The following is a 288358-nucleotide window of genomic DNA, read 5'->3' on the forward strand; positions in this document are numbered from 1 at the left end:
ATTAAAACCAATTGGTTTGTTTGGTGTGTGCTTACGTCAGTCAGCCATAACATTAGATCCACCTGCCAAACATTGTGTTGGCCCCCCTTGTGCTGCCAAAACTGAGCCATCAGCCCCACACAGGAGGGGTTGTCCTTCTCGAGCCATTTCAGAGCAGTTTTGGGGTCGTGGCGGGGCATTTCAGTCTACTTGGGAGGCTGCTGCTGTTGGGAAATACTATTGCTGTGGTGGAGGGTGCTTAGAAAGTCCATATGAAGTCTAGAGGTTTGCAGCAGTGTTTGTGCAATATATGACGAGATGCATATATAATGTTGTCGTTGTGTTTTGTGAATTGTGTTGTCTAAAAGGTCATTTTGTGTTTCATGTTTTCTGTTGATTTGTTGCATATCTTCTATAAGTCTGTGGTAGAGATTGCGATCTGCTTTGCAGCCATCTGTTGGGACAGCATCATCAGAGCCAGTGACTCAAAGAGACTGAACTAACTAATAAAGGAGCTGATTATGCAAAGGAAAACTAGCACAATCTGATGAATATGATGGACAGTACTGCCCATCCTCTACATAACATAGTGTTGAAACGAAAGTGTTCAGTAATTATTGCTACAGCTTTGTTGCAACACAGAACGGTGCAGAAGGTCATTCGTGCCAGCACCACTATTAATGCAAAATTACATCTTATTATGATTGTTGAGAAAAATTAAATGAATCAGTTACTGCAGCGTCGTAATTTTCCTTTTGGATATATAAAGATTCTTTAAATTTGTTCAAACTTATGCTGTTTTCTGAGGTGTGACATGTTGTCCTCTTCTCTGTTTTGTTGTGTTTTCTGTTTTCTGCATTTAATGATTTTTTTTGTGTGTTTTGCAAATGTGTTGAGAGAAATGTTAATCTTTCCGATGTGTTCTTTGTTACTTTTTGTTTTGTCATGTTTTATGTTTAGTTGTTGTGTAATGGGAGATGTTACTGCACCATCTGTTTTGCCATGTTTTGTCAAATGTTATTTTGTTCTCTTATTTGTTGAGATGAAGTGTGAGATGAAGTGCGGTTTTTAGTTTTGTTTCTATGTTAAGTTAAACATTGAGGTTTCTGTTTTGTTGTTGTTCTATATATATTTGGCACCTCTGACTCCATTCACTAAAGTAACTAAACAAAATGGCTACTGAGACTCCTCAGAAAAAAAACAAAAACTAAAAGAGTAAAAAAAAAAAACTTTATCTATAAAAGTGTAATACAATACCATGCTAAATTTACAACCCGCGACAAGAAATCTGATCGATTTTCTTAATTTGTCTTTGGCTTTTTTTCAATCAACTCCTACCTTGTGACGTCACCCACTTTCTCTGCTGCTCTCGCTCACCCACTACGCCTCTTTCTCTCCTTCTCTGACTCGCGCTCCCTCCGCGTGAAACAAAGTAGTGTCCGCGAGTGCCCGTAGGAAGCGAAAAGCGAGAAACCGAAGATACCAGAGAATGGAGCACCTGAATACACAACACCAGGAAGAATGATAACCCAATAACGAGAAAGACTGAGAAGACTGAAGACGGAGGAAAACTCGGACGAAGAAAACTTTTCCGGGGGGGAAACAGACTCGCTCGGCCATGGATACACTTTTCTCTGTATTCCTGGGACTCCTGTTTTTCTTTTCGGCTGTTGGTAACGTCTCCGGCCAATTACCGACAGGTGAGAGCGAATAGACAGGAAGGCGACAGTGTGAAGTCCTTTTATGCATGATGAGAGAAAAGTTTAGAGGCTATTTTCTTCTTTTCCTCCTCAGCCTAAGTGCACAAATCTCTGGCAGGTGTGTGGAGGAGAAAAGTTCACCTCCGTTTTGCAGACATGCTGTGTCTCTTTTATTGCTTCAGCTGTGTTCCTAAACGTCAACAAATGTGAGACTGGTACTTTTCGTGTGGTTGAAGGTGCTGCTTTATCCCTGTTAAAATGGGAAATGTTCGCTTCGTTGCACAGTTATTTGTAAGATCGTCCGCACTTGTTTGAATTCAGTCTGTTTGCCAAGTGGGTTGAGCTTACGTCTGTCAGTGAGTAACACTGAGTCAGAGGTTGGATTGTGAGCCCTTTTGTGTTTTTAAAGCTCTGGAACTAAGTTGCAACATTTTTAATGGAGGGGCTTCTTTACATCATATCGAAAGACTGACGACCCGAGAGTTTCTTTGCAAATGTGAACACGGTTTGGTCCGAGGACAAAAACACAAATAATCTGCAGCCCATTTGCAGTTATGGACAAGCAGCCTGAAATAGACAGCATGTTACAGCTGTTGCATGTGGTTACCGGTTATTAATATGTGTTTTAAGCAGGGCATAGAGCTGGTATGACACTCTGGAGAAACGGCGTTAGTCGTTCAGCCGTGCAGGACCGCAAGCAGCGCATGAATGGGGGAAAAGTTACTAAGAATACATCGCTGTGTGGTAATCACATGTAATATGATAACAGTGCCGTAGGGGTGGATTTATCACATCCATTTAACACTTTATAATCTTCCCATTCCCTGATATAACGTAATGTTTTATTTGGAAACGAATTGCTGCCTAATTAAATGCTTACAGGAAAGTTAACATATTTGTATTTTTTTATTTTCTCAGTCTATTTGTAAAGGAAAGGAAATATGCTTTACTGTACCTACGAGCCAGTGGTCGGTTAGGCTGTTCAAATGCGCTGTGATTTTAGTTGGTTTTGCAAGCCAAATGCCCCCCCAACCTCTGGCCCAAGTTGATTCGCACTTCATCGAATAAAACCCGATGGTTGTGGACACCGTATGTGGCCAGATTGCTTGTTTTGGTATGGGCGATTAGACTTTTTCAGAAAAAAAAGCTTTCGCTACTTTTTTTCTCGAAAGAATCTGGTTGCGCTCTTTGGAAGAAAAAAAAAAAAAGATTTCATGGACAATCTGCAAGGCTGAGAGCCACACAATCAAACTGGAGTCAGTTACAGTGTGCGCAGCTGTGTGCTTGACCACTGTCGGTGCGATGAAAGACCGTGACATTAAACTATTCTCTCCTATTTCTTGGGATGCGCGGCACCCTGCTCTCCAACCAGTCAGCTCGCTCCCGTTTAAAACAGAAAGCCGAATCGCAAAGTGAGCAATTTGCCCCTGTTTTGTTTGTCCTTTCTGTTGAAACATGTTTGCAGTCGGCAGGACAAAACTGCTACAGCGCTTTGTCCTGCCACCCCCCCACCCCACCTCCCCCCGGTACCATGCCTGTGCAGAAGTCCCCCCCCCCCACACGCAGTCAGATTTTCCCGTAGTTGCGTGGATAAATCAGTTCTGCTCGGAACTCAGAACTCTGCACGCTTTGTGCAGCTCCGCTGAGCCGCAGCTCCGGACGCCGCGCGTTTATTTCCGCATTCAGCAATAGTTCGGTCCGGCTCGGATATATAACGACACACTCACACAACAGTTTTTTAGAGCTGACCTCCAAAACCACATTAGGTCGTACTAAGAGACGCATCACGCTCCAGTTAAGTGCTGGAAGTGACCAGACATTGTACAGAAATCTCATTTTCTGCTCCACTATTCACGTGGACCTGTTAATGTTAATTCCAGCTCCATCTGTGAACCTTTTATTACACCCCCCCCCCCCCCCCCCAGGCCATTTGGTCCCCTGGGCAACAAATGTGTGGAATGTCTTTTTGAGGCCTCTTGGGAATGGGAGCGCTGTTAATTTGCAAGTAAATACTAATGACTGGATGCTACTCTACACAGTGAGAGATGTAGAATATCATTAGTTTGGAAAAGGGTTAAAAGAGCCTTTTAGTATGACTGAATAGCAAGGTTTTATTTATCCGGTAACGGAAAGAAGCCATGACAATAATGATACATTAAGATACAGGTAAACTTTTTAGGTATACGTTATTATTCTGGTGCACGTTTTATCACAGTCACAGAACGCTGCAACTTGTGCAAACAGTGCAGATTTTATACACCGCATATGTTAGATTTAACTCCACAGCACAGTCATCTCTGTCACATTCAATGTAACGTTTAAGCGATGGGGCCGATACATACAGCCAGTGTGAGCTGGCACTGGGGAAAAGTGGTAATTATTAGATCAAAAGTCAGTAATGAAGGAGCTGCATCAGTAGCAGCTGCACTCAGTTACTGAAAGGCCAAGAAATATTAGTGACAAGCTTTTAAAATGATCCATCACACATTTAAAACAGTAATTTGGAGTCTGTGCTATGAGGTCTTTTCTCCAAATTCGCCTCATTTTATCCATTTAGTTTCTAAATGAGAAAGTCAAGCTATAATTTAAAACATTTATTTAAATCTGCACCTCTCTTGCTTCTCCTTTGCATGCTGTTTTGAACAGTTTTGTGTTGGCTAATCACTTACAAAGTCAGTAGAATAATTGCATGTGTCTTGCAGTTGTTACAAAGTCTGTTACTGAGTTTATGTTAATTTGACAACTTTCTAAATCTGTCTCCACTCTGATCAAGTTCTGACACAGATTCCAGGCATCTTTAATCTTAATGAAGTGAAATAATTGTTTTCCATCAGCGTCTCCAGACGATTGAGAAAGCTGCCGCTCCCACTGAACACAACATCTGAGCCGGTTTAATTATAATTGTAAATTATTTTAGTATTTTGAACATTAGTACCAAGTAAGTTCAATTATAATTACTTTTCCGCTTCATTTAGCAGATGAAATAAAATTGGGGGGGTTCTAATGGAGAAAGTGGAGTGATATAGAGAAAGAAGGGATGAAAAAAACCCACGAAACCATTGGTTTTTGGCCGTGGGCATCTCCTCCACTCAAGAGACTGTGAAAACGGCAGGAGGGAGAGTGTGTGAGCGAGAATCACTGTGTGTGTCTGTCATGTCCTGTGTGTGTGTGTATGTGGGGTGCAATTATGTGTGTCAGCTCATGTGCTTTGCTGTCACTTAACGAGAAGGAAGCAGGACGATGCTTTTAAGCCCTCCAGGGAACAGTGGTACAAAGACGAGCATCTGAAATGTTTGCCTCTCATTTAGATTCATGTGAAAATGCCTTCTCATTCTACTCATGCCATGTAAAATGGCGCCAAATCAAAGGCCGTTTTATTTATTTTCTCGTTAAAAAGCAGTGCCTTGGTCTGCAATCCTTCAGATCCATTTTTATGTCTTCTCCTCAAATCAAACATCCCTTTGCCCAGAGCCAATCTGTTTCTACGGATTTTAATTTAGTGATAGATTTAGAAAAAAAAGAAATCCATCTCTTTGAAAGTACTGGCTCATTTCTTCAGCTGTTTGGGGATGAAGTCTGCAAAATGTAATTAATCTGTTGAGAGAATTCATTAGCTAATCCCTCATTAGACTCCATGCATCTGTGTGTTGGAGTATGAATGAATTTGAGGATTTGTGTTGAAAAATGGATTAGAGACACATAGCAGCGATGCAACCTTGCCTCTTGTTTGAGAGTGAGGGGACTGAGAAGATGAAATGATTGACGGGTTGTGATTTGGGTTTCATTGCACCGGGAGCTTCCAGGATGTAAAATACTGTACAAGCCGACTCAACAAGAAAAATGGCATACAGGTTGAATTTTTGTGGGGGCTGAGAAGAAATCCATTTTATTTTAAAGAAAGTTATTTTCAGGCATTCAGCTGCGCCGTCACTCTCAGCAGAACGACTCATCCTGGTGAGCTAGAAATTGGAAATAAGCTTTTTACACATTTGAAAGTTTAGGTTTCAACATGTGTTTAATGTGGTGAAAGGGACTATTTCAAGCCAAATTATTTTCCTAAACCTCACCAAGTACAGTACTGTGCAGAAATCTTGAGACGCCCCTTTTTCATTTTTTGCTTCAAAGGAACAAGATTTTCATGTCATCTGTTGAAACGTTCCCGAGCATTGAAAAAAAAAAGACTATTTACAGCTGATGAACAGTATCTGACAGTGATGTCCTTTAGAAACAGGGGAAAAAAATCCAGCAAAGACAGAGCATCTGGCCTTTTGGTTGATTTATGTACTGTATGACAGGTATTTGACGTATATTTTCTTGGGAATCACCTAGCAAACAAAACAAAACACCAACACCAAACGCAGCCTTTGTGTCCAAAGAAAAGCTGTGAAAGACCTGCAGAAACTATTCAAGACAACTGTAGTAGTTTACAAGAAAGTCTGTAAACTACAGGCCCTTTAGGGTGGCTCAAGATTTTTGCGCAGGACAGTGTTTTGTGCCTAAACCTAACATAACAATAAAAATAATTAACTAAAAAGTTAAAGAGACAGTGACTAATGATGATCCCACATAAAACCTAAACTGAGTTTCCAGGGTGAAGGTCTTGTGTTTAAGTCAAACCTCCATCACATCCCCCTCTTCTGAATTCTGGCCTTTGCTTCTATTTTTACTAACCCACCGTACATATATGACAACATTCATATATCATGTATTTTCTGTAGTAATTACCTGTTATGTTATTTAGGTTTGAGGTCTCGGTAGTAATTTCACAGAGTCGTTGTTGAACAAGTTCCCCAAGCTAAACCTGATCAAAACAGCCAACAATGTGACAATGGTTCATATTAACTGAGCACCCGTAAGGCGGATGAAAAATGACATTTGTTTCTGATTGTTTTTGCCTGCCACCATCTTTTCAGTATGAAATTAGCCATGAACAGTGATTTCTTGAAACGCTCCTATTACTGCTTTTCCCATTGTAATAATGGTGCAGTTTTAAAGTTATCTGAGTTCAGAATGTGGATATTTGGAGACTTCAACAATCCAACAACAACAAGATTGTTGATTTTCTTGATAAACAAGTTTGTCATTGTGTGAGGTCTGCGGTCTGTGCCACACCAAGAGGTGCCATCCCAGACATGAAGCAGTGGCTGAGACGCACCACTTTTTTCATTCTTTAGGTTTTAGACTTTGCATAGGAGTTGTAACCAAGAGTGGTGGAACATCACAGATATTTAGTCCTAAGTAGAGGATTCAGAAGCAATCACTGCAACATTAATGTGTTGTAATAGTCTATTTCCTGTAACATTTTCTCTTCAGATAGTCTCTTTTATTTATGCTGGTTTTCCTGATGCATTTAGTGGTCAGGTGTTTCACTCACAAATTGAAAATTTACTCTGAAATGTTATGTTCAGGAATAAACTTTAGATGCTGCTGTATGATGGGTGAAAATCATTAGTCAACTAAATGAAGTGAACCAAGAAAGTGATGAATTTATTTGGAAATGAAGAGAGGCATAGCTTTCAAAACATCTTGAATCCCTGAGACATCACATCCCTGATAAATGATGATACTCGTCCAGTATCATCAATCTCTGTTCTGCCCTGTTTGGCTTTGGTCACAGCTGTTGGTGCAAGGTGGCCTCACATCCATACACACCCTTATACACACACTGCTGATTTATGACAGATTAAGTAATCAACACTCACAGCTGATTAATTACGTCGCACAGACTCTCAGCCTTTTTTCTTTGTTTTAGTCAGTATAGTAGATGTGAGAATCCTCAGTTGGGTGGGTGTATTTTTTGGTGATAATGCTAAATAAAGTGGAGATGATGAGGCTGGTGTGAGTGTGTGTAAGAAAGCCAGGGATAGGGAGACGTGGAGACAAGTGAAGAAAGTCTGATTATTTTTAGGGTTACCATGAGGGTTAGACGAAGCAGAGGGTGATGGTTGAGGTCAGACACGTGTTGGATAAAGGTTAGGGTTGTGTTTGGTAACTTGAAGTCACGTCTGCTTTTGTCATCACAACTTGAGTGGAACTGTCAAGCATGAGACTTTATTTCTGCCATGATGTGTTTGCTTTTAATCACAATCCCTTCTTTTAAAATATTCTTTAAAAAGTATCATTGGATTTTATGAGAATTTACTCATCGGAATATTTTCAAATGTAAAAAATGATGGGAACTCTATGATTTGAAGGGCATGACGGGCCATAAATCCTGCCTATATACAGCATCTGTAAAAAGACAAGGTCTCTCTTGCATTTTTGAACCTTTGCAAACTTTCCAATCTAATTCTGTATTATTATTTTCTGCTTTGCTTCTGGTGGATCCAGCTCACATGGGGCGCGCTGAAAAGGGTGAGTTACGATTGGCCAGCCAAGAGCTGAGCTTCATATTTCATCATTCTTAGCGCTGTCATAATTATTCCATAGTCTTCACCTTAACTCCTGGTTTCTCTTACAGTGTGTAGACATCCGTTGTAGTGATTGTCATCCTCTGCCATCTCATCATTTGGTGTGCTGTGTCTTTACTAACCATCACATTGGGTCTAATAGCTCATCAGCTAATTTGATACTCACCAATACAGCTTATTAGAATGTTACTTACATCTAGTTAAGCCAGCATTAAAGCAATGCTTGTAATGGTATTAAGTTGTTTAGAAATGTTAAGTTGAACTGCAAACTATTTGATTGCCACTCTATTTAATTCAACACCAAATAGTTTCAGTTCTTCACAAATCTTCAGGCAATGTAGTGATTTCTCAATGTGAGAATCATTTCTACAGTAACAAACTTGAATTATGAAATATTTGAGGCACTGTTGTACTGGGTTTGCTGTCACCAGTCTCAGTGACTCTGCCAACCTGGCTGTCAGTTAATCTATTTGCCATTTGTCTGTGAGTCTCCCTTCCTGTTTTTCTCTGTCTGTGTAGTCAGGCAGCTGTCGGGAGGTTTGAAGTTTCCAGGTGCTGTTTGTTTAGTTGAACCCGCTCTGCAATAAAGGAGCTCAGAGGAACTTTGTTCCTTCAGTAGCTGAATACACCTTCTCTTCTTTTTTCTCCATCTGTGTTTTTCTCATTCACCCACAAACACAGCGAATGGATGTTAACAAGGTGGTTGCTTTTTGTTGGGAAAGTGACAAGTTAGTAAAAAAATCAGCACAGATTCTTCACATTGCAGAAACAGACAGGGAGATTGTGGTATGGCTGTAACGTCTGGAAATCCACAAGGCTTTGTTTCGACAAAAACACGAGTACCAAAAGTAAAAGTGAATAAAAATCTACAGTTTACAAAAGGTCCCGTTCTGTTTCATCCTGAAAAAAACATACCATTATGTGCCATGCTCCAAAATACAAACAGTTGAATAGAGAATCAAAGCCTAGTAAAAGCCCCATATGGCAGAGAGGTGTGTTCCATGGACAAGTGCTGGCAAAATAGCATGAAATAGCACATTTTTAACTATGCAAAAGGCTGGTCGATACTTTTGAACTAGCACAACTCAGAGACACATTCAATATCTACAGTGACACCAAAAAGCAAACATCATGCTCTGCAAAGGCACTCATATGCTCAAACTGAGGTACAGAGTTGTAAAAATGTCCAGTGGGAAGCAACATCAGTTAGTTTCTTCTGCACATGAGGCAGTCCGGTGGCACTGTGCGCCTTTACACACATGGCACCGATTTGGACCCCAATGTTCAGCAATATGAGCATCATTTTGTTTTACAGCTCTTCATGTGTATTCATCACAGTAATCATGTAGGTTTAACCATTACATATCCTTTACCAAGGACCATCAGGAGCTTGGATCTTGGGTGCAGATTCCCTCAGTTATTTTCATTAAACAAAGTGTTTGAATTGGAATTATCACTTTAAGTATCCTCAAATCATGAAAGACGTCTAGTGCGTTTGTCCTCTAAGATTCAGATTCAGATTTGGCCAACTGTGAGGCACTGTGCAGCAACACCGTTCGTACACCCAGTGGGACTGTTCTGTCTGCAGGCTGTGTTGGACAACCATTTCTGATAAGCATGGCTGGTGTGCATATAATTCCTATAGATCTGTTAAAACAGAAACTGTTAACCAACTGGTTATCAGAACTAAGTAAACTTCAGAAGAGTTTATAGTAATAGTACCTCTGGCAATAAGATACTGTTGTAAAAGTTACACTAAAAGCTGAAAAGTGTCAGCCTTTGGCAAGAAACCGCACAGTGAATTTCAAGCCTTTCACTGAGGCCAGTTCCTGCCGTTGCTCTGGTTGTTTAGCAAATGTTTGATGAGACAAGCCAAGCCAAATTACAGTGGAGGGTTCTGACGGCTCGTGGCTAAAGTTTAACTGTGTCTGGGTTAAGACCTTAAATTTTTCATGCTTTGTTTTTTTTCCTCAACAACTTAACCGTTAGCTTCTTGTAATATCCTTATCCAGATGAAAATTTTAGAGCAGCGAATTTTTGAGGGAAAGTGTATTCAAAGTTTGACTTTTTGTGTTCATGTGTTGGGTTCAAGAGTGATAAACTGTTCATACCCCCCCCCCCCTTTTTTTTTTTTTTTTTTTTTACTTTAGGCAATGGTTTGTATTGTGAGCAATTGCAAGAACCTAAATGTATGTGCTACATAAATAAATTAGCCCTCAGGTGGCCTGGATAGCCTTGTGGCCTGAAGTGGTTTCCATTTGTCTAGTTATGAAGACATCTGCCGTAAAGATGCAATGCACAAACAAAAGTAGCCATAAGCAATCCATATACTGTATAAAATGGACTCACCCCTAATCTGTGCATGTTTTTCCCCACAATGCCTTGTGCTTCAGTCATTTCCATCTGTAAAGCTTCAATATATATATCTTCATATTAAAAAAACAACTTTCTTTGTCCTTACATTCCTTTCCAATAATTCTCCTCTCCTCTTTAAGCTGATTTCAGGTCAGAAATAGTAGAAAGCTTTTGAAATACATAAACCCTCCTGTATGTTTGTGTGGGTGAGAATCAGGGGCTTACACATAGATGACCAGTCCATTAAGATTATCATCTCCATCCCTAAGCATGTATCTTCACATCACCACACTGCTGGTCTTCTGTCTGTGTGGGCAGAGATTTAAATCTTATAGCAAATATTCTCATGTTATCTTTTTCCTCCAAATGATGTTACACAGTGCTCTTTTTTTCTCAAACCTGTCTATCTGCCACCCTAATCTTTCTTTTAGTCTGTGTGTCTGCCCACCAGCTTGTGTGTGTCGCTCCTTACTGCAGATGACTGCAGACACATGGTCAGCCTGACAGTGATCACGTATACGCACCTACAGTCACTCACTCTAACAGACAGCCTGCGTGTGGGAGTCTGCAGACAGACATTTAAATGTTGAGCAGCTGTCTGTCTCACTGTCAGTTTTCTGACTGGTCCTCTTCAGCCTTGATGTCTGAAACACTGCCTGTGATAAAGTCATACATTAGGATTTCAGTAGTCTTTGTAGCATGTTGGGCAGTGGTTAGAACTGTGGCTTCACAGCAGGAAGGTTTTGAAGGCGTTTGAACTTGCTGGTCACCTCAGGCCTTCCTGCATGGAGTTTTCACACAGTGTGAAGACCTGTTTGGAGGGTTATTTGGTGATTGAGAGTTGGATGTGGGTGTGAATGGGAGAATGGATGCCTGTCGGTCTCTTTGTTAGCCTTGTGATGGGCTGCAGACCTCCAGGGTGTATACCACCTCTTGTCCAATGTCAGCTTGGCTAGACCTGCGCCACACCAGTAGGGCTGTTACCATTACTAATTAATTGAGCAATTGTAAGATAATCGTAATCATGGTTGCATAGTCAACATCAACAGCTGGGTGAAACTTACAAAATGTCCACGTTGTTTTCTACCATTTGATGCACTATTAAAGATGGCATCTGATTGTACCTCTGTCCTCTGTTGGGGACATGATGGGCATTTTCTCAAAAGTAATAATAGGTAGAGAGAAGTAGTCTAATGGATGGATATAATGGAGATGAATGATGCATATTTAATATAGACAGACCTTAAAGAAAGTATTTTTGATCTTTGTGTTTCACTCTCTACACAACAACAGATAGCTGAGGACTTATATCAGCCTCTGCTAAATTCTCAAAAGGAGTAGATTTTCTGTCTTTGCACTTACATTTCATCCCTGGACTGTTCATCCCATTACAATTATAGCAACCGATAAGTACTGTATGCTTTGGTGTTTGATATATGAAGATAAGAATATGGAGCTATCTGCAATGAAAACATGTCTAAACTGGAATATTAAGGATTAAAAGTTAAATGTATACTTTAATGAATTGTAAAGGAGCTACAAATTATGTGTAAACTTAATTTTATGCTATATCTAAATAAGTGAAGTAGCAACACTAACAGCTGTAGCTGAGAGGGGCCACCACATTTTCTCAAACTTTGAGATTTATATTTATGCATTCATGAAACTGAACAATAGCTTTTCCACGGTTTCCATAGATTCTATAGAGTTAGAACACCTACTGTGACTGTAACTCTTTCAGACACTTGGGCTTTTGAGCAGCACTGATTCAACTCTTGTGGGAAACCTTAAACCTGAATTTGGCTGCTCAGATTAGAAAAATGCAAAGTTGTTTGAAGGTGGCTTTTAGACTAGATGTGATAAGTGAGAGAAGGCAGTGCAGTGAAATTCCTAGCTGACAAACAGCTTGTAAAACATATGAACTGAGGAAGATGCCAGAGTAGGACATAAAGCCCTGAGATTCTTGTCCAAGATCTTTTTTTCTAAGGTGACAGTCACAGCACTTAGATTCACACTGCCCAGAGCTGTATATTTCAATTATATGAAAACAGTCTCGGTACAGCTGCGATGCACTCTAAAGCGGCAGTAGCTTAGGATGTATGGTGGTTATCCTTCAGTTGGAAGGTTGTTCATTTGATTCCAAATCCCAAGTGTTCATATTGAAGTACCCTTGGGCAAGATGCTGAACTGCGCAGTGACCCCAGTGTGTTCTTCATTTTTAAGTCAGTTTAGATAAAAGCATCTGCTAAATTAATGTAATGTAATGTAAGCAGACTCCACTTTGTCTGGTGAGGCTGAGCAAAATGATTTGATAAAGTCAAAACTCTTCTATTGTCCTCTTTTTTGTCTTACTTTCCACTCCCATCCGTCTTCAAAAGCATTTCCAAGTAAGACTCCCACCCTCTCCTAACTTTTGGTTTACCTCATACCCCCTCTTCCAGTCTTCCCCCTTCCCTCCCTTGGAATTTATGGCCCACTAACCTAAACAGAGTAACACAACGTTTATCAAACCCTCCCCCTTTCTCATGTACTCCTCATTCCCCCTCCCTCCCCCCTGGCGTCCTCCTTCTACCCCCCTACACTTTCCTCTGACACCCCACCACTTCTAACATCTCCCCTCCTCCTTGCTTCTCCAGTTTCCTTATATTCCTCAAGAACAAGAGTAATGGTGGGATTTCCAAATCCAGACTGAATAGTGTTGTATTACAGGGATAAAGTGTGTGGATTTCTTTAAGGTGGAAACTGTGGATGTAAAAGTTAGAAAAGTCAGGATAACACAGAAACAGTGCGAGAGCAAAAATACTGTCACATGTTAAGGCTGGATTTGTGATGTACTTTAGCCTTTTCCAGCTGGTGAAGCTGCCAAAGGCAACATTGATGTATCTGTAAGTTTTATCTGATAGCTCAAAATCTTAAGTACAGATTCTTCCCTACAGCGTGTCGCTGGCATGGAACATTCTCACCCCTTTGTCCCTTCCTCACCCCTCCCCTCTTCTTCTTTTCCTCGGTTTCACCATCTCTCTCATCCAGTTTCTGGAATGCTTTTGTTTGTTTTCTCTCAGCTCTGTTCAGACAGATTTACCATGACTCACACACATGCACACCTTTGAATCTAGATCTCCGAAGAAGGAACTGCCTCTTTGTATTAAGTGTCCAGGTTAACCGTCACTGCGTCTGTGCTGGGCCAAAGATAAATAAAGTGTTTCTGTTCGGAACTTGTGTCTGTGTCCGTTGTGTGAGTGTGTGAGCCAAGCGAACTGTCTTGTCGGAGTAACGGTTAGCAGATACAGCGCTACCTCCCCATGACATAAACTGTCTCTTACACTCAGGCTCAGAGACACAGACACACACACATGCACACAGTACTACCTTAACACACAGTGTCTTGTGGGGTTAGTTGTTCGCTGCAAAGTGAGTCACATGAAGTTAAGTACAGGTCTGAAACAGAACTACATCTGTGCTAGTTTTGTGGTACGATTGGCTTGCTTGGAGAAAAAACTTTAATAACAACTAAAGTCATGGTATTTTTTTAAATCAAATTTAAAACAAATCTAAAATTGTGTCTTTCCATTGTTTCCTTATCATATTTGAGGTTTTTTAAATTTTCTCTCCAGGGCAGTACATTTAGAAAATTCTCCTCTTGTGTTGTGAGTTGCTTGTCCCTGACAAAGATAATTGGATACATTGTGCAGTGGAAATATTAAATGTCAACTCATTATGATCACTAGCTACCAAAATGAGAAAAGACCAAAATACATAATATGGAAGGCGGGTTTCTGTGTTTGTGGTCTCACTGAAAGACAAACATTTGTCATAATTTATTGAATTTTCTGCGCTAATTTACTTAAGAAGTCATGTGTTGTCTGCTCCTATTTCCTGCTGTCACATTTCTGTTTTTTTTACAGTGGAGGCGGCAAATGTGCTGTTAATACAGTTTGGTGTCATCGGTGCTAAATGATGAGAAAATAATGTAATTCTGTTTTCATTTAAATTGTATACTGTTGCTCCACCTGCAATACATGTGTTTGATTTGTTCTATGCAGACATTATTTAAAGACATCCAATGTATGTGCAAACATACCTCTACTTTCATTCAATTTCATTCAAAGTCATATGAGTGGCTGTTGCGACTTTTACCAGCTTTGGATTGATTAGCATTAGTGACAAGGACACTGTTTTTAAGAACGGAGATTTCATTACTTTACTTACTTTAGTGTCGTGGCATCAACACGTTCAGCGCTGTCTTAAGAATTTGTGGTCAAATTTTACAAGTCACAGAATATGAAAACATGACATGACATCATATTTGGTTGTCAGGTGCAGGGCAGTGTGACTGAATGGGATCTTGATGGTTGATACGAAAATACAACTGCATTCTTTACAGTCTCTAACTTGCCTCCTTAACTGGTCGCAATCATTTTGACTTGAATCGCACTGACTTCTTTAGTTATGTGTGACATGTTGCTATATGCTCTGGCTTGAACTCTGTTTTAGTTGGGACTTGTTGCGTTGCTGTGGTGGTCATCAGTTCAAACCACGATCACAGCGAGGCCGCTCATGCATGTCTGCTCAACACAACTGTTCCCTGGATGAATAAATGTTTTGCAGTCTGGCCATGAGCTCACTCTGCCTCTTCTTCTAAGGTTTGCTCTCCATCACACCTCCCCCTATACACATACATACACACGCACACACACCCATGTGCACTCCAGAGACTTGCATACCTCTGGACAGAGTAAGTGAGCAAGTCAGCCACATGTGGTTTTGGTTAGCCACGCTTCCCCCTCACAATGGCCCCACACTAACCACTTCTACTTTACCATGGTTGAGTACAAGTGTATATCTTCCTTTCAGCGTGCTGTTGTGTGCGTGTAAATCTGTCGGCCTGTACATGTGTATGTGTTTAGCGAGAGTGTATGTTCCAGCCCGAGGCAGAGCTGAGTGGAACACTGAATCAAGGTTAGTGGTCCAAAGAGAGCAAAGAGACTAAAACAGGGGAAGAGGGACTTTAATTGAGGCAGCAGAAGTGGGAGAAGGACTGAAACAGGGGATGGAAGCAACTGAAGGGTTTAGTGAATTCACTCCTTGAAGACTATAAGAACTAAATGTAATAGTCTCACCATGAACAGTTGTATTATTTAGCTGCTGTCGTGAAAGCTTAGCAGTGTGTGGGCTTAATAAAGCAGGTCATGGCATGGATTTTGTTTTACATCGGCTTCATGCAAAATAAAATAATCTGCCTTGAGAGGATCTATTTTCTGTTGCTAATAATAAGCCCGAGTGAACAGTAGTAGTCCTGCTGGACAGGGCTTTCTCATACGAGAAGATCTAAGGGAATTTCTCTTTAATTGATTGACATTCAAGTGGTTGACATTCAAGTTTAAGTACCATAGTAAATGTTATTATGATTTTATTTTTGAGGTTATGTGATCATCAGAAAATGTTCCGAAATTTTTTATCAGCATTGTGTAAAAATACTTGAGATTTGTTAGAGATGGCTCAATAAAATCAAATAAGTAGGCAACACTTAGTATTCCACAGGAGTTTATACCGATAAAATTAGCTTGAGGATACACTATTGATAGGCTGAACATTTAGAGGGTTTAACTGGGCTGAAGTTTTGACTTTGTCAACAGGTCTGCTTACAATCAATAAAGTGGACATGTCAGATGCCAACTTCCATGGAGTTAAACTGAAAATCAAATAGAGCACGCTCAGTTCCATTTTATTTATTATTTTCACAACATAGTGAGTGTTGTGTAGGTTACTGAATTGTTGCAGATTATAAAAGATTTCAAGAGCTGTGAGGCCTTTTTTTAAAAGTCAGTAAAGGCATTTATTTCACTGATTTTAGTAGCTTAAAATCATGCTTCATGGTATCTGAACTCCTCAAACCCTGGTGAATCTGTCATTATAAATTCATCTTGTGCAACTGAAAAAGGATTAATTATGCACACGTTTACTCCAGATTCCAGTGGAATCATGCAGATAGCTATGTTAGGCTGAGTTTTGGAGAAACATGTTCAGAATAATGAACAAGCCATCCACACCATTTTTTTTCTTTCTTAATTTTTTTTAATGGAATCAGTTTAAACATGTCACTCAGTCGAAATGTTGCAGAGCTTTAATGGAGGCCAGGAACAAGCTGATACAGATGTATGACCCTTAACTGTGGCATTTCAAATAAATAGGTTGGTCTATAGTTAATATTTGTGGGATGAGTGTACACCAACCAGTTCAGTGTACCACGCAGTACTTCTCCCGGGATTCCCGATAGCATGAGTCATGTTAATCATATTGCTGTTTTCCCTGAAAAACAGCTACGGCGCATGAAACCAACACATCCTACAACAGTGGAGCGCTTCCATCTATATGTGATGACAAATTAGAGAGCTAAACTCTTATTTAATGACACTGCGAACAAAGAGTGGGCTAAAAAGAGAGTTTTTACTTTAGTTAAATCTGGCTGTTCTTCCAACAAGTGTGCTTTGTTTTACGACCTCTTAAGTGCAAATCATTTTTCTTGGCTGCTGCAATATCAACTTGGCGTGTTATTACGATATAGTCAAGCAGCTCACCCCATTTGTGTTGTGACACATATCAGCTTTGATATCTATGCTGTTTTTTTATTTGTAGATCCGAAAAATTGCCTTGCTCCGATGTGCGTTGTTCTGCAATAACAGTCTCACAGATTTTAAATTAATTTATTTCAAGTTCATTTCTAGCTGCCATGTTCTCAGTCAGATTACCTTGAAATCATCAAACTTAATGGAAACCGAATCCCATGATGACGTCTCTCAGTTGTCTGCTAGGACTGTATCTCTGCTAGTTTGTTTTCATGGCTTTTTGAAATTGCAGTTTTTCACCATGTTAAAGCTTTGTGAGATGTGGAAGGACATATATGGAAAATAAAGAGTGTTGTTTGTAATGGTACACAGATAGACTTTTTTTTTTGTGTGGGATGTATCACCATCATTGCTGCCATTGTCTTACGGTATACATTTTCCTTGCAATGACCTGTAAAAAAAAAAAAAATCTGGTCATTATTATTTCTTTTATGATGAACAGAACAAATCAGAATTTATGAAAGGAGAACAGAGAAACAAGCAGGTTTACTTTTTGGCTTTAAACTACAGTGAGAAGCTATTTAGTTATGTTACAGACCCTGACCTGAGTGGCACAGACTTGGACTATAATCCTTCACAAAGTGGAGGAGACTGAAATGGGAGTAAATGATACAGAGAAGTGGGCTGAAAAAAGTGCGTGGGAGAGGGAGCAAGAGCTGTTTGAAGTACGATAAGAAACTATGCAAGAACCGAGCAGACTGACACAACAAACACTTGCAGCTGCACTGTTTCATTCCTAACCTCCACCATATCTGCTGATAACAAAGCGGGGAGACAGAGGGAGGCAGTGAAAGTTATGCTGGTTTGATAGGATACAGGTCTGTTTTCTTTGTCTGTTCTTGTTCTGTAAGTTAAGGTTTTTTCCTTGCTCTTTACTCTGTGACCTGTTTGGGCTTAATGCTCTGACACACTCACTGCTACCAGGTGGAAAAGCAACCAGAAAGCCCTGATTTGCATTTTTATTTGCATCTACTGTCAGGTTACTCTTTGAGCTGCACAAAGTGGACACACACATGGTGTTAACCAGTTTTTACAGATGAGGATGCAGATGTGTGTGTGTGTGTGTGTGGATGTTTACATTGCTAAGTGGCTGGAATCCTGTGCACAGATTGGTAGGTTTCTGCTCTGAAATCAGCTTGTTTGCCTTTCAGGGGCCTGTTTCTGTTTCACATTCCTGGGATTTTGGCTAAAGCTGTTTTAATTTACCCAGGAAGATGGAGTGGACGGTTCAGTCACTTTATTTCATGCAGTCAGCTCAATTTGTAATCCCTCTTTAAAATCAATATACAGCACATTTCTACAGTACAATTCATTATATACTTCTTGTCTCTTGGTAACGACCAGCACGTTTTTAGTTGTTTAATAATGCAGTCAACCATTCCTGGCAAAATGTTTTGCATTTCAAGATTGTGAAATCTACAAATCTTTACAGTTTACATCATTATCAAGAAGCATTTGTTCTAGTAAACATGATATGTCAACCCCTTCCCAGTCAGTTTCCCTCTCCAAAGGTTTTCCATTAAAATCCATCACATTGAATCATAATTGTGTACTAAAACAGCTAAATTAGAATAATAGCCCAGCAATTATTACAGCACAGATATTAAAACAATCCAGAAGTGCACAGAGAATGATAGATATTAGGACTTCATGCAAATTTCAAACTGACAACATAGAGACATGACTTCCTGAGAAGAGAGAGACCCAGACTGACTTTATTTGTGTAATAATGCAGCCTGCACTTGATTTTTTGTACATAGCTCATCCTCTTTTTTATGTCTGCCATCTATTTCCCTCTATTCTGCTTCTCATTATGCTGATTAGTCAACAATCACTGACATATAGGTGTCACACCTCATTACTGACTGTGCAAACGCACACAAACGCAGTTTTAGCCAGTGACCCTGCATCGCTTCTTAATGTGGTGAGATTGGATGCAGATGCTCTCTGGTATTAATGTGTGTAGGAGAGTAAATAACTGGATGAAACAATATTTTAATGTTGTTTTACTAACACAACACTATATAGTGACTTTCGATGGGGTCAAAGGATAGACTAAATTCAACTTTGTGAAATGAGTATTCCAGTTTATGCCACTATATTCTAGAGGGAAATATTGCACTTTCACTTTGTCTGTGTTGATTTTTAGTCATCCAGGTAATCACAAGAGCTTAAATAAAACGGAACTTGAATACTGTTTAGATTTTGAATATGAAGACAACTAAATCCATGTTGACACCATTGAATTGCACTTCAGGTTTTAAATATTTGGAGTGATAGAACGGCATGCCTAAACACTCACATTCATCTGTGCTGAGTTCTTTTAATTGTGTTTGCTGATACTTGGTCATTTTTACTTATGAAGTAACACTTCAGTGCAGGACTTATTCTTCTAAATGGCTTTACTTAATGTTTGGTATTTGTCATTCGAACCAGAAAAAGGATGTGGATTACTACGTCCTCCACTTCTTGCCCTTACTATGTATCCAAAAACCTATTGTTATACTAACAATGAAGAGTTCACTGGGAATATACGGCTACAATGAAAAATGTATATATTGAAACCAGTGATTTTGATACATGAGCAAGTCTCTGTAAGGATTTAAGTTTGTGACTGATGACTGGTAAGTCGTGGTAAGTAACATACTGTGCATGTTGATGCCCTCTGGCAGATACAGTAGCACCGGCTAGGAAGTGTTTGTGTGTGTCTTTGTGTGTGTTTATGACAGGTAGTTAATTACACGAATGTGTTTGTCCGTTCGGATATGTTTCCACACTTCTACACTGACCACAGGCCTGACAGGCAGGTCTTAATTAGTCGCCACGGCCACTGATGATGTGTCCTGACAGTAACTGTGGTGATGGCAGAATCTCCTGCCTTAGAGCAGAGAGGCATGCTGGGACTGACACAGGGTCCACTCAGTCATCCTGCAGTGTGTTTATCTTTTTATGTGTGTGTAAATGTAGAAGTTCAGATGGAAGGAAATGCCAGTTTCTCATTAGTAAGCCAGTGTGGATAGAATTAACTCAGAGACAAATAAAAATGCACTTACAGATGTTTTTTTTTATTGGTAAACATTGTAAAACTAGGAAATTGCTTCATGATTTTCAATCTGTAGGTGTGAAGATGGAATGACTTCAGTCATTGCTTTTTTGTCCCCTCTTTCTGTAACCCACTGCACCTCGTCCTCCTCGTCCTTTATTCAATCCAAGAGGTAGCATGAGAGCAAACAGCAGATATTCTTCAAAATGTCAACAGCGTGTCACAGCCGATCCACAGAAAGACGGTCAGCTGTAGAAAAAACAGTTTATGGAGATTTACGCAGGAGTTATAAAACACGCCCTTGTGCAAAAATCCCATTACAGAATGCCAATAAGAAGAAGCAACAAAATTGCATCACTGCTTTAGTGCTATAATTACTGCATTCATTATGCATTCAGTGATTTCAATTGGCCTTAATGACAGGCAAGAGACAAACAGAAGAGGAGAGACAATTGCTGCACTCTGACAGAACATCACCCTCATCTGATTATGTATGTTTGTGTGCATGTCTGTGTGTGTGTTGCGTGTGTTTGGTTTGCTGTTAGTGAACTCAGAGATGAATCTTAATGGCCATCATTTAACCTTTAACCTCAGCACACAGAAAGAGAGAAGCAAACACACGCAAAGAACTAGTTAACTAAATGCGGAATGGAGTGGTGAACTAAGTGCTGGAGATTTAAATGGAGTGTTTTTGTGCTTATATGTGTGTGAGACTGTGTGGCTGCATTTTTGTGAATGTGTTTTGGGTGTGTGTTGAGAGGGAAAGGTTGATCAGGGTCAACAGACAATTTTCTTTGAGAGCTTTGTGGGTTTCACTCTTAACCAAAATGGGCGAGGTTTGACCTGACATGAAGCAGAGCTCTACACGGTGTCTACTTGTAAGTTTAATTGATATTTATTTCTTTATGTTAACTATTTAAGTCTTTTTTTTCTTAGCAAAAATGTCATAAAATGTATTGTGGCATCCTATCCGGAATCATTTTCACATGATGCACATGATGTCATGAGACAGGTGGCTGTACTTGGGTTACCTGGTTACATCCACTGAATGGCAGAATAGCTGCCCAATGGCCCTGGACTGTTTTAACAGGTTTTAACATTATTGTACAATATTAGGACAAACCTAGATAGGCTGTTCAGCATGTTCATTTCATAATCTGTGTAACTGCAGTGTTTTTACATTTAATGTGAAAAAAAGTATAAAAATACTTCTTTTGGTCTGTGTTGTGGATGAGGGTTCGACGTTAGCTGATGATGAAGTTTGGACAGAACATGACTTACCATTTAAAGTTAGCTCCAGATATTTTTTATCCATCCATTTTCCATACCCGCTTAATCCGTCGGTCGGGTCGCGGGGGGGCTGGAGCCTATCCCAGCGGTCATCGGGCGAGAGGTGGGGTACAACCTGGACAGGTTAGCTCCAGATATTTGAAAATTAAATGTGTTTTTATTGATGGCTGAATCACTCTATCTCTATCAATTCAAATGTTTCTCTAGTGTCCCGAAACATTTTTAACTGTCTGTACAATATTAACTGCACAGTGGATTCTGTATCGGAATTTCATTTCATTTTTGGGGTCTTTGTCACCTTTATTTTGCTGACTAATCCCTCTTTTATGTTCAGCCAGACATTTTGAAAGCACACTTTTATGTGCTTTCAGGCTTAACTTGGTGATTTTTCTTGGTGTATAAACCTGACACCTGACATTTAGCCAGGTGTCAGGTTTCCATGTCCAAAACTGTGTTACATCAGTAGTCTTCCATCTACGGTCAGAGTCCCAGCACTTGATTGATGCACAACGACTTGTCTTTGACGGTTAAAAATCACAACAGTTTTGCAACTCCAAGACAAAGAGTAATAAATCCTATAAATGTTGGTGCATTTTGCAGAAAAGGAAAATCTCACTTCGGTTTTCTGTGCCAAAGGCCTTCTGCTCATAAGCTGCAACTTCAAAAGTGAGAATACTGTAGATAGATGAATATATATATATATATATATATATATATTCCATGGATGCAGGACAACTGCTGAACTCTGGTTACTTGATGCTAGTGGGTGGAATCTGTCATTTGTGTGTGTGTCCATCTGGTACGACCCCCTGTTCAACTCCTCCAGCACTAATGCACATATGGACCATGCGTACACACACACATACTCCCCCATATGGGGGAACAGCTGAAAGAAAGTGCCCACCCTTCTACCCATCCTCCCTCCTTCTTGATTCCTCCCCTCCTCCCTGCAGAGCCTCAGGACTCATCCAGGTGTCCACTTCTCTCCTCCGGCTCCTTTGCTCTTTTTTTCAGTTTTCCTCTCCTGCTCCATGCTTGGAAATCAGTAGACCACTGACAGATTCCTCACATTCAAAGTGTTGCTTTATTGTGGAATGATTAATGCACATAACATAATAGAGTTCAGCTGATGTGTACTATGTGATTACAAAAATAATTATGTCCCTGAGTCACTCAAAAATGAGCTGCAGTTAAAGAGGATTTTCATTAATGTGGTTAAATGTTTGAGGCAGATAATGGCACAAAGCAATGGAAGTGAAAATTTAAAATGACTTGTTTTCTTTTACCTAAAGCCAATTTTAAATTTAAATGCACCGTTGTCTAAAACAAATCTAGAGCATTTTGGACATTTTAAGCCTCTGGAGCCTGTATACAACTCTCCTCTTCTCCTCTCACGCCTAAGTATAAAACTAATCCTGAGGTGTGTTTCTTGTCCTTGTTCTACCGGTTTCATGACTATGTCTATTTTCATGTCTATTTACACCATTCAGCCACAACATTTATGATTGATGCCTCTCCTCATGTCACCAAAAGAGCTGTGATCTATTGTAGCATGGACACAGGACCTCTTGGGGTCTCCTGTGATGCCTGGCACTGACACATTGGCAGTGGATCATTAGTAGTTTAGGCTACATCTCATTGTTGCTCAATTGGTTTGGACCCAGGGAGGTTTGTAGATCATGTCAATGCATTGGGCTCTTTCCGTGTTCCTTGAACCTATTCTATGCAGTTTTTGCAGTGTGGGGGACCGCATTGACCCACTGAAAGGAGTGTTTTTGCTTTGCATAGCTGTGCTTATTCTGTAGCAGTATTTAGCTAGATGACACATTAAAGTAATATCCATGGAAATGGCTGGATGCAAGGTTTCCCAACGAAAATATAGAATCATAGAGATGAGACGATGAATGTCATCCATGTTGCCTGTCAGTGGTGCTGGGGGGAGTTGCTTTGTTTTACTCAATTGTCTATTTGTGTGAAATATAAAGGATTAACATTCAAGAGAAGGATTTCGTTTTGAAATAAACAAAAGGAATAAATTAGCAAGAACAAAAAGGCACTTCAAATAGAAGCAATAAGAGGAAGAAGCCAAATAGAGATAAATATATAAATGGAAGGGAAAAAATGGAACCATAGGATAGAAAGAAGAAAGGTGAAAGGAAGAGAATAAAGAAAGAAATGAGGAGGGACTGAAGTAAAGTTAGAAAGGCTCCAGTTTTGTGCAGGAGTGCAGTTTCAGCTTTTATAAACCCAGGAGCTCTGAATACCGCTTATTAAGCAGGGACCATGTCTGTGTGTATGTGTGTGCGTGTGACAGGGTGATATATTGAAACACACCTCTGTGGAACAGCTGCAATGATGAGACAGAGAGTGGGGAGTAAGAGGTGTCCTCTACTTTACACACACATACACGCACACACATTCATGCATGCAGACACACAGAGCTGAGCCAAGTTTTTATTGTATTACTGAGGCCAGCTTGTATCAAAGTGAGAGCACAGGAGAGAAAGAAAGAAGGAAAGAAAGAAAGAAAGGAGAGATGAATTTGTTGTGACTGCTCTGGTGGACTCAGCTTTTTAACACAGCATTTCTTTTTTTATACTCTCCTCTTTTCCCTGAGGTTTCTTTTCACTACTTTCTCTTCCCTCTCTTCCCCCCTCCTCATCTGTGTGCCTGCTTATTATATTACACCGATAGCTAAGCTCATACAGAGAATGACACAAATTGAGAAAGTCAGGCAGAGTTTAAAGTAAAAGGAAAGCTCTTAAAAAGAAGGAGTGCAAAACTTGGGGAAATAAAGAGAAAGGAGAGCAAAAAGATGGAAAGTCACAGACAGATAGAAAGAAATAGATTGAATAGATGAATCTGATTTATCTATAATGAAATCAGCCTCAGTCTGTATAGAGAAATGTGCTCAATTCACCCTTTCTGCTGTTACAGACAGATTTACCCATTTAATATTCCAAAGATCAGAGCGAGAAGAAACATGTCGACCATTTGGGTTCTTTGGAGGAGCAACTAACTGACAAGTCTTTCTTTGAATGTTACATTTACAACACTTTAAAACTCTGCAGATGGAGGGGTTATCATTATAAGCTACCAGTAACATGCAATGAGGATTTTAATTTTTTTTGACCAGTGATCTTAATGCTCAGTATGGTCCCTGCAATGTGGGCTTTTTTGCTTGCATTAACAAATTCCTTAATGGTAATTTTGTGTATCAGTGCCAACCACATTTCATGAAATGTCTGTAACCCTTCAAAAAGACTTTTTCTGTTTAGTAATAAAAATCTTACCTTATTAATGACAGAATGTATGCCTTCTTATTCTAAATAAAACAAAAAGGCCAGACTATTGCTGTTATCTGCTTCTTGGGACTATTTTTTATACATTTTTGACATTATTGCTCATCAAACTGTTATAGATGTGGGTTAAGATTGTGAATGAGAGCAGAAATTCTATCTTGTCTTTAAACTATTTTCAATATATTTGTCCAAATCATACATTTGTCCAAATCATCTTGTGCATTATACTGGACAAAAAAGTTGCAACAATTTGTCCGTCTCTTCATTCATTCATATGTTAAAGGCTTTTTCCTGTTTGCAGTCCCTGTATGTTTAAGTGTGTGTATGTGTGTGCGTGTGTGGGCATGCTCAGTCTCTCTTCCCACCTTTCATGTCCGTCCAGGCATGAAGCAATCCTCTCCTTACACACCCCTCAGGCCATCACACATAAACACAGTGCCATGCTGCCCATGGCTACATCTTCGGTCCAAGGAAACAGTTTTTTACCCTTCAAGTTGTTTGAGTGGATTTAACACAATGCCCTTGGCGTAACACACACACACACACACTCATGCAATCAGAGAGACACATTGAAGAGCACACACACACTTTTAGGATTGATTGTATAGAACTCTGCCCCTGTGGGCATGGCACAATGACATACACAAATAACACACTCAAATACATTTTCTGGGTGCTTCATTTTCATTTGAAGCAGCTGCGGTAGGAAGCAGTGCCATTCAGAACCAACAGGCAAGGCCAGCTCACCTGCCAGAGCCCCCATGTCGTCCAGTTATTCAGCAAAAAGCATAATTAACTAATTGCGTCTGTAGTTATAACAGTAATGGATGTGAATCTGTTGTATGTCAAATTATGGAACCTCAACATTCTATTGGCTGATGTATTTTGTGTTGATACTATGCAGTGATTAGGGAAATTTGCAGTCCATTTCTTGGATTTTGTGGCCTAAATGATCGAAAATCTGCATCTCTGAGGAATTTGTTTACTGCGAGATGAAACTAATGTTTTGGGATTGCAAAATCCCAGTTTGAGGACAGTGGGTGGTCAGTGCTGTAGTGGTTGGATGTTTGAGCCTCTTTTTTCATAACATCGATATTTCTTTTCTTTCTCTCCTAATGTCACTGTCAGTTTTCCCGTCCGTTTTCCATTTCCTTGTCCATTTCTCCCTCCCCCTCGCCTGCAGGACGGGAGGCAGAGAGGAGTGGACAGTTAAAGGAGATGACCCCTCGCTCTTTCACTGTCTCTCTCAGCTTTACAAAGCCTCTTGTCCACTTCAATTACTTACATTAACATGAGCAAGAAAGAGACTGCGCTCTGAGTTTGTCTGTGTGTTCGCTTCAGAGAAATAGAGAGTGACCGGGTTTGTTTTATGTGTGTGTGAGTTCAGCTCAGACACAAGTCAGCAACCAAACAGAGCAATGATTGTTGGGTCGTTGTATAACAACCAATGGTTTCCTTGTGCGTCAAACCAGAGAGGAACCAGCATTTTCTGCCTGGCTGCCGTGAAGGATGGCTCTGACATGTAGGAATAAGGAGATGTAAAGAGTTCGAGTTTGTGTGTTTGTGTAAGTGTTTAGTGGTCATGATGGGAAGCACGAGTGATTAAAAGAAGGGGGAAGGATGGAAAAACATAGGTATATAGATGGAAATGGAAATGAAAATGCGGCTGGTCTGCACTTGTTTTCTATTATCAAGGTTGCAGCCCGTTCAGAGAACAGACACAAACAGCGTTAATTACTTGGCACTCATTACGACGTACGTGCCACAATGGGAGTGAAAGCCTGTGAATGTGTGTGCATGTATATTAAACAAAAGGAAGAAAGCTTGTATGTGTGACAGAGACAAGGATGGAAAGGACAATGCTGTGGGAAAGTTTAAAAGATGTGGGGCAACACTCACACAATGATGATGATAGGCAGCCACAGAGTCTCCTGCCAACTACAGCGAAGCTTTCTTAATCCTTTGTGCAGTGATAATGTAAATGGATTTGGAAAAAACATTTTTAAAGCTAGCGTAACTTAGGGTGCGTTTCTTTCTACCAGAATTTGATTTGTTTCACTTTTAATGCAGTAAGTAATCAATTATGGCTGACATTACATCTCAAATGCACCGTGTTGCATGGGAGAACACACTACCTTTTTACATTTTACTTTTAATAATTGCTGTTTACTGGCACTCGTAGTCAGCAGCATGTTAATGTGCCAGTCATAAATATCTTGTGATCGCAAACCAATTAGTTGAGACTTACAGCCAGATAACTGCTCAGTCATTGAGGTATTTCATTGTCAAGGACGGAGTTCATGAAATGTGCAACACTAAAATATGTAACTGAATAATTCGGTGAGTAAATTGGACCCATTTGCAGTAATTAATGCTGCAATTATTCCTACATTTGTTATGATGACGAATTTGACAGAGAGAAGTGGATTTGTGTTTAGTCAAAAAGGAAGAATGCTAACAGTTTTGCAAATTTAAAGACAACATTATTATTGTTTTGAGGGGGTTGTTATGTCCGTATGGAGTCCGATTATTCCTTTCATTTCAACTGGGGCAGTAGAGGACAGGAATGTGGGCAACAAGAGTCTTTCTGAGAGGCTTTTATAAAATATTCTGCATTAATCAAATGTTATGGAAGTTGTGAAAGCTACTATGAAGAGTTAATAGCTTGGGAGTTTTGACTTTTTGTACCTGAGCTATGTTCATGTCTAGGTCATAAGTCATAGATTGGGTGTATATGCTTCACTGATGCCCTAACTCTCCCATGACTCTGACATTAAAAGATCCAACTTATATTGAGACCATGCTTGATAAAACATGGTCTGATGCCCCGGAGCAATAGGCCACACTCTTCAGAATGCACACACACAGTTGCCATGTTATGGACATTTTGAGGTCAGGTACTTGACCGACATTCTTCAGATTCTTATTTTTTTTATCTTGGCATTTCTTTAAAATGCTGTTTGCCTTTTCATTCCACAAGACTCTTCAGTCAGTGGGTCTACATGATGAGATTAACTGGATTATAGCTATAGTTGGGTTATGCTCCTTATCTGAGCGAGGGTAATTATCCTTTGTTACATGGCGGTGAATGAATCGAATCACTGGCACAAAGCATGCAAACCGCAGTACGATAGGTGGTGCTGTACCCATTTCAACTATCGCTAATAGAGACGCTTCCGGTTGACGTCTTCACCACCAACAACAAAACTAAGGCATTCGAGAAAGAAACGTAGAACAAGATGAAGCTACATCCCTCTACATTTGTGGTGAGCTGGTTATGGCACAAACGCGATGCACAAACGCGCATTCTCCATCGCGTTGTTTGTTTCTTTCTGACAGCGGCGACAACAACAGTAATATCGTCTCCTTTGACTTCCCTTTGACGATCGCGGGAAAAAATCTGGAGCATGTGCAGAATGCTCGATCCGATCCACTGTCGTCTCCGGGCACGTTCAGTGGGCATTTGGATCGAGTTATCCCAGGGTCTTAATTCGATCGCAAGTAACCCGATCCGATTCGATTTCTTGTCGGATTAAGCTGTCTTATTGTCATTTAGCCATTAATCCGATCCGATTGCCTGCATGTAACCACACTGAGTGTCAGTAAGTTGGAGCCTTTAATTCAGACTTTGCATAATGAGTGCTGCTCTCAAATGATCAAGGGTTCGCTGCATCAGCTGCATTAAATATTGTGAACGTTGGATCTGGCAGAATCTAAGTATGTCACAAGATTTTTCAACTGATTTAAGGATCCTTTATTGACATTTTACATAACTCTTTCCAGAAAGATGACAGAGACTTATTCATGCAAACACTACCTACAATCCAACCGTCAGACTTTCTTTACAAGATCAGGAAACATTTTCTGCTTTCAAGTGACAGTTTTTGCTGTCAGTTGGAGTGGAAGTGAAGGTGATAGCTATACAACACTGACATGAAGTATATTTACAAGCTCTAGGTCTATCCTTTTTTCAGAATATGAACTTGTTGTAAAATTAAGTCAGTTTCATTCATGTTGTCGAATGTCACAAATTACACCTACCCCACTATGCAACAAACATACTTGGACCCTCAGTTTCAGGTAAGGAAACACTCACATAGATACAGTTGTATTAAGTTTCACAGCTTTGCATTTATTTTATATTGGATCAGTCTTTAAGATAAACTGCTTAATTAGTCAGTGAAAAGAGTCACAAGTTGCATCCCTGTTTGGAAGAGCAATAGTTTTTGCTTCATACCTTTCTCTTCCACAGCATGCTTAGTTATTAAAGGATAATATCGTTAACTGAACAGGAAGGAATATTGTTACAGCTGAAATAAGCTGATACTATCATAAGAAGAACAAGATGATTTTAACAAGCAGCTTAAGGGAGCATAAACACAAGTTAAATATGAACACTAGTAGGCTTTAAAACCTGTCTGCATAAACTGTTACGCTGCAGAGCAGCATTTATTTTGTGTTTGTAATGAATGTGATTCAGATTTTTCCTTTGACATGAGAAGTTACCTCATAAATGTGTGCATGTTAAAGACACATTCAAGTCCTCAAAGTATTCCATGATAAAAGCTGACAGGCTGACGGTGACTCAGAGTTCATGGTGTTTACACAACATATTGTCTGCTACTGTGTGTTTTTGTGTATTGAAAGATTCAAACCAGCAACCCATCAGCCATGTCTCTGACCACAAAAAACAGCCCATGGATTTGTCTATTGACCTCCATAAATGCAGACAGGGATAAAGAAACAAGAGAAAAGACGTGTTTAACAATGGTGTCTGGTGTCTTATAGTGTGCACATGCGTTTGTGTCTTTTCACTTGAGTTACCCTGAGGCGGTGCTCTGTAACCTGAATGTGAGTCAGAAACCGGTTGGACTCATTTCCTGCCCTGAGCTTTGTCATTTAACTATAGACCCCCCCCACACACACACATACCTATTAAAGACCACTTCAGTATCTGCCCCTCTGTCCCACGAGCCTCTCCTTAGGTCCAAGACTCACATGCACACACACTCACAGAAATGTAAGGGTTTGTTTTACAGGGCTTGGGTGCGTAATTCGATGCATACACTTTGCTGAAACACTCTCCCAATATGGCCCATCTTTAATTATCATTACAGTCATGCAAGGACACAAGTACAAAGTACATGACCATGAAGTTTCCTCTCGTCTTTTTCTCAAAACCATTATCACATATACACACACTTTCTCATGCACTCACTCACATGCAGCATTTCCCTGTTGTGAAGTGTAATAACAGCTGTCCTCAGGCCAGTTACAGCTATCGTAAAGAGACGACAACTCCCAAAACTCATTTACCACACACATGCTGTGAACCTGGAGGAGGAGCGGAGGTCTCTGTAAGCTCGTATTTCGTCTTGTCTTTCTCTCCCTGTCACTGTCGCTCTGCTTTTCTGTCTCCAGTCTCCAGCTTTCTCAGCCCGGAAGTGATGTTTGACCACATTTTAAAACTGAAGGTGACAACATACACACTAATATATTCATGGACTCTGCAGAATGTGCTCTCTCTAGGCTCCAGGCTAGTGTGTCTGATTGTATGTTTATGAAGGAGGGAGGAGATAAGAAACAGAGGAGAAAGTGTTCACATTCTTTTAGTTTCTCTTTGCTATGCCTGTAGAAGAAGAGTTGCTTATAAAGATAAAGTAGAGACTGCAAATAGAAATCTGGTTTATTAAAACTAGGGCCTGATCTTCTTAGTGTTGCCATCATTTCTGTGGAATGAGTGATTTTGGTTTCTGCTATTTGCACATTTCTGCTGGAGAGAACCCAAAATCAAACAAAGCTTGTACTTTTGAAGTGGTTCTTACCAGTATTTGAAGACTACTTGTGATTGTTTTTAATAGTGTAACAACATGTTGGATCATTGGTCTGATTGGTACGCTTCACTTGAAAAGGAAAAGGGAATTCCACAGCATTCTTCATCAGCTCTACAGATATGTGAAATTCAAAAAAGAAATTTGGGTTATGATTAACTACATGATACCAATTGAATACCATAAAAAAATACCTTTTATCATTGTTGGGACAAATGCTGTTACATGTGTCACATGAAGTCATAAGCATATATAAAACCTTGGTGTAGCACAGCATACACCAAGTGAAAACATTTAATATGCTCTTCCCTTGCTCGTGTTCTGTCTCTCTACAATTTTTTTCTTACTTGGCCGCTGAGTTTTTGCCTAATCTTGCTGACAGACAAACAATGCTGAAAAAATCTCCACCTCAGCTCTCACTTTGGCAAAGTATCTATGGCAAGAACGACAAAAATAAAATCCAAGTTGCATTAAACAAAATTCTGCAAGAGTATCCACCTGCATGCCTTTGGAAGTAAACAGTGACCACAGTGCTTACATTGCTGTAAATATTTATTTATGTTGTCGCTCATCTATACACAGGGCTTTTGGTGGTTGTGACGCACAGCTGTGGTCTTATTTATGCCTGTTAGCATTGCATACATACCAGTTATCAGCCTCAGAAGACACCCTGACACACTAACAGAACTGTGTAATATGCGTTTAGCTCTGCAGACAGTCTCAGAACTATGTGCTTTGGTAGTTGTCTGGCTTCCTAGTATGTTATTCCCAGTTGTATGTTATTCCCTTTGTTTTGGTCTCTGCGGTTTCCAGTGCTGTGTATTGTGCTCGTTTCTGTGCTGGCATTGAAAAGTAAATTTCCTCCAGGACTGTAAATGCTATCGTTAGGTATCTTTTGTTGTTCGACAGAACTGTGTCACAACGGCAGATAAAAGAGTGTCTTTGACACATTATTTTTTCTATTTGAGCTTTTTTTTCAAATTTGATTTTTATTGGTTTCACAAGTCCCAGAGACAGTTTTCAATTGTTATTTTAAGACTTGTTTCTTCTTCTTTGAAGTTAGATATTCCAGAGGCTTTTTTGGGGGTTTATTTTTCTCCTTTTTTCCTCTCCTCATCTCTGTTGGTCTCTCCAGTATTAGTGCTGTTTCAGGTTGTTCTTTGTGTGTCAGTGGAGAAAACTGCTTTTTTGTTCGACAGGCTGAACAACAGAACTGCTTCTGCTGCACAAACACAGGATAGACTAAATCCGAGCCACCCGTCAGTCAGGCAGTAATTCAGTCAGCCAGCCTTTGAACCCGCTTGCTGGACAATTGGAGAAGTCAGCCGGGCAGTTCAGTGTGCCACCGGGCTCTGTGCTGACTTGCTAAGCTAGCTGCTTCAGATTTAACCTGCTTATATCTCTTGGGTGGGATTTATTTCTGAACTCACAGTTGGGTTTCCTTCTCTTCTTACTTCCCTTCCTCATCAGTCATTTCTCTCCATTCTGGACTAGTTTTTCCTAAATTTCTCCTCTCCTCCATTTGGCCTTATTTATGTGTTGCCTCTGTCTGAGTGTGTGCATGTGTGTGTGCATGTCTATGGGGGTTGGTGTTTGATGTGTGTTTGTTCTGCTCTTATCTTGTCCACACCAGACCTGCTTTGGCATTCCAAAACCTCAGTTTTGCCCTGATTGGCTGAGAAACAAACTGCCCCCCTGCCTGCTCTTTGATTGGTCCATTCAAACCGTCTACAATGAATAAGGCATTATTTGACTGTATTCTCCTGGTAATTGATCAGTTAGCTATTAGGGAATAGGATAAATGGTTTAATGTTGCTGTATAAAGAAGCTTTGCTGGCTCTGGTGGCTTGTGGGTACATACAGGTGTGTAGCTGCTTGTGTTCCACCCAAAATACAGCCCACCGACTGCCAGCAATCATTCTGAACCTATTCTATCCACTATTGATCCCTTTTCATTCCAGGCTTCTTTTGTGTAACTCAATGAGAAATGTCCATCTAAACTCATTCTCACTGAGGAGCCTCATTTAGCTGTATAATCAAACCTTGAAGTGTTATTGCTTACATCTAATAAATTTCAGATCATTCACATCATGTTTAGATGTTTGGCGAAGAGAGCAGCAATAAAATATTAATTGCCTGCTGGATTTTTCCCTCTTTAAGTCATAATATGGTCAAAGTTTATGCAGGCTGAGTGTCTTTGGTGAATCAACCAGTCAGCATTCTTGAGGTCAAGTGTGCGGTGAAGGGTGGAGAGAAGCAGCCAGTTGAGACTTGTTGTTTGGGGATTTTAGTTGAAAAAAATTCAAGCTGCACTCCCGGGCCTTAGCTAAGCTCAGTGCTCACTAAAGCCATAATAATTACTCCCCATTGACTCATTCACAATGGCACACCCTGACATTGGATCTAACTGTGAAGAGGTTTTATAGGCTCGTCTTCTCGTGATGATATAGGCCACACATATCTAGAGTCATCTTGGCACTTAGATGTAAACCATAAAACTTTTCTGTTGGTTTCAGTTCACTTTTTATTGGTGTGGAAGGGGAAAGAAAAGTTGGTCTGCTCTGTTTGACAATGATGTTTGAGCTGAAGTGTGTCTCAAAGCACCATATTTTATAGTGAACAGCTAAATGGGCACCTCTGGTCCTAAACACTGGTGTATGCGGCACTGACAGCGACAGAAAGGAATGGGTGGACAGGGAGACAGTAAACAGAGTAGTGGGTGTGGGGAGAGGTAAATGGGTGAACAAATACACACAAAAAGAGGGAATGGTTCAGCTTTCCAGAGAACAAGTGAAATCTGAGTCTGTTCAAGGCTCATGGGTGAACTCATTCACAGATGGGGAGGCGTGAGGAGGGAGGGAGGTAAAGGAGAGGTGAGAAGGATTTCCCAATTTTCACTGTGAGCGACAAGCTATCCACTCCGTCTATCATCCCCTCCTCCTCTTCTTCTGCCTTATCTACCAGCCAGTCAGTCAGCATGTGAAGTTGCTTTAAATGTCAGGATTTGAATAGTAATAGAGATTAACGATGGAGAGATAGACACAGAGCGTAAGGGCGAGAAAGCGCAGGAGATAGGTGAATATCATAAAGATAGTGTCTTTGAAAGGTTTCGACCCCCTCCAACAACTATCTCTAGAAACACACACAACCACACACTGCACTCATCACACAGAGAGAAAGAAGTAAAGAAAGGAGATATTCCCATTGAGGTGTGACGTATTTAGTGTTTCAGTGTCATGTTGACTGTCAACAGATTATTAAGGTAGTTTAATTATGTGGCTGTCATGAGGAATTTAGACTCAGATTAAACTCAAACAAAACAAAAATGTCTCGTGTTCTTGGAGATTGCAGTGGCAATTTTTGACTATTTCTTGGCATTTTACAGACTTAACAATGGCCTTCTTCATTCAAAAGTGATCAGTGTATTAATCTCTATGAAACAAGTGCTAGTCCTGAAACTATGACATGATTAATCTGTAATTAAGGAGACACTCATTTGTTCCAGCTGCTGAGATGTGAGTTTGCTGCAGGGCTGCAACTAACGATCAGTTCTTTGATTAATCACCTAATCATTAAGTCTGTTAAGTGTCCACAAAAAGCTGGAAAATATCCGACTGAAAGTACAAAACGCAAGATAACAGTTTTTTGTCCCTGGAAAACATGCTATTACAATTTGGAACAGTAACAAAATACTTCAATAAATACTTCATTTCTAAATGAAAAAGTCTTGGGCTCTGGAAGCTTACTGGATTTTTAGACATTTGGTCTGGAAAAAAATAAATAGCTGATATGAAATACTGTCATTAGTTGCAACCCAAGAAATACAAACAGTCATGTACACACTTTCAGATTAGGTTGAATAGCTTTCAGTTCAAATTGAGTGTGTACCTGCTTGCTGCCCACAGGCAGTATTTTTACAGACTATGTGATGCAACATACCTGGAAAGAGCGGAGCAGACTATTTTTTTTTTGCTTTCATACAGAACCTTTTTGATGTGGAATCACATTGTTTCCTTGTTGAAGCGTATCTACAAATGAGTTCCCACACTTCTCTGTTCCCGTTCCTATTGTATTGTGCGACAGTGATACTGTGAAAGCCGGTCATTAGTAAGCCGTGCACAGTTCGCTGTGTTCAGACGAAGCTTTTTCTTTGCAGTTGTCCAAGCAGTGGTGTATGTGTGTTTTTTTAGGTACTTGGGAAGTGAATTTCCTTTGTCTTACAACTTAGCAACAAAAACATAATTCACCATGATATTCTCAAGAAAAAGATAACACTAAATAACATTTGGCTCACAAGTAACATCTTATCATCAAAAGAATATTCCATCCAGTGATGTTGGTCAATGAAATGTCAACTTGGTCATGGCTGCCCCTCCACCTAAACAGCCTGTGTGACCATATCATCAGTTTGTGGGAAATAATGTGATAACTGCCTGGGTTTGAATTTGAATTGAAAAGCTGCATTAACCTCCAAGAGTGGAGCACGGTGAGGTGGGAAAAGATTGACGGGAATGGAAGGACAGTAAGGCTCCTCACTGAAGGAAAAACACACATTTCTGTTTTACTGTTACTGTCAGTGGAAACTCCTGAATCAGCTGAACACACACCCACACACACACACACACACAGACACACACACGTCTCAGATTCAATTACAGCATTGTGAGATGAAGGAGAAATTCTTCAGCCTTCAGCACTTCCAATTAAACTACTGCTCTGAGTGTGCATGAGTGTCAGTTGGCGTGTGACTGTGTGCATGTGTCTGTGTGCTACATGTATTTAAGTGTGTGATTGCATGTGCCACCGTGTATGTTTAACAGGCGAGGTGTGTGTATATGGGTCTTGGCTTTGATGGCATTGCGCTGCGCTGCAAGGGCCACTGGAGCGTGACGAGTGAGAGTTTGTGTGTGTGTGTGTGTGTGTCAGCCTCTCTGATGTCACCTTGTATCATTTCAGGCTAATTTCACCTATTCTCAGAGAAGCAGAGAAAGAACAAGAAGCTGAGACTGGGAACAAAAAAGTAGCGACGACACACAGAGAGTAAATGATCAGCTACAACTTTATTAGTGTGCTTGAGACGGTCAGCATCGTGGCTATTTAGTTCATTCATTGATTGTACATAACCAACACAGAAACAGTACTGAGTAAAATGCACCAGTGCTGAGCGACACCAAAAGGACATTATTATTATTATTATTATTATTATGATTTAACACTCAAAGTTTGCTGCATTAATTCCTCATTTTCCATCTCTTCTCTTTTTTGAGCTAAAAACTCACGACACTGCAGAGATTCACTGGCCTAAATTGTCCCACAAAGCCACATATGACTATAAATTTGGGTCAGCTAACATAATTATTAAGTGGACGTGGACAAATTTGCAATAAATTGGAGGGAAACAGGATTACTTTTGGTTGGAATCGGATTTTAATGATGTAAGTATAATTATTAGTCCTTGAAAATAATTCCATTCTTAAATCCATTTGCTATATGGAAACAGAAAGCAGAAAGTTTCCCCTTCTCTTCTCCTCGCTTTTCATTTCCACTCTTCTTCTCTTCTCCGCTCTCTCAAAAGCTAAGACAGTGAGAAAGGAGAACAAAATGACTAAAACAAAAAAATACTATGAAGTCACTCTATCATATTGCCCATCAATATGCTTTGTGTAATTTCTGCAAGATGAATTTCCCTTTTTTCTTTTAATGCATATCTATGCTTTGTCTCCATTTCTGCATCCCATTTTCCTCCGCTTCACCCTCTTTCACTCGTGTCGTCTTATCTGCTCTCTTGTGATAATATCTCAGCCTGCAGCCTGAAACAGAGCTCCTCTGATAAATACTAGACAGACATAGTGGTGAGAAGGAGACAGGGAGTTTGTACTTCACCTAGATTATAGACAGAATTTGTGAGATAGTGTCTCTGCTCCTGAGTCCTTTAGATTCCTGAGCAGATTAATGCTTTTTCACCTCAGCTCACAATCAGGACCAAAACGTGAAGATATTTCTCAATCAGTTGACCTCTAACAAAGTTAAACTTCTTTTCGTAGCTAATCTAGCATGTAGACAGAAATGAAGAATTTTCATGGAAAAAATGATATGCTGAGGTTGTAAAGGTTATGCTGACATGATCTTAATTTAGTGAACCAGCTTATCTTTTATTTCTGACATTATGTATTCAGTGACCTTATGTCTATGCTGATATGATGCCTGTATGAAGTGTCTCTGATGACTTGTGGGTTTGTTACACTGAAGCAGAACAATTTAAATGATCTCCCAATTGCACTGTCACCGTTATGATTATTTTTCTCTTGTTATTTGAGGTCTAATCGTTCTTTAATTCGTGACAAAGATTCAACTCGCTCTGAAGCTACTTTGCAGAGGAAAAACCTGATAATTTGTAGTATGTGTGCATCATACTTTGGTGACTTTTTAATGCAGAATTGGTTTTTGTAAGCATGGCCATGCTAGAAATTTTCTGTGGCATACAAGACTCTTAGATATGTTGTAATCTTTCAGTTATGCCTTCAATACTCAGTCTGAGACGCCAAGGATAAATGTTTTGCACAAAGGACCAACTATTGACTTTGCATTCTTAGATCACATGTGAGCTCTCTTTGGGGTTATTTCTCCTAAAGGATTTTCCAGAAAACTGAAACCTCAGACCTTCATTTGATTCAAACATGTCATAGCGACTATCTTAGCAGACTAAAGCTGTTAGATCTGATTTGATAGTGCCTTTTCTGCAGATAAGTTGGCCCACTCTGGGGCACCAAAAGCAAATCAAACCGGTGCCTTTACCGGTAAATAATCTTTATCTAATAAGTGCTAGTAAGGAATAGTCCTCTTCTGTACGGGGGTCCTCTTGGGGACTTTTAGCAACCATGTTTTTGAACAATTTTGGTCAGAGCACTTTTGACTGAGTCACCTCATGTAGGAGGAGGTTAATGCAAATCACCACAAAATGATTCTGAGTGAAGGTGGCAGATGTTGTGTGTGATGCCATTCAGCAATCTTTTAGAGAAGACTGCGGCTGTCTTGTGTCTTTCTGTGTGTGTGTGTTTGGTTTTCTCTTTCTGCCCTTGAGCTTTTATCAAGTCCTTCTAATTATTTTATTATGTAAATGAGGCACCATTATTTCATTAGCAGGGCGACCAATCAGAGAAGCTTATTAGAAAGTGATTAGCATGCAAGCAATTCCTCTGTCAGAGTGTTTGTGTGTGTGTCCTTGTGATTTGGGATAGCGTGGCAATAATGACCCATCTGGACTCACACTCGGACTTTTACGAAATGTTGTAAGGATTGGTTTTCACCATACTTTACAAGTTGTTCATGGAGAATATGTAATAGTAAAAATAATACACTCTGTTTTCTGGAAAATTTTCAAAACTGCATTTATTTAGTTTATCACTGTGTCTGCAGTACAGCTCGCAATGAAAGATTACGATGCTGCCTAACTGCTACGTGTGTAAATAAGCAGCTGTTTGGTCAATAAACATGATTTTCCGTAAAGACAAAGCAAACTCTGCCCACTCTTCCAGCCACGGAACAGTACTCAAGTATTGTGATGTCACTGAACAGAGCTCGAGTCAATAAAATACCCACAACTACTGCAGAGGCATTTGAAGCTGATCCGAATGTTGATCAAAACGTTCCTATTCCATCCAAAAGGCAGATGTTAACTTTTTTTCTACGTAGATTTTATTATAATGTAAGTTGGTGTATATAAAAAAACTAATAGGCAGCACAAATAATTGCTGCTAGAAGAAAATTCAGAGCCCAAAAAAGAAGGGACAGCCCAATAAGGTACGATATTCTCAAAAATTCACTCAAGTTTTTACCCCTAACAAAACATGTTAATATTAACTTGTAATATGAAAAAAAAGCTTGATTAAATACAAATTTGAATAGATTGTGGCTGTCACTTTTTTCCTTTTTTTCAGCAAAAGCAAAAAAAGCAACAACTAAAAAAGAGTCTAAGGTCTGCTCATCTCATTATTGGCAACAGCGATTTGCTGTCAGATGCATGTGTCAGTTGATATGTGTGTTGGTTTAAGTTGGCAGGACATTCAGTAAAGGGAGAAGTGTTAGCCGAGACTGTGGGCGAGCTAGTGTGAGCTTTGGATGTGCAGATATTCTTGCACAAATGTAGTTTCTTGTGAGACTCCCTTCTGAGCACACTTACATATACAAACACAGATGCTTTGTTTAGTACGTTAGCAACAGCAAGTGAAAGTCTTTCACAAATGTCCAAACACAATGTGATGAATGCTCTACGATTGAAATAAATCTTAAAAACTAACCAGTAAAGTGAAGTTTAAAAGATCTCTGTAAAGTCAAGTCAGAACATCTCTAACAGAGCAATATTTTAAAACTGGGTGGAACTTTGTGTGTACGTGTGCACAGTTAAAAGCCAAGAGCACCTATTTAAAGCATGTTCTGTTTCAACCTTATGTTACTATACCGAACTGCTTTGATATGCAGAAGTCAAAGAATAAAGCTCTGACACCAAATGGAGTTACGATGTCGCAGCTTCAAAGAAGTGAAATAAGGCCAAACGTGCTGGAGCAGGTAATTCCAAGGCTAAATCTGTTTGGAATGTCAAAACACAGGCTATCAAGCACCTGAAGAAAATACACAAAACAAGGCACTTCTTAGATTGTACACTGAAATACGCGTCAGAAAAACATTACATTTGGCAGTTGTACTTCGTCGCAACTAGCAGCAGCACTCAAAAAATGTCAAAACAAGTTTAGTTGTAATCACAGTCACGTAGGAATTACAGTGATTAAAGAAAAACAACAACAATACTGAGCTTAAGATGATAAAGGCAGTGTGAAGATATAGCCTGGGATTAATCTTTTTTCATCTCCATGCCACACTTAATGATTTTGCTGTTTTCCACCACATTAGATACACAATTAAATAGCAAACATACTTACGCTTGTTTGTATCAATGACAAAGTTGTGTATGGAATAAACTCCTCTGAACATTAATGGGATGCTACACATCTGAAAACTCACATACACATATTTACTCTTACTTCTGTCCCTGCAAATGATTAGCATTGTAATATTAAGATGTGATTAAGATGTGATTAAGATGTGATTAAGATGTGATTAAGATGTGATTAAGATGTGACCTGCAACCCCAGTGACAACGTTCTGCTGACTCAGGAACATGTCCAAAATGTAGCAGAGTCAGAAAATTGCTTGTTGGCCGTCTTGTATTGTGAAACTGCAAAATGTTTCCCTGTGAACAGATGTAGTTGTTTCACATTCTGGGGGGAGACTGTGTTGTGATTTTTGGTTCAGTGGTCAGTGTTTCTGCACTCAGCAGAAGAAGATTTGTTCTTCCGTACAACAGCCTGTCATTGTTTGAATGCAGATCTATTATAAGAAAGATCGCGAAAAGCTATATTGTTGTAAGAATTTTGTTGATGGCTTCAAGATATTGTTTTGGACAAGTGTTGCTCCATTTTTGTCTGTCTACATGCAACAAGAGCCTGCTCAAACACGAATGGTCAAGTCTACTCAGACTGTAAACACACCACAAACAGAATATTGCTGACAAATTCTGCATATTCACTTTAAAACCTCAGATTGTAGAGAATATGTTACATGTGACTATTGCATGTGATATTTAGCACATGACATTTAACAGTATAATAGTAGTTTTCCTGCTGTTGTATGCTGGTTTACTGGTTTGCAGATGGTCATACCAAACACTTCCAAACACATCAGTGTCACACTTTTCTCCTTTAAACCATGCAGAGAAAAGCACCTGACAGCAACATGTAAACTGACACACACTCTGTGGGAGACGTGGAGCACATGTAGACACAAACGGCAGCATTCTAATATCTAAATAAGTTAGAGTGCCTACATCTCATTTTTGGATATAATAGCTGTAATTTTGATGTATCAGAAATGTTTGTCATGAAGCTGTGCTTTATTTCATGCCCTCGGCATGTTCCAGAAGTTCTTTTTTAATTATGACTGTTGGTGACTTACTATGACAAAGACTTAATTGAACTGAATGGGAGAGAAGTGAATTGCCCAGTAAGAGGCTGGTTCAAGAATGACACTGAGAGGAATGTGATCCAGTGTCCCTCTGAGGCTGTGAGTCACAGCCAGCCATGCAGCCGGCAGCCGAAGACAGTCGCTTAGTTTGATGTTAACTCGTTTCTCCTCTGGCGGCGTCTGTCACGTCTTGGTATGCCTCTGTAGCGGGAGCTCAGATCAGCGGGGTATCTGTGGGCCTGTCGTTCTGCTCTCCATCACAGCTCGCTCTAGGACACAGGTAGCAAAGCTGTACCGCTAACTGAATGTTAGATTTAAGTTTCGTGCTGGTTGCTGATAGTGCTTGAAGGTGGCTTTCTCGCTTATATCTTCTTTCTCAGTAGTTTCTAAGTGAGTTTTGAACATGCCATTTTATGTTTTTTGGAATTACGGTTTTCTGTTTTTGATGTCTCTCAGTCTTCAAAAACTGAAAGGTACTGCAAGAAATTTACAAGATACATGAAGAAACCGAGGACGAACAAATGAATGTGGGTCAGCTCTCTGTGTTCAACACCATTACGTCAGAATTGTTCAGCTTTAATTTTGTTGTTATGAAAGGCTCAATATAAAATACCCTAAAACTTTAGCAGCAAACAGTGAAATGTTGTACCTTTCCCTCTCGCTGTAAAGCTTAATGCACAACCTCAGTTTGTTTTGGGCAAGTGAACATAAGGAAATATCCAGAGATGGTGAGTAGGGTGACAGCCACCGTATGAGATGGTAATATCTGCACTGTGCCTTAAGATTTTAAAAGCCAAGTCTTCATTCGTATTTAGATGACGTGAATAAGAAAAAAAACTCTACTAATACACAGAAAAGTTTGTTTGCTTGAGGTGGTTTTTACCTGTTTTGGAAGAAGCCTTGGTATTCATTAGGGGGAGCGTGTAAAACTCTGATTTGGCAAAGATCTAAATGAGTGCTCACCGACTGTTTCTGAAGCAGCAAACAATAAAAAACTTTGATGAATAACTGGCATCTTCTCACACATGATATGCTCTTCAGTTATTCCCAGAGAAAAACTTCTTGTGAATGTCCACGGTAGTTATTTATTCCTCAATGGTGAGGTTTGTTTCCAGTTAGGACAACGTTTCCTTCCACTGAAATAAAACCAATAGCACTGCAGGCTGTATCGCCCCCTCGGGTGACACTCCAGAGCCGAGTGAAATCATGTCTGATTCACGTGACTTTTTCAGCTTTTCCAAAGATTGCTTCAGATTTGCATCACAAGTGAATGGAAACCCCGTTATAGTAGATTTTCTCTAGCCCAACCATACCCACTTCAGCTTATGAAGGGCACAGAGGACACCTCCATTTGACTGCTGATGACTAGAGACTTGAATCAGATGTCATTATGGCTTTTCTTAGCCATGTCTCTTCTAGCCATTTTATTAACACAAGCTGAGCATCACTGCTAGGTCGATGAATCAGATAGCTAGTAGTGATCAGAAATCTGTTCCTATCAGCAGTATTACCAGCATGAGCCACATATCACTGCAGGTTGAGCGGTTCAGCTATCTGTCAGCGACAAGTGACGTCTCTTTGTATTAGAGCAATTTCCTGTTTAGGCGGAGCCAGAGGCGCCCAGCTCACACATGGCTGTCCTAAGGCTGTGGTGATGGGCTCAGATGATCAGCCGAAGGCTCTGCTGATTGAGTCAGAGGTGATCCTGACTGGCCTTGAGTGACGACTGTCGGAGAGAAGACCTCTGTTTTGTTTTTTTAATGAACCGAGACAAACACACACAGAGAAAAACAGCACTTAGCAAAGCTTCAAAGGTCTTTGGGAAAGACTAGAAGAATGTTAATACTGAATCAAAACTTGTTTACTTATTTGATTCTGCAAATATATTTGCTCCTAATGAGTTCCATCTTTTTTTCTTGCAGGAAGCTGTACGTTTGATGAAGGCTTCGCTCAGTGTGATTACCAACAAGACCCTTATGATGACTTTGACTGGACACACATCAACACCCAAGAACTACCATATGTCTCACCAGACCTCCCACAAGGTGAGGCTCGACTTCCTCTCTCCTATTTCTTACCTACCTGGGATTCTCTCACACAGTTCCTCTGAATGGGAAAATAGCTCTGTGCATTTAAGTACAATTTAAAGTGTGTGTGCCCTTGTTGAAGAATGAAGTGTTCAACAATTCAATTCATTTCACTTAATAGAGGAAAGATTTGTGCTAAATGCACTACTTCATTCCTGTCAGCAGACTAATAGTTATAGTCTTACACAATATAATGCAAGGTTTAAGCAAGGGGGGCACAACTGTTTTTGCCCATGAGCCAAAAAAGTGTCAATTGTTTGCCATAAGTGATGTTTTTTATGTCCAAGACATAAAAGACAGATCATAACTAAGTGTAAGTAGTCAAAACTTACTTCATCTCCATGATCTGCTCAGAATTCTGCAGATCACTTCAATTTATTTTGGATTTAGAAGTAGATTTTGATTATAATCGTGCTTTAGATAAAGTAGAAGCTGAATGCAGGACTTTGAGAGAGTATGTCATTGTAGGGGCCGTAATTTGTGGGAAAACTGGAACCCTCTCCTCTCCTCTCCTCTCCTCTCCTCTCCTCTCCTCTCCTCTCCTCTCCTCTCCTCTCCTCTCCTCTCCTCTCCTCTCCTCTCCTCTCCTCTCCTCTCCTCTCCTCTCCTCTCCTCTCCTCTCCTCTCCTCTCCTCTCCTCTCCTCTCCTCTCTCTTTAATCAGTCGTGTTTTTCTCAGTGATGATGATGAAGGGGAAATTAAATCTTTCTGCCTCAGGGCTGAGGGTCTAATTAACAGAATATGAGGTCATTAATCAACGGCAGCGAACAGGGAAGGTTGCGTACTTTACGGTGTTAGAAAGCAAACTGTTACAACAGTAACTAGCTGTGCAATGTTACCTTACCAAATCAAAACCACACAGTTTATATATGAATACTGAAGTCAATCAGTCGGAAGAAAACAAACATTTCAGAATTTGTTCCCTTAATTTCTACCTGTCTCCTATTGTTTCCTTTCCTTTCCTTTTGTTTCTTCTCTTCTTTATTCCACGTCTCCCTCTTTTCCCCCCATCTTTTCCACTGCTACAGAAGATAAAGACATTGTTACCATGACAATGTAATGCTGTTATTTATCTCCTATGCTTATCATCTTGACAACCCACCTTCTGTGACATTTAGAAAAAGGTTCAGTTCAAAAACAGCTCTCAACACTACTCACATAAACACACATTTTCTCCCAATATGTGTTGTTGTCTAGTACTTGTGACCCTGCATATATTTGAGTGTCCAAAGGTGCAGAGCCATACTCTTGCATTTAGTATTATAAATACCAAGAGGTGTCACTATCCAGCAAGGGCAGAGTTGCCACTTTGAAGAGGTTAAATACCTTGCCCAAGGGTACTGGGGTAATGTCTGGAATTAACATTACATTAACACTCTAGCAGTTAGTTGCATGAACAGGGCATGGGGATGGCAGAGCAGGTTAATGGTTTGGAGATGTTGGTTGCTGAAGGGTAGGTTCTAAGCCTTGCCTAAAGGTATGGGAGCATGAACTGACATTTGATGTGTTAATAATGCCAGCAGGGTGTGGAACAGTACTGCGGTGGTTTGAAAACAAGGCTGCTGGAGGGGCTTAGAGATACAGCACTTTGCAAGGTTTTCTACATGGAAGTAGTAGAAGGAAATGGGTGAAGGGTTGAGTTGGGAGCTAAAGTACCTTGCCCAGGGACACTTTGGTAATGTTTATGTTGGAATGGTTTGTTTGTCTCCCTGAGGGCATGGTATGATTTAGGAAAAAAGAGCTTTTTGGCTTTTGACCTTTGAAAACAACGATTTAACTTCCCACCATATGTCGGGGGAGTTATTAGAAGTGTTTGGCATCTGAAAGACATTTGAGAGAAAACAAGGGACTTGTCCAAAAAAGTAAATAAGAAAATAGATGATATAATAACATAGGAAAGAGAATCATCCACTAAGGAAAACATAAATCTGTTTAAGAGTCATTTCATTTTTGAAAAATATACTTCTGTTCTGTTATTTAACCCACATTTATTTGTACTATTTGCTATCCAACATTTGTTCCTAAGTCAGTATTGAGAGAACATGGATGGCTTGGCAGTTTTTGTGATAGAAATAATAAAACTTGTCTGTGTAATCTCTCTGGGGGTTGATGTTGGCGCTTTTCACCATGGCGGGACCTAGATGCAGCGCTGGCAAAGAGAGTCGTGCCAGTTGAACATTCATGGGCTGAGGCCCTGTGGCTCAGCGGACTAAAGCAGATACTCTTGACTCATAATGTTGTCTGCCAGTAACACCCTAAACCTATTTTGCATGCCATTCTCTCCATGTCACTCTTTTTCCTCTTGTTTTCGACTGCACTCTCTAATAAGGACTGAGAAAAAAAAGACCGGATGTTTTAATGAGGATCCTGTTGATGGATACATCAACGCACTCCTATAAATAACATTAAAACAGCCTTCTCTTTCGGTGTCTCTGCATGACTTAAACCTTAAGCTTCATGAAAGTAGTGCGTTTTTCACTGGATTCGTTAAATCTTAAACATATATACACCGTTTTTTCAGGTCAAATCAAAGTTAAAATTAATTTAATGCTTAATGAGATTTTATTTCTTTTTTTTTCACGAAACAAGATCTGTTTATTTATCAGTAAGGTTAGTCTTTATTTAACACCTGATGTTTTATTGTTTAATTACATTTATTTACTGCATTTTCTTTGTTTTACACATTGCTGCAGTTTAATTAGAAAGACACGGGGAGACTTTAAAGCAAAGCATCTTCATCAAAGTTCTCTAATAAATCTAATTACAGTTAAAAGAAAGTGACTGAAAATAAAGTATTACACAAGAAGTCAGTAAAATACACCATGAGGGGAATCGTGGGAACATTCAAGGCAGTGGGTCTAAAAAGGGTTTTCACCAAAGATGATTGCATTTTATTGTATAAAATGAACATGGCCTTTGGTGATTTCCTTTCCATGATTTGAAAGAATCCAAAAATAATCCTAAATCAATTCCACGTGTGACCAGTGGCATGTCAAGCCTACGATCTACCTTCTTACCAGTAAGGAGTCAGTTTGAAACAATGGGTTATTTTTGAAATGTCAGCTCCATTATTTTGGTCGTTATGTTGTATTCCACGTAAGAAACTAAAAAAAAGACTGTCAGCTGTTTCTCCTGCAGGAAGCTGCAACTGTTTTGCCAAAGGACACAGGCCTGTGCCTACCACACTGCTGTTGTCGTTTATATGACACTTTTAGGTCTTTGGGCTGTTACATGAGTATTTTTAGACTTATTGTTATATGGTGTCATCGTTCTATTTGTGGACATTTTAGATTTTGGCAGTTCAAAGACATTTTCCATTTTAGAAGCTGGCAGTCTTTGGATGTCAGATGTTCTTTGCATCGAGAAGCTTGCTTGCATAGCATGAGTGTTGGATCAGTTTCATGTACTGTTGGTCTTTACTCATACTTTCCTCTGCTATTTTTTTTTCTACCACATCAGGCTTTGTCATTACTTTTGTTGATAATATGTTAATGTTGGGCACCTGGACAAATGATTGAATTTATTGTTGAACATTACCCATCTGTTTTCATCTATAGTTAATGTATTTGCCTATATGATTACATATGAGGCGGCGTTATGACTAGCTGAAGTCCCAAAGGTTATGCTTTGTGATGTTGTGCTGGTTGTGACATTTCTGGGTCTGCGGGTCTCTGACAGATTTAATTTCTGACAGATATTATTTACTCTTAGCTGGCACATCATCTTGGCAGCCATCTTAAAGGTACTTTTCATGTCACCACCTTAGTATGAGTGCCTAAAATAAAGAAATAGGAATACTGTTTATCATGTGCTCACTTTAGTTGGACATAAATGAAAGAATTTGAGGGAGGGACCGCTGTTGGCTACTTTTGTCTTCACTTTGGGACACGTTGGTGACATTCACAACCACCAAGTGAGATTCTTCTAGTAATGCAGACGTAGAAATGTGCATTCTTTTGTCTGTGCAGTAGGTATCCGAGGAGGTAATGATGATGTGAAAGAGATGAGAGATCAAGTGAAAAGAAGAGTTAAACTAATATTCAATGTGTGAAAGTCTGATGTGTGTGTCCATACCCACACGTGTTTGTGTGCAAAGCCTTTTGTGTTCTGTTCTTTTCCACAGAGGAGCATGTTTTCTCATAGTGGATTAGCGAAACAATAACCAATAATCACCATTGTCCTAAAGTCTATTGTACTGTACATACTGTGTATGATACAGTGTGAAAATACAATTAACCCCTTTTTGTTACTGTTAAGGCACTTTGATAGAATTGGATTTTTTTCTATTTTTAATTCAATTACACTTTGATTTGTGTGTGGTTAATTATGCCCTATTGTGTTTTATTCTCTATTTTCTTCTCGTCTTAATTATATTATTTTTATCGTGTCACAACAAGATTTATTGTCACTTTACAATATCAAATGGCTCAACCGATCCCATTAAAACCCTATTAAAGGACTGAACAAAAATACCCTTCAAATAGGATCTTGATATCATCAGCAAGTTTCTACTAATTTGTAATGAGCTAACGTGATATTGTCAGATTAAAAATCAAACAGGAAAGGATCACACTTCATCATATGTCAGTGCAGCAACATCTGGTTGAGGTTTTAGTTGATTACTCGAACATCTGGAAGGGCAGTACACTGAGATTAAGTATTATTTCAAGCTCCATTTTCCACAGTCAGCCACTGGATATGGAAGATACCATGACACTCTGTTAGCTAACAAAGTACCTGAAAAACATTTTGTCATGATTCTCTTAGCATCAGGAGAATAAGTAACACTAATAACATATTTTTATTTCAGTCGAGCAAAGAAAAGGGAATGCTATAGTTCTTTTTGAGGAAGTGCAGCAACTAAGGAGCATATTCTAAATATAGTGTCTGCTTTTGTGTGTCACAAAGAATAAACAAATAACATAGTATACTGGTAGACTTTTGTATGGAAAGATAAACAGAAAAGAGTAAAATGTGTTTTCATAAAGGGAGAAAATGATGGTTCGTTTTGGGTGGGATTTGTTCTCATGACAAGAAGCCCAACACTTGAATGTGTCTGTGCCAGAGAGTAAAGGAAACAGACAGCTGGTAGACTAATGGGGGTAAGGTTATACAAGTTTCCATTCCTTTGTGTCAAGATACCAGAAAACCATTGAGGTCACAGGTGAAATTTTTACGAAATGTTGCGTATGGGATTCCACATGTAATGTTAAAGCGAACCTACACAGAGCAGTCGCTTTGTTCATGTAGGTACATGTAACACAAGCTGTGGGCATGCAGACACAGTCATAAAACTGAACTTAACTACCTCCTCGGAGGGCACCATTACTAGTCTGTTCAAGCAATGGATTATAGTAGGTATGGTGTGTACAAGCGCAAACAGCTGGCAAAAAATAAGCTGATTCTTGGGTTGTATTCGCAGATCCACCCCACTTTTTATGATTGTATTCAATGTTGCTTTTCAGACTATGCTTACCTTTTCTTTCTCTGTGTCTACATTCAGGTTCTTACATGTATGTTGATGTCTCTCAGTATGACATCGGAGAGAAGGCCAGGTTTCAGCTGCCAGTCATGAAGGAGAATGATACTCACTGTATTGACTTCAACTATCTGCTCACCAGCCCTGACGGCTCAAGCCCTGGTACCCTCAACGTCCTGGTGAAGGTACGGAGCACCAACCCAAGAGAATAGATGAGAGATACAGTGGTTAATTTGTCTCAACCCATAGAGACCTGACTTTAAATATGAGTGTACCTTTGCCAGTATTCAGAGGCAGCCTCAGGTCTTAACAGGTTAATGAACTGAGACGGATCGGTTCAATTTATTTGGTTTTATCTTTCTATGGCAACACAAAAACAGCTATGAATCAAGACCAAATGCACACCTTCACCAGCATTGGTATGGCAATTTACAACTCTGAAATAAGGTTAGATAAAATGGAATGCATTTATTTGAATTAATTAAAGCTTTTGTTTGTGACAATAGCAGATGGTAACCAAAGTCTCTCCAGTTAAAACAAACAGAGAAGGTTTGATGGGAAAATATGGTCTTTGTTTAGTGAAACATTACCACAAGTAATGCAGCTTGCATTCAGCGTAGTCTGCTGACAGCAAAGTTAACAATTGATATCATAACAAAATATTGATTGAAAAAACAAACTTGCACATTTCACTGACTGGGGGTGTTTTGTGTTCAGTCAAGTTATTTTGTTGTACATTTATCAAAGTACAGAATATGGAGAAATGAATCACAGTTGGCATATTTGACACTTGGATGTCATAATTCGATGATTCAATTATTTCCTTCTATTTATTTTATTTTCACAGTGATCCAGACTTCTTTTGTGTTTTTTTTCAATTTGGGAAGGTTCACAGAGAACAAACACGTTTATAAGATTGTATTTTAAATAGTTTTAGTGTGCGCTCACAGGGGCAGCTTTATTATTTGGATGTTTGTTTTTCGTTTTGGGAATCATACGTTTTATACCTCGTTCTGCATTGTTTCTAGGTAAACAAAGGTCCCTTGGCAAACCCCATATGGAACGTGACTACTTACACTGGTAAAATCTGGCTTAAAGCATCACTCCGTCTTTTTTAATTCTCTTGATCTGACCTGTTGTGATCATATTTCCTCATGTCGACTAATGTTTTTCTTCAGGTAAAGACTGGCTGAAAGCTGAACTGGCCGTCTCCACCTTCTGGCCTAATGAATATCAGGTGAATCCCTTAGTTTCAACCAAAAGTTATGTATATTAATGACTCCTTTCAGCTGTGCTGATTTAAATACACACAAATACAAACATGTACAAGCTGTGAGGCAGACTCTTGATTTATTTGTGTTGACTGAGGCTCAGGAGGTGACGATTAGGCAAGGGTGTGTGTTTATTTGTGTGTTTGTGTGCGTGTGAGTGTGTCAGTACTTTGGACGCTGGGGTTTCTGACTGTTTCCTTTATTTCTGATTGTTTTCTATGCTTTTATGTCTTATTTAGGTGTTTCTAAGGAACACCTATCTTATCTGACCAGATTCACAAAGGAGAACGTGCTGCTGGACTATTGTAGTTGGTTGCTTGTGGTAGCTTGTGTGGATTTTTCTTTCATCCTTTGATAATTTCTATCTGTTATGATCTGTGTGCATGTGTGTGTTTGGTGGCTGGTGTTGACAGATGTGTGCGTGTTTCAGACTAGCCTGTTCTCGCAGGCATACACACTGATCATGTTAACACACACAGCCTGGGGACCGTGTTATACTACTATAAGGCTAAATGTGAACGCATCCTCCAAATGGCCCATCTGGAGTCCTGTCTCTCTCAGTGACTGTGGGAGGAGCTCACCAGCTTGAAACTCGTGTGTCAACATGTTTTAATTGAACGTAATCATCCTGGTTTGCTGAGGCATATGTAGCCTTTTCAGACTGTGAAGCAGGTTATTGGATTTGAGGTTATGAAGTTATTTTGTCATGTTTGAACATGTTTCTGTGTTAGCACTTTAGCTTGAGTTGTAATGAGCCTGGTTTCTCCAGGGGAAGACTTTTCACATGTAGACATTCTGCACACAAAGACGAGAAAAGATTAACACAAAATGCACATGCACGTACACAGAGCTTTTTAGGTAGACCTTGTAATTGCTGTACAAATGTTGCATGTATTATTTCTTTTTTATGAGGAAAAACTTTTTAAATCAAGATCATCGAAAGTTTTGTGACTATCATTACTTTGCTATTTATGGGACCAGTTTTTTGTCATTCAACAACAAAAAGTGAAACAGTTATCCATTTAAACAATTAGTTTAACTGAATAAGAACATATCTCATTTTTTTCTTACGTGATATAAAATCTTGAGTTTTGGACTGTTGGTTAGATGTAGAAAATGAATTTAAAAAAAAAATTTTTTTGTATTTAATGGTAGTTAATCCAGTAGTTAAACCCTGAATGTAACGATACATTAAACTTAATGACAGATAAAAGATCTTCTTGGTTAGATAGACTCCCTTACAGACATGAAGAAAAAGCTTTTTATGTTTATAATTTATAAAACTCCAAATGACCTCTCATCTCGTCTCTCACATCTCCGGTGCATCTTCCTGTAATTTTCGAAACACAGATATTCCCAATTCTTTGTTTAAAGGGAATCCAATCCCAATGAGATGATGTATTAAAATATTATTAAAAGAAGTATTAGATAGTTTGAAGATGGATGACAAATGGAACTTTCTGTCGGTTTGAACCCTGGTCTGTTTTCATGTCATTCATATTTGTGGCTTTTTTGGATTTTGGGCACTGATAAGATTTGTTTTGTTTAGCATCATTAGAAATCTCTCTTTTGTCTTTTGCCACTGGAGCATATATTATATTTAGCTTTGGTTAGTATTAGTGAGTATATATAGAGGCAGGAAGCGCCTAAAACCAAATTTACATTTATTAGTATTCAGACTGTAACATAAGATGAAAAACTCTCTCCTCCCTGCAGCTTTAAATAGTTTTGATTCAGTACGCACACATGCATACATCAAAGTGATATATGCAACTGGATGATAAGAGGATGTATGCTATCGCCCAGCCCTACTCTAGAGTGATGATATGTCAGTCTTTTGCCGTCAGCATTTCAGAGTACCTTTGCCTGTGTCTGAACTTGTAAACATGTGCTATCAATAATCTTGCTTCACAATGATGAGATCCGTCTGCGAGTGTTCGGCACCTGCATGATCAGAGATGACCGTCATACATTCCAGGGCAGACAGAATTTAAAGAGTCTTATGACTGATGATGAAATTTTACAGGGAGGTGAACTAATCAATGACTTGCATCCAAGCTACAATGACCCCAGGCATTATGGAATTAATTCAAATTCCACATACTGGAATACAACATCATTAGCACAGCTGTATGTCTGGAACTGATTTGTCTTACTGATGTGAAACATGATGTACTTTTGACTTCACTGCCAAAAGATTTGCCTCGAGATTTAAATCAGCAACAAACTACTGATTCAGATCTAAGGTTTTGAGCCATGTAAATCTCTGAATGATGAAAACAATTAGACACAGAGACGGATGGTTATTTACTGTCAAGCTCAAACAAGATATAATATGCTCAGTAAAAAGCAATATATTTGATGTTATAATACGTAGATGCAAAATCATGAAATATTTTTACCTCTTATATGTGAGTGATAGACAAGGAGACAATACTAAGCCATTCAATCCATCAAAAGGTTTTGTTGTACAAGGTTTTGAGCATTACTTTATCAGCAAATGTGTGTGTTTTGTAATCCCAGCGTCTCTGCTCTGTGTTGAGCAGTAGTGCTGCCATCACAGGGTTAGTTTTTACTAAATTAGTCCATCGTTGTATGCAGTATTATATTATACTTATTATATGCAGTTATTCTGTTTCAAAAAGAAAAGTATGCAAGTGTCACATCATTCTCTTTACAAAGTCAGAGACCTGATAAGCAAAGATTTGTGACCTGGACTTTCTTCAAGTGCTTGACCTGGATATGTCTCAGTTTACTTGAGACTTTAAACAACTGTTTAAATTTAAGATAATATATATTGTTTATTTGTACTTTTTCCATACAAAGGAGAAAAGGTTAAAAATATATTATGACAAGATAACAATTGAGAATTCACTAGAGAGGCAGGGACCCAGGTGAACTGGGTGTCAGACAGACAGAGATGAAGGTGTTAAAAGTGAGCTGCTGTCTTTTTGCTGTGCTCCACCGCGAGCTATGACTGAAAGATGATAGAAAAGAGAGACAAGAGAGATTGGAAGGGGAGGGAGACAGAGAGAGGAGAGTATGACAAGCAGGAGATGATAAGTTATGGGTAAACAGTTCACGACAGATTTCCATTTGCAGGTGATGAATGACAACAACTGCTAACCCCTTCACTCTCATTCTCCATTTGCACCTCTTTTTGATGACTACCTTCTCTCCTTGGTTCATTACAGGTCTCCTTTCTGAGTAAACAATGTTAGAACACAGATGGTAAGCCAGACACAGAGAAAGAGAAATTAGAGTGAGAAAATGGCTAGAAAGAGATCTTGAGAGTGGAATGGACAGTGAGGAGGGATTGAAGAAGCGTTTTTGATGAGGAGAATCATCTTCATTCAGACCCTTAGTTAATGAACTGGAAGGGAATTGAAGCACCACTTGCCTTAAAACTTGCAGATCTTGTTTAGTGTTAGTCATGTAATTTAGATACTGAGTCTTGATTAGTTTTTCTCCTCCTTGTCAGTACGCTGGCACACATCAGAGTAACTCACAATATGCTTTCAGGCATTGTTTTTTCTCATGTCACATTCATACTGGCCACCCATTGTAATGAGAAGCAGCCCATAAGTGGAGTATCTGAGTAGGGAAGCCCTTGGGCATAGTAATCAGCTTAACATAGTTGAGCTGGAGTAGAAAACCCTGCATTTTCTTTTCCAGATGGCTAGAAAGAAGTACGACTGCTTCACCAGGCACTCCAAGTCACATTCAGATTGTTTTCCAGGGGATTTTTTAATTGTGACATACTGTGCAGCAGTATGTCCTTTTTTATGATTTAATTCACAAGAATACCAGTTAATACAAAACAGTGGCATACATAGCGCCAACGCCGGCAGCGTGACCTAAACCCATTCAGTTACAATTAGTTATTTTAACATTTATATGAACTTCTAAACAATGATGAACAATTGTTTTGTTAAATAAACTTGGTAAATCGTAACTTTTAAAGGTCAAGTGGGCATTTCTGGACATCTGTTGGACATCCCCACCCCATCACTGATTTGTTTTTTAAATCACAGATTGACTACAGTTTCTCTGTAAGGACAAACTATGACTCAATAGTGGTCCTTTTCACATTAATTTGCCACTGTAGTTTTGTGGTAGGTGGGGGGTGGCGGGATGGGGGGTATTCAGTTTCAATTAGCAGTTTAAATGGCTCAGTATAGAATTTACTTTAGCTAAGCTTTACAGGGGGCTGCTTTTTCACCCATTACAACACATACACACTGAAATGAACTAGTGCAGGCAAAAACACACTCAAGCTGAAGGCTCTAAGAGACGATAGATAGAAATGTAAAATATAAATGAAAAGAGGAATAAAAGTAAATCAGAGAAGGAAAAAGCCAGAAAGGCATTGTAATGAAAAATAAACATATGGTGTCTAACCCTTCATTTTCTTTCTTATCATACTGGGTGTCATTACCAGTGTTGCTATTTTTGTGGCAGCCATTTTATGTGTACCGAAGGAGATTACTATGATCCAACAGGAAGTATACCATTTATCCTTCCTTCCTTTTTGGCTAGAATGTTAAAATTCAGTGGCAGCAGCAGTCAGGACAGAGGCTTTGTATTTATCCAGTTGTATGCACATCACCGGCAGCTGTCGCTGACAGCCCTATGATTGGAGTGTTCACCTTGACAACAAATTTAAACAGCATCTAAATAGTTTGAGATTTGGCATCGATACAGAAAAGTGCTTGTTTGCTAAATTTTTCTAACCTCAAAAGAGCATTTGTAGGTTATTCCAGTCGTTTTTGTTTGTCTTGTTTTTATGACATAGAATAAAAGAAGTCAGAGTACAAAATGGAGGAATGACCTTACAGTCCACTAATCTCTTATGTGTTCCGTATTATTTGGTGAAACACACTGCAGACACACACAGCAGAGATCTGAAAAACACAAGGACATTCAAAATTAAACTTCTGAATACAATGAAGGTATGAGACATGTTTTGTCACTGATATTTGTGTTTCAATTTCTACATCTTCTGTATACATTACAAATTTGTTAAACATACTCTTTTCTCAATGAAACTCTATTTAAATCTGTACAGAACAATATATGATGACAATGAAGACAGTTATAGGTAAATCTTCTCTCTCTTTCTTTCTCAGGTTATATTTGAAGCAGAAGTGTCGGACAGCAAAGCCGGCTTCATTGCCATAGATGACATTCAGGTGCTCAGCTACCCATGCGGTGAGTCATTATCATGCCAGCAATTAGTCCTAGTTCGCTGAATAGAGGCTGATAGCTTTGGCCACTAATTAGACTGTACCTGGGATGGTTTCTGTTGCAGCTGAATGGGTAGATAAGTGGGAAGGTGACACAAGAGAGGACGGCTGCAGCGAGAGGAGAAAGACAAGTCGTAGAGAATAATGAAAGAAATAAAAAAAGGTGGGATTGTGAGGAGGGAAAACAGAGAGAAAGAGGAGAGAGTGAAGCGGGAAATGAGACAGTATTAGGGCAATCATGGAGAGAGAAGATTCTGACCACTCAGCATTTCTCTATCCCTTTAACCCCAAGTGCACACAGTTGCACAGACACACATACAGAGTGAACAGTAGCTGTCTTGTCTCTGCACTGACAGGAAAAAGAGGTGGGCTGTGGTCCATTTTATATTCTTGCAACATCTCAGGTCTTCTTCTTTACTTCGCCTGAGTGTTTCCTCCCTGCTAGAAGTGAAAAAGAGTTGTGACGACAAACTGATACTGTTAACAGAGGAGTTTGTTAATCTAAAGCTACAGCATGTTCCAGGTGGGTCCTTACATTAGAAAAGAAGCTATTACAACTTTGGTGATTTGTCCAGTAGCAGCACTGAAATGTTTCAGGCAATTCTGTTTCTTAATGGATTCCATTGATTAAAAGTCAGAAAAAATAAACTGTCTAGCACCATGCCCGCTACAGTTGGGAGGTCCTGATATCCCTGTGGTCACTGTTATCTATAAGAGGATGTTGATATGGTAAAACACATTCCTAGACCTAGACCAGAAATCTCAGAAAATAATAAATGAAGAGGATCCCCAGTCCCTTAAAGGGAGAGCAGCAAGACTCTTACTCAGAAAGAACAACTATTTGAAAAGGAATTAGTAGTTAGTCTCCACAGTAGAAGCATTCATTCTCACAGCTGCATTTCTGGACACAGGTTTGTGTGTGTGTGCACATTTGCATGAATGGATGTGTGTGCGTGTGTGTGTGTGTGTGTTTTATTTCACCATAGGAGCTTCTATCTATTATTGCAATAACCCCACTTGAATAAAAATGTTCTGACTGAACTGCACCTTTTGGGTCTAAACAGCTTATTTCATACCTTGGGATGGTGGTTATTCTAACGTGACGTTGATATTACCTCATGTGGCAATTCAGTACTGTGCTTTGTTTTTTCTAAAACAAATTCCCTAGGTTAGCACAGTATCCTGTGCTGTAAACTGTGTTTGTAATAACCCACTGACACCATCAACTGTCAAATCAATATAGCAACACATTTAAAAACACAAACAAACAGATATTAATCTGACTTCTTTAATCTGTTTGAATCTATTTCCTGCAGATAAATCCCCTCATTTCCTACGCCTTGGGGACGTGGAAGTGAATGCTGGACAAAATGCAACATTTCAGTGTATTGCCACAGGAAGAGACACCTCGAACAATAAGCTGTGGTTACAGGTACAGTCATACTCATACACATAACATGCACATGTACTGATGAAAACAATTATATTGTATACATTATCGATTATCAGTTATTGAACAACATGTAACACAGACACTTCCAGTCTGTCAAGAGCGCCCAGTAACCTAATGATATCAGAAACATAACAGAAACCAAAATGATTTGATATTTTTTGTGATGTCTGCAGTTATATAGTTAAAGACAAACTGTAAAACAATTTATTTTCTTATTTGCATTAGCAAGACCAAACTTTTTTTTTAATCTCTACCCCAACATGATGTTGTGAATTCTAATTTTATTTCGATTTGTGTTTCGAAAAATCTATATAAATTGCTACTATTTGCTTAAAAACCTGCATAGTGATTTGTGTAAACCAGCCTTTTAATATGAAACTGTCCATCTCTAAAAACAGGGCAATGCTCATGGAAAAGAAAAAAGATGAAAATTAGTCAGTCTTAACTAAATCTCCAACCTTTAGATTCTTTTGTGTGCAGTCACTTAAAGTTGGACACATATGTAGCACAAACAAGTACAGAAACATATGGCACAAAGAAATTAAACGGCGCACTCTGAGGACTGGTACGTCTAATTATAAAGTGTTACACACACGTACTCAGACACACACTCAGTACAACTCGAGGCAATACATCTAGTAGCAAACACGATTAAGAGTTTAATAGCTGCTGATTTCATTATGGCTCTTTTGTACTCATGACCTTCAAACCTGCTGTCAGTAAGGCAAAGGGGGGATGAAAATGCGTGTGTGTCTAGATGTTGGTGTGTGTGGCTTCTTGCTGACTTGTGACCTTGAGCAAGGCAGTGAACCCTCCACAGCCACTGCAGCATTAGATTTGACTGTTTTTTTTTACTGTTTGTTATTCAGAGGAGAAATGGAGAAGATATTCCCGTGGCTCTGACCAAAAACATCAACCACAGACGGTTTGCTGCCTCTTTCCATCTCAAAGAAGTCACTAATCAGGATCAAGATCTGTATCGCTGCGTCACCCAGTCAGAGCGCGGCTCTGGGGTGTCTAACTTTGCAGGTCTTATCGTCAGAGGTGAGGATTTTTGGAGATATTTTATGTTTTTTTTTATTGATTTGCTATCTGTTGTGTGGTTGTTTGTGTTGCTTCCTGTTTCATTTTCTGATTTTACATTTAAATTCCTGGAGATTACTTTTCCTGCTATAGTAGGCTATTTTAAGTTGGAAGTAAGACATGTGGTTGAGTATTTTTGGCATTCAGCTGACTGTTTACCAGCCCCGCTCCTTGTTTGTTACTGTTTTTAAACCATTTGTATCTTCAGCAAATTCGAACAGTGTAGACACAAGTACATTTGGATAATGTACTTGTGTCTACACTGTTTGAATTTGCTCCAGTTGAAATTACAGTAGATTCTATCAGTTACAGCTAGATAAGTATTGGCCTTTTCCAATTACATGGCGTAGCTTAGCTTGACTTGACTCAGCTCATTTTGGGGGGGGTTCTATTGTAGCTAGTACCTTGTACCTTTTTTTTGTACTACCTCAGCCAAGTTTTCAAGAAAGCTCAGCAGATACTAAACATTGACTTGGAAACACTACATACCATTGACGGGTTATCCAGGAATCCTTACCTTTGGGTGTAAGAACAACCTCTTTGATGCATCACTGAAGTCCTGCAGACATGCTTCCTTGAACTCTGAAGAGATTAATGCTTTGCTAATCCGTTCACACAGTTTATAAATCTGGGGGCATAGATAGCAAAACATTAGACACTGATATCCAATATGTGTTCACAGATCAGTGTTCACATGATCAGTGTGCGTGACTTGATAATACATCATGCTCATAAACAGACAGTACAGATTCAACATCCCCACCACCATTGAATTACAGCTCAATGTAGTTAGTTAAGCATATACTTACTCTTTTCTTTAGAAACAAGTTTGAGGTCACGGACACAGTAACCTTTGCAGTTTACATTAATACAAATGCAGAGAGTCTATAGAAAATAAAGCTTCAGAAATTAATGAATGAATAGAAAAAGTGCAAACATTGCTACAGACTTGTTTACCATACTTATCTTGCCCAGTTATCATAAACTATATTTGAATGATCACTATACACTTCAATGTTGGTCAAATGATCAGTTTGAGTCTTTGCTGTTTTCCTCTCTACTTTTCTTTTTATTAGTTATGAATAAGTTTGTAATTTTTGTATCTTCTGGGGTTGCCAAATTCCTTTCCCTGTCAAATCTACTTTCACTGTGTTTGACTGATTAAATGTAAGCCCCAAACACAATATAGACTAATGAGGAGAGGCCGTGTGGGAGGTTAGTGTAGATGCGTGCACGTGCTCTGTCTCCTTGTGTGGGTGCCTATGAGAAACACTCCATTGTTGTCTGTGTGTACATGGCATAGGCAGTATGTGAGTGTAGGTGAATGGAAACAGTGTGTGTGCTCCAGCTGTCATGTGCATCTGACATGTGGTTAATAAGGTGTCACCAATGTGTGTTTGAGATGGGATGCTTTATTCATTCACATCCAATAGCTTACATATTCAATTTATCTCCAAGGGAGAGACACGGTGGGAGGGCAGGGAGAGAGGGGGTAAAGGAGAAGGATATTTTGAGAGAATGATATGAGAGTTACAGAAAAGAAGGGGGAGAAATGGAGATGGAGGCACAAAGAGAAGAGTGAAGATGTTGGAGAAAAGTTAAATGTAAATAGTCAGTTCATTATCCAAAGAGTATCCATATCAGAATCAAGAATATGTCTGAATATGTAAACAGCAGAGCAGAGTCGTGTTTATTATTCTGCATAGAGATGACGGCGGAGAAAGAAATGAGGAATCAAAGCAGAAGCGAGCACCATGAATATGAATATTAAATGAGGTATCTCAGATGATAGAGCTCTTACACTGTACCATGGTAGGGGCTCAGCTGTCTGTGTCACTTGACCTTAATGTTGCCATCTAGAAATGAACCAATTTGTTTTTTCTTTGGTCAAGAAAGTCTGTCAGTTTTGGAAATGCACTTTTTCAGCTGGATTTTGCTGATTTAGTAAGAATATATAAGTGGCTAATGTTTATTTATTGGGAACATCTTTTCTGGAATATGGAAAAGCAAAGGGGAGAGAGATGAGGAATCTACACAGCAGGAGACATGTGTCTACACATGACTAGATGACCAAACTGCAGACACAAAAACAGATTCAGGTTCAGTCAGAACTATTCGGGGCAGAGCGGCTTGTTTGATTGCCATCAGTTTGAATTACAGTCGCCAAATATGATTTTAGAGCTTTGAGGGATATTGGCAATTATAAATATTGATTTTGGGTCATGTTAGAAAGACATCACAATAAAAGAATGAGGGCTACATGTATGCATGTTGAAGAAGAGGAGCCTCATGTTTATTTATTAGAGATATCAGATGGGAGATGAGAGCCAGATAGAAATCAAAGAAACCCGAAATATGTTTATTTCACTTTTTGAAAAGTATGCATGTTGGAGATTTGAGGCTCCTACAGGACATTGATGGCCATGAATATGGACAGAGTCAAGTTGCATTAGTAATATTTTTACTCTGAATATTTTACTCTTTAATATGTATTTATTATGAGATTGAGGCAAGAGGGAAAATGTTGCAGAATGGGATATTACTGGAGGAATCATGATATGATAGGGGTATGATGAAGAGGGAAATGGAAGAAAAAACCCTAACTACATACCAAAATATAAATGGTATACATTAAAAATGTCTGGCAGAGGGACTCTAACCCAGGTTTCATCCTCAAAGCCTGAAAAGTGGTCCCCTGGGAGATTGCCTGGGTGCAGATACTCACAGGCATAGTCTATTGATATTTATAACATGTAGATGACAAAGATGGGCCATCATCGTGTGCTGAAGCTGTCAAGATCAGAGAAGGAAAACACATTTAGCAGGCAGATGGGTGACAGGGAAGAAGGAGAGGTGTGACATGGGATTTCCAAATGATTCTTACACATAGATGCTTTTTTTTTACTACAGCAGAAATATGAAATGATAAATGCATAATCCTTTGAACTAATTTAATCATTAGTATTTTTAGGCTATGAAATGGCAGAGAATATTGAAATGGAGCAGTATACCACAACACAAGGTGACATCTTACAGGCCAAGTCTAAAATAAAAATTGAATGGCATTCATATTTTTAAATATTTCTTGGTCATTTGATATTCAAAATCCTACAGTATTACAACTCAGATCAAATTCCTGGAGTCCAGTTTTAAAAACAAAGTGATACAGATGTATTTTAATCTTAACAAAGGTTAAGCAGCCTTAAGCCTAAGTTTCAACACTGGATGGATGGATAATGGCAAGAAGCAGCTCTGCCATTACAAGTTTTACTGTAGATAAACAACATGCGAGGTATAAGAGAGTTCGACTGAGTGTGTATATGTGCTTGTGTGTCACTTTTAGTTTGGTCAGAAGGAAGCTCAAATAAAGCCATGCCCTCTGGTTCCTATGGTGACAGAGTGCATCATCACGCCAGCTCGTATGTTACGCACACATGCACGTGCACACACATGCATCACCATGCCAGCTTGCGTTACACACAACCGATGGCCTAGAAATCTCTCGCAATATTACTGTCACACACATGAATACAAACAAACGTATGTATCAGTCTTGTGCAAACACACAGACGGCTTGAATTCATACAACCGTCTTCAACATGTAATGGTCCATGTTTAAAATGTCCCCTTCTCCTTTTTAACCTATCATCTGTGCAGACACACACGCGCACACACACGCTCTTAAGTAATAGTGACAGGTGGAGCTTCAGGCGTTACAGAAAACCTACTTCCACTGTTAGCTGTTGTTGCAACTGAAAAACACGCACGCTCACACACTTGTACACACTCTTCTGTGCGGTCAGATGTCCTCTAGCTAGTTCCCTGGTGATGTCAGCAGTGGTTTGGGAAAGCTAAACTTTATTGACAAGGTTGCTGACGATGGTCAACAAAGAAGAACATGCCTACTGGGCACTGGCCAGTGAAATATCTGTATGCCTTCTTTCCTCTTGTCTTTCCTTGTGTTGCTCAGCCTGTCTCTGTGATGATGTTTATTCCCTTCTTTACAAAACTTAGAAATAGAAAATCCACCAAAATATATTTTACGGAATGACATTATAATGAAATTAATCACATACATTGGTTAGGTCAGAACTGAAATTCTGAAAAGGTTTTCCGGTGTAAATTTGTTTTGTTATCATCATTTACATTTAACCCAGAAACTAAAAGAAAGAAAAAAATTATGAGAGGGTTCACACATGTGATTAATAATGAAAAAGATTGGGACAACAAACCCACCACGAAAGAGTGCAATAACAGTACTGATAATTTGTTGTGTTTTTAGGTCAACTGCACAAATGACAAGTGATGGAGCACAGAAGAAGAAAATATAAACTGAACTCATTTCAGCGCTTGCATGTTTTTCTCTGGAGTCACATAATGACCCAGTTATTTTCTTCAGTGTTTCATTTCCGTTTCTTTTGTTTATCTTTTAGTTATTTAATAGGTTTTAAAGAGGCACACAGTATACTGTAAGTGTATTCAGGTTAACACACGAGCAGCCTAATCTCATGCTTTTCATACTGTAAAAAATATATCCGTGAGGCTTTACTACATTTCTTCATCTGCCTCTTAATCATCAAGTTGTTTACTTTGCTTATTTGATAGTGTTACGAGCTGTCATATTGTTGACATTGTTAGTTTTATGAAGTCACTTCAACGTTCATTATCTGGATTCAGCTCCTTTCACCTGGATGTGTGTATGTGCATTTGTGTGTCTGTGTTTGCACGTGTGCATGTGCTGTCAAACCTCACTGTTTCATCTGTTGCTAAAAAGACTCTTCCCAGCGTGAACCTCGACGACAGCCACATTCAGCACACAAAAATGCCACACACAAAGTAAAAAAGTGGTGACAGCAATGCAAACTATAACTATTATTGGAGAAAAATAAACAGTAACACACAGGCACACATTTAATTTAGAATACAGTGATGGCTTTGATATGGTGTGATTGAGCCTAGCAAAAAAAAGCTTGAAAAAAGCATTTTCCTATCTTCATACAGATAATAATGTTGGCCGATGGAGTGTTTAAGGATGTGTGTCAGAAATTAATCTATATGATACATACAGTCAGTATGTCAGAAAGATCATAGTTGACGTGTGTATGTGTGTGTGGAGATTGATTCATTTCTGTGATTGTGTGTGTGTTTGCATGTGTCAAGTAGATGAATCTTTGATGCGCTGCGTGCATTGGCACTGTTTTAAGGTGGAAGTGACAGAAAAGACATCCAGGAGGAGCAGATTTACTCTATTCTTCATTGACCTGAACCACTACACATCAATCACAGTTATATTTAAGTTGGCTCTGTGTATGTTTACAGTTGAACGAAATCATATACAATATGGAACTGTAAAAGAAAAATAGAGTCTTCTCCATTGTTTCAATCTTTTTGCATTGATTAAATAGGAATAGATATACATGAATGCAATGGATCAGCCCTCTTTATATATCACACTGTTACCCTGAGGAGCCATTTAAAGTTTAGGTTTCTTGTTTTCATAGGTGTCTTAATCTTCATAACAGTCTGTCAAGCAGAACAGAGATTGCGACTCCCTTACTACTTGTAGATATAATTTGCTCAGAAATATCAGTCCCCTGTTTCAGAATCTGCAGGTGGATGGTGTAGTGGTGGTGTGGGCCCGCATGTCACATTAAAATATGGTAGCGGTGCTTGTTTTGAAGATTCACCAGAACAGAAATGGCAAGAGTCCCTTCTGGTCATGCTGGTTCAAAGTATTTTTTTATGGATAATTCAATCAATGAATTAGCATTCTTTTAACAGTTAAAGTGGAAAGTATACATATTCTGTATATGAAAAGGAATGAAAATATCAGCTGAAGCTAACTTGCTGAAGTTATTTTCCAATAAAGAGCTTGTTAGCCTTTGTTTTGAAGGTGGGAGCTCTTTGATTTAGTAGCAGCTCATTGCATGAAACAGCAGCTGCTAGAAAATATGTTGTTGGAAGAAACAACTGTCTGCAAATCTTAGATGAAATGCATTTTCTTTCTCAGAACGTAAAGAACAACATTCAACCTGAGAGCAAAATTTTGAATCTCCGTGAGGCTCTTTTAAAGTGTCCTCTGCGTGACCATACATGTTAAACTAATTACGTCACCTGGGAGTTCCCACAGCTCAGCAGTCCTATTATTACAGAGTAGTGTAGCTACCTCTTAGGATACCCCTAATAATTTATGCCATTATTAAAGTTGTCATTGTTCACTGGTGGCCGATTATTAAAGATTTAAAAGAGAAGTTACATTTCTGTGCTCTCTTCTGTTGTGATTTTATTTTAACTCATTTATGCCTCATTGCAAAGAACTTTTAAAGCATATATTTATATCTTGTTCTTTGTCTTCTCTCCTCAGAGCCTCCACACCCCATTGCCCCACCTCAGCTGCTGGGTGTTGGCCCTACGTACCTTCTAATTCAGCTCAACGCTAACTCCATATTCGGAGATGGACCTATTATACTAAAAGAGGTGTGTTATCTGTTTAAGCAATATTATGTGTGGAAAAACATTATAATATGACTCATTTAAATGTTTAAATGTTTAAATTTAATAATGCAAAGCAAGTCTTTTACAACACCATTTGTTCTTTTTAAATCGCAGTAAGGAAAGAAATAGCATCTAAGAGTCATCTACAAGTGACTGTTTGAAGATTATAGGTCTTTGCATCCATTTGCTCTTAACAGAGACTAAAATGAAGAATTCAGTACCACTCTTGCAATTCTACTCAAAATATTAGGCTATAGCGAGCAGAGAGTAAAGGTGTAAGCCAGGTGCTAATAAGGATTAACTGTGAAGAGTGTTGTAGGCTACCATTACATTATCAGTATCGATATGTAACCTTTGAGAAAGCATTGTATTCTTATATTATTAACATTTCTACTGAGCCATGATTTCTGATTAAGACTTTACATGCCGTTTTTGATCCTTTCCTTTAGGTTGAGTACCGAATGACATCAGGCAGCTGGATAGAGACTCACGCTGTGAATTCTCCCAACTACAAGTTATGGCACCTGGACCCAGACACAGAGTACGAGATCAGAGTGTTACTGACCAGACCAGGAGAGGGAGGGACAGGAAAATCTGGACCGCCACTCATTACTCGAACCAAATGTGCAGGTACAACATCAACAGTTTTGCAAATGACAAGGGTTGGCTGAGAACCCACATTTTGCAAGAAAAACAAAAACAGGCTGAGTTTAGTTGGATTCCCTAGTGTGCAAAGTTTTTTCCCGTCTTGTCTGATTATTTATCGATCTGTCCATCGACTGTTGTTCTTTTTGTCTTGGTATCTATATTATTGTTGATGGAGAATTATTAATAGAATGAGCAGGCAGGCAGAGGAGAGAAGTAGTGAGGGGTGGAATTTTAGAGGAAAAACAGGGAGAGCCTCAGTCAGTCTGTGGTTGCTCAGTGATCTGAGAGAAAGAGCGATTAAAAAAAAAAAGAAGTTAGTTTTACATCATTTGTCAGTTTTTATCCTGCTTTTTCTTTACTTCTCTCACCTCACACCTGCTTTCTTCCTCTTTTCTCTCATATCTTCAACTCCATCTATCTATCTGTCTTTCTGCTTCATTCCAAGTCACTGGCTTTCCCCCTTTTCACCCTGCTTCTCCCTCCCCGCCTCTTTCACTCTCTGTGGATCAATAGACGGAGGGCAGAAACACTGTCTGACATTTGTAGAAATAAACGACTGAAATATAAACACAGCTAGCCTCAGGGAGAGAGATGGTGCAAGTGAAAAAAAGGTTGATATGAAAGAGAAAGAGACAGAAATAAAAGCAATGAGCTTGAATGAGAAACAGAATAAGAGAGCAACGGAGAGATGATGAAAAACAATAAGGCTGGAAAAGAAAGAGAAGAGAGAATAGGAGCGGGAAGAGAGTGCAAGAGGCGAGAGAATGATGAAACTGGAGAATGAAAATGAAAGAGATGAAAACTCATAACCACAGGGGCTGACTGATGTCTGCCAACCTGTGTGTGTGTGAATGGATCTGTATGTGTGAGTTTGTGGGTGTGTTTGCGTTTATTAACAGAGAGGAAGTCAGACTTGTTCAGGCGACTCGTGTATCGAATGGTTTCCTGTTTGACAGGAAGAGGAAATTAATCTTCTCCTCGTTAAAGCTGGAACACATCAACATCAACTCATTGTAATCTGTGTGATGTACTGATAAAAGAAAATAGGCTCTATGAATAAAATCAACTTTAGAACGGAAGATTTTCCCCATATTTTGCCAATTTGAAAAAAAAACTGTACTAACTGATAATCATATGACAAAGGATTCCATGATCTTTAGCTATTTTCTATTATATTTTTCTATAGCATTCTTAAATGCACTTTTTTTTTAGATTGTGTAAAATCAGTACCACTGTAATACAGCTTTTTAAATGACACTTTATGTCATACTATACGATTGTTGATGCACCAGACTGTTAATTGGCAGGATGCTGTAACTTCCCTCAGGTAGCCTAACACTATAGAAGGTTTTTTTTTGTTTAATCTACAGTATTTTCAGCCTTTAAACGAAGCTAACCAGCTACCAAAGATTCCATGCAAAGACTATGGCGTCTATGGACTATAGATGGAAAAGCCATCAGTTGACTAAAAAACAGATCACTGCAATTAAAATATGTTGAGTAGTAAAATACACAGTGCTTCAGATAAGTTTACTTTTAGCCAGTGGAAAACCCTTTTAGTATAACTTACTGTTAGTTTAACTGAGCAATCTGCTGCAAACAGAAATTTCACCTCGATACAAGCATACATAGACTTACATTTCTACAGTGCACAATAATACATGAAATTCAAATACTGTACAGAATACTACATTAATTGGGTCAAATCCATTTTGTGCCGTAAATGAATATATAGCATACACAGAGATTAGTTAGTAATGACACTTAGTGGTTATTTTCGCTTTGCTCTGCTGACTATTTTTATTGAAGTGATATCTTCTTTCCTGTTCATGTTTCTGTCGCCACACTTGCACATATGCAAATGCAACGGCCCCTTGGAGTTGGATTGAGTGTGTTTGTGTTTGCTATGAGAGTGAGACACACTCAGACATGGGGTGGAAATGTTATTTAAATGGTAATGATTCCTTAGCTTTTTCTGTTTGGTTAGGTCTGTCTGATCCCACCACCTGTAGTTTACTGAATATTTACTTTAATACAGTATAATAAAGTCATGGATGCACACTCTCACCGTAAAACCCAGGCACTGACGTCAGGCATAAGCCAGAGCGTGCCAAAGCACGAAACACTGTTTAATTAAAAACCAATAAAGTTAATAAAATCCTTGACAGACATCACACACTCTGCTGAGCAGTTGATATGATAACAGGAAAGATTTAATCTTTTCCCTATTCTTTTATCCTCACATCTATTTTCATTTCTTGCTTTACAGCTTTGTTTTTTTGTCTCTACTTCTTTTGCATGCCCAGTCTGTCTCTCCACTCCGGCTTTTTCTCGATTTTTCTTCTGTGGTGATGTATTGCTCTTGTCTGAAGGGTGAAAAATAATCAACTTGAAGTGAAGAGTAGTGAGGGTGTGTGTGTGTGTGTGTGTATGTGTGTGTGTGTGTGTGTGTGTCACCGAAGAAGGTGATGAAGTAGCTTTTAATCCAAATCCTGAATTTTCTGCTGAAACCTCTTGGTCATGGCAGGTTAGACACACACACACATACACGCACACCTCCCCAAACACACGCTAAAACCATAGTAATGCAGACATGTGCACACACAGAGCAGAAACACACAGACAGAAATGTGTAGGCGCACACCCACAGTTCAAGAGAGGCCCAGTATTTCATGTATGTTGCACAAACTCAGCATCACATGGATTTATAAAAGAAAAAAAATCACAAAACACACATTTCCAGACACATAAGCAGAGATTTTGTTGAAAGCTCACACAATACACCATATGTTCATCTCCTATACACCCTCGCACACAGCAGTCAGCACTGCGACACTTATGGGACAAACCCTTCAAATAGCAGCCCATTGATTTTGGACTACCTTCACACATGTGGTAATTCACAGCTGTATATAATGTTTGACAACAACAATGAGATACTGGAGACAGATTTTCAGAAGACAAAATTACATTTTACTATATTTTTTATATTCTGATGCAGTATTGTCTGTATAGTATGAAGTAAAATATACAGAATCCTTTTTTTGTTTGTTTTTAAAGTCATCCGATGTCACAGGCTTACTGTAAGACTGTGTGTAACTGCACTCTTAGTAATCAAATCCATTTAATCAAACAGTGACTTGATCCCAGTTAGATGTTCCTCATTTTCCTTGAGTCTGTGCTCTGCAACTTATTTTGAGCCAGTCTTGTTGTGCTGCACACAAATATCCTTCTGTTAATTCATCACCTAAAATAGTTCCCAACTTATTCCAATGTATGGAAAATGACTTAATCTTTTTTTAAAACTGGAAATGGATCTTGTTCACGAGTGATGGTCGATTGGGGCTTCGTCAGCTGTAATGAGGGAGCTGAATTAGAAGGTGAAGCTTTCAATTTACTGGTTCATCTTTGTTCCAGCCCTCACCTATGGTCACAAGATCTGGGTTGTAACCGAAAGAACGAGATCTCGGATACAAGCGTCTGAAATGGGTTTCTTTCGGAGAGTGTCTGGGCTCAGCCGTAGAGATATAGGGTGATGAGCTCGGCCATCCAGAGGGAGCTCGGACTAGAGCCACTGCTCCTCCGCATCAAAAAAGCTGAGGTGGTTCGGGCATCTTGTAAGGATGCCTCCCGGTCGCCTCTCTTTTGAGGTTTTCTGGGCATGTCCTGCTGGGAGGAGGCACTGGGGCAGACTCAGAACTTGCTGGAGGGATTATTGGTCCCTTCTGGCCTGGGAATGCCTCGGGATCCCCTGGAGGAGCTGAAGAGTGTCTGTGGGGAGCGGGATGTCTGGGTTTCTCTTCTGAACCTGTTGCCTCCAGATAAGCAGATGACAATGGATGGATGTTTAAATGGGTTGTTTTAAACTTATCTATAAATACTTTATTTTACCCATGTATTTCTATATAGCCATCCTGCACAGTGTATGTCTTTTTTTTTTTCCTTTTCAGCTTTGCAATTAGAACAACCCCCACTGCAGTGACTGCATTATGTTTTTTAGAGCGCTACACATACAAGTCTTAATCCATACCCTCATGCAGTCATTTAAAAAGCTACAATTTAAAATAAATTACCTGCTGTATTATAATTATGTGCGCAGCTTCCCTTCTCAACAAATAAAACTAGTGGGTTTGAAAGGCAAACAGGCACGCCTTAAGTTGCTAAAGTAAGTCACTTTGTAAAGTGTGACTTACTTGTGAGTGTGCAGTTCATCCAATCAGATCCACAGCTCATTCGTTTCCAGCTTCAAAAGACCTCAAGATGGTGATGGCCAAAACACTGAACTTGAGACTTGTTTGCATCTTGGTTGCAACGCCCATCTATTTTGTGGGGTCTATGTGAGGAAAAAACCTTTGGACAAGGCCTTTGGACTAGTTGCTACTTTTATAACTAGCTTCCGCTCAGTCAAATTACAATCTTATTGCATGTGGCTTGCAAGTGCAAATTGAAAGCATAGTGCAGACACATGCAACGCTAAAGAGTGAATGAACAGAGTGAGTTTCAGTTGTCTTCTTCATGACAGTGGAAGGATTACGAGGAACTAATTGGACAGATTAACTTGGGTTTAGCTGCATCTCCTGTCAGCCTTTTCTGTTTCACCCCCCTCCTACCCTGTCCCTCTTTCTCTTCTATGCTGTTTTTAATCTTCCCTCTCTTTTCTTTATGTTTTTACAGTATAGCTGTTTATTTATTGGCTCTTTCTAATGCTTCATGTTGAGAAACATGGTTATGCTGCCTTTAGCGCAGTCCTGTTTAATTTAGTTTTATTTCCCCTCCTTTTGTTTTCCATTCTTTAATTCCAACCTCTGGATTCTGCTGATATGAAGCTTTCTGTCCTTGGTGTTATTGTTGGTGTTTATTGGTATTGTTGTTGTTTTCAAAGCTCCATCTGTGAAGAACAAAGCCTTTTAGTTTCAACATGAATCCAGCCATTTGTCTGTCTACCGGAGGAGGGGAAGGGGACAAGGCAGGCTCTGTGGCTTGCCTTTGGACGTGGTCCCGTTTGACTTTGGCCACATTCCAAACTAGTTATCGTTTCTCCCCGTTCCACCTCTCTGTCGCTCTCTTACCCTCTCTCATCTTTCTCTCTCTGCTCCCTTTATCTGTCCCTTGCTCCCTCCAGATGCAGTTTAATTTTTCATGCATTGCTCTGTTTTTGCACTCTTCTTTATATGATTTCTATGCTGTTCCTCTCGCTTCTTTCTTTCTTTCTTTCTTTCTTTCTTTCTTTCTTTCTTTCTTTCTTTCTTTCTTTCTTTCTTTCTTTCTTTCTTTCTTTCTTTCTTTCTTTCTTTCTTTCTTTCTTTCTTTCTTTCTTTCTTTCTTTCTTTCTTTCTTTCTTTCTTTCTTTCTTTCTTTCTTTCTTTCTTTCTTTCTTTCTTTCTTTCTCTTCTACCTACCTGGCTCTCTACCTGCTTTGACTTTCTGCAGTAAATACAGATAAGCAGCTGTACATTATGGGTCAGGAGGGGTATGGGGTTTTGAAATGGTGGTTGTGTGTTGTGGAGAAATAAATCTGTTTACACGGTCACATTGTAGGGATCCACCTTTTGTAAATTTGACAGTTAAAGGTCAGGGGTAGGCAAGTAGTAATTATGATTATGGCCATGGTTAAAGGTAAGTCTCCAGTAAATTCATGTAATGTCTGAAGTGATGGAAACATGGCTGTGTGTGTGTGTGTGTGTGTGTGTGTGTTTGCATGAAGGCATGTGTGAGACAGGCACCAAGTCATATATTTTGTTTTAATTCCTTGTTGAAGATCATCTCACTGTGGAGCAGTGCAGGCATCAAGAGACCCTGAAATCAATACTATTTATTACATTGCCCAATCTGTGTGTGTGCGTGTTCCTATAGTAAGGTTTATGGGGAGGATCACAGGTATTGATTTGAACAGGCAGAGAGACAGAAATGACTGAGACAAATGAGTAAGAGGCAGAAATAGAGGGAGAGACAGGCAGAGAAAGCAGCAGGTCTCCCTCTTTCACTATTTAAATGTCAACTATCCAATAACTGGATGAAGCCAAAATGAAATGTTCTGACCCTCCAGCTATTAACACACAAATGCACACACCGTAGAGCAATAATATTTGCTAAGCAGAAAATTACCTGCATAACCTTCCTTTCTTTGTCTTTTTTCCCTCTTTTCTCATTTTCTATCTGTATATCTTTTTTTTAGTTAGAGATCTGTATCTAAATGATTTAGCAAACCTCGCAGTGTGTATTGTGCTTATAGCTTAATGTGTATGGACTGTATGTGAAAGTTGTGTTTGCCCTTGACGATAGATTCTTATTATGAGAAGTTTCAGTGTGATGAGCACACACACAAACACTCAACTCGGATGCTCTGCCAGATTTAATCTTTATTTTGCCACAACCTTAAGCGTGTGTGTGCACTTGGGTAATAATCGAGTGTGAGTCTGCGCACTCATGAGTTTCTGTGCCAGTGTGTGTGAGTGACAGGCAGATAATGGGTTGTCAGAAGAAACGACCAGTTTGTGTCCTTGTGTTGTCTTCCCTGAGACAGGAAGGCCCAGGGAAAAAACAAAGACAAAGACAAGGAGGGTTTGGGGACAGTCTTGTGTCTCTATTTAAGGTGAGCTGTTTTTAATAAAAGAAATCCTGCAGGTATGTAAGGAAGAAGGCGGGTTACAGGCAGGCCAAGGTAAAAGGAGGAAGAATCTTCAGCTGATAAACGCATCATCACTGTGAACTGAAACTTGTCAATTTATAATAAAGAACGATGAACAAAGTTTTCATCAGGTTTCTTTTTGTTGCCGTTTCATTTTACTCTGAGGAGACCATGATCAATAAGAGAATTAATCACGGCATTATTGGATGTGTTGACCCCAATCAAACTGTTTTCTTTTGTAGCATTCTAGACTAAAATGTCAAATTGACTGTTTTTAACTGGAACAAAGCAGTTTGCCAACATTTTCCTGTAGTCACTTGCATTCTTTCGCAGTAGAGGTGGAATGATGTGGAAAGTACATTCACTCAAGTTCTTTGCTTGACCGGAGTATATCAGTTTGTTAGACATCAGGGAAGCAGTCTTCTCACTGCATTTATCTCGATGTTCCAGACTAGGAAGAAAACCTACACACTGCCCTTGTTTAGGATCACCATTTGTTACAACTCTTATTTTCACTCCTCAAAGCGAGAAGTGTTACAGTGTTACAGTGGCGCAGAGTATAGTCCTTTAAACATATAAATCATCAACTATATTTCAATATGTCTTAATATAATTATGAAACAACAGTATTGGAGCTTTTACTCAATGTAAAATCCTACAGCTTGAATGTACATATTTGGTTTTCCACAACAACTAACAACCCAACTTTGTTATAAGTTGGAATTTAACACTCACATTAGTACTTTGAGTTTTTCTTGACCTCTACATCACCAGACAAAAAATCTGCATGAGCATCAAACCTCTTAGGATACAACCTCTCTTTCCTTAGAATATACTATCATGCAGAAGTAATTAGCATGCTTCAGCCCTGATTATTTTGGTGGTCACCGCTGTCTTGAGTGGCAGAGGCTTTTCAGTAGAGTGTAACATCCACAGAACTAATTACATGCTTCTTGACTGAGTAATGTCTCTTTTAGTTAGAGAAGTAGTTCCTGGACTTATAGTAATAAGTCTTTGGCAACGATTGGTGGCTCCAATTGATAATAAGTTTAGTGGCTAGGTTGCCACAGCAACTTGATGAGTGTTTCTTCTATGAGAGGTGATCCTTACTGTTGAGTGACAGAAGAAGCAGAGGTAAATAAACATCTATGCAAATGAACGGCAGACAGCAGACGAGGAATGGCCCGGTTTTGTAATCTTTCCTGTGAATGTGTGTGTGTGTATGTTAGGAGTTGGGAGGGGGGTTATTGATCCAGTTCAATGAGCCAGTTAAGGTAATTAAAGCCCTGGGCAGCTAGAACGGAGAGTAGATTATATTGACAATAACAATCTGAATACACATAAAAGATGGAAACCAAAGATGTGCCTTGTAGAAATTATTGCATTTGAGAAACGGTTGAATGGCATTATGGAGCAAAGAGTATTTGTTTAATCTGCAGAATGTGTTGGCTCAACTGTCTTGGTTGTTTTTGGCAACACATATGACATTTGCTTCATATGCACAATGCACAGAAACTCTTAATCTCAAAAAGTTTATAGATGCTTCTCAAGTTCACTAAGGTTTCAGTGTCATTCTACATGTAGCATTCAGCATGAGCACAATGTTGCAGTCGAGGACAACATATACAGTTAAAACTTCTTGGATTACTCACAATATATGACTGAAATACCAGCTTGTGTTAGGGGATACAAATCAGAAACATTCTTCTTACTAATTTGTTTTGCCTTTTCTTTTTCTCTTTTCTCTCTAGAACCCATGAGGACTCCTAAGAGGTTGAAGATAGCTGAGACCAGGTCTCGTTTGATTGCAGTGGACTGGGAATCCCTGGGTTACAACATCACTCGCTGCCACACCTTTAACGTTACCATCTGTTACCATTACATGACTGCGAGCAACCGCAGCAAAGCTGACTGCTTGGACATGGATCCCAAAGGTATTAATCAGTACTATTGTAATTTTAGTTTCAACATCCATTGATTATGACTAAATAAGAAAGAAATAAATTTTTGATGAAGTAGCTGACCGAGGTGTCTTGTTGATGAGCCCATGCCTCACAAGTGCAGAAATATTTTATAAGAAGGCACCCGTCATCAGGTGAGGGTCCCAGTGGGAGTGGACTGTTGATCATCAGCAACCATTTGACATAAAAGTATACTTAATATAAGAAATATTTTTTGCTAGAACAACAATATTCAAGACAGCCCCACATATATAGAATCTATCTTTCAAAACTAGTACTCAAACATTAGAAATCTTGTCTCATTCACACAAAATGACCTGGACTTTTATTGATATTTTAGTCTATTGATATAATAGTTGACTGACAGAAATGTAATGACCAACTACTCTGATAATTGATCTCTCATATTGAATTAATCCTCAAGCACAAATATCAATAATTGTTTTATTCGATAGGATTCAAATAACGAGTGTTTGCAGCTTTTTTCGGCTTTTTTCTGCTGATGATTATAGTTTCATCATTTAAAGGGCAGTTGCATAAATGATTCGTAAACAAAAACTCTGTCTGTTTTTTCCTTTGAAGTATATGTAGTGAAAATATGTGCACTCCACGTAGTCACACATTCTTAGAGCAATTGAAGCCTGATACATATAAGTGGAAATGGAAAAGAAGTCAACGGAATTTAACTTAAATTAAAACAACTTGACAAGAATAGGGATTTTTTTCTATTTTACATACTATTATATATATTATATTATATACATCAGGTCTCTGGAACTGGATGCATTGCATGTTTAGATGTTTCCATACTCAAACACACAAGATTTAACTTCTTCAGTCTCTTTAATGCTTAATGATGAACTTATGAGGTGGACCTTGGTCAGAGAAAACACCACATTTGCAGTCTTTATTTTAAGCTCTGGAAAAGAAAGTTAAATAATGTCAGTCGATTGTTTTTTGACAAATTTTTTTCCATTTATGTGGGTTTTTTTCCTCTCAGCACCACGCCACCTGGTGGGAAACCTGCCACCTTACACCAATGTCAGTCTGAAGATGATTCTGACCAATCCAGAGGGACGGAAAGAGAGCGACGAGACTATCATACAAACCGATGAAGATGGTACAATCTACAAAAACACAAATTTGATCATTTTATGTATTAGCTTTCCTGTCAAATGAAAAGATTTGTTCATGTTTATTTTTGTGTTAGCCTGCTCAACATGGGTTTTAGTTAATAGATCAAATGTACCAAGCTTATGTACAGGTGTCTGTTTTCTGTCTTCCTTCTGGATGTTTCTGTTTAGTAGCAGCCTTCTTAATAGTGGAACAGAATTTTACTGATTTCATGAGCACTGATGGACTTTGTCTATTTGTGCGTTAACAGTTCCCGGTCCTGTTCCCAGTCAGTCACTTAGAGCCACTCCATCTGAAGAGACAATAAGTCTTTATTGGAAGGAACCAACTGAGCCCAATGGAGTCATCATACAATATGAGGTACTATCTGTTATGGGAGTGGATGCAAGAGCCAAACTTGCAACTTGTTCCCTTGGATGAATATTGAAAACTGGTCTCTGTCTCTCTACTCTCCGCTCAGATTAGCTACAGTGGTATACGCTCATTCGACCCATCAGTCCCTCTGCAACGGCCGGGCCTCACTGTGTCTCTGCCATCGAATGCCACGCATCACATGTTTTCCCAGCTCCACCCAGGTGTCACATACCAGCTCTCTATACGGGCATCTACCTCCAAGGGGTTTGGTCCAGCAGCCACACTGAACGTGACTACTAATATTTCAGGTAGAACAGGGACTTCATTGTGTTTTTTTTCATCATCTTCAAATAGCTGGATCATACTCATGCTTCTACTTCTCTTTTTAGCCCCAACAATAGATGAGTATGATGTATCAGAGGCATTTCTGAATGAAACTGCAACAACCATCACTGTCCTGCTCAAACCTGCTCAGGCTAAGGGAGCACCTATAAGGTATATCTTTAATCACACATAACATACTACTTGTTTTGCACATTGTGCTAAAATGGTCATTATTGAAACAATAGGAAGTCAAATTATTATTGTACTTACATGGCGTCTTTGTTTACAGTGCATACCAGATTGTGGTGGAGGAAGTGAATCCTCAGCGGACGCGTCGGCAGGCTTCCTCTGACTGTTATGAGGTGATTATTGTGTTTCACATGCATTTATCATATCTGATGTATATGTATTTGTTAGCTAGCTTATATTATGAAGGCTTTAATGTCAAGAAAAAAATAGGTGTGTGTATTTGTGATAAAAAGATTTATAGACATATTGTTTTATTTTTTTCAAATTTCCCTAGGTTCCAGTTTCCTACCACAGCGCATCTAGCGGTGGATCCCCATATTATTATGCTGCCCAGCTATCCCCCAGCAACCTCCCTGAACCTCTACCATTTACTGTGGGAGACAACAAGACATATCAGGCAAGTCCTTTTATCCAAATAACACTTAATGTACATTGCGCAATGAAATTATAACATGAAAAGATTTCATTATCCAATAAAAATTTTAGAAAGCTTAGAAATATACAACTACTATGTTGTGTAACGCATTAATGGCATCAAAGAAAACACTAAAGGGGAATTAAGCTGGTGTTAAGTTGTTGTAAGATATTGCATTGTAGTACAAGTGGTTTTATTTTAGAAACATACTTGGTGAGACTAAGTTCACAGAGATTAGATGCAGTGCTGTTTCCAAAATTACATAACTTTGCAAAGATTTTGAGAGCTAGTGGAGCAAAAGCAGACAGCAGATGGAGGCTAGTTGTTGGTATAAGGTATTTTATGTTACCGGGGAAGGAAGTGAGTCAGCAAGGAAAGTAGTTCAGCCTGGTAGCTGGAGAGCAGGAGCTGAGATTGAACATGGAGCTGGCAAAAGTGGAGCAGTGTTTTTACTGCGGGGAGCCAGAAAGAGCAGAGTCCAAAGAGTGGGGAGCAAAGGAAGTCTAATGCAGGGGAGCAGACCCTGAGCAGGCAGGAGCACAGGTGAGACAAGGACAGATTCAGCAAGTTCTGATAATACACCTTGTCAAAAGTGTAAAAACTATTAGTGAGCAGATTCAACAATCTGGTTGAATGAATATTGGAGGGCTAATTGTAATACGTATACATTTTGATCATGCAACTGGTTGCAGATGGTGGGGGTCTGCTCTGACACATTCTCTCCATTTTTGAACCGAAGCACCTTTTCCACTGTACCAACATGTTATTGGGCTTGTTCTGGTTTGTGCACCTAAAGGCAGCCACACACTGTGCCACTTTAGCCATCATAAAGGTTCACTGCGAGCCACACTGTGTGACAAGCATTTAATGACCTTGGCTACAGCATCATGTTTGATGTATGCAGACAGTTTGATGATGATACCTATTGAGTCGTAGTTGTGTCTGTGTAGAGCAACACAGATTCTAAGCATCACAGTGATGTAAGGTTTTATGAGCTAACAGACTGAAAAATGTCTGACCGATTTGCTTCTTTATGTATGTTCAGTGGTTTGCTGCTAACTTAGAAGTTATAATTCCTCCTTTATTCCCCTCCGTGCTTCCTCTTTGTTTGCATGGTCGCGGTCTGAGCTTGAGGAAACATCATACAGACAAAACTTCTGCTGCCAGAACTCCACAAGTTACATTTAGTTCATTTGACCTCTACCTGAACTGTTCAGCTTTGTTTTGGTTTTCACACTTAGGAATCAGTATCATTGTTGACATATTTCCATGCCACGCTCCTGTTGGTTGATTGGGAGAAAGAGGTAGTGGCAACAGACTCACTACAAGATGATCATCCTAGATTTCTGACACTTTCAGAAATAAGTCTCTGGTTATCTTTGGTCGCAAGACCATGGCAAATAAGTTGTTTCCCACCATTAACCAAAGAACATCAACTTTTCCTTGACCTAAAGTGCAAAACCTAATATCAGCTTGTCATTTTACAATATGGTATCCTTCATGACAATGGTCCCTCTTACAATTGCTTGGAATGCCCATTTTGACAGAAAATACCACATTTTCAAGAATTCTGAATGGAACAGGTTAAACAAATTGGATGGAGAGACCTGTGTGACACATAGTCCAAGTGTTCAATTTTAGATATCAGTATCCTTCTTAACAAAGGAAGAAAGAGAAATCTGTGATTGACAGCAGGTATATTTTGTCTCATAAAGCTGAACTGATGTTTCTCCTTCTGCTCCCCAGGGTTTCTGGAATCCTCCATTGGCTCCAAGGAAAAACTACAACATCTATCTTCAAGCTGTTAGCAGTACAGAGAGGGTGTGTGAAAACACACTGAACACAGAGTTAACTTTGCATCTCACGTGTTAGCTGCTATTACTGCATTGCATACTAAGATATGTGCTGATTAAGTTCACATTACAGCATTTCCAAGTTCTGTAGTGTGCTGTTTTGGACTGAGGTATTCTTCTTCTATGTTTTTCTACAGGAAACTAAGACACAGTGTCTGAGGCTGGCGGCTAAACGTAAGCTTTATACTTTTACATATAGCTAAGATGGCAAAAATCTAAGAAAATAGCAGAAGTATGAAATTACGTTTTTTTATGCACATTGACTTTGTTTTCATACCATATGCACTGTGACCTCTTGCTGCTTTGCTTAGCCGAGATTGTTGTGTTTCTGGTGTAAGAGTATTAGAGATGACAATATAAGTGCGTGTCAGCGACAAAACATATTTATGTGTGCACCTTCTAAATGTTTATATGCACACTCTAAATATCAGGTTTTTACCAGTAGCCATATGTTGATAGATTATCATACAGGTTTTTAATGGTGTAGAGATAATCCTTGGGCAAAACACATACACGCACATAAAAATACACAAAAGTGCACACACTATGTTTTCTGAAAAGTGTTTTTTTTTTACTCATGGATCAGGGTTTAGCTGTGTTCAGTCAGAACAAAGATAAACAGAAAAATAGATTATGTTTCAATGAAATTGACAGTCTTACACTATTGAGTATCGAGTACTGTTGAGCCTGAAAGGACAGTGAATGACAGCCAGTTTTCATTAGCTATAACTTAACTTTCATATTGGTCTAAACATCAATGCAGGGCACAATGGTTGAAACATGGTTGAAAACACGGTGAATTAAAGATATATTTTATATTTACAGAGCATCTACTAAGATGTGTTACACAAAAATAATCATAGTACTTAAATGCAGTTCTTGTTAGCCATGTTCGAGTTCTGCATATGCTTTTGTGCATTCAGTTGTTTGACCTTGTGCAAAAGTCTCATTAAACTACACAATAAAGTGACATCATTTAGAGTGCAATCAGCAGTAAAGAGGCATTTTAAAATCATTATTGCTGATTAAGTTAGGTATTTGTGCAAAGAACCATCAAGGGACAGCAGTGCAAACTGTCTCAAAGAACTTAGGCAATACATTTTGTTGCAGGTGGTGTTGTTACAATTAAAAAGGATAAGAACTAGTTGAGGGCACCACATTAGTTGAGGGGCTTGGTAAAAAGACACATGCATGCTCATTAACAAATCTCCCAGATGATAGAAGTTCAACCAGTGTCATCAAGAGATATGAGCTTGTAGACTCGTGGGGAATTATTCGTTGGATAGATCAAAGGTGTGGTTCATTCCCCCCACTGCCTTGAAGGTGTAATTTTGCCACACTAGAATAGGCGAAAATAGGAGACTTTCATGGGTCATCACATTTCTAGAATTGCTTATGGCTATAGTTACCAGAACAGGTGGCCGGTTCACCCAAAAGCTGCTAAAACAAGCTGACGGTCTGTCCTTCTCGCCTTAAGGGCTCTGAGTGAAGCTGAAAGACTTAAGAGAGGATTTGAGATTTTTTTAATAAGGTAGACGAACACACTAATGGACAGAGAGGTCAAACGACTATCCTTTTCTTTCTCTCTTTGTCTCTCTGCACGTGTGCGTGCACTGAGCCGTGTATCCAGGCTGGAGGATTAAGTGATGGTGGTCCTATTAGGTCATCTAGAGTATTGTGTATTGTCATTGCTGCCTCAGGGTTTTGTGTGTGTGGTTATGAGGATAAGTGTGAGTGTTTGTGTATTGACCTGGATCATTTTTACAGACATTAAGAGCCACCGCTGACGTTATGAGGTCAGGTCGAGGAGCTTTTAAAGATTGTCTGTTTTGTTTTATTTTATTATTTTCTAATAAAATAAAATCTGCTGCTCTTTTAGCTTCACGGTTGTGAAAAGGAACACATCGTGTCATTGTCCTTGACCACAGTATCAAACACGTTAAGCTGAACAGATTTTAAGGGGCAATTCAATATGTTTTTATTTCAGCCTTTTTCATAATTTAATGAACAAGCTAATATTCGCAATACATGGAAAAGCTGCCCCCCATGGCCATCCATTCATTGTATTCACTGTATTTTTAAGCTTTTATTTTTGGTCTTGGATTCATATACACAGCCTGTAAGTATTATGTACTTGCTTTAGTAATGTAAAGATAAATAAATCTTAATGTACTCATTATAGAAAAGCTAATGAAAGCTGTCTAAAATGTTTCTAATAATACATTATGTATATTTTATGAATTCAGTTTGTTAAAATTTTTTTAAAGTGATATTTGACTTTTTTCCATTTACAACAAATCCTTTGGGAAACCCAAATCTACCTGCGAATCAGTCCTCACAAGTATTGCCTGTCAAACAAATATTCTCTTTTTGTTATATTGTGCAAAAATACAGCGGTGAACCACACTCTTCCTTATGGTTATAGCTGATCCCACACACCATCAGGATAATATCAGCACCCACTAACAAAACCAAGCCTATCATTTTGACCCCCATTAATATGTTGGCTTTTGTTTGAGTGGTGTTTCCTTAAAACTACAGTACCCTCCTACCAGCAGCAATGAGTTGATTTGGCGCTTAGAGTCCATCCATCCATCCATTTTCTATACAATCCGTCGGTCGGGTCGCAGGGGGGCTGGAGCCTATCCCAGCAGTCAGCAGGCGAAAGGCGGGGTCCACCCTGGACAGGTCACCAGTCCATCACAGGGCCACACAGAGGCAAACAACCACACACGCTCACACTCACTCCTAAGGACAATTTTAGAGACACCAATTAACCTAACATGCATGTTTTTGGACGGTGGGAGGAAACCGGAGTACCCAGAGAGAACCCACGCTTACACAGGGAGAACATGCAAACTCCATACAGAAAAGCCCCAGGCGGGGCTTGAACCTAGAACCTTCTCGCTGTGAGGCGACGGTGCCCGCACTTAGAGGCGTGAGACAAATAATTGCTCACTTTGCTTTTCTCTGATAATTTCATTATAAAAATAAAAGGAGATCAACGCTTATCTTTTCCCTTACAAGCAACGTGATTACAGATACCAAGTCCTGTTAGTGTAGTGTAGTTACATAACATGTTTTAAAAGCAAGGCATTTACATAAACGATAGGATCACCAGTATGAGGCAGTTACAGAAGGGGATTATTTTCATCTTGTTGACATTTAGCATTTGAAATGGATTATTGTTTTATAGATGTATTGCATTATGTTGAGTTTTGCACATATGTTTTTGAGTTGGATTATATGGATTATCATAATACATGATAATGTTCTTACATTGCAGAAAGAAGTATTCTGGCCCTATAAAATCACTAAATAGCGCCTGTGAGCCTGAAAAATGCCCTTTGTCTTTCTGTTGACTTCCTGTCCCATATGAACTGGGTCTACACTCCTGTAAAGTGTGCACTTGGCCTGCAACGTCATTGATGACTTATATTGCAAACAGTCAAAGTCAGGAAGTTTGTTCAATTCTCTGAAGTCATCAGGAAAAGAAATGAATTTGATTACAAGTAATATATGGTGACATTGGTGTAGAAACATTTGACAGATCCTGTCAAATTGCATTTCAAAAGCACTACAAAATGAGAGAGGACACCAAGAACAAACTGAAGACTACATAAAATGCACAGTTGAATGATTTTTTTCTCACTATTTTTGTATATACAGTAAGTTTTTATATAAGTTTTTTCATAAGATGTTCCTGCTAACACATTGCAGTTGGATGTAGAGGTAGTGAGTGTGCAGAGTCACCTTGTTCAGTAAATTTGTGGTGATCATGAATGCTTTTAGCTGTAGAAGACAGCGTTGGCCAGGAAAAAACATCATCAGCTTCTACTGATGCTCTTCTCATAGCAATGCTTAAAGCATCCCAGCTAAGATTCTCAATTTCTTCTCATATTATTCTTTATGTTAAGTCAACTATGAAGCGCCTGATATTCAGATACATTATGAACTTTAGAGTCTCAAAGAGGTTGTGATGCTGCATACAATTAAAAACTGTATACAGTTATTTACAAATCAGTTAAATGCTAAATTTAATTGAAAATAGTACAAAGACAGCCGATCACATGTTAAAACACTGGCAAGAGACTATTTGCTAGTTTTTAAAGCAAAAGGCCGCAGTTGCTTTTGTTTTTGTTTGCTCTGTGTTTTTAATTGTTTGTTTCGCCAGATCATAAGACATTTTTTCTTTTCAGAGGAAATCAGAAATTTTGGGTGTTCTTTACCTCAGATTTTTTTGCATTGTAGAATTTTTACTTTAATTTGTGTGTTTACTGACCATGGTTTTTTTAGAGGTTTTCTTGAGGTTGCGCTGGGATTTCCCCATATAAATCGTGCCTTGTCATTAATACAGTATCACCTGAGCACTCAGAGTTAAGGACTATTGATTTTGTTTCCAGCCTTCTCTCTTGAGCACAATATTTCATCTAGATTGTCTAAATTCTTTAATAACTGTGTGTAATGTAAATGATGAAAGTTATTAAACATTTCATCTTGAGAAATAGTATTCCTTAAATTGCAGAACTAGTTGCCCAAACAGTCTTAGTGGAGAGATGTTAGGTTTTTTTCCCCCTAACATTAAACAACTTTTGTTTTCTTTTCTTTTTTTTATGTTTGTGGTGTTAAATTGAAAATAAGCCCATTAAATGTAGTTTTGATATTAAGCAAACTAAAAGCCTTTTTAAAAAGCTTTTTTATTTCTCATTGCAACACCACATCCATATTGATGCAGAAACTGCTTGCTCACAAAGTTGCATATACTTTAATATGAAAGTCACGACATTTGTGGAGACAGTTGTTTGACTTATTTTTTTTATAATAACTTCTTAGAGGATTGATTTTTACCTGATCTTTAGCACGGGGATGATTAAAGCTTCCTATTTTGATGGCTCATGTGCATTTGCTTCCATGTCATGCTCATAAGTTTTTTGATGTAAAAGCATCTTCCGATAAATCAAACATAATTCATTAAGCTATGAAATAACCTGCTTTACCAGCATTATGACATGTAAATGGTGTAAATGGTGAACAGTGTCAAGATGCAGCTTTATTTAGCTATTTTACAGTTACTGAAGATTATTTCAGACACATAAATAGGCCTTAAAATCGCTGAATTTTTAGAAAATCATTAACTTTGCAAGACCACTAAATAAACAACATTACAATGAACAACACAAATTATTAAGACTATACTTTTTACATATTTTGATTTAAAATTTATACTTTATTTTCAGCTATTGACTTTTTTTCAATACAATTTGAGATGAATTTTTTTCTGTTGCTTATCCCTCCAGCGTTCGACAGAGATGCAGATTCCTACATAAGAAAATAAAGATGTTCTTGAAGGATGCTGCATTTTAGCTTTTATTGTTTCATTTTCAGTAATTATGGTTGTTTCGTCTTCATTATTCATAGGTGCTACGGAGGAGCCTGAAGTCATCCCTGACCCTGCCAAACAGACGGATCGTGTGGTGAAAATAGCTGGAATTAGTGCTGGTGTTCTTGTTTTTATACTCCTGGTGCTGGTAGCCATCCTGTTGGTCAAGAAGAGGTGAGTGGCAGCTCCCTAACTGAACCCTCTAAAGCAGCTCTGACGGAGACTTTATTTGAATTGGCAAACATGAAACAATGAATTCGACGTACACAGCAACACGCATGCAGATGCGAGAACATACAGACACAAATGTGCTCCCAAATCCATTGTTTTGTGTTAGTAACACCATCTTCCATCCATCCACCATAAATATTGATCTCCCCTCAGAACCAGTTTTTTCTTTGTAAGACTCCAAAGTGTATTTTTTTCAGTTGCATGGTTAAAATACACAGTTTGGAAATTTAGAAACTCCTGCCTTTCACTTTCTAGGTTTAATAGAAAATCTCAGATTTTTCTTTGGATATGACATTTTTTTAATCAAAAGAGATTAATTACTGCAATGACGAGTGGAATGAGATTCCCAAGTAAAGATCACAAGTAACAAAACTGAATACATTTTTCATTAGTAGCTTGATAAACCCATCAAAGGCAGAACTTCTCCATGTCGAGGTTGAAAGCGATGAAACTCTGGTCAGTTTCTGCTTACAATGTAGATTTTTGCTTACGCAGAGCAAGGATGAAGTTGTACATGAAATGGTTTTGAAGAGGAGTTAAGTTAACATGTAAACGTGTTCTTTTCTAAACTTTTACTTTTATAGGATTATAACATTGAGTCTTATCTAAGCTGGTCTCAGTATCCCTAACACACTTGGGTCTGTAGTGTTTTGATTTGGTGTAGAGCTCCACCATGTGGTGTTGAACTACAGCTACAGCCTGTGGATTCTAGTTTTACTTGTCAGCTGAACATATACACATCTATTTTGTTGTTTTTAGCTTGTCCTATTGCAGGCAGAAGTAATAAGATAACTAACAGATTTCATGTATTTTTCAAGAATGAATATGTCAGTAAAATGAAACTTGTCCTGTTTCTGTGATATACTGGTTTGACTACTGCATGCCCTTAAAACATGACGGAAAACAGTTTTTTTGCTTTCCAGTGTCTCACAGCCACTTCCATTGAGAAACATGCATATATGCTCAAGTACAACATCATTCATGAACAACTTTAATAACTTACAAACGGCATTGACCCCTGACCCCATGCCAGGCATTCAGAACAACATCTGACAACACATGTTGGAGTATCAATATCATCAGTCTCATAAAAATGTAACTGTATATATATATACGTTTTAGGATTTATAGTATCACAGCGTGCAAAAGTTGATAAATGAGTGAGTAGAAATGGCTGCTTGTTTGCAGCTGTTGTTTGTATAAAAACATATATTATTATATGTAACTGTGAGGTTCCCTGAGATGGAATAACATCATCATACTTAATAGGAAATGTGCACATATATACGCATGCATATTTGAATCGCATGTGCATGAATTGCATACAAAAAACTGGCCTTTAACATGTTATTCTTCCTCTGACCCGTCTTTGAGAATTAAGGAATTTAAACAATCAGCAATATTGACCATTGTGGTATACACTTAGATATGAAGCTTTCAGGAGTTTCTCTGCATCACTCCCTCTGAACATCAAGACATAACACCTGTCAATCTTTAGAGACCAACCAGGAATAGATTCCCACAATTAGAGCCAATCATGATCTCGCTCAGTAAACCAAAACTAATTTGACATTAAAATTCAGCCCGTAATGACATTCTTCTTGCGGCACCTGACCTCCCTATTTCTATTTTAATTTGCTTAATGAATTTATGTGAGCCAGCCATCATGATGCAGCTTTAGTGTGAAACTGTAATTATATCTGATAGCCAGAGGAGCTATGCTCGAAGCAGGGGAAGAACTTCTGTTTTAAAGTATATGTTTGCCTAAGCTGGAACTAGTGTATTTTACATGGTGCTAGTGTTGTTGTCCAGCTGGACTGTAACCACTTTGAAGCTCAACTCTCAATAATGACTTTGGTCTTTGGACAACAAAAATGAAATTAACAAACGGCTAAACGTAAAAGACGGCCATGTACAGTAATATGTGTTACTGTAAATTAAGAATATATCAAGTCAAATATATATCTAAAGCAGTTTTAAGCACATTTAACAGCTTGGCCAGATCATATCAATATGTTATTTATGTATTTTTTATTGGAATGACACATATTATAGGTCACATTAACATTTTTCACTTGTTTTTACGATATGTGGGATTTTGCTGGAACAAAGCTCACGGTGGCTGTGATATTTGATCTGCATATTGTGGGAAAGAAGATTGTGTATCAGCATCCTTTGTTTCAGTTTGTTTTGAGCCTGACACATTTGTATCAAGCTTGACCTGTTTTGGATCACAACTTTGACAGGTGATGTTGCATAGAAAAGCTTTGAATGATATGAGAAGATCTGTGACTTTTGTCCTCATGAGCATGACAAAATGTTACTTAATAGTTTTCTGTTCCATAAAGGTTTCTGGGGAGATCAATCTTCATTGCCATTAAACCTTTACTACACTGAACAATACTGCATCTTTAAAATGGTGGGACATGATGACATTGCAATGACATCATGCTTGCTTTACAGGAAGCGAGCTGCCTGGTGTTACCGATTGGATAGCTTTGCATCAGTTAAACATTTTCAAGTCAGATTTTTACAAAAATAAAGGTCATCAGCTGATTTGGGCTAAATTTCTAATCAGGGCCATCAAGTTACAGTTAATGTCACTTTAAAATATGGCATGAATATTTTTAAATGGCACTTTTAGAAATTAAGAAAAGAAAGGCTGCACGTCGATAGGCTGATATTGATAGCTACCTTTTATTCTAGTAGTTAGTATTCATAGCTTGTTTTTAGTATTTTTGTAGCAATAAACTTTGGCTTTTACTTTATTTTTTTAAAGAAATAGGGCTCAAAGCTGTTATGGCAACCCCCCTGCATGAATCGCCAGTTTTAGCAATCAAAGGGTGTTTCTTCTGTTTCTGTTGTTACTGGTTGAGACAGGACAGTATTGTCCTAATTTGCCTATTCCCTTGTGTCTCATTCTTTGCTTTCTGATTGGCTCACAACCCCAGGAGGACCTACTATTCATACTCTTATTACCTGTAAGTAAACAACCAATCAACAACCAGCTCACCCAGCTGCTGTTATCTTATTGGGCGAATTACTAGTGGCTAGTTTTTGTTATTTTTAAAGATGCAGTATACTTTTTTCAAGACAAAACACATTCTCAGCTCTGACCAACCAGCCAAAGCCATCATCATTGACGCCTTGCCAGGGTGGGGATCAGTTTGCTTTCATATCAGTCGGTTAAGGATGTTAGTTGTTTTCATATTTTGAAAACTTTCAGCTGTTAAAAAATGGAATTTAGCAAGAGAATGTTGATGCTTACCTATTAAAGAATAATAGGAAATAAATTAATGCTGAATCATTAACAATTAAAAGGACTGAACTGATAGTGAACTGACCTCAGCCCGGTGTCTTCTACATGCTCCAAAGTTGCTCTGAAGCAGACTTATGAAGGCCAAAGTTGGCCACTAACCAGAACAATGCAGGCCAAAGTGGGACAATGCTGGCCTAAGCGTGTTATTTGAAAAAAGAATGCTGCACTTGTGACTTGTAGCTCTTTGTGTGCATGTAGTCATGTGATCATCCATCAGCCCATCAAGTCACAGGTATTATGGTAAAACTCCGCTCTCCTGTTGGGGATCTGAGCAAGTTGCACTCCTTTTTGGGGCTTTGATTTTGTGTCGGTAGTTCTTACGGTGGTTTTTCTTCTATTGTGGGCTCTTCACATTTCTCATGATTGTTCGTCACTGGCTGTGACCAAAATGGATCTGGAATCAGTCATTTGCACTGCCTTAAAAAATACATGGAATCAATATGGACCAAAAACACAGACTGAACATTTTTAGATGTTTTTTACTGACATTTTCTTGTTTGAACCTAATATGGACCATCATGTTGTTCAGTTCGTCTGGCATAATTCATGAAACTACCCTTACTACTTTTTACTGGAGAGGCAGTTTTCATTTGTAGTTTATAGATTGGAAAATAACAAGTTGTTTTGGCATACATAAACAATTTTAATGAATAGGTTTAATGAACATATATTACAAAAAATCAATTCAAATCTTTATTTCAGTATTCATTCTCCTGAAAATAACTACTTTAAATAACTCAATCAGTGATCCATTCTTCACTCGGTCTCAACTTCCCAACTCTCTGTCTCTATTATTTCTTCACACTCCCTTAAATGTAGTGTACACAATATAAATACATCATCTAGTAGTCAAGATGACCTGTATTAATATTTCTATGTTAGATAACCACTAATGCGGTCACAAAACCTCAAAAAGCAACACCTTATTAACGTTTAGAATGATTTCTGCTGAGTGTCTGTGTGGTCTCAGAAGTGGAGTTGATGATTTGGGGGTCAAGAGGTAAAATATACACAAACAGCATGTTTTCTGTCTGTTTAGTGGGAAGAAGTCAGAGCTGTATATTGTATCAGTTTGACAACAATTAAAGATAGAATTCTTTATTATCACAATGCACTGGATATCGTCACTACCAGCTGCAGCCTTTTTGTGTTGCAGGTATGTTTTGGGGCTCAAAGTGTACTTAAGTGAGTAATTAACACAACATCTGCTCACTGGTAGAGTTGTTGTTTTGACTGATGCACATCTATGGCTCCGGGTGCACAATGTTCCTGCATGCGCTGTCATGCTCGACATATAATATTATTTTCCCTGCAGTATATAGAGATTAAACCCCACTTAGAGTTAAACTTGAAAACAATACCTTAATGTTCAGATTTAATATGACATCAATGACACCTACCATTTGTTGGCAGTTGCTGTTCTTGCAAATAAGAGGAATGCCATTAATTTCTTGAATGTACAACCTGTTGCTTTAATGGGACCTTACATGCGTCTTTGCTGTTAGATGAAAACCAAATACTTAATTAATCTGCATTTCTTTTTCTTTCTTTTTTTTTAGCTTTATTGAAACGTTATTGAAATGTTTTACTGTTTTTATTCTTGTGATATTAATTACATATGAATAGTGTATAATTAAACAGAGTTTCCATAGAACAGAATTTGAAGAAACAATTTGAATTTTCATCTGACAGCTTTATGACATCAAAGCTGATAACAGTTTTTCCCCTTTCTACCTGGTGGTCAAAGGTTTTTTTCCTTGATTTTGATGAGATGCTCTTTTCCTGTTCTCCTCTAGCCGAGCCTGGTATATGCTGCCCACATTCCTTGCTTGCTTTTTCTTCTTTCTTTTCTATCTTTTCTCTTCTTTTCTCATTTTTCCTATTTGATGGCTAAGACCTTTCCATCTTCAGTCAGTAACCAGTAGCCCCTTTCAAAGGAAGACCATGTTTTTCATGCCACCCCAAATCAGAAAAAGTTAGGACGATATGGAAAATGCAAAAAAAAAAGAACAAATCAATTCAGTAAGTAGTACATTCGCTTTTCCTTTTATTTCTTTGCAGATGGGCTGTGACGCTTTTCAAATAAAGAGTTGGGAAAGTTTTAACACTTTGTAGTTTTGCCATTCCTTCTCACAACACTTAAGACATTCTGGCATTGAGGATACTAAGTGATGATGCATTTTAGGTCTAACTGTGTCTTCTTCTTCATGCAGACACATCTGTATGTGTGCAAAAGTATTGGAGAGTTATCTCAGCTGATGAGACAAAACATGAATATATAAAGTAGAAATAAATTATTAAAATTAAAATTATTATGAAAAATATATAATATATTCATATATATTAATATATATTAATATATATTAATATATATTAATATATTATTAATAATTATTGATTATTAAAAAACACTGTTTTTTGTATTTATTTTTATTTTTGCATTCCCCATTCCATACTAACTTTCTCTGATTCACTGATTTGGGTTTTTAAAATTTAAAAAAAAAAATAAGAACAACTGTTCTTTGTAAGACTGAGATCTGCAGGTTAATTGAGGTTTGTGCATTTCATAGTATGACGCCTTACTGTATCTTTCTCTGCTCCTAACAGGAAACTGGCTAAAAAACGTAAAGATGCCATTGGAACAACAAGGCAGGAAATGACACACATGGTGAATGCAATGGACCGCAGCTATGCTGACCAGAGCACTCTGCACGGAGAAGACCCCATGGCTGTGACATTCATGGACTCTCACAACTACAACAACAGATGTAGGTTCTCAGTTATTACCCAAGTAGAATTCATTGTCGAGGATCAAAGCTTAAAATTGTGTTTCTGTTTTAACACATAATAGTTTACTCTTCTATTCATACTGGTAAGACAAAGCAAGGTTGTCATTCTAACTGATAGCTACAATTTAGAGGCCACAACTAACCATTATTATAAAGCTACTCTTAGTTTTGTTTTAAGCAAGGAAATTAGATATGAATTTGTAAAATATGGTACAGTGAATAGTGAAAAAATTCATACAAGTTTGATTGACTCTGAAGTTATATCTAAGCCAAAAGAAAAGAAAATCTTTTTTTTTTTTTATTTGAACTTGTTATCACTTGGGAAAAAAGTTGAGATGAACATCATTAATGTTCTGTCAGTGGACTATAGCTCCTAGAAATAACAGCTTATGGTTCAGTGTGAAAAATTCAAATAAATTATGGTTACTGTGAAAGAGTACAGCAGATGCATATTTCCTTGCATATTTTCCTTCTTATGCATGTCAAAAAATGCTGTTTAACAAAATAATAGATATGATGTTTGACAAAATCATGATTTTAGAATTATTTCCTCACCGTGTTTCCTCCTGCAGTGCCCAATGATCCCCTGGTTCCTACTGCTGTGTTAGGTGAGACTAATGGCATTGTTGGATATGTCACATTTATCACAAAGACACCCTGTAGTGATCACCCATCTTCATCAGATGTGACAGTTGCCCTGGCCTGTATATCACTGTGTGCCACTGCATAGATCCCCAGTTTTAAGGAAGATTGTCCATAATTGTGGTTGATGAACATAAAGTCTCCATTACATCCTTTAATGTCTGTAATGTCCTTTTAACTATGACATGGTGTTGACAGATTGGGTTTACTTTTTCAATTCTGTATTTTTTCTGTTAGACATTAGTAGATGTCTAATTAAGTTGTTTTTATAGTATCCAAAAATATCAACAGAAATTTAAACTGACCAGTGAACAAAAAACGTACAATGACTGTTTTCACTCATGTCACCAACTCACATCTGTTATTAAAAACTCCAGCAGGCCAGCACTTCATCATTCATCCACTCCCCGGCCATGTTTTCTGTTTCCTACTGAGAGTTATTGATATTCACAGTGATTACCATCTTTCTCTCTTGGAGATCTCATTATTTCCCCAGTTTAAACTCGTCATTAGACATGCTATTCTCTGTCCAAAAAATCACAGAAAATTAAGGCTTAAGAAGAGGAAGAACATTTGTCACATCGCCATGAAAAAATTACTGTAGATTAAATCTGTGGCAACACTGAACAAAATTTCCTTGTTCCGAGTGTCTAGAAGTCTGCTTGAGTATCCACCATCTGCTCTTCCCCATGCTTGTTTTGGTGCTGACTCCCCTGTCTGAGCGTCTGAATCATGAAAGCTGCAGCTTTGACCAACTTAGATGTTTCTCCGGCCCCACATGTTTAACTTTTGTTTAGTGTAGTGTTGACACTGCTGCATGATGTGAAGTTCTAACAAACCCTTAAGGGCTCCACCACCACAACGCCACCAAGTTGCGTTAATTAACTGTTCCACGGCCTCTAATGTGGAGTGAAGGCTGCAGTTACAATCTGTCTTAGCCAATCACTTCACAGACGAGTAAGGAGTAGTAGGAAGTAGCAAATTAAGAAGCAGTGTCGGGTCAAGTTTACTGTTAATTGTCCTGATGAGAGCTTAACAAACCTTTAACAATCAGTAATGAACTAACATGTCCTCAGAGCAGAGAAAAGCGTCAGTTGGATGAAATAAACAGTGTCAGTTAATTAGCAGTTATGAAGATCAAATCAGTCGGTTGTGCTGCAACCTTTAGCTACTTCATTATACAACCTGTATGTCTGTATATTACTAACTCACACTGCACAGAAAAGTTCACCCCCAGATTTTTGCAAAAACTTCATTACCTACTACTGAAGTGCCTCATAAAATACAGAAGCTTCCATAATCCAAAAATCACTATATTAAAGATGATGTACTCAAAAGGGCTAATTGAACCTTTACCTACATAATGGGTTATTGTTTGTTTTAGGTTTGAGATACATATTTTTAGTCAGACTTATGTAGTTTTGAATGGTCTATTAAACCCCTGTTATGGGTTACAGTGGGTTTGAAGGAAATAGAATTAAACAAATCATTCATGCTATATAATACCACTAGATGGCACTGCACTAGTCCTCCACTATAGTGAGGTCTTTTGATTTACTCTCCTGCTCTTTTATGTCTCAGGTTGCTGTGAATATGAGTGACCCATGTTAATGTTATTCATTACCATTCTTTTAAGGCCCTTTTTTTTTTGATCATGCCTCATTTTTCTGTTTCATCCATTGTGTTTTAACCAATGAGGTCTTTTTAAATATATCAACTTCTGTTTAGAGAATGTCACTGCCAAGCACACTTATCTTGGACTGAACCTTGTTGCTTTTTTCTTTTTACGCTGCACTAACTTGTAGTTCCAATCACAGGTGAGTATGAAGAGAAAACAAACTTACAAGTGTTTTGTTTGGTTTGAGGAAACTGTTATTTTGTTGTGAGAAATATAATAGTATAAGGTTTGGAAGAATGAAAATGTGTTGTTTGCCTTTGCTTCTCCGTATTTACCTTTCCAAAGGAGAGTACAAATCTGTATGTGGACATTATATAGCTTACTGTACAAAGCTTTAGACTTTTTACTGAATCATTCTTCATACTAGACATTATTTTGTGTCTATTTTTGGAGATCATGAAGTGAAATTGTCATAAAAATGAGCAAACAAAGAAGCAATGTATTTGATAAATTAACAACTAACCTTACCTAATTTTGACTCCTCTAATAGATGAGAACCACAGTGGCTCTGCAGCAGAGAACAGTCGGCTTCTGGATGTTCCTCGCTATCACTGCGAAGGAACTGAGTCTCCTTATCAGACAGGACAGCTGCATCCTGCTATCAGAGTGGCTGACCTCCTGCAGCACATCAACCTAATGAAAACATCTGACAGCTACGGCTTCAAGGAGGAATATGAAGTGAGAATGCTAATATCAGTAACTTGGCTGGTTACAGAAGCACACACAGCAAGTGTAAAGCCAGTAGCAGTTATCCTTAATGTAGAAGGGGTGATTCAGATGTAATAACCCTAATTATAAGCTTTGCGGGAATGTTTTTGATCCTTTGTAGAGAACAACAAGAGAACAACATAAACATAATATCATGAAAGTCAGTGATGATGTTTTGGCTTCACGTTAAAATGATAAAATGACTATTATGGATGATTTGCTTCTTAATTTGAGGGTACAGTCTGCCTTAATGACTAATCAGTCCAAGAGCTGCGATTATTAGTATATTAATAATAATGATCCATTCCTCATGTACCAGTGGGAAAAAAACAGCAGAGCAAAGTAAGCATTAAAGTGCTTCTATCTGCCCTGAGATATCATTTGTAGATTTGTTTTTAAGGATTTGTGACGTTTAATTTTTCTTTTCTATGATTTTTCTCTGTTGTTGGTGATACAGAGCTTCTTCGAGGGCCAGTCGGCCTCCTGGGATGTGGCCAAGAAAGAGCAGAACCGTACCAAAAACCGCTATGGGAACATAATAGCATGTAAGCTGGCAACATTTATCACTATTTTTTTTAAATATAAGTTAAAAACAAAGTGCCTTACAGGGGCAAGACATTTAAAAAAAGAGCAAGAGTAAGTAATAAAAGCATTCTGCATATGAAACGAGCAGAATTAAGTTCACAAACCACAGACTTAAAGTTGTCACTGGGTAAAAACATCTATAACTTCTATATAAAAGCATCTTTTATTTTCTTTTTTAGTTTAGCCAGATTTAGACAAAATTGCGTAAAACCTCTTAAAATGATCTGAGCCCACTATTCCAGACAAGAGTCTCAGTTATGCTGCATTCTGAATCTGTTGGTTTTTTATTAAATTAAAAAGTAATTTGATCTTCCTTTGAACTACATGGGTATATTTTTATATTAACAAACAGCCATCAAATTTTGATTGAAATGCTGCTTATTTTGATTCATGCTCCAGAAGTTTTTTTCCATTTAAAGTCCTGCTTTCTCTTCCCTAATATGACCACCACCACTCTAAATCTCTCAAGAAAGTGTGTTTTCATGTGTTCGCATATTTCATTTTAGGACATTTTTTACCTGAACGGTGCCTTTTTTAACCTAAAAACAATTTGTCCCCCCGGCCTCTTTCTGTTGTCTTGTCCAACACTGTTTTCCATTCCATTTCTTTCTTTAGATGATCATTCAAGGGTTATTCTGCAGCCCATCGAGGACGACCCATCCTCCGACTACATCAACGCCAACTACATCGATGTAAGTGGAAACGCATCGAATGCTACTATTGGCTCCCAACGAAACCAACGAAACCACACTCCCTCGCTCGTATGTCAGGCCTCTATACCTTTATTGCGTCTACCAGTCATCCATTAAATCATTTTATGCATCCAGCCACGCCCAAAACACATTATGTGTGCAGTTCATGTGTCCTTCTCAGGTGTCAGCCGTTCTGTCTTCCTTCCAGATCAATTCATCCATCAGTCTTTCAGTAATTAACTCATTCAGAACATCCGTAGATTTTATTGCCATTGTTTGGATTTTTTAGACTTATTTATTGTTGCAGGACGCTCGTAATCTCTCGCCCATTGACTTTTTGGTATATTTTGAATAACAAGATTTAATATGTTCATTTGTAGATTTTAGTCGTGCTGAACCACAGTTTTTAAGACCACTGGACAGAACCAAGCTTTGTTTTTTCCAATTTCTTTGTTTTATGCTAAACTAACCAAGGGCGGGGTTCTTCTACATACTTGGCAATAAATATCATATTACTACCTATCGACCTACCGTCGACTTGTTCATCTTTTAACTAGTCATTCTCATTCTTTGTATCTTCTCTAAATACAGTTAATTTTAGCATCTGTGTGTCCATTTACTTCTCAGTCCTTCATGATCTCCATTTACTCATCATTTCTTGTTCTTGCACCTCTCCACTCTCCTCTCAACATCTGCATGTTAGTCACTCACATCATGCTTTTGTAATGCTAATATGCTTACAGCATGCGTTTCTGTATCATAATTTACTGTCAATTAAACTATTACATGCATGCTACCACTCATATGAAGCTAAAATTAGAATGAATAGAGTGGACACTCCCTCATCCAGTGCGACTAATGCAGCTGTCACAGCCTTCACATGCAGAAAGCTGGAACAGCCATCAGGAAGAGTCCTTTCTATCCATCTAATTTAGATCACTTATTTTCTGCATGTTTTGGTCAATCTCCCATTATCTCAATGCAGCTTTTCTTTTTTCTGATTGACACACACTGACATTGTTGTGCTTTCTTTCTTCCACTTGCTCTTTCTGCCTGTGGCTTGGGCTGTAGATTTGGCTGTACAGGGATGTAAGTATCACTGTAGATTCTTTCATTCACGTCCCTCAACCTTTACACCAGTTCATCCATCCACACCTTTCTTCAGACTACTGTCCTTATTTGCATCAAATGAAGATGCACATCCATGAGTTGCTGGGGCCGCCGCTGCATGAAAGATTTCACTTCATCTTGCCTTCCTGTCATTCTTCCTTGGATTTCACTGTGTTATGAATGTGATATTATATATTTATTCATGCATAGTCCCTGATGTCATCTGAAAAGCATAGTTAGGGCTTGTCATGATATTGTCAGGTGTGTGCAGTACTATGAAAACATGGAGGTGGCATCAGCTTCTAGTGTTAAGTGTAAAATGTTTTAGATGATATCTAGTGATGAAATAACCAACTTCCTAAATTTTATGTGGAATACAGAAAATATACAACCAATATTTCAATCAGAAAGGGTAATAATGATTAATTATACTGTCAAAATAATGTTTCCGTTATTACAGGTGAAAGCGTAGTAACAGCAGTTAAGAAGGCATTTAGAAATTCATTTAGAAATTCGCCCTTCATATTTTTTCAACCATGTAAAATTATGCTTACATTTTCAGTAAATATTGACTGTGATGTTGTATTTTCAGGGATACCAGAGACCAAGTCACTACATTGCTACCCAGGGTAAGTTATAACAACACTATTACAATATTCGAGCTTCATTAGTGTTGTTTTTCAGGAAGAGCACATAGTAATCATACTCATAGTAATAGGAAGTCAAGGAAGTACTGTGTCTGTGTGCAGGTCCTGTTCACGAGACGGTGTATGATTTCTGGAGGATGGTGTGGCAGGAGCAGTCAGCCTGCATCGTCATGGTAACCAATCTGGTGGAGGTTGGAAGGGTAAGTTGCTCTTTTTTTTAATTACATATGAATTAAAATTAGTAGCACTGTGCAAGATTCATCTGTTGAATTAAAGCATTGTATTATTACATTTTTCTAGATAAATGGCTTTATTTTGAGACTTTATTCAAATCTTTAACAGTTTGCTTTGGCTCACTCTGGACTTATGTGTTACCAGGTTAAGTGCTATAAGTATTGGCCAGATGATGCTGAGGTTTACGGAGACTTCAAGGTGACCTTTGTGGAGGTTGAACCTCTCGCTGAATATGTGGTTCGCACATTCACTCTGGAGAGGGTGAGTATTGTTTTAGCTACCTTTGGTTTCATCTCTTGTTATTATTGTTAGCTTTCTATTTATCTAATCAATTTGACATGTAAAATCATATAAAATGTTTTAGACCTAAGGAGCCCATTGAAAAGCCATTGTTTGAAAACAACCTTTGAAAACTTTGAAAAAATCTTCGGCTTCTCAGAATGGGATTAGGATGGGATTATTGGGATGAGATCTTTCATGAAGTATTACTTAAAGATGTTATTTATCTTAATTCAGCGTGGTTTCAACGAGGTGCGAGAAGTGAAGCAGTTCCACTTCACAGGATGGCCCGATCACGGAGTTCCATATCACGCCACCGGACTTCTGTCCTTCATCCGAAGAGTTAAAATCTCCAATCCACCTTCTGCTGGGCCAATTGTGGTCCACTGCAGGTACAAATATACATCCAGATCTTTTTATACCATAAGATGTTGTGTTAAGTTAACATACACAGTCATAAATATAATTTTCCTGCTACATTAAAGACATGAAGAATGATTTATAAAACTTTTCTCTGACTTCCTCTTTGCAGTGCTGGGGCAGGGCGCACAGGCTGTTTCATAGTTATTGACATCATGTTGGATATGGCGGAAAGAGAGGGAGTGGTCGACATCTACAACTGCGTGAAGGCTCTTCGCTCCAGGAGGATCAACATGGTACAGACTGAGGTGACTGCATCAACCATCCTCCATCTGCATCTTCATCTTAGAATAGACAGAGTAAACCCTCACCTTCAGACTCAGTCATGAGCATGGTAAAGGCTGAGATGACAATACTATATGTAGTCATCTATCTTCCATTCATTCATGAAAATATCACCTCACCTCATTCATAACCAAAACGCTGGTGTTCTGTAAAAATCACGGTTAAAGGAGACTTGAAGTCAGCACATTCATTTTGCATTGCTTGTGTCAAACAGATTGAAGCAGTAAAATATTTATTTTCCTCGGGAGGCTGACTTCTTCATTGTCTCTGCAAGCATCAGAGACTTGTCAGAAAGTGGAAAACATGACATTCCCGCTTGGATTATTCGTGTCTGTGATATGTTCATGTTCAGAATTCTCACAAAGTAAATACACACCTCCTCAAGATTTCATTAGTATCAGTCTGTGACTGATCAGTCTCTTTCTTTTCATGCAACTCAAGCTTCTGTCATTTGCTTTAAAAATTCAGAAACAACTTTCTGTTCAGACTGACTCATAAGTGAAAAAAACCTAGCCCAGTCATCATCCCATCTCATCCATGCCTCCATCTCCCATGAGTCCTCACAACATCTGCATACTCACTTTCATTTCAGCTAATTGTGTTATCTTCGTGGCAAGTTGTGTTTTATTTTTTCTGTCAGTAGTTGATGTGTGCGTGTCATAATATTTGTGCTTTGAATCATATACAGGAGCAGTACATATTCATCCATGATGCCATATTAGAGGCTTGTCTATGTGGAGAAACAGCCATACCAGTCTGTGAGTTCAAAGCAGCTTTTTATGAGCTGATCCGCATCGATTCCCAGACCAACTCGTCACATCTAAAGGATGAGTTCCAGGTAAATTTGATGCTTTTTACTTTATGTCTTGTAACTTTTTACAATGTGGATTTAACGTGTGTATTTCTTATTTCTTCAAGAGAAACATCTTCCAGGGTTGTCGTTAATTCAAGGCAATCTGTTGTTTACCTGCTGTTCCAACGCATTCTCATTTCCTTCTTATATTAACTAATTAACTTTCTCAGGAACAATTTGAGTTGTCTTTAACGTTGTTTATTGACACACAGGGAAAAGCCATGCTTTTCACAACATAATGGTTTATTTCCTACCATGTAGTTTTGACACTTGTGAGGATGTTCATATATTTGTTCAGTCTGTTAAAAACACAGACTGAAAGAAAGCTTCTGAAAAGGTGTTCAGCTTCTGGATGAGAACGTAAATTAGGCTGTTTTGTAAAATAATTTCTTTCTGACTCCCTTTCGGTCTTGTTACCCTAAAATATACTTTACTCTTTTGTTACAGGCCGCAAAACACACACAGTCCAATGATTGGGGCAATTCAGTGACTAGATTAACAAATTCAGAAGTTCTTTTGCAAAAATGTATTTTGTGTATCTTTAAGATCCAATTTATTTTCCCTTAAATAGTATTTAAATCCTTTTTGCAGATTTTATGTCCAGTATGGTTTAATTACCAAGTTGTTTACTGACAACAGACATCTAAAACTGGGGCCTACTTGTTTCTCTATAGTGCCTCTAGCAGACTTAACAGCAGGCTTTTAAGTGCACCAGAGACACCAGTTTTTGTGTTTCTGAACATGATTTTCAGATTTTGTTCATTAGTGTCCTACAGTAGGTCAACAATATCAGTCAACCTTTAATGTTTCTCCCTGTGTCCAGACGTTAAACTCAGTGACTCCCCAGCCTCAGCCAGAAGACTGCAGCATTGCACTGTTGCCTAGAAACCAAGATAAGAACCGCTTCATGGATGGCCTTCCTCCTGACAGATGCCTCCCCTTCCTCATTACAATAGATGGAGAAAGCAGTAATTACATCAATGCTGCTTTGATGGATGTAAGTCTGTAACAAGTCAAGTACACATACAATAAGGTTGTGTTATTTTCAACACATCAAGCAATAGTAGTTTGGGACATCCTTTAAAGAACACAAATGTAAATTATTTTTAGACCAGCAGATGTGTTGCTTTTGACACGATTTGCGTACACAAAATGTGAAAAACATCACAATGAACCTAATATAATGTCTGTTGTCCCAAACTGTGTGTTTGTTGAAAATGATACAGGCTTTTTAAGAGATTACAGAATTAAGAAAGACCACCTGCACATATGTAGAACTGATAACACTGATATACCCACATAGCCCCCTCCCTGTTTGTGTGATGCTGTGTTTGTGGTTTTAGCAGCAGAAGGCTAGAGACAAATCCAGGTTCTGAAAAGACCACTAGCTTCTCTGGCCTCTACCCAAACATTGCTTACATTGGCGACAGTTGACACAGTACCAATGTGTTGCCAGTGTACCACGAGTTGAAAAGCAAAGTAACTTAATAGATAGGAATGTTAAGGTAAAATTACAATATCAGAAGTTGATGTTTATGAGAAGTTCCGTCAAAAGTAAACAGAGAGGCAGGAAAAGAAGCAAAGGGGTGGGTATATGGTATATGAGTAGTTTCATAGTATGTTTGGAAGTGTAACATATACATGGTGTTTAAAGAAACCTGGCTTTTCTTCAACCAAAACTGTTGGAGGACAAAACACTCAAGTTGCTGTAAAGTTTCTATAACTCAGTTGGGTTTTAGGAGTTTAGTCACTTACCTCTGGCCTCTCTCTAACCAAGCTGTCAGAAGAGTTCCAGGTAATGGAGTTTTACTTCAAATCTCCAGTACTGGATTTGTTTCATGGCTTCAGTGTTGTTCTGCCACCAGTTTCATGTTCACCAAGCCATTTTAATCCCTTACCTTACCCTGACACTAGATTCTCATCATGATTACAATGCCTCACTCACTAAAGTCATTCACACCTCGTCATATATCTGGCTACACATTTTCCTTCATGATGAGTTGGGATCAGTTTACATTCAGTTCATTATGCCAATTTTTGCCAATTTTTTATATTTTAACCAAATACTTGGCTGTAGATGCATTTTTTGTGATCTTTTAAGACATATCCTTCTTGAACTAACCAAACACAATTAACTGACCCCATCAAATGAAGATTTTTTTCTATCCTAAATGTATATGCATGCTCCCGACCCTCACAGTCAGGTCCCACTGCATGATCATCTGAATCATCATCATTTTAGTATGCTTGCTCTCCCACAAATTGTGCCACACTGCTGTTTGTGTTTAATTTATGTGTTTGAGTGTGTGTAAATGAGAGAGAACAAGAGAGATGTTCTACAATAGATACAATAATGAAGATATCTAATTGGAAGTTTTCTCATACTGCTGTGACTCCTCCTTTACAATGAAAGACCTCTCATCAGTTTTGTTGTCTCTTCTCTGCAGAGCTACAGACAGCCTGCAGCATTCATTGTTACCCAGCATCCATTGCCCAACACTGTCAAAGACTTTTGGCGTCTAGTGTACGACTACGGATGTACCAGTCTGGTGATGCTGAATGAGATTGACCTGGCTCAGGTAAGTCAATTTTGGAAAAAAAAAAATAATAAAAAATTATAGTTTGATATTTTCATGACATGAAGTCGGTGACTCATGTTTTCCAAGAAGCTTCAAATATAGAGTTTTTGGACAACCTGTCACCGATATTGCCCAATGAGGTCTTGTTCTCCTGCGGGAGACACCAACTCTGGTCAAAGGTTTGAGTCACCCCTCATTTCTTTATATTTTGCTTCCATGCAGTCAGACTTTCTTGTAATCTTTTAAAGTGGTCTTGAGCAACAGTTCTTCAGACTTCCTGATGGTCCTTAAAAGTTTTTTTCTTTGGAACTTGGCTGCTTTTTCACTTATTTTCAGTCCAGTCCCTGTACTTGACCATTTTTCGGTGGAATGTGTTTATCATCTGTTAAATCACTTAACACTGACCCATAAAAAAGGCGTCTTGTGGCAGGCATATGATTTGTTCCCACTTCTTCCATTACATCAGTCAAAATGCCAAAGATAAGGCAAAAACATATTTTAGCCCCAAGAAGGTGATTCCCAAAGACCTATAGGCTGAAACTGTAGCAAAACCCTGACACAGGACCTGAATGAAGCATCTGGGCCTGCAAACGTTTTGCCTTATATACTGGGTTTCCACTTATATTTGCATGTTTTGATAAATCGCTGCACCTGTTTCTGAATTCCTGGTAGTATACAAAGACATTAGCTATGGTTCTAGACTTAACCAGAGTACTGTGAATAAAGCTGAAATTTCTACATAGCTGATGTCGATGTGAAAGCTATAACTTCTCTTTACATCACCTTTGAGAACAAAGTATGTACAGAAAGAACCAATAATACTAAGACAATTGCTAAAATCTGGACGTGAAGTATTGATTCCTCTCCAAGTTTTTGATGTTTTTCATCTGCGCTGATGTAAATACTCCCAACTTTCTACTCAGGGTTGTCCTCAGTACTGGCCAGAGGAGGGTATGCTGCGCTACGGTCCAGTCCAGGTGGAATGTATGTCCTGCTCGATGGACTGTGATGTTATCAGTAGACTCTTCAGAGTCTGTAACCTCACCCGGGTAAGTTAACTGATTCATAATATCCTGGCGCAGTGTGGTTTCTGTAAAAACATCCAGCAAATGCTGCTGCCTGCATTTCGACTTTGATGCTACTTCAGTGACACTCTTATTTGATTTTTCAGCCTCAGGAAGGCTACCTGATGGTTCGTCAGTTCCAGTATCTGGGATGGGCAGGGCATAGAGAAGTCCCCGCCTCCAAACGCTCCTTCCTCAAGTTGATCCTTCAGGTCGACCAGTGGCAGCGTGAGGGAGAGGAGGGAGAAGGAAGAACCATTGTGCACTGCCTGTAAGTGAACAGCACACCACATAAAAAGTCTGTTTCTGCTGCCTTTTTGAAAGAAAGTGTTCATAAAAGTGCATGACTTGAGGTAATCATGTATAGGATCAAATATATAGGTTTTTAGGCCAGTTTTTAGACCAGTTATCCTGCCACCATTTAGCATTACCTATTTATCAAGCAGCACTTTCAGAGGCTCTTTTGTCTCATTATGTTCAAAACTGACTGAAGGAGTGAATGATAGCTTATCCATCTGCAAAAATGTCTTCAGCATGTTGGCAGTGGAGGCAAAACAACTGGTGAAAAAAAACGTGTATTCTTTGTATCATTATCTGATTATAGAAATGGAGGTGGTCGAAGTGGGGTATTCTGTGCCAGCAGCATTGTGTGTGAGATGGCCAAGAGACAGAGTGTGGTCGATGTCTTCCACGCTGTGAAGACCCTGAGGAACAGCAAGCCCAACATGGTGGATACTCCAGTGAGTTACCCTTCATTTAAATTCTTAGCAATGGTCAAACTACTGACATGCCACCATGCAGATAAGTTTAGTGTGCTTTGTGTCTTTTTTTCTTTAGGAACAGTATCGGTTCTGCTATGACCTGGCACTTGAGTTTATCGAGTCGTCCTAAGCAAAGAACAAAAGCGGAGAGGGAGGTAACGAGGAGCCTGAGAACATATGTTTACTTTTCATGTGTTTGATCCTTTGCTTTCGCTTGGTCCTGACTCCCCTCTGCAGTGGCTGTTCTGTAGCATCCATTTTGTGTCCAAACACATATGTAAAATCAGCTCTTTGTACAGTGTTGTTCAGCAAAGGCAAATGTTTAGACTTCTAAGAGGAAGCGTGTTGAAGAGGACTGCAGCGGAGGAGATTATATTACTCCTTTTACTCCTTTTATGCTTATTGTACAGCTTTTTGAGTGCCAGCGGGCCCCTGTATGTTTTGGGCCCCAATTTAAATTTAAGCCTCTCACCACAGCCCTCTCCCATGGACGCGATGCTTTGTGCTGTCTCAGCTGCAGTACTCAATGTGCACTCTAGATGTCTCCCTTCCCTTTGCAAGCTGCAGACACAGCTTTTGATAAACTGCAAGTCAAGTTTTTAGTGCCCCTCATCCCTGCTCTCATGCTATTTTCTGAGTACCCTAACAGTTGTGGGCATCTCATCATGGTGATGTTTGAATTTGAATTTGCAGCCGGTACTTTTGTACTAGAACAAAAAAACTGAAGTTGCAGCCGAGACAAACTCTGTGGATGCTTCTGTTTCTACTTCATATATCTTTGTGTTGTTTTTTGGTCATATCAGCGAACTCTGAATTTCAAAAACATTATGAATGAGTACTTTTTAGCCACTTTCAGCTCATTTTAAATTGTTCACACACAGCTGATTGCAGCTAGATAACAGAACATAGATGAAGAAAATTACCTTTGTGTCAATGTTGGTTTATTATCAGTACAAGTTTACAAGTTTATTTGTTCGTTTGCTTTTGTAATGTAATAATCTACTGGATAGAATTTTGAAGTCATCTTTTTACCCCAAATTGTGAAATGGAACACTTGTCATCACACCTGTCTGTTTCAGGGCTGGGCCCAATAAACTTTCAATTCAGCCAGTTCACAAATATAATATCTTTCAAAACACAAATACTAAGATTTGTACAAGACAAGAATCAGATCAGTCTTTCTTAAAAAAGACTTCATGTTGTTTCATTCAGAATAAAAAAGGCAGCAAAGTGCAGACTTGAGTGGAATTGGAAGTGAACTGATCCCAAACATCATTTGTTCTGTGCACTAGTGGCCAACACATTTTGTTTTGATATTTTTATTTTGGAGCTGATGTTTATTCATAAGCCAAAGACTTTGTGTAAATATGTCTATATGGATAAAGCACATTGTTTGTATTTATTGTTTGTTTACTTGCATTGCTTGTAAGAACAATCATTTTTCATTCCATGTTTACCACCAGCGTTTCTTAAACTCCATTTTGGGACACAAAATGGGCCATTTCCTCTGGAGTCCTGTGTGTTTTACTATGATTTAATGAGCCTATAAAGGTTCCCAAGGTTAGAGATTATGTCACTCAATTTGAGTCCATGAAGAAGAGTTTAAGAACCCCTGATAAAAGCTGTATATTAAAGCTTTAGAAGTAGTTTTTCAGTATTTAGGTGAAATTCAGTAGTATTGTCTTTGTTTTCACTTGATTAATCTCTGTGATGTTACTGTGGTTTCTTTGTGTAAAAGCCCACTGCTCTGTTCGTGGTCAGTAGAACATCAGTGCATTTATATGCACAGAGTATTTTGGATAAAAACTGCTATCGTTCTTTACGTCTTAGTGGGGATAAGCTGTTCCTCCTCATCCTCATATCCTGTTCACCATTATCCCTGAATACACCCAAACAGAGTGATGCAAACAGGATTATTGAGTAAAACATGCAAGAACTGTGATACAAATACATTTATTGTGCCTAATCATTTAAATTTCCTTGCTGAAACAAGCGTTTTAACAGCATATTTGATCGCAACCAGGGCTTTGTTGAATGCGTTCTCATGGACGATCAATGTTTTGAATACCTTGAACCATTATTCATAGTGTTTAATTTATCAGAATGCTTCTTTTTGAGGCTTTACAAGGTTACGGAGAACCTGATGTTTCAGTTTGTGCACCGATCCAGAAAAAGTTTTAAAAAAAAACATTATTGTAAATAAAATGTCAGAGGTTCCACTTGGTTGGAGCAGGTCATCAGGATGTTATTGTAAGTAGGCTATCATGAGTACTTTAAAGGGCTCTATTGTTGGACAAACAGTAGAGATTTAGATAATGAATGAAATTTCAGAACATTAGTTCTGTTGTAGTAAAAAGTCAGATTGTTCTCCTTGAGGATTCAACTTAATGACAGAAGGTGTTTAAAAAAAAACAAATATAGTTTCCACTGGTTGCAGATGTTTATTCTGTTGGTTGGAAAGTTGATTTTGAGTTTTATTGCTCCAGATTTCTGATCTCACCTGATAATGGGAAAGGAAATTCAGAGGCCTATGTTAATCCAATCATACCTTTGCTCAAGTGACGATGGGAATTTCTATTTGGAAAAAAAGAGATGACCATCTCATGAGAGTTGCAAGGATGGTTACAGACAGTGAATACAGTATGTAAACCATCTTAACTACACACTTAAAGAACAACTAATCTTGCCTGCAATTCCTCCAGCATAAATGTAAAGTTGTGGCCCTGAAGAGCAATGAATGGAGCTGTTGTCTGGATGAGATGCCGCTCTGAGTCTGGAATTGATATTAATAGTTCATAAATATTGTCTGTAATGTTTGGCTTCTTTGCTGTAATAAAGACCACTTCTTTAACTAAAACCTTTGTGTGTTTTTGTGAAACACTACCTTTTACAGAACTACAAAGATCTTAGCGGACGAATTAAAGCTTTTTTAAATTCCACATAAATAACGGAATGACTACCTTTTTCATCACTGAACCACCTGCCTGGTAGCCTATAAAGAAATAAAGCATTGTCTTACAACAGTGCCATTTTCTTCAAAAAGTTTAATTTGCATAAATATTTACAACAGATGGTTGAGAGCAGTAGAATTGGCAAAATATAATAAACCACATTGATAAAGCAGGGAAAAATGAAATGATAAAACCTGTTAAAAGAATAAAAACAAACTTGCATTTTAAAAGAAAGTTTAAAACAATGAATTAATAAACCAATCTAGAAATGAAATACTCAGTTTAAAGTAATCTTACAAACACAAACTGATCTGTAGATTGCTGTAATACTGACCAGCAATGAAACACTAATTAATACATTCATTTTCACTATCCTGCATGCTATCTGAAGATCTTATAAAATAATGTTGACAAAGGAACATTAAACAATAGAAACATGGTCAAGAGCGGAAAATAGTTCCAATTAAATTAGGCATATATTATATATTTATATATGTATATTTCTGTACAAATACTGAATATTTGGCATTATATTTATCCTCATTATTGATATATTTAACAATTTCAAAATAGTTTTAAACTAACCACAAACCTTTATATGCTATCAAATTTTTCTCATGTGACTTCCCAAAACCCATGAGAGGCCTTTTAGTTATTTTCTACCCAAAGCCACAACACTATAGACATTTCTCCACCAAAGGTTAACAAAACAGTGACTGCTCTCTCTCCTCATAAATGATTTACAAAAAAAGACAAGAAAAGAAAGATATAAAAACATATGCAAATATGGTCTGCATGTAATTCTGTATTAATTGTGAAAATATCTCCAGTATTGATTGAACCACAAGCAGCAGCTACCAGTCTCGTCTCACGGACGCTGCAGACTGATTCATATTTACTCAGGCCTTGCACGCAGGGCCACTGAGGCTACAAAGAAAATGTTCCCAAAAAAATCAATGTCATGACATAGGCAAATATTACATGTAAACCTTAATGTTGCCTCTTTTAAAATGAAGCCAGCACAACTTTAGCCTATTGAAAAGAATAGTTTGACATTCCTGCAAATTGTTTAGAATTTGTATCACTCTTATTGTGTGATGGGCTGAATATGAAGATTATTTCTAGCTTAGCTTAGCATAAAGACTAGGAGAAAGGGAAAAGCTCGTCAAAATCATTTAGTAAGCACTGGTAGTATTACCTTCATGTCATATCTAACTTACTTATTCCATACCATTGAGGTAAAAGTTATAGTTTGTGACTAGGCTAAGATGACCATCTCCTGGCTTTAACTTAAAACTTATCTGTACAGGGCAAACCAATATGTTGTGCTGGCCCAATAAATAGACCAGCAAAAAAATCCACTTAACCAGTAACTACAAATAAAACAAATGAGATCTAACATGTTCTCATTTTTTACAGGAGTCCTGCTAAGCAAAGCTAACTAGCCCATTGTCATAGTCGCATATCATACGAATAACTTCTCCAAGCAAGAGTATGAAAAACATATTCCCTCCTGCTAAACAGTTGGGAAACAAATAAAAATCCTTTCAGAAACCCACAGAGCAAGTTGAAAAGTCATCCTTAATGTTTAAATTAGGCTTATTGCTTGAAGAGCAGACACAATCTCTCTGAGTTCATGTGAGCATGACATCAAATGTTCATATTTACTTGACTTTAGCTCAGTTTGTAAAAACAGGCTCCAAAGTCCATGAGAAGAAGTGGAATTTATGAGAAGAGAGAGCAAACAATAGAAAGACATCTTTGCAGTGCAACTGTAACAGAAAAAGGAGAACAGCTTTCCATGAATTGAGATCTTCTTGAACATCCTCAAGATCAAGAAGCGAAACTGAAGCGGCTATCTTGAGGATGCATCTTGACACAGCTGTTGTAGTGTTTGTGTGTATTTGATGCTTTTGGTGTGTGCTGATTGTCAGAATCAACAGCAACAGAAAAGCAAACAAAAAGAAGATTTATGAAAGGTACAAGGAGAGAAGTTAGTTGATTAAGCACCTATACAGACCTCTGCGAGGTTTATCTTCAGGACAGCTGTTAGATTATGTAAAATGTGGTGCTGCAAGAAGTGACTAAACAGGAAAAAAGTAACCAGAGCAAACTAACCTCTCACATCCGTGTGAATCATTTCAGAGCATTGCTGAAAGTTAGTCAAACGTTTTCTCTGTACACAGTTCTGTCTTAAATCAGTGTAAAGTAAATCCTAACAGACAGATGAACTGTATCACAGTTGATGACAATGACAGCACATGTTTTTGCGTCTGAAGGGTTCAGCACAATGAACATAGTGTTTACAGTGCTCACTTGAATGAAAGGTGATCTGCACTGGGGCCTAGAAATTCTGCCGCCCTGCAGAAGTACTGCTGCATAGTACACAGGCATGACAAAGTATTCCTATGGAGCTCACAACTACTCCTACTAAACCATGTACTTCACCGTGAGGTAAATAGCTGTAGGCAAGCTCCCTTTCATTGTATGAAAACACTATTGCACTTTTTGGCTGGTCAAGTGTTGTCAGTCTCCAGATTCTGTGTACATGTAGATGCCAAAATGGCAAAAACATCAGAAGAATACAATATTATAACTAGAAGGGAAAAATAAAGATATATATTTTTAAAAGTCTTTTATGAGTAACTGAGATGGTTGTGGCATCAACTGACATGTTATCAGTGTCACATCCACAGAGTCTCCTCAACTCGTGTTTTTAAACCGAGCTCTCTATTGCGATCAGTTGTGAATCTTTTTTTTTTTTACTTTAAAGAAGAAAAGAAATACAAACAAATACTCCTTTGATATCCTCTAGACTGTTTTGTGCTGAAGTTTATTACAGTAGGACGTTTGAATCAGTCAGGTATAAATAAATTCATTTTAAACTCTGCAGTCTGACCCAGCCCAGTTTCCAGCCCTTTATGAAGGAACAAGCTTGCACTCTAAAAGATGTTGCAGTCCTTTCACATACCACAACCCAAAACATTCACTCAGTCCTATGAGAATCAAACTGTAAGGCACCTGAGGATTTGTCATGTACATAGTTGCCAAACTCCTTAGCCCCTCATAGCATGGTGGGGGAAATGGGAAACACAAAAGAAATATATTCAGCAATTCACAGAAGGTTGTATGAAAATGGTACCATGATGATAGAACAGCCCTGCATGATACCACAAAAAAACACATTGTGCAAACGATTGTGTATCTAATATCACATATAATCTATTACTTATAACTGTTGATCACCTCCAGGACAACGAGGTGTGATTTTTGAGGAAACCTCTGTGTTATACATCAACCGAAGTAACATTGTTATGACTCCAGTGGCTGGGAGGCTGGGGGTTTAGCTCCTTATAGTCTTAATCGCTCCTCTTCTTTTAATATGGTACATGAAAATATCATTGAGAAGGTAATTTATGGACTTTGTGTGGCTCATGATAGAAAATTGTTAATTAGATTTTGCTCTTGGTCGGTGAGTAAAACTGATTCAACGTGCGAGGAAAGTCTTTGCAACAAAAATTGAAACCTGAAGCTAGTTTTTATTTATTTTACTTTTGGAAAACCTAGACTGGTGGTAATGAATACTATTTAATCAGCACTACACATGATAGAGTCACAGTTTGCAGTCTGTGGGAAGTAGATTAGATCTGACTTTGATTTTAGTCAGGTGGAAGAGCAGTTGGATTGCTAAAGTAGCCATCAGCCGTTGTCATTCAGATAAATCGTTTACAAAGAGTAAAAGTGAAGGGTACAACTTCGGGGCAAACCAGTTAAATAAATGAGGACTTTGATATATCAACGCTAACTGCATATTCCTTCCAACCACAAGATGATCGAAGATGCTGACATTAATAGACAAGCCCCAGGAAAATGAAGATGGTCCACCAAAGAAAGCCTGTAAAATTATTTGTGACAGTAAGAGTGACCACCTTAAGTGATATATTTCCTACATAACTTTTCTTTCATTTCTGTGATGGAAATGTGTGCACTGCAGCTCTAAACCACATTATATGAAGCCAATGTTATAAATAGCATGGTAAAATGTGTAAATGGTTGTTAAAAAGTTGATTAATCTATGATACAAAGAGCAAGAACATTTCTCCCCCAATAAAAATGACTTTTTCTTTTCGTTAATTTTTACTTTGTAGAAAAATACAGCATGGGAATTGATTCAAAGACTAAATGAACTGACTCTAATGTACAAAACTATTACTTTACCAACACCACAATGGCCACAATTTCCCAAATAATTGTTGGAAAAGAGGGCATCCTCCGTGTCTTTCTCACTTTCGCACTATTAAATATCTAAACAGAACACTGAAACAGCTCGAATATTAATTGTCAGCCAGCGAGCTTAAGGCCTTAATAGCCTGTAATTACTTTACATATATCTTTCGTGTGCAAGAAGGGTAATTACATCAGTCACGACCTGTTGGATCCCTCCTCTCTGGAATGCAGTACAAGTGGTGTAGATGCTATTGATTCATTAAACTCAAAAGGGTAAGCCCATATTATCAGTCTCTGTTGGTATATAATGCACTTGAATTTTCAAGCAAATTATTCTTCGTAGTCCTTTAGTCTAGAGTGGTGAATGCAGCCCATAGGATAAATTATCTGACTTAAATTAGATGTATTCATTTGTACATATACATATAGAGATATGTCCATATATATGGATATTAACATAATATATTTTCAATTAATTTTGTGTAGAATTTTATTCAAGTCACAATCATTTGAAGAATATTGACTTAAAGAGCAGACTCTCAACTTTAATTTGAGGTTATTCACATCCAAAACTGAAGGAGGGGTTTCGGAATTACAACCCTTTAATATAACGCTCTTTTTAATTGGAAGATTGACCCAAACGGCCTCTTAATGTAAGTGAAACAGGCTATCCTGTGGCTGCAAACACAAAAATCCACCAGGGGAATGCACTGAAGATCCTGGCTACATGGAAAAGCTTGTATGACCACAAAGGACAGCTGAGGTTAAATTCTCCTCATCTCATCCATTCAAGTGAAGAACACTCTTGAAGGTAGAAATATGATTATCTCCATCTACCATGAAGAGAAGCCTTTATAAGACCCAAAACAAATGATTTACCACAAGATGCATATCATTCATAAGCTTAAAAGGGAGAAGGGCCAGATTAGACTGTCAAAATATCCTGAGCAGTCCAGAGCAGTTCTGAAACAGCATTCTTTGGACATATGAAACAAAGCAATCTGCACCAGAATGACAGGAAGAAAAAAGCATGGCGAGGGCTGAGAGCAGATCATGATCCAAAACATACAAAATCCTCCGTGAAATATGAAGAGGCTGTGTAAGGGCTTGTGATACTGACACTGTGACACAGTATCATTAGTGTTTACTGATGGAATGATAAGAAATGTAAGTAGCTGGAAGAATTCTGTATAGGGGTATAGGGACATACCGTCTGATCAGATTCAGCCAAATGCAGCAAACTTAATCTGACTGTGCTTCAGAGTACAGATGATCAACGACCCAAGATATACTGAATAAACAACCACGGTGGCTTTTGAAGGTGCAGAAGTTGAATATTGGCCAATCATCTGATTTCAGTTGGATTATGTTTCACTTGCAGAAGACAAAACTACAAGCAAAAGCCCAAAGACAGCTGTTGTGTTGTCCAGGAAAAGTATTTATAAAGCAGAAACGTATTCTTTGGCGATGTCCAGGGGTTACAGATTCTTTTAAATTTACATTTCATCTGTAGTTATGTTATTTGAGCCCCGAAAAAGGCAGTTGCACATATTAAGGAACAGCAATTTCAAAGTCCTTCGTCTGATTTAAAGGTAGATTAAAGCTGCAAGAAACGCTCTTATCATTATAACTGTAAACCAAAAATGTTTTTTGTATATACTCAAAAGACTGTCCCAGTCTCCAAAAATTCTGGACCTATTAGCCTAAACTCCAACAAAACTTTTGAATTCACTGTTTTTTTCTTTCTGCCTGTAACTCTGAATAAAAACAAGACAGGAAGCATGATTCAGTTTAGATATGTGTGCTGGAGTTATGTAGAGAACCAGCACTTTTTCATCATGTTTGAGTTATGTAGTTGTATCACTTTTGACCTGCATAACAGAATTCTAGTTAAACGCTAATCTTCACACGTATTGAAGCAAAATAATTCTTCTGCATTATATAGAAATCAGCGAAAAAAATACATATTTCCCGATTTTAAACATGCACCCTCTCTCTTAATACTAGTAGACTTAAACAGAAAATATGATTTCAGATAAGAAAAAGCAAAATATAAAGAAAATGGCTGGAACCTTGCCCAACTTGATTCAATTTCAACAGCTGCTTATCTCCTGGGACTATTTTTTCTGTTGTGTTTTTTGCATCATTCTACATTCATGAGTGATTTGGTTAAGGCCATTTGGTAAATTAAGGGTCTCCGATTTAGCAAACTCATTGTAAAGTTAAATAGTCCCGCTGTATGTGCGAGCAAAACAAATCCAATCAAAATCCCTCATGACGTTTCCCTGCCTCAGAACACAGACTGCTTTCCCTTACTGAACGCATTACAGTAAATCGAGAAACATTAAACACTGTACTGCAACATAATTCTTGCGGAAATATCAACATTTGTAATAATTAGCTGGGGATAGATTGGCAAATGAGGATGAATGGGCATGCACTGCATGAGTAAGGGAATATAAAATATGAGGAGGTACTATGATGTACTTTCAGATAGCAGTATGCCCTTGGCTCAAAGTGGACATTTTAGATTTTACCTTAAGGTTGGTGGAATGTAAAAGCCTGTAATTTCTCCCATCTGATGAACAAATATCCCTGAACCCTTTTCATTTCAGACAAAGAAGTTAAGCAATAAAACCTTCTCTTCATTTAAATCACTGAGGGCAAGAGCATTGCAAAGATGATCGTTTCTAATGTCACAATCTACCACCAGTCACTGGGGAGACAGCGGGCACCATGTTAATAAATCTCTGTTTAAAAAGTCCTTGAGTGTGTGTGTGTGTGAGTGTGTGCGCGTGCACATAGGACTGGGTAAAGGACGACAGTTTTAGAGTAAAAAGCAGCACCATTTACTATAGTAACTGAATATTGTTAAAGTGTCATTTGCACCTGTCTTTCATAGACTATATGAGCAGATCAATAAAGAACAGAAGGTCAGATGCAGAGTGTTATGGGAAAAAAAGTGAGCTAAGACACACCTCTTAATCACCAGGACAGATGCACTATCAAATCAGCCAACGGCTTTTTGACTATAAATACGAAATCATACTGTAGATTGTGATGTTGGTCATATGATAGATACTGTAGGTAGAATTAAAAGTGTTAGAATCAAAATATTTTATTTCAGTGGCATTAATGCCATCAAAAGAAATGAAAAGAAATGAAACAAGGTGCAATTTCTATGATCTGTAGAGTAATATGAAATTCTGTAGTAAATTCTCCATATCTGTCCTTGCAATTCAACTGCAACAATATCGCATGAGCTTCATAAACTACATTTCCCTTGGAAATACAAACATGAATATTATAAGGTGCAAAATGCATTGTTTGATGCAGCCACCTCTTCCAGGTTGCGGTAACTGTCTCTTGTTAATAATTCATATTTGTTCTGCAATGGAAATGCATCCAGCAGCAAATAAATCACAGATCTTACAAAATGTCAAGTCCTAAGACGGGATGATATTGCAGCAATGAAATTTGATAAATGTGGAAATAATGGTTTCAGACTTTAGTCTGATTTCTAAATCTAGGTCAGCAACACTGGTCAACAGCTGCAGCATGCCTGGGAAGGATGATAAAGAGCAAACGTGCCACATTCCGACCCCATTTTTTCTCATCTCATGACCACAAACTTGGTAGGACATTTAGGGGACAAATAATCAGCCATTGTCAAATGTTTTAAATGTAGTCTTAACATTAGTGAGAAAACATTCTGTGTGCTTGCTCAAAACAATCTGGGCGATACGGGAGACTGCTGCCACTCTTCCTACACATGGCGCTTTAGCCACAGACCATTGTTGCTGATGTGTGAAAAGTTGCACTTGAATTTGACAAGTGTATAATTATCCTTATATGCAATGGTGCAGTGGCAACAGCTGAGAGGACAAAGAAAGGGTTAATTAAAGGCTTTAAAAAATGCCTAAATTTAGTTGATTTAGTTGAATTAATGCTTATTTCATGGTAGGGAAGCTCATTCTCAGCTGGAGGCAAAAAGGTCTCCTGTGGTTTTAAAGCTACACTAGGCAAATATACATGTTAGTAGCTCCAGGTGGCAGAGGCATGTAAATTAAAACCCACAATTCATCTCTGCATAAACACCTGTACTCACCAGTTTAGACCTGGGATAATTTTTACCCAGAGGATACCAAAAGAACCAAGGGGAGTAAGGGAAATGTTTTGGTGTCCAGCTCTTACTTTTTTGTTGACATTTTGGGAGTTATTTAAACTTGTTTGGGATTTGAAAATATTGTATAAACCTGACTCAATTGATCTGACCCTGTGGCAGCATTTCAGCTCTTTTTACTGTTTTCATTTCATCTGAAAAATCATGGAATTTAATTTGACAATTTTGCCTAGTGTAGCTTTAGCAGGGGCAACCCAGAGAATGGTAACAGGTAGAAAAAATGGACAAGCAGTGATAACGGTTGACAGAAAAAGAAGGTGGATGTAACGCCTTGAGCTGGTGTCAGGAGAAGATGGACAGGAGAAGCTGAGGATGAATGTGTCGACCTCAAAGCCGTGTCTGGGCTTCAGGGATGTAGATCTCGATGCTGTCTGCCCTCTCTGTGGCTGAGTTCTGTCTAAATGAAGCTGCTCGTTTGGCAGCCATGAGGCGTCTGCGGGCTTCCTGTCGCTGGCGGTCCTGAAGGTCCAGAGAGCGCTCTCGTGTTACACCACCGCGCCCCTTTGTTGGCCTCTTTGGCAGAGGTGGCGGCCACTTTCGCTCCTTGGAAGACAAAACAATGAGATACACTGAGGCAAAGCTGAACAGAACAGTTTATCAGAAGCACTTGCACACAAATGTGCCTGAAACAGACGAAAAATTGAAAGGCAAGGCATCTGTAGAGACCCTCACACTGCTCTGAAATAAAATATACACATATAATGTTAGTCTTCCACTTTACTATGTTAGCACACTGCCAATGCTAAGATTACCCTTACTTTGCAAGTTTGTTTGTATATACAAATATGGTGGAAATACTCTATACTCTATACTGGCACATAAAAAAAAAGCCACATAATCAAATTAAAGGTTTAAAAGCTCGATTTTGAAAAAGAGGCAATTGATGAGACCTGTTGTTAAAGCAAATGGTCTAACAAATTAGTAAAAAGATTCAAAGAATGAAAAACAAAAATTAATAATAAACAAAGCATAACTCTAAATAAATAGTCTACAATTCAAATTATGTTAAAACTAAACTAAGCATATTTGCCAGTAAGATACAGCACATATATTTGAACACTACTTAGATGTGTATCACTGCTGCTGTGCTCTGCACTCATAGTGAGCTGTCTGGAGAAAACAAGATCACATTGATACAACATTTGTTTGTATGTTATCCCAAAACTGACCCTTCATTCAGCTATGCAAACATAATTGAGAATTGTGCAGAAAAAGTTAAATCAACTGATGCTGAAAAGCTGGCTAAGAAATAAGGCAGACAGTTACAAAATGCTGAATCCGATTGAATAAATGTTGTATTTGTAATATAGAGCACTGTTGGTGCAGATGTACGCATCATACACAGAGCTGGGCAACTCTGCCTAAGCTTTGGTATGACAGCTTGAAAGTATGAAAATTATTTAAGCTGCATGCTTTTCATAATCAAACACTTCTGAGAGGCTTTGTGTGGACGTGTTAGGCAGTGCTCTCCACCATCAATTACAAAAACACTAAATCAGGAAAAAGATGAAGTATCAATTCCAAGGTGCACTCAAACTGATAGCTCAATACCTCATTTAGACCTTGTGTGTTTATTTGTCACACAGATGCATTACACATTATATCAATGCAACATTTTCTTGGGAAGAATTTCTGATGGAAAGCTGGTGTTGGTTTAAAAAAGTGACTGACTTGAAGAAGAGGGGCCATGCACAGAGCATCTGTGTCACTGCTAGTGCTCAGTTTCATGGAGCTTGCAATGTGCCTGTTAACTGCTGGAGGTAAATGACTGCTTAGAGCTACAACTGTTGTAAAAAGATAATTATCTAAGTGCCCTGAAGAATCGTGTGTATTTCTAACAACACCATACCCATCTAAATGTGCAACTGCAAGCATCACTCTTATAAATATGTTTTTATGTATACTGTATTATAGGTGCTGTAACTGGATGCTTTTATGACTTTAATGTTTTCTTGATGATTGATGTTTGTGCTTTGCCATTTAATAATAATACAATCATGTTTTTAACTGCACTATGTCCTGGGAAATACTACTTTGATATCTACTTTTAAAAATCTCTTTGCAATGAGGAACCGATTCATGGGATTTTAATTAATTTTGCAAATGTGCTGATAATGCTAAATACCTACGCTTTTCCAGCATTTTTTGTACTTTTGTTTGCACATATTCCTATCAGTAGTCAGAGGATTTTGTGTGCAGATATACATACATGGCCACTCTCTTGCACATTCACTATGATGATGTCAAATTCCTGCTGCCTCTTGAATGGAACAGCTTACTACTATTGAAATGTACTTTTATTCATATGAATAAGAGATAATACATTAATTTTGTGGTTGGTTCAATCTGAGCTGATGGTTTCAATGGGAAACAAGCTTTTATAGAGAATGCTGTCTGCTTTCAAAGCTAAACAGATGCTGCCTTCTTGTTTCTGCTCAGTAACCTCCTGCTGGTCCCAAGTCTAAAAGGGAACAATAATGTTGTTAGTGTAGTTTTCTTGCAAGCTGGGCGAGTTCATCTGGAGCCCATTAAGACTAATTATTAAGAGTGTGTAGAGCCCAATTATACCTTCTTATCGGGGCTCTCCACCAGCTGCCACTGGTTGCTCTTGATCTGCTGCAGCTCATCAAACTTGGCAGTGACATCATCAATGGAAAGCTGCAAAAGGTCCCAGAATCCAGCCAGGTCCTGAGATGTGGGTCTGGGCATGGCGCTGGGGTCCTGAATTGACAGCAATTTACAAATTATAATTGCAACTATAGCAAACTTTTTTTGCACCACCTTTTTTGAAAGAAATGTATCATTTTAAGCTGAGACTAAAAATCAAACAAACAAACAATAATGGCTACTCAACTTAATTCTTAATAATGATTATAAATCACCACTCAACAATGCAATCCGCATTCAAATAGTGTGAAATATTTGTAGAGCTTTTTGCTGGTCATTGTAACTTCTTCAGTTAAATCTCACCATCATGACCACTGTGTGGCAGTACAACCCCAACAATGGTTCACAACCTAAAATAAAGGCATCTAGAAACATTAGTTATGTGTCTTTAGGGCAAGATAACCAAATAACAAGTTTATAAAGTGTCTTTGTTAATTATTTAAATCACATGCTTCTTAGCTAAAAACCTTGCTGTGTATTTTTAGAACAGATATAATCACTGGATACCTCCGGTTTCAAATCTTAATATGTCATATATAATGTATATTTGGTTATTTTATAAGAGTTTGTTACAACAGATGAGATTAGATTAGATTAGATGTTTTTTTTCTTATCAGTCCACAGATAAAAATGTACTATAAATGGCCAGAGGGGGGAACTTAATAATGAATAAAAGAAAATAAAATCAATTTGTCATGTTCTTAGCAATAACATGTTATATTAAAGATAAAAGAAGGCTGGAGCTCACTGATTCTAATGCAGTTTAGTAGTGCACACAGACTAATGTTTCATCGCTACTGACACTACTACTTTTGCTGTTAACATGTTATATAAATCACACACAAATGAATTAGACTTACACAACGCTTACACACTTACATAATTTAGTTTGGAAGAAAATGAAAAGCCTGATAAACTTAGGTGCTCTGGAATTGGAGGCCTCTGGTTGTTTGTACCACATATTTTAAGGAAAACAGTCTTTAGGATATGCTTTATCCATACATTCTTAGTATAAAAACTAGAAGTTATTACTTATTTGAATACTAACATTATGTAAATCATTTTTCATTGTGTTCAGAAATGTCCATTGTCTAATGTTAGGTCTTATATGTTTATGATTAATGTAATTTACATAAACTAATAAAGCTTAATGTCTATTTTAGACATTCTTTTATTGGTTTGGAAATTAAGTCTTGTGGAGTTAAGATGTGAAAATTTTGAATATTTGAACGATAAATATACAATTCTTGTTACCACTGCAGAGCTGTTAATGTTACCTCTTCAGATGACTGATGAACTGAAAGTAACAACTCACACAAACAGACAGTCAGACAAACTTGTGCATTCACTGCCTCAGACAGCAAACATGAAGTGAATGGGAACTTAGACAATGAAAAGGTCCATCAAGCCATACTTCAGAAGAAGATTCAAGGCTTTTTATAGACACAAAGTGCAGTTCCAGCACCATCCAGTTGTTGAAACAGAGTCCTTTTCTTTTTATGACATATCTGAAAGCTCAGGGCAATCTAAGGCTTGTCACTACCAATGTTAAACTTAATTCATCATCCTGTTATCTGTGGGGAGAAAGGGAGAGAGTGCACCCAAGATCATCCAGAAGAAAGCAACACACCCAAGATGACACAAACACACACGCAAACACACATACACATTAAAAAAACTGCACAAGGCAGTAGGAGAGCAGATGTGAACCACCTACACAAGGTTCTGCATTTCATTAGAAATTTTGTTTTAATTAGCCTTACATTAGAGGGATGTGATTAAGTTTCTGACTCACTTTCACTGTCTCACCTAATTTTGTCTGTAGAAACATCCCACTGCCTTCATCCTATATACGCTGACTCTGTGAATTGTTTGCATTAGAAAAGGTATGAGTTTCCAGTAGACGTGACATGAGGGCCAAACAGTGAGACAGTATGGCAGTTCATTATTCAAACTCTCGGTTCCCATTCAACCTGCTGCCTCTGTGCATTACTGGATAGTCTCAACACAGGTGCTGCTTCCTATTGGAATTCCCCTTTCGTTTACTGCAGGGTCAATAGAAGCAGAGAGACTGCTCCACTATCGATCTCTGTGGTCTATTTCTGGAAGATGTACAAGTGCCGCGTCAGGTCAACCCCTTCTTAAAACTCTGAGATGGGGAAACCGATCAGCAAATTTTCTCCTGATCTGAACTGTGGATTTTTGTGTAACATATTAACAGCATGGAGATACAATGTTCTCGTTTAAAAGACAAACATTACTCACCAGATTCTGCTGGCACAGCCAATAAAACTGCTGGAACTTTTGAGACATTAGTAGCTGAGCACTTCCAACTGCACTCCGGATTTTTCCTAGGACTGAAACACACAAACATACACACAAACAGATTCTGGATTTATCACTGACAGCTTGGCAAAAGTCAACATGTTGAGCATCTTTCAGGCATTCACAACAATCCAATCTGCTCACAAAGTGCTTGTCACGACTCAGTATCCTTATAGTCAACATCGCAGCTAACACTGAGCATGTTCACTGTGGCTACACTGGTACACAGGCTGCAAAAGATCACAGAGAAAGTGTTGACATCATGCAACAAAATCCAAGGCTCCCCTCAGGACACTCACTCTCCTCTGACAGGTCATGCTCCTCTGCCTCTCTCTCCATCTCTTTGCACCATCCTTCCAGCCGCTTGGTTTCATTGTGAAGGAGCTGCATGAACCAGCTGCCGTCCCTGCGAAGGGGGGAAACTCGACCTGTGTCGGTGTTCTCCAGGCTGGGTTCGACCAGCCAGGATTCAGGCTGTGGGCTGGGAGGCCCACTCGAAGGCCGGTAGTCCTCCCTGTAACTGAACAGGCCCTGTGTGCGTACCGTCCGGATGGCTCCATACTGTGTTGGTGTGCTGGGCTCAGAGTGGCGGCCGAAGCCACCACCAAACTGCAGACCTTTGTCCTCCATGGAAGGAAAGCCCTCCAGTTCCATGTCTGCTTGCACTGCAGTTGTCACGCTATTGGAGCGCTTGAACCTCCCACGCCTGACAGGTACAACAACGGAATGTAAACTTGGAACAAAATAAACCCAATTATCATGATGCTTTTCTTCATCTGCACTACATACCGTTTTTTATCCTCCACTTGGATCCCTATAGAATGGAACCGAGGAAGGCCTTTACTTTCAGCTTCAGAGTCTGTCACAGATTCCACCTGGTAAACAGTGACAACAGATCAGAACTGCCATCATTTACAATTCAAATGTAGTCACACAGAGTTACAGAGACATTCATACAATCTAAAACAGTTTCTGACAGTGGTGCCTGAAAGTTTCTCAGTATTGCAGTTCTGTGGGTGGCTAAAGAAAAACTGAAACTGAAACCAAACATTTCAGGTAACAACTGATCAGTTTTCACATTCACTTGGAGGATTCAGTACTAGGATGTTGGTGGGTTTCCTCTCATCAACTTCTCGCTCCTGGTCCCTCAACAGCATTTCAGCTGAATTAAAGCCAGCTCAGGCCCTGGAGGTGGCCGTTCCAAAAATTACATTTATTCTTCTTTCACCATTCTTTGGTAATAGCCTGTGTGCTTAGAAACGGTATCTTCCTACATGACCCACTTTTAAAAATTCACTTCATGGATGTCCTCATACTTTTACTTATAATTTACTGTGGATTGTGGGAAGCCATGTAGAGATGGCTTTGTAATCTTTACCAGCTTTGGTAGGACCTGATCAGGTTCTATCAGGTCTCACTCCCACCAAACAGTCATCTCACTAACTGAAAACGCCTGAGTTCACTATCAAAATAACAATCCATTTTACATAGGTTTACATACTTTTGCACCTCACAAATATGTCATGGTGGATCCATTTCTTCATTAAGAAAATGACCAAACAAAAAACTTTTGCCCCCCCCCCTTTTTTAGTTGTGTTATCTTTATCTTTTCTTAGGATTAGCGTGAAAATCTGATGAATTTGCAAACGGTCATGCAATGTCATCCTCCTTGTCATCCAACCATCCAGGTTGCAGTGTGATTGGCTGGTGGATATTCTGGTTTTGATTAATAATTTCTTTGTTTTCAAGGTTAGCTTCCTTTTGACAAATAAGTGAAATAATCTGTTAAAAAGTCACGATGGAGCTTATTTCATAGCACTTTCGTTCTTACCTTTTTAACAACTGAAGAGTACCGTAAGTAGTAGTCAGTACAAGTTTATAACAACAATATATCATGTATTTTTTTCTTTCCAGGGTTTCCAGTTTTTATCTCAAGTCCAGTTTATGTCCTTGTGGACCAGAATTATATTAATCTTATCCAGGAGTTTGGCATTGAGGAGGCACAGTTCATACTGGAAAATGCATTCAAGAGCTCATAAAATCACCAAATGGATCAAAGTGAGAAAGAGAGATTATGAAATGATTCCGTTAAACTGGTCCCCTTTGAATAAGATCACATTTAAAGGTCAACTAGACTAATCAAACTTGTAGGAATTTGTAACATCACCAAAATGAAACTATAAACTGACTCGCACACTTGCAGTTTGATATTCAGTTCAACGTCTTTAAGTGTATGCACCTGTAGATGATAAAACTGATTAGGCTTAGTCCCAGTTTTCTCCATTACAATATTCTGTCTTTACTAAAATTAATTTACTCACTTGATTTCAAGATTATAAAATGGTAAGATGGAGAGCATAGAGATGTATAAATTTTACTAGACAGCTCTTATAAGTTAATAATCTGGGTTCCAAAACGAGAGCCTGTCAAGTCAGGGCAAGACAGACGAAGATTAAAACTGGTGCAATCTGTGTGAAGGCCTGGGGTAACTTCAGTGATTGATGAGAGTGTTGCTATGAGAGATGCAGCTATTTATCTTGTTACCTGTATGCCAATAGAGGATCGTGGGGTTTTGAGGTACTCCTCAGCCTTGGACACCAGCACTGCTTTGTCGCATGTCTGGACGGAGGTGTGGCTGCCTAAAGAAGTAAGCCTCTTGCTTGCCGCTGACTCCATGGCCATGGTGACCGCCTTGGTGCTGTCCAGGCTGTCCGTGGAGCTGTAGATGGGACGGCCAAGGCTATCCGTGGTCCACAGACCACCCCGTGGATGCCTGCCCTCCTGGTAGGCATCTTGGGTAGATTCTGTGCTGCTCTGGGCTGTCACAGAGATAAGAGGCTTGGTGGTGGTGCGCGGGGGCACAGGAGGTGGAGTCTTCTTGTAACTGGGAGGATATGATACCGCTGGATAGCACAAGCAGGATGAGAGGACAAGGACGAGGCAAAACAAGGGTAGAGGATAAAAAATAAAATACATGATAATGAAAAATGTGGCCAAAGCTGACGAGGGCAAGTGTTGCAGTTCACCAGCATCACACACTGTGTGATAGAAGAGCTCCATCGTATAATGAGACATTAGGCATCAGGGCACTTCAGCAGTTAAAGCAAGGAGAATGTTAGAAAGGTGGAAAGCAACAGCAGCTCTGTAATATGTTTATTGGGGAAGAGCAATGAAGGATTATGAGAGAGATTCGCTTTTACATGTAAAAATGAAAGGTTGATGAAAATCCATCCAGATGGACTTCACACTAGAGTTGGCAATGCTCCAATTTCACTTGTTTCACTAAAGCATAATTAACATGTATTTCTAGATTTATAGTTAGGAATCTTAAATGTATTATAACACAAGATAATTCCACTGAATTTGTGGGCTGATAGTCCCAAGAAAATAATATTTTACTTAATTTCATTAAAGTAAATATTCCATTGTGTTTAAGCCTGAACTTAAGTTGACATACATTATACATTTCTTGCTTTCATTACGTTTTATTTCTCGATCATTAACTATAAAATGAAACCAAAGCTTTCCAACAGACTTTTTCACTTTTCTTAGCGGGAAAAGCACAGGTGTAATTAATTACTTTAATGATTATTCAGTTTACTGTATTGTTCCAGGGAATCACATAAGTGAAGAAGGAGGCATAACAGCAGGACCTCCACCAAATGGAATGCGGCCATCATTAATACACCTCTGCATTTCATGCCATGACATTTAAAAATGTTTGCAGCGAAAGGGGTCTGTTGTGGGAGTAACTATGAGTAATACAGTAGATGATTCCATTGCTCCAGATTGACTAGTTTAAATATTATATAAAAAATATGAACATTTGTCAGGAAATTGTTTTACTTTTTGTTGAATCTATTAATAAATGAGAATATTTGTGTTTTAGAACTATACAAAGAAGATTTAAAAAGCAACATTACTTATCTGACAAAAAGCTGCCAAAAGAGTGTAACGGCTAATTAAAAATTCAAATGAGTGAAAAAGAAGGAAACAGGAATCTCAGTTAGAACATTTATGAACTCTGACAAGACAGATCCATAGCAGCCCTTTCGAGAAATTATTCATATTCGCTTCTGATCTCTTCTTATTGTCAAGTCTCCCATTCAGTAACACATCCACTAGTCTACAAACAAACATTTGGAATCAAATATTAGGCAGAGACCTAATGTTGACCTAATAATGACCTAATATGGAAAGATTGGCATGCTTTGCCTGCTTAAATATCTACTATATATGGGCACAGCTAACATAGACCACACATACTGCACATACACACACACTCACACTGCTTTAGAATACAGGTGATTAAGTGCAATAAGAAAAAAGTGACCACAGGGAACTTTTTTAAACAAAGTCCTGACATAGACTTCCTTCTAACTGAAGGAGGTTGGAGTTCTGTAAGACACAGGAGGTGCCACCAGAATATAAAGAGCACAGTGACTCAGATGGTATGTAACTCTACACGTTCTATTATTACACACTGGAGCTGTTTGACTGTTTTTTTTAATTGAACATGAAAAGTCTGGCTTTATCTACTCTATCCACTCTAGACTTTTGGTACAATCAGTAACAATAAAGATATTACAAACATCTATTCATACTTTCTATAACATCCTCACCTGCTGTCTTTTTTTTGTATACTCTTAAAAATCTGATGCTCCTTGCTTGTAGTGGTAACTTCTTTATAATGTATTTAAAGACTAATGAGTATTGAACATGTTTATTGTCTTCTTAAAATTGACATTCTAATTACAAACATCCATTGCAGTCCCACACAGAAAGCAACACATATCAACTTCTATATAATCAATAAAGCACGATTTTGTTGTTTCCTCTGGCAGTCCAAATTGAATTGAGGAATTGAGTTTCTGCAATAATTCTGAGAGAAGGAACACCTTAAAAATTGGCTGTTCTGATTGCAAAACTGCAAATACTTTTATTTCTTTGTTGTGTTGCTGTGTAAAGATCTACTAAATGACAAGGGAAACCTGAATTTTTGTCAGCACATTAGCTACAAACTAATGTTGTCTCCAAATAAAAAGGTGCCCCCCCCCGGCTGCAGGCATGTACAAAGCAAATAGAGTGCGTTCGAGCAACGAGTCAGGAGATCAAACTGTTTAAAACCTGTTGATTTGTCCTGATGATGGTTTTAAACGTCAGATTAAAGGGTCTCAAACACTCTTTTAAAAGGGTTCACAATGATTCTGCTCCTTAGTTTGAGACCTTTTGTGTAACAGAGAAACATCTGAACAGTCACACAACTAACTCAGCACAGGTTAATCATACAGACTCCAAACTAATCAGCAAGTTGAATCAGCACAACACTAGCTCTTCCGGAGATCATTCATATACTTGACGTTCATCTTAATGAATTGGCATTTGGAAACACATTTGTTGCCTTATGTCCACATTTATGTACTGGATGTAATTATGCAATCATTTGCTCATGTTAATGTTGTTTAGTAAAGGCATTTAATTTGCTGACTCTACCTGGACCGTTCATTTAACAAGCCTCGAAGAGAATTGCCCTGCTCAGTGTGTTGTAAAATAAGAAAATCAATGTATTGCAATTACACTGACTGAACACCAGATGTCCTCCTGTAGATTGTAAATCTAACAATCTGCAGTTAAATATCTATCTCTGTAAAATATCTATTTATTTTATCATTATTTACAGTATTTTCATACTGTATGTGCCTATATAGTTTAGACTTCAAATTGTATTCCTTTTTCAGAGTTTACAATATTTCCAGCTCAGTCTGAAACCGTTTAAAAGTACTAGAAATTTCATAACTCAGATTGCAACATTACATTTATTCAAGTAAATTTTAACAATAGTTGAATGAAACTAAAAAGGATTAAACATAAAGCTCTGTGCAGAAGTATTGGGCCACCCTTCATTTCTCTACACTTTACTTATAAGAAGCCATAATTTCTTGTATCATTTTAAGGTGGTTTTGTGTAATAGTTTGTCAAGCTTTCTGAAGATCTTTAAAGGTTTTTGCACATCAACTGATTTTAAACTCATTGTCATTCTAGTACTTTGCCTGACTGAGGATGGCTTTTTTCAGTTTGTAAAGTCACTTTGCACTAACCTATGAATCTGACCAAGCATAAAAAAGGCACCTAACTTTGGAGATTAACCAGTATTGTGTCTATTCATAACAGACAACTTGACAAAGAACCAATCTTAAGTTGTCTCTTTAGGCGCTTTGTTACTAGAAGTCTTTCACAAAGACACATGATTTGTTCCCATGTATTTAGTTACATCTATCAAAATTACCAAAGATAATAGTTTGACAGACAGTTTCTGTCTGTTGACAGACAAAATATCATTTTTGGAGCTAACAAGGTGAAAACTTGTCACATGATGTGCAAAAATGATATTCTTCTAAAATAAATTAAAATAATTTCACAGGTCCTGAGACAGGATCTGGACCTTCAATTGAATTAACTACTATTATCTACTATTCACTGACAACTCATCAGAAATGGTTTCAGTGAAAGGATGGCTGTCAAGAAGCCATTCTTAAGGAAGGGAACGAGAATAAAACAGGAAGAATAGGCTGAGGTATGTCAAATGACACAAGAAGTGGGCTGAAAGTCTGTGACAAGAGGAATGAATCCTCCGCAGAGCTCAGATCTCAACATTATTGAAGCAGTGTGGGATCATCTGACAGAAAACGGAACAAAAGGCAGCCAACATCCAAAGAAGAGCTTTTGGATGTCCTTCAACCAGCCTGGAGAACTATTCCTGAAGACTGCTTCAAGAAATGGCAGAAAGTTTGTCTAAGAGGGTTCAGGCTGTGTTGAAGAATAAAGGAGCTCAGACCAAATATTGGCCGTATGGCTCAATAGAACTCTGTTCTCTATAAAAACTTTCCATTTATGTCAGTAAATTTGAAAAATGACCAGTTTACTGCAGTGCAGGGTCTAAGCACTTATTTTGTGTGTCCTAAAAGTTTCCTTTATGCAAACAGTAAAGGTAACCGGTAACCGTTTGTCATTGTTTTGAGATGCAGTAAATTACAGAAACTGATCTCAAACTAAGGAGGAGTGTCATTGAGTACGAGGACACTGTAATATGTCTGTACTGAATATAAAACAACTATCTAGATTTCTTTTCATTTCATTTTCATGTCTTCAGTTTGAGTAAAAAAGAATGTCATCACCTCTTCACTAACAAGTGTTATAGGGTAGCATCTGTTTTTTGTTGTTGAAAAGAACAGAATCTGACATCAGCACTAACAGAGAAGACCTGAATAATCAGCACTCGCATGCAGTCACAAGACCTCGGACATTTTGTAAGAGATCTTTGATTCTTCCTTCTTCTCATCTTGAAACACCACCTGCTCTCTCTCCACCTCAGCAATGCTCAGAAAACAACAGAAGCCCTTAAACACAGTAAATGACTAACTGAGAAGCAGCTACAGCAGGTTTATCTTTTAAATACTGCAGCTTTAGTTGATAGTTTGGTTTATGATATAGAACATAGAAATATCTTGTGCTTTGTTTAGTCAGTTGCTGCTGTCTGTGTTTGAATTTGATTGTTTGGCTTTGCACTGCCGCACTAGGCAGTTCGGTAAATAGACCCACACACTGCGGGCACAGTCAGGACAAAATGTCATCCAGTAGAATCATGTCGCTGCTCTGTTAGAATTTACATTATTGCAAACTAACAGACAAGACCTTGGAGTTTCTGCATGCAACTTTAAACAAATTCATCCCTGTGTAGAATCCCCCTTGATTATCCAGTTACTTTGCACTGGTACATCTATCTCTAAATCACACATTAACAGCCACTGACAATCAACACTGTGCATGACACAGGATTGGTTAACATCAGAGTGCAAGGAACATATTAATTTATCAGTAGAATTTGTTTCTATTTATGTTTTTATCTATTTATTTTTGCTCTTTCTTAGCCGCATAAAGTTTCTCCCTTTTTCTATAAGCCATCCATCTAAGTGACCCTTTCCTTGACTGGTTTCTTGCTGCTCTTATCATCTGGTCTTTTTAATGAATAAAAGACGGTATGGTTTGGTATATCATGGGCATCATGAGAAAAATTTTCCTTCGTCACACAGCTAACACGGAGTCAGACAAACATGTATGCTCACACTTCCATATACAGTCTATTTAAAATCACATGTCCTTAAACTTTGGTTTTAAAAATTCAAACCACAAATATTCTAAAAACTAAAATACTTCTTAACTTTCTTAACTTGATGATAGATCACGGATGTTACCAAATGGGAGCATTGAATGATTCATTTTAATGTGCTTAAAAGCTGAAAACTGGACCAATATGCTTGAAAAGATACTTCTTCAGAAACTCCTGCAACTGAATTTGCTTAACCTTTTATCTTTTCCTATGCATGATATATTACACAAGTATTTTTTCAATGTTATGTATTACATGTGTATCTTATAACAAAAAATGCCTCAAGGCACGATCAAGGACGATGAATTACTTAAAAAGCCCTGTTATTTGAAATACTATGAATACTATGATAAGGCTTTTTCCCCCCCTAAATATTCACATTATCTGAATCAAGCACTGTACCTTCATACAGTTTTAAGGTATATGAACTTTACTTCTGAATTCCTGTTTTATGTTAACTTATATTTCCACTCCATTAAGATTTAAAGAGAAATGTTATGCTTCATAATTTACTGCATTTATTGGACAGCTTCACTCACTCTATACTTTTGAGATGAAAGTTTTACACCTTGGATAATGTATCAGGATTTTCAATGTAAGATCATTTTAAAGACTAAACCAGCTGTTTCCAACATTTGGCTTTTGGCATGTCCATGATTTATTAACAGTCCAAAAGGGAAAACAAATGTGTGATTTCAAACTATGTATTCTTAAATCTCATTCATTAAAATTCATCTTCAACATAATATTCCGATACACGTTTTACTTAGTGACTTCTCTTGTATGCAAATTACTCCATTAAGGCACAAATAAATAATTATTCAATACTATTCAAGTCTAAGTTGTGCATACAAACACTATAGCAATGTGTTCACTGATATAGGTTGTACAGCACAATATGTTCCACTGATTTAATGAGACAAAAACCACCAGAAGTGTTAATGGATAGTTTATTACTGCAGCTACCCACAATTTCTATGCATGGGTAGCCATGTTGGATTTTGGTGACTTTTAACAGGGGTTTGTAGTTACGTTCTTGCCTTTTTTAGAAAGAATAACGAAAATATTTGCTATGTTCATGGATTTATGACTGCAACAGAAATGTCTGCGCTAGTATAAGGAGAGGGAAAAGAGATGTAAGAATGATACCTGGAGGAGGCTGAACGCGGTCCACACTGCATGAAGTAGGGAGACGAAACTGAATCCCTGTAAGGAGCGAGCAATGCCAGTTAGAATGATACAGGTATGAAATACAACAAAACGCACACGAAAATTGAATTTACATATATACCGCTCAAGCTCAAATGGCAAATAAAGTATCTACAGGATTTTTTTTGGTCTTTCGTTTTGCAATAAAGTCAGTCATATAGTGGAAGGAGAGAAAGAAACGCAGGTATGCTTAATTAGCGGAGAAGTGTTGCATAAACAATCCCAACCCCTATAAAAGAGATTTATACTTACATTACTGCAGTGTAACAAACTCAAACACTGTCTAAAGTAAAGAAAAAAGTCAAGGGAAACTTGATTTGTGGTCAATTAGTTGGCATATGGCTGTGTTTCTTTCTCAAACTGATCTATGACACTGACACATCTGGGCAATGCTCACAGGCAACATTCCTCTTGAGGTGATTCAAACTTGTGTGTGTGTCTGAAAAGACAGTTCATATTGTATGAAACATTTGAATATGTGTTTGTCTGTGCTTTACACTCTGTTGCAGCAGCCAATATGCTAAACAAGAGGCAGACAATCATTCAAAGAGGATTAATGATGATTAATGATGTCATTAGGAATTTTGCCCATCTGCATCACCGTAATATGTTAAAAATATTTCATGATCTGAAGACCAGTTCATACTGGAGTCAACTAGTAAGTCACTAATACTCTAAAACATACAGCATAGCATAACATGCATCATCTGAGTAAGCAAACATACTGCTCATCCTGTTCAAGATATACATAGATATAAAAGAAAGATTAGAAATCATTAACACAAAACTGATAATAAAGTAAAATTTAGAATTATCCAAACCAAATTAAATTATTTCTTAGTTATCATTTCAAAATGGCAATACATTTATTTTTATCTGTGGCTATAATATTCAGTTAACATTTAACACATTGTCCCTAATGAGGACACGATACATGAAAGTTTAAGCATAAATGTCATTTAAGACACTTACGCGAAAAAACTTATAAGAAACAGCTATCAGCTATCCTAATCAACTACTGAATAAGCCATTCCACAACTGTGGGCAAATGCCAAAAACTTATGCTTGAAGAGGAAAATTTAAGTTGGCATATTTGTAGAGTCAACAAAAATTAGGTTTAGACAGCAAGACAAGCAAGAAAATCAGACAAAATGTAGTGAGATACCCAGACAAATAACATACTGTTAAACTGAGAAGCAAGACAGTCTGTTTCTGTTCTCTGTCTCTACTTTTAGGATGGCTTCTGGTGATGCAATATTCGTTGTATTGAAAGGTATTGCATGCTGGCGTTTTTTTTAAGTTTAGTTTTTCCACATTCCTTTTTTTCAAATCTTATATTGAATAGGTGGGAATGACCCCTTTTATATACAGTATATATATATGAAATTTACTGTCTTTGCATCACTCATTGGACCAAGTCATGCTTGACATGAAGTGCAAGTACACATCAGCTCTAAAAATGCAACTATATCTATTGTAACGCTCACTTTGCAATATGTCGTTGAGATTCTCAATTATTTAGTTTGCTACTGTATCTAAAAAATGCAAATAAGAAAAAAAAAATTAGTTACTTGAATGCACTTCATGTGAAGTTTAAACTGGTATAATTTCATACTAGTCTTGGTACAGAGAACATGTGACAGACCTTTACTCTCATGCTTTTTCAGTAAGACCGCTCAAACCTTTTGCTCCTTTGCATTCGACACTTAAATTTTTCAGAAAGAAAATGCCGAAAACATTCTGATTGTGTTTCCACTCGATCCAACTCCCTCCGTTTGTGCCAAAGGCTGTTCTTGCCAAAGTTGTGGACTCACACTGGCAAAGAGGCTGGGAAGATGCTGTCCAGGCTACTCAGGCCAGGGTGGACTTTGGGTTAATGATGTGAAGGGACTGATGAGCTGCTTATGAGCATGGGGGCTGGAAATGCAACAATGTGGACATGAAGTCTTTCAGGTCACTATGTTCTATTTAGTTTAAAACTGTATTAACCTTGGACAAAAGGAGGTCCTGGAAAAATAGGCTTTTCTCCTTCTGAGTTGTACAACTGCAAACTGGAACATCTTTGAAATAAGCTGGGGTGTAACTTGTTCTCAAGCTGAAAATAGGATTGTTCCCATTTTAACTGCATAAATACAGCCTGAATAGCCCTTTTAAAAGAAAGAGCAAGAAACGCCTTGTGAAATGTAAAAAAATAAATAAATAAATCTAATAATTTCCCAGATTAACTCTGATAGCAGAACAGTTTCTCACATCAGTCCATGTAATCTATTCCACTTAAAAGTGTCCCATACTGCTTCTGGCTGTATTTGTTTTATATGCTTTTTTTGTCATGTTTAAAGGATTTGCAAACACTGCGATTTCTATTATTTACATTAAACAGTGCCACAGTCTTGTACTGTGCAGCATGGCATGTTTATCGATTGTGTATGTAATAACTGTGTACAAGCTGTAAAATAATCTAAAATTAAAATTCCACCCTCTAAACCTGCAATGTCCCAACTTCATTTCTTGCCATTTCTCAAGTGTGTGCATTCTGCCAATGACAAAAGAATTTTCTTGTTAAACAAAAAGAACAATGTTTGCAAAAAAAGTGTATTGTTTAAAGAGATTGTATTCCTCTTTCCTGAAACCTGACATAACCGTTATGAATGTGAATGGACTGATAAATATATATATCAATAACTGAATGAATGAATGAAGGAAGAAATGAATGATTTGACGAATAGGACAACTAGGACTTGAGGGTGTGTATTGGCCAATAATTCCAGATGATTTTACCAAATATTTTGTAAATGTTTTCTTCTTCTTAACAACTAAACGAGCACAGTGTTCATAGCACATACATATATACATACAGTGGTGAAGCCCCCATGGATGCAAGGTGGATAACCTTTTATGTATGATTATCACGATAAACCAAGACAAATCAATGGTTCAAAGCTATCACTCAAACTATCTCTTTTTGTTTACATTGACCCTCTAATGAAGTAGTAAAAATGTAATCCGAAACAAATTCAAGTCTTCAGATTGAAACAGTTAAAGTAACGTTCCAAATAGCCCCACTATCAGCTGCTGAAGACTTGACAAACCATGTCTCTTTTTCTTATAGCGAGGCATTATTGTGTTGTAGTCGGTAAAAACGAGAAAATCAAGGTGTAATTTAATTATGACTTTGCTGAACGTTAGTAATATTCCTTGTGTAAAAATGTTGCTCTCTAAAAAGGTAATTTCACTGGAAAGTGTGCAGATTGTTAGAATTTTTTGTCTTAGCAAATGGGAACATTTAATGTGAACAAATTGAAACTTTGGTCTGACAATAGTCATAGAACAAACATTTTCAGTTGATCAAAATATTCAGGATTCATTGTATGGGAATCTCAGTCTTAACTGTTTCTGATATGTTGCTTTGAACCTGACAAAGACTAATTGAGTCCATTGGATTGCTAAGGAATGGCTCTTAGGTAGCAGATAAACTTTGATGGAACATACTAAATTTCCACACCAGCAGTTATCAATCCCTTAAAAACTCATCTGTGATTCTCAAATTTGTACATTTCCAGAGTCATGAAAAGACCTCTCATGGCCTTAGAATGACTATAACTACACCTTTTTTTTCCTCATTCAGTGAATGGAGATCCATAAATATGCTAATAAAAACTCGACCACTCCTCCACCCACCAGCAGCTGCTGCTCTGTCTCTGCGATGCAATATTCCAAATAATGCAGGAGTTATTCAGCCGTGCATATTTGAGACAGAAAATATTCTCAAAAAGAGGAAGGCTGCATGAAAGAAGAAGCATCAGAATGGTAATGTATTCACGTCTTATTGCTTTCAATAATATAAGAAATGCACTACTCCTCGCCAGGCCTTCCAAGAGCTAGTAGCTCTCTGCTTGCTGCTGAGGCCTTATATATTAACAGACTGACAGCTTGAGAGCAGGAACTGGGAACCAGACTGGGACAGCGAGAAGAAAGACATTAAAAAATAGATTTACTGGCGACGGACATCCTCATTTCTGACTGTATATCACCTGGATAAATGTTTGGCACATGTTGAACTTTATAATCTAATTAGTGGTTAAACCCCAGCTGTTTTGTGCTAAATTTGCAAAGTTGCTGGTCTAAGAATGAAGATTAGAGACTTGTGTCCTCCCTAATATTTTTGATGAGTCACTGCAATGTCTCTAAATGAACTAAAACCAGATCTGTTTTAGTCGTTGAACGCATACTGAATCTGATTTCATGCCAACATACAAAAATAGAACATATCAGGTTTGCCATCTTCACAAAAAAAGCAAATCACACTAAGAAGCTTCACTTTGTCTCTGCTTTCCTAGCAATCGATAGTGTGCTAACTGCTCATTTAATCAGCTCCTCACACCACATACAAATTGGCTGAAAGCCCTACCAAAAAAGAAATCGGTATTGGTCCCTCTAATTTCTGCATGGAGCATACAGGCTTACAGGCCACGGCTTTCTAAAACCCTTTTTACACAGTCCATTTCAAGGCGGGACTGATGTGCCTTCCTCATGCCTGGTGTCCTATCTGTAAGTACAGAGGCAAAAGAGGAAGTTGATGCGCCGAGGATACACATCTGAGCTTGCAAAGCGGTAGTAGCAGATCTGAATTGGTGTGACCCAGCACAGCGGTACACACCAGGCTTAAAGACTGCCTTCCTCCCCAAAATTTTCCAATTAGTTGTATATTCATGCAGGAAGATACAACCTATATTTACGTTCATATGCAACATCTAGTGTTTGTGAGAGTGTAAAATGGTGTCCATGAGCATGACGTTCACATTGCAAAAAATGTATCCCTAACCGCAATCCTTAACTAACCATAACCAAGTAAGTCTCTCGTCAAAACACAACCAGGGGGTGACAGAAGTGTTTTAGCAAAGTGTTGTTATTTAATTGACTGAATGTAAGTCACAGTGAAAAAGCGGTTTACATATGTCAGTCTTGATCGTGCTTTCCACAAAGGTAAAGGAGCTGCGCTTAGTTGCAACGTACAACCCCCTCTATTCTGGAAACTGCCGGTTTGCTGTGTATGAGCACACGCTAATGTAGCACTGAGTCACTTCTGTTTGTAATTTACCAAAGGGGATCAGTGATAATAATAATAATAATAATAATAATAATAATAATAATAATAATAATAATAATAATAATAATAATAATAAACTATATCACCCAACTTTTTTCAAGGTTCCATCGATGCTCCATCTTATCCATCTTTCAAAACAGTTAATTAAGCCAGAGAATTGAATTGGTATTTTTCTACGTCAATAACTAGTGATTTAATCTAGTAGCTCCATTGATTTGTGATGGTTTGTAGCACAAAGTTGTTGGTCATAACCTGCCTTGTAGCATGCCAGGAGATTTAAAACAAGACACACTACTTTGTGCTGATTTTATTTCCCTCTGTTTTCCAAAAGAAAATGTATACAATGGTTAAAGCAAGAGGATGACTCACTAATACCAGTGAATTTGAACAGAACTGTAATATCAAAACAAGGTTAGAACATAATTAAAAACAAATCAAATAAATCAATTTATGGACTCTGTAAAATATGTCATGCATGTTTCAGTTAACTTATGTTCCGGTGGTGCAGAAGAGATTTTTAATGGAACATTAACTTTTTGGTTCAAATAAAGAATCTACAAAAGCACAAAAAGTGCCAGAGAGCTACCATAAGGCCAACAAGTAGACTTTTTTAGTCAGTTTTGTTCTTTTAGCTTGTTGAGCCCATTATTACAAACTACAGAATATTGAAAATTCCACTGGATTCAATGTGGAAACAGATGAAAACACTTAAATGTATCATACATACTATGCATGACGACATATTCAACTTATGATATATCTTATTCTTATAGGGTGAAAAATGTCAGTGAGTCAGACAAAATGGATGAAAAGCTGAAGTAACAACATACAGAAAAGAAGATAATAAAGCAGATCCCTACCAGACCTACCGTACTGTCTACGCCCCCCAGCTAAGCTACGGGCGCCTAAAAAAATGAAAAAGAAAACAAACAAACCAACAAAAACAAAAAGGTGATAGCTTAGTAGAAATATAAGGCATATTAAAAGGGTTAACTTAAAAGACACTCTGCCTGGCCCATATTGTGTAAATGTGTGTTGAAATGTCTAGAATATGGACAGGAAAATACTACTTACAGATCACTGTAAGTGAGCTTTATCGTTGAATGCATCGTAAAGCTATGACCCCCATTTTTCCATTTGGATTACCATCAATATAAACATCATAAACATTTGAAACATTGTTTTTATATCAGTTTATGAAAAAATACATATGGCCAATAAAAAATAACAAGAAACACCACAATAAGCGCTAAAGAAAGGAAAATCATAGTATCACACTTTTTTTTCGTTCAATTAACAAAATAAACATAGGCTAACAAAATGCAGGCTAAACAATGTTTTTCAAAAGTTTGTTTTATAAGGTAGACAAGATCTGATTCACTAAACAATGCAGTCTGAGATCCCTGAAAATTTCAACATGAACAGAGAAGCATGTTTCACTCAAGACACCTTGATTAAATGAGGGAGGAGAACACAGGGTTAGAAAAAGGTTTATATTCAAGCAGTATTACAGGTTTAGATGAGATCAGATTCCATCCAAAAACCTTCGTCCTAATAAGTGGACTTCACAGAGTTTGCACAGTTGTTGCATCAAATCTCCGGATAACAACAAAATGTAAACAAAAATGGGCTAATTACATATTGTAACATACTGGATACTGTAGACAGTTCAGATTTTTTTTTTACAAATAATTATATAATTTGTTACACAAAATATGGTTGCATGGTTAAAAATAATAGTAAATACCCTTTATCTATTTTTTCGTCAGACTGTGTTAAATGTGTCTCTTTCATAAACAGTATATAATTTCAAAATAACATTTAGATCTGTATAGAGCTGTATTTTGCTACATTTGAACTTGCTTTAAGGGAATGGTAACTTCTTTGGGCTGAATAATGAAATGATACTGACACACTGAATAAAACCTATTTATAGCATGGGTAAGTTAACTGGCATCAACCAATCACCAGTTTTCACCACAGTTTTTTTTTTTAAGAATTTAGAACAATGTTAAGCATTTATACAGCATTTCCAATCATATTATCACAGCCTTTTCCCCCAAATTGGCTAAAGTCAGTAAGTTAACTGTCAATAATGCACACATGATTGTTCACTGGTTTGATACATGATGTCACAAATCATGCGGAAGCTACAACATGGCAGGAATCCCACCAATAAACCCATAAATTCTAGGATACATATAAGCTATAATGGGAGAAATTTTAAGTAAGCAACTATTTTGCCAGAAACACTTAAATAAAACTTGGTGTTGCCAGGGGTTCATGCAAAAGAAACGCAGAAAAAAGAATAAACACATGAAAACTAAATAAGATAAATAATTTTTTTTTTTATAACTGAGCCACCAATATTTTTTTATAATTTCATTCCATTTCAGTCATTGATGACTTGCATGAAGGCTTAACGTAAATGTCAAATATCTGCACAACATTGCACATCAAGATGACATACATCAAGAAACAAAGGACTTGCATAGAATGAATGGATGTAGATTGGAGACATCATGACTGGCTAGTCTACAGCACCTTTAAATTTGTTTTCATTCCCCAAACAATGGGAAAATTGCAATAACAAATGGTAGTGCAATCCCCTGTTTAATCAATTAAAGCAAAGATATGAATACACCCCTTAGATAGATAAAGGCTAAATGTTGTCACAGTCATAAGCCTTCTTTTATGATTCATCTATTATAATCCAGCATTTGGCTGGTCTGTAGTGGAAAACTTCAGAATGCTTTTGTCTATAACAACAATAGTTTAGAAGCTTTTAAAATGTCTTATCATGTATTGCAAGTAGTGGAGTTTGACAACAGTCCAGTCTCACAAGAAAACATGTAACAGGTGCCTTTTTTTTTTTAAACCTTCACAAAACGTAGTAGTGTCACAATAACAGCCCAGAAAATTCAAGATGGTAACATTTTTCGCCTGTTGTTTGTATACAGAAGAATTCAGGCGACATAATGCAAATCTGTAATCATGTATTTATGAACATTTACGCCTAACCATTCTTTATTTTCTATGCTTAACCCTAGAAGATGAAAAGTTCTGAAAGTAGCTGGAAAATATTGGGTAAGATGGCACTCATACTGTATTCTCTTGGCTGACTGCTGGTGACTGCTACATCACTGTAAAAATTGTAGTTTTACAATTACTGAGCATGCGGGAAAGCTTCAAGCAAAAAATAGTTATTTTATGATTTTGAAAAGTCAGTGTAAGCATATCACCAATTTGGAGTGCAGAAAGTATAGTAATTTAATTTTTGTTTGATTATTGTGAAACTGCTACTATGCCGTGGACCATTGTAGCTATTTCACGTTCTAATGTGAGACTGCGTTGCCAGTTCACTTGAGTTTAATTTTCTTTGTACCAAAACCACATAGAACATAAAAGTTAAGGAGTTTCCAAAAGTTCTCAGCAAAACATACATTAATAAACTGTTCCTCTGTAACACATATATTAGATCATCAAGGCAAAGTAATTACTTTGCTAGACTTTTAACGCCAGGTTTAATGAGTTACTGCAGGTAACAGGTATGATGGATAGAGCAACTGCAAGAACTCAAAAGGAGATGTTTGCAATCTTTTTTCTGGCTTCAATTTAAATGCTGATTTTACCTGTTTTAGCAACCTTGTACAAATATCATCTTTTCAAAAAGCCACTTTCTGCAAATATTGTATTTTGGTCGTGGAAAGGGGGAGGAAGATCCACCTTCTTTTTAAAGTGGGAGGTGATGCCTCTCCTTTATTAAGTCTTGAATGGTTCACATTTCAATCAGGGGTCTGATACATACAAGCTTTCCATGGTCCTGTGCATCAAAAATAAGTGCTGTCAAACTTGGGATGTTTGTCATTGGCCTCAGTTCCATGCGCCTTGGTATTAACTTTGGTACTTCATGTTGGTACAATGGGACAGTGAAAGGGATGATAGTAAAAGAGAATGTCAGTGGCTAATGACCAACTATTATTTTATTAGTAAGAGACAAAATGATTAATTGGCCAAATGTAGCAGATGATTGAAGACTCCCACCTATTAAGGTTGACAGGAGCTCAGCTAAGCCATCACTAGTGAGGCGGTGTTAGTACATTCAGCGGTACTATACTGCACCTCTGGGGACATATCTAAGAGGTAGAGGCCCTCAGCGGCTCTGATTGTCTACTAATGGGGACCAATGTTTTTCCGTTTTATTTCAGAGGTGATGAACTGCCCTAGCCTCCATTACCAAAATCATGTAGCAATTAGAAATACATAACAATAGAAAAAAATCAGTTTGTGTTAGAAACTCTGCTCCAAAATAGAATGAATGATAAGACACTGTCAAACATTTAAAGACCTTCAGTCACCACTGCACAGAAAACAGACAAAATCCTACTTTGAACAATTGTCTTTTTCAGGAGGAGCAAAAACAGCTGAATTATGAACATGATGAAATAAACTGAAATGAACCGTGAAGAATTGCCTGGTTCAGAACCACAATCACAACTAAAATCCCTCTCAGCACTATCAGAACACAGTATTTTCTTGTAATTGCGAACAGTAGAATTACTGAATATAAGTTTCTCTATATACAAAATGGTACATTTATATAGTTTACATTTACATTATTTGAACATGAAGGAGTTTGTGCAGGAATGAACTGAAGCCAATACATTCATACTTCATGAACACTGTGAATCTTCCTTACTGCTTTCCTCTCCTCATACTACTATACTTTGTGGTCAGCTAAAATAATTCACTGTAAACAATTTTGTTCAGGGACTAAGTCCTTAGAGTCATGACACAGTGCAAACTCTACAGAGTTTTCCAGAGGATTAGACTTTTACAAATTTAATGGGGGTTATAATAGGCTGTTATCAACCAATCCTTAGGATCACAGTATGTATTACAGCAATGGTTTAGAATTTTACCACTGAGAACACTTTCGTTAGTTGAAAATTTTCAAAAATGCCCATTTTTATCTGGAGCTGGCTACAAAATGGGTGAAGGCTATGGCAAAGGAATGCTTTTATTAGGATAACTAAAATGTAAATAATATATCAATATATTCTTAAATAATGTATTAATCTTTATGCATTCATTACAAAACTAGGGTTTATAAAGTTATTCACAGTATTTTTTCAGTATACATAGGTGCTTAGTCTGTTTCTACATGATAAGAAACTGGAATGAACATGATTAATGTGCAGAAACAGGCTGACACATGCCTCACTGCACAATGGCTGATTATTGAGTTGTATTATTAAATATCCCTCAGATTTCCAATCATGCGTACTTCAATTGATTTGTTTTTCTCTTAAGGTTAGGTATTTAAGACAGTGGAGGGTAGATGATGCTGCACTTGTTGGCACTTGGGGATCTGAAATATCAGCCACTTTCGTCTCACATTCTTATGTCACCTTATTCTGGTGTAAAACGAAATCTTCCTCTTTTATTCCATGGCTAAGCAAGACATTTGTTAAAAATGACTTGAACAATACTGTAACCTGTTCTAGAGGTGACAGACTCTGTGTCTGCATAGAGTAAAGGGACATACAACAACAGCACTGCCCAGCTTTTCTTGACTAATGTCAGGTTTCTACCCTGGCCTCCCAACCTCACCTTACCATATGCAGAAAATGTGAATGATTAGAATGACATAGACAAGTATGACATTGGCCCACTGGTGTACTTCCTGCTCCACAGTTCCAGACTGGCGCTTCTATGACCACCTGTGTGGCCGCTTGAATCTGGTTGCTTGTGAGCCTTTTGCTTTTTGTTGATCTCCCATGGGAAGTCCTCTATTGGTAGTGGGCTAGCAGGGCTGCCTGACCCCTCTGGCGTGCTCTCCGGAGTTCCTTCAATGATTTCAATTCGAGGTGGGTCCATTAAATCCATGATGCTGAAGGGTGCCGGCTCCGGCTGGCACATAACTGACTTGTCCACTGTATTATGTCGAACTGACCAGCTTGAGCCTGCTTGAATTCCGATGGACACTCTGTCATCTGTTTGTGTAGTGCTGTCACTGCAAGGCTCCCGGCACAAAGTCCACATGTTGTAACACTGAGTAAAGTTGAAGAAGTTGCTGTTGAAAGTTTTTAATTCCCCACAGACATCTCTTCGCAGCTCTGCTAGCTCGTAACGCATTGCAGAGATTTCATCCTTCCACTGCAAGTTGAAGGCGGCAACCATGTTAGCAGACTCCTTAAAGGCCTGAATGGCCTGAGGGACCGGTGGCTCAGAGGTGGCTATGGGTGAGGCAGTAGGGACCCTGTAAGAAGGCGGGGATGACGGCGGAACAGAGATTGCTGTTACCGTAGAGCTAGTACTGTGCTGGCTGCGTGCAGCAGCAGTCTCTCTTTCCAGCCTCTCAAGCTCCACATAGGCAGAGGAGCTAGCACCATCATCATCCTCTATCATGTCGTCATTAAGTAAAGATGTCCCATCCACAACATCATATCCCTCTGGAAGAAAAATGTGAGTGTGCAAACAGAAGGACAATCATGGTGAAAGGAACAGCTGGAGTGTGATTCTGAACTCGTAAATAAGCACATATCTATGGAAAAGATACAGTATGTGAGTGGAAGAGACATCACAGATACCCTGCTTTTAAAATATAACCAACTGTTTAATATTTGATGAACATATTTCAGTCTTTTTTTTTTCTTTTTCAAATGTGAGTGCGTCTACACCAGAATTGTACAAAGATATATAATGTATGTATCTATAATGTAATGATGGTGGAATTTGAAACATTTTAAAGTTTGCTAGTCATCACAACAAACTTTTTTAAACACTTGAACCCTCTTTTGTATGACTGTCGTGGAGGGTCAACTAGGAAAGTAATTTATATACAATGCAGAAAACACCTAAGAAAAAAGGAGGGTCTTATGTCTCTTTACTGTAATGACTTTCAGTGAACTCACATACTGTAGGCTTTTCACAATGTTTTTACACTGCCTTCTCAGTCATCTCAAGTCTTCTTTCCATCTTTTCACTGCACAGCACAACAAAAGGTGGAATTAAACATGAAATACATCAATCATTTTCAAATCAGAAATCCATTTTTTGAGAACGCTTATCAAAAAACATCTCAAAAGTTTCTCAGTGACTTGAAATTTGTGCCATTCTGTGCAAAAGAAAAGATGTAAAGGGAATGGGGAAATCACAACCCACTGGGTCAAGAAGCAGATATGAACCCTATTGAACATATCAGGTCCAAGGTGGCTGATAAGACCATGTGGAGTACTATGTTAACTCAGCAAGGGGAGAGATAACCTCTGCCCCTTAAGAGCCGCAACAGAGAGAGGCTGCAATCCCACAGTCAAAGACAGCTGACAAACTCAATGCCAATGTTTAGACTTTGCCACATTTGGCCTTTTAAAAGATGTCAAATTTTCATGGAGAGAAAAAATAAAGTCCACACATGTATAGCAGGCAGATGCTGCTCTGACAAATGATTGGAGACAGTGGAAATGCAATAACATTCAGTGCTATTTTATGGTTGCGACATGAAAACATTTTAAAACGTTTTTTGAAGTACATCGCTCATACATTTACACTTAAAATATGGTCTAAGAACACTTAAAGTAGAGACATGGCAAACAACTCACAAAAGCCAGCATCACATTCATCACTGTAATCAATAATCAGGGATATCAGAGTTTAAGGAAAAAAAATCAGTCAAAATGTCTGAGGTTTTATGAGTTGTTTGGAACCGTGTTCACTGCTTAGGATAAAATAACGAAGAACCTCTACCACCTACATATAAACTCTATGTATCTATTATTTTTACTGAGAAGGCAGTGCAAAAACACACATATACATAGATATATGTATGCGTGTCAACATTAAAATACCTGCAACAATCATCACTGATGCCTCCAGTTGTTCTTTCCCCCTGGTTATCCTTCAAGAGATGGATGGTCAAATGGAGAGGGGTTTGCTGCTCGTCTGCCCTATGGAGCATCATGGGAACCCTTCCCCACTCAAGGGCCCACTAACCTTTGGGTTTGGTTCATAAGCTGCTTAAAGTTTGATTATGAATAATTCCAAGAATTGGTGATTGTCTAAGATAGCCTGGTTGAGTTATTGCATCTTATTTTAAGGTAAGATAAGTACACCAAAGGACATATATTACAATATGGCTTGAGTAAGAGGTGACAATATTTTATATAACTAATCACCATCCAAATAGCTCTTTTTCTTGGTTGCTACAACCTTATTCCACATATTATCAGTGATTAATCACTTTAATCTTCACAACACAATGTACAGTCAAATGCTCATTTTAGCCCATATTGAGGTAACAGATTTGGAGCCGATGGCTAAATGATGAGTTCAGCAAATAAGACGGTGGGATTGGAGGACACTCCTTTATCCTCTGTAGTTCTGTCATGAAGAAATTGTAAATGGAAACCCAACTGAAGATGAGAGGATTCCAAAAAAAAACAAAAACAACAAAAACTCCAGATTCAACAAGAAAAACAAATCTTAACAAAATAAGTTGAAGAGTAAATGTCTCCAATATCAAAGTGACAGAAAAGTGTACAAAACAATAAAAATCCCAGTTGTAATATAAAAAAAAAGCATGTTATTAGAGAAAAATATTTCAATAGGGTTCATAGCTTTACTCTTGCAGGCAAACATCAAATACACTTAGTGAGGAAACTGCTGCAAAAACTCTGCTTGCACAAAGAACCTGAAAGGCTAAATTAGTGGTTATACTGTATTGCTAACACTGTGTCACACCAAACCTTTAGATCTTCTGTGTGAAACGAGCAGCGTATACTGAATAAATATGCAAGAATCTAGATTTCTGAAAACACCTTTAAAACACAGTATGTTTAGGGTAAGTGATTGTGAGGGAAGTAATTGGAAGCTTACTTAAGGAATACTTTCCGTTGCACTCACATTAAAATCAGTTAGATATTCTGGATAATACAGCTGCTCACAAATTTGAGTTTCATGCAACACAATACAACAATACTGTGATAAACTGATGGTTGTATATTTTCCCTAAACTCTAGGAATTAACAATCAGCAGGCAGTCCCTTTGTGCAACCAGCATGTGTGTGTGTGTGTGTGTGTATACACGTGTACATGTTTTCTAGTCTTTAGGGCTTGTTGACTTACCTTAAAATGGTAACAAATTAGATTTTTTGTTTGTTTTATGAGGACAATTACAATGGCAGTTATCAAGTTTGTGCTAATGTGTTGGTACAATGAAGCAGGAGTAGGACAAGTGGAAGGCTTGTCCAGTATATCTTCTTAATACAGACATGTCAACAACCTACCGCTCCCATACCCCTGGCCAGTTTCAGACGCCACCCCTCCCTAAGTAACTCACACGCTTTGTAACACATATATATAACACGACACTTTAACATGCTTAGGGAAGTGACTCATCCTCTTAGGCATGCCTTGTAATGTGGCTGTGTTGTGTTGTGATAATATGTGCTGTGGTTGTGTCTTGCTTAACCCTAACCCTCCTACACTTGTCCTCATTTACAAGCAACTCCACAAGTAACCAACCAGAGGCTTGGTTAATGCATGTATCATGCAAAGTGACAAACAAGCAAATCCATCTAAACCTTCGGGAATATGCAGACACGCGAACACCGGAGCTTCCAAAGAAAATAACTGTAACTATTCAAACTGGTACCTCTTAATTTCAAGGGTTCCCCACTGTACATATGTAGGTATGTCAGGTTTGTGCGCATGTATTCGATGTATGAGGATATGTAGACTAAGCCCTCTCTCATTTGGGGGGGGCGTTGTTTTACCTGTTGTGGATCTGAGAGTTGAAGTGACAGTGGAGGATGTCATTGAAGGCAAGCAGTCGTCATCTTGGGAATAACCAGCCTGAATTGCACGGAGGTAACTGTGGCTTCGAGTTCGGAACGAACCAGGCAGGTCCAAGGCCTCCATGGCCTGGGATTCTACTTCACTAAAAACGGACTCGCAAACTGACTCAAACTGGCCATTGATCTCAGTCTCACTCACCTGAGAGACAAAAACAGGAATAGCAGTCCTTAATTTTTCCTCTTCCTTTCTCTTTCTCACTTTGATTCTTCCCCTTTGTACAGCAAATATGAAGGAGTGTTAGCAAAAGGAAAGGGCACTGTCAAATTCGACCTTAAACTGAATGAATGTCAGATCAAATGAAGAAAATGCAGATGACAACAGCAAACAATCAGGAAAAATATACAGTTTTTGTTTTACAGCATTCAATTTACCAAAAATTCAAAAACAAAGATCTACCATACTATATACTGAATGCTACTAGATGGAAGAACAAATTACAGAGGTCAATATTTTATCTTGTACTATGATTTCTAGCAAGTCTCTTAGAAAAATACTGAACAGCTCTAGCTGACATAAGTTTAATTCATTTGTTGATGTCAAGATCATGCAACAAAATCATATCACTATGAAAATAAACTATCTAACCTTTAGTCCTGACATGTCTCATCTTGTCCTTTTCACAGATCCAAGTCACTGCGGAAGTTTTATAGTTCTGGTAATATTTGACTTAAGTACACTTGTATATATTTGACAGTTATTTAATGTAGTTCCTCTTAAAACAACAGGCTGCATAGCAGATTAACATCCGATGAACATAATCTCATCTTCTTTATATTACTTCAGCATTAGGCTCACAAAATTCTTTTACAAAGCAGAGAAGATTTCACTGTCATTTAAGACTTTTTTTTTTAAACTGTAAATTAACGCCGATTGTACAACCCATCTTTTGACCAAAATCTGTCTTCCTGTTACTCCTTCTCCATAAAGAAGCTTTGCTGGCGGTTCTGTCAAAGATCTTCTTAGTGCAATAACCACGTCTTGTGCCACCATGGAGGTCCAAAACAGACTCGCACAATTGACCCAACTGTGTAGATTCATAGCAGGGTATTAAAGAAGGACATACCTGAAAGGTTGGTGTGTAAAGCTGGGGTTAGAGATTAAACCGTTGTGTTTACAGGCCTAGTCTCTAGTTTGGTGCATTGCTTGAGGAAAAAAATAAAATAAATGAGTAAAAAATTTAATCTGTTAGCCAAAACAGATTTATCCAACGACACCCTCACTGCTTTCATAGGAATTAAGAGAGTAAATAGCAGCCAGGTGTTGCTTATCAAATGTTCTTCTGGTGGTGTCGTTTAGCTTTTTAGCTGACATGTTATCACAAAAAAAAGAAAAAGGGGGATAAATTGTGTATTCTGTCCTAATTTGTATGACCTGTTCACTGGGTAAACTGATGTAAAACTGACTTTTTATGTATGATTTCTCTCTCCTTTTTTGCATAGAATACTGTGAAAACAAACTGTAAATGTTAGTCTGATTTTTTAACTCAAGTAAGTGTAAGTGTCCCTTCTAAGTCCCAAACAACACTAAACTCCTCTTATTGACATGAGCTCCTCTCATTTCTCTATTTTTTGGCATCTTGTCTCTGTTCTTCTCCTTTTATTCCACTTGTGGTTCTGCTGGTGTGTTTGCAGAAGACTTTTTGACACCTGTGACGTATAAAAAGGCTTTACTGTTGTTCTACATAGTGGATTGAATTAAAAGTGAATACACAAGTCACGAATGTTGTAGGCGATGACAGATTATAAAGCTGTCCTGCACAGGTAAACTTAGTTTAAAATTAGAATATTAGGCCAGGTGGAAGGGACCTGGACGTGTGGAGAGGAGTAACTGGGGATTTACCAACTGAGAAATGAGAAGAGGGTTATGCCCATGATCTAACAATCAGCTGTGGACCTCCATAGTTTAATATCCCTACAGCACTACACAAAACATCTTTATACAAATCATAAGAAAAGCTCTCATCTGTGTCTTCAAGTGCTGCTTCTGCGCGATGCATGTTTATGCATGAGACTCACCTGGCTGACGCAGCTAGCCTGACTGAGGGTGCTGACGGCACGCATGTAGCTCTGGTTGCGAGAGCGAAAGGGAGGGGGATGAAAGGTGGTGGCAGGATCCAGCGTGACACTTGGGTGGGGTCGCATATCTCTTGTTTGCAAGTGGTAACCCTGGCTGAACAAGGACAGGGGGTAGGACAGACACAACTCACAGTTCAAAAGCCACAAATGGAACATCAGTGGGTAGGACTACAGATAAAAAAACCAGCTTGTCTGCATATATGGGTAGGGAATGTATTATTCATAATTGAATATAACCCACTTTAATTAGTTATCTATTCACGATAAATGTCCCTTCCCAAAACTGTGCAGCACGTGTATGGCTTGGTTTTGGTAATTATGACTGAAACAGTGACAGCTTGCTGCTCGAATGATAACAAATTTTCCACTAGCACATAAAAAAACCTCCTAAAAATAGAAAGGTGTTTTTGAGAGTAGGCAGCAGAAGTGATCAAAACCCCACTGAGATGATGGTAACAAAAATGGCACTAAGTGCCAGAAGGGATGACTGTTGTATCATGCCTCCCCAGGTTCACAGAATTTGGCTCTATCTAAAAGTTACAGTATTTGAAAGCAAACAATCACAGAGAACAATTAATTGAAAGAAAACTAGCTGAGTAACCATAAGCTTAGAAAGTGGGGGTTTCAGAATGTCCTGTATTTCTGCATAAAGAGTCATGTGAAAAAGAAAGTACACCGTTTTTCATTTCAAGGTGTTATGTATCAAGTAAATGGACTGTACTTTAACACGTGGCCTGGATAAGCTGGAAATAAAACCACCCATCTTCCCACTGGTAAATAACTTCTCTTCCCTCTGAGCTACAGCCAACATGCTAGAAAGAAAATGGGGCAACATGTACTCCAACGACACCCTCACTGCTTTCATAGGAATTAAGAGAGTAAGCAGCAGCCAGGTGTTGCTTATCAAATGTTCTCGATTAACTCATCACTTGCAAGTGTGGGCGCCTCTATAAAAGCAAAAAAAGTTGGTCTGGCCTGAAAACACCTAAAGTCACAAACTAAGTTTGCAACAGGACTGCAGAAGGTGAAAATTGTTTTCTACACCTACCTCCTGTGACTCTGGAGCTGTAATTGTATGAGAGCTTGCATGTGTGCATATGTGCATGTGTGAAACTGTGAAGCTTTGAAGTTTAACCCTAACCGTTAATGCTCCAATCTTCAAATTATTTACCACTACTACTGTTAGTACATTTTTCATCATAACTTCATACAAGCATGATCTCTGCCTGAGATAAGAGATAAATAAAACTCTTGAAAATATCTAAACCAACACATAGTGTTGCAATGGACATACTGAGCATTTAGCCAGGCCTACCTTTGGGATTCTAAATGGGGTCTCTGCATGGCTGATTTAAGGACAAGAGCATCAGGCCGAATGGCTTTCTGTGGAGAGGTCTTAGGACTGGTGTCAGAGTCGCCACTTTCATCATCCACCTCTCCCATAGCTTTGACATAGCTACTGCTCCGCATGCGCCGACATGGGATCTCCTCATCCTTCTCACCGGGGTATCCACCCCACTCATCCTGGGGCACCTGTGAGCGATATTCCAAGATTAGAACAATATGACTGTACCCCTCTGGGATATAACTCGTTTACTTGAACCACTATTTGTGGAGACTTCTTAAATTATGATGAAGTGCAGGTGTACTGTAGGCTGCTGTGTTCTGAGACATAAGCTTTTTCAAACATTAGTTGCTCATTGTTGCTCAAAAGACAAACATACCAAAAAGAGGTGGATCATCACTGATCATCAGCTTCACACAACAAGCTGATGTCACAGAGTCAGCTGAGTGACGACAGCATTGTCTGTTAGATGAGCATGTTCAGCGATGCCAGCTTACCCTGAGATAAAGAGACTGTTTTACCTCTGTTACTACTTCCCTTGCCAGCTCAGAGGCTGATCAACGTCAAAGCCCCTTTCTATCTCTGCACTTATAAACATGGCAATATAGGCACATCAGTTCTACCTATGAAGTTGTATGTGTTAAAATGTCAAACTTTGCTTGTGTATTCCAGAGGTGTGCAGGAAAGTAGAGAGGACAGAAAGTATACAAGGGCAATGACAGGTCTTATACTAGTGATCTCTTGCATGAAGGTCTGTGAATAAGTGAGATGCTAATGTGGGTGATTGTGGACGTCATCACAAAGGAACATGTATGAAGATATAGCACACTGACATCCTGACTGAACATAATTTCAAGCTGCATCTGTGTAGGGAACAGAATAAAGAAAAAAGCAGTTGTACAATTTTGGACCATTAATTGTGAAAAGCAATGTTTTTCAATGTGGACCAGCGTAATATTTGTGCAACCTGTAATGAGATTTAGCTGTTTATTTGGAACTAATTCATTATGTTAATGACTGACATTTTTGAAAGGAGAGTGACTCTGCATTAAAATACAAAATAGTTACTTTAATGCTCTAAGTTAGCATCAACACTCCAAACACCATAGAAGAAGTACATCTGTGCTTCTGACTGAAGGGTCCTCATTATTCAGAAGTGAAGCTGTTTCCTCTTCAAACAATGTTCTGACAGTGGTGTTGAGAATAAGGGTATTCAGAATGACCTTTGAAAGGCAGTAGAACTAAAGCTGTCTCTTCACAATCTATCTAACAAGAATGGGAGGAGGCGACAGGTGCACACACTGAGTAATGATTTGCAACTGAGTGCAGAGAGACTGGCGAATGCATAGAGAGGGGTTGGACCCACCTGCCCAATTCCTTTCACTGCAGGGAGGAAGGATCACAGAAGAAAGACTGTGAGGTGGAGCTGTATTTCTCTTTGTCTGAGAGAAATTAGTCTTATCAGACACAGGACTCTGTTATTTCTTGCGTCAATGAATCGACTCAACTTCCTAGTATGTTTCTTTTCCAACCAAAAACTCCTTTTTCATTTCTTTTTCTTTCTGATGTGACTTTGCAATCACAGCCCTGAGCATTTAGTAAATTGTATTATATCAGACATACATCTCTCTTTCCGACTGTAGATTGCAGTAAATAAGTAGTAGCATGACAGGTTGAATTAATTTGCCCTGACATTGCCCATCAAGCAATAAGAGTTTTGCACATACGCATATGGCAGTGTTAATACTGAAACAGTATTTTGTTCAGCCCTACAATGAGATAAATATTCTTTTTCAACAAATACTTATTCAAAAAGAAGTCAGTTAAAGACTCCATGTCTAACTTTTCTTTTCCAAGTTCATTACTGACATTATAGCAATTCTATATTAGCACTATAGCAGCTGATTACACCTACCAACTATAACGCCATAAAATGAACACGTTGGTATGCACTGGTTTTCTTTACTAAATGGGCCAAAAAAGGACGGATCTAGCAAGGCATCAGATTTCACCACAGCACAGGCTTGTTCATTATTGTATTAGATAGATTTAACAACAAAACTGTTTGTGAACTTCACTCCAATTATAACCTTTAAACTCATACAGAGTGCATCCACTCAGTCCAAAAACTTTGTTTGCAATGTACAGGGACCTTAGAAAAGCTAGAGAAGTTCCATGTTCTCTTTTGATCAACTTCTAAGCCAAACTAAAACAGAGCTACACAGGCAACAACAGCGGCAGGCACAGATACATGGGGAACATTCCTCAAAAGATAGCTCTAGAAGCATAACATGTGACCTGGCATACTTTCACTGTCTCTTTAAGCCTTGTTAAACACTAACACAACCAAGAGTGGCCCATCCGTATCCAAGTATGTCTGGCTACGACTCCATGTTGGACCGACTAACTCTCAGCACATCCAGTTTGACTGGGGGGTTAGTGAGTGTGGAAACTAAAATAATTAAACAAACGACTTGGATGTGGGTGCAGTTGGAAGGTTCAACGCTACCTTCCCATAGGAGGATACTCCACAACTCAGATTGCTCCATATATTTCTAAGACTGCCCCCAACTGGGAGTAAAGCGCTGTAACATTTAGAGGTGCATTTGTCAATCACTAAATCAAAGCAATTGTAGATGCATTGTCAAGTCCTTACTGTACATTGCACAGAATAATCTTATAGCCCCCTTATGGCTTTGTGATTTGTTTTATGGACTAACTGAATATAATTGAAAGTTATTGCTGGTCTTCATATTGCAGAAGGCTCGATTTTTAAGAGCTTACCAGTCAATATTAACAGCATGACTGCTGCACAGCTAAGTCAACTGAAAATATAAAGCCAAATGCAACAGTTACCACAGCTCTAAAAAGCCTCATCATACATAAAAAATTTGCAAATCACACACTCATGTATGTAGAAATTTTTGAAGATGACATGCATTTATTTTGTCAATCAAATCTTCAAATTTGTTATTGGTTGTGCTCTTTAAACAGGTTGGCATATCAGTCAACATGATCCGTTGCCAAACTGGACATCTTGGCCAATTGGTTCAAAACATATCTTACAAACAGGCTTTGTGACATCAGTGCACTTGGCTGTACTGTCAGTTATGAGTGCCAAAAATATAAGCCAATACATTTGTTTTGTCACTAGAGGCCTGCATTGTGCATACAAGAGAAAAATGGTATGTCTACTATGCTTGCAGGAAGTGGAAGTAGGGTGAGAAAAAGCTTCACAAATCTTAAAGGAAATACAGCTTTTTCTGTTTGCAAGGAAGTGACAACCCCTTAGGAATATATTACATGGTACAATGTGTTATGATATAATATATTACAAACAATTTAAAACATTAAGACTTTATTTTGCCAGATTATGCTGAAATTCAATCAGGCAAGCTTTATCCAAGTGGAAAAAAGAAATGTAAAACTCCCACAAAGAGACACAATCACAAAAAAAACGTAACTCTCATGTCAAAATTAGTCTTTTACCCACACCATTAATAAAAATAAATGTGACAAACATGCACACTATATTGAAATTCCTCAGCCTAAAAATCAGGAGATATACATATCATAAACATATATTTAGACATCAAACTTGATTTTGTGAGAAAAGATACTTTAGTCCTTATTCTGCACAGTATTGCAGCACCCACATTAATCCTCTGTCTGAAATGTTCTATTTTAGCACCTCATTCTGGTTGGTCAACTGACAGGTCAAATCTGATGAAAGTGCAGCTCAGCTGTTCATTCTTTGAAGAGTGCCAAACTAGAAACCACAACACCTGGTCTAAATTCTAAACAATATTAAGTTTTTCATCAGATCAAAAGCGGTATGTTAGCATAGCAACAACACTGTGTTCACAATCTATCTGTCCCTTTGCTAATGATTTCTTTAAAGCTAATCTGTACTGATGGTATTCATGAGTACATTCCTTGAAGGAAATTGAATACTACAGATCTGCAGGATTCTGCTCAAAGAGAAGTATAAAACAAGCTTATTAGAAATTTGGCACTCTGAAAGATTATGTATTTAATGCTTGTACCGTAGTTCAAGCTCTCAAATTAGCTTTAAACTTTACTGTTTTTACATAAACATAAGGAAGATGAAACGTTGGAGCATGTACAGAGTGCTTATGCCCATTTTTAGTCTAGTTGAACACATACATGCAGGAGTGAATTAAGCCTTGCAAAGGTGTGTTAGTCAGGCTTTAAGGGCCTCAGATTCAGACAGTCTTGGTCAGACTAACATGTGTACATGCATTTTAAAAGTCTGGTTTGACTAAGAGCATTTTTTCTTATATTGCCATGTAAATGTTCTCAGTGTCTTAATACAGGTTGGATAATTCTCTGCCACAACGGCTGAATTACTCTCCTAGAAAGCACCACATGCCCGTTATGGCCCTGAGGTGGAGGATGTATTCTCCATCACTCTTATATACATGATCTGCTCTTGTTGCCCATGTTTCACCCTCACTCTTTTCTTTAAGACCCAATATCATATTACTTCATCCGAATTACAGCCTTCTTCAAGAGGGCAGACAGGAGAAGTACTAGACATCATGGGACACTTGAAATGGATATTTTTATCGTCTACAGGTTGTAGAAAATGGGGAGAAGTAAAACAAACTAAAGATGCTAAACACATCCCCAACTGGGATCCAACATCATGAATCCAGCCTATTTTACTCAGATGTTGTCATCAATCTACAGTTGTAGCCCATATGCTACTACAGCTCTCTTCTGAATACAAAATAAATTAGCTTGTTTGGGACAGTATGATTCACTGTTTTAGCCCTGCACAACACATTTCAATCATTGATCACTGAGTTTACTAATGCTATGATTAAAAGTTCATTGTCATTCACTGTCACCTGCTAAGAGAAAGATACTACTTTTAGCGTCAGTAAATCTTTAGGATGCTGATCTGCTGCAACTAAATTAGTCATCCTTGAAGACAGCAACAGAGTAAAAATGTATTTTTCATCTTAATGTGCAACCACTGCTGGTCTGGGGCTGTGGGTAACAAGGTAGCCATAACACATGGAGGCTGTACACAAGCTCATTAGCACTACGTCAGGTCTGTGTTCATTTGATGCCATACCTGAAGAAAGCTGCTCATCTGTGTCTCTGAGGCTGCTAGAATGAGGAGCTTATTCACACCACCATTAGTTAATGCTACACAGAGAGAACCTTGTACACAAATACCCATGGATAAAAACAATTTAGAGACAGATTCCATAACACCTTCTATTGGATGCCAGCTACCATTTATTTCTGTATGTACATTTATAATGGTGTTGATTCTCAGTTAGCACTTATAAGATATATAGAGATGTAAAGCAGTCCATTCACTGCTATGTATATGGTTATAATTGGCCACCAGCTAAACTGTTTGTCTGTGGTTTTGGTCTCTGATGAAGTACAGTTGGTCAACCAGAAGAAGCCCAATACAAACAAACTGAAAGCCACCATATCATCAAGTGTTGAAGCATCTGGCAAATTTCAAGCAATAACTTTACCTCCTGTGCATGTAGAGTGCCCAAGGACCATGGTCCACCAAACTGTGCAGATTTTGTATCCAAATACTGACCAGCCAGCCGATTCTGTGGGTCATTTTTACCTGCCTGACCAACATGTGAGACGGTTTGATCACAAGCAGAAGAGCCAGCAACTCAGGTAAAGTTTCAGCAGTCCACATACATGTCAAGGGACATGCTGCGCACAGGAGTGTAGAGATGTAATGTCAAAAAAAGAAGACCAGTTGCTTTCGATTCAAGCACTTAGGATTAAGAATGTTTGAGTTAGTCAGCTGAATGTTGAATGCCTTTTGTTCCAAATGCATACCTTTACCCTATGTACCAGTACTGTCTGTAGTTGTACAAATGGCAAATAAAGTCTCTCGGTTATAGAATTTTTAGTTTATAATCTAAAGAACAATGTATTAACTTTGTTGACTTTCTTTACCACACACTCAATATTGTTTATTGTTGCCAGATTATCATTTTATGTACAATTTTTTTTTTATACCCAGCTCTTAGAAAGCTTTCATACTGTAGACCTTGAGACAAAACAGACACAGTTTCATTCAATTATTTAATGTCGAAAATGTAAATGGTTATTTTCATTCCAACAAAACATTAAAACTGACCTTGTTGACCCGTCGTCATCACTAGCTAACATTCACCAAAAGGACCCAGACATTAAATAGTTCAAATCTGTTGTGCACACACATTGCTAGAACTACTTCTGTACAGATCTTCCAGTCACTTTTTGCTCTGAATAAGGCTGTCTTTGTGGACATACCTGGTGCAAAATGTGCTCATAGCACCTGAAGGCTCTGTGCTTGCTGACACATAAAGCATGCCAAAGGTATGCTTTTCTACTGACCATCTCCTCCTTCCAAATAAACAACATTTAGTGCAGCTGTGTGTATCTTTGCACAGAGTCTAAGTGAATTGATTTGGCAATGATTCGACATCTTCTGCCTTTCCAAATATGGACAGAGCTGGATCAAGAATTCAAGCGAACTTTCCATCACCATTCCAACTCACAGTAATTTCTAAAATCCACAACAGTCAGCAAATGTCACACAATGCATACATTTAACTCGGTTTTCAATTATTCTTAATTGGGTGCCAGTGCAAGTGGCTAAAACATGAAAAAGAACTGGAGCACACTGTGAAGAATGCAGTGTTAGGAGAAGGGAGACATACATCATCTTCTGGGGAGTCAAGGCTTTAATAATGACCAGTCCCTCCAGCTCTTATCCATAGTTTTAACAGCCGACCATTTCTTAATAGACAGAGATCGAAGCCTGGGCCAACTTCTTTGAGAAAGTGTATACAGCTTGTCCACCAATATGTCATTAAAGCCTAATAACTTCTATTATCAACTCTAATTAGCTTAAAACATTTGTTGCCATGACCTGTATATCTTCTCTCACCATCACATCAAATTAAATTAAACTTGTTCATATTTGCATACCAGTTCTGTTTGGAAACCACAGAACCAAGCGATCTGTAGCCTTTTGATAACAGAACCAGTTCAACTCTCTACTTAAGTAGGATGTTAGTTTTATCAGGTTTAGTCTGCTCAGTATGATCTGAGGACTTTAGATTTTAAGGCCTGAAATGTATTTTTCGTACTGAAATGTTCAGGATAATGTTCACAAACAAGTGTCACCGTTTATGTTTGGTTTTCTTTTGAAATATTTTGAAATGTTTTCTATATGTTTTTTAAAAATTTCATTTACTTCCTGTTTCATTTTTAAACTTTTTTTCTCCCTCTCTCATTGCTTTATTTTTGCTTCCTTTCTTTGGTACTTTTGGGTTTTCCAAGTAAGTGTATAACTTCAGCTTGCTCCTTGTTTTTGTCTTTTGTCTCACTCACTGCCTGTAATAGTTGCTCCTAGTTGCTCCTCAGGTAACAACTCCAAGTTGTTACCAACAACTCCAAGTTGTTACCTGAGTTAAGTCTGAAAAAACTGTACATTTGATCTTGTAAAGGTAAAAGAAAGTGAATCAAAGATTGCTGAAAACCTAAACACATGGCTTCTATTGGAAACCTGTATGGGAAGCTAATCTGCATTAATTCAGTCTTTGGTTGTGTGGAATAGCAAACAAAGGCCCACAAAGTTATTTCTATTACTGTTCTAGCAAACAACCTTCTGCAAGAGGACCTGCTGAACAGTATATGTTTTTCATTTAGACACTAAACCATTGTGCTCTCTTATATTTAGTTTAGCTCAGTGCCAATTCACAGTGCTTTCCACCATAACATTGATTCACTCAGTTAAACTCTATCTCTCTACAGTCAATAGCTCCCTGAGGTGACCCCACCAAAGGGAATCTTGGTTAAATATATTGACTTCTTAGACTTCTGGACACTGTTATTGCCCTCCGAAGAGTAACAGCAAGGTTAGTGGAATACACACAACTCCCTGTCAGGGTTTCTAATCAATTTGTCAATCACTTCTTCTTACACAGTAGGGCCTTTATGGGGATTAGTGGGAATTGATCTCAATTATTTAGTTATATATTTAAATAAGTGACCCTCATGTTTTCTGTATGCACTGTTCTTACGATCTGCCAGTAAAAATTGCCTTAAAATACATTTATTAGCTTTTTGGATATACAGCAATAACAAGAACCACAAAACACAGTTTGGAAGAAGGACACACATTTTGATTTGGACACAGGAGCTCGATGTCACTGTCTTTCTATTTGAACAGCTTTCAAATAAATACTGTATGACATTAGTTCAGGCAGGCTTAACATTAGCTGAATGATAAACTACTTCTCTGCAACATATTCAATTGGCAAATCCCTTATAAAATGTGCTATTTAAGCTGTTTTAGCCTGCTTGCCATTGCTACCTCCTCTGCAAGACACTTGGCAACCCACCTCCACTCCAATTCAAACTGTCTAACTTAATCTGTCATGTTCGCTAACATAGATGCTGCTTTGTTGTGTGATCCTGGTGCTACTCTCCCTGCCTCAGGCATTTCAAGCTTACAGGTGCAGCAAGGCTGCAGAACAGAATCATACATAAATCAAATTTAACTTTTTATTTCAATGAGGAACTTGATCCAAGTTTTCCATCTAAGCTCTAATTGTTGTTGACTGTCTATTAATTGGGAAGATTATGCAAAAATATACTAAGTAAAATTGAATGAAACTTCATCACATGTCTTGATCTGTATAACTTTTGTCAAAGCCATGAAGTATTAACTTAGGTGGAATAAACTCTCTGAGCTCTTTTGTATACCTGGAGCACCTGAATGAATAGCTTTTGTGATTGTGTTCTACCATAGTCATCTTCCAATGAGAGAAAAAGGATTGAAAAAGAAATGGGTTAGATGGAAAACATTCCGATTGAACCTAATGTGACATATACTGTACACTTATGTATATATATATACATATATATATATATATATATATATACATGCCAAATATTGTAGATTGAATTCTGCAACTACAATCCACATAAAAAGATATAAAAGGACATATATTAGTAGGTACTACTCACCTGAAGGTAGTGACATGTTCGCAATGAAGGTTTGAGGTCCGTGTGCATCATGGGTTTCTCTAAATTAAGCGATGATTTTCTATAAGCCTCCTTGGCCTGGCTGACTGTTAGTGTTGACCAGGAGCTCCTCTTCATAAATTTGCCTTCAGGTGCCATGGCCATGCTTTCACAGGCTGAACACTTGACATCATTGTTACTTTTAGAGGTCTTAAGTGACAGGTCTCCAAAGTGGTGGCTGTGCATGGAATCTGGATAGCAGTGACTGACATGTTCCCCGTGGTGCCGGGACATGACACTAGGTGTGCGGTAGGTGCTATCACTATCCAAGTTGTCATCTGAGCTCCACCAGCCACCAGAGCGGTGCTTACGTTCTTTACTCTTGCTTCTCTTGCTACCATGTTTGGTGGAGTGGTGGCCATGATGGTAATAACCCCCTGCTCCTCCTCCACCTCCCATAATATCACCTTTAGTACCATTCATCTTGGATGAACCTTCCAGTGAGTGGGACTTGGTGAAGAGCTTCTGAACAGAATGAACAAGGTGTCTGATGCGACCTGGGCTCTCACTGCGCTGCTCGGTGGTTGTGGAGGTTCGCTGGTACTGTAGTGTGTGGAAGCCGTCGCGATGTAGTGGCAGTTGTTTTTCAAACTGGTCTAATAGATTAGCTGGAAGGCGGTTGCTCTTGGTGCCGGCATGGTGGGAGGAGGCTGCTGCCGCAGCTGCAGCAGCTGCAACAGCTGGGGAGGTGGCAGAAGCTGTGATGGCAGCACAGTCTTCCCGTGTGGCTGAGTCATAATACTGAGAGCTGTAGTGCATTCTGGGAAAAGTGCTGCTGGAGATATGATCAGATACAGGAGGTGGGGCTATTGTGATGGGGGACATCATCATGCAATCAGAGTGGATGGAGCTGCGGGGTGAGTAGCGGTGGTGGAAGTCCATGGGGCAGCTCTCTGTAGGGCTAAGCAGGTATGATGAGTGGCGGGAGTCGGAGCCATGGTGAGTGTGGAGGTCATGGACATGGGGGTCATAGTCCAAACCATGGGGTAAAGGAATCTGGTGCTGGGAGCGGCTGCCCGATAAGCCCTTCATGTTCCTAGCAGGAGGGAGGCGTCTGCCTTCATTGAACTTCCGAGGCGGGGACGGCGGGGACCAAGATGGAAACTTCTGGTCTGTGAAGAGAAGAGGATAAAAAAGACGTACAGACATGAGATCCAGTGAGACGGAGAGAGAATTGCCATGACCAGTTTTAATGAGTTTCTCCATCTAGTTAAATCCCCGTAACTGAAATGACTACCAGAGCTCTTACATGTAACGACAGATTATCAATATTGTGAGACTTTTCAAATCCAATCAACAACAAATCTCTTTACTTTGGAGAAGCTGACATTTAATGTAAATGTTTATGTAAGTATCAATATTTGTTAGACTGAAATATTTACACATTTATAAACTAAATTAAAGTATAAGACGTTTACTGAAATGAACCCTTTATGATGCCAGAAAGTGAGTTAATTTGAAGTAGAATGTTTCCTATATATATTATGGAGGCAAAAACTATATTTTCTGAAACTATACAAAAAGACAGAAAACTGAATTTAGTGACAAGTCAAGATCTCATCTGGAAAAGAAACATAAAAAAACAAGACATCACTCATTCTGAAGCTTGACGACATTTATGATTATCTTCAGGTTGAGATGACATTAGCAATCTGCAGTCTGCACAACTGAAGTTATTTTCCATAAAGCTAGAAGTTAGCAGAAGTCCAGATTAGCCCAGATACAAGATATAAAATATTCTGTCTGGTTCAATGAAGAAAATGCTTTTCTTGAATAAATACAGAAAGTCTGCACTTTAGATAACCTGTTTGACATAAGGACAAAAGGTAATATTATAAGCATATTGATCATGCACTGCAGTTTAAATAGTTCAAAACAAAGAGATACATGACCAAGCAGAATAAATGTGCCATCGAAGTAAACATGACTTAAAGTGGTTGAGAATGAAAAGTTAATTACTAGCAACTGTTGGATACAGCATTTGAAAAAATATGTTAAGATAGATGAAGTTAAAGCAAAGCAAGAATATGGGAGTTGTCCTCGCAAACTCTGTGCCAGATCAGCTATATTAAACCAGACACAGGTTTTAGTTTAGTCTTTTAAAGCAAAATGCACTTTCTTCCCTTCAATTAATCATACAAAATACTTCTCTGTAGAAGATCAGGTTTCTAAACCCATTTCCGTAGGCAATTTAGTTGCTTTTCTCAACAAATTCAAGTAAATCCTCTGCAATCTATGATGAAAATGTGACTTCTTGAGCTCTGTGGTGGAGAACCAATCATTGTTAACTATACACTTAATTATTTTGGGAGATATGTGCTTGTGTTTGAGCAAAGATCACAATAAATTTGTCTTTACTTCAAAGAGACTCTTAGATAAAAAAAAAAATACTTCTTAGCCTCTTGTGGAGTTAAAAAGTTCAGCATAACCTCCTAAATCCTTTTGTTCACCCAGTTTCTGGAAGATGGTTCATGATGAAAAATTTTCAGGCTCCCGTGAGTTTTTCTCTATAATTTTTATACTTGTGCAGTGCAGAAACGATGCATGCATATTGAGCTCACGGTATATTACTGAATATTTAACATTTAGATAAAAAATATGTTAAAACTTTAAGAAAGTAAGCATACCTCCACTTCCAAGTAGCAAAGCTTTGTGGATACGGTGTTTAAATGGACTACAGGGGTTTTATTGTTAGTATCTAAGAGCTGCTGTGAGTCAAAGGGGGACTTCAGTGAGTCTGTGGAAAGTACTATACAATTATTCAGGCTCTGTAACTCCTAATAACAGGCAGTCCTCTGGTAAATGCACATTGTCTGGCTGCATTTTCCATTTCGAGATTTATCTAGGGAGATACACATATAACATTAAGCAGAGTGCATTGCTGTCTTGACTTTACTGAATTCTTGAAAGATGTACACCTTAAAAAAAAAAAGGCTATGACATACTCGACTTGAATAATCATTTCTTCAAACAAGTGGTTAGCTACCTCTTTGAATCTCAGCTGCCAGTTTGTGCTCTAACCCCATTAAGAGTAATCCATTACTTTCCATCAAGTGTATCGTAGATTGTTAACACTACCAGTATTCTTGTGTCCCTCTCGATCTTGCTTTCTGTTCATATGACTGTCAAGATACAAGAGAATATCTAAAAACAGACAGACTTTCTCAACATAATTTGTCCAAAAGACAAGTATTAGTAAAGGTACCTGTGCTCAGTTATCTGCATGGCAATTACAGCATACATCTTACCATTATGTGATAAAAGCTCTTAGTTAAATAAGGAGACAGTGTTGGAGTACCTTGAGTGTGTGTCATTCCCCTGTAATTAAGTTCTCTGCAGCAGGAAACCCCAGTCTGGAACAGTGCACATCGTCTTACATAACATTTGGGATCTCACACCATTTCAAAGGAGCCAGAAATAAAATGCACAGTTGCCATGACAACCACTGCTAAAACCTGGGAACTGTAACAGGATTTTCAAGGTTGTGTGGGGTAGATCACATTCTCAGCTAGGGTAAAGAAGACAGTAATGTGGTACAGATTCCTCGTTCTTGAGTTCATGGCTTTATATTTGCTTTATGGACTACTATAGTATGTTTGGTGTGCAGTTCACAGTGTGTTGCGATTGGTAGTCTGCACATAAATTACGACTTTATATTGTTGGCTACTAAAACACTCTGTGCACTGATACAGAGAGCAGTAAATGTCTCACAAAAATATTGTTATAACCACTCTTGTGTGATTATAATCATTTTGTTCTTATGCTCATTTCCAGTCTGTGTTATCCTACATTTAAGTCCTTCCTCACTATCTCACAAATTCACTGCAGTGATGACACTGGCTGGTTGCTGAGGCAACAAAACGTGTCAAATTAAAGCTAACAATAGTAATGAATGCACACTGTGTGCATGCACGACATGGTCTGTAATGCACAGTATAATGTGGTCCACCACAGCAACTGAACATCCAACACCAAACCACATCCAAGCTATGTAATACTGACAATTCATTACATCCTGGTTTTCCAATAGAGGATCCCCTTAATATCTCAGTAGTCTTTGACCTGTGTTTTGTCTCATAATGGAAATATTTCAGTATCACAAGTGTTTGCTGGTTTATAATTTAAATTTGACTTCCAAGCAGTCTGTTCTTTTAATGCTTCAACTAAATGTCATGGGTACCCAGCTCTTGGTAAAATGCCATGGTTATCTCCTGCCTCTACTAATCCAATGCTCTTTTAGCAGCTCCCAGATTGCACACTGAAACCCATAGAGATGATCCAGAAAGCAGCGGTGCATCTGCTTTGTCATCATCCAAAAGGAACATGTTACCCCACTATTGACGCTTGCATACAGAGTGACTGTGCAGTCTGCACCCTGCTGTCTGAAGGCAGTCTTACAGACTGCTGATGTTTCAGAGCTTGCACCATGGGATTGGGTAGAAAATCTCTGCAAGAAGTTAAGTGTGAACCTTGTGGATATTTGAAGTTTTCACATTTCCAAAACATTTCAGGACTTCAATGCTTGTGTAAAAATGTCTCTAGATTAAAAATTAATTCCGACTACATGTCCTTTTAAAATCACAATAAGATATTCAATCACCATAAATTCACGAAAAAAAGTGCATTGTTGCCAGTATGTAAAGTGCCCCTTAAGGAGTCCATTTAAAGCCCAAACCGCAGGAAATGGTTTGATTTACAGGCATTGCACTATGCAGATACTGTGTGTGATTGTCAACCACCTGTTAATGCAAGTCAGTATCAGACAAAGTCAGAAATAATGTTTCACTACATGGAAACATGAATGTTATAAAGTACAGTATAAATACACATTCAAAACATACAAAATTGTCAGCCTAATTTGCGTTTCCTCTCTACTATCCCCCACAATTCTGATTGCATAAATTGAGGTGGTCTAAATACTTCATAATCTGCTATTTAGAGACTAATCTTTCAACCCAGATTAGTCTCTAAAGCTATCAAGGAATCAATTTCAAGAAAAGTCTATTTGATATAATCGTAAGGAAGCTAAATGGAGACATGAATTGTAGAAATACAAGTAAAAATGGAATAAAATGTTTTCACTGAACTAAACATGCACTGGTAGACTATAACCTTATCTTATTAACCAACAATTGTGCTATCCCAGCTGCTATTGGGCAAAAGGCAGGGAACACCCTAGATGGGTTTCCAGTCGATCACAGAGTCAACACAAATGACAAAAAAATTAGACAAATAAGACATATTTAACAAAAACATGCCCCATCAAATTTAGTGTATTAACTCAATATCCATGCAAAGCCACTGTGAGCTGCTTTGGGTCTTCCTTTTAATATTAAATGTTTGTTAAACTGAAGAAGCCTGTGGGAGAATTCACAGCAGGAGACAAGTGACATCTGCCATCAAACATGTTATGAGGATATGAGGATGACCGTTGAGTTATGGAGTTCATGTCATTTAACATTTGTTTTAGTGGAACAACACAAACACACGCTGCCTTAGGTGGTTTGTGCCATCAAACATCTGTATCAGACTCTGCTGAGCAACTTGCCCTAATACACAGTGACCACTGGAATACTTTCTGTGTGCGAAGGAGGTGACATCAAGGAAAGGGATGTCAGTAGGCTCAACAAACCGTTTAAAAGAAATTAAAATTAAAAGCTAGCTGTGTCATAGGGCTGAGTCTGGAGAGCCTGCAGGCAAGAGGGAGGATGTCTTATTTAGCTCTATCTTGGACAATACCACCCACTCTCCCTGCTATGAGCTGATGCAACTTTGTTTCACCTTTAATCTTCAGCTCATCTGCCAGAGGTGAAGCATGTTTCAAGTGCTTTTTTAAAAAAAAAAAAAAGTCATGTCCCACACAATTTCAATTCTGCAATAGCATCGGATTCGGGTCGCTAATGGAGTGATTAAGCCCTACCAGCCCAATTCCTTACACTTCGCCAGACCGGACTGGTCTGCACTCCTATCTTGCTTTGCATCATTTTTGTCTTTCACGATCAGCAAAATAATTTTACAAATCAGCTCAACACCATAACTTTGTAGTTTTTAACTTTTTGAAGTTTTTCCTGAGATGCTTTTATTTGTTACTCTGTTGAAACATTAGTTCAAACCCTGGAAGAAAAAGACAGTACAGAAGGTCAAAGGGCAGAACTTGTGTGTGCGAGGACAAACAGATGATTTGTTCTTTTACAGCTGAAAAGATGACGTGCAGTTAATGTTCATTCAGATGTTTAATGAAATTTGCTGTAGCCAGGTGAAAATAATTTTGTATAGCTGACAAAAGTGATTAAAATGCTTTGAGAAGCCATAGTTGATTGGGATATTTCTTTAGTGGGACAATATGCAAAATAAAATGCAAATAAACTCTTGCAAGTCAATGAAAAATGTATGAGATCTTTTGCTTACGCAACAGCTATTGTGCTACAGGATCAACAGGGTATTTCCTCAAGGTACTCTTGTCTGCACCTGATGCAGCCTGTAATATGTTTTTTTTTCCCCTGATAAAGATGAAAGACACGGAGGAGAGGGAGATTAAGGCCAGTGTGTGAGAGAAAAAAAAGGAGAGGGGAAAGCCTCTCTGTTTCCACTACTCTATGGGAAAGCATTGTGCTGCTGGCTGCTAAGTTAAACCTCTGCCTCTTTGCTGCAGTCAGCGCCTGGCCACCGTTGTTCCCAAGATGGTTGATTACTTAGAATAAATTAGCCTCTCTCCTCCACACCAATGCACAGCTAGCTAATGCCATGGGGAAGAGATGAGCAACAGGCAGTCAAACTGTAGATTATGACGTACACTGTTGAGACAGTACCACCAACTGTCAACAAAAAAACTCCAATCTACGTCAGTGGAGAAGTTTGACATTCCCAGGGGACTTGACATGATTATCATAGATCATCATGTTGGTTAATAAAGCCAAAAAGATTTACGAAAGGCTGAATGACTGTCAAGAGCAACATCAAAAACTAGTAGGGGAGGTGAACTGCCTGAAATTGCTAATAACATCGATTGCTAATAACATCGATAACATTGAGCATCAGTCATATTGATGAAGTGAGGTGTCTGCACAGAGCATAAGGGGTATGAAGACTGTGAGTACCCACTCACAGACTTCATATAATAGATAGATGGGCACCGTGATTTAACCCAGACTACGGAATTCATTCCCTACATTCCATGCCGAAAATAATGTATCTTTAATATCTAACAATATAATCAGTTTTTTACGATTTTTTTCATATGTGGCATGAACAGGTAATTTTGTGTCTTGTAATGATAACTATATTGAATTGTTTATCAATCAGTTAATTGCATTGCCTCTTTTATAATCCTTACCCTCAAATTACACAATGATCTCAGAAGTTTGGTGGAAATAACACCCTCCACCTGAAAACAAATTCAATCCATTCATGCATTCAATTTAACTGAAGATTTTATATATATATATATATTGTAAAAACAATCTCATGCAAGAAAGGAATAAGAATAACTGCTGGAGACAGACAGGCTAGAAGACAAGGCAGGGGAGGTCTTAGTGTGTCCTGATATGAGGGGAGATGATGATGAGGCTTTGTTTAGATTCATAACTGAGGTGCAGGGTGATACTGTAGGTGTGTGACAGGGAAACTGTGGGTCTAGGGAGGCTATGAAGTCTGCATAACTGGTGGCAGGATAGGAAAACATTGAACTTTGTTCTGAACTGAACCTACTGAAAACCATGTTCAGGTCATTGACTCTGTCCAGACTTGCATCAGTCTGATCCCCTTCTCCTTAAATCCTAGGATCTTTGTCATCCCTGACCACACACTCCTCACATTGATTGGTGGAAGTTTATTTTACAACTTTTTCTGTACACCCTCAGGCTCTCGTTCTTTTTTTTCAACTGTTTCTGTAATCTCATCAGTAACACCCCCCCCCTTCCTGTGTGAAGGGTTTCTTCACGTGTGTAATCTGGCCATAACTACACAATTCAGTATTTTGAACAACAACATATTCTCATTCTCAACTTGTCATGTCCTGATGCTTGGTCAAGAGCCCTTTGTATCATTTTCAATGTACGGGTCCACTTTGCCGTCTAAGTGCCGTCTAATTATCCTTCTGCAACGTTAGGTGACATATCATCTGCACCTATATTAAATGGTAACACAAACAAATGCCATTCTAAAGTGCTGGCTTATTATCAAACTATACAGATTACATAAAGAGGTCAAATGGGAGGAAGAGGATAGACATTCGGGTGATGAGTCCTATTGAGTCCAACTTTGACACTGCTGTTTTTTACTTTTGCTTTGGGGGTCCTGTCTCTGTTTAAATCCAATGCAAAGGGCTCCTGGCCAAACATTGGTATGTGATGAGAGGGGAGTGAGAACGGGTTGTTTCCAAACAAATTAATCAAATAACAGTATTTTAGTGGGAATAGATTTTTTTCTCAAGTAAAGACAAATTTAACTGAGCCATCTTACCTGGCATTTGTATTCGATCAGTGTTGTAAAGACAGCAAAAAAGATCTTCTCTAACGGTATTATGTTCTTGTACATACAAGTAGAAGCAGCAGAGAGCATTACATAAGTGGAAAAAACGTTGGACCCTGCATCTAAGACAGAAATCATATTCCACTGGATGTAGCTTTGCAGCAAAGTCTGTATATCACCTTTTGATATCCACCCACTCCCTCCCACAGCTACTGCGCTCTCCTCAGCAAGCAGACATGGCTGATATAGTGATGCCACACACCCTGGACACATCCTTAGCCTCTCTGTCTCTTCTTTATGCCCTTCCACGGAAGAAAACCCCAAATAGGGAGCTTGGAATAAATCAGTGCTCACTGTGCTGCAGCCTGTGAAGCCTCCCACACTAAAGATCATGTCTTACATGGAGATGAAACTATTAGGATATATCTGTAGGACTAAATACGTGCATAGATATGAGTAAAAGGAAGATGCACAATATGTATATAGATAAGACTGAAGCATACAAAGAGCAGTAAATCATTAATTTGTTTAAATACCAAAGACATAATTATCTTTGCTTTGATGCAGTGGCAATATTTCTGCTTGAGTTCCACCATAAATCTACACATTAAGGCAGTCACATGAGATGACCAAAAATCAAGTCTTTCCTTTTTAATCACCTACTAATCAATTGTTCCAAGCAGAATACTGAAATATAGCATTACTGATTATATAATAAGGGGAGAAAAAACTGGTGTAGGAGGCTTTAATTTTGCATCATGCCTCTCCTCATTCAGGTCTTGAAGAAAATGTTGACATGTCTCCATGGAAACCACTCCCACGGTATGTAACCATAGCAAGTTTTACTCTAATGCAGCTTGTATGAGGCTGAATCTTGAGACATCTGGAACACTTTAGCTTAAATGTTTCACAACAGTATATTGAGTGTGATTGAATAGTCAAATAAATCACTTCCAATCGTCTTTTCCAAATCACTTTTCTTTGACATAATTAAAAGATATCTTAAGCTTAAGTAAAGGAGATAGAAGAATTACTTGGGGAGTGGAGTAAAGAAAAGACGATCATCCTCTATTCCTATCATCTATATACTTAATCTAATGCATTCTTATCATGTAGATTCATAGAGGCTGAATATAAAATATAATTTCATTATTGAGCCGTTATTGAACTGCGACCCCATGTGGATTAAGCAGTTAAGAAAATTGATGGATGGATGGATTTCATTATTGAGGTAAGTAATTCAACAAAGGAAAGAAAAAAAGCCACAAAAGTAAATCATCTTGTCACACATTGCACATTGCTCACATATATGATTCTGCCCTTATATTTGTTTATGTGAATCACAGTTAGCACAACTGAACGAAAATAGTTAAGTGTTGCTTTAAATGTTGAGGCAGCAAGGAATTCTGGGACAGAATTCTATCCTGTCCTTTCATAAAGATGGTCCAGTGTTTAATATGATTAAAAAGATAATAAAACAAAGCACTTGCACTCATTTCATTAGTATCTACGGAACTAAACCAGTACAGAAAGAGCTCACAAACTGTCATGATATTCAGAAACTTAACACAAGTTCCCTTTCAATATGTAGTATGTGTCATTAAACCTGTAAGATGATTAATACCACTGTATTACTGTTTTTTTCAGGTCAACTATAGTAATGCCTTCCTTATAAAGAAATACATTATGCCACAGATATCTTTGGAGCAAAGTCCAGCTCAAATGCACTAATATATATTCAAAATGAGATCATATTTAATCCCATAACTAAACCCGGGAGCTGCACCCCATATCAGGGAAAGACATGTCTTTTCTGTGTACTTTTCTACGTTTTGCTGCGGAGTGGTCTCCTGCTTCTAAATGTATTCAGCCTTGTAACTCATTTGGATTTTCATGTTGTTGTTCTGCACTGACTGCAACTGAAGTACCACAGAAGGCATATACTTATATGGCCTATTTATTACAAGCTCTTTTGCAGGGCTTCTAGGTTGTAGCGAAAGGCAAACCTTTTGAAAAAAAAAAAAAAGGTGGAGGATGCAAATTGACAAATATTTTTCTTCTTTCCTCGCTGCCAACATGTTCTGTCACGGTTCTGGAGAGAGTTTCCACGTGCGGGATTCAGAAGTACACCACTCTCTTAATTAGACTGTTTTGTCATGTTCTGCTCCATCTGTCTTGTGCCTACTGCAGCACGGAGAGACAGAGAAGTGATGAAGGGTGGAGTGGGGGACAAATCCTCCTCAATACCTGCACCAGGTTGTCAAGCTGCCAGGGTGTGAATTTGAGCTTTCATGATGGCCAACCAAATGCAAAGTAAATGAAATGTGAAGGACAGGCCCACCCCGGATGGCTTTGCTGATGACAAATTAAAGGATGCAACACATTGCTGAAGCAGATGCAGAGAGAAACTACCATGAGAGAGGACTAAAGCTAGGAAGCTGGGAACCAAGCAGCAGAGTTATCCAACCAACCAAGGCTTGGTTGAGAAAATAATCAAAAAGAAGGGCACGGAAATAATTGATCGTAAAGGTGGGCTTATTTACCAAACCACGGTAAAGTAGGAGTAGCATCCACAGCTACATTATTACCAAAACCAAATAAATCTGTTTAAGTAGTGTGCATCCTAAAACATTAAGTGATTCAGTTACAGCTACAGCAAGTGTAAACAACACATTCACATGGTCAGTGGGATATTACTTATTTTGTTCCTATTAGAGTAAATGATTCAGAATAGATATTAACAGGTCATAGCAGTGTTTTTTAGATGTACAGGTCACGCCATTTATCTAACACTTCAGTGATGGTTGGATAAAGGTTTGTTGCTGTAGCAACCACTTTTCTCTGAGCCCAGCCATGAAACAGAATGGAGAAGAGAAATTTAATTAACTAAAATGTAGACAAGGGTTAATATGTTAATATGATAAATTAAGCTCAGTAGCCTGTGAGAGGAATGTCACCGCGTTTGTTTCAATTCCATTCAATAGTTTGTTTAGGAACGCCCATCAACTAAGAATGACTGTTGAGGGGCAAATTTTCATCTATCACCACTGACTCAGTAAATGGGTCAGTGCTGATAATGAATAATGAAGAGATAGTAATGTGCACATTATTTATTAACCAACAGTATTTCTAACTAGACTTTTCATCAGGTCAAAAGTTTGAGTCTGGTGAAACGTTTGACTTGTGTCACTGGGCTAAATCTTTTCTCTTTTTCTCATTAGTGAAAAAACTAAATCTCAGATTTAAATCTAAAGTATTGATATTTATATGTTTTTTTCATCTTAAAGAAGCTTTTTTTCTAGACATTTTTCTCATTCTCTTCAGCAGTTTACATGTATTTTAGTCCATGCAAAAAGCATGGTGATGTTACAAAGCCCTAACAAAAGAAGTTATTCTCCACCACAGAGGACTGTGGTTCCTGAAATTATTTATCGGAAGTCAAGGCTTTTCCACATGGAGCTGCTGATGTTTCCAGGAAATGCGAAATCCCCCCTAGGAGTTTGTTTGTCACATCCCCAAACAACAAATGAGCAGATATCTTGGACAAAGTAATCAGAGAAGACAGATACTGCAGCAATGGGCAGTTTGAGAAATGTAATGTAGTTTATAAATAAACTGGTGTTTGTCCAGTCCTTCCACCTTCAACCATTTGGAATATATTTTTTGTTATTTAAACCACTTACACTAACCTATGAATCATTTGATTCCGAAAGAGCTAGACATATGTCTGTATAGTGTACAGTGTGTCCTGGCAAGCCTGATGAAAATCTACTGCAGATGAACAGTAACTGATGATGTCCTGAGAGATGCATCTTTAGCTGATCCATCTAGTGTGCACTGAAGCCTCATCAGAAATGGTCTCTATAGAAGAATGGTTGTCAAGAAGCCATTCTTAAGGAAGGTAAACAGGGAGAAAAGGCTGAGGTATGCCAAATGACACAAGAAGTGGACTGAAAATAAGTGGTGACAGGTTTTATGGAGTGAGAAATCCTCCCCAGAGCCTGGACCTCAACATTATTGAAGCAGTGTGGGATCATCATGACAGAGAACAGCACAAAAGGCAGTCAACATCCAAAGAAGAGCTTTGGGATGTCCTTCAAGAAGAACTATTCCTGAAGACCACTTATGGAAATGACAGAAAGCTTGTCTAAGAGGGTTCAGGCTGTGTTGAAGAATAAAGGTGCTCATATTAAATATTGATTTTCAAGCTCATTTGAATTGTACAAACTCTGTTTTTGCTCTTTCATATGACCAGATCTAAAGATTATTTCTATAAAAAAAATGTTTATCCAAACCAGTTAAAAAAGTACACTTTGTCTCAGATAATTCACCATCAATTTGAATTAGGATTTCATACAAGCAGTCTGATGAGCATAAAGTTAATCAGAATCCATCCACTTTGCCCAACATTTCTCTAACCAGATACAGTATGCTCAACTTATGTTACTTCAGCACTGTTTTATTAGTTAAAGCAATGCTAGGCTGTTTACCTAAAATTTACCGAAAAGCATACTACGGTAATATGCTCAGTCCATTGATTGGCATGGTTCCCATGTTTTCCCAAATTTCCTATCTTCAACAAAAAAAAGTGGCAGCAAAAGATAAAGTAAAATCTCCACAATAAATCACCTAAAAGAAAAACTGAAGTGCATCAGTGCCAGCAATAAAAATAAGTACACTAATTACAGATGCAACACTGTAACTGATTATCGGGTAAGAAATAACAGGAGCAGGACTCCTGATGCAAACTATCTAGAAACAGTGTAATGTACTGTTCCATGTTGTGGTTCATGAATTCATTCAGTCTGTTAAATTATTCAGATACCACTCAATTGATTTGTTAATTCCTTTATTTGAGTTCACTGCAGTAATGAAAATGAAGCCAAATAGTATGACCAAGAGCCAGATTTTTAAAATTCATTTATTCATTTTTTGCATTCGACATATTTATCAATAGGAGAAAACATTTCATTACGACTTTTGCCTTAAAATGAGCATACTTGTGATATCGCCATAGTTTTCTATAAGGGAATAGGACTTAATGATTGGCTGTGTCAACTAGGAAACACTTGGAAACACCTAATACATCTTGATGAAAACAAAGGCCATGCCTAAAAAGAAGAAACTGAATTAGCGTTTCCCTTCTGATGTTGTGCCACTTTTCATAAAAAAATATTCAGACATAACATCTCGACTGATTTTTCTCTTGAGAGGGGGCAAACCTTTGATTTCTTTGTCGATTCATACTTGACTGACTGTAGATGCTCAACTGTCTCTATACTCATGTTAATTGGAGCTTCAACTTACTAACTTTAAGCTTCTAAACATCCTTGTTCAATATTAGAGCGTAATAAACAGTTTTATGACAAGAAAACCCTAGCTATACAATTCAGTATGTCAATGATAGATCAGTTGTCACTTGAGTCCAAGCCTAGAGAAGACACTTAACAGTTCTCTACCAAAAGGTACAAGTTTGTTCAAAATATCTTGTCAAGTGCAACACTCAGTGTTTCTAGAAATTTCACTGCCAATTCAGACCTCATTGGTAATGAATGAGCTGTAGTGAGGGTGAAAAAAGGACTGTGGTGACTGTAATGTCAAACCGCAGATGCCAGTAGCCACCTCTCCTGTTCACATATTCATTTTTTCTTTTTTATTGTTGAGACTGATATCAAAGTACAGTTAAAGTAAAGTAAATCTGGAATCCCCTCTGGGTTGTTATCCTTTAACCACAGCAACACCTGCATGCCTGCCAGTGTGCTCCTCATTGTCCATTCGCTTGAAGGAGCGAGCTGCTGATAACTCTGAGGGATATCTCATTAAATGCATTGCGTTAAACACATATCTTGTAACATTTGTCGTACAGCCAGGATATACTGTAAAAGATTAAGAGTCTTACTGTGACCATAAAGAACACATCTTTGCACATTTTTAGTTTTTCTTGAATTACCTTTCAAGTTCTCTATTCACAGGCAATGTCGCTGAAGCAATAAGTCAGTCAATCATTCAATATCTGGTTGAATTAAACAAATTATCTCATCATGTCACCACTGACAGAGGTTAATCATAAGCATTTTATTTTCTAACAACCTTAACTCACCAATAAATCATTCTGCCTGTTAAAAGACTTCAGGAAATAATTAACAAAGCAACTCATCCATGACTATAGTTGCAACTCCAAATGACATTTACATCAGATAATGAAATAAGCACAAATGACAGACCACAGGTCAAAATAATTTTTTAGTAAATCAAACGTTTAAAAGGGCACTTGATCAAATACTTTACAGCCTCTTCTTATATGGCATACATAAATATTAGGAGGGACAAGGAGAGAAAATATTATGCCAAAAGCATAAAGTATTTTTTATGCCGTAACACAGCTGATTAATACAGTGGTATTAACAACACAAGGTGTTGTTTTTAACAAGGAGCCTAAAGAATGGTTTCACCTAAATCCTAGAAGATCTCCAAATGAAACGATATTATAGTTAATTTGTCCAAACGGTTCAGGATGACTCTTAACTGTTTCCTGTGAAGTATCGCCCCTACAATCTGCAGGAGAAAAATCTGACTCATATGAGAATTTCCACATCAGAGCAGATGTCTGTTTTTCATGAAGACACAAAGTCTGCGTAAGGAGTAATATTAGGGGGTGGTTGGATGGTGCTGGATAGTATTGTATAATAGAAAAAAAATGAAATAAGTACAAATAGAATCCTGAATCTTACACTGTCACTGCTGTAAAGATTAAGGATTCACACGTTAACTTTCAATTATGAGTTACAAAGAGATTAATTTGCCTATAATACATGGAAAACCCCTTGTGCTGCTTGTTCATGTAGAACTTGTGCATATAAGCCACTGGTTAGACAGAACAACATGATACTTGTTTTATAAATATTGGAAAAGTCTTGTAAACTATGCAAGCTCAAGAATGCTGATGGCTGCAAAATTGTAATGGATTTTCCTTTCACTTCCAGCATGATGCTAGTTTTTCACATTTATTCAGGGACTTTACTGTGTTGTGGAGGAAGGAAGTCGTACCCTCCTTTGCAGAAAAGGTTCACTTACGTCTAATTAATCAAAAGGGAATACATCCTTTCCGCTCAGCTGTGTCATAGTTTTATGAAAACCCAAGTGTAGACACAATGAGACTTCCCTGGTGTTTTTTCACAGATTCAAATTATGCATGTGTTTTCCATAACCACTTTAATTGGAATACACTCAAACTCAAGCAGCTGATCAAAAGGAAAGGAATATCATCTGTTAAAAGCACTATTAGGACTCAGCGTTGATTTAATTTTTTAATGCATTTCATTTCTTTAACATTGTCTGTTTGTCGCAAAACAGCTCCTAGCGGTGTGTGATTAAAAGTGTCTGTGTAAAGAGACTGGGAAAAAAATCCCTATGTTGGTGTGTGTAGAGGGTGTTGAAAAGCTCTCCTCAGGCTGCATTACAGGTGATGACAATAAACTGCAACTGTGTGATGCTGAGATATTGGGAAATCCTTTGGATGTCAGTTTTATCACAACACAGCAGTGAAGTCAACAAGAGCAGATCCTTAGAGAGCACAGCCTATAGGGACAATGTTTTAATTGCAGACTAATGTGTCTGTCATGCGCTTTGAGTTTTATAGATGAATCTATTCGTACTCATATGTATTTCCTGATATTACTCACTGTGGTACTGACAAACAGATGGCACTTGATCACTGTGACATTTTAAATTAGAAGCATTTATGCAGATCTGGTTATTAGTTTCTGCATAAATTAGCAAGTATTTCTTTAGACATTTGATATACTCAGTGTCAGATTACACTTGGAAAGTGATAATATGAACTCCTTACAACTATCCAAGATGATGTTGCAGGAGGTTTCTTCCAACAAAATTATGTAAATATATGCAAAAATGTGCATCACCGTCATTAATCAGGGCACATGGAGCAAAGCGCACAAATCTCAGAACAAACAGGGTGTGGCAACAGGCATTTTGTATTTCACATAAGCAGCCCGATTATAAATGGATTCTGAATCAGATTCTTGTCCCCTTTCACAGACTTCTTCTTCTCCTAAACAGTGTTGTGACGATGATGTAGAGAAGAATATGAGTGTCTCAGAAAGTTTAATTTAAGTCCCCCTGAAACACGGGTTACATAACTTAATTGGCTTAATCAGTTTGTTGAAATGGGAATATTTTGTCATCAAGACATTTGTCTCTTATGTTAATGACAGAAAGTACCCCAGTTTATTTCTTAACTGCAAGAACAGCTCATCAAATACTGGTAGCTCATAAGAGTTCATATAAGCCAAGAATGCAGGAAAGCTTGGACAGCGCAGATGTATGTTCATTTGATTACGCAACCTATCCAAGTCTTCTGAAAAGCAGATGATATGTCAAATAAAATCTGGAGTGCTTCTGTCCCTTAAGATGATTTCATACATTTCAGACTTGTGGTATGTTGAAAGTGATATGCACTGTAAACGCTGCGAGACCGAACCTAACAAGCTTGCCGTCTTTTTTTAATTAAAAAATAAATGACCACGATCCTCATACACACATGAAGGTGACTCATTCACTTGCTGTCTGATAAATGGAGAGAGATTAACATTTTCAGTGGGCGGTCCTAAACTATTTATGAAATCATTTGAGTAATCTCATGACAGATCATAAGCAATTTCATATTAGGGGCTCAGTACCTGAAAATAGTTAAATTTTCCCTTCCTCAGTTAACTCTACTGATGACATTTCCATTCCTGGTGCGATATCACGACGTTGAAGCTTGTGATGTAATGATGATGACAGAATGACGGAATTAACAGTTAGTGGTTAAGCCCCTGACCTTCAAGCAAGAGATCATCTGTTCAGATCCTCTCCTGCAGAAGCTTCTCCACAGTTTTACATTTCTACCACGCTGTACTTCTGCAATTTATCAAGAATGTATGTACGTGGTTAAGTTTAGATGTGTAAAAGTTAATAGTTGGGGTTAGAAAATGGATTACACAGTTTAATACACATTGGTCTCAGTTACTATCACGTATAAAACACAGAATACTACATTGAGCTAACATCAAGTGACTTCCAGCCAGAATTATAATGTATGTTATTTTACATTTTCCAAACCAAGCAAAGCCAAATAGCACATCTCTGTACATCTCTCAGTATTTATTTCTTACATAACAGCATCTTAAGTCAACGGAAAATTATAAAACTCAGTTTCACAGTAAAAAACTTGAAAAAGTCCAAAGAAAATCCACATTTTAATGCTGATGAACATGACATGTGCACTGAAGCAAGAATCATCTGGCTATTAGGCCAGAAAAATAAGATTTCTAACATGTGATTGACACTGTGAGAAGATCTATTTTAAGGCAACAAGCCTTGAAATAATCCTCACCAATTCGTTTTTAATTGTTAAACCTAATGGTATGGTTTAAATGCTTAAATGGAAGAAAATGTAAACATGAAAAAGTGACTGAAGTATAAAAAATGACAATATAATAATAATAAAAAGTCATGCATATTTATGATAATACAGTGATTCTGTGAAATCATTTTGTACTGGCCTGATATTAGTGGGCAGATTCTAAGGTCTGAAACAAGGCAAACTTTGCACCAATAAAAATACATGAATGTAGTCTGTACATATGCATGAAGTTTTAAGCCTTCAGCTGTGTTACAATATGCTTTAAAAACTATGACCTCTACGGTATAATAGATTTAACACTGCCAGGTCCCAGCGCTCATTCTTCTGTTTGTGAGTTACACCTTGCTTCCAATATGAAAAAATAATGCTGCTTTAAATGTTTCCTCAGGTGACATGGTATTTGCTCGTTACAGTATTACTAAAAATGGTTTTAAATCCCCTGATGTTACCTCATCTCTTATGCTGACCTAATTTCACGTACTGTTTAATTATCAATAGACAACATAGTGTGAAGTTAAAAGTAACTTAATTACAAAAATAAACAAACACTCTGAAGCCTTATGCATTATTGATTATATGTGTATCAGGCTAATAAAGGGGAAAACATTTTTTTGAAGGGTCGTGTGTGTTTCACACTGATTTAACTGCAAGCAAAGTGGTTTATCAGTTTCTTAAGGACACTGTGTGCATATATAATGAGGCACAACAGACCACATTTAATTGGTTAGACCTCCTTTTCTGCATTCAGATTGCACATGCACAATTTAACTGACAGCACCACTAAGTGATATCTTTCCTGTCCTCTCCACTTGTCCCTTAACTCTTTCTTTTACACATGTCCGCTGCATGGATGAGTGGATTTTCTATCTTACAGACTCTTTTGTAATGAAAAACTCTGGAAATCTGCCAAAAGCAATAAACAAATAATTCTCACAGTAAACCAAAGTTACAGCAGTAAAAAGACAGCCAAAACTGAACAAAAGCTCTGTTTTTTTACATTTATTCCATGTTCACTGTTTCATAATTAATTAATAAATAATTAACAGTTCTCTTCAGGGAATCTGTTCACTTGATTCAAATCCAAAAGAACATTGATCCTCCATGATTATATTATTGCTTAAATTTTTTTACAGGTCTTGTATTGCTCTTTTAATGAATGGGGTGCAGTGCTCATATCTCTCACTATTCAGTTTGTTTCAGATAACGATACGCCATAATGGATCTCCAAACGGTATGATATCGAACAAAAAACTTCCTATTAAAGGATTCTCATATCTTATCTTTCAATATTTTGTCCCACAGCGGTTGCATGGTTTTGTTTTTCCAAAGTCATTTGCTCTTTTCCAAAGAAAGCTGGATTTTATTTTTGCCAAAGAAAGTTGGGACAGGTCCAGAGTCTTATTAATTTGTTCTCATTTGGCTGTTTCACAGTAAGCACACTGTTGAGACAGGCTGCTAATGAAAGTAAAAGCAGGATGTGGAGATAATTACCATTACAGGCAGATCAGATGCTGTTCTGAATCTATTACCATGTCATTTGGCTCTGATGGTGACTTCTTACAAATTTCCTTCATGATAAATAATTAAGTTATCAATATTGCAGCCATATGGTAGGTACAGAGATAATAGGTGTTCTGACTATGATTCCTTCAAATAATATCTAAGAATAATTGAGTCATTGGGCTCCTGGTAGTGATCCCATTCAAACAAACAATAATCCAGCTTAACAATATAAAATGTTATGTCCTGATCTATTCTAAAATGGTCATAAGTAGTGAATTATTTGTTACTTCTGAAAAATGATATTTTTGTCAAAAACAATATTGTTGTATGACATACTTGTGCTGTGATATCTCCCACTCAAAAAAAAAGAGTGATTCAAACAATACTTACCAACTACTGTATGCTTACGTTAATAACATGCCAATCAATGCATTTTCGAATAATCAGCATCAATAATAACAATCAGTTGTTAATGTTTCTGATTAATGATGATATTGATGATAATCACACTGATTCTATGATTAACAGTCAGTACAATATTGTTGGCCTCAAAAAATAGGTTATCAAGGAATGACAGGGGTGGGCAACAAAGAAAAGAAATATAAGTGAGTTATTTAGTCACACAGCTACCATGTCTTCATGAACAGCCCATTTCACCAGAAAGCATGTGCTCCAGTAGGTACATTTGTCAACTTTTTCACAATCTAGCAGTGTCATAGTCCATGATTTTTATATTGGGGGTTGCAAATATATTCCCAGGCTTTTGTTTTCTGTGGGCTAGAACTCGTGGCATGACATGAAACACAACCCATGAATAGCTAAATGGGTACACCGTAGTTATGTATGTTTTGGTAACTCTAACCATGTTTTTTGTAACATCTAAGTCGAACAATTCATCTTAATTCTGACAATAAGGCCAACTTCACACCAGCAGTGTGGCATATGCAATCTGTGCGATCTTTTTACACAGTTATGCCTTTGATAATAGCCTTAAATTAACGGTTTGTGTAATCAATGCTTGACATGAACTTGTTATTGACATTAAAGTTGTAATCCTGTTGAAACTTGAGACCAGTCACATGCAATTTCTAGTTTTAAAAGAAAATAATTCACCATCATGAAATAATCACCATAACAGGTAAGATGCATTTTAAATGCCTGACATATTGCAAACACGCTGAAACTCAAGTGAGAGATGTATTGTTGCTGATATGGGGTTAATATGATGACCAACAAATGTTTTATCTAACCTCTTAAGTGAAAAACTGGCACCATGCTGAAACTCTAGATAGCATACAGCTGCAGTTCGGTTCAAGAAATGAATATCATTATGTTCCCCACATGCAACACACACACCGTGCTGCCAGTGTGAAGCGTAACTAATTATGTTTTTAACTTCTGATCATAACCATTTACAAGTGAGGAGGAAGTAGAAAAGTGAAAGGACTGTGGAAAACATTGTGCAGAATGGGTCTCGGATTTGCAGTGCCTTTTCTTGGATTAGCACCTTCTACCATCAATCCTTCCTCCTTATAAGAATTTTTGGCCAAACCAACAACTAATATTTTGCACTATGGTTCAGTGTAGCTATTCCACATTATTTTATGAGCTCAGGTTGGCTATAAAGATAAACGTAACTTCTGATTTGTGGTTTCCAAACCAAGACAGCAGAAGACCACAGTTTCACAGCATCCAATTAATTCAAATTAAAAACATTATTCTCACTCACATATACTCACTCAACTCCCAAAGTGTTAAAGTTTATCGATCCCCTACAGAGCATATCTGTAATTAACTAAACTGTATGTGGACTTCTGTTTGTCCCAGCAGCCACAGATAAAAAAAAAGTTCTGCCTGGAATAGCTGGGGCAGAGATGTTGGTTCAAAAATCAGCCTGTGATGCTTCGCATTGTGAGTGGTAAGAAACATATTGTATTTAGTACTTAAACACCCACACAAGGAGAATGTGGAACTTAGCCTTCACCATGGCTATTTTTTCTTTTTTTCATTGGTATGAGGATATCCTTAACAAAAATGTTGAGTGGTTGCCAGGCAACACCAGATAAGTCAGTGGGAGACAGTTTGCAAGGTAGGACTCGCAACAGTGCACTTATCCTTAGAGGAGGACGAAACGCCCATAAATCAAGCGCAGACCACAGGAGATAATGACATAAGGTATGAATCCAACGCAAAGAAGATTAGACCTAAACACCGATTGTAAATTTTATAGCTCGCAAATACCGAACATATCCAGCAAGAGGAGCACATGTCCAAATCAGTCATCTTGACAGATTATTGTGGTTCTTCTGATAATTAAACCACATGCTGCTGTGATGTTCACTGAGCCGTCTGGCACATTAATGAGCCATAAGAACATGCTAAATGTGCCATAAAAAGTGGCACGGACATTCATAATCAAGCACACCTCGCTGTACATCATACTCTAATCTATTCTAACAACCATATTGAACTTTGGACATCCCCAGTCCAAGAATGCTTTTTATTCTGGCATCAGGATTTGTCAGAAAAACTAAGTGTTGCATCTAACATCATACAGCATCTTCTTCAGATTAAACATTTGAGATTCAATTGTCTGCAGAGTATCTCAAAGGGCTGTGTCATTTTGCTCTCACTCTAGTTACTCTGCAGACCTCGTCTTTAAGATTCTCAAAGTACAAACCTGTCAAAGCAGCAGCCCAGATAAAAACGTGCTGACCTCGGCTGTCAACTGAGAAGCCCTCCTCTCCCCCAGAGAAGCGAAAAATAGAAACTGTGGAAGCCTGGAAACATCAACGGTGGACACCAAGATTACACACAGCGCTGTTACAACACCATAGATGTGTTGCAGCTGTTTTCTCAAGTGCCACCTTTTGTTTTTGAGGTGCTTCTGATCTGACAAGAAGATGGGGTGAGGAGCAGTGGAAGGTAATAACGAACCAAGAATATGAATACAACTACACGATGTCGGTGACTGCTAAAAAAAAAAAACACCGTCTCAGATTCTGAGAAAAAAAAAAAAATACTTCAAGGCACTTTGTAACATTAAGCTTTTATCCCTGGCAGTAAATAAATCGAAATAAACACACAGTACATACTGTACATACAATCATAGCAGAAATGCCAGAATGCACTGCCACTCACAAACAGCAGTTCGACTCTTACAACAAATCTAATTGTAAATGTCATATTTTGAGGTGACATTCAGCCGTCTTATGACAATTTTTACCATTTGAAAGGAAAGCTAAAAAAAAAAAAAAAAAGAAGTGCCCTTTACTCTCAATTCCCCCATCTATACTGGCCTTTTGACTGCTTACAATAACTAAATTACCATAAACAACTACAGCCTCACAACTACAGCTTCATCTGAGAAATTTCTCTCCTAAAAATTTAAGCAAAAATAAATGTCAAAGCAGTTATATGAATGCATACTATAAAGAGTGATATTTTACCTTTTCAGTCTATGTTCTGTAATTAGCTGACCTATATACCGTTATGAGTGAAGAACAGGACATTGTTGCTGAAATTAAAGCAGCTGGAATAGGAAGGAGACGGTTGTGCAGAGACTCGTGAGGAGTAATGTTTGGTCTGTGCTGTTGCAATTCCCTCCAGTGTAATAAGGTAGTCAGATTGGTTTATGTCACTCTAAACTGCCCGTCTCTGAATAACATTCAAGACTTAATTGCACCTCCAGTGCGTCAAAGCAAAATGTGATCCTTATGTGACCCATCAGCTGAACCTCTATAGATTTAATGTGATGAAAATCTGTCAGTCAGTGGAATATTATGTGGCATTTAGGGAGCCATACCAGAAGTAGGATGGTAGCTTCATGATTTAAAAATGTAGCAAGCGGAGCGTCTGTCACACTACCCATCTGCTATGTATCTTTTCTAACTAGGTGGCAGTTTGTAATGAAAGTTTTCAGCTTTGGTGTGTGGTGAAAATGTAAAATGGAAGTGTGGCAGGTTTGTCTGGGACACTAACACAGCTCTTCTTTAAATGACAGTTTCAGAAATATCAGAGTTTTCCGCTGTCATATTAAAAAAGGGAAAGATTTTAAATGTCGACTGGAGACTCACAAGACTGAGCCATCAACTATGCCTTTTCAATATCATAGCGTCTCTGCTGTGTGCTGAACACTTCCTAATGAGACAGGAAAACCTTTTTTTAGCAACAAAAATGCATCATGATGGCCAGTCTAGCAACTGAACCCACAGTAGATGCAGTGCAGGCGAAGCATCACTGACTCATCACAGTTTCTCCAGACCTAATGGACAGCTGGCTGAGGGAGTCCGTGTCATGGAGACAGGCCGAGGCAGCCCAACCTTCTCCCCAAGGTCACAGGCAGTCTCTGGTTGAGCACTAACACCAGAGCAGCAGATGGTGATGAAATTATGGCCCATCATTAATCATTCAACATATCTCTTGTTGAAAAAGGCCTGTTGAGATTCTGCTATTTTCTGTTTTTCTATGAATGTTCTTGATGGTCAAATACTGTTTCGTGTTGCACTGGTGTTTTCCATCAGTTTCCAACATTCCAGACACAAGATTCAAATGATATACCTGTTTGTTTTAATTACTTTTTATATAACTGTGTAAGATCTATACATCTGAAGTTCTAAAAGGACTCAGAGAATATATTTTGAGGCCAAGATGTATTATATTACTTGCATGAAATACTTTTGTATGTGCAGAAGATGCAAAATAGTTAAGTTGTACTCACATCTGACTTTTTTTTGCATTTTATGTTTGCACATCTTGGTTATTTTGATCTCACACCTGTTATTTTGTTTATATGTTTAAATTCAATCGCACATTTTAGTTCATTTGTGTTATTGAGATCATGTAAGCCAGCACACTTGAACCAATCTTTCATCCTGAAGCCACAGTATATCAGTAACAACACAGCCACCTCTCTTTGTTCCAGGACCTCCTTATTTACAATTTAAGTAATGAGTAAGAATATGTATATTTACCACACAGACAAAAATATATTGATACATATTGATAAGATATCTGAATATGGTGAAACGTACACACCGCCATGTCTTTCAGCTTCATGGAGATGTGGAAAGTTGTGAGGTGACCAAATAGCTTTTTATTCTCAATAGAAGAACCAATTTCTTGATTCTATGCGTGGTCAATGAAGAACAGAAATACAATGCACAAATAAGTTATTGTAAACAGGCACAAAAGCCCTTAAATTTGACAAATAATGCTTTAATGAACCAAGCTTCCTTTCATGAGCACTGTAGCTCAAGAGGAAAAGCTGACCTGTTGTATTTTCCCCTGTGTACAGTACATAAACGTACAATCACTTTTGCACACAAATTAATCAAAATGTAGAAAATAACTGTATCTTGTGAGTATGTATCATTCCATGCCCCACAGGTCCTAAATACAGCAAGGAAAATATTCAAATAGCCAACATTTAAAGTCAACACAACTGATATTATATGTTATTATATATAGCCCAAAAAGATTCCATCTGGTCATCTTCATGCAGCTTAAAGGAACTAAAAGTTTTTAGTGTTTAAGACTTTGTTGCTACAGCAACTAGTAGAAGCTGAAGAATGAAGATGAGCTCAATGCACTGCTGTTACAGAAGCGAAGGCTTAGTCACCACCTCCCCCTTCTAGTGCACATGCACATAACATACTGACCTGCATCAGGCTACTGGAGTTGTGGGATGTTTGCTTGAGTGAGGGGCTGACACAGAATGGTAGGAATGCAGAACAGGAGGGTTTTCAAGGTGTAGCGAGTATCTCTCTTGTGGACATATTGCATCCTCAGAGCACAAATGTTGTGTACAAGAGATGTGGCCAGTTTACCCAAACAACAATATGAGGGGTGTTCAGAAAGAAAAATGGAATACATTTAAAGTAGCAAAAACATTATTATGTACAGGGGGGTATTTGTATTTGTATATACTGGCTCAAAAAGTAACAGCAGCTACCACACTTTTGCTCAGGTGGACGATAACCGTCCTCAGAGTCTTGGAGACAGAGACAGCAAGACCGGGCTGAGTGTTTTCTCTGCTGTCTCTGTGTATCTAGGCAACAGCAAACCACCACGATTATTACATCATCTGGCAGAGAGGCCTGCCACGCATTAATCTCAAAGCATCACTTAGTTGAGCTTAGCAAGCGCTGGACAGGAGCAAAGGATGCAACGCATGTAGAGAGGGGAGAATGCAGAGCAGGGTAGAGGGTTGTGGCACAGAAAGAGCTTGTGAGAGTTTGTGTATAACACTGCAGGCTGTCCACTTCTTCATCTGAGGCATTTCATGCAGCAGCGCAACTCGGATTGACTCTTATTTTGTTGCAGTTTGCAGAGGAGAGATACAATCTGTATGACATTTAATGGTTTGACCTCTGATGGAGATGAGGAGGAACTGCAACAACTCCAGTCAAGTTTCCACAAAAAAGGCTATCGTTCTGAAATGCAACCTGCATCTTATTCCTCTTTAATAGTTTCCCTGATTTGTTTTTTGTCTTGCATCTGAGTCCTCCAAACAGAAGTTGAGAGGAAAGATGCTTCACATTGAACATAAAAGCATTAAAAACAAAATGTCCAGAGGGAGAGAGTTACAGTGCAGAAAAAAATATTAATCACTGTCCTTCAATTCAATTAAGTTACTGAAATGCAGCAGTAAAGAGGAAAGGCTAAGGTTTATTTAAAATAAGCAAGAGTTGTTGCTGCTGTTATCTGATAGCTTGTTGCACATGTATAGTGTATAAAAACTCTTAAGACACTAAGCAAACCTATTCCTGACAACCTGAGATATCTTGAAGGTTCCTGATGTACCAGAAGATCTGAGATATACAGTATTATAAATTCAACTCTTCAATGGACAGGAAGCCAGCGTAGATCTCAGGAATTGCAGTGATATGATCCCACTACAACTACCGTAATCAAGTGAATATAAAAGACAAAAACATCCCACATACATGAGTATTAAGATCCATCACTTTGAATACTTGATTAAACTGTGTTTGGCAACAATAGTATTGTTTTAATCATCCTACAAAATATTGTCTTGACAGAAGCAATCAAAGATAACCAGGTCAGGTGGTGAGCATCCATGCTCAGCCAACATTGTTTTTCAAAAGGCACTTTTGAAATAATCAAAGGGCTCCAAACTGGACAATTGTCTTGCTGCTTTGGTTACACAATCTTTCAAAAATTCCCAGTAAAACAATGGGTTGCTCTGTTTTCCAAGATTGTATGATGGCTTAAAGGCAACTCATGTTATAATTTGTGGAGGTGTTGAGTGCGTTGTGAAAACATCATCCCTATAAATTGAGTTCAAAGACTATTTTCAATATTTTTCTTCTTATATTATCAATACCATGTTTCCAGCATGGTTAGCACGTTTGTCTCTTGATATAAAGTTCCATAGGCACAGTTATAATTTGTTGACACTTCAAATATGTCGCCTTTGAACTGGCGCTTGAGGCAAAATATTTAAATGTCCAACCTTGGATGAAAACAAGAACAATACTAGTCAAGTTTTGTGTTTTTTGCAGCATTCATCTTTAGTTAGGGTTCTGTCATCACTCACTAGCAGAGACAGGTTTTAGCCCAACCTAAGTGTAAACAGCACACTCTGCTTTAATCAAGTGTAATGGTTGTATAGACTCTGTTTTCACTGGCCTGTTTATGCTTTTCATTGATTTTGATGTCAGGGGCCAGATTGATATGATCCATAGGTCAGTTTTGGCTCTTGGACCATATTTTGCTGTTTGCCTGATCAAGATCTAGTACCAGAGCCTTGCAAATTAGTTTTTTATAAGTTTGATCATGTGAAGGAGTTTGTTCTGTTGTCTTAGACATTGAACTTGCTTTTTAGGTTTGTCAGTATCTTTATAAATAACTGTATGTTTTAAACAAGTTGATGAGACCCAAGCAATGTAAAAAAAAAAAAAATTGTTCAAAAAGGAAAAAAATGTCAACACCACAGCCACTTGTAGTGTACATTGTTCAAACAAGCAATAAATAAGTGGCTCTAATTAGATGCTCTACGTGTGAAAGACAAATAAAATAGGTTCGAGGTCGATACATTTATTACTGCTCTTGCTATGTGGCTTTAAATTCCTAATAAGCACCACATTACCATCTATAATAGACAACATTCAAGCCTTTTTTCAACTAAAGATGCATAATAGACATTAATGTCAGCCAAAAAATGCAAGAACATCCAAGTGTTGATGGACTGGTTTTGTAAAAGGTGTGAAAACATCAGGATGCCATTTGCTGTCCTCCTACTTGCTAGCGTTATAATACGAATAATAAATTTAATGCATCAAACAGGCTAATAATTAATGCTGTTAGTCATGCCACCAAATGACTATTAGCTGTACTTACTCACTGCTTAATCACTATCCAAAAATAAGTGTCTAATCGCATGCACATGATGACTTCTTCAGCCACATTTGTCTTCTTCGTGTGTGTGTTCGGATCACTTCCGATCATCGCTCAGATTTTAGACTCAAACCTATTTCTGCATGTGTATGTACACATTCAGTACAGTAAACAGGTGTTGTTTATGCCTACAAGCAGCTCTGACTGTGCAGTGCACAGTTTATGTTTATTTGTGCACTCTTTAAAAAAAACAATTGTAAAGATAATCAGCAGGTATAACAGGTGCTTCTGAGCTGCTGTGAGTCAGTCAAAAAAAGCAGAAAAAATTTTTAAAAAGTCAGAGTCAAAAATAACTAGAACAGTCATATGTTTTTACTCCACTCCTCACATAGCTCAGTTTAGCATTTACTGAACATGGTCTGCCTCAGCATTTACAGGGTGATACAGAGGGTTTACATAAAATCAGCCTGACATATCTGCAGGCAAGTTATAGTATTACTAATAAATATCAATAACTTGGTGACTTGGCCAGGAGCTATCTTTTCTAACTTCCACAACTCATACTTTGTAGTGGAAGACATCCTCTCCTCTTATCTGATATATTTTCTCATTTCTTTACTAGAATGCCATCCTGAGGCTTGAATTATGCTGACTAACTTGTTTTCCCAGTAGTGCCATTTTGTCTCAAGACATATTTGCTGAAACTGTAATCTTTCCTCTCAATGAAAACTCTTTTCTTTTAAAATTTGATATTTATTTTGTCCATGTCTCCAGACTGCTCAGATGAAACTCTGCACTGACAGACAGACCTGGCTCCATTTCATTATTTCAAACAGTAAATCTACACAGCGATTTGAACCTGTCAAGGCTTTCAGTCATTTGGGCTGTTAGTAAGGAAAACCAATGAACCCTGGACGCAAACATGTCTTGAACTCACTTAAAGAAGACAAACGCTGTGTTAAAAAAATCGTATGTGCACAAGCAGTGTGCACTGGTAGTGTGCACTAATTTATGCACATTGCTACTAGTCCATCCAGTGTGTTCTAGCTCTAACTCACATCACACTTAAATTACTTCCAAAACACTCAAAGTGCACTTTCCTAAACACTTGATCAGTTTTATCCTTTAGACATTTCAATGTTTTGTGATTTTGTCTAATTTTATCTCAAGCCGTACTTTACAGCTCACCAACATTTGCAAAGAGTTGATCTTTTTCCCGATACACAGGTGGCAGCTAATTTGGCAAACAAATCACAGATCCATTCATTTGAGCTTCTTAGGCCATCTTTGATTTGGAAGTAATGGTCAAAATCTGTGCATAGTGAAGCTAGATAAATGCTTTTTAACCCTTAATGTACAAACAATTAGTGTCTGTGGTTATATGCTCATTAGTAAAGGTATACCTACCTGTAAATGTATTCATTCAGCTACCTAGTAAATCTGATATTTCTGTTTATATGTCTATTTTTAGTTCTGTCTTTCTTTCTATTTGTCTATCTGTCTTCCCCCAACCACTCTGTGGCGTAATGATGGACCCCTGATGTAGAGGATGAGAGGAGGCTGGATGATACCGGCCAAGTTTAACTTAGCAAGTATGTAGTGCATACCACATACTGCACTAGTCAGTTTTATGTAGTTTACTAGCAAAAATAATGTAAATCCAATTCCTGGACACCCCCCACCCCCCACTAGTTGTCCCTCACTAGCAAAGTCTTCGTGTCCTTTATATTTTACAGTAGCTTGACAGTTAGAAACAGATTTCATAACAGAGATTTCAGATGTTCTTCATAACTGTTTACATTTAGTTTTAAACAGTTTTAACTCCTTTGTGTTTTGCTGCACACAACTCAACTTTCTCTCCTAAAGAAACCAAAAGCATACTACAGAGACAAGATATTTTAATAAAGATGCTACTGAAAGAGATAACACAATTGAGTTTTTCACATGGCAGTATTTGTTATTATGCCCATCTTCAGACACAACAGCAGGCTATTGTCCTGGTTTGTGAGCGTCCTGGGAGCGAGGGGTTTATGCAGGGATACTGGGTTGAAGGTACAATGGGTCCAGACACATATGTGATTAAACTTGAGTCCAGATGCATATGTGATTAAACTAAAATCAAATCAGAAAACTTTCATCCAAATATTGATCTATTTATGCATTTGTTGCACTGCACACTAATTTGTAACTGGTTATTCACAGTACAGTCACACAATGTCATTCTGGAGGACATAGTTGCTTTGTTTTCAGAAGCTGCTCATGACAGCTACAGATTTTATTACAATCACCTGCTCATAAATTTTTATTTCTCCTCTTCTAATAAATACTACCATAGAAACTAAGGCGGGAATGTTGACCACAAAAACTAACAGTAACAGTATTGGATCGGACACTCTGGTGATATTTGTGGTCCTGGAGAAATGTTCATTACTAGAAAGCACACAGAGAACAAGCAGTCTTCACTAAATGTCATTCTGATTGGTGGACAAGGCCTTATAAGTTAAAATTATCCGAAAAAATTGGGTATTTTCCTCTAAAGTCATAATGTTAATGTTAAAAAAGCACCTAATAAAGCTGCTTCAAATCTAGAAGATCAATTTTTTTTTAGAATGTAAAAAATGATTGCTATACAGGCATTTTACAAAGTATATTAAATTGAATAGTAATTTTTATAAAAAAATATGGATTTCAATTTATTTTTAATTATGATTCATATGGGTTTTTTGTTTGCTTTTTCCCCTGTTTGATTTTTTTTTTACCTCAACACAGGTTATTTGATCTGATGAATTCTCTCTAAGCAAAGTAAATAAAAAAAATTTCTTAAAACTCATTACTAACTCATGGAACTCGTTTGGACATTTATGACATTTATTTTTATGTGCTGAAACTTTAAATGAGGGCAGGAACAAAATATCTTTTTCAGTATCAACACTGGAAAGAAACAATCATTGGCCTGAATTTTGATCAAATATAGAAGTTGGAAGAGGTAGCAAGCTGGATCCTTTTAAACTGTTTGACTGAATGTGACACCTCCAGACTTAACATGTTAAACTGGAAAATCCTGAATCAGTTTATGGATACTGGAACGCTATATTAAAACATTTTAAGTATGCTGATTCATGAGGCATGGGAGTTTGGTTTTTTGGTATTAATGGGCTGACAAAGTAATGGCTCACAGAGAAGAGGTGCTTTAACTCACCTCTTCCTCTTGTCATCACACATTGTGACAAACAGTAAACACATGCCTGGTCTCCAGAGTGCTGAATGGGAAATCTATAAAGATGGATTATACTTTTTATGGCTAAATCTATATTCTTTCTCCTGGATTAAGTGAGAAATTTTGTGCAAGATTTCACAAAGAAAGGGATTGAGTTGCCCTCTGGTGGTAGCTTTACAACTAACTTTTATGTGGCTACACTGACATATTACATCTGCAGTGTTTTACATAGCCTTTAATGTCTCTGTAATGATGCTTTAAAAACTCTACTTAATTATATTTTGTAAAGACTCTTCTGCAGTCAGGTCCAAATCTCAAACGATGTATTCCACCAGTTTCTCCCTGTGTTGGCTGATGGGAGGAACCTGAGACAAGCTCAACAATATTCCATGATTAGTTTTTAAATAAACTGTCACCACCAGCAGGGTGCCAGACGCTGTTGTCAGTGTCCTCACCCCGTTGTGCCACGACACGTTAGAGTGCAAGTCACAATCTTTAAGCCTCTTTTGTTTCAGTGGTAACAAACAGATTTGTCATATCCCACACATTTAAAATTATACACAAATGCTTAGGCTGCTAAAAGGCCTCTGATTTAATTATTAAATGTATTGATTGCCCACCACTCACATGGAAAAAGCTCTGCTCTTGAGTCAGGAATTTTGTTGAAACATCAGTTTCACCAAACCCATTCAGAGCTGCAGTAAAAGCAATCAAAGTCATGCATGTATATTGCATTACCTATTACTTAGAAATTAAAAAAATACTTCTAAGTAGACTTAACAGTGGAATATCCAACATTATTAATATTCCACTTTCATGCTTAAGTTGTGCTGCAGAGCCAAGTGTTTATTATACAGCCAGGCTGAGAGCAATGCATGCCAGCCTGTCTGTGAGAGTCAAGTAAAAACCTCTTACACAGGTTGTTTCCAAGTGGGCAGAGCCTTTTCATTATAAAAGCTGCTTGGAGATTTAAGTAGTAGTAGTTTAAAGCCAAATGAATGCTTTTTGTTTAAAAAAAAAAGAAAAGTAATTTGTGTGCAAGAGGAGAACAAAAACAATGGATATATGGATAGCAATCTTGCCTTGAATAAACTTTCCTTTATCACTGAACAGATCAAGTTTAGACTGCATAATGCTGTAATTCGCTACAATTCTTCAACACCTGCATTTCATGGGTGCAATGCAATTCTTTGAGGCATCTGTATAACTGTGCCCACACATCTATGTACATAATGCAGAAACAGAGCATGACAGGGAGCATGTGAGCTTCCAGCTGAGCAGCACATCAGCTAATCTGTGCCCCCCTGCCATGCCCTGCCTGTGCTCTATCCTGTCTGTGGCGCTCAGGCTTCCCCTTTGGCCTGACTGGACGTTGGTTTAGCACATTAGTATTAGCACTCTGAATTCCCTGCATGGACAAGTACCACCTGGCAGGCACTGTTGCCCTGTGTGAGTCAGAACACTCTACCCATTAACACACAGCAGGTACCACAGCACTGGCAAAGGATCAGACTGGTATAGTAACATTATCCTTAATGTCCACACACACATCTTCTCTCCTGTCCTGACTGGTACTGATCCTATAAACTCCCCAGATTGTGCAACTGAGATGCCACTCAGATTCTTCTCAAACTAACCCTGCACTTTGGATATCCTCTTATCAGTTCTGCATGGAGATGTTCACCGTATACTGTCGGGAATAAAAAAACAACAACACACACACTCAAATCAATTTCACGCATGATGGCATACCAGTTAAAACTGAATTGTTGATTTTGTTCCTCATTTGTTAAAATGCAAATGCAAAAACAGAGGACGTATTTGTTTTATGTAACCATTAACTTTTCATATGAAGTGTGTTCTTTTATTTGTGTTTAGGGTTTTATAGGCAGGGCCATGACTTGGATTTTACAAAAACATGAGGTTGTACAAACATATTCATCTGCTTACTTTGAAAACAATGAAAGGCATTATTTAGACTGTTTACTCCCATTAATCTTACTGAATTAATGTCAACAATCAGAGCTTCTAAATCATCCACATGCCCGTTGGACCCCATCCCAACTAGACTGTTGAAAGATGTTCTACCCCCTATCTGCCCAGTCAGATCAATCCATCTTTATCAACTAACTATGTACGACAGGCCCACTGTCATTAAACCATTACCGAAAAAGACCACTTCTGATACTGTTGTTTGAGCCAATTACAGACCAATATCCATTTTTCCTTTTATCTCCACAATCCTTGAAGAAGTTGACTTCAGTTAACTTATCAGCAATTTGCAGGATAAGGGTTTATATGATTCAGTGGATTTAGAGTACACCATAGTGCTAAAACTGCATTTGTAAATTGCCTCTGACAATAATCTTGTGTCTGTGCTGGTCCTGTTGGATCTCAGTGCTGTATCTGACATTACTAATCACATCTTATTAGGTATCTTATAAGGCATATTAATAATGTATCCTCTACACATAGCAGAGTTAGCTGTGGTTCTACAGAGATGTAGACTAGGGCCTCTTCCATTCTATTTATACATGCTGCTTTTGGGTCATATCACCAGGAAACAACGTTTTCTAATGACACTCCGTTCTATCAAACTGTAAAACCTTGGGAAACTAATTAATCACAAAAGCTACCGGCTTGTGTTGGGGACATAAAGACCTGGATGACCTGTAATTTTCAATTTTCTGAATTCAGATAAATTTGGGGTCATTGTTTTTGGCCCTAAAAACCTTAGAGGTTCTCTCTCCCGTAATATTGTTACTCTAAATGGCATTATCTTGGCTTGCAGCGGAACCTCGTTGTATTGACAGGTACTGCCAAGATAGATCACATTTATCCCTGTATCCCTGTTAAACTTTTTAATCATACAAAGCCTTTAATGGCCAAGTTCTGTTTAGTCTAAAATATCTTATTGTTTCATGTGCACCCGCAAAGAACTCTTTGTTCCAAGAATCCCATCTACTTCAATGCTCTCGAAAAAGGCTTATGTCACGACTTGATCACTCCGGTCATTGTCATCTAGCAGTGCCTACACCACACTCAAGACAATCCATACTCTTTTCATGTGTCATTCCATGATGTTAAAATGACTTACAACAACACGGGCGTCCCTGTCTATCCTCATGAAACTCTTGAAGACCCAGCTCTTCAGAGAGCATCTCCTACCTCGCACTTACCCTGTTCATCCCTCTATGCCTGCACTCTATTTCTACACAGTCACTCCTGTCACCTCTGACAGAGTCTGACAAGTGGTTTTCCCTTGTAGCTTATTGTTAGCTTTGATGTTAGCTGTAATGTTATATCCTCATTTCTAAGGCGCTTTGGATAAAAGCATCTGCTAAATGCATAAACATAAAAACACTGGCCTGCTTGTGGTTTTTCATAATTTATAAGACTGAAGACTCCTTCCCATTTTTCGACAAATCTTAAAACAATCCTGTCCAGAAAGGCTCATATCTAATCAACCGATTTATGTCTGCCCTGCTTGTTGCTTGTTTTGATAGGTTTTTATCAATTAATTAATTGATTCATTTTCCACACTCGCTTTTTCCTATTCAGGATCTTGGGACACTGGAGCCTATTTTACTGCTATTTAAATTATATTACTACTAAATGTAATTTAATTGTAATTTTTGTGCAGCACTTTGCGTTACACTTGTGTTTGAAAAGTGCTATATGAATAAAGTAGAGTCGAGCTGCTCACCCAGTACTTATATTTGAAAACTTTTCTTTCAAATATAATTTCAGTTATAGTAATTGATATTTCTATGACAATGCATCTAATTTGGAGCCGGAGTGAAAAGCATTCTCATTTGTAACAGCTCTACAGATATTATTGCCTGTGTCTTTACTTTAATTCTCATTGTGTGATTTTTAGCCTCTGCAGGCAACTTATTAAGGTGGAAAGGAACCGAAAAAGCACTGTACAACCACTGTACACAAGGCACTGTACAACCAGCACCATTTACTGTTGCACAATATTAGACAAATAAAATTTGCTTAAGTGCCATATATTACCCTCAGGACCTGATGTAGGCCAAAATAGAGCAAGGAGAGCATCAGCTGCAGGTGTATATTGTTTGCTAATGTTTGGAGTAACTAATTTGGGTATATTGAAAGAAATTTGGGGGTTTTTTGGTAAAAATTCTCCACTTTCTTTGGGGAGCTCTAGTGATTTCATCAATAAGTGGAGGGGACAGGAAATTGGGCACAGAGAGTGGGGTGGAATACAGCAAAGGGCTGTTTTTAACAATTTAACATTAAATACACCCTTTAACTGTGTAAACTCTGGGCAATGAAAAACCATACTCAAGGTAGCTTCTGCATCTCTGTGTGACCCCGACATGTTGCAACTATGAAAAAAACATTATTTCCTATTATTCATCTGACATTGAAATAAGTGGCAGCTTGCTCTGCAGCACCCAAGCAAGTGCCACCAAAAAGCAATCGATGGAGTCATAAAATGGTGACAAAAAATGAATTAATTATACAACTTAGGTTAATGATGTACATGAGTACTGGCAGAAGCAGACAGTAATATTTAGAAGATGACCAGATATGGTCAATGAGTCAAAGAGCAGTATTTATCCTTCAAAGAGGGACAGGCTGCTTATTGACAGAGCAGAGCTTCAGGATTAGAAATCCTGTTGCTACAGGGATTGCCCTGGCCACCTTACAGCAGGCACTCTCTCTTCAGGTCTGCACTGAATCATTCTCTCAAGACAGAAATCAGATCCTTTTCGCAGCTATTTTGGACACACACCATCCCTGTGTTGGCCTCTTTGTCTGGCAAGGAATCACTCGTCACCTTTGTCACCACATGAGTCTGTTTCTGCCTTTACAGCCTCATGGCAATACTAGTACTTTGTATAGTTGAAGCATGATTTTTTTCCTGCATGAGATTATATGGTCCACAGTTTACCACTATTTTACATATTCATTAGATGATCTTCTTTTAACCTTCTGTTTCTTCATCTCTCTTGCAAAGCTATCACTCTGTCCCTCAGTGATCTCACTTTTCTCACTGGCTCTTTCTGTCACTCTGAGTCACCATATGCACATGCTCACACACAGTACAACAGTTCACAAAGTGCAATTCAGCCTAACTCAGTAAACACATACACACTTTCACAATTGCTACAGCTGAGCTTCAAGACTAACAGCTACTAGCAACACACACCGACACACACTAACACACTGTACAGTCACACTACAAGAGGTGCTGACACACATAATACCACCACAATAGCACAAGCATTCGTCAATGGCACCATACGTATCCGTACGCCTGTTAACACACCGTTAAATCCCACTCACGCACACATGAACACTCTGGCCCAGATCCATCTTATGAAGAAGCACTGTTTGGAGGAATGTACAGCAGAAGGGGGAAAAAAAAGATACAGCTCCTGAGTATCTCCATGGAAACAGGCTTGAGAGCAGCATATCCCATTCACTGTACTTTCAGAGACGGAGGATGAATCCAGTCCTCATTAGGGAAGCCAAACCACACCATACACCAGCCAGTTGATTCCATTATTAATTGCAACAACTTTTTCACCTCCAATATATGCACACACAACACACCTGGATAAGGGGTTTCCTCGTGCTCCACTCCTAAAAGCTCTCTGCACTTCAACACAAGATTCTGTCCTCTGGGTGATCGATGCATTTTGTACGATTTTCATCTTCACTAATACAGTCTCATTGTTGCCTAGCATTGGTATCCCTGCAGACACCTCACATTAGCATTTCACTTTTTTGTATTTTGTAAAGACACTGATAGCTGACTTGAAAATGGGATGTTTTTGAGTGAGAAAAGGCACCATTAGACTTTAAATTAGCATGTAAAGTCTAATGGCACACAGATAAAAACAAAGAAAAATTCAGTTCAAATAGAGTCAATGGATTTCAAAGAATGTGCTGTCAGTGCTGCCTCAAAATCCCACAGACTGAAAAGCTTGAGAGTGGGTGAGAGTGGCTCTCATTGTGCGTCATGTGCTACGAGATGCGTTGTAATGCTGAAGATGCTTTCACTGAAACTCTTTCAAACTGATATTTAGCGACAATGAGGTTGCTCACATTTGACATAAAAATAAAGCTTCAAAGAAATTCAAGGTTCAGCCACAACGCTTCTGGTGCAAGTACATAATCATTTTTTTAACAAACAAGTTGGTTCTAAGCACTGATGCAGCAAGTGCTTTCTGTTAGGCGCTTAACAGTGATTTCTTTTTTTTTTTTTTACTGCTGAAATGCCCGATTTCAAGTTATCTATCCATGTCAAAACTATCCAAGACACAATAAATTCCCACGTTATCAGGAGAAAAAAATAAACACTGTTTGTGATATCAGTCTTGGTCTCTGATGCCCATATGCAGCTCACTCCTTTGAATGCGCTCTACTGTATATTCACTCCTCTACTCACTCACACACCCACACAGCTTCACTCGCTACCTAACATGGTATTGTACTTAGAGGGATTAAAACTGGGAACAAAAATTCTGGTTATTTCAATCCAGCTTCTCTCCACTTAGGCAGAGGACTAAACATCAGATGCCCAGAAACTGTTAAGAATAAAGAGCTGAGATCAAAGTTTAATGATTACCGTGGCAGGACTCGGGCCACTGCAGCAACTGAAGAATATCTACAGATGAGAAACCCTCATTGGCAAAGTCAACTCCATCCTCTCGGAGTTGAGGATTTGCTGCCTTTTCATGTCATAGAGAAATATAAAACAGGTTTCGGAGGAAGGAACAGACGGAGGGAGACATGATGATATTTCTATACCGTAAACTTACATTTTATACACCAAATTTGTCACAAAAATAAATATAGAGCCACTGGAAAGAGAAAATTAAAACAAGCTTTAGCACTGCAGTAACTTAAAGACCTGTGAATCTATTCTATGTAAGTTCTATCATTTGTTGTGTTAAGTTAAAAGTGAAATTCACCACAACACAAACCAGCATCCACAGGATCTTTATCAACACTGTGTTCACGATTCAAACAGGGAGATAAACACATAATTTAATATTGCTTTTAAAAACTGGATTGATCATTATTTTCTGCTTTCATCTCACCTGGTATTAGTAACAAAGATTTTTAAAGAAATACTGATATGCAATAGTCTGGTTACAGTGGTTGCTGACAGGAAGTGGGCAAAAATAACTAGGTCCCAATACCATGATAGAAGATGGTGACAAGGCAGAGAAAATCTAAATAAGTAAGCTGTATAATTGTGGGATCCCAGGGAAGCATGATTCCCTGACATGGCATCAACACCCTTTCATCTCACTACAGAGAATTTGAAGTAATTAGTTTCCTTCATCAAAATAAAGTAAATGTCTTGGAGGGTGGGAGTGCAGTTTTATTTAGGTGTGCAGTGAAAACCTAACTCACATTACATTAAAGTCAAATCTTTCATGTTTGCCGTTTGGAATCACTACAAGCCTCTGTGGTTGCAATGTACCACAATCAGCAATCACCAGCATGAACAAAGAGACTGAGAAAATTGTCCCACAAAGAGAGCATCAAGCTTTGCTCAATAGAATACAAAGAAGAGGCGGTCCGAGAAGTCTCAGTTTGACTTTCACGTTATGTCTCAATCGTGCAGTACAGACGCATCACACCAATGACATTTCAGCATCACAGAAAAGACAACTTAAAAGCTCAATTTCAAACAACTGAAGTTTTGTTTAAGGCAAAGATTCCACCTATCATCTAATGGGAAATTAATCCTTCAATCCTGACCTCCAAACCTACACAGAAAAACAAAGAGAAAAGATTCCATCACTAGCCAGATGTAATGCAGGTTAATGTCTAAACAAAGCTCATGCTGTAAGTAGATCAACAAGGAGTAGATCAACAAATTAGTCATTTTAAACATCTGCAGGTAATGCAAAATCTTCATTAATCCATCCATTTTCTAAATCCGCTTAATCCGTCGGTCGGGTCGCGGGGGGGTTTGAGCCTATCCCAGCGGTCATTGGGCGAGAGGTGGGGTACACCCTGGACAGGTCATCTTTATTAACTTTGACATACAATACCATTCCAAAAGCTAAACAGTCTGGAGTATCTTTAAATGTCATTGCACTCTTCTTTTTCTTTTTTTTCTTGTGAAAGCTCAAAAATCACCAGCTTTTGTAAACAACTGTCTTCTTTAACAATTGAGTGATGTTATAAGCACAAAGCAGGCCAAGCCTATAAAACAATATCAGTAACTGCTTGAAGTTTGTAGTTTCCAGTATGCAAAATGTTTATTAACAAAAAGCAGTTAAGGGGAGCAAGACTTTCACTTTCAGGCAGAGAGGCAACGCTAAATCCTAATGTGCAGCACAGGAGCTGCAGAATGGTTTAGCTGACACATGAATGGTGCCATTCACTCCACTTCAGTGATGACCAAAAAGGTTTAAAATGAATGACTTTGTGACCTGATCACTAAAACTATCACCGGAAATATGCAAAGTGGAGGGATTAGGTTTGAGCTTTTTGGCTATTGCTATCCACTATATTCAATCTCAAAATCCACAACAAACGTCTTCAAGAGAAGCAACCTGAAGTTTTAGGAACAGCACTCACAGTCCACTAATGTCTGCTTTAGAAAACATTATAAAACAGCGATATGGTGATTTGTACATGTGATTGCTGAAATATCAGCCTCCCTGTTCTTCTGACCATAATTCTTAGAAGAAGACGTTAAAGGATTTTGTTGAAGACTTTGGAGAATTTCACCTTTTTCAAAATTCTACAGAATACTTTTAGGTATTTCAGCATTGAGGAGCTTAATTTACTTTAAATTTAGGATCTGCACAGGAATAAACGAAATGTTTCGACTACTCCACCTGTCTTGTTCTGCAGCTTATCCCTCATGCATACAGGATATCTCATAAAATCCCAGCACCAGGCAGAAGTAGAATTTAGTTGAAAATATCCCTATTTTCAAAAAGGATAAACCCATAGTTCATTTTGGTTGAAAAAAACATTTAGTACTTTCTGGTGGATAGTTAAAATATAAAATGCAAAGCCAGTATTTATTTTGCATGAATTAGCATAATGAAATGCAATAGACTGTCGACCTGTCCAAGGTGTACCCTGCCTCTTTAGCCCCCCCCCCGCGCAACCGTAGCGAAGCAGCTGGCTTGGCTCTTTCCTGTCCCAAAAAAAATCCCTTCCTGCTCCTGCAAAGCTAACAGAATTGTTAAATTCATGAACCAGCTGGGAAGACACTAGTACAGGCCAATAAACAAAACAGTACATAACCCATCATAAAATTTTATACTGTTGCTTTTTAAGTGTAATTTTACAAGACTAAGCTAACCAACAACAGACATTTATCTACATTAAAGAATTGTGTTTTCTAAAATGTATACTATTCCTTTAACCATCTTAAGACTATGGAGAAGTCAGTCAGTCGTAATGAAGGCCATTCTGTCCAATACATTCATTTTCCCATAGTAATACATACGTTAACCTTTAGGGGCAGCTGATGTAGCTTTCTACTCTTATTCCGGCTAAATGAAGCATTTCAGAATGTGAGCCTATCTGCTGGAGGATCAAAGAAAGAAAAAGCCCCCTGGGAACTGCGAGGAGCTGAGACTCTGCTCCTCTGAGATCTTCCTCTGATTCCAAATGCCACGCATGACAAACGACCAGCCAGACACCTTGCTGCACAGGAAAGCAGCCTGATTCAGTCCAGTGTGACTGTGCCTGCATGTATACATATAGGTGCGGGATTTAGATCCGTGTACAGTGTTTGGGACTTTATAAATCAGCTCATGAGGATTAATACTGCCACTTCTAAAAATGTATCTCAGTCTTCTACTGTATATCACTGTACAGTTATAAAAGAGCCTGGGAAACTATCTGTATTCAAACATGAATAAACGTGTACACTTCTTGCAAAAACAGGTTGATGGTGCTTTGATTTTTTGGTAGATCACAAGCAACAAATTTGTGCTTTCCTGGGCAAAAGAATACAAGAGCCGCTGAAAGATTTGAACTTACACACACATTCAGGGGAGTCTTTTAGCCCTGTCAAACAGCAGAATGCAGAATTTGGTTATCACTGCAGCACCAGCTAGTCTCAATGTCTCATCGTGACATTATAAAGAGTGTGTGTTTGGAGGATGAAAGTGATGAACCCTCATTAGGGTCGCTTACAGGATCAGGCTTTGCAGAGTCAGACCCAGTATATGATTGAGAGACTGAGGGATTGAGGGACCTGCAAGAGGGATTGCAACGTTCAGCTGTTGTTCAGCAGGTTTCCCAACATCAGAACGATGGAGGAAGTTCTCCCGCACACCCCCATCCATCCCCCGGTTGTTACCGTAATACCCACTTTCTCTAATCTCTTAATTTTAAATCCTCCCCCATCTATTCATAACAAAAAGATTCCTGAAGACAAACAGAAAACTGAAATAATTTTTTTTCTGTCTCTACAGCCAAACTGAATCCATAAAAATGATTACATAATGATCAACTATTGGTATAAAAGAAGACAGGGTGTCAGTTACTTCAAAGCCACTAACTCTGACGTTTGTGACCATGAGAAGATCGATGAAAAGCTGTTTGGCCACACTGTCAAGATGAAAATCCCTTTGCTACCCATCGAGAAGCCTGGATGAAGAGCAATTGCTCCCACCCTGCTGGATTCTGTCACACACACAGACATTCATATACACAAGTGTAAGGATCGCTGTAATTGTTGTGGGGAGAAGAGGTGTTTTTTTCCCCAAAACTGAAGCCAAATGTGTTCCTTTGAGAGCTTTGATTTCTATCGATCGCAAGGAATACCAGTTACCTAATCTGCTGAGGCAACTTGTCTTCTACCTGTTAAATTCACATGCACGGACGACTGTAACAGACCCACAGAAAAGGTCTTGAGAAAGAGTAAAAAATAAAAAAATAAAGAAGAGTTGAAACATTTTCCTTGATGAGTCTGGGTCTTCTTACCTTGTAGTGAATCTATGTTCCGGAGACATTGGAGCACTAATGCGGCGTGTCTTCACACGATGACAGAGAAGCGGCTGACAGTCATGCAGAGGTGTGTCACATATGAGAACGGACAGGGAAAGCAGGATTTCTCCTCTGTGTTTCTGTTCCTTTCTTATGTTTTTCCAAAGCCCTCAAAGGAACGGAGCACTGACATAGGAGGAAGAAGAGGAGGAGGAGGAGATGGAGGAGGAGGAAGAGGAGGAAGAGGTGGAGGTGGAGAAGGAGAAGGAGGAAGAGGAGGACAGGGAAGGCTGAGGAGGGAGCAGTCTGCTGGGCTGCTGTGGATCACCTGGAGCAGTGTTGGGCTCCGCATTTACTCCTCCACTGCAGCAGTACGAGGCAGCGGCGCGAGCTGCATGTTGCTCCCACAGATCACCACAAAACAAGGACACGGAGTTTCCATCTGCTGGATTCAGGATTCTGCAGCTCTGTAGCCCCGCACGCTCCCATCCCCATCAGCATGCACACTCGTGTTGCCCCTCTCTGCATTTTTCTGTTTTTATGCCTTTGCATCACACTCCTCTTCCTCAAGCAGGTTTATTACGAGTCACAAATGTGTTGCCATTTTATGCTGCGCTATTTCTTTGCTCTGCATCCATGTACTGAGTGGTGCTTGTGGTCATCTGTTTGGTGCTCTCAATTACAAAATGCCAAGCTTCATCAAACCTTAGCCAAACGCTTTCTCTGCGATGACATCACTCCTCTGACCAAAAAGGAAGGAGTCATTTCCTGGTCTTGTCAGAATTCTGCTTGCATCACAGAGATCAGACACATTTCTCGTGCCATGTGCAGGTGTTTAAATGGCATTCAGTCTATTGATAAAGTTAAGTAAGACTGAACAGGAAGCCAAAAACCAATGATTCCATTTAAACTCAGCACAGCTTCAAGCTAATTACAACACCAAACTTCCCAAATACTGAGACATTTCTAATTCAAACTAGAATCACACAGTCCACCAGCTATCAGAGCACTTTATCTCAAAGTTCAACTGCCCTCACATTCCCCTTAGGTCCTGTTTCCTTCACCAACCTCTCCCCTGTCGTACAGCAGAGCTTTAAAGACTGACAGACAATATGAGGGAGGAAGAAATACAAATTGGGAAAGGATCATATTGATTTCAGATTCAATGTAAGACTCATTGATATTCCTAGAAGCAAAGCTGCAGACAAAAGCAATATGACTTCTTGTCAAGATAAAAATTACATGTGAGCAACAGACAATCTAAATCTAAAAGATTAACAAATAAATATATAAAACTTTGTGTAAATATGACTTCAAAGTACCATGATAAATGTTTCATTCTACTACATACAACTATGTACAAACTGACAGCTAATCAAAACAGACTGAAACATTGTCATTGTAATTATTAGTATTTTCTGCTCATTCAATTATAAAAAACTCGAAAAACCCATACATGATATCAAATGCTTCAACCAATCAAACAAAAATTTCAAATTTGAGAGGTATCTAAAATCTATATCTAAAGCAAGGAAATGGAATGACGTTTAAGACAAAGGAGCAGGAATCATACCGAAATGCATGCAACAACTGAAGATTTTCTCATTAAAGGACAACTGTCTTGTGCTCTGAGGATTTCTATTGTATTAAATCCTGACAAATGCTATTTTTCATTACAGCTTAAACAAACTGCTGAGCAGCCAAAGCGACCCACATAAGTCAACCAATTTTTCCAAGGAAACACTACGCAGTCTGTATTGTATTGTGTGGGTCGGTGCTGAGAATGAATATAAGAGTAAACAGTCCCACCTAGTGGAGTAATCCTGCTTTGGTTTAAAAATCACAGAACTAACAGATTTTACATGTTCAATATGCTCATTTTTAAAGTTTAAATGTCTTCTCTGACAAAACGTTATGAACTGCATCACTACTCCTGATACTGGGCTTGTTTGCTTTATTTTCTTTGAAACGATCCTGTCCACACGGTCGTTAACTTTCTTTCTCAACCTTGAGAAAATGATGACTTAGGCATGAACAGCAAGTTCTGCGGGTGGCTGATAAGCTGATAAAACTCCAACAATTCTTTAGGTTATGCACATCAAACAAGCAGAGAAGTTCCTCTATCTTTGCTCACTTCATCACAAGCCTTTGTGCTGACAAAGCCTGTAAAATCACCGCAGGACCCTATACACGATTAACTCACAGATAATCTCCATGTGTGGTCGGCCTGGAACTCCACTGTCAGCTCATTTGTAACGTAAAAAGGCATTTTCACGATATGATTAACATGCATGACCATTTTTCTTGTTCTGTCACATGCCTTAGTTTCATATTTTCAAGAGGGAGGTTGTGATAAACTATTGCAACAGTAGAAACAAAACAAGAACTGATGTTCAGATAAACTCCAAATGAACAGGGTGTTTTTAATGAACAAACCAGAAGGGTTGTGAATATCTCTGAGTAGAGAAAAATTTCTCCTTTCCGTGGTGTGACCTTCCTTTATTTGTCTGTCATGTCTGTAAATCATTCTTCAAATAAATGAATAAAAGTGAGATTACTCTTACATGATTTCATCTTGGCCTTTGGCTTCAAAAGCGTAACAGTGGCAATAATAATTGGAGGTTTGCACTGATGTGAGCAAGCATTTGATCATAAGCCATTCCCCCAAAATGCCAGGAGAAAGGCAGTGGAACCCTGCAGCTCTTTTTCCTTGGATGCTTCTCTGTGCTCCGACTTCTGCTGAGAGGAGTGATGCAGAGTTTAACTAATGAATGACTTTCTAAACACTCTATCCTCTTTCCACTTTCCAGATCTCTTCAGGGATCTTGGTTCAAAGCTGGATCAAGCACATTTGATAGACACTTTGAGAGAAAATTAGCAATAATTCCTCATCATTGTAAGCAGCTGGGGTTATGAACTGAGCCTAATCAATAGCCATATGAATTTTACTGTGAGACGAAGCATGTATTGTAATATAAACCGTTTTGCTCGTAGTGTTAAAGACCAAGATTCAACATCTCGTTTGGCATTTTTCATCTGATCTGCAGCATATGACCATCTTACTTTATGGTCCAATACATTGAATCATTTGTTAGATGGCCAGAAACCACAACTCCAGATAAATGTTGCTCTGTGTTTTTAAGTGTGTACAAAAGCAACTTTAATACCTGATAATGAGCTGTGGGTGGCACGATGGTTTGCAGTTGTGCCTCCTCACAAAATTGTCTGAATCTCAGCTGGAGCCCCTCTGTGTGCAGTTTGCATGTTTTCCCTGCACCTGCATGGGTTTCCTCCCACAGTCCAAAGATAAACTAAATAGATTCTAAACTTCACCGATCTTCTTATTAGTTCATATTGAAGGAACTATCTCATGTATGAATGGTAAATTTGATGTATGGTATGGTTATGGTATGGGTTTGGTACACTATCCTGAGGCTGTCCAAAAATTTACATCAGTGAACAAATGGGTAGAGCTATAAACAAAAAAGTGCTTATCAGAAGCCCCAGCTAAAACAGGATCAGATCAAGATATCATAGCGACTGAGCCCAGCTGCACTACTTGGCCTCCCTCATCAAGGCTTGCAGCTGTATTTTATTGTTTTGTTATAAGATAATATGTGTAGTGAAAAAAAAAAGCTAAGAAAGTCTTGGCACCAGTTAAGATGCTGTCAATTAGTTTTCTTAAAATAAACCTTCACTCACATGTGGCACTGCCTCCAATTTGGGATTACACAGTTTTATTCTAAGGAAGTAGGATTTGATTCGAGCCAATTTTTTAATCGTGTTTAAATTGGCCATATGGCTTTTTTTTATTTGCAGGAAGACATTTAGTGAAATATGCAGCCAACAGCAGCTGGTGTACGGAAAGTCAACATTTAGTAATTCAACTTAACACAATGACAGTCTCAGAAAGACAGATTCAAACTGCCAGGGTTTCATTCAGAAGAAACCAAAAGGATAATCCCCCATCTTGTGGGTTGGGATTTGTCCGAGCTGGCAGTTGCGAACATGCTTGATCTAATACACATATCCATAAATATATTATCATTCTGTTGAAGCCACCACACAATTCGCACTTACTCTTTATTCAGTTCCTGGGTTCCTGGATTCAGAGTCAGTTCCTGGATAGAACATGTAGAACTGACTCCAATATATGGCAGGTATTGTGCCATTATGAAGGAACGAGCAGTTTCACAATGTCTAAACAAACCGAGGATGAGCAGGTCTGCTGACACTCTATGAAAGCAGTGAAGATAGAGGTAAGGAGTCATTTGTATGCTCATAAATCCATTTTTAATTCATACGGCAAAGGTGAAAAGTTACATTAAGGCCATTTATGAGAATTTCAGGGAATTCTTGAAGACAACCTCCAAATTTGCTGAACAGGGATGAGTTGTGTGGTTTCACATAGTATCTTAGTACCTGTTAACTAAGAGGCCTTATCTTTGCATCAGTGTGGCTGGATCTGTATAATCTTTGGGTGAACATTGAAGGAGCTCTAGAGGAAGCCACTACAATATATAGCAGTCTCTTGCAATAGACGCAGCACCACTTAGAATAAATGCATTTTTGGTTTATTCCTATTCATTTATTGGTTGAAAGGGGAAACTATAGACAATCAAGAGCAATCCCTCTGAATACTGTTAAAGCTATTGCCAAAGGGCAGCTGTGGACACGATGACCAGGCCAATGAGGACACAACAACAGGGAAGCCGTCATCACTGCACCCTCATTTCTTTCATACCACTGCTGCCGTCAAACCATCATGTAAAAAGAAAAACTTCCTATTAAGGTGAACAATATCGCGTCATTAAGACTGAATTACTGACCCTTCCCACCTCTTACCTGAGTCCTTCTCAAAGAAAAGACAGCAGTGAGTCTGTAGTAGCCATGGTAACACCTGTGACAAATGAAAAGATGGATGACAGATATAGTACAATACAGCTGAGTCACTCCACACACACATTGACTGAATGGAGGGGAGCAGCACAATGGGAACATGTGGGCATACATAGACAGGAGAAACTTGACGGAACAAGTGTGGGTCCCCTCCATTCACAATGCCTTTCACCAAGGGAAATTACTGCCCCCAGCTCCACCCTCCACCTCCAAACACATGCACACTAATTCTCACAACACCTCACCCACACACCATGCATCATTGGGTGAGATTGATTGATCGGTGTGGGAAACAGGAACACGTCGAGAGGTGAAAATCATTCAGTAAGTGACTCATTCTCGCTCTGCAGAACTTCTGAGGGTTTCTGAAACGTGCACTTGGCCAGGTGTGACACGCGGGCTTCAGACGGTCAAAATTCAAACCTCTTTCAAATCTCGTGTGAATGCACCTGAGGCCATATCTAGTAACAACAAAAACAAGCTGCGTCGCAAGCTCAGCTCATGCACAAACACGACGCCGCGCGTCTTCTCTCGTACCTTTTTCAGCGCTGACATCTTCCGCCTCACAGGTCACCTCTTCTTCGATAGTAAACGGGAGATAAATAAAAGAAAGGCGATCATGTCCCCTGGAATCCGTGAAAATATTCATTGCCGTGTTCGTTAGAAACATCTGCAGAAGAGCGGCCGTAGTTTCCCATGATGGAGGCGGCTTGTATGTGTTTCCCTGTCCGACGCAAGTCCTGATGCTGCAGCAGACTTCATTCTTGGGAGATGACTTGAAATACACTGATGTTGTGGTCACTGAGAGCCCTGCTGCTGTTGTGAAGGCACCCTATATCAGACGCCATTTTTTACTAATTCTGCGCCTATTGTGGCCAAGTATTGATACAACGTAAGAGACATTAACGTTACACGAAACTTCTTGATGCAAACAGAAGAAGTATTAAGAAATTAAGAACGCGACTGTATCTCACTCTGATAGCACGAATATAATGTCCATGCTTTAAAGTCATGGTACACGAATTAGTGATATCAATACGTTCAAATCACGTATTGAACGTTTTTCACCATTTTATTCACCATATCTATTTTGATGACTGAATGACGTTGTTAGCAAAGTGTTTAACGCTGTAACATGAATTTAAAAGGTAAATATTTGTTTTCAAGATGTTTCAATCCCAATGAGTTAGGAGAAAAAACATAAGAATGTGTTGACTGATCAAATTCCAACGATGCATAAATGGGGGTTAAACTGTATAGTTCCTGCTAACTGAACTGTATGATGACAGTATAAGGTTAGGTTTATAAAGAAATGTGAATAATTAAAGGTATGTTGACCTTCAACAACTATTCTACCAAGGTACCCTTAAGCAAGTTAACTCATTCCAGCAGCTATTGGACTCTTGGGGAGGTTCGCTGTTGTTTACTTGTGGGATCTCTGAGCAGCAGTGTGGTGCTGAAGCACAAACTCATCTTATATTTCTTTAAAAACAGATGGACTATTTATTTAAAAATGCCTGTAATTCGTAATTGTCACTCTAAACATTAACCATATCTTTATCACTTATTTTCAATACATTGTGGTGGTATGAAGATGCAAAATTGCACAAGAATAGATATATTTTATACAAACACTTGTAGACTTTTAATAAAGTCAGAGCTTAGAGCTAAAGATTCATCAAGTTCTGTTTTCTTGGCACTTTGTAAACTTCTGAAGAAGGTTAAAGAGTTTAAAGAAACTTAAACGACTGCTTATGGTAATAAAAGTGAGTGGGTTTAATGCAAGGAGACGTGGAGGGACTGATTGCTAAGAAACTGATTTTGCAGAACGATGTTCAGGTCAGGGAGGGATCTTGTGGGTGAAGAGTACAAAACAGCCAGAAGCTGAAAACTGTTGCTTCTTTGTATTCAGGGAATTCACACTGCACAGTCCAGAAGATTATACTCTGTCATTAGCATTGTAAATCATTCTGAATAAACATTACAAAGCAATAAACAAAATTCCTGTGTTGCCTCTGACCAATAGTTTCGGCACTCTGCATGTAGATGTATTTTGAATATTTCTTTCTGAAGGGTAAAATAAACAAATTTATGCGTATTTTTAAAAGGCAGCTTAACCTTTTTCTTCTAAAGCATTTTCGATTGTTCTGTTTCATCTTATTTGTCAGCTGCTCCATGAGCAAGATTGTCAAGAAGGGCAAAACTGTTGTGAAGCCCCTGAATGCTCATTTTCTCTAACCTCCACAAAATGTCTGTACTTTGTATTTAAACCGCAATTTCATCTGTTGCCATATGGAAAAATCAATCTGATGTATTTTAAAACAATAAAGACAGATTACAGCTTTTTCAAGGAACCGTTGGGTGAGCAATGCGTTTTATTTTTATCACTAAATATGGACACGAGAGGGCGCCAGAGACTCACTTTTATAGTTCTCTGTCCAAGGTGCTGAAACATTTCAATTCTTATTTCGCTTCTAACAATTACCATGACTGCTGTTGTGTTTTAAAAGCTGCAGTGCCATTCATCTTTAAACGTAGACTTGTGTTTCATCATGGTGCTGAAGAGTGAACATCATTACTTCATCAACAGCATGTCTTGTTTCTTTCTGACAGGTTGATTTTACACGAACTCATAGGTTAAGAGACACAATGTAGGGTGTAAAAAATGCTTATTTTCAGTCTTTGGCTCTGCAACATTTAACTTAAAGTCTTCTTTAGTCAACACAGGCTGTCTGACCCCCCCCCCCCCCCCCCCCCCCCCCCCCCTTCATCTTTTTGACATGCTTTTTGGCAGCATACAGAACCATCATCTCTCTGCTCATATCGTGTTTGTGATTTGATTCCATTGCAAATAAGCAAAGAATTAGAATTTGTCTATTACGATATAATTTATATCAGGACATAAAGGATATATCAGATCAATTATATCAGGATAAAAATTAACACCAAAACCTAGTTCCCCTTGTACGAGTTAATTAGTTTCTACCGTGTCGCTCTGCATCTAAAACCTGTAAATAAAACATTTAATTTTTCTGAACTGCTCTGTTCAGGAAAAAATAATCTATCTCTTCTTCTACTGAAGCAGGCTTTTGATCATATAAAGCGTTGTGTTTATTATTGGCACAGGGCAAACTTTCTATTGCGGGTGGGCCCTCTGAATGACCCGAAACTCAGACTCTGGGGATTTTCATGGATGAATAAACAAAGTTATGCCGTGTCTGCTGAACGTTACTTGGGCTATTTTTTTTAATTTTTTTTTTTGCGCCCTTTTAGCCATGACAGATGCTATGTGACAGGACACACCTGCAGACTATGTGAAAGTATACCGGTTAGTCGTACCTGCGTGCCGCCACACCTGCATTAAACAAAAGATAATTACCCTCCTGACGGTGTGACTTAGCATTCTCTCACTCTGATTTGTCGGCAAAACAACATCTTACTCATCAGACAGTTGCCTTTATTGTTTTGTATTTTATTTTGTATTCTTTATGATTTTTTTTTAAAAAATAGTTCTAAATAATGTCATTATGAGTCCTCACATCGTTTATGGAACTAGCAGCTGCTGCGCAACCACTTTGTTTCTGCCTCCTTCGCTTTTTGACGCATTGGATTTAAAGGCGAAGCAGCAGTGTTGGATATGAACTGGATTCAAGTTATAGATATGGTCTGCCTTTTTTATTCTATAACACTGTGATGGATATGGTTTATCGGAGAAATTCCCCCGAAAATGTCTCTACGTCGACCTGTGTCTCCCGGTGAATTTGGAATAAGGGACGAAGGGCACCCCGGCAAGGAGGTCTAGACACTCGGAGAAGAAACCCACCGGACAGCCTGACACCAAACTGGACGGCCTCCAGCTGACAGACTGAGCAGGTAGGATGAATGAACCTTGAATCTTTATGGTGTGTGCAAGGTGGCTGATTGGATTCAACACCTGCCGTAGCGTAAACCCTTACATAAAATGGTATCGATACCGCCGAAAGGCTACAGATTGTTGATTAGAAAAAACCTTACTTCAAACTTTAGTCACCAGCCGAGCAGTTTAAAATTTGTCTGCACTAAAGAAATCGTGTATGAGAGTTACAGAAGAAACGATACGTTGATCTATCATTTTAGCTGTTTAGATTGTAGAGTTCATTCTCCCGATGGGCCGATCCTGGATTAATGTGTTGTCGCTGTAAAATAAATAAATAAATGAAATGATAAAATTACCTTCAAATGTAGTTCATCCTAACCAATGGCATATACACCGAATTAATCTGATAATATTCCCAATGTGTAGCAAATCTTGGTTATCAAGTTTAGGTCATCTGACTTTTACTGAAACCTCTGGTAACCTTAAATTGCATGGTTTGTTGGTAGAGTTTGGTCGATTCCAAAGCAAATCGGCTTTGTGTTGAAATGATCTTTTGGATTTAACTCAATAACTGTGGTGTTGTAAGACACATTATGTCTGGCTCTTTCATGTCGACCACAAACACGTGTTACTTCCTGAGTGTCAGATGACTCAATCAGTCCAAAGAAAGCTAAAGGAAGGTCCCTAAGTCTCTGTGTTATAGGTTGCTTTTCACTTGAAAATGGCAAACATTTATCTTTTTTTTTCTTTTTTTGTGATAAGTGTTCAACTTCAGTGGTTAAATGTTTAGCATTAAAGCTTTTATTAAATACAAAGCTGTAATGTTTAGCATTAAAGCTTTTATTAAATACAAAGCTGTAATGTTTGTTTTGTTTGTGGAGGGGGGGGGGGGGGGGGTTCAAATCAAAAGTTCATACTTGTGAAAAATGCACATTCATTCCCTTGTTTCCTTTGTTCAAATAACAGTGGAGCATCACAAGACAGAGGAGACAGTGAAGGACAACAGGGGCATCCTGTCAAGAAACCAAGCCCAAGTGAATCATGGGTAACCATAATGGCAAAGACAGCCGGCAGTACCCAACAGGTACCTCACACACACTGCACTTTTGTTTGACACAATGAAAAAGGATTCTTTATTTATAAATGTATGTTTTATTTTTAAGTATAGGTAATTAAAATGGAAAATGGTAATTCTGGTGTTCTCTATGATCATCAAAACATTTATATGCACTCAAGAATGCTCAATCTGCTTTTAAACTGAAACAAAAGCTGTATCCCAGAAATCTCGGTAAAAGTTGGATCCAGCAGCGTCAGGCTTTTCTTCATACCTTCATTCATATTCTTCATAGACTTTCAGTTCAAAGCATCCCAGACCAGCTCTAACTTGACATGTGAAATTGTTCAGCCTCACAAGCCTCGTCTTCGATCGACCGCTTACTCAGTTTCTATCTGATGTGCAGCTGTTTAAAATGCGGCCCCTGGTTTTTGTCCCTTGGCTGTCAGTAAGCAGGAAGTGGGCTCAGGATAGGGGATGAGAATAGCTCCACTGCTGCAGACTACACCACACTGCTGCCAGGGAAATGATGAGTTTGCAAAATCTTACACTAGAGCACAAGGACAAGGAGGGGAAGACGGAAAAGATCTCAAACAGCTGGAAATTTCTCTTGCCTGCCAAAATATGCATGCTATTAATTGGATAAGATCTGAATCACGCAAAATCATTTTCAGCAGCAGATGACACATCGGTAAAACTTCATCATGATCACGTTTAATTCATATAGGAATGTCCTTTGGAGATTCACAGGTCCTGCGGGATTCTCGCACGTCTAATGATGGATGGTCGCAGTTAGAGCAGCTGTTAGTAGATATGAGAAAATCAACTCTCCTCCTGCATCTTGCCACATGGGGGAACAGCGCATTTGCCTGCCAAGATATTTGCAGCAGAGGCTTTTTGCTGCATCAGTCAGAGCAGGATAGTTAATAAGGGAGTGGACACTGACTGCTTACATAAAGGCAACAGAAGAGAGGGGCTTAGCACATTTTTTAAGCTACGGATATTGGCATTTTCTTTTACCTTATATTATTTTTTGCTCTCAGATTCCCCTTTAGATTTCTTCCACACACCTCCTACCTCACCCTCAGAGGCAGAGCTGGCTGCCATGGCCTTACCCACTGCAGCTTCCCCTGATAAGGCACAGACTCCATCACCAGCCGACAGCACCACCCCTTCCACCACCTCCCCAATCGCAAATTGGACGCAAAAATTGTCGGCTCCCTCAGAGTGGGCAGTGATCAGTGTAGACAACGTCACCTCCTCAGAGACAAAAGTGAGCGATGCAGCAGGGAGACAGAAGGCCGTGGACAGAGGCTGCGACGCCGGACTGTCCAGAGGATCGCCTTCAGAGCAAAGTTGGCAGGAGAGAGATAGTGGAATGGAGCCACAGGCTGCAGCAGAGAGAGCTGGAGAGGAGATGACCTTGGTTTTAGCAAGTCTGATGGAGCACTATGGGGCCTCACTTGGTCTAACTCCCAACACTGATATTACCACAGGAGCAGTAGGTAAGCTCTCTTAGTTTCTGTTTCTTTTGTTTACTTTGAAGAGCTTTAAGTAAACTCTAACTGATCCTTGTCAGATATTGTGAGCAAAAGCTTGGTTACTGTGAAAAGTTGAGTGGGTAAAATATATTATTTTATATAAATACTCCTCAAATTGCATCCCAACAATCAAAAGTCAGGGGCTCCTTTAAGCTTTTAATTGGCACCTTGAAAATGAAAATAACTGATGCCCACAAAGAAGGAGAAAGCTATAAGAAGGTGGCAAGGAGAGATGTTTCCTCAATTCATGATTTACCTAAGACATTGTGGTTAACAGGAATATTTGAGATCCAGTTGAGTAGTTGAAGATCAAGAAAACATTCTGAGCCCTTGTCAGATTGCAAGACAAGCAAACCAAATCTCCTGTTTGTTAAATCGTCCTAAAAGTATTGCTGTCAGTCTTTACTGTGCAGCGACATCTGCACAAATCTGACCTTTTGTGGAAGCTTCATCAGAATAAAACCTTTTCTTCATCAGACTGAGGAAGTCGTAGTAGAACTTGTTTTTCTACAATGAGCAGATGTATGTTTAAATGAAAACGGGTTGCAGATTTTTCTCTTGCAACTCTTACAGTATGGGGGTGGATTGATCATGGTTTGGGCATGTGTAGCAGCCAGGACCACAGAAATATTTCACTGGTAGAAGGAACAATAGATTCAGTTAAATAACTGCAAATTCTGAAAGCAAAAATGAGGGTGACTTCAACAACAGGATAATAATCCTTAACACTTCTAACAGTGGGCAACCTCAAGTAGTGCAAGTTGGGCATTTTTTAACCTTCTTGTGCCAGGTCCTTAGTGTTCACAAATTAAGTTAAAGTTAGCTGTGGCTTTCCCTGTTTTCATTTAATATGTTTTCCATGAAAGACGGAACCTTTCAGGAAACAACTAACGTACCTGTTCTGATCACTGCTGTCAGACTTCAATCTATTTTTGTGTGTTTTATTTTCCAACCATCAGAGCTGCTCAGACGCTTTATAACAGAGAGAGAAGAACTGGTCGAGGAGTTGGACACGCTCCAAGAGACACACAGGGTGAGTTGAAAATGCAGTTCCTGGGCCACTGTTCATGGGTCATGAATCTAAAGAAAGACAAGGTTTTCTATAACATACAGCAAACATGCAGCAAACTTTATGGTTACCTGAGGTCCTTGACAACACACTACAAATATAAGACATATGAAAATCTTAAATTTCAATTTTTTATTTTTTTATCTTTAGTGTCATATGACATTACTGTAGCTTATTCTTAAACGACCCATGTTGCGATGATAAGAATCTCTCAACAAATACTTGGAGTTTTAAATCTATCCAATTATTTGCACACAGAGGTCATAAACGGTAGTAATGGAACCATACTGAGAATAGTCAGCTTTTAACTTGAGGTTACAGCGTTTGTTTTGTTCCCAGACAGAGCGGTTGGAGTGGAATCAGTTCCAGTGTGACCTGCAGGTTGCAGTGTCGGTAGCTGATCGACTGCGAGTCGAGTCGGAGCAGGCGCTCTGTTTGCTCCAGGACAGTCACAGAGCTGTGGAGGAGCAGCTGGCTCAGGCGCTCAGCAGACAGCAGGTGATGGAGCAAGAGCTGGAGAACCTGAGACATGAGCACAGAGACGTATGCCACAAATTAAGTGAACTCACTGTGCAGCAGCAGGAGGAACGAACCGAGTTGTATATTCTGAGGAGTATCTGCAGAGTGAAAGGTGGACAGACAGACCAACAGGGGGGCAAACAAGAACCTGAGGAGGTACCAGAGGTTAAAACACAGAAATTTATAGAGGAAGTTGAAACTGAAGCTAAACATGAGAACAGCGCAAATCAAGATGTAGTCGATAAAAATGGAGATCCTGATCCTGAGAAGGAAAATGGATTAGCAAATATACTGCTGACAGGAAAAGGGGTGGCGGAGGGATACATTCGTAGTTTGGCTGCTCTGGAGAAGAAAAAAGAAGGTGGTCGTGGACAGAGAGATCCAAGGAAGATTGTGATGCTGTCTGAGAGATCTTGGTGAGTCAATACGAAAATCCATGATAGTCATCCTACTGCAACCTTAATTGGAAAAAGTTGAGATTTTCTGACTTTTATTTCTTTGCAGACAATATGAACCAGTAGGTGTTTGAGGTTTTTCTCATTAGCTTCATTTGATTTACTTATTTACATCCATTTTTTCAATTTTAGACTTGCAATACATTCCAAAAATGTTGGAATTGTAAAGCTTTTACCATTCGAAGGCAGCGATATTATTTAGTCTAAAATAACTTTTTTTTTTTTTTGTTATTGCTGCCATCACAGAAGTGTTGATGAGCTTTGCCAGTAGCCCCGATGTAACCCCAAACCATCACAAAGCCTGGCTTTTTGGACCTGTTAATGACAGGATGATAATTTTTTCTTGCACAACAAAATATTGTACTTTTTAATTTTTTTTATTTTGTTCTTTAGGAGTCTCTCTCGCCTTCCACTTCAAACTGATTCCTCAAGTCCAAATGGGACTTCAAAAACCATGAGTACAACACTGCCCTTATGCAAGGTACAACATGTTGGGCTGATAGGCTCTCAACATTATGTAGAAGCTAAAGAGGCATTGATATGGTTGCTGTCTTTTAACTCCAGAAAGAAGAGCCAACAAAAGGGAGAAGGATGGACCACATTTTGAAGCGACAGGACAGTTGGTCCAGCTTCTATACGGGTGAGCAAATCTCCATTCTAGTTGTTTGAAAGCTAATGTGTGCAGTTGTGTGACTGTGGCTGCATCTGTTTGTTGCAGGAAAACAAGAGGATGATCAAAGCTCAGATTCTATCAAGTGAGGGGCTGTTCAGCTTTATGTTGATAATGACATTCCTACATGCTGAAGTCTGTGAGTGAAGGAGAGGCTTATTGTTAAATGTCATTTAATTGGTTTTCTAAAACTTGAAAGCAAAGCCAAGAGGAGATGTCCAAAATTCTCTCAGATTGCTTTAATCACAAGATTTGAATTTTATTTACCAGTGATGCCAAAATATTACTGCGTACCCCACAGATTTTAAGTGGCTTCTGACCATATTAGGAAAACTGATTATCGGTTTAAACATTTTCCTACTTTTACAGACCTCAGGATGGTTTCAGTGCATTGCTGAGGCGCCACGGTGGCTCCAGAAGGAACTCCCTGCTGCGCTGGTGCCAAAGTCGCACCCAAGGTTACAAGGTTAGAGAGGAGATCTTCAATATCACTGAGAAATTTCAGTTGTACGAGCCCCTGACTTTTGTTTTTCTTGCTTTGTGATAGAATATTGAGATCACCAACTTCAGCAGCAGCTGGGAGGATGGTTTGGCATTCTGTGCTGTTTATCACACCTATTTACCCACTCACATCCCCTACGACAGCCTCAATCCAGCTGACAAGGTAAAACTGTAACTGTACGTTCAGAAAGAAGTTTAGTGGAGATTAGAGTGCAGTCCAATGCTATATCCCTCAAAATTAAGGAAATTTATCCTGATCTGCAACCCAAATTTAATCATGACATTCAGCATAATAGATTTTCTGTAAACTTGCCGAAAGACAAAAAAAATACAAAGTACAAAATACTTTATTTATAGACTCTTGATAGAAAGACAAGAGTCAGATATATTTGTAGTTACAGATATAAAATAATCATTAAAACTAGGCATACATGTAAATGATCAAATTCAACACACAAATCCATCAATAAATGAGTAAGAATGTGTATTTTGAGTTGGTATAAAGGCTTGTTGTTTTTAACAGAAGGAAAACCTGGATCTTGCTTTTAAGGCAGGAGAGGGTGTTGGGATCGCAGCCACCCTGGTGAGACATTCTGTTTGGTGAAATTTACTCCAGATGTTCAGTGCAGATTTTAACATAATTCATTTGGAATAGTGATAGATTATGCAGCTTTAACCAAAAACTTCTTTTCAGTTTTATAATTGGATTAATGCCCATATCATGCTTTTTAGGTATTTACCTTTCTGTTGACAATAGTTCCTCTGTGCAGGTAAAGTGTGCACAAAGCTTTAAGTATACACCAGAGGGAATTATTTTTACCACAGAAGAAAAAGCTCCTAAACGGTCCAAAATGCCTCATCGAAGTCGAGCCTTTTCCTCTTTTTTTTTTTTTTTTCTTAATGCCTGCCTCGTGGATATTTTGAATTTATTTTAGAGCCTAAAGGAGTGTTATGCAATGTACAGTACAAGGAAATGGGTTTTTTAACATTAAAGCATGCAAAACGTTTGAATTTGGGTAGCAAAATGACTGAATATGGGTCTTAAGTGTCTACAGTATTATCGTCTCACTCCACCTCAATTTTTTTAACATAATTGTGTGCTAGACAGTGGAAGAGATGCTGAAGGCAGACGGACCAGACTGGCAGAGAGTGCTGGGATATGTCGAAAGTATTTTCCGTCACTTTGAGATGTGAAGTCATGCACTCGCTCCTCTGCTCTGCTTTTATTGGAAATCAAGATGGAGTTCTGCGTACAATGGACTCATCATCCAGGATTTAAAATGCATCTTCAGTATTGGTATTCATGAACTGGTTTTATGTATTAATACAGTCTCTTTCACACTGAGACAGTTGTTGGCTGACTCTTGGTGGCAGGAATGAAACAGCATTGCAACCGTGGAGCACTTTTTATTTATTTATTTTTTTTCACTTTACACTGGATCTGAACAGCTGCTGGGGAAATGTACTGTAGAGCAGAAAAATTACCTCAGCAACTAGTTCCACGTCACGGTCATATCACTGGGTGACGAGTGAGTTGGATTTGCACTGAGTTTAAAAAGACAGTTAAGGAGCACTTTAATGTAAACATAGTTGTGTAGAATTTTTAATTGGAATATTTCAGAATCTGGGTCACTTTATCTTGATGAATACTTTTTATTATGTACCTCTCTTGTCAATGTTGTCCTCCTGTGTGCATGCATTCAAAACTAAAACGCCAAAAATGGACAGACTGCAGACATGTCACCCAAACTCTAAACATGTTCTGTAAACTGGATTGTTTTTTTTTGTTGTTGTAGTCATGTTTTAACCATAAACACAACTAGGGCTTGCCTTTTGGGAAATTTCTATCCTGTATGTAAATGTGTGTAATTGTTTTTAATACATGTTTATCGGATGAATAGTTAATGCATTAATAAAGTATATACATGGAAACTTTTACCCCCGCAATTTATCTCAATACAACACAGATTCAGAGAAAACATTTAATTTTACAGTATAACAAAACTGACATATGGCAACAGTAAAAAAAAGTTTTTCTTTTTTTAAAACGAAGGTTTTAAAGGAAATGTTTTAGTGAGAATAGAAAGTGGTCATAGTGTAAAATGTAACAAATAAATATACATTAAAAAGCAAGTTAAACCACAACAGAATTGGCATCTTAGTGGAAACATGTTAGCGTTTTGATATTTAAACTTCTCCACAAAAAGAAAAATAAATAAAGGCATACATGATGGTCATGAGTCTATCTAAAGCGTTAAATGAAAGTGACGTGAACAATTCCTATGAAGCTGGAATGGCACCTCCTATAGGTGGTGTCGAAAGCGGTGGCAGGAGAAGAGACTTCAGTTTAGCAGACATGGCTGCAATTTCAGGGTCCTGGGTTTCATACATCTTCACTAGTCGGGCAAATTTTAAGACCCCTGTGAAGGAAGCAGGATCAATATCAGTTGGCATCTATGAAGAACAATTTATTTGAGGTACTTTACATCTCCAGTAGATGTACAGTACTGTACAAAGGTTTCAACCTCTAAAGGTTAAAGTAAGGATGTTTTTAAATAATGTCATGAATAATTTAAATGCTTGACCAATAACTAATTCTCTTTTCTTGTTGAGTGGCTTCTCCTTACATTTCATGATATAACCATTGCATGATAATTACAAGAATTTTAGGGAATAATTAAAAATAAAAACTTGGTTCACTCGCACTGTTCAAAGTGTTTGGCAGACAGGTTGTTCCTAATGTCTGCGCTGTCTGCTTCTTTAGCCTTTTCAAATCATCTCAAATGGACTGATGCTGAAATACGGTAATCCTGTCAGCTGTTGCAGGCCTTCTTGTTCTCATGGAGTCATACAGACTTTGGCTGTATATTTGGCAACTCCATGGTGGTATTGCATAAGGCTGTCTACAAGAAGGGACAGAGCAGACTGTACTTCCTGAGGAAGCTTAGATCCTTCTATGTTTGCCACAAGATGTTGTAAATCTTCTATAACTCTCTGGCTGGGAATGAAATATCCACCATAGACTGAGGGGAAGCAGCATTAGAATCAGTGACTCAAAGGAACTGGACAAACTCATCAAGAGTTTGCAGACATGGCTGTAGTTACTATTGGTTGAGTCTGTAGGACAGTTAAGATTTTGGACTGTGTGAAACTCCAGATCAATTAAACTATCCTGAAAAATCTCTCATCCAATGAAATGGGTGCAACAGTTCATTTTACTGCCCTGATTGCTTTCATGAGCCCACAACGTATGTACAAGGTGGTCAAGTAAGAGGTGATATCCATGAGCACACTGACAGGTCTTCACTGAACAGGTGCTATTTCTACAAGATCAGAAAGCTCACCTTCTCCCTCGTTGTTGAATCCGTAAGCTTTGATGACCTCCTGTTGAATCTGGGTGGCCACAGGGAGCACAAGCTGCAGCATCTTGCCCATGTCGTTGCAAGCACTCTCTCGAGCCTCCTCCATCCGCACAGCATTCTCTGGTACGGAGAAGGCCTGGATCACTTCGCTCAAAACCACTGTGGAAGAAACAAATCACACCTGTGGTTGCTCTGCAAGACATACGATTTCCATCTATCTTAATCAGCAAACAGAGAATGATACTCCAAAGATCAGGACCATCCTCAAGCTTGAATATACAGTGCTGCAACTGTTTGTTCAATATAGATTCAGCCAAAATGGGAACTGGAGAGAGGAAATTACCTCTGGTCTGTTCAACAGTCAGGGTGGGCTGTTGTGCTGGAGCTGAGGCCATGTCTGCCGAGAAAAGGGGGACAACAAGGTGTAGTGAGTCGACAAAGTGAAACTGCTATGAACAAGAGAGGGCCGATGTAGACAGAATTTAACAAAAGGGAGTGAACGCATGACTGTTAGAGCAGTTTAAATAAATGTCTATATATGTGGGGAAACCTAATTTAACTTCTACACTATTACGTGGTTGGGTAGGTGACAACAGTGGTGAGAAATAAATGTGCTATATAAAGTATATTCAATTTAAGCACACTTGATGTAGTCAAACTAATCCTTTATAATTCTTCTCACATGTTCATTAATAAAAATAAGTAATTAATTGTAAATTACCTATATACTTAGTTAATATTTTATGGGTTGAAATACTAGTGTAAAAATGTGTTAAAATAAACTACAACTTTAGGGTAGTAATATGTACATATATATATATATATATATATATATATATATATATATATATATATGTGTGTGTGTGTGTTTGAGAAATATGCCTTCGGAGCACTGTAACAAAACATTTTAAATTAGGCTAATACACTTTAACAGTTGCAGGTAATTTAGAGCATATTTTCTGTCAATATGTTCTAAATTAACTGTACTGTAGTAGTTCAAAGCGTGACATTAACATACTTTCTAGAGGGTACGGTTTTTGTTAGTACATTGGAAATGTACTATTGTATTTATCACCAGGGCATGTAGCCAAACCATTCATCCTCCGTTTACCATAAAAGTAAAAAACTAGGAGTTACACACAATTAAAACGCCAAAAAAATGCACGACTTAAACCGATAAAAAAAGGCACGAAGAAGAAGACGGCGTGATGAGTTGGACATCGATTGTTTGCTTTCTATCAACAATTTAAAACATAACGTCAGCCAAGAGCTTCCTAAGAGAATAGGACATATTTCCCTGAAAGACTTAACCAAAAGACACAAAGCTGTAAATGTTTGAGAACTCACCACTGATGAAGAAACCCAAAGCTAATAACAAAACCTGTGAAATGCCGTAAAGCAGCATCCGCTACGACAGTGGGAGTGTTTTTGCGACACGACTTCCTCCTTTGTGACAAGTACGTAAACTTAAACAAATGCGCTGCAATCGTGTAACTAGAAATCTCTCTGAAAAATGTCTAAAACGTGGAAGTTAACGTGAAAACAGCCATTTCCCCACGCGTAAACATCTTTTAAATGACTCTACTGAAGCAGGTGGAAGTTTTGAGCGAGTTCTGATTTTTCCAGGTAAAAATTAAGAGGACTTTCAGTATCGATGGAGCAGAAGCTCGCAGAGTTCAGAGCCAGACGACAGGCTGAAAAAGCCGTCAGGAAGAGTGAACCAGCTGGGACTGAGACGACAGAAAAAACAGAAGCGGACACAGCTGCTCAGTCTGACACGGCTGACGGTCAACTACCAGAGAAGATAGAAAACAACCGAACTGCTGCTGACAGCTGTCAACGCAGGGTAAGAGATCCCACAGACACCCCCCCACACACACACACAAACTGGAAACTATTTGGCACCAAATCGCAAATGTCTTCCTCGTTAACATTAGGTTGAGGCAATAAAGTGGGAATTAAATAAAAAGTATGAGGTTCTCCATTACCCCCACAGACCTAAATACAGCAAAGTCTGCAAAACTGAAGTTATTCACATATTAACACAGATGCTTAGTATCTCTGTACCTATTATTCTAATCGTTATTGAGTTAATTTGCTTTCAGTTGCACTTTTTACTCTGTCATTTAGATTTTACTGATTTATCTCAATGCAGACAACAGGGTTTCATTGTGCAATAAAATCTAAGTGTAGTTTTCTCATTTGAAAGTCACTTTGGATAAAAGCATCTGCTGAGTGACCAGATGCAATTTGAAATACTCGTCCTGTTTTAGGGCTTCGACAGTTGTATGAGTTGGATTTTTGCCTTGAATTATCATCTTTCACATGAACTCATAGAGGTTTTTGTCAGTCAAATGGTCCAAACCTCAAAAATATAAATTCATGAGATGTGTGATCTCTAATCTGCTGTGAGTTTGGAGTGATTGTGTGAGTGGTGTTACGTTGTAACATCCCCTAACCTACCCTGTAGATTTATTTGACGTCTTTGGCCACTGACTTTCTCTTTTGTCTTCTCTTTAGGACTGTAGAGACTGGCTGCTGGACAGCAATCTCGGAAGGTGGCTGGCGTCGAGACAGCTTGTCCTCTCAAACCTCACTTTGCTCAAAGTGCTGCTGTGGTTGGTTCTGCTGGGTCTGTTTGTTGAACTGGAGTTTGGCCTGCCCTTCTTTGTCATCTCCCTCTTCTACTGGCTCTACGAAGGACTTCGCAGCCCAGCTCCCCGAATGCCTGGAGAACTGAGTGCCTATTCAGTCTTCAACCCAGACTGTCAGCCTCTACTTGGCGCCCTCACTGCTGAGCAGCTGGAGGGAGAGATGGGTTACAGACCTCTGGCTAATAGATAAAATGCTTGTAATTTGCACAACTGTTGTGAATAATCAGAAATCTTTGTTATAAAAATGTAAATTTTTTCCACAAATCTACTTTAATTTCAGTTTTCCCTTTTTTCTTTATAACATATTAAATTTGGATTAGCTTACTCACAGTTTTATTCCTGTTTCTGCCTCTATTTTATTGACTTTTTCTCAAGATTTTAGTTGTGTCACAGGACGTCAAACATAGTTGTCGAATCGAAAACATCATCGTGTACAACATGGGGAATCGGTTTGTTAGATAACTAGATTTTAAAATCTGGCTGTCATTTTGGACACTAGTTATTGGGGTTTGGTGGAAAGTGTATGAATCAATTAGATGTGAAATAACAGCTCAGCCTGATATGGGGGCAACTTGCAGCCAAAAAAAGACCACGACCAACTCCTTTTCATTTAAATGAGAAAAACGGCGCTTTAACACAAACTGTAAAGCTTTTGATTTGTAGAATTTCAGACTACACAAATTTCTTAGAAATATTACTAATGAATGAGCTTTACAAAGTGTTGTCATGAACTCCAGTGTAATATTTCTTTAATTTAAAGATTTTATTGAAAAATTCATAGACATATTTTAACTATTCATTATTTAAGAGATGTAAAACTGTGAAATTTCTCATTAACGCTGAGTTTAAGATTAGCTGTATTTATATGACAGGACTTTCTGCTCCCTCTGACCCTATATGTCCCTCAAATGAAACCCGGCTGGCGCTAGGACCCATGGTATTTTTCACGAGGAGGACGTGCTTTATGCTTTTACAAGCAAACTGAAATAGTTCACTTCCGTGTACTTCCGCATTGGCTCAAAAGCCGTTTCTACTTTTACTTTAACTGAAAGAGTATCTAACTTAAGATTTGACATATGGCAATATTTCAGCCTGTGTCAAAAGCCATTTAATCCTTGATAAACATGTGTTTAGTGTACAAATCTCACTGAATATCAGGGCGGGCTACATTGCTAGCTAACAGTGTATGTTGGGTGCGTACGTGAATCTTTCTTCTGACTTTATTTTGGCTCAGAAGACTTACATATTTCGAAATCTGTGTCGTGCTTACAACTCTGTGCGAGCATCAGTAAGTATTCATCCCACTTCAGATGAAATGCACTGGGTATTTAATCCATCTAGCTAGGAGCACTAGCGTGCAAACTATTTAGCTTCTATTTCTGGTCATTTTCTTCCAATTTGCTAATCTATATGAATTAGTTTAGAATAGAGAGTTGTTGTTTTTTTTCATTTTACGACTTTTGGGATAGTTGGACAGTGAAAGGAGGCTATGGGTAAATTGTGTCAATCCAATGATTGCCCTCAGCTAAACATTTTTAATGTTCAAAAGTAATCAGAGAATGATTGCCTCTGAGATCTATGAGTTAAACACATTTTTTATGTATATAATGAGCAAAATGTTTAACTGTATTCAACTTGACTTCATTATTAAATTGTGTAACTGCAGACTTTGCGTTATTTAATTGTATTTTTATGGCTGTCATCTCACAAACGTGTCTGTCAGGGTACCTACAACCTTAAAGTAAATCAGAGTGAACGAGCTGTACTTGTAGCCCGGTTTCTTCTGATAAGCAAAACTTGCTAACCTTTAGAAGAGGTCCTTGTAAAAGTGGTTTTATCTTCAAGTCTTCTTTAAAGGTGGACTACCTTTGTGTTGAGCTCTTTCGTCAAAAATTGGAGTGTTTCATGTTGCTTTTCCCCTCCTTTTTTGTGTATCTTAAATCCTTCTTTTGACTGTTTAGTTGGAGGTTGATAGGCTACTATTACTATTAGTAGTTATTAGTTATTAGTTACTATTGCAACTTTTTCTTTTTTTTTCTTTGCTACTTTAGCCTGAGTTCTTTCACATTGAAAGATTAAAATGTTTAACAAAATTATTCCTGATAAAGATCAACAAGTTTTTCTTCCCATCTTCCTGGAACTAACCAACTAGCAATGTCTGGAAATCCCGCTTTGGTTATGAGGCTGGTGGCGTCTGCCTACACAGTGGCTGAAAAGGCTGGGGCCATTGTTAGGAAGGTGCTTCACAGTGGAGAACTTGGTATTGTGGAAAAGGTATGATCCATCTGTGTTTCATCTTAAAGTAACAGCAGAGCTAGAAAAAAATCCACCTACAAATGGAAAATGAACCAATTTTGATAGTTTTGACTTTGTTTGTGCCTTTATTCAGACAGGAGCTAATGATCTGCAGACGCTGGCAGACAGACTTGCACAACAGAGCATTTGTGCTTCTTTGTCTAGACGTTTTCCCAAAATCACCATCATTGGAGAGGAGGTGAGTGAATGTACAACTATATTTTTGACGTGTGCTGGCCAAACCGAGTCTAATAAGATTTTCATGTATAAACCAGACACTACTATCGGCCACATATGTTTTGTCTTCACACAGGACCTTCCAGCTGAAGAGATACAGGAAGATCTTATCGAGAATGGCCAGGTAGAGGATATCCTTCAGAAAAGCTGTCCAGAAGAGTTTAGAGCACTGAAAGAAGAAGAGGTAACAACCAATAGACTAAGAATTAAATTGATCTTGTCAGTCAAAACTACAAGGTTCATCTTTTTGAGAGCTTTTCTCTTGTTAAAAATTGGTTCAGCACCTCCGGTGGACATGTACTTACTGTTACTGTGTGTGTGTTTCAATCTCAGCTAGTTGTGTGGGTTGATCCCCTTGATGGCACAAAGGAATATACTGAAGGTAGGTTCTTCAAATACACTTCTCTAAAATCCACATTCTTCCCTGCGGGCTGAGTCATTGATGTGAGATCCAGTTCCTCTTGATAAGCGCAGCACATTTTGCAGTGTGATGACTGTGTCTACTCAAACTGCAGCCAAACAGTACAACAGTTCTGTGACTTCTTTCTAACGTCCTCCTGCTTGACTTTAGGGCTCTTGGACAATGTGACAGTCCTTATTGGTATTGCTTATGGAGGCAGAGCAATTGCAGGCGTCATCAACCAACCTTTCTACAACTACCAGGTAGAAACCAAAATAAATGATCTGCAGCTGCGCTTTTAAAGATGTGATTCGATCAATTGCAATGTTCCTCCCACAGCTTGGAGCAGGAGCGGCTTTAGGAAGAACCATGTGGGGAATAGTGGGACTGGGAGCCTTTGGATTCCAGCTGCAGGAAGTTCCAGGTGATAGACGGATTGTCACTACCACCCGTTCCCATAGCAACAAGGTGGTAACAGACTGCGTAAACGCCATGGAGCCTCATGAAGTTATAAGAGTGGGAGGTGCTGGAAACAAGGTGAGCTGGATTTAGAGCATGTTAGACTATAGGGTGGGACAAGACTTCAGGGTGTGGTGTGTGTCACTGTTCAGTGTTCTTTTGGTATCACTGCGTCTTCATACCACAAACCGTGGTTGGAATGGTTATTTCTTAAAAACTCATAAAGTAAATGTCAGCAGATCTCAAGTTGTCAGATGTTTTCCTGATTTTATTATGTTCCAGACTCATGTTTCAATAGAATTCAGTAGATTTTTTTCTCCTTAGTCTGTTTACATTTCTTCACAATGATGCAGCAAAAACGAGTTGGTGGACTTTTTTAAAATGTTTTATAAATTCTTCATTCTTCACTTAATACTTTGTCAAAGTACCTTTTGCAGCAGTGGCAGCCTCGTGCCCTCTTATGAATGACGCAAAAGGCTCGTCATACCTGTCCTTTGGAAATGTCTTCTGTTCTCGACAGTAACATTCAAGCTCAGCCTGGTTGGATAGGGAGTGCTCCAAGCTCTGTTCAGGTCTCTCAAGAGATGTTTACTGGGTTGAATTCCAAACTCTTTTCAACACCTTTGTTTTCTTGAATGAAAGCTTCAGGCCTGCATTTTGTTGAAATAGAAAATGATCCTGACCAGTTGTTGCAAAATGTTTGACTGTAGGTACGGTTTTATTTAATCAGGTGGTGCTCAGTGTTGGTTTCCTCCACACGCTGCCATGGGAATTGTGGCCACATAGTTAAGTTTCATTAAATCAGGGGGTTATGCCTTTCATTCTCTTCAGAATTTTCAGGTGCATTTTGGCTATTTTAAAACAGGCCTATCGTGACTTTTAGTAAGGAATGACTCTCTGCCCACTCTACGATAAACTTTTCATAGACTGTAGTGATGGTTTTCCTTGTATGAGGTTCTTCTCTACAAAGAAACTCTGGATATCATTCATAAAGCTCATTGGTTTGTTGCTTGTTTTTCAGATCAAGGCATTTCGTTCTTGATATTTTTGTGGTAGGACATCCAGATTTATGAAGTCTGTTGATGGTCATTAAGTCTTCCTTGGTACAATTCTGTCTTGCAGGTCTACAGGTGATTCTTTAATCCTCGTGGGTTGGTTTCCCTCTGATTTACTCCATCAACTGTGAGACCTAAATCATGTCTAATAAGATCCTGTAGGGACAGGTGGACTGTGATCATATTGTAGATACGGCTCCTCTGGTACAAGTAGGACACATCATAGATATACTTACCGGTATGTAATTGGGACATTTCTATCTCCTAATTTGAGTAAGATAAAAAAATAAAAAAATAAAAACATTTTAGCTTTGCCTTTGTGGAGAATTGTGTCAGAAGTGGTGCGAGGGAGAAAACTGAATCCATGTAAAGATGAGTTTGAAACAACATGGGAAAAATTGGCACGACACATCTAAACAGGAGAACTGGACCATGAAGCTGATTACAACAAAAACTACATTTTAGAAATAATCAGTACACTTCATTTAACTTTGTTATTTGACTCCACTCTGCAGATAATCCAGCTTGTTGAGGGGAAGGCTTCGGCTTATGTTTTTGCTAGTCCAGGGTGCAAGAAGTGGGATACTTGTGCTCCTGAGGCTATCCTGTACGCTGTTGGAGGTAAAGAAAAAACAATTCAGTCTCTCTAATTTTAAATGTTATTTGTGCTTTCTCCACGCACTACACGAGTTAATCTCTGTCTTCACATTTAAGAACATGCCGTTTTCTGATTTTAAAACTGGTTTGAAAATGTTTTTTCTTAAATATTTCACCATTTGCTCCTTCTCTCATGCAGGTAAACTGACAGACATGTATGGAAATGCTTACCGCTATGATGCTGCTGTAAAGCACATGAACTCTGCTGGTGTTCTTGCCACACTACGCAACCATGAGTACTACGTCAGCAGGGTGCCACAGTCAGTGCTGCAAGCCCTAAAATCTGATTGAGGTCTGCTGTTATCTCCTTCTGTGGTGCAGAAAATGTCTTGGATTCACACATAGAAGTCCTGTTCAGCAACATTGTGTCAAAATGTTATGAGGCATTTCAATATTTTTCTCCTTGTAAGTTTTGATTTATTTCAATTTCATCACATTTAAATGGACATGAACAAACATTTAGAAAATATTGTTTAATCCAGTGCCTGAGACAGAGTCTCACTGTTTATGCACTTAACAATATTACTGTCACAAACAGAAAGAAAGCTCAACAGCACTTCCATTTTTTCACCTGTTTGAAACAAATTAAAACAAATCTCTGGTCGTTTTTACATACTGTTTCCAATTTGAAGACTTACAGAATTACATGGGAAATAAGGATGTAAATAAATAAAATGACCTAGCTTTAATGTTCATTGGTAAGCTGGAGATTATTTACTGTACTTTGTTCAATAACCACTATGTGTAAATGGTGTAATATTAACAGCAGAATGCCAACAACAAACAAAGTCCCATTATCTGGAACTTTTTACACTGTCATGCAATGACTGGAAGAACAGTGCTCATTGTGTAAAGAGCAGAAGACTCAGCTGAGCTGTGGACACTACAAAAATGAATCCTGTACTTTAAGACATCATCTTACTGAAAGAGATGCCTTGTTCTTCACCTTCTTCTTTTATACCTTCGTCACAGTTTGTCTACACATCTACAGAATTTACCACAATAAAGGGCACAAACTCACTCAAGATAATCACAAGTTTGTTTGTATCCAGAACAAGATGGGACCCATGTACACAGCTGCATTACATTTTATAAACAACGGAAATTCAGCTCATTAACAACCACAAATGCTCGATCAGGGATGTGAAGTATAAAAAAGGTAAACGCAGAAACAAACTGATCTCATGAGGAGCATCAGGTGTATACAAATGCCTGACTAAAGGCAGAGCATTGGTTAACTTTGGCCATTCTATGTCAAAGAAGTTTTAATTGCCATTGCAAATATGTGTACTTGTACAGAGCAAGATTTCCTGCAATATTTATTGCACTTAGGTCATCAAAATCTCTGGATTTTATTTACCTCCATGGAGAGAAAAACATTCATGAGTCGCGGGGAAAGTGACAGCTGTCATGTCTGTGGATGATTCTTACATAACATTTTACATTTTGAGAAATATTCTAAGTTACTTTTGCCAAAAGTTAGATGAGAAGACTGTTAAATATATGTAGCTTAAGCAAGCAGCTCAGACCCAATATTGAAAACAAGCAAGAAAGCACAGCTCAGTTTAGATAATTCAAATCAATCTACCAGCAGATATAAAACTCGCGAGTTAACATTTGCTGTCACGTTGCTTTAATTGGTGCACATTTTCTTTTATTTGGAACCAGTAGCTCCCTGCTGGTTATAAGGCTGTGGGTCTTCACCAAGAAACAATCATACATTTGTCATTTTTTGCACCTTGAACTAGACAAATCAAACTAAATGCCACATTTTAAACAGATGGTAGGTGACCGAAGTTACTTTTAGCTAGTAGTCTTTTTGCCAAGCTAAGTTTTGACTGGTGGGTGTTGTTTCATATTTCACAGATGACAATGGTATCAATCGCATCTGACTGACAGGAATAAAGTAATCATATTTCACAAAATGTCTTTATTACTTCATGGAGTCTAACACTATTGCAGATATATAAGAGGGAACTGAGGTGAGGCACGAAATATTTGGCCCTACAGGCTTGTAGAATTTGTGGATTTTACGTCAAGTCTGACAAAGAAGTCAATCATACAAGCGTGCGTGCATGCATTCACAAAATCACAATGAAAATTTTTAATCTGAAGGCAAAGAAGCCTCTTTGCCCATTCTACAAGAGATTGGAATAAATAATCCTGAATGGGTTGAGTAGTAGGAATAAGGGTTGAGTAAATGCATTCATGGCATCCAAGAAATGGAAAAAAATACCACTTGTGTTCATAAAAATACCCACAGAACAAGCAAAAAACACTCCAGGGGTTTCTATTTACACAAGAAGCTGACAGAGAGAAGGCCCGAGTGTTTGATGCAGCCTGCAGGGATGTGGTCCAGAGCCAGAGGGAGGAGGAGCAGGAGAGTGGGGCCGGACGCTCACCTCTTTTTAGGTGCCTGAGCGGTGCGAGGCGGTGTGACAGGGCGTCCTGAATTCACGCCGCCATACTGGTACTTAGCTTTTTTCTCTGATGGCTTCAGGATCTGAAAGAAAATACGTTTATATTGATAGATAGAACTACATAAGTGGAACTTATGTGCCAATATAAGACGCACTGAGTTATCTACCTGGAACGAGCACATGAGGGACTCATCCACACTCATCATGCCGCCTGCGTTGTCAAACTCCCCGCAGTAGTTGGGAGCTGAAAACAGAGTCACCAGCTGCCGCTTTGCAAAGAACTCATAGCCATCTTCTACAACCTGTTGGGAGGCAGGTTTAGAGCTGAGACCGCTCGACCGCTGATAACAATTTGGCAGCTGCTTTGCAAATTAAATGAATCAAATGCCAAAACGAACTGATTCAGACTTTCCAAATGGGAATGAGTGCTGTTTTTCTTTACCTTCTTTGTACACAGACTATGTGAAAGTACTGTAAGAATATCTCTGGACTGCTTTGAGTAACTTGATTTTTCATTGTTCTTATTCATCCAATATGATTTTAAAAAACAATTACTATTAATGTTATTAATATCTTGGTGACAGTGTGTAATATACATTAGCAAAAAAAATTGCCTTGACTTAAATGATGTGACAGATATATTAATTTAATTTAAACCTGCATTAAACTTATACAGCAGAAATCTGGTGTAATTATTTCTTTATTTCGTTGTAGCCCAAGAGTTACCTGATGTGCCCGGCAGATGAGGTCCAGGTCATGGCGGTTGAGGAACTTGCTGACCACATCAGCCCCGAAGGTGAAGGAGACTCCCCGATCATTCTCCCCCCAGCCCTGCACGTCTTTATCTGGGTCCGACCACAACAAGTCACAAAGCAAACCTGGAACAAAGGTGAGCTTGTTCAGAAATGCAAGCAGCAGAAGAAATTAGGCAGAGTATCACTGATAAATACATATTCTGCAAGTACAGATAAAAGTATCAATGACACAGTTACACGTACAGATAAGGTGAGCTCAACTGGGCTGGACAAACCAAGTTATTAATGGGAGTATGTCCAACGCCTCAACGAAACTAGCTGTCTTAATACATACCCATGCTTTCCTCTTTTTACAAAAAAAATCAAAACAATAGAACATTATATATGTACATATATATACATTATATGTATATATATATATATATATATATATATATATATATATACATATATACATGTTTTTGGTGGGGTAACATTGCAAGATATTCTAGAAATGTTCATTTGAATACGTATAATAAAACCGACCTGTATCTGGGACATCAGTGGGTCTCATGATGCGACGGATTTGTTCCATGGACTGCAGATCAGGTGAGAGTCCTGAGGGAAAAGAAGAATGACACGTTAATGAATAATGTTCCAGTAAAATAAAGGAATGCAATGCTAAATGTTACCGAATTCCTCAAGTTAAGGTCACCCTTTGGTTACACAAAGGCAAAAAAAAAAAAAAGCTTCACAAACCTCCATGACAGCAGAAGATCTTTTCGTCAATTATCGCAGCAATGGGCAGACAGTTGAAACAGTCTGTGAACGTCTTCCACAGCTTTATGTTGAACCTACGCTTGCCTGAGAAAATGAAAAGAACACAAAAAAACTGTGAAAAACAGAGTAAATTGTGTTTGTAAATTTTACATTTGGGAGAAAAGAAGTGGATTTAGATTCAGATGTTATAGTTTATGCTCTCTGCGTCATCTATAGCAACCAGAAATGTCCTTTTTTTCTCTCTTTGTTCCTTAGTTAAAACAAACTAAATATGTAACACACTGAATCGCTAAAGTGACATTTCTTAAACTTACATTCATCATAGAAGCCGTAGATGCGATTGATGGAGGCACACTCGTGGTTCCCCCTGAGCAGGAAAAAATTTTCAGGGTATTTGATCTTGTAGGCAAGCAGCAGACAAATGGTCTCCAACGACTGCTTCCCTCTGTCCACGTAATCGCCCAGGAACAGATAGTTGGCCTCTGGAGGGAAGCCTCCATACTCAAATAGCCTAAGCAAGTCTGTGTACTGTCCATGGATATCACCTGGAATTAAATATTCAACCTAAATTACAGATATATTGCAGGGTAGCTGAGGACTAATAAAATCTTAATTCAACTGAAGACTGTTATCTAACAATTTTACAGTACAATAATTGCATATTTTGTGTGTGTGCATTTTAAAGATAAACAACAAGTAAAACTTAGAGACACATGCTCAGACAGTAAGTATGTTAAATAAATAAGAGGAACAAATTAATGACAAAACAAAAGATAACTCTTGCTGGTTCTCACCGCAGATTTTAAGAGGGGCCTCGAGTTCTAGCAGAATCGGCTGACTCAGGAAAATCTCTCGAGATTTGATGCAGAGCCCCCGAACCTCAGCCTCCGTCATCTGTACGACCTTCCCTGGACGACATCCTCGCACTGCAACACCAAAGGTAAAACATGTATTGGAATATGAAACTTTATACATGTCAACAATCCCAAAGATTCCTAATTAAAGACAATGATTTTTAAACACATTTTTGTGCATGAAACGTTTATAACAAAATGTGAAAAATTTCATTTTTTTGCAGCATCATTTGCTTTACTATTGGCCAGGTTTCCATTTACTCCAGTCTACATGGATTGTTGTGAACTGGCAAGTACAAGCAAGAACAGCTTGTTGGCTCTGCTGGAGGTGTGTGAGTGAGTGGGGGCGGTGTGCAGGGCAGGATCATGTATCAAGAGAAAAACAAGCTTGCTAAGTAATGTGTGAGCACTGGCCATTGTTGAAAAAGATGGTCAAAAATTTTATGAAACTTCTTAAAGTTATACAAAGCGGAATATTTCTAATATAACAACATATAGATTTACTCTAAAGTTGTCCCTCTTGATCATTTAAAAGTGAGTGGTTGTCTATTTCTGTATAAAGACAGACCCTCTGCTGGCACTTGTCTTGATTCCTCTTATTTGTATATGTTAGGGATTAAGTTGAGATGCAACTTTTATGACCAAGGGTGTGTAAACACCAGCCAATGACAGTGATGACAGTGTTCCTGTTCACACACGGGTACTCATGTTCAATCAGTAGAACGTGGACTTTGACCCTCCCTCTGAGGTTATGCAGAGGTGTGGATGTGCTTTGTTTCAACAATCTGTAAACTTTATTGTTATCCTTTCTAGGATTTATGGCTTTGTTTGTTGAGACGGCACTTCCTTGAACATTGTTGCTGTAGAGGAAGGGCCAAGTTTGAAATCATGTGTTGACTTCATATGCTAAGCTAAATAATATTAATATTAATAATAATGAATATAGGTAAAAGTAATACCAAATTATGTTAAAATGCCATGCATCAATCTTCAGTTTAGAATAAAGTCAGATCTAATCATTTTAAATAATTTTACTTTTCTATTGCAGATGTTAAATTTGTCTCTACTTCATGCAAAAAGAGTATTTTATGAAAATAATTCAAATAGAAAAGGAGCTCTTATGACTATAGCTTTGTGCATGCATTATTTTACCACTGTTAGAAATGTTTAATCCAGTTTATTGTTATCATCTACCTAAAAGCGTGTGATGAAACCAGTCCCTACAAGTACCCCTCTTTTGTCATGCAGTTATCCAGACAGTAAATGGTCATTAACTGATTAAATAGTCCACCAGGGGTCCATTAATTTGCTTAATCAATAATCACTCTTATCTCATCTGTCCAGAAAGAGTTTGACCATCTCTTCACTCTTTTGAATGCATCATTATCTTCAGTGCTGGCTGGAGAAGTGTAAGTGTTTGTGAACACACCTGAAGTAATTGCAGTTTCAGAGTATGGCTGCAACAGTTTGCTATATTTACATTTAATTTTCTAATATCTTTCGTAAGTAACCTGCGCCTTTTTTACACACATCTTTGGTAAATTGGAACTGACACTTTTTGCTATGCCACCTTCAGTTCAATCTCATTTTAAGCAAATTTTTATCTCATTTTACTTCCTGCTGCCAAACAGCTTTTCACACCTCAGCATAGATTAATATATAACAACTATTAATAAATAACAACTTCAAGCCACACCTTCCCTCATAACACAAGCACAAATAAAATGGAACATTTCTAAACTTCAATAATAATTCAAGTTCATATGGATTACAATTGGAAAATCTGCAGTGACATAATGTCGTAATCATTCTCAATTAAGCTGCGTTAATGATCCATAAAAATATTTGAAAACGTATTAATAAAATAAAAATATCTAAATACACTTAAGTAAGTCCACTTCAAAGAGAATAGCGAACTTGAAATAGACGCATATCTGAACTGTGGACCACAAGTGAAAAAAGAATAAGATATTTGTATTTGGTTAGTGAGGGGGTGTGTCGGGGAGGTGGCAGCCTCGTTACTGTAGCTACCTGCTCTGGCAACGAGAGCCGTTAGTGTTACTAAGCAACCACAACATTCCACGGTTCCACTATACTGCGTTTTAATGAGGTAACACTAATCTGTTTCTGCTACTCGGATGTTTTTTCTGTTAAAACGTTAAGTTAAAAGATTAGTTAGCTTTCTCTATGCGTTCAGGCTATTCTGTCACCACTCTCGAAATTTGCAGGTAGTGCCAGGACTATTTATAACTAGTTATTAAACGGATAGAGAGAGCTACTAGTTACTGATACATCCTAACGTTTAGATTATTGGGGTGTCTTTAACGCAGTGGTTAGCTTTCAGCTTGGTGATGAGCATCACTAATAGCTCAGGGTGCAATGCCAAATGTATTTCGATGTCGTAAAGTTGCAGGTTACACTCAAATAAAAGCAGTAAACAACAGAACAATACGGTCGTCCTTTCGGCTAAAACACAAAAAGGCACAACATCACAATGCTAACCTACCTTCCAGTAACCGAGAAATGAGGCTGTCAACGTTCAGCTCGCTCTCCGCCATGATTCTGACACACACACAGGCACGTCACTGGGCAACTATTACCCCGTGTGTTGACTTCGAGGCTTGAAAGAGGAGGAACCTCTGTGCTGAACCAGTTTCTGTGTAAAACTCACATTTTTCATTCAGGCCACCCAAAGGAGACATATTATGTCTAAGATGTTCACATTTCACTCTGTAAAAATGTTAAAATGAGGGGTGATTTTTATCTGTATGATATGTTAAGCATGGATATAGGGCTGTGGATTCACCCTGGATCCATTTAATTTTCAGGCTTGTTTTGCGCCTTTTCTACACCATGGAAATTTCCTTACTGATGCAGACAACAACTAAAAATTTAAATCATATTAAAAACATCATGGGGTAAAAGTATATGGGTTCTTTGCTGCTGTGAAGTCACACTGGTGAATATGGCAACTTCTACAGTTGTTTGATGGAAAACCACTATCATAAAATAAATGTCAGCCAAAGATACAAATTTGTTTGCACACCACAAAGGCCAGTGCACTTCAAAATGATACAGAAGCAAAGGTTTCCTAAGTTCTCCAGTGTTGCTTTGAATATTTTTATTTCCGGGGGTGGGTGTACATGTTTTTACCAATGGGATTGTATCCAAATCTTGACATTTTCCATCTAGGATGAACTAAAAAGTCCAAAATTCAACATTACCCTTAATGAAGTGCATCAGCATTGATATGGTAGCAGTTGTATTTCATCAATAAATAAAATTGAGCTCAAAGATATGTACAAAACACCTGCTTTCATGTAGGACAATGAAATACACAAATAATATACATTTTCTTTGTAACACAAGAGAAATTTAAATATTTTACAACCTTGTAGCACAGTTAAACCACATTTCCAATGTTGAAATGAAATATGTGATTCTCTAAGTCTGACAGGGCTTCCACCACATCTGAAAATCTGTATTCCAGTATTTAGTTGTATGCAGCTTTCAGGCAGATTCAGACAAGCTGACTGACATGAACAAAAATGCTGCAAAACTTACAGACCCTGGTATCGTTGATAGGGGATTTGTTGTCTTATTTCTGCTGTAAGTACTGTTAAACTAAACTATTCAAAAGTTAGTTCCTTTCATCTCCACTCCGTCTTTCCCTGGTTTGTGTTTCTGACGTTGACAGTGGGACAGAATAAGCCAGGTGACTATAATACCAGCCAGCAAACACAAAATTCCCACAACTACTGGCACCCACACAGCCACGGAGGTAGGACACTTGGGCTCAACTCTGATACTGGTGGCGCTGGGGGTGGTGGTGGTGCTGGGGGTGGTGGTGGTGCTGGGGGAGGTGTCTGTAATTGGAGCAGTGGTGGTTACAGGTGGACTGTTGATCTTAGTGAAGAGGAAGGGACTGGCCTACAGGAAAGATAAAATGATAAGTAACTGGAGAACAGTCTGCTTATATAAGATAATTCATAAGAGTGTTGTATTAATGTATCACATAATCCTATGATATGTGGGAATGATGAAATTAAAATGCAGGTCTTAGAGGAGGACCAGAATACATGAAATTACATGTAGCTTGCAATGTCATAAACTACGTGGCATCAAAATTTTGACAGTTAAAGAAACATTGTTGTCTTTCACATGACTTACACAAACACAGCTCTCTATCTTACCTTGGTTGGACATCTCAGATTAATAAATGAATTGAACTCCAGTAGGAAGGTCTTATTTCCCAGAGGTTCCAGCTGTAAGAAAAACAAGCAAGTGTTGACAGCTGAGCATCATCCAGTGATATTTAAAATGAAATACAGAGTTATATGATAAATGATTACGTCGGAATTCTGTTGGAATTTTTTTTTTTTTTTTTTCATGAAATCTGTGCTATATCCCAACTTGGTGTGAAAAATGACCAAAATTACAGCAAAAGGAAGCAAATCTCCAATAAGGAGACCGATCTGGATGTGCTGAGATGTGGAATTATTTCTAGTGTGGTTATTTTTGCTCATTAAAGCTGACAACGACTTCTTTTATGACAATTTTAAGTAATTCATGATGCAAGCCAATATCCCCAATAGTAATTAGTGACAGTGTGATCAACTTATTACGACATAGGCCAAGTACTGTAAATGCTTTCTTTTTTAAATTCTGTAATTCATTTTACCATGTTGTTCCAAAGGGAGCGAGCCATCAGGGTTTGGGCTCGCTTGCTGAGATGGAAGCAGTCTGCACTGAAGAAGGAGCGGTCAAGACGGCCATCCTGAGGAAGAGGTATCGAAAATGTTTCATATTTAAGACCTACTGGTTTTATTACTTTGAGCAGTAACTGTAATTTTGTGTGTTTCGTGTTATTTGGGCTTCTAGTCCTATAGTGTGTCTTGGTTCTTTGATTTGCTCTCTGTTTTGTGTTTGAACTGTTTGTGCATTTTGATTTTTCTGTGCTTTGGATTTTTTGTCTTTTCTAGGGTTTTATTGTAGCTCTGTTCTGTGTTCTGTGTTGACATTTGTGCTTCATCCCTTGTGATCTACCCTCAGTATTTTTCGATTCTTGTTTCTGGTCATTACCTCTAGTTGTCCTCAGCTCCACTTTCACATCATTCTCCGCTCAATCATCAGTCACTTTCTCATTAGTATATGTACACCTCTGTAAATCTCAGTCCTTGTCAGATTCTTGCCTTTACTTACGGTATCAGCTATAAGCTATGTATCTGGTCCCTTGCTTGTCTGCTTATCCCCTGTTTGTTTTACTTGTTGAGTTCATGGTTTTCCAGCTCAGCTGTGGTTTCGGTTTGTTTTAAAAAAAATCTTTACTCGCCCTCTGTTTGCCTCCAGACTGTTGTGCCCTGCATTGGGTTGTCCATAACATTTCCACCACATTGTGACAGTAACAAGTTGAACTGGTAAAGTTTCTGCCACTCTAGGCTGCACAAAATAAAATGAACTCCTAAAGCCTCTTTTTAAAGAACACTATTATTTATATGTTTGACTTTTAACAGTTTCATTTTATTAAATTTCTTTAGTTTAACAAACTGTGTCTTCTCCAAATATTTTTCAATATATCAGTGTATACAAAAACACTGTGACAAAAACACTGTGACTTTAAAATGGAATAACTCCTAAAATGAGAATTACTGACTCGCAAACTCGAACGAGCCGATTCTGTGGTTAAAGACTGCGTAATGTCCACGTGTAAAAGGCAGAACTTCATTACTGACCGGCAGTCTGGGGACAACGATCTCTCTGAAGAAAGGCTGAGTGACCACAGTGAAGTCTGAGCGGGTGTCATACCGGCCTGTCTCCGCAAGCTCACGCACTTCACGCTGAATTAGAAACAAGGCAACAATAGTGATCAGTTACAAAGGACATAAGGGCTCCTCTGCTGATCAGATTTGTTTTCCTTGTGTGTGTCTGTGTGTTTTACCTGATAGCCTCTGTTGGTGTTCTCCAAATTTTGAAGCTCCTCAGAGTCAGGCTTTGGGGTGATAACACAAGGGCACAGAATACTGGCAAAAGAAAAATACCCGAGTGATTATGATTAGTTAATAAATGATCAACTGAGTCCAAATCAGAAGTTTTTCAAGGAAAACTTTAGCCCACACTCACTTTACTAGCCAAGTTGGGCAATTAAGTGACTTGTCTTGGTGCAGTTCTCTTAGTGGTGTTATATGGAGAACCTCTACCAGGTTCACCAGAGCCCGAGGAACCTGCCAAAGATCAGCTTTGTTAACACTTACAAACAACTAATCACACGAACATGCAGTAAATATGTCCTAAATATGATAATTACCTCCTTATGAAGGTAATCCAGACTTTCTTGAACATAGCGGGTATAATTTGATACAGAGGACTGTTGCTATAAAACAGCAAAAAAGAAAAAAAAAACATGTTCAGCTTCAGTGCTTCAGTTTTCTTTTTGATCCCTTCAAAACTTACACCACTCACAGAGTTATCACAGTGGTCACAGGCATCATTTCCTCCAATGAAAATGGTGATCAACTTCCAATCGGATTCAAAGTTGATTCTCTGTAAGCAAGATGGCTGGTGTTAGATTGTGTTCCTCCCAGAGACTATTCCATTATTGTTGTGAAAATTTAGATAAAATATCTGCACACTTACAGAGTCATTTTTCATTCTTGCCACTAGGCTTCGTACCTGCAAGGGTACATTGCTTGAAACAAAAAAAATGCAAAAAAAATTATCATCTCTGATAGTTAAAGAAAGAATATATCAAAGCTGTGCCACTCAAATGTCAATATATTTTCCAAAGGGAATATCATCCCACATTTGAAACAAAAGGAACTTAGAGACTGCAAATCACATACTAAAAAAACGCCAACAGATTTTATTTGAACTGGACTGTTAGCAACCTCTAGGAGGGATTAATGCTGCTTAATTTCAACAGCCTAAATAGGTTTTTGTAATCAAAACTAGTCAGATTAGGCCTCACATGCTCTTTGCTCCTCCAACAGCCTGGTTGAGGAAAGCTTGAGGAGTGTTCTGTTTGCCCGTACCAACTGAGAAGCCCGTCAGGTTGGGACTGAAATGTTTTAAAATGTCTGTAATGGTAAAGAAATATCCTTAATAATCAAATGTACTGATGAAAACAGTAGCAGTGCCACCCCAAAGCAAGAAAAATAGAATTTCACATGTTGTTTTTTCTGCCAATAATGAAAACATTTGAATGACTCACTGGGCAGAGTGGTGACAGTCGTAAGGTTTTCATCTCCACCAATACTGAAAAAAAACATGTAAAATTACTTTTCACCTAAAGGAAGTTCATTAAACAACACAAGACATATAACTTTAATTATGCTAATTATGTGTAATAAGTGGAGGGTCTTGGCCCACCTCCAGGATAAACCTCGGTACTGTGTCAAGACATCCAAGATATTGTTGGGGCTGGAAGCAATGCCATTCCCTGCCTGACGGAAAGATTTGGACAGCGTTTCAGCAACATGATGAAATAAGAAAGAGTATGGCTTTCCCCAAATGTGTGTCTCTTTAGAAGAATGACAAAACACTCACCGTCAAAGAATCTCCCACAGCTGCCACCACTTTGATATCGCCAGGCCTGAGTTCATGGACTGAAAAAAATACAAAGGAGATCTCAGAGCACTCAGAACAATAGAGACTCTAAATTCAGTTAATAAGTAAGTGAAGGACTTTCAGAGAGAGAACACATTAATGATAAACTTATAATGCTTACAGATATATTGATATAGCCGTAAATGCAAGAAATACTGTATAATGGTATTAAAGTAGTGTGATTTTATGTTCATAAGAAAGGTTTGAATTAATGGTTTGAATCGAATTTTAAACACATAAGCACAGCAGACTTGGCAGAGGAAACCTAAAAGCACTGGAGCTGCTGCACTGAAAATGCTATAATAAAGACAAAATCAACATAACTGATCTTGGATTATGACTTGGATTGGGTGCGATACAAATTGGATTAATCATCCAATGTTGATTTGCATTTGTACATGAACAGTTGTTTGTAATGAACATACGTTTAAAGTCAAAAAGAAAATGACAACGTGCTGAATAAAAGGCCAGTAAGGCATCTTACCTGAAGAGGGTGTTGAGTCTGAAGGGCCGAAGTGCTTGCAGGGCATCTCTGTCCCCCTAAACTGAGAAGAGGACACACAGAGCACCGTTAGAATGAGGCCTGCAGCGAGGCATTTGGTTTGACTGTGGATGATACTCACATCCTGAGAGAGATGAGAGGCTTCACTGTGGTGATATGAAGGAAAATTTCCCTCAGTCCTCAAAAAGGGCCGATCCTTGGAGAAGAGAAAAAATAAATAATATCAGTATGGTCTGAATTATACTTTTTTTCTAAACTCTTTGTGTATTGTGTAAGTTATTCACCTCAGTTGGACATGGCAGTATGCTCATATTCTCATTGTCCTCTGTTTTATGCTGGTCAACACTTGGCTGCAGCTGTGAGACAAAACACTTTGTTTTCATGTTTTCAGTGCTGAACATGCTGTAACAGGGAGTGAGTGTGGCAGAGAGTGGTGGGTAGATGAGAAACATTTCGCTCGGACTGCTTCAAGCCTCACCAGATTTGTCCACATTTGCACCATCAGTTCATCAGTGTGTTTTGATGCTTTGGGCTCAGAGAGAGGTTTCCCACTCTGCAACAAAAGACAATCAACAACAAAATCTTCATTTTAATCATTTACATCCAACCACACATACTCTAATGGATTTATCTGTACTAATATTCAATTTGAAAAACTATCTCAGCTTTTGTTCCTTCTGTATTTGAGGATGCAAAATGGTGTAAGTGGGGGAAACTCTCAAATTGAAGGTAGATAGTAGAATTATCTCTATGCAACTCACAGATGAAGGGTTTCTGATGAAGGGCGTGTCCTGCAGAGTGACAGTGAAGTCATCTCTGTCATGGTACCAACGCTTCTGAACCAGGAGCTCGTCCAAGGACTCCTGGAAAAGAAGTTAAAGAACAACTGTTTTCTATAAAGAGGTCAGTTATAGATTATTCAGGTCACGGGAAGCTCTACCAGAAGAGCAGTATGTATGAATAATGGACAAACCAGCAGAGCTTGAGTCATAATGGCCCTCTGAAGCCTGAGTTCTCCCTCAATTGTGTTGACACATGGACACTTCCTGTCAGAATAGAGACACTTGATCACTTCAGTTCTCTCTTTGAAAACAAATTTCATAATTTTTCAGCCTCAGAACACATATTACACATGATTACAGATTTATATAAAAGTGCAACTAACTCTCTTCGGATGGTGTTGTGCTCTCCGTCCCATAATGCAACACTGACGAGGGTTCTTTTCAGCTGCTACACAGTTAAGCAAAAATAAGTATAAATATTGGTAAAATGGTTACAGAATGATCAAGGCATAAAAGGAAATATACCTGAGAGTGCAGCAACTGCAGAGCGCCAGCCACCTCTTCAACTACTCTTTTGATTTCTGACGGGACCTGCAGCACAAACACAAGAATCTGAGACTGCACTACTCTTCAATACCACAATAGGCTTCTTCACATGACAGCTGTCCCCATGGGATTTGAAATGAGCTGTACAATGCAATTTTAAAGTTATTCATTTGTACATTCAGGAGACATTTCTTTCCCCAAGTTAGCTGTTTAATAATCATTTCTGTATAAGATTAGAATTAATGCTGAATGTGGGAAGTAATTTATTATATGTGATGTCAATACTGACACCAAATAGTTTTCCACAGCTCATTTCATCTTATTCCAGTTTCTCAAGGAAAATTTAGTAGTGAGAGTCCCTATGTGGACAAATAATTTGGACTGAGGCAACAGAAGTAAAGATAAACTAAAGATTCAGACTTGTGGTGTTCAAGGCCTACAAGCAAATTAAAAGAAAGTAATTTTGTAAGATCGTTACTGCTTTGTTTACCTGCTCGCAGGCACAGAGCTGATCCACTGGAACAAAGAGAAGCACCAATGTCCAATCTTGATTCACATCAACGTCCTGTTGGGGGGAGGGCACTTTTGTCAATTTAAGGTTGTTGGTAGCTTATTTTGTGGGTCTATAAAATCAGAAGCAACCTTATGTTTGTAATTAGATTCCAATTATTAAGCAATTGTTACAGTTTATTGATTAATACTAGTTAGCTACAAGTGTAACCTCAAGAGTAACTATTTCAGAGTGATTATGATTATTATGATGACACTTATTAAGTATGTTCAGACTTCCCTAAAAAAATATTAGATATTAGGTCATTATTTGCAAAAAAACACCTATGAATAATTATAATAATAATAATATTATCATCTCTTACAAACCTGTTTCACATCCTTGTCTCATTGTAGAATTTATCTTACAGATGAAAAACTAAACTGAAATTATACCTATTTGGCTTTGAAAGGGCAGCCACTTCAGTATCTACCTTTTTACTTTGTAGGTAAAGGGCCACTTCCTTTGCTTGCTCCACCAGAGTGCTACAAAAATAATATAACGTGCAATTAAAAAAAATTTATGTTAATAATCATCAGAGGCAGTGAGGGCACAGATCAATAAATTTCTAATAAATTCCTGTTGTAGAAAAAGCTATCTGTACCCATGTTGAAGAAACGGAGGGGTGTTTCCATCTGTTTCTTCTGAGAGGTGGCTGATCAGTCCAGGACTGAACGTGGTCATCAGCTCTGAGGGAAGGAAACATAAGTTTAACAGTAAGACTCAGAGCTTATGTGACTGACAGGTGGAGACACAGAAATGCTCAAATGAACAGCTGATCAGTTTACGGGTCAAATGATGAGAAATGAATGAGAAACAACTAGTTCTATAGTTGGTTTCTGCTTCTAATGTACAAATGTGTCTTGTTTTTTTGTGGCACTTTTTCACCCAATAGTGGAATGACTGAGAAATAATTGTTTGTTGCGGCTTGAATAAACTGAATTTTACATGACAGCTTTGTTTTTCCACCCTTCATGATAATTTAGATTGATTTATGTTTATCTAATTAATTATCAGGATGCCAGAAGGGTAATAATATGCTCAAATTATTGTGCAGCACAAGACGGCAGATATCTATGTTATAATAATGTGGACACAGCACAACAGTTTCAACAGGGCTGCAGATTCTGGACTGACATTTTTTCAGGAAAAAGGATTTGATGCTATATGATGCTTTAGCTAACAACTGTGAACTTCCTGCTTTGTCAGGTAATATTTCATCTATGAAATACAAGCTGTATGAGATATTTTGTGAGCGATTTTCAAAGTAGTAACAAACTGCAGGTCTGGTGTGTGGGCTCATTGTTTCACATTATCGTAGCTAGTGTCAATATCAGTAAGTAAGGTAGTGTGTTATTTAGAGCATTTACTTCTAAATACCCTAATAAAAGTAAAAGTAACATTTGGATGGCATCATTTCACACTTGTACAAACTGGAGTATTTCCATGATGTCCTTTTGAAAGGCAGGGAAAACTTTACGCAGCACACACAATCCCAAGTAACTGAATTTCATAATAACTAAAACAACAAATGAAGAGCCATTATTTTGGAAACATGTATAACTGCAGAAACTTACCTGTGAGCCTTGATAGGACTGTGGACAGTTCAGTGCTGCAGAGGGAGAGCACAGTGGGAATTTCAGAGCTTGTCTGTAAACCTCTCTGTTTTTTAAGTGACGGCCTGTGCTCACCTGTGCTCGTGAAGTCCAATGAAAGAAAGTGCAGCCACATCTGACGGTCTAACGCTGTCAGCTGAAAGGGGAAAAGAAGCAATGATGAATTTCTTTTTTTTACAAATGAGAAGAAAGTTACAGTGAGTGTGGTCATGAGCACAAGTTAAAAGGACCTGGTGGTATGAGAGAAACAGACTGCCAGCTCTGTTTTTTTACAGCTCTCATTGTATAAGCCAGTCTGACTTTTACTCATGAAAAAGTAGTGGTAGCATCATAATACCATAATACAACATAAAAACTATATCACAAGTAAGTCCTGGATTCAAAATTATGTAAAAAAAAAAAATATTTGATTGACTCCAACTATTGAATGAAGTACTGTGATTGCATTCTCTTGAATACACCTTAAAAGAGAACATGAGGGTTTTGTGCCAGATAATTTTTGTTTTTGGCACATGTTTCTATTCTTGCTGTTAATAAAGAAGAGTGACCAGAAATCTGGTTATCTGACCTACTTACCTGTAAAGGGAGGTTGCTTAGAGGGAAATATCCGAGAGCACAGCAGTCCAGATGCTGAAAAGTAACAAAAGGTTGAGTCTGAGTCAAACAGACACAAGGAGCATTGGAGGCACAATAATAACTGTTCTTTATAACATTTTTTAAAAATAGTTTTGCTAAGTGTTACTTAAAACCACTTCCTTTTGAAGATTCTTCATAAAACTCCGTCCTTAACAAGAATAATGCTAGCATGAGATTGAGGAGCATTAAACAGTGTAGACCTGTTGTCCATCTGAGTCCAAGCAGGGAGATCAGAAGCAGCTGCTGAAGCATTGTCTTTGATATTTGGTGCATCTTTCACTTCTTCCTGTCTGTTCTCAACTGTCTGTCTGTCATTGCCAGTTGTACCTATGTGTATCATAAATTTGCACAAAGGGGAGGGAGCAAACTTCTTGTTCAAAGGACAGAGCCATAATGTTTTTACAATGAACCAACTGCACTGATAAGATCAGACTAAAAGGTTTTTTAATTTAGCGGTAACATGATGGGATTTTGCCCTATAATGGACTAGCAAACCAGGATGTATCCTGCCTATTGCATCTGGCATTAACAACTCCCCTGACCCTTAATTAAGTGGATATAAAAAACAGATTGATGGATCAAACAATGATATGATTCTGTTTCTAAGCAGCAGACATTTTGTGACAAAAACCTTTCAAATTATTTTTAGATCGGTTATCATTAATTAGCCTCACAGCAAGAGGGCTCCTGGTTCAAATCTTTGTGATTTTAACAACCACACACTAGCTTTTTGCCAGATGGCATATCACCAGTCCATAGGTGCAATGATTACAGGAAGCTGAAGGTTAATGAACTTGAATTTGCTTCATATTATCCTGCTAAGATCCCCTCAACATGTGTCACAGACTACAAGGATACTGGGAGAGCACAAGTGACTTTTTTGTAATCCTTCAGACAAATAGAACAATGTACATCGAATGGCACAGTAAACATAGGCCTATTACCACCTTTAAGTAGGTATAATATCAAAAATATTATTTTATAATATAATTTTGGAGGGTATATGTTTAAATTCTTAATTAATCATTGTTTAATTGTGTGTCTTCAGAGTTTTTACACATATATAGAAATTAGTATGCACACAATCAGCTACAGCCAGTAGCTGGTTGGCTAAGCATAAAGCCTGCAACGGGTAAACAAGGAGAAACATCTATCCTTATTCTTGTCCTCGAGTTTCTGTTGGTTGCCTGTCAATCTTCATACAATTCATATATAACAAAAGGTCAGGAATCACACCGCTTTATCAGCAAGTGGTTTATCTTTGCTGAGAAGAGATTACCTTGGTTATTGAGACAATAGTGTGTTCAATGAATGGGCTTTTCAAAGTTGAAATAAATGAAAGAATTCAAATGAGGAACAAAGTAGACTTAAGCAGAATATGAGCATGTGCTGTTGAGCTTTCTGGGGGTTTGCTTTATGTAGAAAAGTTGTTGAAACAGTAGAAATGATCTGAAGATAATGCGGGACTTTAAAGTATTAAGCGAGGGAAATGTGTTTCACATAACTAAGATCTTATGATTACATAGACCTTGATAGTCTCCTATCTGTGTTCTGATTAGAGAGATGAGGGACGGACAAACATAAGGGCAATCAATTTATGACATCAATTTACCAATTTTTTTTTCATGACATGTCCTATAAACAGATATTATCAAAGCTCCTAGAAAAATGGACTAAACTGCAGTTTTGATTACTTTAATCCTGTTGGACCATCTTTACAGTCTGTTATCTTCTGTCAAGGACATAAACTTAGCTTGAACCTCCCGCTTGATCTGATCTGTGCTAATCAACAAAGAGATAAGCTGGCCTTTCTGTCCCGTCACTGAACCTACAGCAAATTAACATATGGTTAAAAATTAAATTGCCTACTGTACAATAAAATATACACAATAAAACATAATAAGTAAATAGATAAGACTGTCCACCCCAGATAAAATATCTGTGCACATAGAGTCACGAACCTACATAGTGTTAAAAGCAAAAGAAAAGAGGGGCGTTTTGAGAAGAGTTTTAAAATTAGACAGTGAGGAGGCCTTTCTAATGTGTAGTGGCAGTTCATTCCATAATTTTAGAGCTGCAACGGAAAATGCTTGGTCCCCTCTGAGCTTCAGCCTCGTTTTGGGAACTCTCAGGAGCAGCTGGTCAGCTGACCTGAGAGATCAGCTGGGTGTGTAGGGGTGCAGAAGTTCAGAGAGGTACAATGGGACAAGATCATTTAGAGATTTAAAAGCAAATAAAAGAATTTTTAAATAAATTCTAAAATGCACGGGTAGCCAGTGAAGTGAAGCTAAAATTGGGGAAATGTGCTCAAACTTCCTTGTGCCAGTTCTCCCTTGCTGAATTGACTATTTAAACCAATCAAGTCAGAGCTGGTGTTGTTACATTATGACGACGAATTACTGTTTCAAATTGGTGAAAACTGTGGTGCTGCCATGTTTGCTCTGCAAATCCCTTATAGAAAGAGGCATTTCACAGAGGTTTTTCATTTTTTAAATGAAAACATTAATTTTCATCTAATATAAATATATTTTGTACTACTTATGTGTAAGAGTCTTATACCAGTTATTTGGTACATTCAGAGTTATAACTAGTGAAAAAGGAAATTATGATTCATGTCATACAACCTCGAACAGCAATAAATGACATATGGCACAGTGTCATTTCTTGAACAAAAAAAGTACTGAGTAGAGCCTTTCTGCTTCCATAGGGATTAAGAGAGTAACTAGCACCCAGCTGCTACTGTTAAAATGCATGTGAGTCATCGATCGATGTGAGCACCTCCATAAAAGCAAGGTTTGCAGATCCAGGTCTATGTTTACACAGTGCCAAGCAGTACAGATACTAACACTGATCCTAGAGAAACAAATGCAGCTGTCCATCAATGTGAGAAGAGTAATAAGTCATTTCACAATTCTACGGTTAAGAAAATGGGACAATTCTCTTTGACCAATCAGTGGTCTGTAGTTTTACGTCAAGTCTATGCTGCTCCCCATTGGTCAAAATTGAAAGCACAACATCAAGCAATTAATTTTGGAATAATTCACATTCAAAATAAAAGCACTGATTTGATTAAGCATATTGTTAACACGTAGGGAGAGTGAACAGTGTACGTTCAAGAATATGAACTATTGTAGTAATCGAGATCATGCATTTTATCATTCAAAATCAAAAAAATTGATAAAAATAATTTGGTTACGTTCCATTTTTTTCGCAATCAAGATTTATTATGAAAGTCTAAACGGAAGCTATTGTTCTGAGTATTGCTAACTTAACAAAACAACCCATCACCGTTACACTAACTTCCGTCCTCTTTATGCGGAGTTTTATGATAATAAAAACACAGCAAACGTTAAAAATCCTGTGGCTAAAAAAATAATAACAAATCTCCGAATTGAAAATACAGTAAAGTGTCTTGATTTCAAGTTACGAGGTGAGACATTTGGACGTCACAATGTTTTTTTTGGCCTGTTTATGGTTAGCGTTAGTTAGCTAATGTTTTGGTATCTTTAATATTATTACTGTTTTTATACCACTTTCTGATAAGATATCAATATGATTTAATGTTGCATGGATTTATATTATTCATGTTCCTATTTTCTTGACTTTTTACTAACGAGGAAACCGAACGACGTTGTTGTGATATTTTCTCAACAACATAAAGCAGGCCTGATGATTCATTCAGGTCATCCCTATACATTCCAAAAAATAAGTATTTCAGTCGTAGATACTTCTAGTTCCTTTTTGAGTGAGAAAACAATTGTACTTGTAGTTTATAAATCAGTCTTTTGGCATTTGTAGCAAGGATTGAGCTGGTGATTATTTGACTGTAAATGGGAACATTTCTATCACAAACCAATTAAAGGTTTGTTTGCAATGTTTCAATTTTGGTGACAGAAAAGCAGCTAATCCTGACACAAAAATCATCCATTGTGTTAAAATTCTAACATATTAGTGTGATGAAATAAACGTACTTGAAAAGAAATCTGCTTTTAATACAAATTGACTAAACTAAAAATGTCCAGCAAAAATCACCCTGCTCCATAAATCACAGAATTCCTCTTAATGCTGTCAACATCCCATCCATTGTTATATTCAGTTAGTTGGGTAGTTGAAATGTTCATTTATCACTATAGTTGTATTTTCAAAAAGTTTTCCTCTTCACACTCTTAATGACAGCATCTTAAGAGGGATCAAAACAAAAAATCCAACAATGTGAATTACTTTTATTTTATCACCTCATCAAACTATTTGCATTCAACCTGATGGAAGAGAGCAATATTTTGCAGTTATAAAATCCACTGTATGTTCATGTGTGATAAAGAGACAGATATGTTCTTTAAATGACTGCCTTCTTTAATTCGGTTTGTCCTGATAGACGAGATGGGACGTATCTTCTTGGACCACATTGGTGGAAGTCGCCTCTTCTCTTGTGCCAACTGTGACACCATACTGACCAACCGGGCTGAGCTCATCTCCACACGCTTCACTGGAGCCACCGGTAGAGCTTTCCTGTTCAACAAGGTACCTGCTAATCGTCTCTCTGACATGTTGGACACCAGCTATCATAGACAATAGATGGTTTTTATTAGTGGAACTGTGGTTAATATGCTTCAGTTTATTTATTAGGATTATACAGTGGGATTTTGATCTAAATTGCAGCTCACATCTCTCAATCTTTACCAAAAAACCTAAACACTGTTTCGAGAAGAACTTTTACAGTCACAAATGTACACTTGCTGCCCTTCAGGTTGTGAATCTGCAGCACAGTGAGGTGCAAGACAGAGTAATGCTGACAGGGAGACACATGGTGCGAGACGTCAGCTGCAAGAACTGCAACAGTAAGCTGGGCTGGATGTACGAGTTTGCCACCGAGGAAAGCCAGCGCTACAAGGAGGGTCGGGTTATCCTGGAGAGGGCGCTGGTGAGGGAGAGTGAAGGCTTCGAGCATGTTCCCGCTGATAGTTCATGAGTTCACCTGTGTTACCGTCACAGTGGTAAAGTCATGCTTTTGACAGCTTTGCCTCCAGCATCAGTGCACACACTTGCATGGATGATGTTCCTTTTGTGAGGAGAGAGAATAATGTCACTGTTGGGTGTTTGTTCAAACAAGAGGGTGAATAGTGTTGCTTTTCTGCCCATTTAAAATCTCCCACAGTTTCAGTATGTACCCAACAGGCTGCGGTGTTGTACAGCTGTGGTGGGGTGATGGCTGCTGCTTTCAGATGATAAAGATTTTCTCATGCAGCCCTTTAAGAAGCTCAGATGCAGACAGTGTTAAGTTTTAAACAGACGACTGTAAGAACCAAGAACATTGATGCTATTTATTTGTTAAAAGAGTGATGCTCTTTTTTGTTATGCTCCAAAACACGTATTTTCTGGTTAGTTTTCAGTGAGATGCTTAACTGGAAACTTTCTATTAAAAACTACCATTGCTTTGCAGTTTTAGGTGTGGAAAAGTATTCCCTGTGAGAGAAGACTTTCAAGTCTGAAGTATCTATTTATATCATTATTAAGTGAACCAAACATTAGTTTCATCCTGTAAATAGATAATCCACTTTATTCTTATTTACAATAAATGGCGATTATGGTTGATTAAAAGAATTTCTTCAACTACCAAATTTTATAATTTCCAGACTTAGATTTACTGATTATTTGTCTGCTTTGTTCTTTATTCTTTTAATGGGATTTTAATTTTATTCTATTTGGAAACCCTGTGCCATTTCATTCCAATTATCCTAATGGCTGATGACGTGTTAAATTATTTTCTAAAAAAAAAAGAGAATAAAACATGCAATCACTTAATCCTGGTATAGCTGTGTCTTCTGTTTACTTAACTTGCATATCACATCTTAACATCTACAAAAATATGATTCTTTTAAATCAGAATTTCAGTTTGTGCTTACTTGTTAAAGCCATTTTAACACAGATTCATCTCATACAGAGTAGCTCACTAGTGTTCATGGTAACAACGCACACATTTACTGATAATAGAGGCCAGATCTGTGTACTATAATCTCGGGCTGTTTAATTGCATCTGTGCTGCAGTTGTGCAATTTTTTTAAGACTCTTGCCTACTAACTTACTAAATGATTGAATCATTAAATATTTCAAGCAAGGCAAACACACCCTGGACAACGAAGCTGGACAATGAAAAAACCTTGTGCATGCAAATGTTTGATGTCTTCAAAAAATTTCACTTCCCATACAACAAGGAAATTGACACAACTTTGTTATGCTGCAGTTTTACTTCCCAAACAAGTAAAAATAGGGTCTTGAGAGGAAGTCTTTGAAAATAATTTATAGTTGCAGAAGCCCTGGACAAGTTGGGGCAAGACTGACCTCAATTGATCCAAGAACCTTTTGCGGTGGTCATGTGAATAATTTGTTTTGAATGTTGGGTTTAGGCCGGTAAATTCTCAACATTTAATTAGGAACATATACATTTTTAACACAACAGAAATATAGTTAACTATACATCATATAAGAACGACTATCGGCTTTAATTAGACAACTTCCGGAGCAGGGAAAACAAACGGACCCCACGCCTGCGCTGCATTCTGGGAAATGAAGGAAACCAGAATGGATGTGCTGTTGGTTAGTTGGTTAGCTTACCTGGGTTAACTGTGGATCGGTCTTTTTCTTTGTATATGGCACGTAGCCGGAGCAGGGTAACTAAATTCGTTGCCACTTGGACGGATACAAAGCAGAGCGAAGATGGCCGGTATTTATTTACTTATTTATTTAATTTTACCACAGGCTAATGCTAGCTGGCGTAACGATTTGAGTGTCTGTACCATTAGCCCGATTTGGAAAAACGTACAAAAAGAAAACTACAAATGTATTCGTCTCACGTAATTCAGTAAAGCACTAAAATCTACAGTGGTTGAATCTTGGTCGTTAAATATTAAACGTGTGAATGCAGTGGCTACATTTTCACCGTTTTTCTCCACAGAAAACGTGAGTGTGATCTTCAAACTTTACTGCCTGTCAGTAATGACACTGGTGGCAGCTACATATACAGTGGCATTAAGGTACACACGGACCATTTCATCAGGGGATCTGTACTTCTCCACGACTGCAGTGTGCATCACTGAAGTCATCAAATTAATACTGAGTCTGGGGATGCTTGCGAAGTAAGTGTTTTTGTCGTATTTGATACACTGTTGTGTACACAGAGGCGAATGAAAGGATAATGTGTAATATGACTTTAACTAATGCTTGATTTAATTATGGTCACACTTTAGTCAACCAGTGAGTCATTAATTTCATATATTGGTTATTGTTCAGTCCCAAAAATCTAACTCAAAGCCACTTATTTTTCAATAGTTGATGTTTTGATTAAAGTGGCGAGCATTGTCAAATAGTCATTGCCTATAGGTGTTCACGTAGGTTGAGATCTGTGTTTGCATCATTTTCATTTCCATCAAGCCATTCAGCGATCTCCAATTCCCTTTGGATACGTCCTTGTCATCCTGAAAGAGACCCCTCACCATCAGCTTTGAAATATTTTATCAGATCATCAAATAAAGTCAATTCCTCACACCACGCCAGCAAAATGTTTCCAAAGAACATCACAGAACGACCGCATCACTTTCACAGGATTGTTGTTAAAACTTTACCTTTAAAGAGGAGTAAGACTTTAAAAAAGCTTAAATGTGTTCCTTGGAAAGCACACCAGAGTGGTCTCTCAAGGACCCTGCACATTAACCCATTCAGATCTAAGGTTTTGTTTTAAAAGAATCCTCTAAAACCTTGGGATGTTCTGAAAAATTAAAAACCACTTAAACAGACAAGTGGAATTAAATCACCTTGAACTTTTCCAAAATTAGTAGTTGTGGCTTGAAAGGTAAATGCACCCTTATGTTGCATCAGGTTTCAAACAACTAAAATTATGTCAGATTTGTTCAGTTCCGTTGTCTTTTGTGGCAGGATTTGATACTTTTCTTTGATTGCGATAAACCTTTTGATGTTGGGGGTCAAACCAATTGCGGGTGATGAAGACACAATGAACACATATGGGTTTGAAATTCCTGAAAAGTTTATATCACACATTTCATTGAACCAACCCCTGGAAAAACTGATCTGCAGATAAATCGGGGTACGTTTGCTTATGTCATAAAAAAGTCTTATTTTTGTATTGCTCGTTACATACATATTTAATTAATTTTTAATTCATAAATGCACTCTGGGTAACTTTCTGGTTCAGGTTCATAAGCTGGAAGCATGTTGCTATTTATCTGTTATCAAACGCTTGTAATATGAACGTTCAGGAGCAGTGGTTCAACTTCTGTTTTTTAAACATTCCCAGAGAGACGGGAAGCCTCGTCAGACTCAAGGACGTCATCGAGGAGCACATCTTCTTCAGCCCAAAAGAACTGCTGAAGCTGAGCGTGCCTTCAATAGTGTACGCAGTCCAGAACAACATGGCTTTTGTTGCGCTGAGTAACCTCGATGCAGCAGTATATCAGGTATGACCCAAATTCTGTTTCTCTGCTGTTGAGATAAAAGCATATACAGTAAATTCCAGACTATAAGCCGCTACTTTTTTAGTTTTTTCCTTTTTTTTCATGCTGCCAAAAATATTTTGCCTTGCAACATTAGACCAATAAAATGAACGAATAGTTCACAGTGATCCAATGAAATTGTTCGATAAATCAAACACGCTTACACTAAATTCTTGTAAATCGGTCATTTGCACTCACCCTCAACATGGAAAACATACAAAGAAATGCGTAAGATGCAGCTTTTAAATTAAAGGCGATTAATCTGAGATGAGATTGTGAGAGCGACAGCAAAGAGACTGAAGTAAGCGACGAAGTTCTGAGGCTGTTTGGACACTGAAGAAGATGACTTCGTTTTAGTGCGCAGGAGGAAGATGAAGAAGGCGATAAATGACTTTTCCTGGTAGGTTACTGTTTTTTTTTTTTTTACCAGCCGTGTTACAGGCACTGTTAAAAAAAAATAATTTACACCATGTATTTGTGTGTTACCGATAGGTATTTAAGTTAAAACTTTACAGGCACTGTTTGGGAAAAAAAGCTTTTCCAGTATGTATTTGTTTAAGTTACCATCCGCATTTAATTAAACGTTCAAAAATCCTCACGTGTAACATCTTTCTGTGAAAATATCTCATATTACAATGTGGACACCTGCGGCCTATACAAGTACAAAATGGATTTTCTTTTTAAAATTAGAGGGTGCGGCTTATATTCAGGTGCGCTTTATAGTCTGGAATTTACAGTACACAAACAAAATCAAAACCCAGAATCATTTCTTTGGAAAGCCAATCGTGGTCAGGTGTGTCCCATTTCCTCTTTTCTAACCTTAAAGATTGAAACCTGAACCTTTTCCTATTTAAAGATAATTTGTCACATGCCACAGAGATTTTAGTGATAGGTGATCTCTCTTACTTTTCACTCTTAATTTGATCAGAAAAAGACCTGACTTCATGGCCACCTTACACCAAACAACAAAGATGACTGTAGGGCTCCATAACTCTGGCAAACCTCATCAGAATTTTATGGGAATAAAACAGTAAAATCGCTTCAAAAATCATTTGGTGTGAGGTGGGCATTAGTTAAGTTAAGAGGACTGTGGCATTAATTTGCTAAAATGTTCTGTGATATGTTCAGTGTTTGTATTATGTGTGTAAATCAACTTGTTGCAACTGTTGAGCTGTCAGACTTGATCTGTGTCTTGTTTTACAGGTTACTTATCAGTTGAAGATCCCGTGCACGGCCTTGTGCACTGTTCTCATGCTGAATCGCTCTCTCAGCCGGCTGCAGTGGTTCTCAGTTTTCATGCTCTGTGGCGGTGTGACACTCGTCCAGTGGAAGCCTGTGGAGGTCACTAAAGTTCAGGTAGGGGGGGCATATGTTTCACCTGTCCTTTGGCAGTTTTCACCATCTGATCAGCGGCTCACAGTTCCTTTTTTTTATTTATTTTTTCCCCCAGATTGAGCAGAATCCCTTTATCGGGTTCATTGCTGTTGCTGTTGCTGTCCTCTGCTCTGGATTTGCAGGTAAAATTATCGATGAATTCTGAGAACCAGGTGGTTTCAGCTTTTTGTCCAGTACTTGTTCATCTATGAGACTGTGACAATAAAGAAAGAAAACCCTCTTCTAAGGAACCCTTTATGTGCACTCAGGCATGAAGTTGTTTAATGGAGTTGTATTTGTCCTCTTTAATTGAGGTGTGTACTTTGAGAAAGTCTTGAAGAGCTCAGATACATCTCTGTGGGTGAGAAACATCCAGATGTACCTTTCCGGCATTGTGGTCACGCTGATTGGCGTTTACATGAACGATGGAGACAAGGTCCTGGAGAAAGGCTTCTTCTTTGGTTATACACCCTGGGTGTGCTTTGTTGTATGTAAGTATGACCGAACCTGAGGATGATTTTGGATGAGTCTTATTTTGCTGTGGCTAATTCTGCTGTCTCTGTGCTTCCAGTTCTGGCCAGTGTTGGTGGCCTCTACACATCAGTGGTGGTGAAGTACACAGACAACATCATGAAGGGCTTCTCTGCTGCAGCTGCCATTATTCTATCAACAGTTGCATCTGTCTTATTGTTTGGACTGCAGATAAGTACGTCTGTTTGTAGGCTCATTCAACACATACAGTAGATAACTGCTGTCTGGACTGTCGAGTAATAAGTAACTCTTTTAATGTGTCGTTAAGCGATGGGCATTTTTATGCTAAAAGTACGTTGGTTTGAACTAACTTTGTGGGCTCTGTTTAATAACCAGATGCCTGTCCGTTTCGGACAAAACTCATGATAAGAATCACAAAAGGTTCCGTAAAACTGAAATCACTTGCCTGGCTGGAACGGATTATTATGTTCTTTGGTTGGTGTGCACACACGAGCCACAGTGGTTTCAGCAAAATTGCTGAGAACTTCCTATAATTCTTCTACAAGATAATTAAAGTTTTAAATGTCAAAATGTTCATGAAAGGGGCTGTGCAGTCTGATACAAATGGAAACAATAGTTAATTAATGAGGAGTTAGAATGGATTTCAAGCAGGTCAGCTCAACTTAACTTTGCAGAAAATTCAATTCAATTTAGTTTTATTTATAGAATCCAGTTCTAATCAATTTATTTGTCATGCTTTCCCTCTGTTGCAGCAATCACATTTGCCTCTGGAGCAATCCTTGTGTGCATTTCCATTTACCTGTACGGACTTCCAAAGCAAGACACATCCAAACTGAGCCGGCAAGACACAGAATCCAAACAGAAGCTGATGACTGTGTGAGTCAAAACTCACAGCAGAGGAGCCTCTAACGCAGAACCAGGTCTGCGTTCGGGTTGTGTTTCCTGGAGAGCTACAAAAGCTTGTGCACTGGAGGGGATTAGGGAGCCATTTTCCAGATGAACACAGAGGTCAGTTCTGTGTTCAGTCAAGATCAGACGACGGTTTCTGTTCTACTCTCACGTATGATCTGCTTCCCCCTTCACCCACATGGCATCGACGACGGTGCGGTGAAATAACCATACATGAGGTTTTAAGACGGTCTGATTTTGGAAATCTTTCAGTCAATGACGGTTTTGAAATGGTCCTTTCTAGTTAGCTGCTATTGATATTTGTAAGTAATCTGGGGCAATCGAGGTGGTCTTCAATTCATATTTAGCATATTTACTGGTAGTAACAGACCTTTTTTTACCCTGAAGCCTTTGTATCTGTTATAGGAGACTTTTTTTCTTTGTTAATCAATATTTAATTTGTACTGAAATGTGCAATGTGAGTGTTTTAAGTCCAAATGACATTGGTAACTCTGAATGTACTCACGGGAGAACAGACTTGAAAAGACGATGCATGTTATAATGTTTCTAATATCTTTCCGACTTGTCTTTTTTTTCTTTTTCCCAATCACTTCTGTGTTGATTTGTATGCTATTTTAAAGCTTTTATTAAATCTGAACAACCATGACAGAAATTAAATTTTTGCTTTATTTTAAAAATATAAGGCTCTGTATTTACAGGATCATTTCATGGTTATGGTGAGGAACAAGAGCAGTCAAAGACAAAAACATTGCTAAAAAATTATTGCAGCAATCTTTACATTTTATTAACCGGTATGATGCCCAGGATCCTCATCCCATTGGCCAGGACCGAACAGGCTCCGCTAAACAGTCGTAATCTTGCCTGTAAGAGCACTTTCATTAGTGGTGTACTATTTGAACACAAGCATACCTGACATTAAAGACTATAATTTCCCTTTGAGTTAGTGGAAACACTGTAAAAGGTCCAACTCACTGTTACTACATGTCAAATATGGGTGCAATTAAAGTAAAAAAACTAAATAAGTGCATTAAAGGGCTTTGCTCTCTACCTGTGCAACATCCTGCGGGCTTCCTTTCACTGGCAGCTCTCTGTGTGCTGAAGCAATTAAGTGGCTGTATGGCACAAAACAGAGAACACAAAGTGTAAACTGTTATTAAACCATCTACTAACACCAACTTTAAGCCTGAGTAGCAGAGGACAAAGCCCTCACTGTTCCTTACCACAGCTTGAGTAAAAAGTTGACAAGGTGTTTGGGTTGCAAATCCTGGGCTGACTGATACAACACCTCATCATAACTGTGGACAAGCGCACAAGATTTGATAAATCTGGAGTAAATATTGACAAAACTAGCAGACTGTAAAGAAGTTTGCTTACCGGAGAAGGTGCTGGAGGATGATTATGCTCGTCTGCTCAAGTAGGAGGGAAGGGTGGAACGTAGCTGCCTCCATACCTTCATTCCTCTGCATTAAACTACAGCAACCGTATTACAGTTAACATGTGAACTACCTGTGCACAAGTCCTGTTTTCCATTCTGAAAGACTATAAATACTTTGTGGGTAGGTTTCAAGTTTGATTGCTGAGTTGAGTGCGAAATTTTAAGAGGACTTGCTTTTGTGTTTTGTGATGCTTTTGAGTTTAAGACACTGAAATGTGACCTCAAACAATCAAAAAGACTGACTGAAACCAGCACTGACAGAAAATCTTTTTTAGTAACTAATGGATACAGACCTGCAGAGTCGAGCATGTGTGTACTGTAGGAAGACGCCCGTGTCGCCCTGAGCCTGCAGGATCCGGTCCCAATCAAACTTGTAATCTGACTGCAGGGGACCTTTGAAGTCCTGAAACAATGTCACTATTAAAAGTCATTCTACCGACAATGTGCAGAAAAAACCAACCAAACCGAAGAGGACTCACCTGGACTATTAGGGCACTGACTCCCACTTTCTCTGCCGTGTCCTCTGGGTTTTCCAACTTCTTCGTAGCTGTGGAAAAATTGTAGTTTCCTTCAGTGTCCAAATACAGGTCCATTACACCCACAACGTGTAGTTTTCTCTTGTCTTCTTGCGCTCATTTTCTCATCAAAAAGTGAATGAGATGAGTGATTCCCTCATTTGTTTCTGCTCCTGTGGTAACCACAGTGGTTTTGATAAAGGAATTTCTAATGTGTCAAGCCCAAAATGATCCCAACCAACAAATATGCATCAAAGAAGTGTCGCTTTTGTCAACATTTAGACAGCGAGCCGCAAAGCACCCAGAGTCGTCGCTTGCTAACAGGATGCTGCTGCTAATTAACTAAACAAGAGACGGCAAACAAAGTTCTTCCAGGAGTCAGTAACTTTGTGTACTAAGTAACTTCTTAGTACAACTCTTCTCACGCTGCTCTGGAATAATTGCAGCATGTTATGAAATGCAGTCACCTTACATTAGGATGAAATGTGGCACTTCTTGATAAATAGATAACAAACAGGACTGTCGGCACTGATACTTTCATTTTTTTAAGGTAAATAAGGTTTTATGTAGGTAAATTTTAGCATTAGTAAAACACGCAAATGCGTGCGTGTGCTGAATGAAAGTTTTACTGTTTGACTGGCTCATGTTGTGGAGCATCCTCGCCCGAGCTTCGTCCAGCACGTCCTCCAGAAACACCACCTCACCAATCCTGGTCTTCATGCCCTGAACCAGACCAAAGGACACATGGCGACACCTGCAAACAGTAGTTCTATTCAAATACTGACACCGATACACTTGATTAAACCGGTTTTTCAGGTTTGCAGATTTGTCGATCAACAAGATATAATTCTGGTTACCCATCAGACCAAGAATGTCCCATCGAGAGCAGGATCTGGAACAACTGAGAGAAGTGATGCTCTTGACTTTTGTCGGTCTGAAAAAAGTAGAAGAACAAGTTCATAAAGGTCTGAATCACCAGTTCAACACTGACTAACAAACCCAACAACTGTGAACAAAAGGAAGAAACCAAAGATTTGAAAAGTTTAATATAGAAAAGAACAGAAAATTATAATAAATGAGATGAAAACTGTCAACAAGACACATGAAACTGCTTCCATTATCAACTCTTTGTATGGAGCCGCCATAAAGTTAATTACAGAAGTGTGACTGTAAAATAGGCCAATAAAAAAAAAAGTGTCCTTACCACATAAATCATCTCGTCAAAACAGTATTTCTCCTTCCGGTCGATAGCTGCCGCGATGTCCCTGAGACAGAAAATGCTAAATAAGTTGCCGCTGCCTCGATGAGACAAAGTGACGTCAGAGGGAGAACAGCATAAACACGCTGAAGACATAAATACTGATCCTTTGAACAATATTTGGTGCCGACTGTAACTTCTGTGCGCCCCGACCTGGTGATGTAGAGAGTTGTGCCGTCACTGCGGAGTAACGTACAGACGCTGCTCATGTCTCCATCAGGGGAGAGATCAACAACTCCGGTCCCTTTCCTGTCAACACAAAGCAAACAGAACCCCACAGCAGATGTGGACTCAGGCTGGCTTTTGGGTTATTGAGCTGCAAGGACAACTTTATCTCTGACTTTATGGATTAACATAAATATCTGTTATTTCCTCACCATTTTTATTGAACTCTGCACTTAAGACTTAACGATCATAATCTTATATATAGTTATAGGTGTATCTCATATTTAAGGGGCTATAATCAGCATTTTTCAACAATGTATAAAATGAAAAGACTGCATGTTGTCACTGTAGAAAGTCCCTTAAAGCGAAGTACTAGCAGTGTCCACAAAGCACTGGCTCTTAAAGACTCCCTTACAAGAAAAGAACTTTTCTCAGTAAATACAGAATCAACAGATTCCTTATTGATGTGGCTCTACTGTAAAATATCCCATACTTAAGTGAACTTGACCTCAAAGACTGGTGTTTTTTCCCCTGTTTGAGACAAACCGGTGTGTGACATCACAGTGGGTTTGTCCATTGCTTATATGCAGACTGATTTAATAACAATGAACTGAGTCACTTTTACAGACATTCAGATCCATGGTGTGCATACAAACGTCATCACAGTTCAAACCTGTCTACATGCAATGTAATCTAATCCTGGTGCATGCAAGTGTTCTTCTGTCCTACACGTGTTTATTTATCACAGCAGTTACATACTCTGAGGTTTTCAACAGTCCTCGGCTCTGCAGCTGCCGCACCACCTCCTGAGCTTGATCTTGGTGAAAGGACTCCCCGCTGTAAACGTCAAAGTGGACCCCTAACCGCTGGAAAGATTTGAAAAGTATCTCCGTCACACATTACCACAGCATATTGTCATAATTCACAAGCCTGTATGTCACAGATTTCCTGACCGTCTGGGAGGCCGCACCTCGTAAATATGCCGGTATTCCTTGACCGTGATCTCTCTGAACTGTTGCCATAACGACACAGCCTGGCTCTCATGCTGCTCCAGCTGTCTAAAGAAGTCTCTTGCAGCCTGCTTTGTGTCCTCATTGTGCTCTGCTTCCTTGTTCACTCGAACATAAACCTGCAAGACCAAAACACGACGCTAAACTGCTAACCCTCAGCACTGTTAGAGAAAAGTCAGCATTTATTTTCTATCAGCATTTAGAAAACAGAAATACTCAAATCACCAGAAGATGAGAGCAAACAACAGACTCTTTCTCCAAAATGAAACATCACCTCAAACAAATGCTGTAATGGATTTTCTTTTAATTTTTCCACACATCCGAATTGGCCAAACCCAGCTCCCAGCAAACCTGAAATTCAACGTAGGTTACTGATTTTGTCAGTTCAAGTCACGCATAGTGGACACCTCAGCAGCATATGTTGCACAGCTTTCTTACCGAACTGCATGCCCCAGTCTCCAAGGTAGTTCATTCGAATAACATCGTTTCCAAGGGACTGTTTCAGGTTAGCAATGAAGTTACCTGGAGATGGAGACGGAGCAAAACTAAACTTCACTGTAAAGCTTTCAATTGATTTTCAAAGATTAAAACAGAAAACATTTCTTCTAGTTTTTCCACCTTACAGAACTGCCAATTATTTTTGAATATCTCTCATTTATTTGAGAACAATGAAACTTGTTGCCACAGATGGGTGCTTGATATACTGCGCAGGCCAGATTTTAATCGTTCAGTCTTTTGCAGACAGCGCAGCTCACATGCTTGTTAATCTATTTATTTTCTTTGCCACAGGCTTCGCCAACTCACCGATAATTGTAGAGCGCAAGTGTCCGGCGTGGAATTTTTTGGCGATGTTTGGCGAGCTGCAACATACCGACACATGAACTCATAATACTGAAGATTTATGCAGTATTACATAAAAAAATAAAACACACATATAATCAAACCCACCTATACTCCACCAACGTTGTTCCCCTCTTCAGAGAATTAAAAAGTTCACTATCCAATCCAAACGTGTCACCGCCCCCTTTTCCAAATGGCTCCAACAATTTCTGGAACAACCAGAGAAGAAAGATGATCATCACAGAAGAAGCAGTGGAGACTTCTTCCCGTCACTGTGGGCCGAGTGTCTGCACAAACAAACCTCGGCGAGAAGCCTGCGATTGACTTTAAAGTTGATCACTCCACGTCCAGCAGAGATGTCCTCCACCACACTGTCCTGCTTCAACTGAAAAACACAGCGTGGTTTACACGTTAGGCGCCATGCTTCCTCTAATATTGACGAACGAGCCATGTGAGCACTTCAAACATCAACAAAGTACACCCCATAACCACGATATGGGAGCAGTAACCTTCATAAAACTTGTGTTTCCAGCTACCCAGTGAGAATCTGCCACTCTTTTTTTGTTGCAACATGAATATTTTGGGGAATTTAGCCTGTCAAAACAACTAAATTTACCTCACAGGTGATGGATGTAGTCACAGTTTGGCCTTTGATGAATTATGAAATATCAAAGACAACCTGTGGCAACTTAAATGTGCTTTGGGTCTCTTGGTGGTTTTTGTATCTCCATTTAGTCAGAATGCATCATCCCATGGCCATACCACTTCCCTTTGTGCCATTTTGGTATCTCTTCATGGTCATTGTCCATGTCAGTGACAGTTCGGTCAAGTTGCAGCTTTCAATAGGAAGTTTGTGTGCCTTCGTAGCAATATTACCTTTTTTCATGGTCATTTTCCAAATATTTATTTTATTTTTTACAAATAAGGTGATTTTTTTCCATTTGAACACAATTAATCCGTTAACCCAAGCTGTGTTTACAGGTTGTGAGAAAAAAAAACAAAACAATGATTTGCATGCATTTTACATCTGCTCTTCAGGTCTGTGTCCATATCGTTTGCATGATGAATCTGACCTGAGAGGCCAAGGTTTCTGTCTGCAACTGAATGTCTCCACTTGATGGTAAAATCTCCATGATTCGTAACGCGCTGAGTGACAGTTTGAAGTCAGCAGCCTGCCTGAGGAGTACAAGATCAGAAACCTTCATGATGTCAGTGACAGAACATGCATGTCATCGTTGCGAACAGCATAATCAGACTTAACTGCTTCTTCCTAACGTTGACTGCAGTCAGAGCTGGTATAAACACATCTTCAGGCTGCTGTAGCGTCCTCCCCAACTACACATTAAAGAAAAACAGCAAAACATGTTAAAGATCGTAGCTGTGCCTCCAGTGAGTCCATGTTTCTAGTAACAACACGTTAGCTTTAGCACAGCGGTGTCTAACTGTCGGGACTTTCAGCTTCTTTACCTTCGCAGCAATACTTTTTCTAAAGAAACACGACATCCTTCTTAAACACACCAACGGATTTTAACGCTAAAACTTCGTTAAAAAAGAAGACAAATCTTCCACGACCCGTTTCACATTGACATAGTTGCTGCACGACTGCTTCCGCATCGTTTGTCCAATCACCTGCTTCGCTCCCGAACAGCGTCAGCCATTCAAAAAAAGGTTTGTTCGATTTCTCTCCGCTCCTCCCGAAGTGAGTGTTTTTTATTGTGCGGACCTCGAAACCTGTTGTTTAAGAACACATTAAAGTAAAAACTGCAAAAACAAATTAACAAAAAGCTTGATTTTACGAGGTAATTTTTTTTATACAAAGTGTCAATAAATTCGTTATCTCTATAAGAGATGGGCCGCACACAAGAATAAACTAGTTGGCCATTATAAATGCTTGATATTTTCAGATTTAAATAATTATGATAAATAAATACAGCTAAATTGAGTTTGTTGATTTTATATAATATAGACAGACAAATAGAAGTAACTATTCATTAGCTGATTCAATTCCAAAATCCCACTTTATTGAAAAATCACAGCAAACCCAAACAGACATTTGTGTAAAGAGTTTATTTTCTTTACTTTTACTTCAAATCAAAGCCCCTTTAAACCTATTGCAAACCAAAGTCATTAACAAAGTAACATTTTAATACAGTGAACTAAAATAAACCTATAAAAACAAAACAAAAAGAGAAAAAATACAGTGTATACAAATGTACAAATGTAAAAGCAGTAATCACTGGTACAATTTATACAATGCTGAAAAAAAGCCAAGACAACTGTTCCTGGAGTCCAGTCTGAAAGCTGCCTTCATTCAATCGTCAATGTCCAATCCCTTTTTCAAAAAGTACATACAGAAAAGCTGCATAACTAACATCCTCAGTGGAACAACTAAATTAAAACAAAGGCCAAATGTGTGGTGGCTGTCGGCCTTTTATGAAGGCATTAGAGTAAAGCCAAATAAATATCAACAGGGTGGTTAAGAGGCCGCTGGTAGAGTCTCAGAGAGTCTTCAACATGTTGGCAGCAGGAAGCCCTCCTAACGTTGATGCCAGAAGCAGTGAGTCCACACAGAGGTGACATGGCACAGCTCGGTTAAAAAGTCCAATCGGACCCACTGAGTCCCTGGATTAGATTGCAGCAAAAAGTATCCCCCCCGCCCGCCTCCAAAAAAAAAAAAAAAAATCACAAAGCTGCACTCAGGAAACATCTGTGAGGACACAATGAAAGAATATCATTAACACACTTAATAAAAATGGCAAAAGTAGGTGGACGGCTCTCACTGAAGCATAAGTAATGCACAAAACTTTAACTAAGAAATGTAAAAACTATCTCTTATTGTAACTAATAAAGCATCTTGTACTTTGTTAATTCCTCATGTAGAAAAACATCTGGGCCCACTGATCTCTGAAGACATACCAAGCAGAATATTCCAAATTGAATAGACTGACACCAAAGTAATTCCTCTCAATCACATCTTTTGACTCACTTCAAGTGTGTGGTACTCTGTTTCTCTGCTGAGACAACCCCTCACTCTGTGAGAGGATAACAATCTGATGGTGCACCATCTGCCCATAAAGGCGTGTAAAGGTGTGAATATGTTTAATGTAACTGCTGCAGTATCTCACCACTGAAACCAACTTATACAACGTTTCTGTAACTTTATTTGAGGTAAAGAGAAATCAGTCGAAAAAGCAAACAATGTCCCATTTAGAGATAAACTAATTGCCTCATTGAGATGAGTATTGACTCATTATGTCAGGAGGCTGGCATAATGAGGCATAATAATTTAGTTTTACTAAACATTTCATTCTGTGAAACGTTAAGCTCCATGCTCTCTGACTAATTAAAAGTGGACGCTAATCTTTATTTACACATTTAAAATCGGCAAATGTGCCAAAGTCAAACAAGTATGGTATGAATATACTCACAACTAGCTGGCTGCTCTCCGAACCTTCGCATCAGCTGGTCATGTGTGAACTTGACAAACGCATCATATTGCTCTGTGAAAGTTTTAAAAAGAAATAAATAAATCACTCTGCATGGATAACACACAGCTACATTTCCACGACGTGTCAAATTCCAAGTCTTACCGGCGAGCTTTGTCGTAAGTATCTCGTCATACTCCTCGCGGATTTTGTCCTCTCGCTCCTTCAGTAGTCTCTCACAGATCATCCCAACCTGCCTGAGGGAAAATAATGGCTGTTCTTTCCTGCTGGGAGATGAGGCACCCGAAGACGAACCTGTCAAGATAAGTCAATATAGCACAGCATGTAACTCCATTTTAGGAGAGGTGAAAGGCTTTCCATTTGCTTGTCCTCTTTAGGGAAGGTTTCTCAAGGCAATTCATGGATAAAAACATCAACCACTAGTTGTGCTAAACCAAAACATCCACCAAGGCAGAATGGCTGAAAAAAGGGGGCAGTGTCATACAACCTAACACAAGCCATCAGACGTTTGTTAAAACTGTCATAGAGTATAGTTTTAAATAATCTGGTGTAGTTTGGATATACAACGATAAAGCTACCTGGTAGGGGAGATCCACCCTGAATGTTCTGCAGATCCAGAGGACAGCAGCCATCTGCCTGTTGGAAAGCACTGTCCAGGTGGCGACGCTTCTGCAGGCGCTTGTACTCCTGTTTTATGTTGTGGAAAATTTGTTCTGCAATGGACAGAAATACATGTTTTGCATGCATGAACTGACTTCTTCAAACGTAAAGAGAAAAGACAAAGCAGCAGCATTCGTAGCTTTTATCAGGTTTGGTGTATTTTGTGATGAATGCAGGATTATTGTTCTACTGCAAGCTGCCAATTACTCTGGCAACCTTAATAAAAACATAGTATCCTGTTACAAACCCAGGCCCCACAGTGCCACTCATTAAAACTGTCTCTTAATATACAACGCATAGGCAGAGTTCACAATATGAGTTTCTCAATAGGCAACAGGAACAAAAACAATCATTTAACTCCAAAAATAGCGTAAAATATCCATCGTGTAAACCACACCTCCTTTAAATGGCACCAATGAGGAAATGCTAACGCAGTCCAATAAACAGTTAAGGAGTAGTTTAAACACACTAAATTCAGGATTACATAGAAATGTCAAATTCGGACGCATTTTCCTACCTGTGGTGAGTCTGGACGATACCTCCCCGAAAGGCGAGGGCTCCATACGCAGATATTTCTGCGGCGAAGATACCGGCGACATGACCGGGGCACACCTCCTCCTTTTAGGTGAAGCCTGGCTCATTAACGGATCGAAGTCCAGATTCCGTTTCAGAGTAGCCCCACATGCCATTGTGCTTTGATATCTCCAAAATGTGTTAACCAAGAAGCCCTAAATTCCGTACAGTCTGAGGAAGTTGCTTGCTAGGGCCCCGGTGCTGCTAATGCTAACTATCGTTAGCTAGGTCGAACGGGAGCAGCTATTCCGGGCTGGACACGAATATGCACTTCTGTATGTCTTCTTTCCAGAAATCTTTAAAAATGCACGTAGCCGACTATATGACTAAATAATCTGGATAAAAAAACCCTGGAAAAAAATTATTACAAAATCAGATGATCACAGATTTGATCACACAAGTCGGGAGCAACGACAGCAACGGTCTTATCAAGCTTCCTTTTTCTTTCTATTATATTTGGCTGATTACGAGCATGCGCAACAAAACCGTCTCACACTGGTAATTGTAGTTTTAAACGTCAACGATATCCATTATTTTTTACAACTCAAAGACTACATTTCCCAGACGCCAAAAAAAGTCGCGTTTTTTAAATTTGTTTTGTTTGCAAACAACTTCCTTTAACCAATGACAAAACTTTGAGTTTCATCTCATAATTTTGGATAAGATACAAAAATGTTTATATTATTTGAATTATTACCAAAAAACGATAATTTGTTTTATGTATTAAAAAATAGTAAGACACTTTCAGGAAATATGTGTGAATAATTATTTAAAGAAATATGAACTGTAAAGTATAACAACAAAAAAACAATGATAATAATAATCTAGATTTTATCATAAAAGTAACCGAGTTGATTAGTAATATTCAAATATTAATAAAAAATAAGCATGTATTGATTAACAATTTAACATAACCAGATATGTAGATTATATTTATATCAAAATTTAGCTATAAAGGAAAATCAATTTAGCACAACAATATTTCATGTTATTTCTCACTGTTGGTGTTGTTATGAGTACAGTATTAAGTGCTCACGCTAACACATGCCCTTACATTAAGGTGGTTATAGTAATGCCAGCTGACAATTAAAATAGCTGAGGTGAGTATGTGGTTAGGCATTTAAAATGTTATATTCTTTCATGTCCTTTCAAGATTTTAAGAATAATTTAGTCATACAACATGTATATATAAAGTGGGATGAAAATTTGTATTTAGATGTATGTCTTAACAGATTTCTGAATTCATAGATAACTAAGCACTCATTTCAAAGCTTATAGCTCACACAATTAATCTGGCTTGTTGCTTCATAGTTTCTCAAGAGCACAGTCCTATCATTGCATGCATAGCCAAAGGCTTGAGACATTTCCCATCTTTTTTAACCACTTCTGTAAACTTCTTCTTGCAAATTGTACAAGAGGATGTGTTAGACACATATTTCAAAACTTGTTCCTGAGTAGGAAAGGCCACATATGTTCAAATGCAGAATTTAATTATACATCTTGTGTAATTAAACTTCCATTGTACAGCTGCAAATGTGATCACACCTACTGGATGATATAAGCAATAGGAAATTCTGAGGTTATAGCTCAGGCTAAGTGTTATGGGCTGTAGTTATCTATGAAATATTTTCTTACTTGATTGTTGGGTATATTAAGTTTATACCACCATATAAGACAGGAAAAAAGCGAATCACATTTGTGAACTTAAACCTTGCCATATCTCAGACTTAAAATGAATTTTTAAAAGCTTTGGATTTAATTGACTTATTTTGTCAGAGGCCTTGTATATGCCTTGTTTGTTTCTTTGTTTCTTTATGTGTACTGAAGCCTTATGTCAACTCTGCACAGATGTTACAGAAAACTTGCCTTTGCACTTTGTAGAAAAATTAACAAAAACCTTCTCATCTGCATGAACAGATGTTGCAACGTATCAGTTGCTCTAAGAAAAAAAAGCAGATGTTGCTGTCAGAGAAAGCTGTTGCAGCTGTTTACTAGTAATTTGTCACTTTTGTGATGGCAAGAAGTAACCTCACCAATTAAACAATCCACACATTGAGAGGCTGCTCAGAAGGGCTGCTATTATTGTCAGTCTTTGATCCTCCACAAGAGGGCAGTAAAATATCACAGATAACTTTGAGTTACCTTTTACTTAGAGCTTGGCTTCCTGTGACAGTATTAATACTCCAATAGAGTCAGTGATCATTAGAAGGGTGAAGCCCAGTGTGTTGTGACATCATGTTTCCCACCATCAACCAACCATTCAAACAACTGCAAGCAAAATGACACCAGCTGCAACTTTATTCAAATGTTTGAAAACACCAATACTAGAAACACATGACTGTTTGTGATTTTTAAGCCATATATTCCTAATTATGCCACCAAAGTACAGAAGCCACTTGACAGTTGACATTTTGATCTTCAATACTGAAAATTACAAGAGGCAGCAAAATATACTGATAAACAGCTGTCTGGATAACGTCACACCAAGATAAATGTCTACAGAACAATTCTGCTGTGAGATTTCTAGAATAAAAGTACGACATCATCTATTAGAAAGATCACATCTTCTCAACATCTTTTGTAAGGTCAGTTGCCAGCTCCACATAATTCCTACACACAAACATCCATTCACTCACGAGCTAATGAAAAGACCTTTGTTTCTTTGTTTTGAGAAGTAAAATTTAACAGCAGACACATTTTCATTTAGTTACTCCAAAACTACTTCAAAAGCCCCGTGCATGGGTTCCTTTTTGTCTTCCAAAATGATGCCCCGCTGCAACAGTAGCACTAAAACAATTCACTGCAATGTTCAGAAGGCTTTGGGGTTGGAAACAGATCACATAGTCACAAGTTTTCACACACATATGAAGTTGAATCCAGCAAATCATACATCTGATGAAAAGCAGCTAGTTTCTCACAGTAGTGACCAGCACACTGCTTCCTAAATCAGTTTTAATCTGTTTAAGCTTCGACCAAAAGCTTGGTGTTTATATTGTCATGGCTGTATAGCTTAATGACTCGGTTTGAACACTTTATTTTGCAAGAAAACACTGTACAGTTGTTAGATATATAATTGAATAAAGACGTCACCCAGCAGATGTAACAGCTAGCGAGCAAAGAAACTACTTTGCCACAGAAAATGCCATTTCAGGTTCCTCATACTCAAAAGCTATGAGCCTGTTTAGCTTGATGAGTTTATTTTTTTATTAGTATCATGTTGTTTTTTTTTTTACTCGACCTGTGACATGACTCTGTCAAAAATCTTTCCACACGGTTGCCACTCACTGAGTGTTGTCACACAACATACAAAAGTTATACGTTTAACAGCAATTTTGGAAAAAACAATCAAAGTTAATTTAACTTTTTTTCCCGTTTACTGATAGAAATGTTTATATGGAACATGAGGCCTGTAGAAAGTCCCGGTGCAATGATTTGTTATATCCAATGTCATATTTGTAATATGCAATGACTTGTGCAAGACACGTGTTAAATTCTAAATGACACTGTAAAACATCTCTACTTAAAAATGTCAGTAGCCCCTTATCCCATAAATGATGAAATATTGTTTTCAAAACCTGAATTCACAGTACAAAAATATAATATGCCTTTTGCTAATTGGATATCATGAAGTCTGTGGTAAACAGCAGACTTCTGACAGACTTCCATGATTCTTTCCCATTGTGAGTCCTTTCTATGATCTATCAATACCATTTGGCACTTTGGCACACTATGTACTCATTCACAAACATAAAATTATGGAACTACTAAAGCGTCTATGTGAGGATGTAAGTCAACACTTTCAGGACAGGACTTCTCTGGAATGCCTAACCTCTGCTTTTTTTTGTGTGGAATGGCATTGTTTGGGGAGGATGACATTTATACATGTTCCCTGTGATGGCCAATTAGACAGCCTCTGCAGAGGTTTCAGTTGACACAGACATTGTTACTTTGGCTATTTTCACAGTGGTCTTTACGCAGCTCTCTGCAGCCCTGTTGGCAGAAATGTTGGCATTTCTGTTCTGGCAGTCTGACTCGAGGCTATTGTCCAGCTGTTGGGCACTGCCCCTGCAGGCGTTGCAGGAGCTGAGGAAGGCGTGCCGCAAGTCCTTGCTCCTCAAAGCGTAGATGATTGGGTTGACAGTGGAGTTGAGCAGACAGAGCATGCTGCAGAATGCAAATACTGTCTTGATGTCATCATCCATCCTCCAGAAGAGATCATAGACCATGATGGCGAGCAGTGGACCCCAGCAGATGACCAGCACCACCAGGATAAGCACCAGGGTCTTGGCCAGACGAATGTCCATGCGTGTCTGCTCAGGCCTTGTGGTCTGCACTTTAGTTCCATCTGCTGAGTAGACAACAAGGCTCTTCTGGGAGGTGCGGCTCAGCATGCGCACAGCATGGTGGTGTGCTTTCCACAGGATATATATGTAGGCGTAGATAATGAAAAGAACCAGCACGCTGGTTACACCGATCCAGAACATCAGGTAGTTCTCATCAATGAGGGGGAATATGTCTGAGCAAACAGAATTGAGACGTTTACAGTTCCAGCCCAGCAGAGGTAGCACTGCGATGATGATGGAGATGGTCCACATCATACAGAAGGCTATGACAGCCTTGGTCCGTGTCACAATGCGCCTGTAGGCGAGGGGTCGGTGAATGGAGATGTAGCGGTCAATCGCAGTGAGAAAAAGGCTCCCAACTGATGCTGTGAACGACGCTGTGACTCCACCCAGTTTGAAGAGAAAAACATTAGGGCTGTCCTTCCTGTGGAAAACATGGAAGTCCAAAAAGCTGTAGACGAAGATGACGCTGCCCAGCAGGTCAGCTACAGCGAGACTGCCGATGAAGTGGTAGGACGGCCGGCAGCGGAGGGTGCGGGACTGCAGGATGACGCAGAGCACCACCAGGTTCTCCAGCACTGTGAAGGTACCCAGAGTCAGAGACATCACAGCCACAGCCAGCTGCTGGCTGGGAGTCAGGATCATGAAACACTCCATGTCCATAAAGTTCTCCCCACATTGTATATTGCTTGTCTCATCTCTGTGTGTGCTCCTGTTGCCAAACAAGTCTGTGGCATTGGTGGGGAAGAAGGGGATGCCCTTGAGGATGAGCTCCTCGTCTGTGGGTACTTTATTTGGGAAAGAGTTGCTGCGGAAAGCAGATAAGGGCTTCTGCATGGAGAAGGTGCCCTTGAAGTTACCATCATTCATGGGGTCGTCATAGTTGGCATCATTGGAGCCCAGATACTGCAAACCAGATGTAATAGTCCGGAAGGTGGTGTCCGCCACACCATCCAGCACAGATTTCATGGCTGTATCTGAGGGTAATACTGCAGTCTAAGATGCCTGGACAACCTACAATTCAATGACAAACATTTCAGACATATTTTTTAAATCTTAAAAGCCTTGAACAGATTCCTGAGCTTACAATATTTTCTGGTATGTTTACAGCTAGTAATATTGGAGTCTACATCTCAGATGCAGAAGAATGAATTACCATGAAGTAACCCTCACATAATTACAATCTCTCACTGGAAATATTTGACATAGAAATCCCTTGACAGTTTGTATGATTCAGATACATTGTTCGACACATTTTATTAAATTTCTGACACAAACCATGAAGTGTCTTTAATAGCTGGTGCACTCGCTACTGTATTAAGCACCCTGTACTTATCCACATAACATAAAATGATTATCACTAGGCTCACATTCTTCAAGAATAAGAAAAACTTAATATTGAAATAAAAAAACTACAAAAATAACTACAAAGGATTTTGTATTTGAGGTTCAGAACCATATACACCACACAGATAATACAAACACAATAGCCAACAGTATTTTCCAACTGAAAACAAGCAGTGACATGTAACAACTGGATGTTTTCAGTCACATCATTTCGATTTACCACTTTAGGCTGATAAACCATACAGTTGTAAATTAGATTTTGGTGAAATAAAATGCATATTTTCTTGGAAGGTTATCAACACAAATCACGTAAAATAATTAATTGAAGGACTACTTAAATATTTAAGGGAGAAAAAGTATTTCTTTTACCTTACATAATTTTTCCAAGTGCGCAGAATCGCCCTTTATCACCGCGCGTTAATCCAAGTCAGAAGCGCATCATCCAGCCAACACAAATCTTACATTAAAGGAGACACAAACAGCATGCGCGCATCAGAGTGAAATCATCACTTTTATCAGGAGTTTGCTTTTCAAATTGTCTATGTAACAGAAGTTTGATGTGTGCAGAAGTGTCTTGTTGCTCGTGGAGTGCGCTCTTCCTTTGTGGAAACAGGTTGCTGCTGCCGCTGCTGCCTCCCGCGTCTCTCCACCTTGTTCTCTGTGTCTTCTCACTTATGAAGCATCGCTTCTCCAAACCCAGTCACGTGTTTCCATAAAGCTTTTGTCTGCCCAACCCATGAAACTGTCAATTGCGGCACAGAAACAAGGGAGACGCTTAGTAAAAGGATTAGTTCTCATTGCTGCAGTTTGAACACCCCCCCCCCCCCCCCCTCAAAAAACCCCCCCAGTAATTTCACAGCAACAAAACAGATTAAGAACAGAGTAGAAAAATCGTTTTATTCACAAAATAATTGTAAAATGACTGTCCTGCGAGAAGAAAATACTGCAGTTTCATATTGAATGTAACTGCTCAGTGACGTGAGCAGGCTTTAAACCTTTTAACATGGTCAAAAGAACAGGTGTCAGAATTCATTGATAGTCAGCGCATGTCTGTTCATTGTATGAATTATTTAGCAAAACTGAAGAACAGAAAGCAGACTTCATCATTTCAGTGTTGGCTGAGCTGCACATGTTAAACCCAGCCATTACCGAGCTATCAATTTTCATGAAATTTTCTCATTCAAAGACGCCAACCTAACAAAAATGACCAGATATGCAAATGAAAAGTTCATTTTGGAAGGCAGGTCATTTCTACACTTCACTGTAAACCACAGAGGAGCCGGCTAGTGATGATTCATGCACATTTTGTCATGTTTTCTCTCACATTCAAATCAGTATCCTTTCTCCTCTGGAAAAACATACTACTTATCAGCACATTCAATTAGATTACTGGCCAACAAATTAAGAGTCAGATCCTGTTATGAATAAGAACAACAAAGACGTAGCCTCTGCTCGGCCTTAGTGAAAACAGGCTTCAGTCAGTGATTATGAATGATCTAATTTCCATGTATTCAAACATTTGAGGGATGTTTTCTTTTCTGAAGACTGTTTCACAAGGTGCAGGCAAAGGATGAGGGAGCTGAGAGGCTGCATTGTTGCAGATAAAGCCAAACAGATGGATCAACGTGGCATTTTGTGGCCACAGACTGTAGACAAATTATGAAGTGTCTATCTCTTTGGGACTGAAATTGGTGGGATTGGGCTGAATCATCATCACAGGTGCTATCAGTTTTGGTTTTGAATGGTTTATTTTAATGTCTGAAATGAACAGAATGTACTATTTCACCTAATTAGTCTGCAAAAAATTAGTCTGGCAAAAAAACTGAAACTAATTTAGCTCTTTTCATTTGTCTGACTTATTTCTATTTTTATTGCCAAAAAGAAAAAAAAGTGCTGGAAGATTGTATTTGTGAGCAAATGCTGCAGTTTTCCTGAGAAAGTAAGTATTATTTACAGCAGTGACCAGCTGGAAATCATACCGATAAAACTGTTTGGCACATTTTAAACAAATCTGCTAATTTACCAAAACATAAACGCTCCCACTTGACTGATGAGCAAAGCAAGGGGAGCATAAAAGCAGTGTAAGGAGAGAAACTCTTTCACTGTGAGTCACTCATGTCAACGTCTGGGCCCTATTTTCTATATTTCTGGGAATGTCTGCTGATGGGCCATTCAGTTGTTTCATGCAATTAACTTCATTGGTATGAAGGTGTAGCCATGTAAGCTTAATAACTGTTGCTGCAACATCTTTTGAGGATATTTTCCTATAACCCTTGAAATCCAGTTTTCATCAGTGTTGGACAATGAAAATTTCATTATTCAGTGTGATGTTTAGCTTGTTGTTAGAATGAAAAAAAAAAGGAATACAAGCTACTACAGTGGTACATTGAGCCCCCCCCGCTGGAGTGTAAAGTAACTGACTGCTTATTATGCATGCATCGACAGCAATACATATAACATACATGTACCATAAAACAGATGGCACCACATCAACCCTAACTACAAAAAACATTGCAGAATGTTCTTACAAAAATGACTAAGGTTGGAATCTATTCTGCTTATAATTAAATCCAAGTCACTAAGACTTTTTAATATTCACCACATGGAGCAGTTTGACTTTAGGCAGCAGGTTGGTTTTCCAAACTGACTGGTGTACTGTGACAGTTTTCTCTGACTTGCTTGGCATGCTAACCTGTGAGTTAGCAGTGAGTGATGTCTGAAGCAAAGCTCACAGCCATCTGCGTTTCAGTTGTGGCACACAACATTTTGTCCTCAACAATGAGTCATTTTGAGTCTCCGTATCAGAGAAAAGTGCTCAGGGGGGAATAAACTGCAATCAGTGGAAGGGCGTCTTACGTGAGTTGCAATGTGACGAACAAATTGCTGCTGACCGCGTAACGTCAGATATCCCACATGAGGAAGATTATGTACGTTGAGCTTAAATTCTTTTTTTTATACACGCATAAATAGAAAATTATTTTCACACTCAAACAAATGAAACCACCTAAGGTCATTCAGAATTATTGTTAGCATTCATTTTACACAATTTCATATGAAACTCTAAATTAGCATTTTATGTTACTTTGTTATTAAGTCACCAAGAATATACCAGCAGTGCAAATATGTACATTAGAATAGTTTATTACAGTATTGTGACCAGATAGATTGAATTTGTCTCCAAAATGCACATGCTTCTTAGGGATTACCCCTATGAAAACTCACATAGACAAGGTGAGAACATGCAAACTCCACACTGAAAGGCCTCAACTGCAACAGATGACATTAGGGCATGTGTAGAACTACATGTGTACATGCCTTGTGATTATGATTATGATCAATATCTAGTTTAGGGCTAGATATATATGGGTGGGATTTGAGAGAGTGACACTTCCAACCAAAAATGAGAAGTTTTACCAGCAAGAGGATGTAGGTAGTCAGAAGCACTTTTTAGGAATTTAACAGCCTAATAAAAGCTTATACAGAAGTGTGGTAAAACATGCCATATAAGATAAATACGATAAACGACAGTTACAAGATAAAATTACAAATTAAATTGATTCCTTTTTTAAAACCTGATGTTGCTGAGACTTCTTCTAATAGTTTTCCCTATTTTTTCTGACAGTTTTCTAGTTTAGAGTCTTCAGTGGGACTTAGCACACACTAAACCAAGGTTTTCTGAATAACTAGTAAAAACCCTCTCCAGAAATGCAATAGGATTAACTTACAAGCTACATCCCTGTCTTACATTGCTCATCATCGGTGATGCTTGATTAGAGTCAATCAGAGCTCGTCGGTCATTTTTACAGCATTTTGCTCCCTCCTCATATCCTGCCTCTTTCCACCAAGTTGATACACATTCCAGTGTTTTTAAGCCAGCAGGGGGCAAGCCAGAAATTCCTTAATATTTCATCAGTAACAGCATCATCAGTATGAGAGGCTAAGTCTGAGACAACAAAATCTGTGATGGGTTCCTGCATTGATCTAGCCTTGTTCTCAGTGGTATTCCCCTGAACTGAATCTTGAAATCACAACTCTCCATGGGAAACATGACACTTCAGTTGCTCATGCTTTTACTAAATAGGTTAAAGCAGTGATTAAGGTTATCACATTGTCTTTGTATGAGTCAGCTTCATCTGAATGTAGGCCAAAGTATATCAAATACTTTAATCTTTTTGCAAGAAAGCAGTTTAACTTTTTTCTGTGTGAAATGCTGAGAAAACTACAAAGATAAATGAGCAGTTGTCTGGTGCCACCGTAAATAGATACAAACCAGCTATAAATTCCATGTGTTGATGTAACGAAGCTGCAGCTGCAACATGACAAATTATAGTTTACTCCTGTGCTTCCACGACTACAGTAAACCTCTGCTGCTTTATGCTAAACAATGAATAATCACCTGCAATTATGATGAAAAGACGTGGTTAAAACAGTGTTTTGAATCTAATGTGCATGTGGCCCAAGCCCAAGCTCTGTTCAAGTAACGTGTGGTTGGATGTTTCCATTTTCAGCTCTTCACTCTCAAGAATTTCTTTTATCTTAAAGAACGCCCCATACTGACAAACCGTCTAACAAATATTGTTTTTTTTTATTTGATGGTTTGAATTTAAGTGTTCAAATCAAATGATCTTGCCTCAAAAGCACATAGAAAATGCTAAACAATATTAAATGACTCAAAGCCTTAAAGGGAAATTGGAAACCCATAGGTTAGGTCAGATATTCTCTGATAGAAAAAAAAAACATTTTAAACTTTTAAAACAATGCTGGTACAGTAATGGCAGATTTGATAAATGAATATATGATATACTGTATGTCAGGAAATATACACTGTATTTGATTTATCATAAAGTTAAGTCAAAGTTGAAGAGGGACATTTTGGAGTGGGAGACATAATGCACTGCAAGCAGGAAAATAAAAAGACAAATCAGCATTTGTTTATCTCCAAGTTTCTGCTAAACCTATGAAATGCATTAAAGTTATGGTGTCTCACGTGGATGAACAGCGCAGAGCACTGCTGCATGTGGACTGATGATACTGCCTCTTCAAGCAGCCTCATACACATTTTATGAATTATAAGTCAAAGCAGCAAATCTTGAAAGTAGGGGTTGTACCTACAGTATGTCTGCATGAACATCCTACAATTTTACTGAAGGTTAAATCAAGTTGAAGCATTAAGGCAAGGAAGGAGAACTGTATGCTACATAAATGCTTTTAATCTACGCTTGCAGCTTTGAGGATAAGAATTTATCTTCTGAGCAATTTTTTTCTTTACATCAGTTAGCTGCCTTACCCATAACCTAACTTAGAGTAGATGCAGAGACAGCATGCTTGACTCCATCTAAAGCTGTTAAATATTTAAGACTCACTTATCATCATGTTCTGTCTAATTTACTTCATTTCTATTAAGTGTAGAAGACATGTTGAGGGGCTTTTCAGTTAGAGAGTAATGTTCCACTGTTCATGCAAATCACTGCCAACAGAGGCAATAAGTGTGGTCCTCAAAATGTCATCCACCTCCTTTTAGAATGTTAGAATGGAGTCTGCTAAGTTTAGCTCCAGCTCCAGCTATATTCTTGATGAATTTCACAGTCACAGTTTCTGTAGCGGTTAGCTGTTTGAGAAAAGACACTGAAAATCCATAATCAAAAGCAGCTTTATTGGGAGTTTGTCTGTAATTATATACACATATGGTTAGCTGTTTTTACAAAAAAAAAAATGAAAAAGATGGAGCGTGAACAAAGACGTGCTTACTGTTCAATTTCATCTAAGTTCTCTTTGAACCTGGGCTGAGGAGGCACTGCAAAGTTCTTGATGTCAGGTGACACCTAAAATGGAAAAACTAAATGAACAAGAAAAGTCAGGTCGAGTTGTATTCAGCCCAGTCTCACCAGAAAACACCTGATAGGAATGATTGTCCACATGTCCGAAGCAAAGTAGTGTCAAAGCAAAGTAGTAAAGCTTTCTTTGGCAAAGCAAATCTGTTTGGCATAAAAGGTATTCAGATTACAGTTCTGCTGCCGTAATGCTGGACAGTACAAGAAAAAAAAAAAAAAAACGAAGCAAAGTAGTGTCACAATCCATATCAAAATTGTAAGGTTGCAACAAAGCTGTTGTCAACGTCACATGAAGGGAACTGCAGCCTAAGAGTATGAAAAGTGTAACGTGCAGCAATATCTACTTTTCTAACCATAACCATGTATTTTCAACATCTAAACCTAACTTTGTACCTCTGTACCTTTGTACTCCTCACACCCAAATCAATCACAGGTGAAAGTGAAGCAGAAAAGAAAGAGATTGAAAGTGGGAGGGGTAGTAGAAAGTGGGGAGATTCTGTAGCCAAGTCTCAGGTGACACGTGGCATTTGAACATCATCACATAGTCAGAATGCAGATGGGTATATAACTAATTTAGCATCACATTTGCAGAGTCTGCGCATGAATTTAAATGGTCATCAATCATCAATTTCTGAAGCCTGTATTACAGAACTGCAACATTTTGCAGTGTGGACCAAAGTAGCTTTTATATGTTCTGTCATTAGACGAGAACATATGAAGGAAGAGGACAGTTTGACTACTCTGAAGGAAGTCCATTTCCTTTTCCCTTCAAGTATGAGTAATATAAGCCCTGTTTGCTGCTATATTGGATCAGCTCCGCTGTCTGACCAATTCTGCACTAATCCCACAAACCAATCCACCCAAACCAGAAATCACAGCTATGCATCCATTGGCATGGTGGACACAATCTAGTACTATTTGAGGGAATATTTCTGTTTTTTAAACTTCTTTTGAACAAAAAAAATGTTCACTGGGTTATTGTTGATGTAGGTTTACATTAGACCATTAGAATTCCTTAATCTGTACTACACGTAATTGTTTGAACAAGAGCACTCAAAGCGTGCATATTCTACCACAGCCAATGCTGTGTTTTGCAACTTTGATTAAAGTGATTTTAAAAAATGGAAGATCATTTCATGGGTTAACCCTTTACCCTTGCTCCAACTCTCCACCAAGTTTTCCCTTCATATGCAACCCGAACCCTTGGTTCATGTCAAGTTATAATGAAATGCTAAACAACTACCACATGTTCATGGTGTTTAATGTCACGGTTTTGACAGTTTCACTCACTATGCACACCACTTCAAATAAATGGAAGGTCTGTGTGGAGAGGGCAGAGGCAAGTGAGCATAAACTAAGATTTCCCCGCTAATATGGTGGTTTAAGCCTTTATTTCAGATGGTTAAAACATCAGCATATAAGTCACTAAGCAATAGAATAATTTGGACACAAAGTAGGCACAAAACATTGTACTTTTTATATAGGTCCAAGAGTCCCAGGAGATTGCAACAGGAGCAATTTTAGGTGTTAATGTAAAATAATGTAAAATAATGTAAAACATGAAATGGCTCTAACTGCTTTAATGCTCATGCACATGTACTTAAAAACACTTCAGAAAGGCTTGACCTTGTACTTCTTGCACTGTATCAGTGTGTGGAATATGACATTAAGCCCAGTGATTAAAGTAAGTAGGTAATAATGCAAGGTCATTGGATCAAGACTTGCGTAATCCTTTTTACTCACAGGAGGGAATAAACTTAATACATTTTGTACTGGTGGGTAAAATGAAGTCTTCACAAAGATACAAAACAAGACACTTCCAGCACATTGTGACAGACTCAGTTGCATACAACATTACAACACTATGAATTGCTCTCACAGCTGTACTCACCAGAGGAAGACCAATTGGATTTGTATTTTTTCATAATGACACAATTTCTGAAATAGCTTACTTATTACAGCTTCTGGTATGAAAGACCTGAGATAGGTGTGACCTGAGGAGGGTGTAAGTTGAAAGCCATGAGACATTTTTGGGGTCCATATGAACAAAAAAAGCTTGAAAAAGTTGTGTCCCAGGACATAAATACATGCATATCAACAGTGTGCGTGTTTCATTTTCAGTTTCATGACACATCTATTTGCAGGTATTTTATTCCCATTGCATAACTAGACTGTGATCCTCACAGTCTTGAAGAACAGTGTGGATTTCAGCTTTATTCAGTTCAATTGACCACGTCTGAGATGGGGTTTACCATTCTTCCAGAACAAAGAGCAATATCCCCTCTCGGTGAGATGAAACAGCAGCCATGTTGCGTATTTGTCTGTCAGAAAGATTGATGGACTATCACGTAGGATTTGTGTGCAGTTGGTGGGGATGGCTGCTAGGTGCCACCTGCTGGGAGGAACCTCAGGTGAGACTGAGTGTGAGGAGGCCTGGGGCTGACCCAGGACACACTGGAAAACAGTGTGGCCCACTTGGGCCAGGTATGCCTAAAGCTTCAAAACTTGGTACTCAAAAACAGCAATAGGAGCAAATTAATTAGAATTGCAAATACTGATGTTTAGTTCATACATTTTCAATCCATTTTTAAATCTTCCTCATACACGAAACAATGTGAAACATTTTAGGATCTTTTTGTGTTCAGAATCAACTGTTCATCCATAATACTGGGATCTAATTGACAGTCTTACAATCATTCTTAGTGTAATCACTGCTGCCCCTGTGTAGCCCCTGCTGTTCATCTGGGATCACAACAAATTTACAGTGGCAAATAAAACAAAAAAAACAAGTGGAAAATGATTAAATATCCACATCTCTTCATTACAAACTGAAAATATTCTTGGCAGTTCTATTAAATCTGAAATTAAATCTGTTTTGTTTTTGCTTGGGTTTTTTTGTATTCTGGCTCAGCCACACTTTTTGTTGTACCTTGAAATAAATTAAGTTTTTCTTTTTCTTCTTTTGAAACATCTGCATCCGGGTCCTACTTTCATCACGCCACGCAACACCCATGCAATGTGACAATAATCAGCTTTTGTTTTACAAATCAGGATTTAGCAACATTAGCAGAGATCAAGATGTGGCAGGTTAATCGAAAGTTTGACTGATTAATTCTAATTAAAAACAACAGATTTTAACAGTAACAGTATGAAAATATGAAAATTAAAGGTTGCAGAAAAGTACTTCTAATTTAAGATTTGAACCCAGGAGTGAAGGAAAAAAGGTAGAAGCAGAATGCTCGCTGGACAATTAGGAGTAAAGAATTTATAATTCACTGCAGACCTGAACGCATGTGAAGTTAATCCCAAATTTTAATAGTGAAAGATTTAGTATTTATTTAACTGAAACTCTACAAGCTAAACCAAAGCATCCACTCTGACCTTACCTGCCTGTCTGTGAAATGCAAACAACCCGTCTGAACTACTGCAACTTCCTTAGATATTTGGTTGGCATGACAACCAGTGAGGATTGAAATGACTGTTCACGTGACTCGGCCAAGGTTGAACACAGACAAAAAAACAGAACACAATCAATTTTTTATTCTGCAAGGCAATGACTTCACAACAGAGTGTCACACCAAAAAAGATGCAAGGTAACAAGGTGTTCTGTGCCAGTTATCCCAGGGACATCCAATAGATGCAAGCATGCCTCCTCTGAGGCTCTACAAAGCTGAGGTGGGTGTATTCTCCAGCCCAGCACATCGTGATCCAACAAGTGTTACCGAGCTGCACACAAACGGCACATTACAGCTCCTTGAGGACGTGAGGAGACAAACAACAGAAGAAAAATGAGTTGAACCGGGTAACATCTGCTATCTGAACCGAGGCTGAGCTTGGGTGTCATGGCAACTGAATCTCTCTGAATGAGATGTTGGTGTTGCCGCATCATGTGGATGAACAGCAGGCCTCTGGACAGATCTGGTTCTGAGAATGGGTCCCAGCTGAAGTGTGAGCACTGATGAGCCGCAGTCATCCAATACTGTCCAACATGTGTCCACTGAGAGTTTAACAACAGCAAGAGACTGAAATTATACACACACACGCACAAACACAGAGTGCTATTAATTACTGCATGTATAACTCAGTTTATATATGAGCAAACCTACATCAATCATTTTACAATTAATCAAACAATTACCCAAATGAGTGACTCCACGGCACGATGTTCAACATCTAGAATGCCCAACTGTTTGAAATAATTTAGAGACTGTTGAGAATCTTAGTGCAGAGGATAGAAAAAAATATTTAATGTGCATGACCTTGGAGCCCTCAGGCAGCACTGCATGAGCTACTGTCATACTACCATGATCAATATAGCCACTTGTGCTCAGGAGCACCCTGAATAACCTGTTTTCCTCAACACAGCCTGCCCCTGCATCAAGAAATGTAACTCCAACCCTAACCCATTTCTTCACTAATTCTGTGAAGCTTCATGGACACAGAGTATGTGTCTTTGACTGGCCTGCCTGCCTGCCTGCAGTCCAAATCAACCTCCTGAAAATGTTTGAAGCATTATGAGGAGGACAACCAGACAACAACAACCACAAACTGTTGAGCAGCTGAAATCTTGGATTCAAATGGACACAGATTCCTCTTGAAAAAACAACAAAAATTTGTGTCTTTAGATTAAAAACAATTAAAGTGTAAAGTGGCTGTCACAGAAGATGCAGTATGTGCCAGACTGGACTTGACCTTCTTAAAAAATGTCTTTGTAAAAAAGGTTTCACATCTATTAAAAAGAAAATCCAGATTCACTGTTTGCTCTCATCTGCATACACACATTGCATAAAATTTTGCAAACTTATTATTAGCTCCTCCATTATAACACTTCCTCCCCCTCCCCCAATATCACCGTTTCACTGACACAAACTGTCAGTTTTTCACATAGGTGGGCACAGAGATTCTCAAACCACTGATTCTAAGCATCTTTGCTTCACATCTTTGCACTCTGGTGGCCTCCAAATGGTACTGAGAGGCTAATTTCAGAGTTCTGTACCCATGAATGCATAAACTCATCTGATGTTTGCCGGGTTTCTGTGTAAACAATTACCTGTCACTAGTGAAACAGCTTGAGTTTGCTAGCTGTTCTCACCCTGCTCCAGAGCCACATTGGAGAAAATGAAGGGATTGTTAGATAAGCAACCAGTCTAAGAGTACTGCTGGGAAACCTTAGATTCTGGCATTAGTTCGGGGGTTACTTTGACACATACCTTCACCTAAGCCTTGTTTAAGTACCCAAGGACTGTCTTAGTCTCCCAATTCCCATTCTCCTATGCCAATCCAATCAATTTTGTATGATACACCAGCTGCACCTTACACCTTAAGGCCCACCCTCCAGTCTACAGGATCTTAAGGAGACAGACAACACCGATCAGCCGTGTGGTCCCTACACTGAAGGGGCACAGAGCTATTTTAGGGGAACATGAGGGAGATCTACACAAACTCTTCACGTGGTTTAATAGTGTTACTGAATAAAGCTGTCATTAATACCACCATTGTTTGACATTTTGGGAAATATATTGAACCAGCTTTTGAGAACCATTCTCAAGCCTGTACAGTCAATTTCCTGGCAAGACAAGAGAAACACCTGGCATGGAGCCGTTCAACCAGTCCTCCAAATTTGTTCGTACCCTAAAAAAAATAAAACACATCTCTGATCTTCCCATATACATGTAGGCAGAACAACTTTATATGTTATGGATCCTCAAAACTGTTATTGATACCCTGCTTAGATGTAAATTGGTTAATGATGTTACATTTCTGTAGTTAAGGTTTAACTCAGTTGGCTTAAAGTCTATCTTCAATGTATGAGTCTAAACATCAGACCCCTTATCAGAGCTGACATTAATATTCTATTTGCATCTACACTATGTCCTGATATGATTTATGTTGACTGATTATATTTGCCATCCACTCCCACATTAAAAACCTGAATTTCCTTCTCTGAAATGACAGTGAAGATAAGATAGAAAGAAACTTTAATTACTCTTAGTAGGTAAACTTGGATGCAGCAGCAGTGATTATAACAGAAAGAAAAGATATGAATATGAATAGAGCAAATGGGTTTTTGAGCATAAATGATTGAAATAAAACTTCAGCTCTAAAAGAGTAAACACACAAAGTCGTGGTTGAATGGTTTGATACTGTGGCATTTCAAGTGGTCGGGAAATATTTGGAAGGAAAAATTAGAGACAAGATTAACATAGAATAAATCAGTGTGAGTGAATACTTAAAAATGCCAAAATGATTTCTTCTGCAAATTAGATAAAACCAACCAGAAGAACTATTGAGCAACAGAACCTGAACCCTGGAGATTGTCAACCTTACCACAGAGGAAAGTGTTTTCTTCCTCAGGGAAAATCAGAGATAGTACACAGAGACGCCATGTGAATCTGCCGCTTTCATTGTCAGAACAAAGCTCAGGGGTTAGTCAACGTCAAATAGAAGGTTGCCTGTTTGGTCCCCAGTGTGTCCAGGTGTCAAAGTGCCATTGCACAAGACGCAACCCCACGTTGCCTCAGATATGCTCATTTATGTGTGACTGGAGAAGAAATAGTGCTGCGTACTCTTTATAGAGTGTGTATATATAATAAGATATTAAGATTTGCATGAATGTTTGTGTGAACAGGTAATTACTAAAACATATAAAGTGCTATGTAGTACCAACAGAAGGTAAAAAAAAAGGTGTCTTATACTGTAAATGTGGCCCATTCATCATTTTTCCAACCCAGTCTCACAGCAAAACAAGAAATAATCATGAAAGCTTAGTGATTCATGTCCACAGGCAAAATTTAGTTTCTTCATGTGAAATAAAATTAAATAAAAATCGGGAGAAGAACGCAGTATCACCACATTTCATTATATAGTCACAAATTGACAGCAGCTTCACCTTTAATAGGAAAAAAAGTCTGCATGTGGAAGTCAGACAGGGGGGAGGATTCACCAATTTGAAAAGCAAAGACCGAGTCCTGTCCTGTCCTGACCTGACCACTCGTACTTTCAAGTAACTTCAGCTTGAAGCATCATTTTTGCATTTAGTCACGGTTTAGTTGCTGTGTTACAGAAGTTATGTACTGAAAATGACATGTTTATGGTCAGGAAAATGTAGAATTTAATGCACCGTGATGGCTTGCAGCACCAGAATAAACTTTGCCAGTGTTATTGGCTGCTGAGTCCCGCCCCCCTCGACTAAACACATAAAAGGTGTTGATCACAAGAAAAATACAGATTTTACGTTCATCAGCAAAAATACAAATTTTTCTGTTTAATGATTATTTCAGATGTTGCCGTAAGACTGAGCTGATTAATCCGTCAGAGATGCCTCGCTTGTAGGTTGGATTTTCTAAATTAGATCATTGGGAAGAACACATAAAGACATAATCTATGAGTCATTGTAAACGATGCAGTGGGTAACAGTGCACTACATATACAGAGAAAAATGACTGATATTTACATAATTTAAAAATGTTTTTCAAGAAATATGTGTCATATAAAGGATGCAACAAAAACAAGTGCTGCTCTTGGGAAACTGTAAGAAGCCATCTCCCAGAAAAATCTTTAAAAAAAAAAAAGAAAATTACAGTAAAACAAAAAAGATTCAGATTCAGTATATAAGAAAAAAAAAACAGGTGACTTATAACAGCAGTATGTAGACGATGCAGCAGGAAACACAATGCGGACCCAACTGGTGGGAGGTGTTATCAAACATGGAGTTTAATTTAAGGGACGCGGGCAGGATGTGACTGATGGGCAAACTGAAGGAAGGGAAGACAGAGCTGTCATCTCCCCCTTATGCTATTTGCATCTTCAGCAGAATATGTGCACAAACTGTGACAATGTAAGAGAAAAAAAACACTTTTCTTCTTAGAAACAGAGGAGGCGGAGGAGGTTTGACACAGTTCTACAGAGCTGTGGCTAAGCTGACAAGTTGTGAAAAGTTGAAGGTGCTCATTTGTCAGAATAGAAAAGGGAAGAAAAAATTCTGAACTTTAGAAAATATTTACATTTTTAGGCATCAGGGTTTGTCCTATTCTAAGATAATGAAGATGTCATCTGAGCATTAGACTGTTAACATCTGTTTTTATTCATTAAGTTTACCAGTTAATCTTGATAGTAAAAATAAATCTTACCTAGTAAAGAACACTGATAAGGAGACAGTGTTTAACAGGTGTTGCTGTGGTACAATTACAGATTTGGGGGCTTTCATTTAAACCAAACAGCAGCTCTGAGATGTTTGTTGGGGACGTATTTGGGAGGACAGTCATGCCATTCATAGATCTTGCAAAAAAAAAAGATTTGACTGGATCGGCTTACTAACGCTTAAGTACGACATCGTATTTTCATTCATTTTACTTCACCAGAAACAAAACGCAGACTGGATAACATGTGTTCCTTCATCTTAAGGATTTAGTTTTTGGAGTTTTTGGAAGGTAGTGTGACACAAGTACACATTCATTATAATCATCCACTGTTAAACCACAGAGGATGTTAAACAAGCAAGAGCCTGTCTGCTGTGAGTCACAGGGCACTCTTTGATGTGCCGGGGGACAATATTGTTGGGGAATTCAGCCTCTTGAATCCTTACCAATAATGCTGTTACTCACATTAGCTGTGCTTTGTGTTGCCTCTGCTCTGATAGACAAAGACTCTGTCCTGCAGTTGCACAAAGGCTTTTCTCTGCTCTCCTCACTGAAGCTCTCATTTCAAAGCTTTTCCTCTTGTTCCATTATATCAGTTACAAACACTCCCTCACACTAAGATTCTGACTCACCTTTCTACTCTTGGATTTCAAAAATGCATAATTGCAAATTGCAGCTGGGATGCAATTTGCAACATCTATTTTCTCTCAAGCCTCAAAGCCAAAATGGGCTGAACTGAAGTCTTTTTTATGCACAGAGTTTTGTATAATAATTTGTTACAAATTACAGTCAGTGTGTGGGGATTTCTTTCTTTTGGGTTAATCATAGTTTTCTGCTTATGTCTGTTTTTTTGTATTTGGAGAAATTACAGATAAAGATGCTGTTGTATGTTTTCATTCACATGTGAAACACTTTGTCTCAGGCGCTTTGAAAAGTGTCAGTTTCTATAAGCAGCTACTGCAGTGAGCTCACTGTTGGTTAAATGAAGCTTGGAGTCTCTCCACTCTAAATGTCTAAGCCGTGGGTATCAAATACCATGAAGCAGACTCATATCATTAGTGTAGCTGGAAGCTGAAGGAGAGGGGGACCTTATAGAAATCAAATAGATGCCTATGGTGACAGCTGGAGAGGCTACATGAACCTGCAACACTTAAGACTGCTGCATTAAGAGAGTCTTCTATTCAATAAACTGGTATGAAGGGCTGATCAATTCACCAAAATTGCCTCTTGAATTGAGTTAAAGATGCCCGTAATTGACACCAGAAAAGTAATTTTCATATCAAAGCTGAACAAGGAAGGTCATTAGAGGAGAGCTTCAACACCAACAGCAGAGAGGAGATACATCAACATGCAAAGCCAGTCAACTTTGTTCTTTGCAGTTTGCAGCTTCAAGTCAGTAACCACGCAATCAGCAGAGTGGTTTTAGGTGAGGAAATCTTAGACCAGACTGTGAACTGTGCATAAGATAGGTTAATGTAAGGACAAAAGTTGGCCATAAAAGAGATATCAGAGTGAATGTTTGTTATTTACATACACTACACCTACTGTGAAAGAGACAGCAAATTAAGTTTATGGCAGCCATTTCAAAACAACAGCTACTTTTTCATTTAACTGTTGTCACTCAAAGCAATAAGAGGACATGTGTAGAGGAGAAAAACTGTTTCGATTGAAATCTCGAAAGCAGAACTAGATCAAACTAATTTACCATAAGAGTCCCTGAAATCCTCAGATTCGCATAGCAGTTTGTATTGTACAATAAAGCCAAATGATTAAAACAAAATGCACAAAAGCTATGTAAATTCAGTCACTATAAACATTGATGTGGGGGTTCATAGAGAAGAGTGTAAGCTCTTCAGCTCTGCCTGTATTTCCTTTTAAGTGGACTGTCCAGCAAATGATAAATGCTCAGCGTTACAAGCCAGTTTGTCCACATGTCCAAAATGTAGTGGTGTCACAGTAAAGGAGCAGAAAATGTGACATGCTAACGTTTTTCATTGCCTGTAGTAATGTATGGGGAAACAATCAGGCAACATGATGCCAACCTGTAACTGTGTATTTATTGATATTTAAACCAAACCATATATTTTTGTTCTTTTTTTTACCTAACCCTTGTGACAGTTTCACTTAATGCAAGCATATTACAATTTGCAAAGGATAATGTAGACAGCTAATGACTCTGAAGCCATGCAAGTATTATCATATTTCAGGATGTGTGACAGATAATGCAAAATGTAGGCTTAACAGGATTTTTAAAGGCACAAATAGGTATATAACAATTTTGCACCCTGAAAAGTGCATTAATTTAACCATTTTCTGAGCCTTCTCACCTGGGAAATATTTGGGCTTGGAGACTCTTCTGTAAACGTAGCTGTCGGTCATACCTCTGAAATCAAAGATTTCCATGCATTAAAACTCTCTGGTGGTTAATTCTAGACAATGAAAGCACTTGGTTAAGTTCAGGCAATATAGCTATGTGGTAAGGTGTATGTGTTTTATTTGAGTTTTTATAAACACTCTGACTACATTCACCTCAAGCTTCCTGACATTGACGGAGTGACGAGGTCAGCCTGGTTATCCAACTATGTCAACTGTGGACAAATCAATTTTTTATGCATTTTCACGTGTGCCTGGGTAGGATTTTTCTTGTAGCACCATATTTAGGTTGTTATGTAAGGTAAAATGCCTCAGTAACTATTTCATATTGGATGAAAAGCGATGACTTGTGTGCTATATGCACATAGTTCAAAAACTGTCTCTGGCGTGTCATGCAGCTGTAACTCTGCATGTGTGTGGTGTATGGTTGTGTTTCCTTCAATGTGTCAGGATTCATGGTTAGATCTAGAGGGGAGAGGACCCAAACACAGGACAACAGGAGAAGAAGGCGAAAACAAGCTTTTATTCTGAGTAAAAATAAAGATGCTGCCAAGGCAGGAATAGCAAAACTTTTACAAAAAGTAAAAAAAATCTAAAGAAAACTCTGGACCAACTGACAGAAGCAAAGACGAGAAAATGAAATGATCTGGCAATGCACATTAAGGACCAAGGAGCCGATATGCTGGGATGGGGGATTAGGTGAGTTGATGCAGGTGAGCAACAAGAACAGAGAACAGATAACAGAGAACAGATGGTAACAGTGAACCAAGGCAAAGGACAACAACAAACTAAGGTTGACCTAACAAAACAGAACATAGGAAAAACCAAAATCAATTTGATTTTATTTCATCAAAGATCATATATGTTGTTGAAATGTTTTTAATACAATAATAGTACTTGTATCTGCACTTGAAGTGTTCCACACTGCAGTAGTGCAGCAGAGCTCTGCTCTGTCTGTGGGCATTAAAACAAGTTTGAATGGCTCTCAGCTTTCCCCTGTGTTGTTGCTAGGCGTTCTTAACATCTTTGTACTTGAACGGGCTAATCAAGGTCGCAGGCTCCTTTGACAATGAACAGCAGCCTATTGCTTTTAGCTTCTGGTCTTATTGTGTTGGTTTTATTTGAAAGTGAAACTATATGGGGAAAACATTTTTAGCTAGGTCTTTAGACAGTGGGCTGTAAATAAATGAAACACTGGCTGTGAATGCCACTAATAAGGTCTTTAAGCCACCAAACACTGACAGACAGGCCATGCTATTGTTGGTATTTTCTTTTCTTTTTTGAAAATACCGTTTTTCCTGAATCTTGTACAGTCTCAGAAGGCGTGATTTCCACTTAGCCATTAGGACCAACGACCACCGCCAGCTCTCTATCTAATAACATGTTATTGAATAAATAAATAAATAAATCTTTATTTACATTCACATTATCAAGTTGAATTAGATGTGACTCATTAGTTTTTGCACTTTTAAGTCTCAAAAAATATTATTGCGCTCTCACTTGCACTTGGGTGCAGGCACGTGTGGGCGATAACTGTCTTAGGAAGATTTGTTATGAGATTCAAAAGCAGTGTAAAAAATATGTTTGCCTTATTTCAAAGAGGTTTGTACATAAAGATAAAATTCAGTCAAAGCTATTTTTAAGCTAGACTACATCAGACATACTTGCAATGCATTGTCAAAAAATGACTTCTATTCAGTACAAGATTACCTGAAGTCATTCCAAGAATGAGTATGTACTGAAAATGGAAGTTTCTATGAAGGTGGAGGGATATTGATTACAGCCCAGTATTCTTTGGAATAATAATACAACAAAAGCACCAGTGCAGGAAGGAGTGTTGTGTGTCTTTCCTGTGCAGTGATGGAAAGTAAGGGTTTGAATCAGGGTGCCAGGGCTCTTTTCTGATGTTTATTCATGAGTTTGTATTAATCTATGTGAGACAGTTGCATCTTTAGTCAGTTTTGAGATTTTTGGCATTGGCAAAGACACTTATGTCTTTTTGTTGACTGGTAGGGGAAAAGCAAAGATTCTTATTTACTCTTTGCCTATGATATTTTGAAAAATAGTGCGTTTTAGTGATAATAAGAACAATAATGCCTCATTTGCTTATCTAAACATAACATACTCAAAGACTTGTTATAGAAGAGTTTTAATCTAAGTGTTCTCACAGAAGAGTTTTTTCATATAACATTATATTCCTAAAAACACGTCCATAATTGTTTTCTTCTGCTGACAGTATTTTTCTCATTAATAGATTGATAAAAAATAAATCCAAGATCCCTCTTGTGATGCTTTTTGTCTCTAGAATAAAAATGAAACAATTCTTAACTCTGATTAATCTGTGTTTGTGCTCTGAAAATGTTTACATATTCATATTCTAGTTTACATATTCATACATAGAAGGTTAGAATGGATAAATATAAGATTGATTTGATGTAGGTATTGAGCAAAATCTTAATACAGTATAACAATAAAGACTGTATGGTTTCGATCAACAAGGAGCAAATATCATTAAATAACCAGGTAACTGTGCTTCAGACAGTGGTCTATCAATGCATGCACACAAATTAAATTTCCAGCAGATTTCCCACATAAATTGTTGTTACTTTTCTTTAGATTAAGAAAAAAAAACTTTATGAGTCAGTGAGTAAGTTTAACAAATATATGTTTAATCCTGCAGCAATAAACATTACTATTATTTAAAACTACAGGATATTGAAGATACATTTAAAAATGTGCTTTGAACGTTACTGAAATACATACATATATATATTTCAAGAGTAAAATCTGATTAGTGAGACTTTCAAAGTGAACATGGACACAAAGGCAAATTGTCAATTTGTCCTTTAATTTTGAGTAATGGAGGCATAATTTTCAACATTACTGGGAGGAACATTTCAGTCTCATATTATCTTTGTAATCACATGTTAGACAAATTACAGCGGCTGTAGTGAATTGTGGGTTTTTGAATCCATTCAATGTCACCACAAATTGCAGCTTTATAGAAACATTGGCAATTTATTGGTCATTTTGTGGCATTACTCAGGTAAACTAAGAGTCTCTTACTGAGGCACTGATGCAGACACACTGCAGGACAAAGCTCAGTTAGTCCCACAAATCTGGGCAAATAATTATCTGGTTTGTTGTGACTCTATTGTAGTTTTCTCAGTGCGCCTCAACCTGTGTATTCAGACAGGACTGCATCAGCATCTTGGTGAATGGTCTGCAGTTTCAAATAGGTATAGATGTCTCATAAAAGAGAATATAATGGGAGCTCTCAAGACAGAGATTGAAGCTGGGAAATGAGTGCTGCGGGTAGCAGCGCTATATAAATAATGTAAACATACTTCATCAGTATTTTGTCTGAGGGTGGAAATGGGTGCAAAGCTCTGCAAGGAGAACAGCAGGACAAAAAGAGTCTCCAAAAAAAACCAAGTCTCTCTCCTGTGTCAGCTCTGTCATTACAATTGCCATCTTGTTCGAGGGGACTTTGCTGAGTCCATTTCCTTTACAGCCCCTCAAAGAGCACACACTAACACTCCCCACGCATAGCTGTCTCCATTTCCCTGAACCTTATGAGGCGTGGCAAGATGAGACTGCACCTTCTGGCATTCTTACCACAACTAGGAAAAAGTATAGGAGTATTCCCTCTGAGCATCATTTCCACGTACAGCAGCAGAGGCAGCGCACAGTTCTGCAGCTCCATCACATGAAAACATGTCTTTTTGCTCTAAGAAAAGCAGCCCCCTCCTTTCTTACTTCCACCCAATCCAATTTATTTATCTCCAAGCCCCTCTTTGAGAAGCATAATCTGTGAGACACAGTTGAGGAGAGATTTTAGTGTTTTAAATGATATAATTACATCTAGGATGAGTCTGGGAGAATCTGGGATGATAAAGAGGTGACACTGCATCAAAACAAATGAGCTGTAGATTATAATTAGACTCATATATCCAGGCAAAAAGGCAAAGAAAAAGTAGTCTTTTATCCAGAGGAAAAAGACTGCATGTTATTAAAATAAGAATATTATGGTTTTCAAGATGACAGCAAATGCTTTTTCATATTCATATTAGAGCATTTCTCATTACTGGCAGTAATAAGCATGTGGAGAAAAGATCTGCAGACTATCGTCCAAGCCTGAATATATTCAAATATTGGGCTCATTAAAGATAATTAGGCTTACAGTCATGTGAGAAAGAAAGTACACATTCTTTCATTTGCAAGGTTTTATGTATCAGGAAATGATTTAAAAAAACTTGTAAAATGTAAAAAAAAAAGTAAAATTGTAAAAAATCTTGTACACACCGGTCTTAATTTTTGTTGATCACAGAGAAGCAATTGTTGCTACACATCAATCTGGGAATGGTTAAAATGCTATTTCCAACTAACCTACAACAGAATGTCTGAAAAAGAAAAGAATCAAGGTGTTGCAATGGTCCAGTCAGAGTCCAGACGTCAACCAGACTGAAATGTTGTGGCAGGACCTTAAGAGAGCTGTGCGTGAACAAATGTCCGTCAACTTCAATATGCTGGAACACCACTGAAGAGAAAAGTGGGCAAAAAATCCTCCACAATGATGTGAGAAAACATCTGCATTTCCAATGCTTCAAAAACACCTAGAAGGCTACCAGTTGCACACAGCTGACATTTATCAATGCAAATAACATAAAAATTGACGTAATAACCATCCAGTTTGTTGCAGATGAAGCTATACTTTTAACCTTGCAGATGTAAAAAAATTTAACATTTTTCTTCCTCTTAGTGAAGAGGAGTCGTCATCTCAGCATGGAGCCGCTACTCATCCCTGTTCCACTGACAAAGTGCAAGCAAAAAGAGGACCCTGTCCAATGTAGCTTAAAACATTAAAGAGTAAATCAGCAGCACCTCTGCCTTCTTTTCATATTTATTTCTTCTGTTTTCCAAACAGATCAGCTTGAAGTTGAAACGTGCTGTCAGGAGGATGTAAAGTATAGGAGGAAAGTTAAAGAAGATGAAAATTACCATGAAGCATCTTCAGGGAATGGATGAAAATTCTTTGCTTTGAAGAGATTTTTTTCTTCTTCTGAATCAAACATCGAGAACAGGGTTTATTCAGGGGGAAAAAGACAACATCTCAAACAGCCACATTCTGAAACCTGAGGGAACAGGTAAAATGTTAAATGTAGAAAAAATAACAGTCTTAAGGTTAAAGTGACAGAAAAACACATGAGTACATGGTGGTAATGAAACGCACACAGAGGGTTAATGTTTTCTGCAGGGCAGCGGTGCTGATCTGGTTATCATTGCCGCTTGTCTCCAAAGGAATGTCGTACAGAAGGGGCATCATGTTGGCTACCACAGACAGCTGAGGTGGCATCAATACTCAGAGCTGTTGTACTCAGCAGGGGTCTGACCATGAATTTCTGTTTATTATATAAAACACTGGGCCCCAGGTGAAGCTAAAAGAGAGTGAGAAAGTGAGGTTCCAGCACTAAGGAGGTTTAACAGCTTGTCACAGTTCTTTTTTTTCAATTTCCGTCCTCTGTGTTGCATTTTAGTCACTTGACATGTGTTTGGGGTCATTTTGTGACTGGTTTCTGTTGCCTTGCACCAAATTTTAGGTCTCATTTAGTTTGTTTTGTGTCTCTTCATGATCAGTGTTTATGTCTTTGTGGTCAACTGCTTTTGATTTTGTTTGTTATCTTTTATATTTTGGTTATGTTGCATGTGTATGTAGCTATTTTCTGTCTCTTATTTCCAATTGGGGTTCTATGCATGTTTAATTGTCATCATTGTGAATCTCTTTGTGGTCATTTTGTGACTAATTTCTGTAAT

At 38.3% G+C, this 288358-nt stretch overlaps 13 protein-coding genes across 30 annotated transcripts; 6 read left to right on the plus strand and 7 right to left on the minus strand.

Moving 5' to 3' along the window:
• The first annotated feature begins 1362 nt into the window (after window positions 1–1362).
• Window positions 1363–104346, plus strand: ptprk (protein tyrosine phosphatase receptor type K). 14 transcript variants are annotated; one of them, XM_072362647.1, is made up of 40 exons: window positions 1363–1679; window positions 8010–8033; window positions 42476–42598; window positions 48144–48304; window positions 49148–49199; window positions 49298–49356; window positions 54520–54601; window positions 55953–56068; window positions 56959–57133; window positions 63537–63649; window positions 64117–64297; window positions 72695–72877; window positions 73905–74024; window positions 74289–74398; window positions 74499–74700; window positions 74782–74887; window positions 75006–75078; window positions 75240–75362; window positions 77127–77201; window positions 77371–77407; window positions 82652–82787; window positions 85796–85825; window positions 88771–88931; window positions 89525–89560; window positions 91763–91950; window positions 92426–92525; window positions 93181–93326; window positions 94329–94346; window positions 94960–94996; window positions 95117–95214; window positions 95393–95509; window positions 95765–95919; window positions 96060–96195; window positions 96921–97070; window positions 97909–98082; window positions 99533–99664; window positions 100588–100713; window positions 100836–100999; window positions 101333–101468; window positions 101566–104346. In XM_072362647.1, the coding sequence occupies exons 1-40, from the start codon at window positions 1598–1600 to the stop codon at window positions 101617–101619; spliced, it is 4491 nt and encodes a 1496-aa protein (XP_072218748.1). In that variant the 5' UTR covers window positions 1363–1597; the 3' UTR covers window positions 101620–104346. The 14 variants fall into 14 exon arrangements, with proteins under 14 accessions (XP_072218748.1, XP_072218749.1, XP_072218750.1 ...); XM_072362648.1 differs by having other exon boundaries at window positions 92429–92525; XM_072362649.1 differs by having other exon boundaries at window positions 92438–92525.
• Window positions 104347–104573: 227 nt separating this feature from the next.
• On the minus strand, window positions 104574–196979 carry LOC140267239 (disks large-associated protein 2-like). Its single transcript, XM_072362456.1, has 13 exons — window positions 196624–196979; window positions 154637–155805; window positions 145574–145791; window positions 144199–144352; window positions 142102–142321; window positions 133195–133230; window positions 127159–127215; window positions 120387–120745; window positions 118632–118717; window positions 118142–118548; window positions 117783–117874; window positions 115419–115571; window positions 104574–113393 (listed from the first exon to the last, which is right to left on the minus strand). The coding sequence occupies exons 2-13, from the start codon at window positions 155723–155725 to the stop codon at window positions 113178–113180; spliced, it is 3087 nt and encodes a 1028-aa protein (XP_072218557.1). The 5' UTR covers window positions 155726–155805; window positions 196624–196979; the 3' UTR covers window positions 104574–113177.
• A 7950-nt stretch (window positions 196980–204929) lies between these two features.
• Window positions 204930–213114, plus strand: LOC140267060 (cytospin-A-like). The gene is made up of 12 exons (XM_072362229.1): window positions 204930–205398; window positions 206348–206465; window positions 207479–207940; window positions 208936–209009; window positions 209385–209980; window positions 210413–210500; window positions 210584–210659; window positions 210738–210774; window positions 211059–211155; window positions 211237–211353; window positions 211714–211773; window positions 212295–213114. The coding sequence occupies exons 2-12, from the start codon at window positions 206423–206425 to the stop codon at window positions 212382–212384; spliced, it is 1740 nt and encodes a 579-aa protein (XP_072218330.1). The 5' UTR covers window positions 204930–205398; window positions 206348–206422; the 3' UTR covers window positions 212385–213114.
• On the minus strand, window positions 213105–216049 carry grcc10 (gene rich cluster, C10 gene). Its single transcript, XM_072362231.1, has 4 exons — window positions 215900–216049; window positions 214896–214949; window positions 214535–214711; window positions 213105–213610 (listed from the first exon to the last, which is right to left on the minus strand). Exons 1-4 carry the CDS (start codon window positions 215955–215957, stop codon window positions 213471–213473), a joined length of 429 nt encoding a protein of 142 aa, XP_072218332.1. The 5' UTR covers window positions 215958–216049; the 3' UTR covers window positions 213105–213470.
• A 157-nt stretch (window positions 216050–216206) lies between these two features.
• On the plus strand, window positions 216207–217530 carry saysd1 (SAYSVFN motif domain containing 1). The gene is made up of 2 exons (XM_072362230.1): window positions 216207–216398; window positions 217073–217530. Exons 1-2 carry the CDS (start codon window positions 216207–216209, stop codon window positions 217394–217396), a joined length of 516 nt encoding a protein of 171 aa, XP_072218331.1. The 3' UTR covers window positions 217397–217530.
• A 684-nt stretch (window positions 217531–218214) lies between these two features.
• Window positions 218215–223004, plus strand: bpnt1 (bisphosphate nucleotidase 1). Of its 2 annotated transcripts, none has more exons than XM_072361864.1 (9): window positions 218215–218494; window positions 219359–219480; window positions 219596–219700; window positions 219815–219922; window positions 220072–220120; window positions 220310–220401; window positions 220478–220675; window positions 222168–222273; window positions 222449–223004. In XM_072361864.1, the coding sequence occupies exons 2-9, from the start codon at window positions 219361–219363 to the stop codon at window positions 222598–222600; spliced, it is 930 nt and encodes a 309-aa protein (XP_072217965.1). In that variant the 5' UTR covers window positions 218215–218494; window positions 219359–219360; the 3' UTR covers window positions 222601–223004. The 2 variants fall into 2 exon arrangements, with proteins under 2 accessions (XP_072217965.1, XP_072217964.1); XM_072361863.1 differs by lacking the exon at window positions 218215–218494 and adding an exon at window positions 218919–218989 and having other exon boundaries at window positions 219356–219480.
• Window positions 223005–223395: 391 nt separating this feature from the next.
• Window positions 223396–229677, minus strand: LOC140266761 (serine/threonine-protein phosphatase PP1-beta catalytic subunit-like). The gene is made up of 8 exons (XM_072361862.1): window positions 229604–229677; window positions 227038–227169; window positions 226558–226788; window positions 226223–226327; window positions 226010–226081; window positions 225456–225607; window positions 224897–225031; window positions 223396–224812 (listed from the first exon to the last, which is right to left on the minus strand). The coding sequence occupies exons 1-8, from the start codon at window positions 229653–229655 to the stop codon at window positions 224708–224710; spliced, it is 984 nt and encodes a 327-aa protein (XP_072217963.1). The 5' UTR covers window positions 229656–229677; the 3' UTR covers window positions 223396–224707.
• A 1053-nt stretch (window positions 229678–230730) lies between these two features.
• Window positions 230731–239583, minus strand: LOC140267592 (phospholipase B1, membrane-associated-like). The gene is made up of 26 exons (XM_072362904.1): window positions 239532–239583; window positions 239272–239325; window positions 238771–238831; window positions 238657–238691; window positions 237684–237768; window positions 237513–237564; window positions 237020–237094; window positions 236509–236574; window positions 235963–236064; window positions 235680–235754; window positions 235486–235557; window positions 235323–235397; window positions 235184–235244; window positions 234640–234698; window positions 234463–234536; window positions 234305–234348; window positions 234062–234170; window positions 233731–233782; window positions 233557–233637; window positions 233402–233467; window positions 233218–233318; window positions 233036–233117; window positions 232830–232934; window positions 231779–231874; window positions 231291–231362; window positions 230731–231027 (listed from the first exon to the last, which is right to left on the minus strand). Exons 1-26 carry the CDS (start codon window positions 239581–239583, stop codon window positions 230731–230733), a joined length of 2103 nt encoding a protein of 700 aa, XP_072219005.1.
• A 3034-nt stretch (window positions 239584–242617) lies between these two features.
• On the plus strand, window positions 242618–245125 carry LOC140266853 (protein yippee-like 5). The gene is made up of 3 exons (XM_072361972.1): window positions 242618–242761; window positions 243707–243852; window positions 244079–245125. The coding sequence occupies exons 2-3, from the start codon at window positions 243712–243714 to the stop codon at window positions 244298–244300; spliced, it is 363 nt and encodes a 120-aa protein (XP_072218073.1). The 5' UTR covers window positions 242618–242761; window positions 243707–243711; the 3' UTR covers window positions 244301–245125.
• A 759-nt stretch (window positions 245126–245884) lies between these two features.
• On the plus strand, window positions 245885–251262 carry slc35a1 (solute carrier family 35 member A1). 2 transcript variants are annotated; one of them, XM_072361722.1, is made up of 8 exons: window positions 245942–246052; window positions 246284–246464; window positions 247640–247799; window positions 249039–249191; window positions 249286–249352; window positions 249524–249700; window positions 249781–249915; window positions 250454–251262. In XM_072361722.1, the coding sequence occupies exons 1-8, from the start codon at window positions 246046–246048 to the stop codon at window positions 250579–250581; spliced, it is 1008 nt and encodes a 335-aa protein (XP_072217823.1). In that variant the 5' UTR covers window positions 245942–246045; the 3' UTR covers window positions 250582–251262. The 2 variants fall into 2 exon arrangements, with proteins under 2 accessions (XP_072217824.1, XP_072217823.1); XM_072361723.1 differs by lacking the exon at window positions 246284–246464 and having other exon boundaries at window positions 245885–246052.
• Window positions 251263–251369: 107 nt separating this feature from the next.
• rars2 (arginyl-tRNA synthetase 2, mitochondrial) lies at window positions 251370–257435 on the minus strand. Of its 2 annotated transcripts, XM_072361720.1 has the most exons (20): window positions 257301–257435; window positions 257095–257168; window positions 256907–257009; window positions 256135–256218; window positions 255942–256042; window positions 255798–255853; window positions 255432–255515; window positions 255268–255344; window positions 254954–255112; window positions 254743–254849; window positions 253972–254067; window positions 253765–253825; window positions 253418–253494; window positions 253190–253314; window positions 252525–252592; window positions 252339–252448; window positions 251985–252080; window positions 251831–251905; window positions 251659–251722; window positions 251370–251471 (listed from the first exon to the last, which is right to left on the minus strand). In XM_072361720.1, exons 1-20 carry the CDS (start codon window positions 257334–257336, stop codon window positions 251385–251387), a joined length of 1740 nt encoding a protein of 579 aa, XP_072217821.1. In that variant the 5' UTR covers window positions 257337–257435; the 3' UTR covers window positions 251370–251384. The 2 variants fall into 2 exon arrangements, with proteins under 2 accessions (XP_072217821.1, XP_072217822.1); XM_072361721.1 differs by lacking the exon at window positions 257301–257435 and having other exon boundaries at window positions 256907–257005; window positions 257095–257169.
• Window positions 257436–258493: 1058 nt separating this feature from the next.
• On the minus strand, window positions 258494–260960 carry akirin2 (akirin 2). The gene is made up of 5 exons (XM_072362476.1): window positions 260457–260960; window positions 259858–259992; window positions 259424–259573; window positions 259262–259333; window positions 258494–258540 (listed from the first exon to the last, which is right to left on the minus strand). The coding sequence occupies exons 1-5, from the start codon at window positions 260626–260628 to the stop codon at window positions 258530–258532; spliced, it is 540 nt and encodes a 179-aa protein (XP_072218577.1). The 5' UTR covers window positions 260629–260960; the 3' UTR covers window positions 258494–258529.
• Window positions 260961–262792: 1832 nt separating this feature from the next.
• On the minus strand, window positions 262793–266872 carry cnr1 (cannabinoid receptor 1). 2 transcript variants are annotated; one of them, XM_072362685.1, is made up of 2 exons: window positions 266577–266872; window positions 262793–265869 (listed from the first exon to the last, which is right to left on the minus strand). In XM_072362685.1, the coding sequence occupies exon 2, from the start codon at window positions 265822–265824 to the stop codon at window positions 264415–264417; it is 1410 nt and encodes a 469-aa protein (XP_072218786.1). In that variant the 5' UTR covers window positions 265825–265869; window positions 266577–266872; the 3' UTR covers window positions 262793–264414. The 2 variants fall into 2 exon arrangements, with proteins under 2 accessions (XP_072218786.1, XP_072218785.1); XM_072362684.1 differs by having other exon boundaries at window positions 266572–266872.
• Between the last annotated feature and the right edge of the window lie 21486 nt (window positions 266873–288358).

This window comes from Leuresthes tenuis, unplaced genomic scaffold (genome assembly GCF_036924035.1).
Source record: "Leuresthes tenuis unplaced genomic scaffold, fLeuTen1.0.hap1 SCAF_13, whole genome shotgun sequence".
Lineage (NCBI taxonomy): Eukaryota > Metazoa > Chordata > Actinopteri > Atheriniformes > Atherinopsidae > Leuresthes > Leuresthes tenuis.

What these genes read in the sequence shown, in the direction of transcription:
- akirin2 (XM_072362476.1), bottom strand. Translation starts at nt 260,628, where the DNA reads ATGGCATGTGGGGCTACTCTGAAACGGAATCTGGACTTCGATCCGTTA. An exon ending in ATCGTCCAGACTCACCACAG is followed by an intron (nt 259,993 to 260,456) that starts GTAGGAAAATGC and finishes TGTCCATTGCAG; the next exon opens with AACAAATTTTCCACAACATA. An exon ending in GGGTGGATCTCCCCTACCAG is followed by an intron (nt 259,574 to 259,857) that starts GTAGCTTTATCG and finishes TTATCTTGACAG; the next exon opens with GTTCGTCTTCGGGTGCCTCA.
- saysd1 (XM_072362230.1), top strand. Translation starts at nt 216,207, where the DNA reads ATGGAGCAGAAGCTCGCAGAGTTCAGAGCCAGACGACAGGCTGAAAAA. An exon ending in CTGACAGCTGTCAACGCAGG is followed by an intron (nt 216,399 to 217,072) that starts GTAAGAGATCCC and finishes TCTTCTCTTTAG; the next exon opens with GACTGTAGAGACTGGCTGCT.
- cnr1 (XM_072362685.1), bottom strand. Translation starts at nt 265,824, where the DNA reads ATGAAATCTGTGCTGGATGGTGTGGCGGACACCACCTTCCGGACTATT.
- rars2 (XM_072361720.1), bottom strand. Translation starts at nt 257,336, where the DNA reads ATGTCGTGTTTCTTTAGAAAAAGTATTGCTGCGAAG. An exon ending in AATACCGGCATATTTACGAG is followed by an intron (nt 254,850 to 254,953) that starts GTGCGGCCTCCC and finishes AAATCTTTCCAG; the next exon opens with CGGTTAGGGGTCCACTTTGA. An exon ending in TCAGTGCCCTAATAGTCCAG is followed by an intron (nt 252,449 to 252,524) that starts GTGAGTCCTCTT and finishes ACATTGTTTCAG; the next exon opens with GACTTCAAAGGTCCCCTGCA.
- LOC140266761 (XM_072361862.1), bottom strand. Translation starts at nt 229,655, where the DNA reads ATGGCGGAGAGCGAGCTGAACGTTGACAGCCTCATTTCTCGGTTACTG. An exon ending in CACTGATGTCCCAGATACAG is followed by an intron (nt 225,608 to 226,009) that starts GTCGGTTTTATT and finishes CCTTTGTTCCAG; the next exon opens with GTTTGCTTTGTGACTTGTTG. An exon ending in CCCTCATGTGCTCGTTCCAG is followed by an intron (nt 224,813 to 224,896) that starts GTAGATAACTCA and finishes ATTTTCTTTCAG; the next exon opens with ATCCTGAAGCCATCAGAGAA.
- LOC140267592 (XM_072362904.1), bottom strand. Translation starts at nt 239,583, where the DNA reads ATGCTTCAGCAGCTGCTTCTGATCTCCCTGCTTGGACTCAGATGGACA. An exon ending in TGGATTACCTTCATAAGGAG is followed by an intron (nt 233,319 to 233,401) that starts GTAATTATCATA and finishes GATCTTTGGCAG; the next exon opens with GTTCCTCGGGCTCTGGTGAA. An exon ending in GCTCCCTTTGGAACAACATG is followed by an intron (nt 231,363 to 231,778) that starts GTAAAATGAATT and finishes TTTTTCTTACAG; the next exon opens with CTGGAACCTCTGGGAAATAA.
- LOC140267239 (XM_072362456.1), bottom strand. Translation starts at nt 155,725, where the DNA reads ATGAAGGGCTTATCGGGCAGCCGCTCCCAGCACCAGATTCCTTTACCC. An exon ending in TGGGGGGCGTAGACAGTACG is followed by an intron (nt 127,216 to 133,194) that starts GTAGGTCTGGTA and finishes CGCTCCTTACAG; the next exon opens with GGATTCAGTTTCGTCTCCCT. An exon ending in CCGCGTTCAGCCTCCTCCAG is followed by an intron (nt 120,746 to 127,158) that starts GTATCATTCTTA and finishes TGTGCTATCCAG; the next exon opens with CGGTATCATATCCTCCCAGT.
- bpnt1 (XM_072361864.1), top strand. Translation starts at nt 219,361, where the DNA reads ATGTCTGGAAATCCCGCTTTGGTTATGAGGCTGGTGGCGTCTGCCTAC. An exon ending in AACTTGGTATTGTGGAAAAG is followed by an intron (nt 219,481 to 219,595) that starts GTATGATCCATC and finishes GCCTTTATTCAG; the next exon opens with ACAGGAGCTAATGATCTGCA. An exon ending in GAGCACTGAAAGAAGAAGAG is followed by an intron (nt 219,923 to 220,071) that starts GTAACAACCAAT and finishes TTTCAATCTCAG; the next exon opens with CTAGTTGTGTGGGTTGATCC.
- slc35a1 (XM_072361722.1), top strand. An exon ending in AGTCTGGGGATGCTTGCGAA is followed by an intron (nt 246,465 to 247,639) that starts GTAAGTGTTTTT and finishes AAACATTCCCAG; the next exon opens with AGAGACGGGAAGCCTCGTCA. An exon ending in TGGAGGTCACTAAAGTTCAG is followed by an intron (nt 249,192 to 249,285) that starts GTAGGGGGGGCA and finishes TTTTTCCCCCAG; the next exon opens with ATTGAGCAGAATCCCTTTAT.
- grcc10 (XM_072362231.1), bottom strand. Translation starts at nt 215,957, where the DNA reads ATGCTGCTTTACGGCATTTCACAGGTTTTGTTATTAGCTTTGGGTTTC. An exon ending in TTTGGGTTTCTTCATCAGTG is followed by an intron (nt 214,950 to 215,899) that starts GTGAGTTCTCAA and finishes TTTTCTCGGCAG; the next exon opens with ACATGGCCTCAGCTCCAGCA. An exon ending in GACTGTTGAACAGACCAGAG is followed by an intron (nt 214,712 to 214,895) that starts GTAATTTCCTCT and finishes TTTCTTCCACAG; the next exon opens with TGGTTTTGAGCGAAGTGATC.
- LOC140267060 (XM_072362229.1), top strand. Translation starts at nt 206,423, where the DNA reads ATGGGTAACCATAATGGCAAAGACAGCCGGCAGTACCCAACAG. An exon ending in CAACACTGCCCTTATGCAAG is followed by an intron (nt 210,501 to 210,583) that starts GTACAACATGTT and finishes TTTTAACTCCAG; the next exon opens with AAAGAAGAGCCAACAAAAGG. An exon ending in GCCTCAATCCAGCTGACAAG is followed by an intron (nt 211,354 to 211,713) that starts GTAAAACTGTAA and finishes TGTTTTTAACAG; the next exon opens with AAGGAAAACCTGGATCTTGC.
- ptprk (XM_072362647.1), top strand. Translation starts at nt 1,598, where the DNA reads ATGGATACACTTTTCTCTGTATTCCTGGGACTCCTGTTTTTCTTTTCG. An exon ending in CATACAAACCGATGAAGATG is followed by an intron (nt 74,025 to 74,288) that starts GTACAATCTACA and finishes GTGCGTTAACAG; the next exon opens with TTCCCGGTCCTGTTCCCAGT. An exon ending in AGAACCATTGTGCACTGCCT is followed by an intron (nt 101,000 to 101,332) that starts GTAAGTGAACAG and finishes ATCTGATTATAG; the next exon opens with AAATGGAGGTGGTCGAAGTG.
- LOC140266853 (XM_072361972.1), top strand. Translation starts at nt 243,712, where the DNA reads ATGGGACGTATCTTCTTGGACCACATTGGTGGAAGTCGCCTCTTCTCT. An exon ending in GAGCTTTCCTGTTCAACAAG is followed by an intron (nt 243,853 to 244,078) that starts GTACCTGCTAAT and finishes GCTGCCCTTCAG; the next exon opens with GTTGTGAATCTGCAGCACAG.